At 43.4% G+C, this 288,358-nt stretch overlaps 14 protein-coding genes across 21 annotated transcripts; 3 read left to right on the top strand and 11 right to left on the bottom strand.

Annotated features, from left to right (window-relative positions):
- Positions 1-26,171: 26,171 nt before the first annotated feature.
- Positions 26,172-49,125, bottom strand: pld3 (phospholipase D family, member 3). Its single transcript, XM_033976983.2, has 12 exons — positions 48,976-49,125; positions 41,694-41,780; positions 39,622-39,666; positions 36,997-37,133; positions 35,290-35,470; positions 33,212-33,326; positions 31,540-31,667; positions 31,260-31,457; positions 30,602-30,741; positions 29,063-29,228; positions 28,892-28,991; positions 26,172-26,949 (listed from the first exon to the last, which is right to left on the bottom strand). The coding sequence occupies exons 2-12, from the start codon at positions 41,718-41,720 to the stop codon at positions 26,741-26,743; spliced, it is 1,446 nt and encodes a 481-aa protein (XP_033832874.1). The 5' UTR covers positions 41,721-41,780; positions 48,976-49,125; the 3' UTR covers positions 26,172-26,740.
- A 37,748-nt stretch (positions 49,126-86,873) lies between these two features.
- On the bottom strand, positions 86,874-89,735 carry foxa3 (forkhead box A3). Its single transcript, XM_033976985.2, has 2 exons — positions 89,467-89,735; positions 86,874-88,465 (listed from the first exon to the last, which is right to left on the bottom strand). Exons 1-2 carry the CDS (start codon positions 89,536-89,538, stop codon positions 87,251-87,253), a joined length of 1,287 nt encoding a protein of 428 aa, XP_033832876.1. The 5' UTR covers positions 89,539-89,735; the 3' UTR covers positions 86,874-87,250.
- A 6,120-nt stretch (positions 89,736-95,855) lies between these two features.
- Positions 95,856-100,167, bottom strand: LOC117380223 (interferon regulatory factor 2-binding protein 1-like). Of its 4 annotated transcripts, none has more exons than XM_055226162.1 (3): positions 98,852-100,167; positions 98,213-98,494; positions 95,856-98,096 (listed from the first exon to the last, which is right to left on the bottom strand). In XM_055226162.1, exons 1-2 carry the CDS (start codon positions 99,844-99,846, stop codon positions 98,218-98,220), a joined length of 1,272 nt encoding a protein of 423 aa, XP_055082137.1. In that variant the 5' UTR covers positions 99,847-100,167; the 3' UTR covers positions 95,856-98,096; positions 98,213-98,217. The 4 variants fall into 4 exon arrangements, with proteins under 4 accessions (XP_055082137.1, XP_055082135.1, XP_055082136.1 ...); XM_055226160.1 differs by having other exon boundaries at positions 95,856-98,099; positions 98,217-98,494; XM_055226161.1 differs by having other exon boundaries at positions 98,217-98,494.
- Positions 100,168-100,263: 96 nt separating this feature from the next.
- polr1g (RNA polymerase I subunit G) lies at positions 100,264-102,014 on the top strand. The gene is made up of 3 exons (XM_033977000.2): positions 100,264-100,469; positions 100,767-100,899; positions 101,067-102,014. Exons 1-3 carry the CDS (start codon positions 100,364-100,366, stop codon positions 101,581-101,583), a joined length of 756 nt encoding a protein of 251 aa, XP_033832891.1. The 5' UTR covers positions 100,264-100,363; the 3' UTR covers positions 101,584-102,014.
- Positions 102,015-108,800: 6,786 nt separating this feature from the next.
- nova2 (NOVA alternative splicing regulator 2) lies at positions 108,801-153,071 on the top strand. Of its 2 annotated transcripts, XM_033976981.2 has the most exons (5): positions 108,807-109,420; positions 111,502-111,570; positions 120,763-120,906; positions 140,603-140,769; positions 144,399-153,071. In XM_033976981.2, exons 1-5 carry the CDS (start codon positions 109,264-109,266, stop codon positions 145,419-145,421), a joined length of 1,560 nt encoding a protein of 519 aa, XP_033832872.1. In that variant the 5' UTR covers positions 108,807-109,263; the 3' UTR covers positions 145,422-153,071. The 2 variants fall into 2 exon arrangements, with proteins under 2 accessions (XP_033832873.1, XP_033832872.1); XM_033976982.2 differs by lacking the exon at positions 111,502-111,570 and having other exon boundaries at positions 108,801-109,420.
- Positions 153,072-163,198: 10,127 nt separating this feature from the next.
- Positions 163,199-189,277, bottom strand: gpr4 (G protein-coupled receptor 4). The gene is made up of 4 exons (XM_033976992.2): positions 189,137-189,277; positions 165,730-166,402; positions 164,319-164,583; positions 163,199-164,075 (listed from the first exon to the last, which is right to left on the bottom strand). The coding sequence occupies exons 2-4, from the start codon at positions 165,856-165,858 to the stop codon at positions 163,363-163,365; spliced, it is 1,107 nt and encodes a 368-aa protein (XP_033832883.1). The 5' UTR covers positions 165,859-166,402; positions 189,137-189,277; the 3' UTR covers positions 163,199-163,362.
- A 6,195-nt stretch (positions 189,278-195,472) lies between these two features.
- LOC117380225 (uncharacterized) lies at positions 195,473-197,584 on the bottom strand. Its single transcript, XM_033976991.2, has 3 exons — positions 197,352-197,584; positions 197,161-197,290; positions 195,473-196,761 (listed from the first exon to the last, which is right to left on the bottom strand). The coding sequence occupies exons 1-3, from the start codon at positions 197,491-197,493 to the stop codon at positions 195,888-195,890; spliced, it is 1,146 nt and encodes a 381-aa protein (XP_033832882.1). The 5' UTR covers positions 197,494-197,584; the 3' UTR covers positions 195,473-195,887.
- A 2,617-nt stretch (positions 197,585-200,201) lies between these two features.
- On the bottom strand, positions 200,202-201,541 carry ompa (olfactory marker protein a). Its single transcript, XM_033977007.1, has 2 exons — positions 201,473-201,541; positions 200,202-200,633 (listed from the first exon to the last, which is right to left on the bottom strand). The coding sequence occupies exons 1-2, from the start codon at positions 201,539-201,541 to the stop codon at positions 200,202-200,204; spliced, it is 501 nt and encodes a 166-aa protein (XP_033832898.1).
- Positions 201,542-206,000: 4,459 nt separating this feature from the next.
- On the top strand, positions 206,001-207,071 carry aqp11 (aquaporin 11). The gene is made up of 3 exons (XM_033976537.2): positions 206,001-206,644; positions 206,783-206,899; positions 206,977-207,071. The coding sequence occupies exons 1-3, from the start codon at positions 206,008-206,010 to the stop codon at positions 207,039-207,041; spliced, it is 819 nt and encodes a 272-aa protein (XP_033832428.1). The 5' UTR covers positions 206,001-206,007; the 3' UTR covers positions 207,042-207,071.
- Positions 207,072-208,168: 1,097 nt separating this feature from the next.
- clns1a (chloride channel, nucleotide-sensitive, 1A) lies at positions 208,169-213,671 on the bottom strand. 2 transcript variants are annotated; one of them, XM_033977002.1, is made up of 6 exons: positions 213,308-213,671; positions 212,669-212,805; positions 211,863-211,958; positions 210,618-210,728; positions 209,902-210,075; positions 208,169-208,364 (listed from the first exon to the last, which is right to left on the bottom strand). In XM_033977002.1, exons 1-6 carry the CDS (start codon positions 213,424-213,426, stop codon positions 208,306-208,308), a joined length of 696 nt encoding a protein of 231 aa, XP_033832893.1. In that variant the 5' UTR covers positions 213,427-213,671; the 3' UTR covers positions 208,169-208,305. The 2 variants fall into 2 exon arrangements, with proteins under 2 accessions (XP_033832893.1, XP_055082138.1); XM_055226163.1 differs by having other exon boundaries at positions 211,863-211,955.
- Positions 213,672-217,087: 3,416 nt separating this feature from the next.
- Positions 217,088-236,146, bottom strand: rsf1a (remodeling and spacing factor 1a). Of its 2 annotated transcripts, XM_055226158.1 has the most exons (18): positions 235,985-236,146; positions 235,061-235,152; positions 234,456-234,548; positions 233,060-233,265; positions 231,199-231,293; positions 230,946-231,011; positions 229,024-229,930; positions 228,470-228,569; positions 228,089-228,235; positions 227,360-227,464; positions 226,366-226,445; positions 226,210-226,258; positions 224,740-224,840; positions 221,979-222,037; positions 220,723-221,026; positions 220,095-220,273; positions 218,678-218,848; positions 217,088-218,118 (listed from the first exon to the last, which is right to left on the bottom strand). In XM_055226158.1, exons 1-18 carry the CDS (start codon positions 236,136-236,138, stop codon positions 217,835-217,837), a joined length of 3,192 nt encoding a protein of 1,063 aa, XP_055082133.1. In that variant the 5' UTR covers positions 236,139-236,146; the 3' UTR covers positions 217,088-217,834. The 2 variants fall into 2 exon arrangements, with proteins under 2 accessions (XP_055082133.1, XP_055082134.1); XM_055226159.1 differs by lacking the exons at positions 217,088-218,118; positions 218,678-218,848 and having other exon boundaries at positions 220,128-220,273; positions 220,698-221,026.
- Positions 236,147-236,306: 160 nt separating this feature from the next.
- On the bottom strand, positions 236,307-242,990 carry LOC117380217 (heterogeneous nuclear ribonucleoprotein L-like). Its single transcript, XM_033976980.2, has 13 exons — positions 242,859-242,990; positions 242,110-242,225; positions 241,798-242,035; positions 241,634-241,719; positions 241,457-241,553; positions 240,811-240,883; positions 238,575-238,646; positions 238,148-238,395; positions 237,804-237,925; positions 237,516-237,717; positions 237,378-237,435; positions 237,187-237,297; positions 236,307-236,941 (listed from the first exon to the last, which is right to left on the bottom strand). The coding sequence occupies exons 1-13, from the start codon at positions 242,934-242,936 to the stop codon at positions 236,883-236,885; spliced, it is 1,560 nt and encodes a 519-aa protein (XP_033832871.1). The 5' UTR covers positions 242,937-242,990; the 3' UTR covers positions 236,307-236,882.
- A 488-nt stretch (positions 242,991-243,478) lies between these two features.
- srsf7a (serine and arginine rich splicing factor 7a) lies at positions 243,479-249,527 on the bottom strand. 2 transcript variants are annotated; one of them, XR_004542141.2, is made up of 9 exons: positions 249,329-249,527; positions 248,602-248,833; positions 248,346-248,540; positions 248,137-248,217; positions 247,569-247,610; positions 245,633-245,677; positions 245,462-245,551; positions 244,575-244,995; positions 243,896-244,036 (listed from the first exon to the last, which is right to left on the bottom strand). XR_004542141.2 is itself a non-coding variant. In XM_033976999.2 (8 exons), the coding sequence occupies exons 2-8, from the start codon at positions 248,823-248,825 to the stop codon at positions 243,985-243,987; spliced, it is 729 nt and encodes a 242-aa protein (XP_033832890.1). In that variant the 5' UTR covers positions 248,826-248,833; positions 249,329-249,527; the 3' UTR covers positions 243,479-243,984. The 2 variants fall into 2 exon arrangements, 1 of the variants encoding a protein (XP_033832890.1); XM_033976999.2 differs by lacking the exon at positions 244,575-244,995 and having other exon boundaries at positions 243,479-244,036.
- A 1,275-nt stretch (positions 249,528-250,802) lies between these two features.
- On the bottom strand, positions 250,803-263,875 carry LOC117380224 (pannexin-1-like). Its single transcript, XM_033976990.2, has 8 exons — positions 263,741-263,875; positions 261,440-261,629; positions 259,315-259,430; positions 258,118-258,290; positions 256,339-256,617; positions 254,759-254,981; positions 253,532-253,721; positions 250,803-250,874 (listed from the first exon to the last, which is right to left on the bottom strand). The coding sequence occupies exons 2-8, from the start codon at positions 261,618-261,620 to the stop codon at positions 250,834-250,836; spliced, it is 1,203 nt and encodes a 400-aa protein (XP_033832881.1). The 5' UTR covers positions 261,621-261,629; positions 263,741-263,875; the 3' UTR covers positions 250,803-250,833.
- Positions 263,876-288,358: the final 24,483 nt, after the last annotated feature.

Here is a 288,358-nt window from a genome sequence, read left to right as displayed (position 1 = left end):
TTATCACTTGATATTTTTTCAGGAATGCCCCACCGTGGAACAATCTCAGTTATGAGTGCTTTAACCACGGCATGACTTGAAGCATGTTTGCATGGGAACGCCTCGACATGTCGTGACCAGGCATCAACTAAAACCAAACAAAATCTCTTACCTTCACATGGAGTGAGTTCAATGAAATCCATTTGGATGTGTCCAAACGGTCGATTTGGTGGTGGGTGCGCTGCTTGCGGGATTGGTTTAGTCCTACCTGGATTGTGTGCCAAACAAATAGCACACGACTGACAAAACTTCTGCGCATAAGCACAGAAGCCCTTTGTGAACCAGTTTTGTGTGACCAGATCAACCATCGCCCCCTTTGAGGCGTGGTCACGACCATGAGACAGCACTGCCATGTGCCTGAAAAAGTGTTTGGGGAGGCAAGGCTTGTTGTCAGGGCCAAGCCAAATGCCCTGTCGCCTCACAGCCCCATGTTTAGTCCACAGGGCGATTTCAGATGGTGTTGTGAAACTCTGCATAGCTGATAAAGATGAAGGAATGTCAACATTAGTGGGTGAAGAGCCAAGACACAGAGAGTGTATTGCCTCAGACTGATAGGACGCAGCCTTCGCAGCTGCATCCGCTCGCCTGTTACCTAAAGAGACGGGGTCATTGGAGTTAGTGTGAGCGTGACATCTGCAGATAGCCACCTCCGAAGGCAACAGAATTGCCTCCAAGAGGTCAGCAACCTGGGAAGCATTCAAAATAGGTTTACCATCAGATTTCAAAAATTTGCGGTGTCTCCACAGACCCGCCCAATCATGACACACGCCAAAAGCATGCCGTGAGTCAGTGTAGATGGTCACAGATTGTCCAGCTGCAAATTCACAAGCTTTAGTTAGTGCCACCAATTCTGCAGTCTGTGCAGAATAGTGTGAGGGCAGGGGGCCTGAAACCACTGTGTCATGGTCAGAACACACAGCAAATCCCACCCTATTTCTGCCGGTGTTCGTGTCACGGGATGCAGATCCATCTACATACAAAATCAAATCAGGGTTAGTTAAAGGCTCTTCCTGCAAATCAAAGCGAGAAGCACATACCAAATCTATCTCTGCCACACAGCAGTGTGGCTCGCCATCCCCTTCAATGGGCAGCAGAGTTGCAGGGTTTAGTTGAGCACACCTTTTAACTTTGACATTTGGCAACTCCAAAAGAATGGTATTGTACCTCAACCAGCGAGCAGTGGACAAGTGAGAGGTTTTCTGTTCAAGCAAGATCAGAGAAACGGCATGTGGTACCAACAAAGTGAGATCAGAGTAACCCACGAGGTCACGTGATGCTAAAACAGCCTTCTCAGCTGCGGCAACAGCACGTAAACACCGGGGCAGACCAGCAGCAACAGGGTCAAGCTTAGCAGAAAAGTAAGCAACAGGACGAAGGGTACCCCCATGTTTCTGAAGGAGAACAGAAACCATGCATCCATCACGTTCATCCACTGTCTGAGTGAAAGGTCGAGCTGGGTCAGGCAGACCCAGAGTTGGAGGTGTCTGCAAGGCTAGTTTCAAGTCACAGAAAGATTTTCCTGCTTCCTCAGTCCAGGTAATTTTGTCACACGTGCGCAGAGTCTTACCATGAATGAGCGCCCTCAGAGGAGCCTCTAGCACTGAATAATTAGGAATGAACTGTCGACAGTAAGAACAAATACCTAAAAATGACATGAGCTGTTTTTTGGTCTGAGGCTTTGGAATGTTTTGAATGGCTGCAGCCCGTTTAATAGGAATAGTTTTGCCTCTTTCAGAAATCACATGACCCAGAAAAGTGACTTCCTTTTTCACAAATTGCAATTTGGAAAGGCTAGCCTTATGGCCATCGGCATGCAAATGTTTCAGCAGTGACACTGTGTCACGTTTCCACTGTTCCTCAGTAGGAGCACACAAAAGAATGTCATCGACATATTGCAATAGACATGTGCCTTGGGTCAACTCGAGTGGAGTTAATGAATCACGCAGCGCTGCATTATACCACGTGGGAGCATGAATGAAACCTTGACACATCCTAGTAAATTTGTACAGATTGCCATCATATTCAAAAGAGAACCAAAATTGAGAGTCCTTGTGCACTGGGACTGAGAAAAAAGCATTTGCCAAATCAACCACAGAAAAAAACTTTGCTTCAGGTGGAATCTGTGATAGTATTGTGTATGGGTTTGGAACCACCGCAGCAACTGGCTCAACTGCTTCATTCACAGCTTTCAAATCTACTGTGAATCGCCATTTTTGAGGTTCACCAGGCTCACATTGCTTTTTGACTGGAAAAATTGGGCTTCGAACGCCCCCAGATTCACTTGGGACAATAACACCTGCTTTGCACAAGTCATTGAACACAGGAGCTATACCTGCCCTAGCCTCAGGGCGAAGGGGGTATTGTGGCCTACAGGGACGCACGTTAGATCGAGGCGTGATTACCACTGGCTGACAACTGCGTATGAGGCCTACATCTGTGGGGCCTTTCGCCCAGAGATCAGCTGGAATACCTCTCAATTCTGGTATAGCTTCTGCTTCAGCCTGGGACAAAAAACAGCCTGTCTCAGCACTGTTATCAGGGAACACACAAACACACCGGGATGCCTGGAGGGAGGAGGGATAGCCCATTCTCCAGGCCTGAGCAGAGTGCGAGAATGTAACAGTGTCGTCACTGGTCTGTGCCCAATCGTTGGCAGCCAAGCACTGCTCAACAAACAACCCCACCCCAGTCCACTCAACTTCTTTTGGTTTAGATAACGCTATGTAGGGGTGAGCATCTAAAAAATAGAACAGGAGCCTGCAGAGACTGTGGGTTAGACACCGAAATAGCAGAGTACTGATTTGACCAGTACAACCATTCAGTAACTAACACATCCCCACTACTCTCAACCCAAAGTTTTTCAAAATCCTGAAATGCTGTCACAGGCACATCAACAGAACACTGCACGTCTTCCACGTCCCTCAACTCTGTGCTCTCTGTTGGACATACTCTGTCAATTGCCAAATCAAGTAAGTCATTTGAGGGATTTGGGGACAATTTCCAGTGAAAATCATAACTGGGAGTTTGACTTTCCGTGTGAAGCCCTATGAAATTTGATTGGGTCACAGCCAAATCTTTTGTGGTCACCACTTGCAGACCGTTTGGTGTGGAAACTAGACAAAGGCTCAATTTGCACATCAAATCGCGTCCAAGTAGATTCACAGGACATAGTGGAGAATAGAGAAAGGAGTGCCTAAATGAATTGCCCTCAGAGTCAGAACAATGCAAAGGAGAAGTGAAACGTTCTCTTGTTGTGTTACCAGATGCTGCTTGAGAAAAAGTATACCGACCACTCATTCGGGGCACATGTGAGAGAGCTGAAGTTCGTACTACGGAATGCGTAGCCCCAGAGTCCACTAGAAATTTAATTTGATCACCATTAACAATTAAAGTGTACTCGGGAAATTTATCATGATTCTGTGATAGTTGTGCATACATGCCAATTGTCCCCTGTGCTCCAAATGAAGTGTTCTCAGGTGTGTGTGTTGTCTGGTGCATGTTACCATCTCGTGGTGGGTGTGGTAAGGCCATTTCTCCGGTGCAGTCAAGTCCATCCCCCGCCTCCGCGCCGCCTAGTCAGTCTGAAGATCGGCATCGGTCATCCCGTGGTGCCCTGCTGAAGCGGCCACGCTCATCACGGCGGTCAGCAGGCCCCTCTGACTGTGGCCCCTTCGGGCATTCACGAGCAAAATGTCCACTCTGGCCACAGATATAACAGACATCTTGACCGTACCAGGTTTGACGTCTACGTCCATCTCTGTTGTCAAACCCAGATCTCCCGCGGCCTCGCCCCCGGCGGGGAAAGAATTGACGTTGTCCCCGGGCCTGTGAGAATAGTGTCATTGTGGCATTGAAAGCGTCTTTGTCTCTTTTGGCCTCTTTGGCCTGTAGCTTCTCTTGGTAGGTCAGGTAAGCGTGGCGTGCATGCTTACGCAACTCATCCAAGTCTGGTTCCTCAAGTCCACCCACATAAGTTTTGTCCACGGCAGCAGCGACCTCTGGGATCAGGCCTCTACGAATGGCATGGCAGATATGGATATTAAATGCACGTTTCTGAACAGGGTCGACGTCAGAGAAGCCACTGTTAACAGTAAAAGTCTCAATCAGGCGATGTATGAATTGGTCAGTGTCCTCATCTGGTTTCTGTTTGCACGCTGTCACAGCAAGCATGTTGATTTTGGCAGGGAAAGCAGTTTCAATGGCCTTGCACAAGCCCTCCATGGCCTGGATGTACTCGCAATTGTCCTTGAAGCACGGTTCGGAGGCATGCATGTCTGAGTCTGGGAAATGGTCTCTGATTTTCGTTATATCGCTTGCTTTCATCAAATTCGACAGTATCTTTCTGCATTCTCGTCCCGATGGACGGAACTCCTCATAAAAGGCACGAAACTCAGTTGCAAATCTGGTTCCATTCATTACAGGATCGGGCAGGGTGCGTGCGTTATTTTCCACCTCGTCCGTGCCCCAAGGTCGATACACAAACACAGGACCATCCGGACCGACAGCCTCCACCATAGGAAATGAGCTGGATGTGCCGGCTGTTTTTGCGGTGCTGCACAAAGCCACTGGTGTCGTCCTGGTCCGTCTGGGTTTAGCTTTAGGTGGTGGTGGTGCGTCTTCCTCGTCCTCTTCTGATTTAGGCTGCTGGGCTCGGCTGACAGGCGGGCAGAGGTCGAGGTCAGAGTCGATGTGCACAGCAGAAAGGGTGCTCAGATCTGGATAGAAACGAGAATCAACAGCAGTAACTCGTTCTTTAACATTGTGTACTTGTGTGAGTGTGCTGGATCCAGTGTTGTTTGCAGGTGTATATGTTTGAGTAAAAGGATTTCTGGGTGAATAAATTGGCGGACCATCCGGCCCCGTCCTACTATCGCACATATTCTTGTTTTCCCACTTGGGACCTTCCCATTTACTCCCTTTCTCACATTCATTCTTTATCTCAGTGTTGGCATGTGCTGCCTGTTTGCAAATTTTCTTACGATCACGCCTTTCTGCCTCATTCATCCACACACTCAGACATTTCTCCTGATCATTTATCATTCGTAATTTTGCAGTAGGAACCCTCTTAGCCTGCATTAGTTTCTCTCTTTCCTTTTCAAGACTTGCTTTAAGTTTGTTCAGTTGGTTCAAGCTAAAAGACCCACTCTCAGGAAACCCATGTTCTTTTGACCAAATATGCAAATAATCAAGACAACCTTGACCATACTTGCTGCGCATGGCTGCAGTGACTGCAGACTCTGGGATCCGCTGAGCCTCGCTCCTGGATTGGTTCTTTCCCATTTTCTCTAAAATGGTCAGCGCGCTGAATACCAACCTCTACGCGTCCGTAGGGTGAATTTTTTACTAGACGTTATTTTCGTCTCCTCTCCGTATTCATAAATACCCACGTTACTGCGACAATTTCAGCCCAGAACACACAATTTAGGAATACGGTAGGCTTTGCTCAACCCTCCTATTGACAAGTCCTCATTCATGCGAGGCGCATCAAGGACTAAATTTATTAGAATAAATGTCGTCCGACGTCTTCTACCTTCAGAATGACAGAATTGAACCAATACGGTGAGCCTTCAATCCCAGCCAGCGCGCTCGCAATAACAGCTAGATACCAGAGTGGAGGTCACACCAGGGCACAGCAAGTAACGGAAAGGTTTTTTTTTTTTTTTCCCAATTTAAAGTGTTAGTATTAGTGTTTCAGTATCCTAGTTTCCCCTTTTTTTTTTTTTTTTTTTTTTTCCTCAAGCGAGACAGCCCCCCTGAAACAAGACAACTCACCACAACTTCTAGTAGCTCAGATTCGAGGCCTTAGCGCCGGCGTTTTCCAGCGAGAGTGATGCAGCCCTCTCACTCAAAGACAGAGATGAGGCAGGAAGGGAGTACCCTCCCCGGGTGGCCAGCCGCTGGATCACTGTCGCCGAAAAAGAACCGGACGAAAGGGCATGCCGACAACGCCAAATTGTTGTGGAATTTCTAATAGTTAAAAAGTCTTAAAGATATAAAAATAAACAGAGAAGTTGTCTTGAATCAAAGGTCTGATTTATTGAATCAATTGTGCACAATTGTCAAAGAGCTGTGTCCCTAACGGTGTCGTCTCACCCTCAGCTGACAAATGTAAACAATACAGAGTATTTATACCACCAAAACAATCTTGCCAGTTTGGTCTAATCGAAGCGGCTTTGACGCCAGACACAAAAGAACATAACAACATAACAGATAGTATTATGAAGGTTAGGTCAGAATGATAGGTCAAAATGATCCATAATAATACAGATAAAGATTCATGCTAAAGAATGCCATAGCCATAACATATGTTTTACTGGTGCACAAAATAAACTGTGCATTAACATCACTGTGTTCAAGGAATAAAACCAATACAATGCATGAACTCACAACAAATTACATACATACCTTTTTACAAAGACATGACCTTTTTTAATACTACCACAGTGAAATTATTTTAATTTTGTATTGTATTATGTATCCCAATAATGAACTTATTGTATTTATGCTATTTATTATTTTTAACATTTTAACACACACCCATCACCTAATCACCTTTCCATCACACTAGAATAATAATGAATATATACTGCAAATCAGTGTGACTTCTGTTGTTGCCTTTGAGAGACCAGTTCAGAAACGCGTGGCTTCACCTTGACAAGTGCCACTCTCATGTCATTTTCACAGCAAAGTCTGTTCCTTTTCTTCGTTATTATGTCGTTTTATGTTTTTATGCCGTTCGAAGTGACAGTATTCGAAATGACAGTATTAAATGACCAATAAACACTGACAGGAATCTGTATCTGCACACCCAACTGCTCTATTACTGTACATTTACATAACACATCAAAACACAATATATATCATGTGTATTTGTAAATAAAATATATTCAAAACAAGTGGTATAGGTCAAAATAAATATATATTTCCAAACCACACACTGGAAACTAAAAATACACTGTACATGTGACAGCGTGACAATCATTCTGTGACAGAGGTTGGAGGATCGAGTCCCGCTTGGACCAACTTCTGTCATTGTGTCCTTAGACAAGACACTTCACCCAAGTGGTGTGTGCGTGAATGATTGGTGGTCAGAGGGGGAGCGCAGATTGGCATTAGCTAATGCTAATGATTACACATGATACACATTCGACCCACAATTAAGTCAATAGCAGAATAAACCACGCTTACCGATCAGGAACTTCATCCAGTTCATCAAATCATAAGGTCCTCTTGCTTCTGAGTCCACCATGAGATCTTCACTCGGTTCCACGAACCGCTCCGGGTCCGAGATGCCTCTAGTTTAACTTGTACAAACATCCACAGTGTCCTCGGTCGCGTACTTCCTTTATTTTGTCCGTTTCGTCATGTTTAAAACGCAAAACTGCTGTAAAACAGTGCGTAAAATTACGCAATTACGCGCCCGTAATTTTACGCGCGGATCTTTGCCCGAGGGCGGGCCGTCGGAACGTTCAGGGGTTATTAACATCCACGGTGTCCTCGGTCGCGTACTTCTTTTGTTTTGTCCGTTTCGTCATATTTAAAACGTAAAACAGTGCGTAACAGTGCGCCCGAGGGCGGGCCGTCAGAACGTTAAGGGGATAAACACTTAGCATCATTAGCATCATTAGCGAGTCTTCACTCCACATCGGCCACATCGGCTAAAACTCTGGTAGCGGGACATGAGGAGCCTGTCAATGACGTGGATAAGCTGCGCAAATACGTATGTGAATCACATAATTGGCTGGAGCAGCTCGTCACCGGTCACACTCACTGAATCACATTTAAAAATAGCGCAGAATGAATCGTCGTGTGTTTATTTTATTTTCAATTCCGGTTCGATTTTTTTGTGCGCAGCACAGATTTTCTGTGCGAGGAGACCGTGTCAGCAGTGCGCAATTGCGCACGCACGCAGCTTAGAGGGAACAGTGGTCACAGCTCTAATCCTCTTATCATTCACTTTATGGTACTATTATTCCTGATTTATGTTTATTTATTATCCTTATTATATTTATTCCATTCTAGGGCATGTATCTGCGCCACTTTCACTTGGGCCTACTGGAGCAAAGAACAGTAGTCTAGATGAAAGTGGACTAGAAGCAGTTAGTAGTGACAGTAATCCTGTGATAACTAAATGAAATCTTAGTTTGGTTAAAAAAAACAAAAAACCGCTAAATCGCTAGATCATATTTTACAGGCTGTTATAGATGACGCAAACATGCGTACGTGTGTACGTGTTGTTGCCAAGCGCGCGTTTCAAACATTCGCCTATCTATGCAAACTTTGCAAACCTCGGCTGCGACAAGAAAACAGTTTTTACGAACTTTATTCGACATTTTCTTCGGAAAGAGAGATAACTTTCGAACATTTTCACCTAGACTTCTGAACATTTTCGCCTAGACTTCTAGACAACAAGACTTCTGGGAGAAAAAAACGTGAGGTTTGTGACTTTCCACGTTCACGTTAGTTATTTCACAGTGCTTTTCTAGCAGCATACTTTTACTTTTACTTTACCTATTATTGAAGTAACAGTACTCTTACTTGAGTGAAAGTTTTGGCTACTTTATCTTCTCACTGTGAGTAAGATTACAAGCTTTTGTTGACAGTACTACATTATTTGAACATTTGTGTTTCTTGCACTACTCTTTAAGATATGATTTCGTTGTGCTATTTTTGTGGTCTGTCATTTGAAAATACCACTTTTTATGCATTATTCAATATTTTATCTTTTAAAAAAACAAACAAAACAAAACCATTAACCTTCTGGATTTAACCTTAGACTACCAGAAGACTATATGTTTTCACCTACTGCTTTTTGCATTGTTGCCTTTCAGCAGCTGAGAATACAGTGTTGTACAGGACACTTTAGAGCAGGGGTCCCCAACACTGTGCCCGCGGGCGCCATGTCGCCCCCAAGCCCCACATGAGTCGCCTGCAGACCAGTTCTAAAAATAGCACAACTCACTAATGAGCTGCATCTAAAATTTAATTTTATTCTGTTGCTATTTTTTTTAATCACCCTTGCGTTTATATAGATTTAAAAATGACAATATCTTAAACATATGTTCATTATACGTGAAGTTTAGATAAGTTAAGGTGAACTTTGACCTACTCACTTCAAAGGTCAGTATTGTGCACGTGACAAAACCAATGCTCCGCTCGCGAGCACTGTGAGGATGCGCTGAATGCAGTTTCTTACTCCAAAACATGGTAGAAAATAAAGAGATCACTTTCACAATGATTTAAGACTGTAAAAGAAACCTGTACGTATCTCATCTGCGGAGCGACTGTGGTGACGGCAAAGCGGCACAATGTGGAGGAACACTTCACTACGTCTCGCAAAGCTCCACACTAACTACCCACGGGGACGAGCACTCCCCACGGGGACGCACACTATGGGCAGAACAAGCCCAGAGCTAAACGCAGCTTTGGGTAAACAGCAGGCTTTAAAAATATGTAAGCTTATTTTTCTTTAACATTACATAATTGATAACTTTATGAAACATGGTGCAATGTATATTATTTATGTTTTGTTAAAAAGGTTTGTCAATGGATAGTGAAAATGGGACACTTCTCCTATGAGATGTAGTGATATAAGTGTCATCTGGAAATTTAACAATTACTAAGATTAGTAAAGTTAAAGTGCTGAATACTGATATCTGTTTCCCTCCTTGCTCATTGTTTATAATTATTTTGAGAAATCATTAATGTGATCAGTGTGTTCACATAGATGATTATCATTTATCATTATTAATAATGTATAACTAAAGGCAAACTAAGAAAATTTTCAGAATATTTCAGAAGAGCGTCTCAAACTGGTAGCCCTTCGTATGACTCCGTGGCCATAAAAAAGCTCTCAGGTTAGGGGTGGTGACCCCTGCTTTAGAGGTCCATACAGTGTGTCAGATGAATGTGTATGTTGAAATAGAGAGGCACTCACTAACTGGGTGCATAAAAGCACTGTAACATGTCTTCACTGCAAATATAGTTGACCTAAAACATGAAAAATTCACTATATTAGTTCAGGATAATACATAAGAGTTAGATAACTCAATCAAAATACTGTTGATCAAAATCACTGTTGATCTAGTACTGCAGACATGTTAGACACTGAGAGGCCAAAATAACTGGGTAAGGCCAACTACCAATGTATTATTTCAAAACATTCGCATGCATTTGGGGTTATTAAAACATAGCAAAACAGTATCTTCTAATTTAACATGTATGCAAAGAGCTCAACAATTGCTGTTTTGCTATCTGCGTTTGACTTTTGGCATAAACTGAAATTTTAGAAACGAACGTTAGAAGCGTTTTGGTCTATACAGTTTTGTCATTTAGGCCCCTTCTGTTGGGTTTGCTGTATTCTTCTATGTGAGCCCTGTTTGCAGCATCAGTGTCTGACACAAATGTGTCTCTCCACAGATCTGTGTGAGACAAAGGCCAGCTCTGCTCCAGACGTCCAGACCTCCTGCACACGTCCTCACATCAGGAGCTAAGTCCTCACACACTCTTGCACACACAGACATACACATTTACACAAATACACACAAATACTCCTGCACTCTGTCCAGACCTCCTGCACTCTTCCTCACATCAGGAGCTAAGTCCTCACACACTCTTGCACACACAGACATACACATTTACACAAATACACACACACATACTCCTGCACTCATTCCAGACCTCCTGCACACGTCCTCAAGTCAGGAGCTAAGTCCTCACACACTCTTGCAACAAATACACACATAGTCCTGCACTCCGTCTAGACATCCTGCACACGTCCTCACATCAGGAGCTAAGTCCTCACACACTCTTGCACACACAGACGTACACATTTACACAAATACACACACATACTCCTGCACTTCGTCCAAACCTCCTGCACACGTCCTCACATCAGGAGCTAAGTCCGCACACACTCTTGCACACACAGACATACACATTTACACGAATACACACACACATACTCCTGTACTCCGTCCAGACCTCCTGCACACGTCCTCACGTCAGGAGCTGAGTCCTCACACACTCTTGCAACAAATACACACATACTCCTGCACTTTGTCCAGACGTCCTGCACACGTCCTCACATCAGGAGCTAAGTCCTCACACACTCTTGCACACACAGACATACACATTTACACAAATACACACACATACTCCTGCACTTCGTCCAAACCTCCTGCACACGTCCTCACATCAGGAGCTAAGTCCGCACACACTCTTGCAACAAATACACACATACTCCTGCACTCCGTCCAGACCTCCTGCACTCTTCCTCACATCAGGAGCTAAGTCCTCACACACTCTTGCACACACAGACATACACATTTACACGAATACACACACACATACTCCTGCACTCCGTCCAGACCTCCTGCACACGTCCGCACATCAGGAGTTAAGTCCTCACACACTCTTGCACACACAGACATACACATTTACACAAATACACACACACATACTCCTGCACTCATTCCAGACCTCCTGCACACGTCCTCAAGTCAGGAGCTAAGTCCTCACACACTCTTGCAACAAATACACACATAGTCCTGCACTCCGTCTAGACATCCTGCACACGTCCTCACATCAGGAGCTAAGTCCTCACACACTCTTGCACACACAGACGTACACATTTACACAAATACACACACATACTCCTGCACTTCGTCCAAACCTCCTGCACACGTCCTCACATCAGGAGCTAAGTCCGCACACACTCTTGCACACACAGACATACACATTTACACGAATACACACACACATACTCCTGTACTCCGTCCAGACCTCCTGCACACGTCCTCACGTCAGGAGCTGAGTCCTCACACACTCTTGCAACAAATACACACATACTCATGCACTTTGTCCAGACGTCCTGCACACGTCCTCACATCAGGAGCTAAGTCCTCACACACTCTTGCACACACAGACATACACATTTACACAAATACACACACATACTCCTGCACTTCGTCCAAACCTCCTGCACACGTCCTCACATCAGGAGCTAAGTCCGCACACACTCTTGCAACAAATACACACATACTCCTGCACTCCGTCCAGACCTCCTGCACTCTTCCTCACATCAGGAGCTAAGTCCTCACACACTCTTGCACACACAGACATACACATTTACACGAATACACACACACATACTCCTGCACTCCGTCCAGACCTCCTGCACACGTCCGCACATCAGGAGTTAAGTCCTCACACACTCTTGCACACACAGACATACACATTTACACAAATACACACACACATACTCCTGCGCTCCGTCCAGACCACCTGCACACGTCCTCACATCAGGAGCTAAGTCCTCACACACTCTTGCACACACAGACATACACATTTACACAAATACACACACATACTCCTGCACTCCGTCCAAACCTCCTGCACACGTCCTCACATCAGGAGCTAAGTCCTCACACACTCTTGCACACACAGACATACACATTTACACAAATACACACACATACTCCTGCACTCCGTCCAAACCTCCTGCACACTTCCTCACATCAGGAGCTAAGTCCTCACACACTCTTGCACACACAGACATACACATTTACACAAATACACACACACATACTCCTGCACTCCGTCCAGACCTCCTGCATACATCCTCACATCAGGAGCTAAGTCCTCACACACTCTTGCACTCACAGACATACACATTTACACAAATACACACATACTCCTGCACTCCGTCCAAACCTCCTGCACACGTCCTCACATCAGGAGCTAAGTCCTCACACACTCTTGCACACACAGACATACACATTTACACAAATACACACACATACTCCTGCACTCCGTCCAAACCTCCTGCACACTTCCTCACATCAGGAGCTAAGTCCTCACACACTCTTGCACACACAGACATACACATTTACACAAATACACACACACATACTCCTGCACTCCGTCCAGACCTCCTGCATACATCCTCACATCAGGAGCTAAGTCCTCACACACTCTTGCACTCACAGACATACACATTTACACAAATACACACATACTCCTGCACTCCGTCCAGACCTCCTGCTTACGTCCTCACATCAGGAGCTAAGTCCTCACATACTCTTGCACACACAGACATACACATTTACACAAATACACACACACATACTCACATAGCTTCTCTTGCTATGCCCCTCCCTGCTCCCGCAATGCCCACCTCTACTCTTCCCGCCATGCCCACCTCCGCTCTTCCCGCCATGCCCACCGACGCTCTTCCCGCCATGCCCACCTCCGCTCTTCCCGCCATGCCCACTTCCGCTGTTCTCACCATGCCCCTCCCCGCTGACCCCGCCATGCCCTTCCCCGCTGCCTCCACCATGCCCCTCCCCGCTGTCCCCACCATGACCCTCCCTGCCACTGCCACCATGCCCCTCCTCGCTGCCCCCGCCATGCCCCTCCCCGCTGCCCCCACCATGCCCCTCCCCGCTGCCCCCACCATGCCCCTCCCCGCTGTCCCCACCATGACCCTCCCTGCCACCGCAACCTTAACCCTCCGTGCTGCTCCCGCCATGCCCCTCCCCGCTGCTCCCACCATGCCCGTCCCTGCCATGCCCACCCCTACTGCTCTCACCATGCCCACCCCCACTGCTCCCGCCATGCCCACCTCCACTGCTCCCGCCATGCCCACCTCCACTGCCCCCGCCATGCCCCTCCCCACCACCCCCACCATGCCCACCCCATCCGCTCCCACCATGCCCACCCCTGCTGCCCCCGGCATGCCTCTTCCCGCGGCTCCGGCTATGCCCCTCCGTGCTGGTCGTGCCATGCGCCTCCCTACTCTTGCTAAGCTGCGGCGTATGCATCTTGCTGAAGCCCGCATTTCTCCACATGCTAAGATCCACAGTGCTACTCCTGCTATGCCTCTCCCTGCTACTCCTGCTATGCCCACCTCTGCTGCTTCTGCTATCCCCCTCCCTGCTGGTCTTGCTAAGCTGCTCCGTATTTGTCTTGGTAAGGCCCGCGTTGCTCCTCCTGCTAAGGTCCTCTCTGCTCCTCGTGCTATGCCCTACCCTGCTACCCCCACCATGCCTACCCCCACCGTGCCCCTCCCCGCCACTCCCGCCATGCCCACCTCCGCTGCTCCCGCCATGCCCACCTCCGCTGCTCCCACCATGCCCCTTCCCGCGTCCCCCACTATGCCCACTTCCGCCGGCCTGGCCATGCTACTCCCCGTCTCTCTGGCTATGCCCCTCCCTGCTGCCCGTGCCATGCCCCTCCCCACCACCCCCGCCTTGCCCCTTCCCGCCATCCTCGCCATGCCCACCTCCGCTGCTCCCCCCATACCCTTCCCTGCTCCTCTCACCATGCCCCTCACCGCCACTCCCGCTATTTCCTTACCTACCTCCCCTTCCATGCCAAATGCTGCTGCCCCTGCCATCCCCCTCCCCGCTGCCCCCGCCACAACCCTCCCCGCTGCCCCCACCATGCCCATCGCTGCTGCCCCTGCCACCCCCCCCTCCGCTCCCATAGCTCAGCCCCGCACAGCTCCTCTTGCTAAGCTCCTCCCTATTCGTCTTGCTAAGGTCCGGCCTGTTCCCTTTGTCAAGCATTTTGTTGCTCCTCCTGCTATGCCCCTCCTTGCCGCTCCCGTCATGCTCCATGCTCCTCGTTGGGGGCTCAGGCTCCCACCGGCCTCTCCAGCTAAGCTCCAGCCTCCTCTCCCTAAGCCTCTCCTGGATCGTCTTCCTATGAGACTCCTTGCCTCTCTCGCCCCTCGTCCAAAGCCCCCCCCCCCGCTCCTCCCGCCAAGCCCTGCTCTGCTCCTCCTGCCAAGCTCCGCCCTGCTCCCCCTGCTAAGCCCCTCCCTGCTCCCCCCGCCAACCCCCACACCGCTCCCCCCGCTAAGCCCTTCCCTATTCGCCTTGTTGACACCCGCCATGTTCTTTTTGCTAAGCCCCGCGTTGCTCCTCGTGCTAAGGCCCTCTTTGCTCCTCGTGCTAAGGCCCTCTCTGCGCCTCCTGCCAAAGCCCTCTCTGCTCCTCCTGCCAAAGCCCTCTCTGCTCCTCCTGCTAAAGCCCTCTCTGCTCGTCCTGCTAAAGCCCTCTCTGCTCCTCCTACCAAAGCCCTCTCTGCTCCTCCTACCAAGGCCCTCTCTGCTCCTCGTGCTAAGGCTCTCCTTGCTCCCTTTGCTACGCTTTCGGCTGCTATTGCAGGGACCCTCAGATCATTCATGTCCCGTATTCTATCATTTCTGACCTGGCACTCCACAGATGCCAACTAACTATGACATATGACTGACTAACTATGACTGTATCATAATATACATTGTGTTTTGTTGTAAATAGTGTGATTCTTGTGTTTCGTGTGAAACAAAAAAAAAAATTAAAAGAAAAAGAAAATTAAGAAATCTGCAAAAATATGCCTGATGTTAAATTAAGTATAGTGTTGTGTGTATTAGTGATCATTCTGTGATTTATGTTGTAAATAGCATGTAAATAGTGTGTGTTTAGTTCTTGTGTTTTAGTGTGAAGCAATCAAACAAAAAAAACATATAAATAAAATATTAGGGATCAGATGTTTTGTTTTCTGCTCCCCCTCTTCTTGTGTCTTGTGTTTGTTCCCACAGAGCTGGTGGTGACGAGGGCTCCTCCTGCAGCAGACCAGACCAACCCCTCTTCTCTGTTTTTGTGTTTGGGCAGCACAGTGGCAACACTCATGCCTCACAGCAAGGCCTGTGTGGAGTTTTCATGTTTCTCCCCGTGTCTGGATGGGTTTCCTCCGGGTACTCCGGTAATATAATATTCTTAAAGCATACATGTTGTTTTTGTGATTCTTGTCAAATGCCAATTGAGTGTTTTTGTCCTTTGTGTTCAATGCACTTTGTTCAGTGGAATAGTTCTTGTGAAATATATATAACAGTTACAAACTAATAATACATTAACTTCCAGTACCTGGTTTTCATGATTAAGAGGTCACTATTGTACCATTTGTGTACACTGCACATAGAGCTTTTATGTGTGGAGTTTGCATGTTTCTGCCTGTGTCTTGGTGGGTTTCAATGAGCAACACACTAAACTTTGAGGTGAGAGAATTTTCCTTGTGTTCAAATTGATAGGTGACCAATGAGCAACTTTGTTTCAAGCATCACTAAAATAAACAAATCTGATTGCACAGTAGCCTACTGTTTGGCTCGAGACTTAACAAGGGAGTGGTGCCAGGTAGAGACCGATATCCTGTTTAAAAATACAAAGGTATTTAGTGTGGATTTGCCAGGTGACTAGTTAATAGTAATTCCATAGTTTCCATAGTCCCCACTGTGTGTGTGTGTTTGTTTGGGGGTGTGTGTGTGGGTGGGAGGTCTGCACAACATCTTCATGAGTTCAGGTGCATTTCATAGGTGTGCGCCCCCTGGTGGCATGTGTCATTTACCTTCGCATTAGTAAATCAAGCTTGATTTACTAAGTTTGATGTAGTGCTGTACTGCTAGAAAATACCTTACAAAAATAAAATGAAATAAACTGGCACGGCATAGAAGGTAAACAGCGCCCGCTACTGGTATTAAAGTGGTTTAGCCACAGATCAAATTGAACCTTCCCAAATACCGAATCATAAACTACAATATCCCACTTTATGTACAACTAATCAGTGTTCTCTGGTTTATAGACTATGAATGTGAAAATTACATTGTTACCTCTGTCTCTCTTATTACGTTTTCACAAGGTATATTTTGTTAAAGTTATGAAGTAGCTACAATTGAGAAAAACTCACCTCGAATGTTATATTTGCCTATTGATATTCAATCTAAACAGAAATAAACGGCTGCGACGAAATAATAAAAAATAAAAAATAACGTATGTAATGCACGTAACGTACACGCAAAGACACCGATGGAAGTATGGTCCGTGGTGTAGGCATGTCCCATTTCGACAAGATGGCGGCTACACTGAGGAGTACACATTTTCGACCGGGTACTTCGATCGGTCCTTAGGGGAGTACTTCGAAGGGTACCTTCGAACGGTGCATTTGGCGAATTGAGACATAGCCCTAGAGTCATACATCACATACATCAGCTCCCAGGAGTCCAATGACAGTTTGACCGAAGCTCCGGAGGACCCGATTGTTGGACGACTCTGGTCCGTGGGGAGTAGGGAGTCTGTACGCCGCGTCTGTGTGTGTAGATGTGTATATGTGTGTGTGTGTGCACGCGTGTGTTCTGTACGCGTCTGTATGTAGATGTGTATATATGTGTGTGTATGCGTGTGTGTGGATGTGTGTAGATGTGTCCACCCCTCACCTCTCTCTTACCCATTGTGTGTGTGTGTGTGTCAATTTTACAGGCTGGGGTCTTTCACCCCCCCTTACCACTCTCTCTCTCTCTTACCCATTGTGTGTGTGTGTGTCAATTTTAGAGGCTGGGGTCTTCTTGTGTGTGTGGGGGGGTGGAAGACCCCAGCCTCTAAAATTGACACACACTCATACACACAATGGGTAAGAGAGAGAGAGAGAAGGGGGGTGGAAGACCCCAGCCTCTAAAATTGACACACACACACACACACACACAATGGGTAAGAGAGAGAGGTAAGCGGGGGGTGGAAGACCCCAGCCTCTAAAATTGACACACACAAAATGGGTAAGAGAGAGAGGTAAGGGGGGTGGAAGACCCCAGGCTCTAAAATTGACACACACACACACACACACACACACAATGGGTAAGAGAGAGAGGTAAGCGGGGGGTGGAAGACCCCAGCCTCTAAAATTGACACACACGCACACAATGGGTAAGAGAGAGAGAGAGGTAAGGGGGGTGGAAGACCCCAGCTTCTAAAATTGACACACACACAATGGGTAAGAGAGAGGTGAGGGGTGGACACATCTACACACACACACGCATACACAACACACGCATACACACACATATATACACATCTACATACAGACGCGTACAGAACACAAGCGCGCGTGCGCACACACACACACACATATACACATCTACACACACAGACGGGGCGTACAAACTCCCTACTCCCCACAGACCAGAGTCGTCCAACAATCGGGTCCTCCGGAGCTTCGGTCAAACTGTATATAGGGCCGCTACACGACGAACGCGCATTGTAAAATATAGAAAAAATATATAATTTATTATTATTATAATTTTTTAGCCAAATTCGTATAAAAATCCATCTCGAAGGAATAAATCTAACGCACGCAAGCACGCACACAAACAAAAAACCAGAATGTCTCACTACTAAGCATCCCGTGCGGTGGCGGCGGCAGCAGCAGCAGCTAGGTTGACGATGAAATAAAATTAAAACAAAAAAAAACAAACCATCAAGAACAAATACATAAAAGTAAAAGAAATCCCTCCAACTCAGAGCGGTCATGTCCTGCATGAGACGCGGGCTCGAATTCACGCCTCGGTACGCGACGGGCTCCTCAGAGCCCGGGCTTTCGGGACGCGCCAGCGGGACACGGGTCTGGATCGAGGGCCTCGGGTCCTGTGAACTTCCTCCTCCTCCTCCTCGTCGTCGTCGTCCTCATTCTCCTCGGCACGATACAGACCCGCCGCAACCGAGGCCCCCGTGGCCTTTGCGGCGGGGTCTCGCTGCGGTTACCATGGACTTGGATCAAGGGGGAGACCACAACTACTGCAAGCACCGTTCTGATGATGATGATGATGAAGATTCTCATTCTCCTGAAGTTGCCCATCACGGCTTAGACCACAATTATTACAAGCACCGTTCTGATGACGATGACGGCGACGCTGACGGTGGGGGTGACGAAGATGATGAAGAAGAAGATAATGGTGAAGAAGATGAAGTACAAGTAGAAGAAGAAGAAGATGATGAAGAAGAAGATGAAGATAATGGTGAAGAAGATGATAATGGTGGTGAAGAAGAAGAAGTACAAATGTTCTCAAAACACGAGGACATCGCGTGGAACTCGAAGCCGCCTCCGCGGACGTCGCTCAGGGGCCCTCAGTCAATCGCGGCCTCGGAACTAGTCCCGCGAGGGGGACCGACCGCCGCGGCCCACGAGGCCTCGAGGGACGTGTTATCCACTTTCCTGGCGTACTTCACCCCCGAGCTAGAGGACATAGTGATCGAGATGACCAACCTGGAAGGGGTCAGGAGGACGACGCGGAGGCGGCGGCGAGACGGAGAGGAGGAGGAGGGCGGAGGAGCAGAGGAGGAGGATAGAAGCCCGTGGATCGCACCGAGTTACGCGCCTACGTGGGGCTGCTGATCCTGGCCGGAGTCTACAGGTCGAGGGGCGAGGCCTGCGAGAGCCTCTGGGACCCGGAGAGCGGGCGCGGCGTATTCCGCGCCACCATGCCTCTGAAGACCTTCAGATCCTACTCCAGCGTCCTCAGGTTCGACGATCGCGAGACCAGAGGCGAGACGCGCGTCATCGTCTTCTTCTTCTTCCGGAGACAAACTGGCACCCGTCAGGAAACTGTGGGATGCTTGGTGCGAGCGGCTGCCGCTCCTGTACGATCCCGGACCGGAGGTCACCGTGGACGAGAGGCTGGTTCCCTTTAAAGGTAGTAAAGAAGGAAAAAAAAAAAGAAAGAATCAATCAATAAATCAATCAATCAATCAATTAAAAAAAAGGAGGGAGAGGAGGAAAGGCACCTGTCTCTCTATCTGAGACAGAAAGAGGAGACACACACACACACAGAGAGAGAAAGAGAGAGAGAGAGAGAGAGAGAGAGATTGTACCAAAGGATCGGTTTGCAGCTTTCCACCCCTAACAACAACAATAATAATAGTCATTTATTTATTTATTTATTTAATTTTTTTTTTTTCACACACACACACACACACACCCCCCCACACACACCCCCACCCACACACACACACAAAATATTCTAGGCTGTTGCGCCTTCCGCCAGTACATGCCCTCCAAACCCGCAAAATACGGCATCAAGCTGTGAGTCGCGTGCGACGCGCGGTCCAGTTACGCGTGGAAAATGCAGGTGTACACCGGTAAAGCTCGGAAGGATGGCCCCGCGGAGAAGAACCTGGCCGCGCGGGTCGCGCTGGACCTCACCGAGGGACTGGGACCGGGCCGCACCGTGACGTGCGACAACTTTTTCACCTCGTTCCAGCTTGCCCGGAGGCTGTTCTTCGAGAGGGGACTCACCCTATTGGGGACGCTGCGCGCCAACAGGACGGAGGTCCTGCGCGAACTGGCCTACCCGCCTACTACCCGGGGGAACGGCAGACGGGTCGGGTCCTTCGCGTACGCGTTCGCCGCCGGCGAGGGGGGAGGCCCCTCGGTCGCCCTTATCTCTTTTATGGACAAAAAAAATAGAAACGTGCTGATCCTCACCACGGCCGGGAGAAGAAGCGAGAGAGGGAGTGGGAGGAGGAGGAGGAGGAGGTGGACGAAGCCGAGAAAGAGACCGCCGTATCGGTGACGGCAACGAAGACCAACAACAACAACAACAAAAACCTGCCGCTGTGCTCCATTACAATCGTACCAAGGGAGGAGTGGACAACCTGGATAAAGTCACGGGTACGTACAGCTGCAGGAGGAAAACCTGCCGCTGGCCCATGGTCCTGTTTCACAACATGATCGACGTGTCCGCATACAACGCGTTCGTTCTCTGGAGAGAGCTGAACCCGACGTGGATGCCCGGCAAACGCAACAGACGCAGGCTGTTCTTGGAGCAGCTGGGCAGGGTGCTCGTGGGCCCTAGCGTAATCAGGAGGAGTGCGGGCAGAGGGGAGAGGGGCTGCGGGCAGAGGGGAGAGGGGCTGCGGCGGCGGAGGTGGCAGAGGAGGAGCCCGGGGCCGCGGCGACGGAGATGAGCAGGACAGAGATGAGGAGGAAGAGGAGGAGGAGGAGGGAGAGGACGAACCCGGGACGTATCTGCGTCCGAAATCGCGACGCGCGCCTGTTCCGGCGAAAAGGAAGAGGTGTCGAACGTGCCCCAGAAGCAAGGACGTTAAAACCACAAACGTGTGCCGGGGGTGCGGTGTGCACGTGTGTGGAAAGTGCGCTCTATCCTTCTGCCCCGCTTGCGCCCCGGTCTGATTTTTATTTTATTTTATTTTATTCTTTTATTTAGATTTTTTTCTTTCTTTTTACGTTTTATTATTATTATAATTTTTATTTATTTATTCATTTATTTTTTTTAGGTTTATGGTTGTCATCATTCATCCCTTTGTTTTATTCGTTTTGTTTTGTATCCACGCCCTCTAGTGGTATTAAAGTGGTTTAGCAAAAGACCAGATTTAACCTGGCCCAAATACCGAATTGCCAAAAAAAACAAAAAAACTGTCAATATCCCACTTTATGTGCAACTGATCTGAGTGTTCTCTGGTTTATAGACTGTGAATGTAAACATAAATAAATGAATAAATAAATGAACTAAACAATTTTTTTTTTCATTACTTCTGTCTCTGTTACATTTTTAACAAGGTATACACGCGCACGCACGCACGCACACCTCTCTTTTTTATTTTTATTTTATTGTCATCAATAGGACTGGGGTCTCTAGGACCCCCGTCGTCCCAACCCCGCCCCAGAGTCCTCCTCCATTTTGTTTCATGAAGTCCTCCTCCATTTTGTTTTTGTTTCATGAACGGACTAGGGGTCTCTAGGACCCCCGTCACGGCTCTTCTCCGTTTATTTATTTATTTTCGCGAACAGGCTTGCGGGGGTCTCCCGGACCCCCCCGTCCCACACCGACTGCCGCTCGGGGGGGGTCTCCCGGACCCCCCATCACACCGCCTCTCGCCGGGGGTCTCCTGGACCCCCCCACACACACCGCCGCTCGCCGGGGGTCTCCTGGGCCCCCCATCACACCGCCTCTCGCTGGGGTCTCCCGGACCCCCACCATCACACCGCCGCTCCCCGGGGGTCTCCTGGACCCCCCCCCACACACACCGCCGCTCGCCGGGGGTCTCCCGGACCCCCCACCATCACACCGCCGCTCGCCGGGGGTCTCCTGGACCCCCCCACACACACTGCCTCTCGCTGGGGTCTCCCGGACCCCCCCACCATCACACCGCCGGGGGTCTCCTGGACCCCCACACACCGCCGCTCGCTGGGGGCCTCCTGGACCCCCATCACACCGCAGCTCGCCGGGGGTCTCTTGGACCCCCCACCGCCGCTCGCGGGGGGTCTCCTGGACCCCCCACCGCCGCTCGCCGCTCGGTGGGTGGGGTCTCCTGGACCCCCCACCGCCGCTCGCGGGGAGTATCCTGAACCCCCCACCAAACCACACCGCCGCTCGCCGGGGGTCTCCTGGACCCCCCACCATCACACCGCAGCTCGCCGGGGGTCTCCTGGACCCCCCCCCATCACACCGCCGCTCGCGGGGGTCTCCTGGACCCCCCATCACACCACACCGCCGCTCGGGGGGGAGGGGGTCTCCTGGACCCCATCGAAGTCCTTCTCCATTTATTTATTTATCTTTTTTTTTTTCTTCTTACATACTCGTGGGGTCTCCCCGACCCCCGGCGCTCCACCGCGGGGTCGTAGTATGCTGCGACTCGGGGTCCCGGTGACCCCCCTTGGGGAGCACAAGGGATATTATACAGCACTTAGCACGAGTCTTCACTCCACATCGGCCACATCGGCCGTGTCTCAATTCGCCAAATGTACCTTTTGAAGGTACCCTTCGTAGTACTCCTCAAAATGTAGTTTAAAGGTTCCGGATGAGAATGTGTCCTCCTCGGTGTAGCCGCCATCTTGCTGAAGTGGGACAGGCCCACACCATGGCCGTGTCCCAATTCGCCAAATGCACCCTTTGAAGGGTCCCTTCGAAGTACTCTTCAAACTGTAGTTTGAAGGTTCCGGTCGAGAATCTGCCCTCCTCAGTGTAGCCGCCATCTTGGTAAAGTGGGACAGGTCTACACCACGGACCGCACTTCCACCGCTGTCTTTGAGCGTACGATACGTACATTACGTACGTTATTTTTAATGATTTATTATTTAATAGAAGAAAAGTCAAGATGTCGTCGTCGCAGCCGTTTCTTTCTGTTTCTTTCTGTTTGAATATCAATAGGCAAATATAATGTTCAAGGTGATTTTTTTTCTCAATTGTAGCTACTTCATAACTTTAACAAAATATACCTTGTGAAAACCTAATAACAGAGACAGAGGTAACGATATAATTTTTACATTCATAGTCTATAAACCAGAGAACACTGATTAGTTGTACATATAGTGGGATATTGCAGTTTAACATTCGGTATTTTGGCCAGTTGCTACACCACTTTAATAACAGTAAAGGGCACTGTTTCCCGTCTATGCCGTGCCAGTTCTTTTCATCTTATTATTGTAAAGTTCCCACGAGGGGCGCAGACGTATGGAATGTACCGGAACACATGAAGATTTTGTGCACGTCTCAGGACTCTCTTCTGTCCTTTCTGGAGAGTCCGTTGCTTCATTGTTCACATTACCTGTGTGGAACCCATTAAACCTTCTGACTTTATGTTTCAGTCTCTTGGTCTTTGACACTTACAATAGAAACGAACATTCTTACATTATTCTCATTGCAATAATAATTTCTCATGATAATAATGTCTTCTTATTGTCTAGCAATAACTGCACATTCCTTTATTCCATGTAACTCCCCTCCTTTTTAATCATCAAACACATGCCCTGTACTTATCTTTATTCAGATTTAACAGTTTCATGTCACACTGTTGTAGATGAGGTAAACCAGTACGAACATTTGAATGTGTATTGCGCAGAGGACTCCATTTTCTTCTCTTTTTTGCGTAGTTGCGGTGCATGATGGGATATAGAAGTGCATGAAGTGTGCATGGATGCACGCTTCGGTTACGTCCGATCTCCATGGAAACGGTGGAAAGGGAAGGGCAGGTTTGTCGGGCGCATTCAGTAGGGTGGGTTGAAATGGGACAGGCCTTGTCGCGCCAGAAATTACATAACTGCCCTTCGATGCACACTTCGAATGGTGATCCTAAGGCCAGTTTTGCGAATTGGGACACGGCCACAGCAAAGGGTGCATTTGTCGAATTAGGACACGGCCAGCGTCTGGAGACGCTCGCAGTCCGCGAATCATATGAGTTGGGTGCGTGTCTTGACCTCCGCCGAATCCCTAAGGTTAAGAACCACTGGTCTAACAGGAGTCCACACTTCAAACCTCACCCCTGCAGCCAGGTGTTTGTAATCAGACACATGGCGTAAGGGTTTAGTTCCACTTTAAAGGCCCTGTACCTGATTTTTTTTTCATGTATTAGAGCAAAATTCATACAGATATATTGTTTAAGCAGCTCTTGAGGTCAAAATAAGTCTGCTACCTATCTATCTGCATCTAATTATAAAGCATTATATTGTCTATTAATCAGGAAGTACACAGTTAACATGCTAGTTGTTGCTACCTTAACTGTGATGGTAAAACTCTGCTCTGGTCTCAGAGTTGTGAAAAGCACGTATAAATTCATCATGGTGAATAATTAGGATGTACAGAATGCATAAGGTAAGGGAGGAATAACTTTGGATCGCTGCAAACTGTTTTAAATTAACTACTTCTGTTTTTCACATTTTAGGACAGTAAAAATCAGGTACAAATGCTAAAGGCACACCTTTAGCATTTGTCTTTAGGTTAGGCCTGATTATAAGTATGTTTTACTCATCACCTGAAGTTTTAAATTTTAAGGCTCTTTAGTTAGAATCATTTTATATTAGCATGTTAGCATTAGCAAAGGCATTTTATATGAAGAACATAGAAAAGACTTGCTCTTTTTTGCAGCACAGCGTCCAGGACCATCATGTTTTTGATGCGGAGTTCAGTCTAGTCCCTCGCCCACTGCTGATGTTTGAACAGAGAGAAGGCTGTGAAGGCAACAGGAGTGGCGCCCATGGATCCAGGAGCAGGGGTGCAGTGGTTGGGCACAGTGGAGGGCCCCACAGAGTTAGGGGCCTCAAACACACAAGTAGGGGCCTCAAACACAGGTTTGAATCCTGTGGGCACAGGAGTGGGGGTCAGGTGCTTTGACCCAGGAGCCTTATCAGTCAGTAAGTTTGCGTTTTCTCGACCCTTGACAACTGGAGTCTAGCAGTATGGACTGGGGAAGAGGGGCTTGAAACACAGAATTTGTGGGCTCCAACACAGTATCAGGGGTCTCAAACAATAAGTATGGTGCCTCAATGATAAAATCAAGGGCCTCAAACCCAAAATCAGGGGTCTCAAACCCAAAGTCAAGGGCCTCAAACGCAGGAGTGGGGTCCATTGACACAGGAGTAGGGTCCACGGACACAGGAGTGGGAGCCACGGACACAGGAGTGGAAGCCACGGACACAGGAGTGGGGACCTGGCGCTTGGATCCAGGACCCTCATCTTTTTTTTTTCTTGACTGTTGATGACCAGAGTCCATCAGTGTTGACTGGGGATTCGGAAACACAGGAGCGGAGCCCGTGGACACAGGAGTAGTAGCCTCAAACAAAGGAGTGGGGCCAGTGGACATAGAAGAGGAGGCCGGGCATTTGGACCCGGGACCCTCATCAGAAACTTTCCGCTTTCTTGTCCCTTGACAGTGCGGAGACTGGGGAGGGGCGTCACGCACAGGGCTCTGGCTGGGCTATTCAAACCAGAGCCCTGACTTAAACCCATTTGAGCACCTCTGGAGAAACATGAAAATGTCCACCAACCTGACAGAACTGACAGAACTGGAGAGGATCTGCAAGGAGGAATGGCAGAGGATTTCCAAAGGGGGCCTTAACACTTTCCATACACACTGTATATAGTGTGTGTGCATATGTGTATAGTGTGAGGGTCCTGTGATCTGTGACCCAACCTGTCCTGTGCGAAACTTGTTTCTAGTAGTGCTAATGCCACAGTGTCATGCAGTGTGGCTATCTAGCTCAACTGGTAAGTGCGAGGGAAAGACCCTTCGCACCTTATAAAAAGACGAGTGTGAGGCAAACTAATGAGATGTCACCTGTGTGTGTAGTACAGTATGTGTATATAGAGTGTGTGTGTGTGTGGGGGTGTGTGGGGGGGTGTGTGTGTGTGTGAGAGAGAGAGAGAAAGAGTGTGTGAGAGAGAGATAAACTTGGTATGGTTTATCACACACCTGCTTTTCCCAAGTGTGTTTTACCATGTTTCTGAGCACATCATGCACTTTGAGGAGGGAAAATAGTGACAGTCATGAAGCACACATTTTCTACAAAAACAGTCTGGATGGACAACTGCAGAAACACAGAAGATGACATTTTTATTAAGAGGTTACCATATTCATCTCAAATAATCACACTGTCCTGAGAATCTTCTATATTAAGCAATATGTTCTAAAATGTAATATAATATTTAAGAGCAAAGAGTCCATTCATTTCGTGATTTGTGCTTAAAGAAGACATCGTGCTTTTGTCTGCTATATATACGGTAGTTCTAACACCTGTGACACCTGTGGGTCATTAGGTTATTTTTGGACATTTTACATTGTAGTATTAATCTAAAATCACTTGATAAAAGAAACAAGTCTACTAACTTCCAAATTGAAAAATTGCACAGCCCACTGGGAGCTGATTCCCACCTGCCCTTTTATGAAATGCCGCCACAAACATCATTTCAATAAAGAGCTGCATGCTGTCAGCCTCTCCTATGGATAGCTGCAGATTGCACTTGTGAGCAGCAGATATTAAAAAAAAAAAAATACACATATACGCAACACTGCCAAATCCCACGAAAATAAAATTGTGTACTGGTGGCAGTAAAATGGAGGTAGATTGGAGCAATGGCGTATTTAGAGTACTGCCCATGTCAGACTGCACACATGTCTGCAGAGTTGGTGTCATGAGACAGAGGGGAGCTGTAGGCCGAGTCCCAATCCCGCTCAAACACTTGCTGCAGTTGTGCCTGGACTGTGGCCCCTGAGGAGTCTGGGGCTCCTGCATAAAGTGACGGCTGCTGCACCACCAGGGCAACGCCCGCTGTGTTCACAAAGTAGTCCCCAGACCAGTTGGATGTCCCTGGGAGAAAACACACAAGTTACAGCCAATGAATTTTTAGTTTTTACAATTATAGTGGCAAATTAATTCATTCAAACTTATTTCACTTCAATCTATTCTTCAAAACAGGAAAGTTTACATGTTTATGTCACATTAACTTTATTTTGATGTTATAAAGATGGTCACATTCTAGAGTAAAAGTCAAATATTACATAATGCAAATGAAAAGGAATGAAGGATTTCACTGTTAGGTCCTATAACGTTTGCCTGTGTATTTGAGTAAAAAATCACGTAAGTGGACGTTAGCTTTGCCTTCACAGCAAAACTGCACTGGCATCTGAAAGTTGTGACAAGTGCTTATAAACTCAGAATGCATAAGGTAACTGAATAAGTTTGGACCACTGCAAACTAAATTGAACTAATTTGTTTTTAAGAGTTTCTAAGATTGCAAAATTTAAATTGTGATGTTTCTTCAATAATTGCTAACAGAAAAATTTGATGTGTGCTTCAGACCCTTTCATTTTCAAGAAAATATGAATTAATGAAGTATTCATGAACTATGGCATTAGATGACAGCAATAGCTATACAATAGGTATACAGTCATATTTAAAAGGCTACACTGACAGTCACCTGAAATATATCAAATACAATTTCATTTTATTTCTTGTTTCATTAACTTTAAGTAAAATTCCCATTGAATGTCCATCTCCTGTGTATTCATTGCATTTTTTTTTAGGGCTGGGACATTTCTCTGCAGCGATGTATCATGCTTCAAAATATCATGATAAATAGCAGAATGTACCAATAATTAGCCATAAAAGGGACTCATTTACTCCTCTACAGCTCAAATCTGATCATATTACAATAAAAATATCTAATTTTTCCATTTTTGCAAAGAAAAAGTGCTCACGATAAATATTGTGGTCCAAAATATATATTATATATAATATAACAGTAAGTCAATATAGTAGTTACTGTGACAGGCCTACTTGTTTGTTCATAGGAATGAAAATGCATCAAAATGCAGGAACACATTTCACATCAAAAACAGTTCCAAGTTATGATGTGCACAGTATTAGTAACAAATTTGGCATTTTATTATTGTACCGACACTATGGAAAAAGTGTGATACCTGTTACCACATAAACAAAACATAACAAAAACACACTGTTTAGACATCAGAATGTCATTTTTGACACTAAATAACAGCATCTGGTTTCTGACTAGTTGTGATATAGATAAAGTCCAATTTTGTCCAATTTTTCTTAATTATGTAAATATCAAGACTAGTTTTAGTGTTGAGTAGTATTTAGGTATTGCTGGGTTTCAGATGACATCACAACATTCTATAGGCCAATAATATTTAAAGGGTCCGTATTATGCTATTTACTGATCTATGTCATCCCTGGAGTTGTGTTTTGTTTCATTCACACATGTTTAACACACTAAGCCTGCAAGAGTTCTCTCAAAAACAAAACACCACATGACATAACAAGTTAGATCAGAGTAACAAAGGAAGTGCTCCACTGTGTTTTTAAAGTCCATAGACCTTCGCTAGAGTAATTTAGATTGATTTCAGCCCTGGAAAAAGGTAGCTATTAACTAACTACTACTTCATGACATCACAAGGTGGAACAGAGAGTTTTGAGTTTTGGAGATATAGACAGACATAATGCAGGATTACTTAAACCTGTGAATGAAACAAAACACTACTCCACATATGTTCTTGATGAGGTAACAGCATTGTAACACAGCTAAAAGCTCACAAGTCAATTTTGCTTCAATACAGATGTGGGAGAGCTAAAATGAATATTGTTAAAATGCATAATTCTGTTGTAATGCAGAAGTATTAATAGTCGAGTGTAACGTCTAGTCAGTTACAGAAAAAAATCAACAACAAGAAGTACAATGTAATCATTGTCACAGTCATCATTACATTGTAGAACCTACATGCATACGTACCTATATAGGCTGTTTTGTCTGTGACCATGTACTTGTTATGGTTAACTCTGGCAAAGGGGATCTCCTTCTGTTTGGGGTTCGCTGGTACCACAAACAGCCTCTGCAAAACAAGCACACAACCCCATGTCAGAGCTCCGCAAGGGGGTAAAGTGCTAGCAAAGGTCAGCTCACCACTTGGATGTCCAGTTTGCTCCGTGGCTCTTGCAGGGAGGCCAGGGAGCGGAGGAAGGGGAACATGAGGGGTTGAGTGTTGTCCCAGCAGCTGATGAGCAGACGCACTGCCACATTCCGCTCATACACCGCCCCCCGAAGGGCAGAGTCAATACTGGCCCAGTACCTGCGCACACACACAAAAGTGAAGCAGAGACATTAGCAGATGGGTATTGTCCACATGATGCTAATAGATATTGTTGTATTGAAGGTAATTCAACAGAGGTGGAAAGACTACTGAAAGTTTTTAGCCATGTAACTGTACTGTTACTTTAGTAAAAAGTATTACTACCAAATTTTTACTTAAGAAAAAGTAAAATGTAATACTACTACGAAATACTACTCTAAATAATAGTGACCAGTTACATTTTAAAGCAAAGCTATTAGCATTTGTTATTAAAGAATTTGATTATTATTACTGTTGTAAAACTGAAGTCGTTTTAAACCACAATTTGCATAATCTATGGGCTTTGTCCAATCATATCCGGATATGCATTGTGTTTGTAGGTACAGAAATGAGTCAAGACAAGTGAGACAACAGTGGACAGGGCCACTGTTGTCTCACAGGGCCTCAATTACATTTAAAATCATAATCAAATGTACTAATTAATTACAATTACGTGCTAGAATATACTTAGGTTCAAGGACAAACACAAATAAAGCTACATGTTCACTGTTTTCTCTTAAATCCTACATTACACAAAACTGAGGTTATAATATTGTTCCCTCATCAAAAACATGCCCGGAGCTGTGTTTTGCTGTATTCACACATGTTTGGATTAATAGCCAAATGGTAGTTTTAAGGTTAACAGCTTTTTAGCCTCAATTGAACTGCCTTAGTCTTCAGTACTCCAAAATAACAATAGGCTGTTGCGTTTATATTTAAATATTTTTGTTTTACCTTCTGTACAGTTGAGATTTTCAATAGAAAGTCTCAGATATCTGCTGGTGTATCGAGATGTGTAGCTATAACCATAGGTGTAACTTTAAAATCCAGGGCTTAAGTTATCCAAATGATTCCATTGAAGGTGTATGGAGTGGAATGCTTCCTGTATTAACACACATTAACATCACAAGGTGGAACACAGTGTTTTCAGGTTAAGAAAAGGACACAGTCTAAATATGCAGGCTGTTAAATATGTGTGAATAAAACCTATTCATTAAAATATCCAGGGATGTTTATAATGAGGAAATAATATTGTAACATAAGCTTCACTTCCATAGAGCCGTTACAGGGTGGGGCTCATTGTTGTGCTGCTGTTGATCTGTGTTGATGCTCTTGTAGGACCAGAGTTTTTATAGCTGTTCTGAGTCTCATGGCAGCCTCGTCACCTCTTCGGGGTTTGTCTTGCTAGACATCTGTCACGCCCAAAAGTGGCTTGGGCCTTTTGTAATTAAAACGCTCCCAACTGTTCCGTGCCAAGGCAGCCCCAAGCAAAGCTGTGCCAGGGTAAATGAGGCTACAGATCAAAAACAAGAGAGCCAGGGTTAAAAGCTTACTTCTTGGGATAGGAGAACTCCATGGTGGGCAGGTAATTCATGACTGCGATGTAGATGAAGCTCTGAGCATCACTGATCACACCAAGGATGGCCTGAAGATCGGAGGTTCTGCCAGACGCACAGAAGGACGGGGGCGAGCTCTGCAGGAGAACAGGTTACTGCAGAGTAATGTTGTCACAATACAAAAATATCAAACTTGACTTCATTCCTAAGGACTATACTCAATACTCTGCCCATTCTGATACCAAAAAACCCCAACAAAAAACCTCTTTCTTTAGACAATAGCACGTGATTTTCAACATTCAATCGAGTACTAGTAGTAAAATTGTAAAAATAGTAATAGTACTTTATTTTATATTCCCCTGTGGCCTTAAATCTGTGTAATCCCTCAGTCAACCAGGTAGGTTCCATAGTGGTTCATCGGCATATACTAGTCTATATGGTTCTGATACTGCTCAAGATCATTCTAAAGCTTTCTAGGAAAGGTTCACTTTTATCCTGTGAATGTGACTTTTTCAGTATCAATATTTGTTCAAATGAGTATCTAGTTTTGCTACTAGTTTTAATATCGATTAGCATCTGAATTTTATTCTTTTGACATCCCTACTGTAGAGAGGATCAGGAGGAGGAGCAGACATGTTGACGTTGTGAGCTTTACCGACAGATAGATGCTGGCCTCCGAGCTGTTGAACTGCAGCTGCATAGGGCTGTCTTGGTTGAAGGTGGTGGAAAAGCTGCTGGGCCATGAAGGGGGAATTGACTGGCTCTGTCCCACGTACCAGTAGGCCTCAAAGATCTTCTCCAGGTCTGCGGCCAGACAGCTGCAGTTGTACACGACCGCTCCCAGTTCCTTTACCTACAGCCCAGCACAGAAAACCTTTACACCAGGGCTTTCAGGCGTCAGTGTTGCTCTTAGGCAGAGGGGTTTAGACTGCTACCTGTGTAAGGGATCTCCAGTCCATGTTGGCGCTGCCGATGTACACGTGTTTCTTGTCTACCACCCAGAACTTGGTGTGGAGGACCCCTGTTGTGAGCTTCTTCATGTTCACAGTCATGACCTGAGCTCCTGGAACACAAAAGTAAAAACATATGTCTCACTGAAGGCACCACCTGGTCTGAAGGTCCCAGTGAAGGTTGTGGTGAAGGTCCTGGAGGTAGGTCAGGGTTCAGACAGAGCTTACACCTCACTGACATCAGGCCACATGTCTCAGAGTCATCACCAGTATGTGTGACATAACAATACAATGATTTCTATTTTGCAATGAGCAACAACTTAACAACTGCTTGTGCCATCTGCAGCTCTGGAACAAGAATAAGCATTGAGTTTATTTTCGTGTGAGTGATTTTGAGCCAAATAGATTTAGCCACAGCAAGACAAGATACAACATTGGTCCTCTTGCATGAAATGTTCTTATAAATTTGTACTTAAAGGGCCCATATTATGCCATTTTCTGATCTATGTTATAATGTTTCCTCATCAAAACATATCTGGAGTTGTGTTTTGTTAATTCACACATGTTTAACACACAAATTCTGCACATTTAGGCTGTGTTCTTCTGTCACTCTGTTTCACCCTGTGATGTCATGTGGTAATACAGGAAGTGCACCACTGTGTTTTTAAAGTCCATTCACCTTCACTAGGATCATTTGGCCAATTTCAGCCCTGGAATTTCCAATCTCTACTGAACTAAAGGTAACAGGTGTTAACTTGAAATCTACCACTACATGGCATCACAAGGTGGAATAGAGCATTTTAAACTTTGAAGATGTGCGCAAAAGTATTACTAAAACATGTGTAAATGACACAAAACACAACTCCAGGTATGGTTTTGATGAGGTAACAACATTACAACATGGTTTAAAGCTCACAAGAGTCAATTTAGCAAAATAATAATGCTACCAAAAATTCAAATTTCTAAAGTTATACAGTCATCCATTTGGTCAAACAGTACTGTACCAGCCCCAGTGTACTATATATGGACCACTGTTACAGCCTTGCGCCTGGTCTCCACGACTGGACTCAGCACCCCCATGACCCCCGATGACCCCACACAACCCCCATGACTCCACACAACCCCCCACGACACCCCACAACACCCCACGACACCCCACAACTCCACACGACCCCTCCATCACCCTCCATGAGTGGAGTGTACCTGTCTCCATGCTCCAAGTTAGGAAAACTTTACCTTCTTGCATGAGGCCCATTGTCTGTTTTCAATTACACATGACTGTAGCAAGACAAAACATTTAATTTCCGTTCCTGACAAACCAAAAACTGTTACATTACACCAGTCAGACTCATGGCCAGAACTTAATTTGCCTTCAAAGCCTGGTGATAGAGACTTTGTCGAAAAGGCCACCTTTAGTTTTAAAGTCGCAGGTACCTTATAGGGAAATAGATAGATAGATAGATACTTTATTGATCCTGAAGGAAATTTAAGTTTAGCTGCAGCAATATTTCTACTACGCTTCTCATGATAACCCCGTTTCCATGGTGCAGAAATAATCACACACTTCTACTAATATATTCAATAATATGGCAAAAGGGCAGATGTGCTTCAGAAGTGATTTGTCTCATTCTGTGGAGGACCCAAACCCCTTGTGTACCTGCTCTTTGGAGCAGCTGCAGGTTGGCTGGCAGACTCTCCTGGGGTGAGTTCACAGCGATGCGGACACTGAGCTTTGGAGACAGGTCAGCCAAAGCCTGCAGCACAGCCTCACCCTAAAACAACATAGACAGAAAAGGGACATCAAGATAACCTGCTATCAATGTACACATATCTACTGTGGAAGTTTGTCCTGTACGAGGCTGTGGTCTGCTCAGGAAAAGCACCATCAAAAGGGACAATAGTTCGACAGACACAACCTCACATGAAGCATACCTGTTCAATAATCAGGTAATGTGCCAATTAGTTGCCTGGCAAATCCAGAATGATAACTCTTTTTCGAGGGATATCAATGTGGTCAGCACGCCCTCAGCTGCGTCTCAAGCCAGAATCAAACACGGCTGTACAATTAGATTTGTTTTTTTTCAGTGACACATGTTCATTGGTTGCCTTTGATTTACAAACAAAATCACATTTCCCTCACCTCAGATTAATCGAGTTTGCTCTTCACTATTCTGCTGAAATCTTTAGCTAAATTTGTTTTGATATGGACAGGGCATGCATGTCCACTGTATTGCCCAATCCACCTTTCAATCACACCCATCTGAACTCAGGGAGATTCACCTGTGACCAGGCTCACACCTTCATAAAGTATTTAAGAAGAGTGTATTCTGATATCTGGAATTAATTACTGTTTTATAGACAAAAGGCAATGCGATGGGATCCCAATTGAAATAGCAGATGCCACACTGGGACACCAGTGGCTCTAGTGGAAACTGCTGTTGTGTCTTTGTCAAGACACTTGCCACACCCACATTGCCCACTATGAATGTGGTGTGTTTGTGGGTGTTGGTGGTGGTTAGAGAGGCCAATTGGCAGCCTTGCTTCTGTCAGTTTGCCCCAGGGCAGCTAAGACTACAACAATAACTTACCACTATAAAGCTTTGAATGGCCCTATATAAATACAGTGGGGCAAAAAAGTATTTAGTTAGGCACCAACTGTGCAAGTTCTCCCACTTAAAAAGATGAGAGAGGCCTGTAATTTTCATCATAGGTTTGCTGGAGAGCATTTGGATGATCCAGAAGTGGATTAGGAGAATGTCATATGGTCAGATGAAACCAAAATATAACTTTTTGTTAAAAACTGTTTGGAGGAGTGTTCGGAGGAGAAAAGAATGCTGAGTTGCATCCAAAGTACACCATACCTGCTGTGAAGTATTGGGGTGGGAACATCATGCTTTGGGGTTGTTTTTATGCAAAGGGACCAGGACGACTGATCCGTGTAAAGGAAAGAATAAATGGGGCCATGTATCGTGAGATTTTGAGTAAAAACCTCCTTCCATCAGCAAAGGCACTGAAGATGAAACATGCCTGGGTCTTTCAGCATGACAATGATTCCAAACACACTGCCCAGGCAACAAAGGAGTGCCTTGGTAAGACGCATTTCAAGGTCCTGGAGTGGCCTAGCCAGTCTCCAGATCTCAACCCCATAGAAAATCTTCGGAGGTAGTTGAGGGAGGGACACAGAGGGAGTCTGTGTTGCCCAGTGACAGCCCCAAAACATCATTGCTCTAGAGATCTGCATGGAGGAATGGACCAAACTACCAGCAAGTGTGTGAAAACATTGTGGAGACATACAGAAAATGTTTGATCTCTGTCATTGCCAACAAAGGGTATATAACAAAGTACTGAGATGAACTTTCGTTATTGACCAAATACTTATTTTCCACCATAATTTTCAAATAAATTCTTTAAAAATCAGACAATGTGATTTTATGGATTTTTTTCTCAGTTTGTCTCTCATAGTTGAAATGTACCTATGATGAAAATTACAGGCCTCTCTCATCTTTTTAAGTGTGAGAACTTGCACAATTGGTGGCTGACTAAATACTTTTTTGCCCCACTGTACAATGAATTATTATTATTACAATTAAAAAAAATCTTTTTGATGTTGAGTTTTATAGCTTTTTATTACCTTTGTTATTAAGAACAAATATCAGTTTAATCTGATCTACTGCATTCATTTCCCTTGGGTAAATGGTGTTTATCTGCAGTGTGGCGAGCCTGACACTGTCTCACCTGGGCAGCAGAGGGTTCCTCAGTCTTTGTGTCCCTGTTGGTAAGGGTCCAGTAGAAGGAGGCGATGTCCAGGCTGCTGGTGGCCTCCCGCATCAGCTTCTGCCAGGCCTGGGAGATGGTCAGGTGTGTGGTGCTGGAGTTAAAGGTCACTCCCTCTGGGATGCTCTCCACCAACACAAAACTGAGGAAGAGTAGAACAGTCTGAGGGCATATACTTGGAAATAACTGGGCTTTGACACACAGCCCACCTTATGGCAACATAGAACTGACTTGTAGACACACACCTACTGTACTAAGCTCTGGGCCTTCATTTTAGATGTACGAATGTGATTGGAGAACAGAGCACATCCAAGAGCACGTCTGTGTGTAACAAAAGGCAAACGTACACCTTTACTCTTGGGGCAGTGTGCACCTCACCTAATGGTTGATGGTGCCGATCATAAAGGGTGACCTGTGCACACACATATGTGACTGTGTTAGTGCCACGTACAAAAAACAGCCATGCTTCATGTCCCATACTGCCACCCATTTCCTTCCGGCATCCTCTTTTTTCCCAAGAGCCTTCACCCGCATCTACACATCGACTGATTCTGGGACAAGCTTTTCCCTTAAGCTTAAAATATCAAGCAGAATTATGGGATGTCTTGGAACGAGTTCAGACCAGAGTGTTAGGCACACAAACGTGCTGCCTGTGCCAAATGTAGCAGCATAGGATATAGACAAATGTGTGCACAGACCATTCTTTGAGCTTTATACGTTATGATCGGTGCCACCAACGATTGGCTAAGGTGCCATGCCCAACAGCCCAGAGCCTGTCCATGTGCCTTTGGTTACACACAGATAGAAACGCTCTGGATACTCTGAGCCTCTACAGTTACAAATGCACTGTTATGCTCCATTATGCTAATGTTAACAAAAGCCGAAATTCACTCTCCAACGTGGCTTTATAAACTATTAATGTAGAAAAACTGTCTGGGTTTCTAAATGACTTGGATCCTCATTTTGGCTCATTTCAGCACTTTCATAGTATGTATTACTTTATGTAATCTTTACTGTAATATAAAGTGTAATATTCCCGGTAATTTACCCGAGAAATTGCTATATCAAAATGCCGGAAATCAGTTCTGGCTTTGTTCACACATCACCCTGTTCTGGAAAAATGCAGGTAAATTCCCAGGTCAAGCTCTATGTGTGAAAGGAGCTTATGATGATCTGTCCACCTCAGTATATGTCACATAATGCCATCTCTGGTTCGACTGCATTGCATAGCCAGGTAGTGGGTAGTTTCATTTACTCAGTAACATTTACTTGAGTAACTTTTTAAAGAAATCATGCTTTTCTAGCAGCATACATTTACTACTACTTGAGTAATATTTTTATTGACGAAACAGTACCGATATAAAAGTTTTGGTTACTCTTCCCACTGTGAGTAAAGCCTGCCACATACTACAGGATTTAGGACCCGATTTGCTTTTCCCCGATTTCAGGGAGGCGTGACCAGAATTTGGATCTTCATATGCAATTTTGAATCTTCTGTGCTCTCCGAGTATGGTGTGAGTGTGACTCTGAGCTGTTCTGTCATATCCTAACCACATAACATTACCACAGCAACAGCTAATAAAACAGAGTGTCATGGGGCAGACAGAATGACGGACACAGAGGCAGAAGATACATGAGATGTATTGTGTACGTGAAGTGAGTTCCTACCTGCAGGGGTCCGATGGCGGCTCAAACCGGGGAAAAGGGGTGCTCCCGTCTTCTGGGGGGTCCAGGAGGATGAGTACTGGCAAGGCAGTCAGCAGCACAGCGGTCAGGGAGAGCAGAACCAGCAGAGCACACAGACTCTGCAGGGAAATGTTCACTGGGTTACACTCTTTACACTAGCACCAGATAAGCACTGGTAATTTTTCAGCATGTCTTTACTGTGGTAATTAGGGCTGCATGATTTTAGGAAAAAAAATTGCAACTGCTAATTTTCAGACACTTTTTTATAATTAAATTTGCAATATATGTATAAAGTAGGATCCTGTTCAGAGTGCACAATGTAAAGAACTGATAAACTAATACAAGAATCCCATATATTTCAGAACGTGTTTGTAGAGGTCTAAACTAGAGTTGCCACGGTACAGAAATGTAAAACTCGATTTTCGATACTAAGGAATAGACTCAATTCTTAATACCGATTCCGATACCACGATGATTATAAAAAGCTCTTTCTTTAGACCTGTAGAAAAGAATGTGATTTTCAACATTAAATGGTAGTACTTTTATACCCATGTGGTCTTATATCTGTGTAATCCCTCAGTCGTCCAGGTATGTCCCATAGTGGTTCATGGGCGTATACTAGTCTATGTGGTCTTATACTTGTTCTGATATAGCTCCAGCTCATTCTAAAGCTATTCAGGAAAGGTTTCTGTCCTGTGAATGTGTTCTTTTGACAACCCTAGTCTAAACTACAGGTACAATTGGGTTTTTCCACTCAATACAATTAACTGTGCAGCTGTTGGTGTACAACACAGACCAGCACCAGCAATATCACTTTCTAAGCCAGTGTGTCAGCCAACATAAGAACAGGGGGCTCAATTCTAAAAAGTTACATGGAATTCTCCATAAAAGAATACACACTTCCACAAAATTTATCTGAAATACGGAAAGGTGCCCATAGATCTTTAAACCAGGACAAGGGGACTTTTTTACTCTCATACACCTGGGGTACTGACAGACTGCAGATGGCGCTGTCATCCTGCCTCTACCAGTCGGAACACAGTGCCAAAACCTGTTTGAATCAACTGATCAGACACAGTAATATCATGTGACCACTCTGACCACTCTAGTGAGGAATCCAAACTGTCAGGTATGAAAACTTTTGTTGGTCTGAAAAAAGAATCTCTTAAAATAAAAAGAAATATATATTTGCTCACTATACTCGCTTCTGTCTCATCTCTGAAAATCCAAAGTTCGGAGTTTTTAGTCCGGACTACCCAATTTCATGTTAGGTCGTCTTTGTAAAGATCACACATTAGACATGGAAAGTCTTGCAAGTTTCATTTTTGTACTGTAAGGAAGCACAAATCCAGCTATTTCAGTTCTGATGTCGATATTGACACTTTAATACCCAACTGATACCAGTGTATGGAAGCAAAAAGGCACTTATTTCCTGAAAACACAGTTAACCTATTACACAAGAAATCTAACTGTGTGTGGAACTATTATTTACCCTTCAAATAACAAATGAACAGCTTTGTATGAAGAAAAGTTGAAACACTACTACACGTTCTAGGCCACAATCAGCCTGGAAATTACAACGCTGCACATTATTACACAGTGTTTCCCATTCATACAGGAGACTATTGTGGCTGCACACGGCCTAAAATTCTCCCCCATAGTCTTAGGTCATTTCACACATGTTAGCGGCTCTGTGGACCAAACCCAGTGCACACTAGATTTAGTTATGTTTACTTTACTTTTGGGTCGGTCTTCACATAAATTGAACATCATTCACCCCAAACACGCACCATGAGCTACCTGAAAGACCATCAGCTGATCACTGAACTTATTTTTGTGACAACCCGCTTCAAGTGAACAGAGCCTTGTCAATACATGCACACATTTGCTTCCTCTATCCCCCTATTCCCCAGGTCTTTTCATCACCTGTAGCTAAATACACCGCGACGAGTGCGTGCGGAGGAGACATGATGGCGGAAGTGAAAAAGGTTTTGGAAAAACACAAAGACCCAGGCTCACCCAAGCAGACAGACCCAGACTCAACTGCGCGGACAGAGGCTGGAGGAGACCAGCCTCTTTCTTGAGATTGATATTAATTTGATCCAAACTGCCTCGTCAGACATGTTTGTCTGACTACAGTGCCTATTCACAGAAATATTGTATACGTATAATGTTTTTTACTCCAATGTTTTTTGCTCTAATTCCAAGCACTTTTCCTGTCACAGCGGACTGTGTGAGTTGGCACTTTGGAACTTTACACTTTGTTGGACATCATATCAAAAAAAAACATATATATATTATCATAAAACTTATAAAAAAGATGTAACTGGTAAAAATCTCTGCTTAGATTAATAGGCATTAAGTGATATTTATACTCCACAAATTGCATGGTAGGAAATAATTTAAATAAAAATAACTTGTGACATCATAATCTTAAATAAATAGATCCACCAATTTTTTTTCAGTATTGGCACTGATGAGACTCCTGCGCATTTTGAGATGCCATGCAACACTTACATGAAAGACCAGACGATATGATCACATAAACAACATTGTAATCGCGAGTGGGGGTGTGTAGGTACTGGTGCCAAATGTGGGAAGACCTACCACTGGAGCTCTCCTCTGGGACTGTGCCTCCTGCTGCTCTCCTAGCTGAAACACAAACACACAAATGGGATTAAAGTTAAAGACTCAAGGCTTTTGAATCACTTCCAGAAAAAAATGTTGGTACCTGTCGGTTAATGAAAGAAAAACTCACAATGGTCACAGAAATAACTTGAATCTGACAAAAGTAATAATAAATAAAAATTCTATGAAATTTAACCAATGAAAGTGAGACATTGCTTTTCAAACATGCTTCAATAGAATTATTAAAAAATAAACTCATGAAACAGGCCTGGACAAAAATGATGGTACCCTTAACTTAATATTTTGTTACACAACCTTTTGAGGCAATCACTGCAATCAAACAATTTCTGTAACTGTCAGTGAGACTTCTGCACCTCTCAGCAGGTATTTTGGCCCACTCCTCATGTGCTCCAGTTGTCTCAGGTTTGAAGGGTGCCTTTTCCAAATGCCAGGTTTTAGCTCCTTCCAAAGATGCTCAATAGGATTTAGGTCATCTATTAACACGTTTTATAAGTTTAATGTTTGTTTTTGATGCTCTGAGTCTCCTCTCCCTTTGCTATCCGTGTTAAGTCACTCCCCCTTCAGAGCGCTATCACAACACAATCAGGGTGCGTCCCGCTGAAACTAATAATAATAATGCATTTTATTTATAAGTGCCTTTCAAAAAACCCAAGGACACTGAACAAGATAAAAATTAGATAAAAACATACAAATACAATAAAACATGACAAAAAACTGATTGATAAAAGATGTGTGATTGGTTACAAGAGATAGGACAGTCTGAACAGGCGAGTTTTGAGTCTGGATTTGAAGAGTGGAAGAGAGTCTAAGTTGCGGAGATCAGGAGGGAGAGAGTTCCAAAGCTGGGGGGCAGAGCGGCTGAAAGCCCTGTTCCCCATGGTCACAAGTCGGGCACAGGGTACAGTGAGCTGGAGAGAGGAGGAGGAGTGGAGAGTGCGGGCAGGAGCAATGTGGAGGTCAGATATGTATGAAGAGGCTAGGTTGTGTATGGCTTTGAAGGTGGTAATTAGTATTTTGAAGTTAATTCTCTGTTTTATGGGGAGCCAGTGGAGTTGTTGTAGGATGGGGGTGATGTGGTGGATAGTGGATAGTGGATGTGGATAGTCCGTGCTATGACCCGGGCTGCAGAGTTCTGAAAGAGCTGCAGCTTCTGGAGGGATTTATTGGGGAGTCCAAAGAGAAGAGCGTTACAGTAATCAATGTGGGAAGTTACAAGGCTGTGGACTAGAATGGCAGTGGGTGGAGAGAGTGAGGGAGGGGCGAAGACGTAAGTGGAAATATGCAGACCGGGTGACATTATTGATGTGTGAATGAAAGGAAAGTGTACTGTCGAGGATGACACCCAGACTCTTGACCTGAGGGGAAGGATGGACAGTTGAGTTGTTGATGTTGATTGAGAAGCTGTTAGATTTGGAGAGTGTGGATGGGGTGCCTACTAGGAGGACTTCTGTTTTGGAACTGTTTAGCATGAGAAAGTTAGTGGAGAACCATGTGCTGATCTCCTGTAGGCAGAGGATAGGGAGGATGGTGGGAGAGATGACGAGAGCCTGGAAGAAAGGTAGAGGTGGGTGTCATCTAACAGTGAAAGTGAATGTTGTGCTTACAGAAGATGAAACCAAGAGGGAGAATATAGATGATAAAAAGGAGGGGCCCCAGGACAGAGCCCTGGAGAACCCCAGCGGATAGAGGGAAGGTGTGCACATCACGTCAAGATTGTCAAGTTGCTGTGTACAGTTTTGCATCACGCATTTGTATATTTATGGAGAAATGTCGTAGGCTTTTGGGCTGAACATTGCATAGAATTTTACAGCTAACTGTAAAAAGGGTTTGAATAAGGCCTGGGAGAAGGCCTGCTAAAATACTTGGATGGATGACATCTAAAACATCTTTAGGTATGTTTTCGATAATGGAACAACATTATAACAAGGTAAAATTGCTTAAAAAAATCAACTTTGTAAAATACCACCTCTTTAAAGCTAAATCAAATATGTATTTTAGGGTCTGTTTTTAATGAAAGCCTAGCAGCCCACCTGTTTGTATGGAATATCCTCCGTCATGTTTACACACTTGCAGGGTTAACACAAGTGGCACATCAGGGACCAGCAGTGTAGGAGGACCTGAAACAGAATCAGCCAATCAGAGAGCAGCTTGGACACTAATGCTCTCAGCATCAGCCAATCACAGTGCAGCTCAACTCCACAACTATCACAATATCATAGTGTCACAATACAAACATTTCTTTCACGATGCCTGCATTTTCTGTCTCCCTGTGTGCTCTCCCCCTCCCCTACCTGTCTGAATCCGGAGCTGGGCGGAGTTCCTACTCCTCCCGTGTGCACCTGGAGTGCATTAGCACAATCATCGCCACCTGCTGTCGAGTATATGAGGGCTCGGCAGAAGACACTCGGAGCCAGACCGTCCGCGTGTAAACATTCCTGCTCCTCCCCCCCCCTCCCCTGCTTGGCTTGCTCTGTTCCCATGCCCGATCCTGTCCTCGTCTGGTCCTGGTTTTCCCCGTTCCTGCTCACCACTCCGCACGCCTGGTTTGCCTCCCGTGTGCTTAATGAACTACTGACTCTTATTATTCCACAAACTGTTAATAAACACTGTAAAATTGCCCCGAGTCTGCATTCCTTGGTCCGCTCTTGTACGACAGAACGGTCTGGCCAACATCGACCAAGCAGGCTCGGGCCCGGACCAGTCACTGCGACAAGCGTGTTCCCACCAGGGTGTGATTATTGGACAACATGAACAATCTATCCGGACCTTGTTGGATTTTAATCAGACTTTAACTCAACAAGTGGCTCAGCTTACCAATCAAGTTGCCGTGCTGCTCGCTGCCCCACCTGCTGCGTCCAAAGCGCCGCCGCGCCCTCCGGAGTCGAGAGGCATGGACCCGGAGCCATATTCAGGTCAGCTCAGCCTCTGCCGGGGGTTTTTGTTCCAGTGCATGTTCCTGTTTCAGCAGTGCCCCACTCGTTTTAATTCAGAGGCCTCCATTCCATTTCCGTTCCATTTGATTGCCGATCCGTTACATTTGTGGATTACTCTGGGGAAGGGCTCTCCAGTGGGCAGAGGCACGATTGGCAAACACACCGATAGACAATGTGAACTTTAATGACTTTATTTCCGCCTTCAAACTGGTTTTTGATCACCCGCACTATCAGGCCAGTGCTGCGTCCCGGTTGCTGAGTCTCAACCAGGGGTCCCGGACTACACCATCGAGTTCTGGACACACGCCGCGGAAGTGGACTGGACGGATAGTGTGCTTCGTGACACCTTTTTACGGGGGATTAACGAGCACCTGAAGGATGAATTGGTGTCTCGCGATGAACCCCCTGACTTACGCGCCCTTATCACTCTGACCCACCGGATTGACAACCGGCTGCGGGCACGCCAGAGAGAGAGACGCCGGCCACTGGCCCGACCGGAGCCGCACGCCACCCCGCCTCTTCCCAAGGAGCCTATGCAGGTAGACCGGACGCTCCTATCGGCCGAGGAACGTCGAAGGAGGCGTCGCTTGGCTGAGGCGTACCTCTATTGCGGCGAACACGGACATTTTGTGGCCACCTGCCTGGCTCGGCCAAAAGGGGGCACCCACCAGTAGCACTGGGAGTACTGGTGGGTGAGGCCTGCATCCCAGAGAACAATAATAGACTGAGGCTCAATGCCAACCTGTGTGTTCATTCAGAGACTTTACCTGTTTTAGCGCTCGTGGATTCCGGAGCAGAAAGGGATTTTATCAACGCCCAATTAGCGGAGCAGCTGGGCGTCAAACTGGAGTCCTTGGAATGCCCTCTTAGCGCCCAGGCTCTTAATGGACGTTTCTTGGCCCACGTTACGCACATTAAGGAACCCGTCACTGTGGTCTTGTCCGGCAACCACCGTGAAACCCGATGTTTCCATGTGCTTTCCTCCTCTGCCTCCCCTTTGGTTTTGGGCTACCCCTGGCTACGTACGCATAACCCCGTCTTTGATTGGAACCGGGGTAGAGTTTCTGGATGGAGCCCAAAGTGCCACGCCCAGTGTCTTCAGCCCGCCTTGTCTCCCGCGGGAAGAGCCGGTTCCACTCCCGGTCCCTCTTCGGACGTTCTGAACCTGTCTGCAATCCTGGCTGAGTATCATGACCTCGGGGAGGTCTTTAGCAAAGACAGAGCGCTTTCTCTACCCCCGCACCACCCTTATGACTGCGCAATCGACCTCCTGCCGGGTGCTCCCTTACCCTCCAGTCGTTTGTATAACCTGTCAAAGCCCGAGCAAGAGTCTATGGAAGACTACATCCGTGATTCCCTGGCTGCCGGCATCATCCGCCCGTCTTCGTCTCCGGTGGGTGCGGGGTTCTTTTTCGTAGCCAAGAAAGACAAGTCCTTGCGTTCTTGCATTGATTACCGGGGCCTGAATAACATCACGGTAAAGAACAAACACCCGTTACCTCTACTTGACTCCGCCTTCACTCCTCTCCATGGGGCCACCATTTTCTCTAAGCTCGACCTACGGAACGCATACCACTTGGTGCGCATAAGGGAGGGGGACGAGTGGAAGACGGCTTTTAAGACCCCCCTTGGCCACTTCGAATACTTGGTCATGCTCTTTGGCCTTACCAACGCCCCGGCAGTATTCCAGGCTCTTATAAATGATATCCTTCGTGACTTTCTAAACCGCTTTGTCTTTGTGTATTTAGATGACATCTTGATCTTTTCTCGGTCCCTCCAGGAACACCGCCTACTGGAGAACAAGTTATTCGCAAAGGCTGAAAAGTGCGAATTCCACGCTGAGGAGGTCAGTTTTCTGGGTTTCATAGTGGGGCGCGGCCAGGTGAAGGCAGACCCGGAGAAGGTCCAGGCAGTCGCGGAGTGGCCAGTTCCTGCCAATCGCAAACAGCTCCAGAGATTCATCGGCTTCGCCAACTTCTACAGACGGTTCATACGGGATTTTAGCCGTGTAATCTCATCACTCACTAAACTGACCTCTCCTTCTCTCCAGTTCTCCTGGTCACCTGAGGCGCACTCGGCCTTCAACCGGCTTAAGAAAATGTTTACATCCGCCCCCATCCTTCGCCAGCCCGACCCTTCGCGCCAATTCGTGGTGGAGGTGGACATGTCCAACACGGGAGTGGGGGCTGTGCTGTCCCAAAAATTTAACCCCCATAACCGCCTCTGCCCCTGCGCCTTCTTCTCACGTCGGTTGTCCCCGGCCGAGGCCAACTACGATGTGGGGGACCGGGAACTCCTCGCCGTGAAGCTCGCCCTGGAGGAGTGGCGCCACTGGCTAGAGGGGGTGGAACAACCGTTTGTGATGTGGACGGACCACAAAAATTTGGAATATATACAGTCCGCCAAACGGCTCAACTCACGTCAGGCATGCTGGTCCCTGTTTTTCAGCCGTTTTAACTTCATTCTCACCTACCGTCCCGGATCACGGAATGTCAAGCCTGACGCCCTTTCCCGCCAGTTCACCCTGGAGTACGGCCCCTCCCCAACTGAAACCATCATCCCTCCTTCCTGTGTGGTGCCGGCGGTGCGTTGGGAGATTGGGGACACGGTCCGGGAGGCCCAGGCCCGCGATCCAGACCCAGGTAACGGCCCACCTGGTAAACATTTTGTCCCTGACTCTGTCCGTTCCCAGGTGCTTGAGTGGGTCCATAAATCCAAGTTTGCCTGCCATCCCGGTATGAGTCGTACTCTCTCCCTGCTGAAGCGACACTTCTGGTGGCCCACTATGGACACAGACACCCGGGCCTACGTGTTGGCCTGCCAGGTATGTGCGCGGGCTAAATCCTCCCACTCACCGCCCTCTGGGCTCTTGTCTCCCCTCGCTGTCCCTAGGCGGCCTTGGTCCCACATAGCGGTGGACTTCGTGACTGGACTCCCGCCTTCTCAGGCGGTGGACCGCTTCTCCAAGGCCACCCACTTTATTGCCCTGCCTAAACTCCCGACGGCCAAGGAGACTGCTGACCAGCTCACCGCTCAGGTTTTCCGTCTTCATGGCATCCCGGTGGACATTGTGTCTGATAGGGGGACCCAGTTCACGTCCCAAGTGTGGCGCGCCTTTTGCGAGGGGTTGGGCGCTACGGTCAGTCTCACATCCGGCTTCCACCCGCAGTCCAACGGGCAGACGGAGCGGGCCAATCAGGACCTCCTAAACATTCCTGCTCCCTCGCTCGCTCCTGCTCCTGACCCTGCGCTCCAGCTCTGGTACAGTCCACCCCTCGTCTTCGCCTCCTGTCCTGTCTTGGTCTCCTGCCTGCTTCCCGTCTCCTGCCCTGGCTCTCGCTCCCTGGATTACTCCTGCCCGGCCCCCCCGGTCTCGTCTCCGGTCTTGTCTTGCTCCGGCCCTGGCTGTCTCCGTGTCTGCTCTGGACTACCCCCGCTTGGCTTGCTCTGTTCCCATGCCCGATCCTGTCCTTGTCTGGTCCTGATTTTCCCCGTTCCTGCTCACCACCCCGCATGCCTGGTTTGCCTCCCGTGTGTTTAATGAACTATTGACTCTTATTATTCCACAAATTGTTAATAAACACTGTAAAATTTCCCCAAGTCTGCATTCCTTGGTCCGCTCTTGTACCTGCCTTTACGACAATTTCAAACTCGAATTTGATGCTGAGGAATAGACTCGATACTCAATACTGATTAAAATACAACGATAATAATAAAAAAACTCTTTCTTCAGACAATAGATTATGATTTTCAACATTAAATCATAGTACTTTATTTTACATTCCCATGTGGCCTTATATCTGTGTAATTCCTCAGTGGTCCAGGTAGGTTCCATAATGGTCCATGGGAGTATACTAGTCTATGTAGTCTTATACTTGTTCTGATACTGCTCAAGATCATTGTAAATTCAGGACAGGTTCATTTCTATCCCACTGATGTGACTTTTTTAGTATACCTGCTCAAATGATTACCTAGTTTTGATATTAGTTTTAGTATAGTATAATATCAATTAGTATGTGATTTTCAATATATTTGACAACCTTGTCTACAGTATGAAGAGCCTTGGTTTGTGGAGATGGAATTGTAGTAGCCCCTAAAGCTGCAGAAGCCCACTCCTCATTCACACTGGCTTTAGTGAGAGGGACAGAGACAAAGAGAAGGTTCCAGAGGCCACCCCAGTGGCCCTCAGACTCAGCCTACCCAACATGCTGAGTGCAACCACAGTCAACACTAAACACACGGCTTTCATTCACCCACCACAAAGGCAGAGGTGGGCAGAGCAGACAAAAACTGTACTCAAGTAAGAGTAACGTTACTTAAAAATAATATCACCCAAGAAATTACTCTTTAAGAACCTATATTACACTATTTACTGGTCCATTTCATAATGTTTCCTAGTCAAAAACACCCGGAATTGTGTTTTGTTACATTTACATGTAACAAACCCTGAATATTTAAGCTGAGTTTGTCTTAAACTAACAACACTCTGTTCCACCTTGTGATGTCATATGGTAATACAGGAAATGCTCCACTGTTTTTAAACTCCATACACCTTGCCTGGAATCACTAGTATGAGTTCAGCCCTGGAACTGCCAATCTCTACCGAATTAAAAGGTAAAAGGAAGTTGTAACTTGAAAACTACCGCTTCATGACATCACAAGGTGGTACAGAGCATTTTGAGCTTTGAAGATGTAGACAGACTAATAATGAAGAATTACTGAAACATGAATGACACAAAACAGAACTCTAGGTATGTTTTTGAGGAGGTAAAAGAATTATAACATGGCTTAAAACTCACCAGTGTCAGTTTTGTGTAATAGTGGGCCTTCAAGTAGGAGTAAAAAGTATTTGGGAAAAGTACTACTCAAGTAAGAGTAACTTAAAGAGTAACTGTCAGCAGGTAATATCTGATTTATAATTTAAAGTTAAACTAATTTGAAGGACAAAACCTTAAATAATGCACAAAATCTGTTATTTTCAAAGGACGGACACAAAAATAAGCCAAACTAAATCATATCTGAAGGAGCGCTGCAAGAAACACAAATAATTTCATATTGAGAACATGAAGCTTTTGTTTCTTGTAAACTTTCTCGCAGTGGGAAGAGGAACCACAACTTTTACTCAAATAAGAGTACTGTTACTTCAATAAAAATATTGCTAGTAGGAGTAAGAGTATGCGGCTAGAAAAGTACTGTGAAAAGTACAATTTCTTTATAAAGTTACTCAAGTAAATGTAACTGAGTACTACCCACCTCTGGAAAAACGCCATGAGTAGGGCCTTCGGAACTAGTTATACTAAAACAAAAATATGCAGTAATATTACTAATGCCACTTCAATCTCCACGTATAGGTTAATAGAAACCTATGATGACCACTGAAATCTGAGCCCTTTATTATTAGTTTGTCTATATCTTCAAAGCTCAAAATGCTCATTGCCAACTTGTGATGTCGTGTAGTGGTAGTTTTAATTAACAGCTACCTTTTACCTTTAGTTCAGTAGAGATTGGTATTTCTGAATTCTAGTGAATGGTGTACGGACATTAAAACACAGGGGAGCACTTTCTGTATTGCCACATAACATCACAAGGTGGAATAGAGTGTTTTCAGTTTGAGAGAAGAACTCAGCCTAAATATGCAGCGTTTGTGTGTTAAACATGTGTAAATGAAACAAAACACAACTCCACAACTATGTTTGTGATGAGAAAACAACATTATAACATAGCTCAGACATGTGTAACATGGGCCCTTTAAAACAGGACTAACTGAGAATTATGATCAGTAATAAACACACAGCACCCAAAGGTCCTGTCCCTGCTGTAAAGTCAAGTGACACTGGTTTAAGCGGTCATCTCTGGTCACTGTGTGGTCACTGATCATGGCCGATACTTCCTCTGCCTCAAAGGTAATAAAGCCAGACACAGCAATCCTGAAGATCACGTGAAAGACACACTTCTTTCTTCTGTGCTCCTATGGGTGCTACTATGGACGCTCCAGTAGTTAGTGATGTGAAGAATACTTTTAAAAATGTATTTAGTTACAGAATACTGATTAGCCCAAATTAAAATGTATTTTGTAATGTATACATGGTCCAATCAGAGTACTGTATTCTGAATACTCTGAATACTTTTACAGTGAGTAGAATTATATTATAGTATAAAAAAACAAATTGCATGAAGTACAGTCTTGTATTCCTTTTAATTTAAGAAAGTAACTGTAACTCAGGTTTTAACATGATCTTATTTCAGAGATCGTATAGTAACTCAATCACTCACTCATTTACCCTAAGCTTTTACTATATAAGAGCTGAGTTCTGCCTGTCCTAAACAAAGTGTCCCAGCTCCAAACGCGTTCTGTGAAACAACAACCATCTTAACTCACCGGTACAATGTCACAGCCACCGATTCTAGTCCGTTCTCATCCACACCGGCGTGTAGGCTACGGATTTTTAGTCTATGAAACACGAAAAAACAAGTCAAAGCCGTATCTTGTCAATCTTCTACTGTCCGTGCGCTGTGGACACATACTGCCACGTGACACAAGTAGATAACGTGATTGGATGGCGTTTTGTCACGTGAGTCAACTGTTTTGGTGGTCAGTGTGCCATTACCACCACCAGAGGGCGCCGCATACCGTCCCACCATGGCCCCACACCTGAGGGACTCTGAGCGCCGTCTGAGCCACGGACTCTATAAAGAAGTTATCATTTGTATAAACAGTCTGTCATTTAACCTGTTCGTAAAGCTTTCATGTGGAAACCACAAAACAGCACTCTGCACCGAAAGATGTTTTAATATTTCATTTAATCAACCTGACCTAGAGTTATATTGGACATAACTTCAAATTGAGACCGTTTTCCCAAAATGCATTTTCTCCCCATGGGGAAATAAATCCGAATTTTTAGGCAAATGTCAGATCAAACTCAAATACTAAATGCAAATTCAAATCTCATCTGTATATTTTTAGTAGGCCTATCCAATATGTCAACGAAAAGAAGGAATGTAAACATGTCTCTTTTCATGTTTTTGTTTTGAATGCCCCCGATATGGTACATTTTGGTCGTCATAAAATGCCATTTTTTCTTACATTTATATGAGTAAAATACAGAAGAAGTTTCAAATTGATATCTCTATTTCTTTACTGTTCACCTGCAGTGTCTGGCCTTGTCCATCACATTTTTGTAAGACTATTTTTATGGGTTTCAGGTTCGTGTTATATGCAAAAGGATATTTTGTTTTATTCATCACTTTGGCAACAATACTGTTTTCTAAACATTGTGAAACTGATTGGATTGATTAGACTACATATTGGCCTACCATCTAGATACTGAGTCAATTATTTATCAAGTGACATTAAGCCAGAGATGCTGTCCAAAACCCACCAGCATTTGGCGATGGCAAATGTGGGAGCTGGTTGGTGTGATCCCTATTTATCCGACAGGGGGCGCCACAGGAGAGGGAGACGGCTACGTTCACTCTGCAAGTCCATATCTGATTTTATTTTATTTTATTTTATTTTTTTTTCGAAATCTGACTCGGATCTCATTCATGTCAGCGTGAACTAGGGTTGTCAAAAATATCGAAAATCAGATGGTAATCAATATTAAACTAGTGTCAAAACTAGATACTCATTTCAGCAAGCAATGATTCTGAAAAAGTCACATTCACAGGCCAGAAACGGACCTTTCCTGAATATCTTTAGAATGATCTTCGGCTGTATCAGAACCATAAGACCACATAGACTAGTATATACGACCATGGACCACTATGGAACCTACCTGGACCACTGAGGGATTACACAAATAAAATGCCACATGGCAATATAAAAGAAAGTATTACAATTTAATGTTGAAAATTCTATTGTATAAATAAAGAGTGTTTTTATTATGATTTATTATGATATTGGAATCAGTATTGAGTATAGAGTCTATTCTTTAGTATCAAAATCGAGTGTGAACAGGCCCAATCGGATATTTTTGAGGCCTGTGGAAATAAATTAGATTCGAATCTGACCTTTTGCAGTGTGAATGTGCAAGTCACATTAATCTGACTTTTACAATAGATGCAGCAGGTGCCACATTTATTCACTGGAAAAGGCAGAAATGAAACATTTTTAACTTTAGGTCTTATATTTTGCAAAATTGTGTTTTTAGCCATGTTATAAAGTCACCTCAAAAACATACCTGGAGTTTTGTTTTGTTTCATTCACACATGTTTGAGTAACCCTTTATTATTAGTCTGTCTACATCATAGACTGTATATATTAATGGACATAGGTAACCTGCTTCCAAATAGAAAGCGAGCATAGGCGCACTTCCGGCTCCAGCGACTCGGGCTCCAATTCACTTTACATTGAAAAATTGTTGCCACTCTCTCTGTAATTGCTGCTGTCAGGCTCATCATTTTAGTCTTAAAATGCTCGTATTAACCCACTGTAGATGATCCAGTGTTTTAGAGCAATTTAATCTGTAAATCAAGATATGAACATTAATAATAGACAAATCAGGCGCCTTCTTTCCCAGAGGTCGGCCCAGCTAGGAGGTTTGATTGACAGCACTGCTAAGCACCCGCTCCCTACTAAACCAGAGGTGCAGATGGGAATGGGCATTATCTTCAACAACCTCGCTCCGGATTGACTCTTTGGTTCCTGTGATACTTCCAAATGTGGAACTCGACTCTAAATTCGCCTCTATAACTGCTAGCCCCGATGAGCTTCATTTGACTGGACCAAACGGTATGGTGGACATCACACTCACTTAGTCCACTTCTTTTATACAATCTATGGTTTACATCTCCAACGCTCAAAATGCTCGGTTGGACCTTGTGATGTCATATAGTGATAGTTTTCAAGTTAACAGCTACCCTTTACCTTTAGTTCAGTAGAGATTAGGGCTGAAATTATTAAAATGATTCTAATGAAGGTGTATGGAGTTTAAAAACACCTTGGAGCACTTCCTGTATTACAAAATGACATCACAAGGTGGAACAGAGTGTTTTCTGTTCTGAGAAGAACTAAGCCTATAAATATGCAAGATTTGTGTGTTAAATATATGTGAATGCAACAAAATACAACTCCAGGTATGTTTTTTGATGAGGAAACAACATTATAACATAGATCAGAAAACAGCATAATATGGGCCCTTTAAACAATGAACACCTGCCACACAGCAGCAGTTAAAGCAGAAGAGTGTAAAGAGCACCTGACAGTTTAGACCACTCATTTCACTAAATCATACTTAAAGGGCCTATATTATGCTATTTTCTGACCTATGTTATAACGTTGTTTCCATAAACCTTCTCCATACACCTTCACTAAAATCATTTGGATAAAACCCTGGAATTGGCCATCTCTATTAAACAAATGTAAAATGTTGCAGTTAACTTGAAAACTACAGTACATGTCATTGCAAGGTGGAACAGAGCATTTTGGAGATGTAGAGAAACTAATAATAGAGGGTTACTCAAACATGTGTGAATGAAACAAAACACAACACCAGTATGTTTTTGGGGAGGTAACATCATTATAAGCTCACAAGAGTCAATTTTGTGTAATATAGGACCTTTGATATTATATTTAAGATTTGGCTTTTTAGATTTAACTTTTGCCTAATCTTTTCTAGTTTTGTTATTTTGGTGAAGGTTATAACTTTACTTCCTGGTTGGACACAGGCAGCAGATGTGACATATATATGTGTGCAACTATAATGCTAACAAGGGCCAAAACTTGTCTAAATTACACAATAGTTATGATCTGACAAATAAAAATAAATGCACTTCTCTCAACAAAATAAACACTTTTATTTTATTGAGACATTTATTGCAACATCGCGTGGCGGTCGGGGACAGTACCTGTGGAATGGCAGACCGGGGTGGTGGTCCCTCTGTATAAGAAGGGGGACCGGAGGGTGTGTTCCAATTACAGGGGAATCACACTCCTCAGCCTTCCCGGTAAGGTCTATTCCAGGGTACTGGAGAGGAGAATCCGACCGATAGTCGAACCTCGGATTCAGGAGGAGCAGTGTGGTTTTCGTCCTGGTCGTGGAACACTGGACCAGCTCTATACTCTTCATCGGGTCCTCGAGGGCTCATGGGAGTATGCCCAACCAGTCCACATGTGTTTTGTGGATCTGGAGAAGGCATTCGACCGTGTCCCTCGTGGTGTCCTTTGGGGGGTGCTCTGGGAGTATGGGGTCCGGGGCTCTTTGCTAAGGGCTGTACGGTCCCTGTATGACCGGAGCAGGAGCTATGTTCGCATTGCCGGCAGTAAGTCAGACCTGTTCCCGGTGCATGTTGGACTCCGCCAGGGCTGCCCTTTGTCACCGGTTCTGTTCATTATATTTATGGACAGAATTTCTAGGCGCAGTCAGGGGCCGGAGGGGGCCTGGTTTGGGAACCACAGGATTTCATCTCTGCTGTTTGCAGATGATGTTGTCCTGATGGCTTCTTCGAGCCAGGACCTGCAGCAGGCACTGGGGCGGTTTGCAGCCGAGTGTGAAGTGGCTGGGATGAGAATCAGCTCCTCCAAATCCGAGGCCATGGTTCCCGACCGGAAAAAGGTGGTTTGCTCTCTCCGGGTGGGTGGTGAGTCTCTGCCCCAAGTGGAGGAGTTCAAGTATCTCGGGGTCTTGTTCACGAGTGAGGGAAGGATGGAGCGGGAGATTGACAGGCGGATCGGTGCAGCGTCTGCAGTGATGCGGTCGCTGTATCGGTCCGTTGTGGTAAAGAAGGAGCTGAGCCGGAAGGCGAAGCTCTCGATTTACCGGTCAATCTACGTTCCTACCCTCACCTATGGTCATGAGCTCTGGGTAATGACCGAAAGGACAAGATCGCGGATACAAGCGGCTGAAATGGGCTTCCTCCGCAGAGTGGCCGGGGATAGGGTGAGGAGCTCGGTCACACGGGAGGAGCTCGGAGTAGAGCCGCTGCTCCTACACGTTGAGAGGAACCAGTTGAGGTGGCTCGGGCATCTGCTCAGGATGCCTCCTGGACGCCTCCCTAGGGAGGTGTTCTGGGCATGTCCCACCGGGAGGAGGCCCCGGGGAAGACCCAGGACACGCTGGAGGGACTATGTCTCCCGGCTGGCCTGGGAACGCCTTGGGGTCCCACCGTAGGAGCTGGAGGACGTGTCCGGGGTGAGGGAAGTCTGGGAGTCCCTGCTTAGACTGCTGCACCCGCGACCCGGCTCCGGATAAGCGGAAGAAAATGGATGGATGGATGGATTTTATTGAGAGAAGATTTAAATTGTCAGAAAAATGCCTTCCTTGTGTGTAAATTGCATTTTGGATGGATTTGATGACATTTGAGGACATAGGTAGAGAGATTCTGTTTTACAACTCACTGCTACTTCCTGTATTTTACAAATTTTTGTTTTCTACTTTTCTTTACAAACTGCCACTTAACTCATGTAAAATTATGATACATATTTGCACAGGTACTATTTCACCAAAACAAGCCAGAATCCCCCTCTCTCTGAAGATGGCGGGGCCTTCAAGCTGAAAGATGAACAAGAAACAGGGGATGGGAGGGAGAGGATAGGCTTGTATAAATAGGGCTTCTGGGTAATTAGAGGTGTGGTTGAGGTGAACTGTGGTTCCCTGGAAAGGAGTAGTGGGAGGTTGAGGTGTAGTCCTGCTACTGAATCTCAGTTAATCATATTATCTCCAGTAATTATAACAACGGAGAAGGTAGGAAATTTGTTAGCTGAAGATTTGTAAGTGAATCCTGTGTTTCACCTCCAGTTTTCCATATTAATTTAAATTTTTCTTGTTCTATTTTTGCATTGACTCACATACAGCTGTACCATTGTGAGCTCAGTTATATGGTCAGATCATAGAGATAATGTTTCTTTTGTGCCTATTTTAGTTGACTAACCCATCGGCAGGATGTGTATTCCATCAACAATTTCTTTAGTCCCAAATATTTTTGTGTTTTAAAAAAGCATATATGCCACAGTTATCCCACAAAAGAATACAAAGAATATCCTAAAAAAAAAAATAAAAAAAATTTAATGCCACTTTTATTTTACCCAGCCCCTGGCAAATGCTCACGTACTCCCAGGGATCCCCATACCCCCGACTGGGAAACACTGGTTTAGGGTGAAAGAAAACAATAACATGATTTTGGCAACTGAGGCTTGCTCTGGTGATGAGATTTCAGCTCTTATATGGGATCCGAATCTTTTGGATCCGTTCATGTCAAAGAGCTGCTCAAATGGTGCTTTTAGTTTTTATTTATATACAGAAGCCAATGTGAAAACTTATTTAATCTGCACACGACCAGGCCTCACAACCTCAGATTTGTTTAAAATGGTTCAAAGCGAGAGTGGGAGTGTATTTACCCTTTCAAAGAAAATAAAATGTTGCACTACAATAATAATTAAAATAATAATAATAATAATAATAATAATAATAATAATAATAATAATAATAATAATAATAATAATAATAATAATAATAATTTTTATGACACCAAATCTATTTTTATATGCACAAAGCTGCCACTCGTGTTGCCTGCTCTACTTTTGTGGTGATTCTAGTGTTGGCTCAGCATTAATCAGTGTATAATTATTGTGACAAGCCTACGTTCTTTTAAAAAATTTGATCTGCTTCAAGCGATCACTCTAAGGACTGCTCAAAAGAGCTGACACATCATGTCTCCTGCCTTGTCTTCTGCACATCAGCTGTTGGGCTCACACACACAAACTGGTTCATGTCAGATTTTGGTTGCAGTTTGAACAGCCTCTCCAAATAAGTGCCAAAACCTGCAGTGGGTGTGTATGTGGCCCTCTGCAAACATCTCAGACAGGTTCTATCAGATGTCCAGGACCCTCAAGCCATTTGAATCTCATTAAATCAGACCTATTCTGCAAACTGGCCTTTTCAGAACTTTTAATTATGTTATAGTTGTCTCCTTCTCATTTTCCCTCTGAAGCTGTATTTGGAGTGATTCATGTATGTTTGAGCAATCTGTAATCGCTTTTTTATCAAGATGTCATTTTTTCGATCAACTCCTGTTTTCCCGCCACCAGTACACACCCAGTGTGAAGTACACACTTCCTTCTTTAATTTTATTTTCTTAATCTGTGAAACAGATTGGATTTGGCAGTGTCTAGTAGTTATTTTGGTGCAAATAAAAAACGGCGATGTCAGCTCCCATTGGACACTTCAACTTTATTTATTTATTTATTTATTTATTGGTTTATTTGACAGGGACAGTGTACATTAATAGCATTGCTGCAAATGCACCAGAATTAGCCAAAAGGCTATTTTTCATCTGTTGTCCCTGGACAGATGGCAAACCTGTCTCCCTAAAAACAAGAGTAAAAATATTATACAGTAAAAATTACAATATAGTATAGAAAAAATATTAAAAACAGATATAACAAACACTGTAAACAAAAGTGTTCAGAAAGGACAAACAAAACACAGGCGTTATACAGACAGTCCACAGCCATTCCACAACATCCAACTCAAGAGAAAACACAAGTGTTTGGTTAGTCAGGGGGGAGTCATTAGTAATGTTAATGCAGACATGTTTGATGTGTTATGAACCAGTTTTTTAAATGTTTTTTGAACAGAATGTAGGTGCTTATTTCTCTGATGTTCTGAGGGACCGAGTTCCAGTCCTGTGCAGCTGTAACTGAAAAGGCACTCTGACTGAAGACACTTCTCCTCAGAGGAACAATACAGTCTCCTCGGGCAGACCCTCGTGTGACCCTCTGAGAGCTGGTTCTTGTGTTCACAAACTGATTGAGTGGAGGGGATGACAGACCATTAATAATTTTATATATTAGACAGAGTTTTGAATACTTGATGACATTCTCCCAACTTAACAGTTTATGCTTCTGTAAAATGGTGCAATGATGATGTCTTGAAGGTTTTTTATCTAGAATCTTGATTGTCCGTTTGTATAATGATCCAATGGGTTTTAGTGTTGTTTTGTTTGCCTGTGACCATGTTGTAAGACAGTATGTTATGTGAGAAAAGACCATAGCATGCAAGAACATTTTAGCTGCCTGCAGTGATAAATGTGACCTAATGAATCTGAAATTGGACAAGTTAAACTTTACACGGTTGCACACTTTTTTGATTTGTGATTTAAATGTTAGTTTTGAATCAATTAGGACCCCAAGATATTTGAATTCTGACACAACTTGTATTTTTTCCCCTGCCACAAAAATATCTGCCTGATTACTCATACTTGTAATGTTTGATTTAGAAAAGAACATTGCTACTGTTTTATTTACATTGAGCTTTAAGGAGGACTGATTTAACCATTCGGAGACATGGGCCATGGATTGTGTGAGTTTATCAGCTACTTGAGTTGTGTTTTTACCATGTGCATAAATGACTGTGTCATCTGCATACATCTGAATGCAGACATTGGAACAGACTGAAGGGAGGTCATTTATGTACAGAGAGAAAAGCAATGGACCTAGAATGGAACCCTGCGGGACACCAGTAGACAGAGGGAGGGGAGGGGAGTGGTAATTATCCATTCTGACAGACTGTGATCGATTTGATAAATATGATTCTATCCATTTTATTGCATGTGAGGAGAAGTTAAACTTGGTCAGTTTGGTGAATATTATTTTATGGTTTACAGTGTCAAAAGCTTTTTTCAGGTCGAGAAACACAGCACCAACCACACCACCCTTATCCAGTAAATCTTTGAGATTTTCAATAAAATAACAATTAGCCGTCTCTGTTGAGTGCTGAGCTCTGAAACCAAACTGCATGGGATGAAGTGAAAATGATGTGGTGTTGAGATGTACTATAATCTGTTGGGCAATGAGTTTCTCTGCGACTTTGGACACTGTGGGTATGATACTGATGGGCCTGTAATTAGAAAGTAATAATATATCTCTGTTTTTATAGATTGGGATTACAGCTGATGATTTTCATTTACTTGGAAATACTGCCTCAGACACTGATTGATTGAGAATGTTGGTTAATGGAGTAATTAAGTTGGAGCTGAGTTCTTTTAACATAAATGTATCTATGCCAACTATGTCTTTTGTTCTAGTAGGTTTGAGTGAACTTATTGTCTGTGAGACTTCTGATTCTGTGACACTGTTTATACTAAAAATGGGCTCTGATGCATTTATAGGACAAGCACTTAATGTATTAAATGGAAAACACTGGGCAATATTGGAAACAGAGTCAATGAAAAAAATTATTGAAGGCATCTGCAACTGTCTGTGCATTATTTGTAATTTGTCCATTTATCTTCAATTCTAAATGTTTTTTGCTTTTCGTATCCTGTCCTACAATTTTTTTCAGTTGATTCCAGATTGTTTTAGTGTCCCCTTTTGCATTCTTAATTAAAGTCAAGAAAAAATTTGCTTTTTCCTCCCGTATGTTTTTTACTACTTTATTCCTTAGTGTTCTAAACAGATTTCTAGCATTTAGCGATCCACTTTTGATTGGCTTTTTAAATGCAAGATCCCTCTCTTTCATTAATTTCAGCATATCAGAGTTAATCCAGGGTAGTATGTTTTTATTATTTTTACGTTTGAGTTTGGAACTAAAGTTTTTAATTCTCAAGTTCTCTCAAGTGTTTCTACAAAACATTCACAGTCCCTTTCACAATCACTTCCCTGTAATACCTGATCCCAGTCAATTTGCTGAACAGCATTTTTAAATTCTTCCTGTCTATTTTTTGGGATTCCAACAAACTCATGTTTCCTGACAGAAAAATTAAACCTCTTTTTTGAGAGCTTTCTGGCCACAAGAACCAAATTGTGGTCAGAAAGGCCAGCTAACATGTTATAAGATTTAACTATTCTCTCAGGTCGGTTGGTAAATATTAAATCGATCAGAGTGCTGCTTGTTGTGGTGATTCTTGTGGGTCCATTGATCATCTGGACAAGATCAAATTTGTCAGTTACTCTTTTAAGATTTTTTCTACCTGAAGTTTCCTCCCAGTTTATATTGAAATCCCCCAAAATAACAGTCTCCTTGTTTAAGTTACAGTTATTGAGCAATTTTTCAAATCTCTCATAAAACGTAGCATCTGATGAGGGGGGGCGATAAATCACAATAATTGCAAATGACATTTGTGGCGATAGAATGATATTTAAACCCAAGCATTCCAATTCATATTCACTGGACCATTGTATTTCCTGACACTGAATATTGTCTTTTATGAATATCATGACACCACCACCCTTTGCACCACTTTCACACTTGTTTCAATTATTAAGTCGTTTGATGAATCTTACAATTTAAAATGTGCAAATTACAGCCTTACAGGGGCAGCCTAAAAATTAATTTATTCATTTCGTATTTTCTTTCTAAATCTACTACTACTACCACCACTACTTGTACTTCTACTTGAGTAATATTGTTTCAAAGAAACATTACTCTTCCTTGAGTACATTTTTGGCTACTCTACCACCTCTGATGAAATATCACCTCAGACGTTTGGTCTTATTCGACACAAGTTTGGTCTTATTCGACACAAAATGTGCTGAACCTGAAACTTAAAAAAACTGCACAGCTGTTATTTGTTCACTAAACTGTATAGACTTTATTAAAACCATTTTATTGCCTATATGTGCAAGTACAGAGCCCTTTCCATTTCGCCTCCACTGTCCAAACAAAGGCTCCTCCCATCCCCTTACCAGTACCAGACTAATGAAAAGACCTACATCAATGTGACTTTTTACAATGATTCAACAGGCTTCCTCCATCAAATATGGCACCATTTTGATCATCACCAACTGAAACAACAGAGGGGAGTGAGAATGAGACTTAAGAGAGGCTTTACCAGAGTTAACCTGGTTCCTCTTGGAGGCTGCTGTGATGCTGCAGGACACAGGAGCACACTTTTGTCTTTAGGGCTGTTACACACCCCCATCTGCCCTGGCACAGAATCTGATGACCCTGCCTGTTGAGCTGCACTGAAACTTTTGTTTGAGCTTTGCTTTTATTATTGCATTTTCAGTGTTGCTCCTCGGAACAAATACAGTGATTTTGATTGATTGATGTGATATAGAGTCAAGGACAACTTTAATTCATTGACAAAATGACTGTAAACTGCTCTCTGACATCACCTGATCCACACAGGCTCTTTCTGATGGCTGATATGTGGGACACAAATATGAACCGGAACTAATCCACGAGGCCTTGACAGTTTACCATGGACATGCCGCTGTGACCCGGGAGGAACAAGGAAGGCTTATCCCTCTCTAAATGTAGGAAAACCCCTCTCCACATAAGGCGTACCCACTTCCACTTGTATACCTTTCCATCTAAATGCATAGGGGTATTCATGACAAATCCATATGTAGGTATCTCTGTCTGTGTGGAATATGCATGTTCTTCTGTGTTTGTATGTTCTCCCTGGGTCTGAATGGGTTTCCTCAGGGCACACCGGTTTCCCCCATCAACCCAAACATGCATGATTGGTACAGTCCTGCAGCTAAGGTAGTCCTGACCAAGACTAGCTCAAGATCTGGAGATGGATCCCTAGCACTGCACTGCGGCACCCACTGCTCCTGCTGAGATGTCCCAGCAGCATTGAGGATGGGTCAAATTTCTCTACGGGGACAAAAAACGTATACCTTAAACCTACTTAGGCCAACACCTTGTTTACTCGCCTATCTTACTCTTACTATAAGCCTAAAGCCCTCTACTAATACATAGATCCATCTGTTTCATTGCACAGGCCTGTCTCTCAGTTCATATGGGGCCACCATATCCCATACATAGGTCTACCCCCCCCCCCCCCCCCCCCCCCCTATTGTATTTTTTGTGGTGCCCCTTGAGACAAGTACAGTGATTTTGATTGATTTTGATGGAAAAATTCTCTAAACATTCAAATTTTGCCTAATTTTTTTTTGTTAAAAGATTAATAAACCAACTGTGGAAATAGATATGAAAAAAATCCTTCTGTAAGTTTCCTGAAAATCTTGTTAAATACAAGAAGTTTGATGTGTGCAGGTGTTATTTTAGGGGGTGATACTTATGTTCCTATGGGGAGAAAATGCATTTTGGGAAAACCTAATGAGGAAAGTTGATTAAATAAAATATTAAAACATCTTTTGGTGCAGTGGACAGTTTTGTTGTTTTCCCTGTATTTTCTTTCCTTAATCCATCTGAACTTTAAACTATGTTGTTGATCAAATCGAAAAAATATTGACAGCATGGTACCTGGCTTTAATATAATAATAGTCATAATTGAGTCCATCCCCACCTCCACCATCACGGATAGTACACGGGGGCCACTGCAGGGATTGGCACACCAGGGCATTGTGCGCTCTGTTTAAATGATGGGTCTGGAATTGGACCATAGAGCATGACAAGCCTCCATCCTAACTTGCGATGGTCCAACCATAACTGTTCATTTGAACCATATGTCCCTTAAAGGCAGAAGACATCTCCATGCGTCTCTCTGATTGGTTAATCTACATAAGTCTTTGTCCGCATCATTGCATTTAACACTTTAAATGGTCCATATTACTCTATTTTCTGATCTATGTTATAATGTTGTTTCCTCATCACAAACATAACTGGAGTTGTGTTTTGTTTCATTTTCACATGTTTAACACTCAACCCCTGCGTATTTAGGCTGAGTTCTTCTATCAAACTGAAAACACTCCACCTTGTGATGTCATATTGTAATACAGGAAGTGCTCAACTGTGCTTTTAAACTCCATACAGCTACATTAGAATTATTTGGATGATTTCAGACCTGGAATTGCCAATCTCTACTAAATAAAAGGTAAAAGTTAACAGTCGTAACTTGAAACTGCAGCTTCCTGATGTGGCAAGGTGGAACAGAGCGTTTTGAGCTTTGGAGATGTAGACAGACTAATAATAAAGAGTTACTCAAACATGTGTGAATGAAACAAAACCCAACTCCAGGTATGTTTTTGAGGAGGTAACAACATTATAACATGGCTTAAAGCTCACAAGAGTCCATTTTGTGTAATATAGGACCTTTAAAATAGAAGAGTGCAGAACAGTCATATGCAGCTAAATATAATTATTTTGTGCATGGATTTAAACATTGTCACTTTTTTAGCAGACAAAAGAAAAAGACAAAATTACCTTCACACTCCTTACCAGCTTAGTATTTCATGTTTTAAAAAGTCAAATATTATATGTATAAGGACAATTGGAGTGAAGCAGGCTAAAAAAAAGACTAAAAACAATAGCTTCTCACTGACTACAGGTGAAGATCATTTGAGCGCAGAAATAATACACAGGTGAAGGGGAATGGAATTTCTAAAGGGGAGGAGCACTTCCTGGAGTTATGACATCATCTTTTATTGGACCACTCATGAATCACACAAATACAGACTCATCGGATGATAAAGGTTTATGGATTTGGGAACTTTAGGAAATACTATATTCAATAATAATAATAATAATAATAATAATAATAATAATAATAATAATAATAATAATAATAATAATAATAATAATAATAATAATAATTATTATTATTATTATTATTATTATTATTATCATCCTTAAATATTTAAATATTATGGTATTTTTTCTAAAATTTTGATGGTATTTGAAGTACAAGAATTGTGTAACTTTATAGTATTGAAATGACAGCAGAGCAAACAAAACACAACTCCAGGTATATTTTTGAGGAGGTAACAACATTATAACATGACTTCAAGCTCACAAGAATACATTTTGCATAATATAGGACTTTTAAATATGATGATGTTAATTATGTTTTACTGAAGTGTGTAGTCTAACCAGATATGTTTGTGATGAGGAAACGACATTATAACATAGATCAGAAAATAGCATAATAAGGGCACAGTTTTACTATGAATATTGTTGGGTTTTTTTTTTATTTAAAACATTTTAGTGCAGCTTATAATTGTACTTTCTGGTTGGACATGAGCAGCAGATATGACATAGGTAGAGGTATTTCCATAACTGTTACCTAACAACCATAATGTTAAAAAGGAAAGAAACTTGTCTAAATGACAAGTCATGCTTAAAACCATAGATTTGTATATTTAAATGGACATAGCTAACCTGTTAGCATTCCATATAGGAATTGATGGGCGCGCTTCCAGCGCTATTGGCTCCAATTAACTTTACATTGGAAAACTGTTGCCCCTCACTCTGTAATTGGTCTTACAATGTTCATATTAACTCACGCTACATGATCCTGGTATTTTTATTTTGTTATTTTGTCCGTGATGCCTTCTTTCTCAAGGTTGCTCATGCTAGCATTAACAACAGGTTTGATGGACAGCGTTGCTTAGCACCCACTCAGTGGTAAAACAGCAGTGGGGGTGGGAAGGATTGTTACCTTCATTAGCCTCACTCCAGATTGGCTCTTTGGTTGCTATAATAATTGCTGTTGGATTTCCAAATGTGGAACCCTGCTCCAAATTTGCCTCCATAACTGCTAGCCTCAATGAGCTTCATTTTACTGGAGCCAAACGCCGTGGGTGACATCACACTCACTTAGTCCACTTCTTTATGCAGTCTATGGTTTGAACTAATAAAGACCTTTACTTTTGAATTAAGGGTCAAAAAATGTGTTTCTCTGAAAAATATAATTTCTTTAAAAAGATACTCAAGTATATGTAACTGAGTACTACCACCTTTGCTCATAAATCAATACACAGGTTCATCAAATAACAAGGGTTTATTGATTTTGGACCTCTAAAAAATAAAATGTGCTTATTCTCCAATTCATAAATTTGTTTGTTTTTTCTTTTCCTTTTTTTTTTCTTTTTATTCAGCTTTTGGAAATTCAAATATCAAATATCAAATGAAAACCTGTCAAATGCACTTTAAAGAGCTCCTTGAGCTACACATTCACATTTGGATCTCAGAGGTACGTGTGCTTCAGACTAGGAGACATTGATTTTGACACAGGGCCAGTTCTCCATGTCCCCCGCTTACACTCCCCAGCCTGGACTATGGGCCCCGGGGGAGGGAGAGGGCCCTGGACTCTGGGCCCTGTGGGAGGAGGGGGTGAGGGTGCTCAGGTCACTGCAGATAAGGAGACCATGGGCAGGGCACGTAGCCTTCTTTTCGGGTCCAAAATACGCTACACTAAAACTTTTTGGAAAATATTCAGGTGAAGGTCTCTGTTGGTCATGGTTTAAAATATCATGATGACATATTAGAGTGGTTTGGGTTCATGAGACCTCATAATATTGTAGAGTCTCTCTAGTTTAAACTGAGCTGGAGAAGAGCTGAGCTCAGGTGGAGTTTGCTGTGTAACTGTCAGATTGCAGATTTGTTGACATCGTTTATGGTTAATATCTCTGTAATTACAGGGTCTATCCACATGAATCAAAACTGGCACACAGTTCAACTTCTTCTCTGTCAGTATAAACAAACAAAAGTCAAATTATTTTTTTCATTAAAAGCTTCAGAAATTGGTGCCATTATTCAACTCTTGAGACATGATTGATGGCAGTTGAAAGGACTTTAAGATTAATATGATAAGTTTGTGGAGCAAATTCTAAACAAATGAGAAGGTTTAAAATTTGTGGATCATATATTTGAATATTTCTTTCAAAAACAGTCAATCTTCTATAGAGTTATATAGGCTCCACCCTCCATCTGAAACTATAACAGCATCAAAGTCTAGATTTGAGGATTATACTGTCAACCATTATATAACTTTTAGTCCAATGTTAAACCAATGGAGATATTAAATACTAAATACTATAATTAGCATACATTCCAAAAACAAATATAAAAACATACCTGGAGTTGTGAAGCAACATAGCCCCCTGCATACACTCCCATCACATGCACACATTTCTACTTGGATTCATGGGTTGGTCTTTCTGTGTGGAGTTTGCATGTTCTCTAGTGAATTTAATGCACAATAATTTATGCAAAAAGACTAGCTCAAGATCTGGAGATGGGTCGCAGGGTGCTGCACTGTAGCATCCATTTCTCAGCATTGAAAGATGGATCAAATGCAGAGAACACATATTTCTACAGGGACAATAAAGTGTAGTTTCTTTATATTTAAAGCTGATTTGGGGAAGCATCACAAGAGCGGATCAAGCTGAAGACTCAAACTTTTGTTAAGAGACTTTTGGAGAAAGAAAGGCATGATACATCCCTCTACACATTTAAAATAATAGTCTGAATTTATACAAAAATAACGTTTATGACATCTGTCAGTGTCAGCATATTTGTTTTAGTTTACTTGTGCACTTCACCTTTGGCTCCGCCCAAACCACACTACTGCCCTGCGATTGGTACCATCTTCAGACCACTAGAGGCCGAGGCCCAATCACAACAGCGGGAGCCAGGCCAGATGACGTCTTGTGAGTCATTGGCAAATGGATCAAACAAGCCCAAACCACAATCATGTGTTTCCATGGTTTAAAAACAGCACATTTCAAAATGAGGAAGTGCGCAGAGGGGTACAAGTCAAAGGGCATGAGGTCACCTTGGTAATGCTTGCAGTCACTATAAGGGTCTAATAAGGTCTGTGGTCTCTGCTCTTGTCTACGGGAGTCTGATCTACACGAGTGTGGTCTACAGAAGTCTGGTCTACAAGAATCAACAGGAGTCTGGTCTATAGGAGTCTACAGAAGTTTGGTCTACAAGAGTCTACAGGAGTCTGATCAATAGGAGTCTAGAAGAGTCTGGTCTACAGTAATCTACAGGAGTCTGGTCTACAAGGGTCTACAGGAGTCTGGTCTACAAGGGTCTTCAGGGGTCTGGTCTACAGGAGTCTACAGGAGTCTGGTCTACAGGAGTCTGGACAACAGGAATCAACAGGAGTCTGGTCTACAGGAATCTGGTCTACAGGAGTCTGGTATACAGGAGTCTCCAGGAGTCTGGTCTAGAGGAGTCTACAGGAGTATGTTCTACAAGAGTCTACAGGTGTCTGGTCTACAGGAGTCTGATCTACAGGAGTCTGGTCTACAAGAGTCTGGTCTACAGAAATCTATAGGAGTCTGGTCTACAGGAGTCTACAGCAGGCTGGTCTACAGGAGTCTGGTCTACAGGAGTCTACAGCAGGCTGGTCTACAGGAGTCTGGTCTACAGGAATCAACTGGAGTCTGGTCTACAGGAATCAACTGGAGTCTGGTCTACAGAAGTCTGGTCTACAGGAGTCTGGTCTACAGGAGTCTGGTCTACAGGAATGTACAGGGGTCTGGTCTACAAGAGTCTGGTCTATCAGAGTCTACAGGACTCTGGTCTACAGGAGTCTGGTCTACAAGAGTCTGGTCTACAGGAGTCTGGTATACAGGAATCTACAGGAGTCTGGTCTACAAGAATTTGGTTTACAGGAGTCTAATCTATGGGAATCTACAGGAATATGGTATACATGAGTCTGGTCTACAGGAGTCTACAAGAGTTTGGTCTACAGGAGTCTACAAGAGTTTGGTCTACAGGAGTCTGGTCTACACAAGTCTACAGGAGCCTGGTCTACAAGAGTCTGGTCTACAGGAGTCTAGTCTACGGGAGTCTGGTCTACAGGAGTCTGGTCAACAGGAGTCTAGTCTACAGGAGTCTACAGGAGTGTAGTCTACAAGAGTTTGGTCTACAGGAGTCTGGTCTACAAGAGTCTGGTCTGGAGGTTTGATGTTGCAGTCATTTGAGCACCAGAGGCTCTGGTTTTCATTGAAAATATAAAATAGCAGAGGCTGGCCTTACAGGCTATAAGTTATGGCAATTCAGCATAACAATATTTCCAATTTGAAAGGCAATAGCTACAGCTGGCCTTTGTTCCACATTATTGAGTGCTTTGTGGAGCCTCTTTGGGAGATATTACACTGACTGGGCTGCAAATAGTCACTAAGCAACAGAACACGCCCACCAGCCAGGTGTAGGTGACACATTAAAATGATTTCTGGGTTGAACCATGGCCCCACCCCCTAACATGCACTGCGGATGAACGGTGGATCAGGTCAGCTCAGTCAACAGCCTGCAGCCTTCTCCTGACAATTAGCGCCTGGATTTCCTTCACATGACAAGAGTAAACAAAGGCCAACGCATGCACAGCCAGGGGCCCCTGCTCCTTTGCACCCAGCCCCTGCATCCAGCCGGGCTGCCCCCAGCCCAGGGCTCCTGCTCCTCTGCACCCAGCCTCTACACCCAGCCTGGGGCCCCTGCTCCTCTGCACCCAGCCTCTGCAACCAGTCCCGGGCATTGCCTTTAGCTGGCCCCTGTGAGGACCAATGACAAGAGCTTTGTGGCTCCTCTGTGTGGCTCTCCGACTGCTCCGGCTCTTATCACCCCCTCACACACGCGCACATGCACACACCCACCCACACACACAAACACACACACACACACCCCCACACACATACACACACACACACTAGGTTACACATTAACCTGGCGCAGACGCCCGGCAGGTCAGTGGCACAGCCTTGTCCCTCTGTGTCTGGGAGCATTATGAGAACTGTAGGCCCGTCCTCCTGGTGTGGGTCCTTTATCAAAAACAGACCTGCACTTTTGTTTGGAGCAATCCTTGATTCTCTGGCACTAACTTTCTGGCACTAACTTTCTGACCACCTAATGTAGCACATTAGACTATTAAGTACAATTAGCAATATGTTCAGCGGTGTAACAGTACTCTTACTTGAGTAATATGTTGTACAGTGTAACAGTACTCTTACTTCAGTAATATATTGTATGGTGTAAAACGCTCCTTCAAATATGATTTAGTTTGTCTCATTTTTGTGTTTATCCTTTGAAATACCAAATTTCGAGAATGATTTCATATTTGCCCTTCCAAATACATTCACTTCAAATTATAAATCAGATGTTATGTCCTAACATTTACTATTTAAGTAACTTAAGTAATACTTTTACTATATATTTCTTTAAACCCATTTGAGTCATTTATTGGGCCACTAGTTCTACTTTCTAATCTTCAATCATGGTGTGGTGATTTAAGCACACCTGCTGCTGGGCTCAGGCTTGTGAACGTGTGTCCAGAGAGTACTGGCCAATCACAGTGAAGACAGCAGGCCAATGCAGAAATGCTTAGTAAAACATCTGAATATACCAAGCGCTTTTACTGAACACTTCCCCTGTCTCACGCTCCATTTGATAAGAGCCGAGGTGAGTAAGAACCATCAAGACTGCACTCCAGTATGTGTGTGTGGGCTTGTACTTACCACATTGTGGGGAACAAAAACTCTAGAGACACTCACACCATGGAGACCTGCCTCCTGTACAGGGTTGTAACTCCTTTATTATTAGTTCAAAAAACATGATTTAGGTATTAGGGTTTAGCTCCTGTTTTATGCAAATGCAACTCTTGTGAACTTTAAGGCATGTTTTCATGTTATTACCTCCTTAAAAACATACCTGGAGTTATGTTTTGTTTCATTCACACATGTTTGGATAATCCCGCGTTCGTCTGCCTACATCTCCAAAGCCCAAAGTGCTCTGTTGCACTTCGTCATGTCATGAAGCTGTAGTTTTCAAGTTAACAACAACTTTTTACTTTTTATTCAGTAGAGAGGGGCAGTTCCAGGGCTGAAGGGCTAAAGTTGTACGGAGTTGAAAAGCACAGTGGAGAACTTCCTGCATTACCACATGACATGACAAGGTGGAACAGAGTGCTTTCTGTTTGAGAGAAGAGCTCAGCCTAAATATCCAGAGATTGTGTGTTAAACATGTGTGAATAAAACAAAACACAGCTCCAGGTATTTTTGTGATGAGGAAGCAACATTATAACATAGATCGTAAAATAGCGTAATATGAGGCCTTTAAGTTTAGGGAGGGTGGTGACTATGGTTAAGATTAAGATTAGTCTCCAGGAAATGAACGGAAATCAATATAATGTCCCTAAGAAGCATGGAAACCTAACTTGTGTATGCATGCTGGGGCTTTCTTTGCGTGTGTGTGTGCTGACATTGTGTGTGTCTATGTGTGTGTGTGTGCTGGTGTTGTGGGGGAGGGGTGAATGGGTGAGGGAGGAGGGCAGACCTGAACAATCATTAATGCGCCAGGTATGTCCCTGTTATCTGCTGGCACTGAGCCGGGCCCAGCGTACAACAACACAGCACCTTATCAGCCAGACCTGAGTGTGACCTAGGACCGCTCCCACCCACTCCTCTGCTCCTGTCAGCTGCTCCTGCCCACTCCTGCTCCTCCTGTCAGCTCCTCCCTACAGTTCATCCTGCCAGCTACTCCTGCTGCTCCTGCTGCTCCTCTCAATTACTCCTGCCATTGCTCCTACCAGCTATCCCTACTACTCCTCCCGCTCCTGCTCACTCCTGCACAACAACACAGCACCTTACCAGCCAGACCTGAGTGTGACCTAGGACCGCTCCCGCCCACTCCTCTACTCCTGTTAGCTCCTCCCAACAGCTGATTGTGCCAGCTACTCCTGGCCACTCCTGTTGCTCCTCTCAGTTACTCCTGCCACTGCCAGTTATCCCTACTGCTCCTGTCAGCTGCTCCTGCTCACTCCTGCTGATCCTGTCAGCTACTCCTAACAATTACTCCTGTCAGCTGCCCCTGACAGCTACTCCTGCCCAATCCTGCTAGCTACTCCTGCTTCTTCCTTGCAACTACTCCTGCTGCTCCTGTCAACTGCTGCTGCTGTTGCTCCTGTCACCTGTTCTTGCTGCTCCTGTCAGCTATTCCTGCCATTCTTGTTGCTCCTGCCAGCCACTCCTTCTAAGTACTCCAAACTGTGGCATCACATCACAACTGTGCTATATTGTCTAGGACGGGGCAGGTTTATGTATATTGAGGTTATCATATTTAATCAGGAATGGTGGCAGAGTAGTTAGCACGCTCAGTATTCCCGGTTCAACTCCCAGACTATATGAGTTGTTTACATATTTGTCAAGTGTCTGGTTGGTTTATTCTGGCTGCTCCAGTTTCTTTCACCATCCTAAACAAACGCATAGTAGGCCAATGGAGCTAGGTGCTCCACTGGCCACAGCTATGGACATGCTGGATAAACTGAGGGTTAGGGTTAAGTTAGGCAGTACTGAGTCATACTGAGAGGGCCCAGGACAAGAGGCGGGACACTCATACTTTGGACTCCATGTTCACAAACACAGATGACAAAACACTTGGACAGCAATCCTTTATTCATTAAAGAGGGGGTATTATGGAACTTGATTAATGGAGCTTTCTACCATGTTATAATGTCGTTCCCTCATCAAAAACATGACAGAAGGGTTAGGTATGGCGAATTGTCGTGGGGGTTCTTCAAAAACCTGATGCAATGCGCAATGTTAGTGGGATGTTCGCTCATTGTGCTGTGATAGTGCTCTGAAGGGGGAGTGACTACTATCTACCATGTCTGAGTAGAATTATGTAGTGTATTGGTGCAGCTTGAGGAGCAGAGGAGAAGAGAAGGAGAGGAACAGAGGAAGAGGGGAGCAGAGGAGGGAGGAGCAGAGGAAGAGAGGAGCAGAGGAGGAGCAGGTGGAGTGATCGGATTATCAGGACCTTTTATCCCTGTGAGGACAGAGAGGGGCCGTCCCGCTCACGGCTCCATTGTCCTGCACACAAAGGGCCCTCTTCTCTCACCTTTCCCGATCAAACATGGGTGGGTCCTGATCCCATCAAACCATCAGCTCGTCGGTGTTTGCTCAGTAGTAAAGCTCTGCACAGGCCACAGGGACGCCCAGGTGTGACAAACAAACACACCAGGATGAGCTCAGCTGTGCTGGGGGACGAGGCTGCTCCACCCCCATGTGCGAGCCCCTGAGCCAGAACCTGGGAAGGCCCCTATGAGGGTCCAGGTGAGGGCCCCTGAGCCAGAGCCTGTGAGGGCCCCGGTGATGGCCCCTGAGCCAGAGCAAGTGAGGGCCCCTGTGAGGGCCCCTGAGGCATAATGTGAGGGTAATATGTTGTGTTTTACACTATAATATGATTATATAATCATATAATAATTAACTTAAAATTATAAATCAGATGTTTGTCCAGACAGTAACTCTCGTATTTTGACAAGTATTTGAGTTGTTGAGTAACTTGAGTAATTGTTTGGACCACTACCTTTTCTTACTTTTTGATCTTATTTTAACGATACTCTTACTTGAGTACAATTGTACTCTGTTCCTCTCTGGCCACAATAACACTTATTGTATCAACTCTTGAAACTGTTTGCCCAAAGTCTTAACCAACCACTCTCAAACTGCCCAAAGGAAAACGTACTGTCATTAGTTTCAGAGTGGTTTAAGTCTGACTTAACAAACTCAGACTCATGTAAGCCTCTCGCTGTCAGCTTCACAGGCAGCAAAACATGTGCAGAGGGTTTTATGTGGGCCTCAACTGACTCAAATCCAACACAAGGAACTCACCACTCCCATTCAGCAAACAACACAATCAAATGTATTTATTTTTGTGTTTTGGGCAAAAATGCACGAGTACATCACAATGCCACATGATAGCTGATGATTTCTAACTAGGTTAAACCCTCATTTTCTGGAGGTGACGAGTCACCAGCTTGATTCCAGAAAAAGAGAAAGTTAAAACCGTACTTCAGAATATTCTCCATGGGGATAGTTTTTATCTTATATGTGGAAGATTCTAACCATGGACACAAGAGATTTGCAAGCATTTCTGTGCAATAAAATCAACCAAAATGAAAAAGACTTTATTTTGGCAAAAACATTACATACTGGGACTTTAACATGTAACGTTTGGAGAATTTGGACATAATCAATTGTCTCTCCTCTCCTCGCTCCTTCCACTCTCCCTCACCTTCCCCTCCCCTCCTGCCTGAGCCTGTCCAGCCCTGAGCAAACAGTGGCTGCAGGAACAAAGCTCTCTGAATAATGGCAGTGAAATGTCAGAGCGAGCAGTTCAGCACCAGCTCCAGTTAAGTATTAACCAGCTGCACCACACCTGCTCTCCTCTGCAGGGGCCACATGTAGAGAGGCGCAGCCTAGAGAGAGGAGCAGCTCACAGGGAGCAACCCAGGAAGAGGAGCAACCCACAGAGAGGAGCAGCCCAGAGAGAGGAGCAGCCCGCAGAGAAGAGCAGCTCAGGGAGAGGAGCAACCCAGAGAGAGGAGCAACTCAGGGTTAGGGGCAGCTCAGGGAGAGGAGCAGCTCAGGGACAGTAGCAGCCCAGAGAGAGGAATAGCTTAGACAGAGGAGCAGCTCAGGGAGAGGAGCAGCCCAGAGAGAGGAGCAGCCCAGAAGAGCAACAAGCCAGGAGAGGGCAGGACAGGCAGGGGAGAGAGGATCAGGTTGCCCAGAGCGTGGGTAGCCCTTGGGCAGGGCAGAGGGCAGGGCAGAGGGCAGGGCAGAGGGCAGGGCAGAGGGCAGGGCAGAGGTTTAAATTTCCCTCAAATGGTGGACGAAAAGGACTGAAGTACACTTCCTAAGGCCCACCACAGCTTAAAAAGTTATGTTTTTGGAGGTGAACACATTTCCTTCGAACCTCATAGTCCTAACCCAGCTCTAACCCTAGGACCTCCCAGCTCTAACCCTAGGACCTCCCAGCTCTAACTCCAGGGCCTCACAACCCTAACCTAAGTACTTCACAGCCCTAAACCCAGGACGTTTTAAGGAATGCCTCCCTTACTGTAGGACGTTTACACAGAACAGTGGCACAGTGTAAGTGGCCACTCTTTCATCCCACACATAATGTGTTTTTCCCGTAGTGTCTATCAAGGTCCTCTGCTTCTCTCACTAGCCTAAAACAAACAAAATATGGTTACCCTCCAGCTAGGTACCCCTGACAGGTTCTCTGCTAGTGTCCAGTGTAAAAGCACCATACTGACAGTGAGTGTTCCTCTGCTCACACTGCCCCTTTGTTCTGCTCAGTCTGAAGCAGCTCTAATTGCACCTGAGGTACTGAGGAAATGTATTTTTAGCCTCAGAGGAGCTAGCCCAGCAAGTGAGGAGGGAGAGAGGGACTAGAGTGGCCCCTCAGAGCAGTTCTCAGACTGGGGCCTCAGACTGGGCTCTCAGACTGGGCCCTCAGAGCAGGACCCTCAGACTGGGCCCTCAGAGTGGACCCTTGAACTGGGCCCTCTCAGCGCGGACCGACTGGACCCTCAGACTAGGCCCTCAGAGAGGGCCCTCAGACTGGGCCCTCAAAGCTACTCTCAGACTGGGTCCTCAGACTGGGCCCTTGGACTGGGCCCTCGGACTGGGCCCTTGGACTGGGCCCTTGGACTGAGCTCTCGGACTAGGCCCTTAGACTGAGCCTTCAGACTGGGCCCTCAGAGTGGGCCCTTGTAGCAGGCCTCAGAGGGGTGAACTCATATCACTGATCCAGTGTGCGGGTTATTACAGCAGCTGTGGATATAAAAGCATTGCCGTGAGTTTATTTCCTGCCAAATGTTCTTGAAAACAAGGTCAATATTCTAAGTCCAGACTAAAAATACCAGCACTGCCACATGTGTTTATTTATTCTGATGCAGTTACTTTTTCTGTGAAGAGTCAGAGGGCCCTTTGAGTCCCTGCGGTTTTAGCAGCGGGGCCCATTCAGCCAGTGGCCACTTGTGGGCGATCAGGAGGAGACAGGGCGGAGACGGGTGGGGCCGGGCACGGAGCTGTAGGGAGGGGGGAAGGGGGGGGGGGGGTCTGTGAATGAGATGTCTAATTCATGGAACGGATGTTTTGAAGGAAAGACAGAGGATGTAGCAGGACTGAGTGTTCCTCTGGAAAATCCTGGTGCTGGGACCAGTCCTCAGAGTCTGGACCAGTCTGAATATGGGCCATATGCTCTAGTACATCATGAAAACCAGACAGGGGTGTGGGGCTGGGCCAAACTCAACTTCTTAATTAAAGAGAAATGATGCTGTGTGTAGGAGCAGGCCCAGCTTGACACAGCTCGGCTCAGCTCAACACACAGAGGAGCAGGCAGACTTCAGACTTGAACACACTGGACTCTGCTCCCTTCAGCAGTACAATCCCCTGCTCCCACACCACTGGACAGAATGGGCTGCAGATCATAGGGTTTGTGTGGAGCAAGGCGCTTTCACAGGTAATGACTTGTGTACACGGCCCATAGACAGACAGCACAGAGAGCCTCAGACAGACCTGGGCTCTGGAGCGGCCCCTCTTTCCACAGGCTACGAGTAGCAACAGAAAGACCTGTGTCAAAGAGAGAGAGAGAGAGAGAGAGAGAGAGAGAGAGAGAGAGAGAGAGAGAGAGAGAGAGAGAGAGAGAGAGAGTGTGCAGATGTGTTCAGTGTGTGTGTGTGTGTGTGTGTGTGTGGGTGTGTGTGTGGGTGGATATTTATCACCTTGTGGGGACTAAAATCTGTAATGTAATTCCTTCAAATTTAGATCAACAGCATGGTTTAAAGTTCAGATATGGGTTAAAATAAGTTAAAGTTAGGGTTTAGGTTATGCCTAAACAAGTACTCACTACATTTATTTGATACTCCGGTTTCCCCCATCAACCAAAACATGAACGCCCTTCGAGACAACTGTTGTTGTGATTTTGGGCGTTACAAAAATAAATGAATTGAATTGAATTGAATTGAATTTCCATGCATGCGAGGAAAAACTGATGACTGGCCTAGTCTAGTTTACTGTGAATTTTCAAAATGCATGTAAATCTGGAACTACAATTGCCATGAATTATATCTCCCAGATCCCAGTAACTCTCGAGAATCTTGAAAACCCGATACATACTTGGATACCTGCTGCATGTAACAGCACAGTCACAGTTAAATTAGGTGCAGAGTAGGAGAGGCATTCAAAGGCATAAGGTAAACAGCCAGGAAATATTAGACATGTTTAGATCTGAAACAATGACAAACTATGGCCTATCCACCACAGACTAACATGTTGTTTTGATGTTTGGTCACATACATTAAAGTGAAAGCTGCCAGAGCTTTTTATTTGTGCTGTGGAGAGCAAATAACTTGTGAGTAACGTGGCTTATTTATGTCTGCTGAAAGTGTGGCTATATGCTTGATAGCAATTTTTATTAAGAATTATAGCAGCACAGTTTTAGTACTAATTAGTATTTGGTTATTTGACCTACTGTAGACAAGGAGTCTACAGCAGGTCTGATTTGAATTCAGATGTTTAGCACACTTACAGTTCTTTGTGCAAGTCAACGTAGTGAGTGACTGTGCTTAAAGTTAGGATCAGTCTTCAGGAACTTTATGTTTATGTAATGTCCCCAAGAAGCATGGAAACCCAACGTGTGTGTGTGTGCTCCTGTGCGTAGTGTGCGTGACACATCTCACATAAGTGTTAAACCCATAGACTGTATGAAGAGGTGGACTAAGGGAGTATGACGTCACTCATAGCGTTCAGCTCCAGCCAAATGAAGCTCATCGAGTCTAGCAAATTTGGTGCCAAGTTCCATATTTGGAATTCCAAGCGCGAATATCATAGCAAACAAAGAGCCAACCCGGCACAAGGCTGTTGAAGGTAACGCCCTTTCCCGCCCACACCGCTGGTTTGGCAGGGGGTCAGTCAAACCTTTTGCTAACCCTAGCGGGACCTTGATTTCTAGATAAAAAATACAAAATAAAAACACCAGGATTATGTAGAGCGAGTTAATATGAACATTTTAAGACCAAAATGACGAGTCTGATAGCAGAGGTTACAAAGAGAGGGGCAATGGTTTTCCAATAGAATGTGAATTGGAGCCAGTCGATAGAGTCGATAGAGCCGTAAGTTTCCTATGTCCAAAGATGTATACAGTCTATGGTTAAACCTGTGGCTCTCAGGCCCACAGATCTCCTCCTGATGGAAATCCCCTGAAACATGCTAACTGCGCCACAAAGGACGAGGAGTCAGCCTGGGGAAGGGGCTGTCTCTACACGGTATGGTCACCATTGTAGCTGTGTGGTGGGACTGTGCTGACTGATGTGTGTGTGTAGGACTGTACTCATTCACACTGTCTTAGATGAGCTTAACTAAGATGGTGTTTGCTCAGATCCTGCTTATGACTTTGTGCACATCCTCCTTGCAGCTCAGCACACACACAGAAGGTCAACATGTCAAGCTCCAACTGTACCTGCATCACAGCGCACTAGAATACCTGGAATCAGGTTCCTTTTCCAAAATATGCTTTACATGTTTGACTTGACAATGGACATTTCACTTTCTTGTATTCTAGAACAGGTCTGTGCCCTCTTCACTGTTCTCTTCTCACTAGTGTGACAAGAGCAGGTGCTGACTCTTGCTCCTCTCATTTATGCCATCACAACATTGTTTTAGGTGAATTTACAATTTCAGTTTGTAAATTAGAACATAATGATGCAAGGGTGTCATAGATTATAACTTTATAGCAGGCTCAAGGACAATATGGCTTCTTTAAAAAGTAGTTTGGGTCAGAAACATAGACCATGTTTTTTAGTCCCATCCAAAACTATTTAAAACTTGCTGAAGTCCTTGTTTTAAAGTTCCTGAAATTTGACTCACTAGATCTCAAATTCTCCAAAAGGCATTAAGGCATGAGTACAATTAAATGTGTACTGCAAAATTATACACAAACACACTTTGTAGTACGTACTCAAAAGAAACTGGTTAAAACAGAAGTTGAACTCACAACCTTCTGACAGTAAACGTTGGTCCTGGTTTGGTCCTGGTCTGGTGCTGGTCTGCTCTTGATTTGGTCTAGTTTGGGTGTGGTCTAACCTTGCACAGCAGGATGGATTCTCATGATATTTGTGCATTCACAAACTCATGAGAATCCATCTTGGCATGCTCGGAAGACAAAGATGAAGCACCCATGCCACACCAACTGATGTACTTCATAATACGGACTATTTGTTTGCGAAAAACATGCAGAGGGAAGCACTTTGTGCATTTGTGGACAGGGAAGACTTCTGTGCTTTTCTGTCAACTGGATGGAACAAATGTTTGATTTCCCATTATGTAACAGTTCCACCAATCAGATTCATATATTAGTCTTACTGTTCTATGTTTTCCCAATTGAAGGACACAAATATCAGTCTGACGTGAGCTGTGTTAGGTCTGGTCCTGGTCTAGTCCGGGTCTAGTCCTGGTTCCTGGTCTGGTCTCTTTCTGAGTAAAGCAGTTTGCTGTTTACTGGAAGCGCCAGATGACAGCCCCGGTAGACGGTCCAAACGAGTCTGCGTGAAACCTGCCAACACTGCAAAAAACAGAAAGGACCCAAATATCACTGTGAGATTTGGGCCATTATAGCATTCAGATAAAGACTACATGAATTTGGGGATTTGCTTCAAGATTTGTCAAGTTGAATTACTGGCAAGTGGAGGTCATTTGCAGTTTAGAGTTGAATTAAGCCAAAAATGATTTCCACACTAGCAGATAATTTGTATACAAATTTTTGTATACAAAAAAATAAAATAAATATTAAATTCAGCTTAAGGAATCAGGGCTATAAAAAAAACAACAACATTTTTCACATTAACATAAATAATGAGCATTCTAACCATTTTGCTTTTTTTTTTTTTTTTACAGTGGGGGAATGCCCCCCCCCCACACACACACACTCTCTGCCCCTCGCCCTGCGACAGCCCCTCCCTCCCCCTCTTCCCCTCGTCCTGGGACAGCCTCCAGAAGTGGCCCCAAAAAAATCTAAATTTAAACGTGCAACAGTGTGTCTTTGTAGAGGAGCACCACAGCTTCAGGGAGCTGTGGACACCTCACTATCACCACAGGGGATAGAGACACAGGGGGGACATGCAACATACAGGGGACACACAGGGGACAGGACACACCCCTGGAGAGAAGTGCAGTGGGCTCCAGTGGGGGGGTGGGGGGGTGTATGCATATGTGTACTGCTTCAGATGTGAGACGTTGTGGTAAGGGGGCAGGAGCTGAGGATGTAACAGGGCCTATGAAAGCTGGGATTGTCCTGAGACTTCACCTTGCCAGGAAAGTTCTTCTGCAGCCCCCTCCAGGCCCTCTGGTCTCTTCCAGCCCCCTCCAGCACCTCCAGCCTCTTCCCCCTGTCTCCTCAAGCCCCTCCGTTCTCCTCCAGCCCCTCTGGTCTCTCCAACCCCCTCCGTTCTCTTCCAGGCCCTCTGGGCGCCTCAAGCCCTTTCAGTCTCCTTCGGCCCATCTGGTCTCCTCCAGTCCCTCTGGTCTCCTCCAGCTCCTCCAGCTCCTCTGGTCTCCTCCAGGACCTTAAGATCTTTTTGTGAACTGAGATCAGCCATAAGATTAAAATTATAATTTAGGTACTTTTTATTCATGAAGAAAACACAAGTTATGTTTGGATGACGTCAGTTTTTCACATAGCAGAGCCCCGCCCCAAAGCTGGAGCCGTGCCTGGAGCATGGAACATTTTCCCACCAAACTCACCTGTGCCAAGGCGGCCCCCCAACTATGCCCATGAAAACATGGCTTCATTGGCCTTGGTTTTGGTACTGGGTTCATGGGCTGGATCATCTCAACTTGGGTTGATGGCATTTGTGTCCACACACAGGTGCACCCCGTGAAAGTGACATTATATGCAAATACAGTGATGCAGAGCAGTGAGGGGCAGGTGTGGGTGTGGGCTCCGGAACAGCAGAGACCCCAGGGCTAACTGTCCCAGGCAGCGAGAGCCACCCTGAAGGCTTAAGGAGAGGCGACTGTCTCATCTGATGTCTATGCTCCATGCAAATACAGAGGTTGCAGCAGACATGAACCTGTATGGACCACACCTGAAGCCAAAGACCAAAGCACAATGAGCACACCCACACCTAGCCCACCTGCCAGACTGTAGCTGTCAGATTGAACCTGACTGCAACTGCACCAGAAGGCCAGGAGTTCTATATGTGTTCTGAATAGTCATGATATATAGATGGATATGAAGGTTGGAGGTTCTAACCACTCACAGAGTACAATGGAACAAGGAAATGGGTGTTTTGCTCATATAAATCCAAGAAATACACCAAACACTACACAATATTGTTCAAGTGAAGGTATTTATGGGCAAGAATATATGAATAATTCCATTTCAAACCATGTCAGATACAGCCCTGTAATTAAAAAGACGTTTTAATATTCTACAGAATTAGTCAAAATGTGTCCTCTGTGAGTGTTCAGAGCCACAGCCACTCCTGGGAGTACCCAGATCTAACTCATCCAAACACAAATTCAGAAGAACCAGGAACTGAAGAACCAAGAACCAAACCTGGGTCCTGCTTGTTGTGAGTTTTGTGCCCGTATCAGTCCTACAGTGTGTTCTGTGAAAGTGATGGGACGTTATTACCTGAGTTGTGCTGCCCACTCTGGCCCCGGGACAGCACATACTGGGCCTCATTCATCCCCACAGACCCCCCCCCCCCCCCCCACACACACACCAGTCTGCTATGTCCGCCAAGACTCTTTCCTCTCTGTACAAAGAAGCCAGTCTGGAACCTTCTCTTATCCCCCGAGAATCGATGGGTGGATGATTGACAGGAAGAGTAACCAATCACACACCTGTATTTGTCAGAACAAACCTATGTCTCCGAAAAGAACCAGACAGAAGACTAAACAGCAGCTCAGAGAATCACAAGGTGTACTCTAGGAAATACGGATAACTGGCCTAGTCCCATTTGAAATGGATTAAAATGTTACTGCAGAACTTTGATTGAGGCGCTGACTATCCCAGTCTTTCAAACTGCACAAACACAACATAAAAACTATAGGTTCACACTGCATGTGTACAGCTCACGACAACAACATTGTGAGAGGCATTCAACTGCACTGGGTAAGAAAGTACCAGACATTACCAGGCCAACTCACTCATTTAAGAACAGCAATGGCACAAGTGATTGTCCCTTTGCTGCAAAATAGCTTGTGTTGTGTTATTTCCCTCCATTAAAAGAGAAAGGAAAAACAATCATATATGGAGCTCAACAGTAACCGCTTACTCCGGTTCCCCATAGACTTTCTGAAAAAAATAATATTAAAACTTTGAAAGCTCAGAACTAATCAGTCCTGCACCACAAGACCTACAATTGTAATCAAAATCTACTTTCAAAAGTTTCTGAGAAATTATAAACTAATGTATTACAACATTTCACCAAATCTTGCATTAGCCTCCAGCGTGTCTTCAAACTCTTTCTAAAATTTATGGGAAAAATGAATGAGAAATTTACTTTTGGAAAAGGAAGTTCAAAAATTAATCTTGTGATAGACTTGATAGAGCCAGGTATTTTCACACAGCAGTAGTAGTACTAACAGTGATGATCAAAAAGGGGGAGGAAGTGATGCCATCAATACCCAGGCATCAGCACATGCTGGTGGATATCAGTTGTAAACCTTGACTGTATATAACTCTGGACACTGTTAAGGAATATGTTTGGCTGGAGTCGGTTGATGCCAATTGAAGTTAGTGGTTAGGCCTATTAGTTTGGCCTATTATTACTATCAATATGGGCACTTATATTATTATACCATTTTTGTATTATTTTTTATTACCACAAAACTCACATAGAACATGGGCATTAGATAAAGTACAAATAGTGAAAGTAAAATGTGAAAGTCCAGCTAAATATTAGTTTGCATAAGATCTTGGGTTAAATATTAAAGCCAGATCATGGCTGCTTGAACAGGATGCTGGTCACTATAAGTTACCGTGGTGATTATCTCTTTAGTTTTCATTACACCTCATTTGTAAAAACTTCTAACTTTCCTAATAATAAATTGCTAATAAGTAGATGGGTGTGATGCAGTAGTGGGCATGATAACATCGGGCATGGACGTAACATTTTACCGTTGAGTCTTCAGATGGCCTCCCCTTCCTTCACAGAGTCTTGTCCAAATGTTCACAAGTAAAGCCTGCAGTCGGGTGCGCAGGGGCAGGTGAGCACATGGAGGATCAGAAGTGTGTGTGGCCTGAACCTGAGCCAAAAACCACACAGGAGAGCAAGGCTTGGCAGATATCCATAACACTACTCTTTCAAGAGCTCATAATCTGCTAAAACAACTGTTGTAGTCCTGTATCCTTATTAGGGCTGCACAATATTAATACATTGGAGCTGATGTTGTCAACACTCCCTGGGGGTGTGATGCTAATTATAGGAGCTGTTCTTTCTCAGGCTTTATTAGACTTTAATTTAGACTTAATTCTGACTGCAAAGAGCTGAATTACAACAGCTCATTTTATGCTCTTAAACAAGTCCCTCTCAAATAACATTACAATCACAATCTACCTAAGCTGCAGTATTTTAGTTACACCTAAACCTTTGTATTTTTTCAATATCACAAAAGTATTGATATCGTAATGCTAACAATATACAACAATCTATCGTAATAACACCAAGGTTCTCAATCTGACAAAAATACACTGGTTTAAAAAAAAATTATATGGTGAATAAAGCTATACATCTCATATCGTTTTTTTTTTTTTTTTTTTTTTTTTTTTTCCAATATCCTCATCAAGACATGCCTGAAGTTGTGTTTATTTTGTTCCTACACAGATTTGTCAAACCTTCCGGACATATGAAAACTGCCCACTGCATTTTCAGTTGAAAATGTGTGTTCTAAGTGGCTAAAGTTTGGACTATTTATGGGCGCCTAAATAGCTAATTATTCTCAATTTTGCAGACAGGGCTGAACAGTCCATTCTTCAGAATTTTTATCACTCTGAATGCACTCAACAAAATGTACAATTTAAAGAGTCCTTTCACTGACAGAGGGGCAAGACAAGACAGGCCTCTGAAATAAACTAGCATAGAAGTTTTTAATAATTGTTAGCAGAGACCATTTAAAACTTTTAAATCAGGCCTATTCTGCAAAATTGACTTTTTAGAAGTTTAACCATGTTCATGTTAGAACTTTAGCCAAGTTCATGTTAGAACTTCAACCATGTTCGTGTTCACGTCCATATTCTTGTTTCCCTTCTCACTGACCCTCTGAAGTTGTATTTAGAGTGATTGATGCATGTTTGAGTAATCTTTATTCTCCTGTATTCAAGACGTCATTGCTTGGATCTACCCTAATTTTCACCTCCACAGGTATGTGCCCATGCACTTTGTTCTCCAATAGTTTTTTCTTGATTGGTGATACACATAGGATTTGTCAGTGTTGCATAATCATTTTGGTACAAGTGAAAACAAATCTGTGTGACCTGCAGCTTTCCATTGAAGGGGCTGACAGCATGCAGCGCTTTGTTGATACTCATTTGAGCACATACTAAAAAAGTCGCATTCACAGCATAGAAAAGAACCTGTTCTAAACAACTAAGACCACATAGACTAGTATACCCCCATGGACCACTATGGAACCTACCTGGACCGTTGAGAGATTACACAGATATAAGGGAACATGGGAATATAAAAAGTACTACCATTTAATGTTGAACATCACATTTCATTGTCTAAAGAAAGAGGATTGGAATCAGTATGGAGTACTGAGTCTATTCCTTAGTATCAAAATCAGAATTTTAGTATAGTGACAACATTAGGAGTAAGGAAAGTAGGCAACAAGAGTGAGGACAGTAGACAGCAGAAGTGAGGACAGTAGATGGAAGGAGTGAGGACAGTAGGAGGTAGGAGTGAGGATAGCAGCCGGCAGGAGTGAGGACAGTAGGCGGCAGGAATGAAGACAGTAGACAGCAGGAGTGAGGAAAGTAGGCAGCAGGTATTGGGCTGCCCTGAGTGTCGACACAGATTCCTGGATGGTTTGTGTGCCCTCACTGTTTAAATGATTCAGATAAAGCATATTTGATCTTCACTATTAAACAGTCAGAGATTGTTGCAGTAGTAAACACAGGTGATTCTCTGATTGGTGCAAATATTTGCCACTGTAATCTGTGGAGCATGTTTGACTTGTGTCTGTGGAGGCCATGTTCTGCTCATCCGTGCAGGAGCAGAACTCATGAAAGCAAGCCCGGCTCCACCTCTCACCTCTGACGTATGACCTCTGACCTGCACCCTCACCCCGCTCAGTCAAAACAGAGTTTGCATCAATATTCGATATCCAAATGTCCATATTCTTCTGGGCAAGCACACAAACACTTGTCATTTACTACTACAACACATACTCAGTCAAACTACATGTAATATACAATCTATTTTTATTATTTTTTAAAATATGTTTCTATGAAGTTACATCTGAACCCATAATTCATGTTAACCCCACATTTAACTGCTAAAAAGCTCGAGCAAACAGAGTACAAAAAACATTGAGGCTAACAGATTTAAGTATAATATTTAATGTATTTTGTGATGACAGCAATGTGAGATTTTATGTGTACATCCTGAAAGATTTATTGTGAACTCTATTTAATTTAATGGCGAACTTTTTCTGGAGTAAAATTATGAAAATAAATTTACGCTAACGACTAGCAATTTGCAAATTCAGCTCTGACTCAAATTGAGGAATGGAAGAGAGTTAAATTTAATGAACGGAAGCTAATCAATATTTGCAGTTTTTAACGTATAGGCAATCAGCCTTAAATCTCCAGCACAGGCCAAAATGTAATTTTGCTTGACCTGAAACCTAAAGTATCTACATAAAGCTTGACTCGAAAAAACTTTTGTATAAAGAAATAACTGCACGAAACGTGACTACATAGCTCTCTTATAGGCTTGTAATAAAACAGGGTTGCGGGTGAGTTTGTATTAAATTTAAATGACAGAATTAGGTGAAAATGCTTGTACCTGTCCAAAAGCAGGATGTGAGTTTCACACAGGGGAGGGAGGAGAAGGGAGTGGGCGGAGCTTGTGCCTGCTCTAAAGCAGGATGTGAGCGTCACAGTAGGGGAGGGGAGAGTAGGCGGGACTTGTACCTGTCCTGGAGCAGGATGTGAGCGTCACAGAGGGGAGGGGGGAGTGGGCGGGACTTGTACCTGTCCTGGAGCAGGATGTGAGCGTCACAGAGGAGAGGGGGGAGTGGGCGGGACTTGTACCTGTCCCGGAGCAGGATGTGAGTTTCACAGCCTTTCCATCTCTGCCTGGGCAAACAGAGGGATCAGGTTACACGCCTCACTGAGCTACAGGGCACACACGACAGTTATAACAAAACATGTAAAACAGGGACAACTCCATGAGGGACAGAGACATGTCCTAATGAAGGACAGACTGACATTCTAATGAGGGACAGAGGGACATCCTAATGAGGGACAAAGGGACATCCTAATGAAGGACAGAGGGATGTCCTAATGAGTGACATCCTAATGAGGGACAGAGGGACATCCTTATGAGGGATAAAGGGAAGTCCTAAATAGGGACAGAGGGATGTCCTAATAAGGGACAGAAGGACATACTTATGAGGGACAGAGGGACATCCGAATTAGGGAGAGAAGGATGTCCTAATGCGGGAAAGACGGATGACGTAATGAGGGACAGAGGGACATCCTAATGAGAGACAGACTGGCAGGGTGACAGGGTGAACAAAGGGGTCTGTTGTCTGTGCCCCAGTGTCTAAGAGGGGGCCCCAAATGAGCTTTCTTGTCCTGGGCCCCCAAATTTCTGTCAAAGGACCTGCGTGTGTGACTGATTTTTGTGTTTCTAATTGGACTTAAATGAATGCAGCAAAAATAAAGCTGTTTGTAAATATATGTTATGTTTTTACGGTATAATACAATGCAGCTCAATGTAAAAGTATTCTAAGTATTCAGAATGCAGTACTGGACCATGTCAGGGAATACACTACAAAATACATTTTAATATGGGTGCTCAGTATTTTGTAACTCAATACATTTCCAAAGTATTCTTCCCAGCACTGCACAAGCCTGACGCAGAACCTTATCTCCAGCCGGTCCCTGAGACCAAAGTCCAGTCTTTATCAGTGTCTGCAGCCGCGCTCCCTCCTCTGTCCCTACGTCCCTCCTCTCTCCCTGCGTCCCTCTCTCTGTGTGCTGTCCTTTTGTCTTCTGTTCACTGTCTGTCCTCTGTCCCATTCTGTTCTTGGGTCTTCTGTCCCTCTGTCCTCTGTCCCACTGCCCCTCCCTCCTCTATCCCTGTGTCCCTCTTACTCTGCTGTGTCCTTCAGTTTTCTGCCTTTTTGGCCCTCGGTCCTCTATACTCAGTCCTCCAGTCCTTCTGGTCCTGTTGTCCTCTGTCCTTTGTCCTCCTATCCCATTGTCCTTTATCCATCTGTCCTTCTGTTCTCCTATCCCTCTGTCCCTCTGTCCCTCTGTCCCTCTGTCCATCTGTCGCTCTATCCCACTGTCCATCTATCTTTCTGTCCTCCTATTCTTCTGTCTCTCTGTCCTCTATCCTTCTCTCCTCCTATCCCTCTGGCCCTTTGTCCATCTGTCCCTCTGTCCTCCTATCTCTCTCTCTATCCCTCTATCCATTTGTCCCTCTGTTCATCTGTTCCTCTATCCCTCTGTCCTCCTATCCCACTGTCCTTCTGTCCCTCTGTCCTCCTAACCCACTGTCCCTCTACCCCTCTATCTCTCTGGAAAGGCGGTATAATGGAACTGTCTCCAAATAACCCGGGACAGGTGCAAAGGAAGCAGGTACAAAAACCGGACTAACAGACCGGGCGGCTGCATGCAATTGTGTGGGCAGGTACTCAGCACACTGTGGGGACTACAATCCACACACTCACATCACGGGGACAACACAAACACACACCAGGAGAGAGAGAGCGGGACGTCCCGGGGGCCCTCCCTCTCTTCAAGTCTGAGTAAACACAACTGCTCCAGGATCCAGGATGCAGCAGCTCGTTTGCATCGCGCTCAATTTCCAAGCAGCTCCACCCAACAGCACCCAGGTATATACAACAGAACCCATCTGTATGGACCAGCACCCTGCAGCACTCACCAGCACCCATCCATACCCACAACCATCCATCAGCATACAACAGCACCCAACTATACCCAACAGCAACCATCCGCACCCAACAGCACTCTGCAGCACCCAACAGCACACATCTATATCCACGACCATTCACTGGCATGCATCAACACCCAACAGCACCCATCTGCACCCAACAGCACTCTCCAGGACACAACAGCACCCATCTATAACCACAACCATCCATCAGCATCCAGCAGCACCCATCTATACCCACAACCATTCACTGGCACTCATCAACCCAACAGCACTCAACTATACCCAACAGCACCCATCTGCACCCACAACCATCCATCAACACCCATCAACCAACTATACCCAACAGCACCCATCTGCACCCACCAGCACTCTGCAGCACCCATAATCATCCATCAGCACCCTGCCGCACACTGCAGCAGTAACAGTGTTGGGAAGTAAGTGAATACATGTAGTGAGAATACGTATTCAGAGTACTCATTTTGAGTAACTGTATTCAGATATAGTTAGTTTTTCTTTTGATGGTTTTCAGAATACAGTTACTTTAAAATCAAAGGAATACATGTCTGTACTGTACCCATGTAATTTAGGCTTCAAACTGCACAGAATCAGTGAGAAAAATATGAAATAGCTCTGGTGGTGAGTGTGATTTGAACTTTTGTGATCAGTGATAAAAAAAAAAAAAAGTAGAACAAACCTTGAAACAAATATAAAGTACTTTACACTATGATATTATGCAACTCAGTGTCACTTTAGTGTGAATGTTTTCTCTTCTATTTGAATACAGCACTCTGACTGTACCATGTATCTGAATACTTTACAAAATACATTTGAATTCATTAATTCAGTATTCTGTAACTAAATACAACGGAATTACTCAAACACGCATGAATCAGTGTGAATCTGAGTAAGATCATGGGGAACACTATTATAATATGGTTCAAAACTCAGGAACCTGTGCATCTGTCACCCTTGAACTTCACACGCAGTTAATGTGAGTGTTTAGGTTGCAGGAAATGTTTAGATTAAAGTCCACAATCATTACCTATATGGGCATTTCTGTTCTAATGCTAATTTATACTTAATTTTAAAAAACATTGGCTGAGTGTGTGAGTGGGGCATGTGTGTAGAGCATGTGTAAGTGGGCCATATGTGCATGATCACTATGTATGTGTGAGTGGGCTGTGTGCGGAGCATGTGCTTGTGGGCCATGTGGTGAGGGCAGGCCAGTCCGTCGTGCTACAGTGGGTCAGTCATGGGTCATTCACTATCACACTCCTCACAAAGGCCCAGACTGTATCTGGGTCATGTGACTGCACTGGCCAATCACAGCACAGTGTCAGCCTTCACCTGAGCACCATATCAGCCCCTTATCTCCAGTTCAGGGGCCACTGTAAGAGCAGTGTGTCGGCCCCTGGGCTAAAGCAGACTGTGGCCCCGCTCCCTCTCCTACTAACAGTAAAGTGGCAGAAGGACATGTATCGTACCAGAGACTCACCTGAGATAAGGAAAAACTCCCAAAAAATACCTTAGACAAAGGAAATGATTGTGGTGTCTTTTGTGTTTAGACCTTGTCTCCAGAGCTATCAGCCCCACTGCAGTGACACTGAGGCCCTGGGCCCCTGAGGCCCATTGTATGTAAATGTTCCCTAGTCACTGCACTGTATTCAGAGTGTAAGTCAGGCTAATCACACAGGACACAAAGGGGCAATCAAAGACAATTAAATAAGTTTATTCTTCATGTATTCAGAAAATAAACATTTTCACATGAAATGTATAAAATGACAGAAGTGGTTAAGCATTCAAAGATGAACAGGACAAAGGGCTTTAGTCCAAATTCAGACGTCTGGCAGATATAAATACATAAAAAAGTCTAAAGAATACAAAAGTGACCGAGTTGAAATGTGGAAGGCACTTTGACGAGTAACACGAGGCCTGTGTGAGCAGGCTACAGAAGTAACAACAGCAGTAACACCACAGTAACCAGGCTCCACAGCCCAGCAGGCTACACATATATTATCTCTCCCTTATAAATAACACATCCTCTCCCCTCATATGTACATGTATACACACCACTGTCCACACACAGGCCATTAGGAGGCGTTCAGCACTGAGCGGCTGTACAGCGTCTGGTAGTAGGCCCCTGAGTCCATGGCTGTGGCTCCAGGGCTGTCGTACACTGGTTTAGCCCCCACCGGAGAGGCCCCTCCGTAGCTGTACCCCATAACCTGCTCCTGGTAGCTTTTGAGCTCCATCTTCTGCTCACTGGACATGAGGTTAGTGATAGAGAAGGGGTGGTTGAAGTTGTAGTGAGGGTCCAGAGACTTCAGGTCGCTGTGCAGATCCAAGTGCTGCTGCATGGCCCCCGGCAGCAGGGCCCCCTGGTGCAGCAGAGAGGAGGACAGACCCATAGGGGGTGACGCCGAACTGGGAGGGTGCAGGTGTGAGCCGGGCATAGGGGGACAGTCCATAGATCCTAGAGAGCTGCGGTGCAAAGCCGGCTCCTCAGACGCAGAGCCTGGGTGAGAGCTGTCTGAGTGGGCTGAGTCGGGCTCATCTGAGGCCCCCGTGGGGCTGTGCTCCTCGGGCTCGGCTCGGGGGCCTTTGGAGGAGCCCTCCTGGTTCTTGGAGGCCTTCTTAGCGGCCTTCTCCTCGATCTTAAAACGCTTCTGGCGCCGCAGGTAACAGCCGTTCTCAAACATGTTCCCGGACTGGGGGTGCAGGGTCCAGTAGGAGCCCTTGCCGGGCTTATCGGGTGAGCGGGCCACTTTGACAAAGCAGTCGTTAAAGGAGAGCGAGTGGCGGATGGAGTTCTGCCAGCGCTGCTGGTTATCGCGGTAATAGGGGAACAGGTCCATGATCCACTGGTAGATCTCATTGAGCGTGAGCATTTTGCTGTTGCTCTGTTGGATGGCCATAGTGATAAGGGAGATGTAGGAGTAGGGCGGCTTGGCGTGAGTCAGGGAGCGCCGGTAGGGTTTGGGCGGGGCTTCTTTGGGGCTGCGGCTCATGGTGGGATTGGAGGGGTAGCCCAGCTGGCTCATGGACTGGCCCACGTTCTGGTAGTGTGACATGGATCCCAAAGAGGGGGCCGTGGAGCCTAGCTGAGTGAGAGGGGTTGAGCTAACTGGAGACAGGGACATGTGTGCAGGCCCCTGGCTCATGGAGCCCAGAGGGGAGCTGCTCAGGGCTGGGCTGGAGTACGCCATGTTGAGGCTGGGGGCTGTGTTCAGGTTGATGTAGCTGTTGATAGGGCCCATGGAGCCCATGGAGCCAAGAGATGTCATGGAGGAGGGGGACGGGTACATCTGAAAAAACACGCACACATTAGACTACACATTAGATATTCTGACAGAAATGTGTTTGAAATGAGGTGTATTCTTATTCCTCTCTCATTTATAATGTCCGCTATATTACACTGTGCATATAGGCTAGTCTCTGTGTCGTTCATATTTTTCACAGAGGGAAGAGAGACTCTGAAACGCAGTTCAAATCTGTTATGAATGCACAATGAGGCCTCAGTGCGGGAGCTTCGCACGGCCGTGTTAACCTGAAAATGCGTAAAAAGCGCGTCAGCTGCAAACACAGACGCCTCTGAGGATCTGAACCGAGGGCACGAAAATAAGGCACATCGCCACGTATGTCCACACTATTTCTATCGTTATATTTGCTTATTATTCGTTTAAATCTTTAAAAATAAACAGGGTATTTTGGTGGTTTAGTCTGAATCCTCTGCCTCGTGGGCAGACGCAGCGGGGATTCCGTGTTAATTAGATCAGAGCAGGTGAGACAAGATGATGAGATTATCTCCAATAGACTGATCAGGTTAACGCGACACGGACACACGACAGAGAACTCGACATGGGCCTCGTGCTCTCATGGCCTGCGCAGGCTGTGCGTAAAACATGCCGGTGTATTAGGCTATATTCAATATTATTATTATTATTATTATTATTATTATTAGTAGTAGTAGTAGTAGTAGTAGTAGTATTAGTAGTAGTATTAAATACTAGTACTACTACTACTAATAGTAATAATAATAATATAATAATAATATAGTTTTATTATTATTATTATTATTATTATTATTATTATTATTATTATTATCATCATTATTATTATTAATAATCTTTTTTATTTATTTTTTTTTTTTGCATTTCTTTTTCTTGCTTTACAAAATAATACGTTGTGTTTACACTACCAAATAAAGTAGTGTAGTGTAAGGATTCTAATTTAAAGCAAAGCCTACATGTTAGAATATCAGTAGTGAGCGCGTTTGGAGAACAGTGCCTGATCTCGTGGATCTTACCTCGCTGGATTCGCTGTAGAAAGTATTCCACTCTGGCAGATCGTGGGTCTCCATCTTCACGGAGCTCAACATCCCCAAGGCCTGTGTCCGAATCGCGGGTTTAAAGTTCCGGCTCTTTGGTAACAGTCTCCTCACAGCGCGGTCCTCGTCACACTCGACTCTAATCCAGTACCGAGTCAGAGCGCATCCATGGCCCGGTGCCTCTCGTTCGCTGCTCGGATCTTTCGTTAAGTCGCAGTGTGCAATTGTGTCTCTCTCTCGCGAGTGGAGACCTGTGGCTGTATACGTCGTGAACCTGGTGAGCGGTGCTTATAAGGCACTTGGCACGCCCCGCCCCCGGTGTGATACAGGAAAGACCCAGTGAAATGGCACCGTCGGCCCCCTGGTGAGCTGTATATTGGCCGTCGGCTCAGCAGGCCACCCCGGGAGCCCCAACTCTGTCCAGCGGCTCTTTAGCGCAGTTCATCAGGAATCAGTTACTATTACTACTCACGCCTATTAATGTCACAGAGGAGACAGAATCCGTGCGTAACCAAGCACGCACCAAAAGGAGTGTAGGCTACAAATATTTCAAACCATTTACACAGACTTATACTACATTTATCTGACCAATTGTGTTACTTGGCAGAGGTGGGCAGTAGTTACATTTATTTTACTACTTTTTAAAGAAATTGTACTTTTCAGAGAACTTTTCTAGCAGCATACTTTTACTTCTACTGTAGTCATATTTTTTTATTGAAGTAACAGTACTCGAGTAAAAGTTCCCACTGTGAGAAAGTCTACCAGTCACAAAAGCTTTACATTTGTGTTTTTTGTACCGCTTCTTCAGATATGATTTAGTTTGTTTCATACTGTGCATAATTTCATGTTTCAAGACAGCCTCAATAACATCTGATTTACTATTTGAAGTTAATGTTAATTTGAAGGACAAAACATGAAATAATGCACAAAATCTGGTAATTTCAAAGGATAGACACAAAAATGAGACAAAGAAATCATTTCTGAAGGAGCTCCAAGAAACCCCAATGTAAAGCTTTTGTCACTTGTAGACTTCCTCACAGTGGGAAGAGGAACCACAACTTTTACTCAAGTAAGAGTGCTGTTACACTGTACAATATATTACTAAAGTAAGAATACTGTTACTTCAATCAAAAATATTACTCAAGTAGGAGAAAAAAAAAGTGTGAAGAAGAGCTTTAAAAAGTTACTCGAGCAAATTTAACTGAGGTCTACCCACCTCTGTTTAAGGGACATTAACATGACACATGTGCCTATACAACCATTTTGAGTGAGATTGTAATGTAATATTGGAAGACAATTACAACGCGTCACTTGCAGTAAACTCGCGCACACGCACACACCTATTTTTAGTGTTTTATTGACTAACTGGAATTTTGGCTCTTATCGCGTCTCTTAACTGTGTTGTTACAGATCTCGTAATGGCGGACAGGTTGGGTACAGGAGGAGCCGGGGAGCGGTCGTTGGTCCCAGGGGCGTGTGAAAGTGCCGGTGTGTAGTGGGTACTGCCTCGAGCGCACTGCCAGGCGTCAAAGTCGTTAATTCCCCTGGCTATCACTCCGACACTAATTGTAGCCGCCTTAGATTGGTGGGACTGATAAACAAATACAAGATTAGAGCTACCGATTACAGGCAAATTAGTAAAACATGCTAAGTTAAGTGCTTTTCTGAAGCGGGGATAAAATAGCAAGTATCAAGAGTGTATGATGTGGTTTGAAATGAAAGGCGAGCGGGAAATAGGCCTACTAACTGAATCTAGTTTCCAAATAGAAATATACATAATCAGGGCCAGCTTTTGTCTTGTTCAATGGTTTGACTGGTTTGACAGGAATTCTCGCTCCTGGCCCTAGCAGATTCAACTGTCGGAAAAGTAACAATAAATGGCAGAATAATGAAATTGCTTTGAATTGAACGCGGTCCAAAGCGTGTGTAATGCCGCAGTGAGAGCGCGTAATGGGTAAGTGTCATAGGCTTCGGGAATACACACTCGCGGCCCGCTGCAGACGGGGTCCTCTGAATGTCAAAGGCCCGCCTAATGGCCCCTGAATGGGCATGTAACTGATGCGCAGGCGGGAGGTCCAGGGCCAGACTGTGAGAACGGGCACCCGGAGAAATAACAGGAAGGAACCGTGCACGCAGGCGCAATATGAGGCGGACAGTGTAGAAGCTTAGGCCTGACTCTTGTTTGGATGCAAGCCTTGTGCACGTTTAGTTCTAGTTTAGATCATCTCATAGTTTTTTGATGGGTAGTCCGGTGGTCTTCGTTTGGATCCAGTTTAGACCTAGTTTAGTCCTAGTCCTGGGTTTCTAGGCCACCCATTTAGTCCGGCTTTGGCCCTGGTTTAGTCTTCTCCATCTCTGATTTAATGTCAGTGTGGCCTAGTCATGCTTAAGGTCTCAGTGTAGTCCTGGTTTAGTCCCCACATTCCAACAAAGTCAAATGTGGAAGTCCGGAATCCAGTGAGGGCTCTGTGATGCGTAAAGCCAATTTATGCCATAACAATCCAATACATTGGCACATGGGCGCTCATTGTGCTAGCGCACTGACGGCCTAACTGCATTCTGTCTCCTCTTTACTTTCGGCAGGCTCCGGCCCGGGACTTGGGACCGGGACTTATATCGTTTGGGGCTGGTAAAAGCCAAAATGGAAAGTCGATTAGCACCCGCAGCAGTGTGGCACCTGCATTCGTAATAAGGTAATTAATGGGGTCGTATTTTACAGTCAGGGCTGTGCTTGTGCATATTGGCCATGGACATTTGTACATTCTTTGCTTTGAAAGTAGCTTGAGGATGATTTATTAAAAATCTGTTACATGTAGATCAGACAAATATGATTTAGACAAAATCATGTTTTATTTTTTGCCTTCAGAACTAGACGAGGTGCAGTACAAGCAGCCTGCTCTTCTGACAGGGTCCGTATATCCACAGGCCGTATATAACAAATGTTATTGTCATTTTAAGGCGGCGTCATTTATGCCAATTTTTCCTAATGGCTGTGAAAGAATGCGCAGCATGCTCACGTCTGTACCCGAGCGGAAAGCCTGTTTTGTGGATTGGAGGTCGCACGCGCTGTGCATGTCCTGCGCGGAGCCAAGGTTCATCCATTACCAATTAACACCCGAGAAGGTCTCAACAATAGCCCTAATGAGGCCCTCCTCATGAAGGAAGCGGCACATTGCATTTGGGGCTGGGAACTGTTACACGTAGTGTAAAACAAACAAACAAACAAACAAACAAACAAAAAAAAAAGAACTAACCATATTATAAGAGGGCCCAAGTGAGTGGGCCCATGTGAAAAGGCAGCGAGGCTGCAGAGATAGGCGATAGGAGGACGCCCTCTTCTGGACAAGTTAGAAAAATGACCCAGAAGTTCAAAACGTTTCAAGAATATTACTTATAAGACGATAATAATAAGGCGATTTTATTGACCAGAGGATTTCCTCATTTACTTAAAGAGAGGGTAGGCCTGTTACACATACCAATTCATTTATTTTTAATCACAAAAACATTGAACATGGTCAATCATGTTTATGTTATAATTTGGTGTTTTGATTCTGAAGACGATTGTCCAATCTATATTCACTGTAAAAACCTGCACATAATGATGTATATAGCTATGGACTGTCAGAAACATACTGTATTAGACATGGGGACATTTTATTGTATTTAACTGCTAATGTTAATGATGATGACCATGTTCTGGGGACATGGAATGTCACCTTGCTGGGGGGGAAGGAGCCTGAGTTTGTGCGGGATGTTGAGCGTTACCCACTGGATATAGTCGGCTTCACCACCACACACAGCTTGGGCTCTGGAACCCAAGTCCTTGAGAGGGACTGGACTATCATTTCTCCAGCGTTGCCCGGGCAGATGTTGTTCTCCTCCTCTATTGCTGATGCGGCTGCTCATAGCTGTGGTTGTAAGTCTGCGGTGCTTGTCGCGACAGCATCCCCCGAACCCGCTGGTGGACACCGGAAGTAAGGGATGCCGCCAGGCTGAAGGAGTCCTATGAGCCTTGTTGGCTTGTGGGATCCCTGAGGCATATGACAGTACTGGCGGGCCAAGCGTACCGTGGCTCGTGCGGTTACAAAGGCAAAAACTCGGGGAGGCCATGGAGGACTATCGGATGGCCTCAAAGAGATTCTAGAAAACCATCCAGTGCCTCATGAGGGGGAAGCAGTGCTTCACCAACACTGTTTACAGTGCTGACCTCAACTGTGGATGTTGTCAGACTGTGGAAGGAATACTTTGAGGATCTCCTCAATCCCAACATCACATCTTCCGAGGACGAAACAGAGACTGGGGACCCGGAGGCAGACTCGTCCATCACCATGGCTGAACTCACCAAGGTGGTTGGTAAGCTCCTCGGTGGCAAGATCCTGGGGGTGGATGAGATCTTGGCTGACACGTTTTTGCAAGCTCATGTGGCGGTCGGGGACAGTACCGCTGTATAAGAAGGGGGACTGGAGGGTGTGTTCCAATTAAAGGGGAAGCCTTCTTTGTAAGGTCTGTTCCAGGGTACTGCAGAGGAGAATCTGACCGATAGTCGAACCTCGGATCCAAGAGCAATGCGGTTTTCATCCCGGTCGCGGAACACTGGACTAGCTATATACTCTTTATCGGGTCCTCGAGGGTTCGTGGGAGTTTGCCCAACCAGTCCAGATGTGTTTTCTGGATCTGGAGAAGGCATTCGACCATATCCCTCGTGGTGTCCTTTGGGGGGTGCTCCGGGAGTATGGGAAGCAACTTTTTATCGAGAACATTGCAGAACAATGAAACCTGGGCTTTTGATATTCCCTGGGCGAGGAGATATGGCTGTGGATTTCCCAAGGCATTGGAAGGACTGAAATAAACACAAAAATATAACAATCAATTTTAAGACAGTGCTCATAAAAAAAGACTTCTTTAAACAAACCTTTTGATATTTCATAAGATGTTCTGTAGCTTCCTCAACAATGATTTTCTTTGCCCAATTTTTACCAGCAGCTTACAGTGAAAGAAAATACAGCAGAAGAATCAGCAAGGACATATTGCTGTCCCACTCTATAACAATCATTATTATTATTATCATTATTTGTCAATATAAATATGATCCTAGCATGCATCAAAGCTAACCATCATCCCTTGTGAGGAAATAAATTATATAAGTTGTATGTATTTACCTTGCTCCTCTGTGGGGCTGATAGCTTCATTGAGGAATGCCTTAAGAAGAGATGTCTCTTTTAGGAACTGTGATTCTGTGATTATTTTTTCTTCATGGTCAATTTTTCATGGAATCTTGCAGAAACATCAAAGAAACGTCCTGTAAAATCTGTTAACAAAGAACAAGCAACAATTATTAACCCCTATTACTATTCACACAGCTCTGGAAAGAATAAATTGAAAAATGAAATATTTCAATTTGATACCAACAGCTTCACAGTTACCAGTCCTTTTGTCTCCATGAAGCAAGGACTCTCTAAATAATATCTGAGGACTATTTGTGGATCATTGAGGAGCTGTTGCTGATGACTGAAGGATTGTCTCATCTTTGAGAGGATCAGTTCTTTGTCAGTTCTGTGAGTAAGAATTGCCATCACTTCCAGGAATTCATACCCTGAATGCTGTGCAGCATGAGATGTGGCCTGTCCATAGCTCTCTATAAGTCATAAGTTCATTTGTAGCTGACCTTAGGTTCGCAACTTTTAGCCAAAAAAAAAAAAAAAAAAAAAAAAAAAAATGACAGCATGTTGAAAGCATATTTTCTTCCTTTTGGATTTTTTCCCCTTCCTTTTTACCTTTTTATTGAACTGAAAAACATGCGCCCTTACTGTTATTTGTATCTCCACAAACCTGACACTGCCTGGAGGACAGCCTCCAACTGCTTGTTCCCATGAAAATTTTGTTCTTTTGGCTATAAATTTCCACAGTATGGTATAACACTTCATGGAAGTCTTCTCTCCCTGTCCAGTCTGTGTCAGCAGTTTGCATCTTATGAACACTTGTGTTCTAATAGTAAAGATAAGATAGGTCATGTAGGAGGAGGGAGCAGAGCCAGGCTGATCAGGACCAGAGGGTGTTTATTCCTGATTTAGATATTATTCATGAAGCTGCCAAAAACACACCAACCAGATAGACTCAGTAGAGCAGTTAAATCATCTGACCCTCTCCTACTGCAGATCCTCAGCTCATCACAGGGTACCCCCTGGACCCAAACCCAGTCCAAACCCACAGGCCTTTCTTTCCGAGTCCAAACGGTCAGGCCCCTTGAGTCCACATACTGAGCTGAGAACCCTGAATCTAACATATAAAGGCACTTTGCACAAATGAGCATTAAGTGTTAGACCATGTGAGACATATATTTATAAAATACAACTTCAGGAGATAAAGAGAAGATAAAGATCCATCTTTATTTGATTACACTTAGAAAAGTATTGACATATTTAATAGTATTAAATGAAAATCCTTGCCGGCTTTAGACAAGGCCCTTGAAGAAATCGATTGTTTTGGATCCTTTAGTTTGGGCTAAAGTGACCTTTGGTTAACCTGTGCTTCTGTCTGAGACCACATGAACAAGAGATCGGACTCACACATGATTGTTCTCACCCACTAAATCCCTGCACATTTGACTGAACAGATCAACGAAAAAATGTCTGAATGGATGTTCAAATGAAACCATACTCACTGTGATTAACAGACTACACTTTGATGATTAAATTATGAGGAAAGGTTCTGTAGGAACCAGAGCCTCCTCAGGAGAGGGGTACAGGGTAGGGACCACAGCCTCCTCAGGGGAGGGGTAAAGAGAAGGGACCACAACCTCCTCAGGGGACAGGAGAACAATAGCTTCCTGTCAAAAAGAATGTGGGAAGTGATTGGGCTACAAAGCAAAATCCTAAATGTGTCTGTAGATTAAAAAAAAAAAGATGAGGAAAACAGCTGGGCTCCCCTGAACTCCAAAGTGTCAACTAAAAATCACATGAGAAAGCAAAGGGAAGATGTTGTGATGATTCAGGTGGTTTAATATCACAAGGTCTGTATGCTTCTGGAAGGATTTCATAGACATCAGTTGAAAATGAGAAAATGACACACGTTTGTCTGAAATGGATGTTTGCATATTGAGCGAGGGATTGCACATACAGTTAACATTCTGTAGATTACATTGTACTTGGCCTATAGATGTGGTGGTATACATTCGGGTTAAGTGTAGTCTGTTTGCGGCTGGTGTGGGCTTTCATCCGCCGCAGTACAACATTCACCATACCCACTTACAGTGAATGGTTACATTTACACAGATATTTCCAAAAGACAGATTTTCTCCATTGGTTTACAGTGAGACCCCATCCACATAAAGGGTTAAAAACTCACAGGGACACCAGTCTCCTGAGGGCACATGCCGCTGGTCCCCAAAGCAGCAGAGCCAATGCTGTAAACCAGTTCAGACCAGGGGACAGGCTGAGACCAAGGAGCTGGACCCAAAGGCATTTTCTGCTGTGTTCAATTACTTCAGGAAATTAATGATGCCAATATCACAGAACTATAAAAGGAAAGAAAAACATTTCTTAGATGAATATCTGTGTCTGTGTAACCATAACAACACAAAAGCAAAACAAGCTCAAAGATCAGCCCAAACCTTGTTTGGATTGATTTGGATTTAAATTCATTGACAAGAAAAAGCTCAGTCAGGCACATTTCATGTATGCCGTTGCTGAAGGTACTGGAGCATGATAGGGCTGTTCTTTGAAATCAGAGGGACTACAAGACAGGAGTTATTCACTTTAAATTCCACAACACTACTCCTTACATTGTCCTAATCACTGGTCACCATCAGGAACCAGGGAACTTCTGTTCTCTCATATGCTGTGTGGAGATGAATGTGATGCTGAGCACAATCTGACCCTTTGCAGACCTGCTACATGTCAGGACTGTACTATTCTACAGGTCTGATGATAGAACATGTTCTGCTCTTGTGTTGTGTTCCAGACGTAGACTGTATAAAGTGGACTTAGGGAGTGTGACGTCACCCATAGGGTTTAGCTCCAGCCAAATGAAGTTTATTGAGGCTAGCATTTATAGTGACTAATCTGCAACCAGGGACCACATTGAGTGCACCAATCAGAAGACAGGGTGCTAAAGGTATGTGCCCTTTCCCATCTACACTGCAGGTTTCTATGGGGTAGGCGCTGAGCAACAAGTCATTATAGCTGTCAATCAAACAGGTGTGACCTCTGGGAAAGAAGGCACCTGATTGGTCTATTAATAAAGCTCATATGTTGATTTAGGGATAAAACGAGGTGAAGGTTTTAAGGTCAGAATGATGAGTCTGACAGCAGCAGTTACAGAAAGATTTCTCAATAGATGTCAATTGGAACCACACCCATGCTCACTTCCTATTTAGAACATTTAGACATAGCTAGCAGGCTAGCTATGTCCATTTATATATACAGTCTATGGTTGTACAGGGCTGATGATAGAACACGTTCTGCTCATGTGTTGTGCGTTCTACAGGTCTAATGATAGAACACATTTTGTGCACAGAGGTCAGAGGTGTAGGTGTGATGGTTCAGCAGAAGAGGAGCTGGCCGTGGTGCTGAGGGCTGTGTCCTGTGCTGGCTCTTCTGACCGCTCCTATGCTGCTGTGACGAGAGACACAAACATACACATTAGCACAGACATTAAACACACAACCTTCCTCCACATACACTGTTGCATACACTGCTGCATACACTGATGTAAGAAGAGCACACACTTGCCTCACGTCTCTCGCTCCTTCTTGACAGTGACATCTCCAGCACTGGCCCCGGGACCTGCTCCGGGGGCAGGGCTAGGGCCTGGGGGCGGGGCAGCAGCAGGGATGGAGGCAGCCCCTGCACCGGCCGAGCCCAGGATGGTGGTGACCTCTCCCTGCATGAACGCCCAGGGGGGACTGTTGGGAGTGTTATCCAGCGGACAGCGCTCTCCACTGGGGCAGTACACCTCCCCGTCTGCCCTGCGACTCTGGATGTACACGCGCGTGCAGGGGAAGCAGAACCTGCAGAAGAGCACAAATGTGTTATGGCCTTCAAACATATTCTCTTCTTCTATTCAAACTAGTGAGAAAAGGACTTCTCAGTTTGAATAATACATTGATTTTTGACAAATCATTTTGAATACAAAATTAGTTGGCATCAGATCAAGGATGTGATCTGAGTGGGATTGTACCCTTGTCTTTGGTATTATTTAAAAAAAAATGCAAAAAGCATGGACTTTTCATAATTAAGGACCCAGTATGTATGTATGTATGTATGTATGTATGTATGTATGTATGTATGTATGTATGTATGTATGTATGTATGTATGTATGTATATATATATATATATATATATATATAAATATAAAAAGACCCACCTGTGTCCTTGCACTGAGGGGCACTGCACAAAGTGTGTGTCTTCCAGCCGCTCGTGGCACAGGGTGCAGGACAGTGTGTTTCCAGCAGTGTGGCTGCTGCCTGACGCAGAGCCCAGCTCGGAGGCTCCTCCGTGGGGTAAGGCTGGAGCGGTGTTGGCCGCCTCTACAGATGCACTGGAACTCAGGGGCTCTCCTCCAGGCCTAGTGGCCAAGGGACGGGGCTGTCGTGCAGGAGAGGACGCAGGCTTGGGGCTGGTCTGGCTCACACCCCCAGCCATGGCTGAGGCGGTCAAAGGCAGACCTGTCGCTTTACTGCTGCCACTGCCTGCCACTGCAGAATGAATGGGCGTCTGAGACTTGGACTGGCCCTGTGAGCTGAGCTCGCGCTCCAGCTCCTGGGAGATGAATGGTCCTATGCCCATGCCGATGCCCAGCTGTCTGCGGCTCATCTCAGCAAGCATAGGGGCGGGAAAGATCAATGGATTGCTTATAGGGGCTTGTCTGGCAGCCAAACCCGCCGGCAGCAGCCCGGGGGGTATTCCAGCTATACTCTGGGACACTAAACTGGGAGGGATGGCAGCACCGAGCATGGGCCTCCTGCTGCCGCTGGGGCTTTGGCGGTTCAGTTCCTGTGGATGTCCGTCCCTGTGTAAGCCATTGGGAGGTACCCTGGCTGCGGAGCCCACACTCTCGCCTCTCCCTGCGCGCTCAAAGCGGTCGTTGTGCGTCCTGGCCGTGTCCACGGGCGCTTCTCTCCCTGATGTGCTGTGTTTGTTTGGGGAGGGACCCGGGGACCTCACGTTACCGTCCTGCATGCCGTGTGTCCGTTTGAGTTGTCGAGCGTTTGCTATCAGGAACTCGATTTGATTGGCACCCTCATAGTTGACGCAGCCTCGACACACCACCTCGCTGAAGTCCCACACCACAGTCCAGGGCATCTTGGGCAGGTCGCACAGGTAGCACCACTGGCGCCTGGACGAGGACGGAGACGACATGGCAATGCTAATGCTAACCCCAACCCACACACACACACACAGTAGCCTGCTGCTATCCTGCTAACGGAGGCTACACGTTAGCCAGGCTAAAGTACCGTGCCTATCGCACGGCTTGTCGCCCCACTACTTCTGCACAGAACGTTCAGAGCTCCCGGTGCTCCGCGATAGCCGCGTGCACATCACGGACAGAGAGAAGATACAGATGTACTCCGGGACAGCGCTTTCAAACGAGTGTTTTGTTTACCACCTCGGCCTACTCTACGCTGCTGCTGTCAACTGTTTTCTCGTCAGGCGAAGTGAAGTTACGTAACATAGTACAGGTGCATTGTGGGAGTTGGAGTCTTATAGCCACATTTTCTCTATGCAGCGGATCATCACAAACCTCTGAAAAACTACACCACAGAGGAGCGGAAGTCAAGCGGCCCTGGGTCACAGTTCAACTACAAAAAACGTGCGTCAACAGCCATGCGTTTGGACTGAGCATCTGAGTGAAACACGTCTTAAAAGTTGTGTTAAAATGTTCAGAGACATCTCATCTTCGTCCTCCTCTGCTTCCTCTTCTTCCTCCTCCAGCGACGACGAGGATAATGGTCCAGAGACACACGCAGACTCCGGACACACAGGTACTCTGCGGCTACGGTTTAGCTCCTTTACAGTTCCCACTCCACTGTAGGCTTGCTTCTCTTTTCAGTACTGTTAACACCATGTGTAGATGGTCAAATATCGGAACGTGTTATGTGTCCAAATGGACTAATGCTGCATAGGAGGAAACAAGTCAAGGCGATGGCACTTGGCTGAAGTGTAAAGTCCTCTTTAGGGACACGCGTCTGCAGCATAGACTTTTTATACATTCATACATTCACACATGGCCCGCTCTGTTTTGCTTTGTTTTGCTCGTGACATGTTTTGTTGTGTTGCAGAGAGCGGGAAGAAGTTCCAGTGCCCCGCCGAATTCGTGTCCTTCTCTTACAAATCATGCAGCTCCACTGTCAAGGCAGACGGCAGCTCTGAACTGTGGCTCATCAAAGCTCCCGCAAGCTTCGACGCACACAGGTCAGTGTAGTGTCTGTCTATAACGATAATAATTATTAAATGAGTTACTGATTTCAACGGTTGCGATGAATATGATTAGTCACTGAAATGCTATTGCAAAATCCGTCATGCACATCTATATGACCATGAGCCAAACAGACATGAGCTAAGCACTGTCCTGGTTGTAGTTTCAGTGGACTCCAGCTGCCCCTGTGTGGCCTGCAAACACTGAGGGTTCCACCTGGAGAGGGTGTGAAGCACACCTACAATATCCTTGGCTCCTCACACTGCAGCCCCGAGCTTCGCCTCCTCACTTCCCCCAAGAACACCTCTCACCCCGCCTCACTCACCTCCGCCTTCACTGGATTCATCAGCATATGCGAGAGCTATGGTGACCACAGTGCAAATCCGGCTCTCCACATGGTCCCTGCCATCCCGCCACCCTCTCTGCCCCCTGGACTGAAACAGCGCTTTCAACACTCCGCCTGCAGGACTATCCCTCGGCCAGCGGACGGTGAGTCAGGCAGGAAGAGGAGGAGAGAGAAGAGGATCAAAGCAGAGCCAGAGGAGGAGTGTGTGCGAGCCAAGCTGGACACGCTGATCAGTATAAAGAGTGAGGTCAAACATGAGCCTGTGGACACACAGTATGTAGAGACTGAGAGGAGGAGCAAGAAGAAGAAGAAGAAGTCTAAAAGTGACAACTAGTCTAGATGTGCGTCTCTGCCCGTGCGTCTCTGCCCGTGCGTCTCTGCCCGTGCGTCTCTGCCCGTGCGTCTCTGCCCGTGCGTCTCTGCCCGTGCGTCTCTGCCCGTGCGTCTCTGCCCGTGCGTCTCTGCCCGTGCGTCTCTGCCCGTGCGTCTCTGCCCGTGCGTCTCTGCCCGTGCGTCTCTGTGATGTATTACCACTGTCATTAAACATTTTACACAAACTGTTGCTCCTCTTTTCAGTCATGGAAGAATCTGTTTCTTAAGTAAACATACAATATAATAGCTCAGGTCACAGGAAACATGTCCTACCATGCAAGCAGTGGGACCAGCAACTCAAATAGTTAAAGCTGCACTATGTAACTTTGCTGGTGTTTTCTCGTGAGACTTACTTTAAAGAGGGAGTGTTTTACTTCTATGGGATTTTAACTGGATACATATTTATCACCATGTTACATTTTCATTGTTTTTAAAATGCTATATTCACTGAAAATAATGTATTAAAATGTTAAAAAGTTGACCTTTTCATGCTCTGAATTCCCCCTCCCCCATCACTACACAATCAGTGCGCTCTGTGCTACTGTGCAATCGCATGAAACAATTGCACAGTAGAACAGAGCAGCAATTAATGCTGATTTATTCTTAATTATAAAAACATTGGATACAATGGTGTAATTTAGTCTCCTTTGGCACAGATGGGGCTTCTCTGGTACAGATAGGTCTCTTCTGGTACAGATGAGTCTCAATAGGTCTCCTCTGGCACAGATGGGTCTCTGCTGGGTCTCCTCTGGCACAGATGGGTCTCCTCTGGTCCATTTGGTACATTGCTCTCCTGCAGAATGACAAAGCCTGTTGAACATATTGAACGTGAGGGGCGGTTCAAAAGCACCTGCTGTACTGTCAGAGTTCACCAGGGGGCAGCAACCTCTGCTCCAGCTGCTGTGCACAAAAGCGTGCACGATACGCGCTCTCAGGCGCGCTCATGTAAGTACCAAACTCAGTGAACTCAAACGCAAGTGAGTGTCTGTGCAGCCAATCAGATGTTCTGTGATCAGGAGCCCGTCCATGAATTAACATTAGGGACAAACGAAATGATACTGTGGAGTGACCAGAAGATGGCGCTGTTACAGCACTAATGAGTGGAACATACGCGGAAAAAAAAAAGGATTGACAATGTTTACCTTGTGTCTTGGCGCACACACATATGTCATGTTTATGGAAGTCTGCAAGTGAAAGACCTATGGAGCTCAACCTTCCTACCCACCCCTGTTCGCTCTGGTTCCGGAAGTAAATTCTTCCCATAGTTTTTTGAAAAATTCAAATATCAAGATTTTGAATGCATGACTGAAGTTAACTAGCTACGTGATAACTAACGTCCATGTTTTAAGCCCAAAAAATATGTTTAAAAACCAAGATTCAGCAAATTGTTTGAATAACTTTGTGGTTTATAAAGTTTCAGAAACAGATTTTAAATAAAATTATAGGTCTTGTTGTCATTAGTTATAACAGCTTTCTAACTTTTAAATGGCCCATATTACACTATCCTCTGATCTATGTTATAATGTTGTTTCCTCATCACAAACAGACCTTGAGTTATGTTTTGTTTCATTCACACATGTTTAACACATAAACCTTGTATATTTAGGCTTAGTTTTTTTCCCTCTCAAATAGAAAATACTCAGATCCACCTTGTGATGTCATGTTGTAATACAAAAAGTGTTCCATTGCATACTCCATACACCTTGACTAGAATCATTTGGATAATTTCAATCTTGGAATTGCCACTCTGTACTGACCTAAAGGTAAAAGGTAGATGTTAACATGTAAAGTACCGCTTCATGACATCACAAGGTGTAATGTGGCTTAACAGTCACAAGAGTGAATTTTATGTTATATACGACCATTAATCTTCTTTTCAGAAAGTCTATGGGTAAATGAATGGGAAATTTACCAGGGGTGGGCGGTCACAGTAGACCTCCATTGCAGTAGAGTAGGCCTATTTCAATCCTCTTCAGTGCCCAGTGTTTGCCACACAGTTACAAGGTTTGTGGTTCAATTCCCACCCTTTCTGTTTGGATTTGGATATGTATTTCATACTATGCAGGCTGTCCCTGTGTCTCTGGGCTACAGCAGCATCAGGAGCTGGTTGCACACAGCTCCAGAGGCTTGTGCTCACTCCAGACATTCACTAATAAAAGTGAAGAATGCAGAGAGCAGGGCTTCATAGCACACGCCTCGACACTTTTTCCATTTGAACATCGCTTGCCTCCGCTACACACAGTCCAGTCCACAGTCCAGCCTGCTTAAAGGCATCTACCTGATTAAAAAAAACAACTTTATTTTAAACTGTTTACAGTGGTTCAAAGTTAGTTTTGTCTTTCAATATGTTTAATTCTTATCTTTGAATGTTTTTGATATGAAATGTTCTCTCAATTGTAGGTTGCCTTGTTACATCTGGCCTGGGGACAACCAATGAAAATTAGCTCTAGTCAGCTAACTCGGGCACATTTACATTTTTTTTTTTTTTTGTAATGTTGATTAATGTGCACTGTCCCTTTTTTTTTTTTAATAAATAAATAAATAAATAACAATAACTAACAAGCTAACCATGCACTTTCTTGTTTATAAGACCATAAAATAGCCTATTATGATGTATACAGCACACAGCAGACTTTTATTTGACCTAAAGAGCTGCTTATACAATATATCGCAAAATTTTATATGTATAAATATACGTATAAAACTGTAGATATTGGTGGAGGTGAAGAGGAGAAGATGGAGAGGCTGAGGAGGCTGACAGTTCTGCTGCAGAGGAGAAGTTGAAGCAGAGGTGAGGAGAGCGAGTCACAAATGTGATTGGGTGAGAGACAAATGTAGCAGGCTGTGATTGGCTCTCAGTGACCAGAGGGAAGAGCCAAAAGGAAATGTGAGCTATGGAGTGTTGGTATGAACCAGATGCCTGTTCACATCATCTTTGTTCATAGAGGTAAAGGAGTGATACATCTGCTGTAAAACTAGGTCATCTGAATGTAGGAAAAGCTTACTTCCTCAGTGAATCAGGACTAGTCTAAGTAAACACAGACTAAACCAGGACTATGGACTAAACCAGAACTATAGACTAAACATAGAGTAAATGTTGCATGTTTAAACGTCAGTTATGAAAGACTTTGGTCGTAGGACTTTGCTTAAAACATCAGGTCAAACATCATCTTGTGGCAGCAGCCTGTGTCTGCACTGATTTTTCTTAAATCAGACCTATTTTGCAAAATGTGTCAAACTTTTCAGAGCTTTTAACCATGTTACAGTTGTTTCCCTTCACCATTTACCCTATGAAGTTGTATTTGGAGTGTTTCATGCCTGCTTGAGTAATCATTAATACCTTATTTTCAAGACACTATATTGCTGATCAACTCCTGACTGTTGTTGTTTTGACTGTGAAGACAAATTTCCCCTCGGGGACAATAAAGTAACTAACTAACTAACTCCTGTTTCTATCGCCACCAGTACATGCCTACTGTGATGTACACACTTTGTTCTCCAATTTTATTGGAACGGTCTGTGTTCTACTGGTTAGATGTTATGATGGGCTAGGCGAGGATTTCATTTCTTGCTTCAACAGTAGTGGGTTTTGTCAGGACAGGGGAGAGGGCTACTGCTGTACTTGTATCCTTAACACATTAGGGCAACATTTATATACACTGTTTTAAAATGCCTATGACTTATTTCATTAAAACAAAGTTAAGATCATCATATTTAAAATTTAGCTAAAAAAATCTATCCCAGTTTGACCATTTTGTAGGTGTAAAATTTGACTTCCTGGATGGAAATGATAACATCATGTATGGGAATTACATCACTGTACCAATCAGCCATGTTATACAGTGAGCTAACAGTCCTAAAATGTAGACAGATTATTATTTGCCAAATAAAAATATAAAAAAAACACATTTATTTTGTTGAAGTAATGTGTACTCTTACATGTGTGGGGGGTCAAGGGTTACATTTTTACACACTGCCTGGCCAAAAAAACTGTATTTTAAACTGTTTGCAGTGGTTCAAAGTTAGTTTAGCTAACAATAACTAACAAGCTAACCATGCACTTTCTTGTTTATAAGACCATAAAATAGCCTACTATGATTAGATGTATACAGCACACAGCAGACTTTTATTTGACCTAAAGAGCTGCTTATACAATATATCGCACAATTTGCAAAAAAAAAGTCACCACCTGGATTTAACTAAGCAAATACGTACAAGCCTATAGGTAGGAGTCAGGGCTAGGTTCAGCAACAGTATGTGCTCAAAGAATGAGGTCAGCTGACTACGTGAATATACTGAATGACCAGGTTATTCCATCAATGGATTTTTTCATCCCTGGTGGGACGGGCATATTCCAAGATGACATTGCCAGGATGCAAATTGTGAAAGAGTGGTTCAAGGAGCATAAGACATCATTTTCACACATGGATTGTCCACCACAGAGTCCAGACCTTAACCCCATTGAGAATCTTTGGGATGTGCTGGAGAAGGCTTTGTGCAGCGGTCACACTCTACCATCATCAATGCAACATCTTGGTGAAAAATTAATGCAACTCTGGATGGAACTAAATCTTGTGACATTGCAGAAGCTTATCGAAACAATGTCACAGCACATATGTGCCATAATCAAAGCTAAAGGTGGTCCAACAAAATATTAGAGTGTGTGTGTGACCTTGTTTTGTTTTGTTTTTTTGGCCAGGCAGAGTATAATGCTTTTCCATCTTCATGGCATGCAAAGCGTTTTACATTAAGGAACCTCTCACTCATTCACACACCAGTCTACACAGATATTGGGGGAAAGGTGGGTCAAGTGTCTTGCCCAAGGATACGAAGACAGCATTAATCTGTGGGAGCAGGAATTGTACCGCCAGCCTGTGGGTCAGTGGATTGCATCGCCAACCTTTGGATCACTCTACCAACAGAGCAACTGTTGCCCTGTATAAATTGTGCCCAACTTTAGCATAAATTCTCCCTAGTGTGATGTCATCAGTATTACTTCCTGTAATTTTCAACATATTCTTCAATTTTTCCTCAAACATTGCTTCCTGATTGGTGTAAAATTATAATTTATGTTTACAACAGGTATAATCTCACCAACTTAAGTCAAAATTAGAAAACCAAACAAATGCCATGCACACCTTAAAGGGGCAAGGACTACAGACCGGAGATTCAGTGGTTCATATGACTTTGACATTTCCTGACATCAGTCGTTAAAGAGGAACAGTGTGACTTTTCTGCTGGAAGATCTGCCACCTGCTTGTCTCCATAGAGCTATTGCTTTGTTTTTGATAAATTACAGATGTTTTTATTGCTCCAAAACAGAAGCATTCTCTCTAGAGATCACTGTAACTATCTTAACTTGATGGCTTAACTTAGCTTAGCTTTCAGGTGGAGGCTGGAGGGTATAGCGCCTACTTGTCTCCATGGAGATGTTATTGTTTTGTAGACGAGCAGGTAGCATACCCTCCACTGGAAAAGTCAGTAGTGCACCTTTAAATGCGCTCCCGCTTTGTCCCACTTTCGCATGATTTATAGCCCCATGATATCGCTCGGGTTTGTTAGTATCAGCCTTTTGCAGAGCCTTGCGCGTCCCGGCTGCGCGTTCCGGCTGTGCGTTCGCGGAGCAGATGTGTCACAGTCTTAGGCGTTTTGTGATGGAAACTCGGCTCGTCCCCCCCCCCCCCCTCCCCCGCTCGTCTCCATTCACTCTCACTGCGCTCAGCTTTTCATTCAATCAGAAATCATAAAGAAAGAAAGGGCCGAACTGTCCGCAGTCAGTCACGTGAGCCCCGGCGAACACGGAGCCTCAGACCCCCCTCCGCAGGTCCCTTTGTCCTGTCCGCTTTCACTGCTGCCGCCTTCACGGGCCCTCGGAAATCACGCTGCCGTCTGTTGCTTTCGGATCAAGACGCTGTGTTTTCTTGTAGAGCAATAACAACGTACCTGGATCTGGTGTTTGGTGTGAGAGAAAATTACAAAATTTTCCCAAGCTCAAAATTAGCTGACAAATAGCCAGGTAGTCCTATGTCAAAATGTTACTAAAGGTCTAAAACGTCTTCCAAAAAGCATATCTATTAAATACTACAGTATTTTCTGATTTATGTTATAATGTTGTTTCCTCATCAAAAACAGACCTAGAGTTGTGTTTTTTTCATTCACACATGTTTAACACACAAACCCTTCATATTTAGGCTGTCTTCTCTCAAATAGAAAACACTCTGTTTCACCTTGTGATGTCATGTGGTAATACAGGAAGTGCTCCACTGTGTTTTTAAACTCCATACACCTTCACTAGAGTCATTTGGATGATTTCAGCTCTGGAATTGCCAATCTCTACTGAACTAAAGGTAAAAGGAAGCTTTTAATCCAAAAACCACCACCACTTGACATCACAAGGTGGAACAGAGCATTTTGAGCTTTGGAGATATAGATAAACTAATAATATGAAACAACACAACTCCAGGTATGGTTTTGAAGATGTAAAAACATTATAACATGGCTTAATGCTCACAAAAGTCAATTTTGTGCAATAAAGGGCTTGCAGATTCTGACTGATTTTTGGTCCTCATTGGTCCAGATCTGGTGTTATGTCCAGCCTTAAAGAAGAGGTGAAATGTCTTGCCCAAGGACACAACTGCATATATTACCAGTTGCCATCAAATCTGTCAAAGTGTTTAAAACAGGGTCAGTGGACTTTCAGCAGGACATGGCTCAACGCTTTGGTTTAGTCCTAGACCAGGTTGAGTCTTGATTATATAAGAATCCTGGTTAAGGTTCAGTTCTGATTTTTATACAGAAAACACATGTAGGCCTAGTTATTTAAAGATGAAGGCCTATAGAAACATACTTTCTCCGTGGAGATAGATAGGTTTTAGGCCATACTGAGGAATATTATAGCCAAAGAAAAAGCAACAAAAACAACCAAAATGGGAAAAAAACACATTTATTTTACTCTCGTTTTTGGTTAAAAATTTGCTTATTGTGGCTGAGAGACTTTATTTGATGTTTTACTCAAAATGTACGAGATAGCAGGGCGACGCGCATCGCATTCATTGACAGAGGCGTGTATCGATTGTCCCGACTGTACGCGAAGGTGTCTCGAGGCCGTGGGCACGTCAGCCGCCCCCTGCGCTCGCTCTAGCAGCCAGTGAGAGGGAGATGCTCTGAGCGCCACTGCAGCATCTCCTCCGTCAGTCCGCCTCTCCAGCCCGGTGTAAGTGCACGACCACGGGACCAGTCCAGATCAGCCCGTTCGGATCCCCTCTGCCCTGGACACTCACGGCCCTGCGCTCCAGTCCGGATCGTGACTTCGGTCCAGGCTTTTTGTTGCTGCGTTTCCGAGGAGCGCCATCATCCTTTCCCTGGCGCTCACGAGAACACGCTCCCGTCCGGAATGACACACTTACCGTAACCGGGGGTTTTGCGATGGAAAACTGACGCACTTTGGCACGTTTCCCCGTTTCACAGCTCGGCCCTTGGCGCTTTTATCCAGAGAGCGCAGCATCTCTCCCCAGCCCCGTTACACAGGCCTCACTTCGCTCGCCTCCTTCAGGACTCCTCTACGCGGTGACGGCTGCGCAGCGAGAAAAACACAAAGGGGACGGGATCTAACGCACGCCCGAGCACCAGAAGCAGCTCCAAAATGATGGCAGGCGGAGCAGTGCAGCAGAACGGAATTTTCTCCACCGCGCACCACCACAGTCAGCAGCCGCACATGGAGTCCGATCCACCGGACTCACGGAAAAGACCCCTGGAGACCCCCACGGAGGCCAGCAGCACCAAGCGCACCAACACTGGAGGTAAGAGCGTGCACGCCGAGCAGGTGCGGTAGCGCAGGCATCATCAAACGGGACGCGCGGACTCGCCTCCGTAGCTTTGAGTTTAGCGGGGGAACAAAGGGGCGCTGTGGGGATGGGGGACACCGGGCCCTAGGCTTGGTGTGCGGTGTACATAACCGCAGAGGCGCGTCTTTAAAGAGGGCACCGGAGCAGGCGCAGGGATGTGACCGCGGCTGTCCGCGCGCGATACTGGCGTCGACGGATAACCTTGTGCTAATCTGACACAGCGTCCGCCGCCGCTTTGTGTCCAATAACAAAAGCGGATAAACAAGCGGCGGCGGAGCGGCCTTTCACTGCGACACTGCTCCGTGCGCGCGGGCGGCACAGAGCGCGTGAGTGTGTGATAGTCGGTGGAGTATGGATATGTCACCATGGCAATCACCATATTTGGGTTTTGTTTACATGTCATGCGCTCAGCATCTCCATCCGCGGCATCCCAACCATCAGCAGCCTATGGCCATGCACCATCATGGACATGCACGCAACACGCACGCAGCACGCACGCACGCACGCTGTGTTTACAACGAGCTGCTGCTGAGGAGGGCTCTCAGGAGAACTACAGCTGTCTGTAGTAACCATAGGCCTACACGGAGTAACCATAGGCCCACTTGTAATAACCACAGTCCTACCCGTAGGTCTACTATATTTACACAGTTGGAATAAACCTTAGTGTTCACATCTCCAGCTTTCTTTTGAGTTGTTCCAAATGCCGCTATTCCACTGGTACCACTGACATTTCATGTGCTCATGTGTTAGCCTGCTAGGTACTAAACTCAGGTCAATCAGTCAAATATAGGCCTATGTAAATGTAAGCAGGCTAACGCCTGCCCTGGTGCCCTTAGTAGACTTACGGTCCCAGAGGCTGTAGACCACTGCAGAGGCACAGATCTGTACTTCAGACTGTGAAGTGGATTAACAATGGGCTATATAGCCCATTGATTCTGCTCCTGTAGGCCTAGTAGGTCTCCTTTAGCCTCCTCCTCCTTAGGCCTTCTCATCTGAAGGCCCCTCATCTCCTTCTGTCTCTGCTTATAGGCCTGTTCCTCTCATCCTCTGTAGGCTACTCAGTAGACTCCTCAGTAGACTCCTCTGTAGGCCCTTCATCAAGCTCATCAGTAGACTCCACTGTAGACTCCTCTAGTCCCTTCACCAGACTCCTTTGTTGGCTCCTCAGTAGGACTTTACCAGACTCCTCTGTAGACTTCTCTGTAAGCCCTTCACCAGGCTCTTCTGTAGACTCCTCTGTAGACTCCTCTAGGCCCTTAACCAGTCTCCCCTGTAGACACCTCTGTAGAATTCTCTGTAGGCTCTTCACCAGTCTCCCCTGGAGATTCCTCTGTATACTCCTCAGTAGACTCCTCTGTAGACTCCTCTGTAGGCCCCTCTGTAAGCCCTTCACCAGGCTTCTCATTTGGCTGCTCTGGAGGCCCTTCAGTAAGCAGTTCACTAGGTTCCTCTGTAGACTCCTTAGTAGGCTTCTCTGTAGGCTTCTCTTTTGGCTCCTCTGTAGGCTCTTTGCTCTTCAGTAGGCTCCTCAATAGGCTCCTCTGTAGACTCCTCTGTAGTCTTTGAGTAGGCCTCTCTCTCCTTGGGGACACCCTCCCGACAGCAGCAGCTCGTCCATCAGATGAAACACTTTGAGCTTTTAGGCCTGGATAATGAGTTTTAGAAGGTCTTCGTTTGACCGCCGTTTTTGCCCAAAATAACATACCCAATTCTATCAAAAATGATGATGAGTATTATTATTAGTAGTAGCAGTAGAATTAGTTGTAGTCTTAGTAGTAGTAGTAAAAGTAGTACGGAAAATGCATGTGTTATTACATTAGCCACCTTTTGCACTTATATAAATGTTTGTCATCTAGCATCTAGATTGGTAATTCTTAAAACAAGTACAAATGCTTTGGTTTTGTGACAATATTAGTGGAAGTGAATAGTGTAATTAGATAAATAAAATAAATAAATCTTCCGTAGTGGTAGTTTGCCTGCTGATTGTGTACTCGGTGTGCTAGTCGCCCACAAACGGCCGTCTCTCCTCTCTCCAGTGGCCTTCCTGCAGCCTCTGTTTGAAAGCGAAGGCCTTGTATTCCCTCCAGCAGACTCTGACACTCATGGTAAGCCCCACTTCTTTTGCTCTTCTCTGTCCGACCCCTGACCTCTGACCCTTCCCCGTTGACCTCTGGCCTCTGACCTTTGGGGACGGGGTCTCGTGCCCGCTCCAGGTCCCTGCATGCGCCCGCCCGTCACCCGCATTTACCCGCTTCCTCCACACCACCTCACCCCATCCCCATTGCTGCACTGACCCATGTTTGTACTGCTGACCACTGTATTGTAATGACTATATTACTAACTACGTTGCTGACCTCTGAACTAACTACTGTACTGACTATAATACTCATCATTCTACTAACCATTGTACTGGCCACTATACTGACCACTGTAGTGATCACTGATTTTCTGAATTCCACTTGATTTAAAAAAAAAAATACTGTTCTTTGAAACCTAGAGAGGTTACATTAATTTGTACTGACCAGTACATCGCACTGCACTGACCATGGAACTGACCACTATACTGATCACTGTATTGACTGTTATATTGACTATTGTACTGGCCACTGCACTGACTACAGTCTGACCACTGCACCGACCACTGTACTGACCACTGCACTGACCACTGCACTGCCCACTGGTAGAAAAGGTTTCAAAGGTGGTCATTTGGACAACCTCAGCACCGACCCTTGAAATGATCACTGTAATGACTAGCATAATGATCACTGTACTGACCATAATACTAAACTCTGTGCTGACCACTGCACTGACCACTGTAATGACTAGCATAATGCACTGCACTGATCAGTGTACTGACTGTAATACTAACCATTGTACTGACTCCTGCACTGACCACGATAAACCTAACCATGGAAATTACACTGACTTCTGTACTTACTACTTTTTGTACCACTGACCGTTGTAGTAACTATAATTCTAAAAATTGCACTGACCACTGTACTGACCACCATAATTATGATAAAACCAACCGTGGAAATGACACTGACCTCTGTACTTACTACTTTTTGTACCACTGACAGCTGTACTGACTATACTACACTAACACTGCATTGATCACAGCACTGACCACTGTACTGACCACTATAATTATGGTAAGGCTAACCATGGAAATGACACCTACACATACTATATACACCTACCTCTGTACTTATTACTTTTTGTAACAATTCTACTGACCAGTGGACTGACAACTAGTTTCAAAGGTATTCATCTGTATAATCACAGCACTGACCACTTAAATGACTAGCATACTAGCCACTGTATGACTGCTGCACTGACCTGTCGTAGCCTGCGTGCCGTACATTTTACTCTCTGTGTTCTGCCAACTCACTGTCTGGTATTGCGACATAGAGTATAGATTTCTTGTCAAACTTTCTTTCTGGACCAATCAGGGTCACAGGGTTTGGGATGAGACAAACTGAAATGCTTAAAATGGCAGCAGGATTGAACCAATCGTGTGCTCTTGATTCTGATCTGTAACCATGGTAACCAGGAGCACAAGTTAGCTGCTTCTGGATTTGGAAAAAAAAAAATCATAGTGAAATAGAAATGAGACAGTACCAGACCAGAGTTAACCTAGAATACAGTATACAGAGGGAAATGCACCCTGACCGTACCCTCTGACCTCCTCTAACTCCCTCTGACCCCTTCTGACCCCTCTGACCCCTCTGACCTTCTTTGACCTCCTGTGACTGTTAGTGATGGGCTATCTATACCAAATACTGATATATCAATACTGACTGAGATATCAAAAAATATCGATTCTTATGGAAAAAGTTTGATAACTAAATTTTGAATAAAATTTTATCTAATTTTTGAAATATATTAGTTCATCTACAAATATATGCTACCAGTTGTAAGTCTGGATACACCTTGTCATTTTTAATTTAATTATTTATTTATTTTTTTTATGTTTAGCACTTTCTATATTTTAGATATACACAGAAGACACCAAATAAATGAAGCAGATGTATTGGATTATGTAGCAAAGGAAACAAGTTAATTAAGTCTAAATATGTGTTATGTTTTATATTCAAATCCTCAAAGTATCCACCCTTTGCTTTATCAACAGCGCTGCAAACCCTTGTCCTTCTCTCAGTGAGTTTCTTTATGAAGTCACCTGAAATGGTTTTCACTTCACAGCTGTGCCATGTCAGGGTTCATAAGCAGAATGCCAAGAGAGTGCAAAGCAGTGATCAAAGCAAAGGGTAAAGGGTTTTTTGAAGAGCACATTTGTGTGTGTGACTTCACACATTTTTGTTTATTACATTCCAGATGTGTCATTCATAGTTTTGATGCCTTCAGTGAGAATCCACATTCAATAAAATGTGTGTCTAAACCTTTTACTGTAGTATATATTATTTTTGAAAACAAAACTCATGGTATGACCCATCACTCCTGTGCACATGAGGGAAGAGGGTCTTATGCTGTGTGCTTATTTTGCTTGTGAGTCATTCTTTTCTTTTACGTCTAATCCTCTGAACAACACCAGTCCAAACTTTTATCATTCAAGGTTTTCACTATACGTAGCTGCATGAATGTGGTTTGCAATTGTCAATGTAAAATCATTTCAAGTTTTTCAAAAATATAAAATGTCTGTAATCTGTTTCCTTCTGTTTTTGGGTGCTTTTATTACACTAAACACATTTAAATAGTGAAACCTTACTGTATGCGGGCTTGCCTCTCCACAAACCTGACCTACCATTTGGCCTAGAGGAGGGCAGCCTGGCTAACTGTCTCCATGAAGATGCTAGAGGTTTTGCCTGGAATGTTCCAAAGAATGGCACACAACTTCCCTATTTCCGTGTTTGGCTTTACCGCCCGTTTCCATGGAGATATGCGCCATTGAAATGTTACGCAGTGGTGCTTTAACAGTCAAATTCAGTTGATTGTACAGCCCTGGCCCTATACCAGTAGGCTTCTTCTGGTGGTATCAGGCTTCTCAGCTGTTCTACTCTGCATTTATTACAATGACAACAATGGCACTTAGGGATATTTTACTTCTGAGATATTAACTGTAACACATAAGTTATTTAGATCACCATGTTATCTTTCATTATTTTGAAAATGCTATATTCTTCCAAAACAACGCATTAACATGTTTTTATAAGTTTCATTTTCTTTTTTGATGCACTGAGTCTCCTCTCCCTTGTCGCTCCATGTTAAGTCACTCCCCTTTCAGAGCCCTGTCACAACACAATCAGTGTGCATCCCACTGATGAAACTGCTGCACACACAACTGTCAAGTTGTGCACAGTTTTGTATCATGTTTTTGTATATATATTTGGAGAATTGTCATGCAGGTGACGTAGACTTGTGGGCAGAGGATTGCACAGAATCTTACAGCTGACCATAAGGAGGGTTTGAATAGAGCCTGGGAGAGAGTGCTAAATTACTCAAACATGCATGGGTGACATCTGAAACCTCTTCAGGCATGTTTTTGATGCGGGAACAAGATTATAAAATAAAAGCTAAAAAACATATAACATGAAAGCTAAAAAAAAATATATTTTTTTTTTTTCAAAATACCCCCGCTTTAACTCTTTAGTTGGTTTAGGCTGGTGCTTCATTCAAGCCTGTTTATGACCTGTCCAGATGTGGCCTTTTAGCTTTGGTCATATGTCGTCCTGGGCTGATGTTTGTGTGAATCTGCTCTGTTGTCAGTCCTGACGGTATGTATCTCTTTGTACATTGATCTGATTGGTCACAGTTGATCATTACTGTGCCATGTATTTTGTGAGCCTGTAGTTTGGAGAAAGTTGAACAGCTCCTGCTCCTCTGAGTGTGAGGGCCTTTCAGCTGTGGACAGCTGCTGCAGGGACAGTGCAACAAAAGAAGCTCCGGGGGAGGAGTGTGTGTGTGTGTGTGTGGGGGGGGGGGGGGGGGGTTCCTGGTAGACAAAGCACCCCCATCCTCACATACACACATACACACGTTGGGTTTCTATACTTTTCGAGGACATTACATTGACTTGCATTCATTTCCTAGAGACTGGAATGCTGTTACCTCATCAAACATACTCAGAGTTGTGTTTTGTTTCATATCATGTTTGAGTAATCCTACATTATCTCCATCTCTAAAGCTCAAAATGGTCTGTTCCACCGTATGATCTCATCAAGTGGTAGTTTTAAATTTAAGCCTTGAACTGATGTATTACAGTACTTTAGAATAATCATAAGCTGTTGCCTTATTAAAAAAAAAAAAAAAAAAATTCTTTTTATCTTTTTGTTCAGTTCAGAAATTCTCCTTCTCTGGTGCACCCGGGGGGAAGCAGTTTCAACGAGGCTCAAACAATAGCTGTAGCTTCAAAGTTTTCCATTCCAGGGCTGCAAATTATTCAGATGATTCTCATGAAGTTGTATGGAGTGTAAAAACACAGTGGAGCACTTCCTGTATTATCACTTAATGACAGCACAAGGTGAAACTGATGGTTTTCAGTTTGAGAGAAGAGCACAGCCTAAATATGCAGGATTTATGTGTTAAATGTGTGTGAATGAAACAAAACACAACTCCAGGGATGTTTTGGATGAAGAAACAACATTATAAACATGTATATAGGCCCTTTAACCATAGTCACTTGCACAGGCTTAAGCTAACCCAAACCACATCTGAACTTTAGACCATGTTGTTGATCTAATAATAAAGGATTTACGTCATAGGGACCTGATTTGTGTCCCCATAATGGCGGCAGGTCCTCACATTGTGCTAAGTACCAGCTCGCTCTGGCTGCTTAAGGCGGTGAATGTGTTCCGAGCCCCCCGAGTGTGCAGAGGAGGGGTCACGGTGGCCCACTTAAGCACAGGCTGCTCCTCGAAAACTGGGACAAAAGACTCGGAACTATCTGTGCTACGTCACACCAGCACGACTAATGTTATTTTACTATAGCCACAGAGGGGCAGGACTGGCAACCAAGTACTGTCCTCTGATAGTTTTTTATATTTTAAGTGTCATCATATGTAAGAGTCACTGTACATTTTTATTAAAGAAATTGTAGTTGTTTAGTGTTTCCAAAAATAAAATGGAGACTTGACAGGTATGTTTCCTCACAAATCCCACATCATCATTTGATATAAAATGGGTGTAAAACTGAAACAAAATAATCCAAAGCTGAACTAGAACCTAAACCAGTGGTGCAGGTGGGAAGGAGCATTTCCTTCAACAGCCTCCTCCTGATTGGCACTTTGGTTGCTATGATACTCACGGTCAGGATGGGTCTTGGCTCCAAATTCGTTGCTATAACCTCTAGCCTTAATTAGCTTCATTTGGAGCCAAACGCTATGGGTGACGTCAAACTCCCTCAGTCCACTTCTAAACTGGACCAAACCAAGTCATAAACTGAACTCCAACCAGGACCAAACCAAGAAAAGTGTGAGCGTATATAAAAACAAAAAACACACACATACTGTATTAAGCATGGCCTGTCTTATAAAAATACCAAACATTTATTTTGTGCTGACAAAGAAGACACAAAATAATAAACAGTACAAAACATCTGAGTTTTGTTTAGCAGATTACTTTCTAAATATCTAAACTGCCCCCTGCTCAGTTAAAAGTAACCCATTACAAATGCCCTAGTTACTGGAACTGAGTGAAGTACATATGATGAGTAGTTGTACTTTTTGAATAGAAAAAAAAAGCTTACTTGTAATTGGGTATATTGCTAGCAAAGTCATTGTAATTAGTTACATTTCAAATCATGGAGTTACTGAGTACTGTACAAGTCCACAAGTCTCACCACTGTATGTGCTGCTCTCTCTACAAACAAACAACAGCACTGCATTACAAATAATACAATACAGCTGTGTCTTAAAACAATTGCATTCAGCTCAACTCTTTAATTCATCTTGTTTTGTACAAAAGATTGATACAAAAATACAATTAGTACTTTAAGTTGTAATTTTAGTATAAACACACACTTGGCAGTAGTACTTGAGTACATTTACAGCCACAGAACTATACTTTTACATGAGAACAAGTTTCACAATACATCATCAAATTAAAATGCCAATCTAAGCTGGTGCAATGATCAGATCTCAAAGGCGGCAGCTAAAGGGCATGGAACCATGTTCAAATGTTTGTGTCTTCTCCATCATTGTTGTATTTAGTTTAATAATGAGAGATTGTGATGACTACATGGCTTTTGATGGTCCAGTCTGACGGTAGAATGGTGATTATCACAACATCTGTTGCATCCCTCTTTAACAATAGAAGGACCTCTGCCAAACACAAAATAGCCTGACATTTTACAGAAAAATCTTATTGTACCTGTAGTTTACAGTTGTCAAAAAAAAAAGAGATACTAATTGACACTATCGAAACTAGATACTCATTTGAGCAGGTATCGATACTAAACAGCCTTTAGAATGATCTTTAGCTGTATCAGAACAAGTATAAGACCACATAGACTAGTATATACCCATGGACCACTATGGAACCTACCTGGACCACTGAGAGATTACACACATGTAAGTAACCAGAGCCTCTACTCGAGGTGACCACAGCCTTCAGTCACATGTGCTGTCAGCCAAAAGGACAGGGGTTTGGAGCAGAATCCCAGCTGCTGTCAGAGACATTCTCACATTTAACACATTTAAAATGAACTTGAAATGTTTATGCAAGAGGAGCCAGGTCTGTGGTCACTGATCCTAAGTGTTTTTTTACTCTAATGTTGTAATGTGTTTGTTTGTTACAGAAAGTCTGTACAGTTCTGTTGTCTCTTGCGTGCCAGGGACTACAGATGGAAAATGGCCTTTGGGCTAATTCTGGCATATTTGCATTGTAAATTCATTAGTATGGATTGCCCCTTTAAATAAATAAATCAAAATCTAAAGGCCACATGGTAATGTAAGAGAAAGTACATCACGATTTAATGTTGAAAATCACATTCTATTGTCTAAAGAACAAGTGTTTTTATTATCATTCTGTTATTGGCATCGGTACTGAGTATAAAGTCTATTGCATATTATCAAAACCAAGTTTGAAATTTTAGTATCATGACAACACCACTGTAGTTTAGACCTCCATGGAACTCTTGTATTAGCTTATCAGTTCATATATCTCAAATGTTAATACTCCTGGAGTTGTTTACATGTGTAGTCGTTACAAAATCTTACTTTTCAAACATGTATTGCAACTCTAACTGCAATTGTGTAGTCTTATAGTACAAATTGTCAGTACTCCCTTAACCACTGACTTAGCCTGTCGCCTGCATACAGTGCTATGACATCACACACTCTCTCCATCTATAATCCTGTGCATATTCCCGTCCCTCCCTCCCCTGCCCCGGCCTGGCCTGTGTCCGGACACCAGATCCCAGGATTTGAGCCTCTGTCCTGGGCACACGGGGCCTATTCTGGGCCTGTCTGCGCCACAGGGGCCTTAGCAACAGATTGCACTGTTTACCACGGCTCTGTTGTGGTGGGAGTGGGCACACTATTATTTATTGTGGTGAGGGGATCTTTGCATGACCTTTGACCTTTCATGTGTGTACATTGTCTAGCGCTGCTTCCAGGTCCACTCTCAAAATAGTTCATAGTATTGTTACTCATTGCAGTTATAGTATCGCTATGGGGTATGCGTGATTCTTCTTTTGATACTTTAGGCTTAGTCCTCCTGATTTAGTCCCATATTCCTAGACCTGGTTTAGTCCTACCTTAGTCTTGGTTTAGTTCTGTTCCCGGTCTGAATGGTTGTTATACAATAGTTAAAAACTGAGCTGGGGGATAGGTCAGAATTTTGTGATGAAATTTGTCTTTTATACAAATAATCCAATATCATGAAGCAATTAACAATGTATATAAGACTAAAACTAGCACAAAATTCAATGTCTTCTCTCTCAACAGAGAAGTCATTGGAGTTTTTTTTTCTGCTTCAGAAAGTTGTGGAATTAAACAACCAAACACAACTCCAACCCCTCCCCTCAATAGGCTTATAAATCTTTTTCAAAATGGTGAATACAATCTCTTAGATCCCAGTAACAAATCTGGAGAAGCTGATACCTCGGATACCTGCTGCATATCTGATTTACATTAGTAGCAGACTAGGACAGGCATTCAACTACATGAAGTAAGAAACAGTCAGGCAAATATTAGACATGTGTTTGGAAGTTCACTCCAGCAGCGACGATAAACCACAGCACCGTCACAGCAGACTAGCACATGTAGTTTTGTTTTGGCTGCTGTCTTAAAAGTGAAAATTGCTGGAACTTCATTATGTTTGTTTTTTGTTTAATTTGACCCTCAGGCCTCACTAAACCTCAACTCCTCTGCATCTCTCCTCCCCTTTCCTCCTCTTCTTTTCTGCTCCTCTCCTCCCCTTGTCCTCTCTTCTTCTCTGCTTCTCTTCTCCTTTGCTCCTCTGTTCCTCACCGTAGTGGACATTTACGGTGGGTGCTTAACAGAGCCAGCATCACCCATGTGAGCAGAGAAGGCCTGTGGTGGCGCAGAGGTTGTGTTTGGTGATATGTGGTGTATCTTTTGTTCGCATGCACTAGTGAACTTTACAATAAAACACAAGGATGGGCATCTGGCTCTTTAGTTCGTTTGGATCAACTGCCTCCCATAGAGGAGCGTGCTCTAATGGCACCCACACGGCTCTCTATTTCTGATTGAGGGTCATAAACCACATTTCTGCAGATGTGTCTCTCATCTAACTGGAATCAGCTCTTCCAATTAACTAATCGGTCCTTAGAGCAAGATCCATCATTGATCCACTGCCCATAGACAGCCCCTGGTCTGTCCTTGTTGCTGTCAGCATGAGTTGAAGTGCTAGAACTCATGGTACCCGTAGTTGTAGTAGTATATGTTGCATTATAGTAGCAGTATTAAGAGTTGTAGTAGTGGTAGCAGAAGTATAAAGGAGTGTATGAAGAGCGCGGGCAAGTTACAGGTCAGATGTTTAATGCCATACTGTGGAACATTTAAGGCAAAGTATCAATACATCCCCATACCAAAAAGCAAGTAGAACAACTCCCACCAAAAAGTTAAATAGTGGTACTTTAAACATTTTAGTCTCAGCTGTCATAATGTAATCTTCTACATCACAAATGTAACCATTCCAAAAAAAAAAAAAAAAAAAAAAAAGAAAAGAAAAGGAAAAAAGTTACAAGATTTTGAAAACAAATTTGAATGTTTCTTCAAATTCATTCTCTCCTCATTCTACTCATTTAAACAGAACACCCTGATGTATATGTGTGTGTGCTCTGCTCCTCACTTCCTGTTTCCTGCTTCCTGTTGCAGAGGAAGGCGAGTATTTCCTGAAAGTCCTGATCCCAAGTTACGCGGCAGGCTCCATCATCGGGAAGGGGGGCCAGACCATCGTCCAGCTGCAGAAGGAGACCGGAGCCACTATCAAACTGTCCAAATCCAAAGACTTCTATCCTGGTAAGACATATGGAATAACTGCCCAATAAGATGCATTCAAGACTAGGATGTGATGATGTCATAATTTGAGAGGCAGGGTTGTAAGAAGGTCCCAGCATCCGGAGACATGAACTCTATGATAGTGTTGTCCATTCCACTTTATTCCAGTCCAGTCTGCCTATGCTTCTGTTGTAGGGAGTACTATACCTCTGATGACATAGGCCAAGGTTGAGCTGGCAGTGAGTCATGTAGTAGTAGCAGTATTAATGGTAGAAATAGTAGTAGCAGTAGTTGTTGTAGAAGCAGCAGTAGGGGTAGTAGTAATAGTACTAGTAGGAGGAATGTCAGTGGTAGCAATAGTTGTACTGGTAGTGGTAGTAGTGGTTGTGGTAGCAGTAGTAGTGTAGTAGTAACACTATTACGAGTGCTACCAGCAGTAGTAATAGTAGTAATAGCAGTAACAGTAGTGGTTGTTTTTCATCAGCACCCTGTTAAAATGCAGAATACAAACAAAAACAAACAAAACAAATAACCACATGGGTCTATTTAAACCACTGAAAACAGGAGCAGGTGTGAGTATAAATGTTTATCACCAGCTTATTAAAGTGCATTAGTGGCTCCAATCTATCCAGTTTAGCATGTCCTTCAAATGTATTCCATTTTTGGGAAGCAAAATAACCAAAAGCTTTTTCCCCATTTCAGTTCTAATGCAGCCAATTTTTAGATGTAGGCAATCATAAGATCTTGTATAAAAAGTTCCTGTAACAAAGTTCAGCAAGTGAGATATTGAGTCACTCTGTCGTCGTAGTCTCTTTTAAATACATTTTATACAGTGTTCTCTTCTGAAAGTGATGACCAACTTTTTCAAACATTAAACCATATCATTATTTGTTTGTTTAACCTTTATCTTTTCAATGACAACAATCACGTCTTTGGGGTTGAATAATTACCACATTTTGGGCCCCTGTCTGTCATGGGGGCCTGTACTCTGGGCCGCTGTCTGTCATGGGCCCTTGGTGGACGACACAGATCTGCTCTCTGTGTGGTTGTAGCGCCTGCAGAGGTGTGATGTCTGCGTTACCTCAGCCAATTACAGCAGGAGCCTCAGCGAGCACACCCAGAGTAGCCCCTCCCCCCTCTGAGGAGCTGAGCCCTGAATGTAGATGAGCTCCCACCACCTGCTGAGGGCCCGAGACAGAGGCTGGGTCCAGAAAGAGCTCGCAGTGCTGCCTCCGCTCTGGGCATCTGTATGCTAATGACACTGCCTCCTTCCTGAGTCACTATCAAAAGGGGCACCTGCTGTGAGGGCCGCACACAGGGAACGCACACAGGGGCCGACACAGGGGCCATTCTGCACACACTTCCTCTGCTCACAGCTGACTTTGCTGAGGTTTTGTCCCATAAATGTGTTGACTAACCCAGGCTCCATCTGCGCCGCTGGGCTGAGGACGAGTTGAAGAGTAGTTGTAGCAGTGGAGTGGTGTTTGTCTGGGATTTAATACAGATTTTATCAGTAGTTATTTAGTTTACTATTCACACACTCACATGCTCAGAAACACAAATCTGATGGCATGAGGACACATTGGAGTGACGAAATATTATCTGAGAGCTCCTCTGTGACATGTAACCTTGTCTGACCTCTACCCTTATTCTTCCGTCTCATCTACCACTCTCTCTTTCTCTTTCTCTCTCAAAGATTACTCTCTGTGTGTTCCTCTCCCCTCTCTTTCATGACCACTCCTCATCTCTCTCTTCTCTCTCTCTCTCTTTCTCCTCTCTCTCTTTCTCTCAACATTACTCTTTCTCTCTCAATCTGTCTCCTCATTTTCACTCCCTTCCTTCCTCTCTCTCCTCTTCTCCCTTTTTTCTCTCTCTCTCCTTCTCTTCATCCGTTCTTTCTCCTCCCCCCTCTCTCTCTTGATGTTTCTCTTCCTATCTCTCCTATCTCCAACTCCCCACCATTCCTCTTTCCCCTCTCAGCATACATCCCGACCAGTGCATCTCTTCCAGCTCTTTAGCCGGCGACCTGTCAACATGTGAGCATGTAGCACAGGGCTCTATTAAGTGTATGTGCTGCATGTGCTAGCACCGCTCATTCATGCTAGTCCCAAATATATCAACCATGTTCGCTAACAGTATGCTAGCACTCGTGAGAGGAGACAAAAATAACCCAGGAGTAATAAGCTGCAGTGTAGTATAGCACTTTTCATTCACTCATTCACTGAGGTTGAGATACTGAAAGGATTTGAACCCTCAACATCTCAATTATAGGACAGTCTCTGCTGCCTGTGCCGCTATGGTCCTCTATAAAAGATACTACTGATTTTATGGAGAGGTGTTAGGAATTTCAGATTCATTCATATTCACATTACTATAGTACACTAAGTAACTTTACCTCACCTGCTTGTCTTTGTGGAGGTGTCATTGCTTTGTCTTAAATGTTCCACAGTATGGCATTAAAATAAAGGCTTGCATTTATTCCATCACTCTTCTGCACAGATCTGACCTGTAACTTGGTTTAGTAGCACCACCGACTTCTCTCCATGGATAGATATGTTTGCCATACTTGGGATCATTCCAGGCAAAGGAAAAACACTTCCACTGAGATGAGCAGATGACCCCCACCTGAAAAGTTACATAGTGGACCTTTAAGAGAAAGAAAGAGTTTTTAAAAAGAAAATGATAAAAAGAGTGAAACGTGATTTAAAGCCCCACAATGTAACTTTTTGTCCAAAAAATAGATTGAAATAAAAACCATTTGTTATTCTTTTTTACATTTTGAATGTTTTATTGCACTGAAAATTGTTAATAAAAACCCAAATGCTTTAAATGTACAGTGCAGTTGCCATGGTGCAGCAGAGCACGTGGACATCTGTGGTCCTAGTCCTGTCCTGTCTCATCAGACTGGTTCATTCTACCACAAAGAACTGAAATATTTTGAATTCAAGTGTAGGACAGCCATACATGTAACAAAGGCAGAGATATTACTACATCAGTATTACAAAAAACATGATCTACTCAACGTTTTGGAGCTTTCTACCATGTTATAATGTTGTTCCTTCATCAAACACATCTGAAGAGGTTTTAGATGTCATCAGTGCATGTTTGAGTAATTTGGTAAACTCTCCTGGGTCCTATTTGAACCCTATGGTTTATTTCAATTTTAACATATATATATATATTTTTAGAACCCTATGGTTAACTGTCTGTGTAATCCCTCAGTCGTCTAGGCCTGATCCATACTAAAACCCAAAAGTAAAATCTGTCAACTGGACAAAAGTTGTAGGAGTGAAGACATTTAGCTGCTTATCCTATGGTTAGCTGTAAAATTCTGTCCAGTGCTCCACTCAAAAACCCATGCTCCCATGCAACAATTCTCCATAAATATACAAAACAATATACTACAACATAACAAACCTGATGCGATGTACAGTAGTTTCATTAGCGGAATGCGCTATCCTGAAGGGGTTTTCATGTTTTTCAGTGCAAAAAAACAAAACAAAAAACAAACATGCATTTATTTTTGTGTATTTTTTGGATGTATCATTTTGCATTGACAGGCTTAAAGTGCACATTTAAGCATCTGTCTCCTGCTTATCTCCGTTGTGAATATTTAAAAGTAATGTAATGTCCCGGACGTTTAGAGTAGGTCAGGGCGCCATGACAACAGATGCCCCCCCCCCCCCCCCCCACGTCCCCCCTTAAAAAAACAGCAAGTCCACTTGTCCTTCAGATATGTTAAAATAGGTTATGGTTAGGGTTTAAAAAGATGGTATTTTTCTTCTATGGGGTATTAATTGCCAACACATATATTTAAATCACCTTTTTTCACCTTTTATTGTTTTGAAAATGCTGTCTTTGCTGAAAACAACTTACTAATATGCTGAGTCACTCCCCCTTCAGAGCGCTATCACAACACAATCAGTGTGAATCCTGCTAATGAAACTACTGCACAGCATATCACATCAGGTTTGTCACATTACAGTTTTATATCATGCTTTTGTATATTTATGGACAATTATCATGCAAGTGACGTAGGCTTGTGGGCGGACCACTGGGCAGGATCTTACAGCTAACCGGAAAGACGGTTCAAATAGTCCCCAGGAGAGATCGCTAGATTACTCAAACATGGATAGATGACTTATGAAACCACTTCAGGCATGTTTTTGATAAGGGAGCAATGTTATAACATGGTAGAAAGCTCAAATAAGTAGATTTTGCATAATATCTTCTATTTTAATTATGGCTAAGCAAGTGGTTACAGTATCAGTCTTCAGGAAATTACTTTCATTACAATCATAGTCATTATAATGTCCTCAAAAAGCATGGAAACCCAACGTGTGTGTGTATATAAGTGCCACACATGTTGATCTTGTGGTCCCTCAGTGCGTTCCTCTGTCACTATAGCACAGCTGTGGGGGCCACCATTTTGTGCTCCCCTAATCCCTGTCTGATTGCACTTGTAGTCCGTTAATGTCCCTGATGCAGGCTCCATCAACATGGCCGAATTCTGCCTAAGCCTCTTATGCTGTAAGCTCCGCGCCGCTACGGAAACCAAAACATGCCATACTGACTTTACATGCAAAGAGAACTCAGAGTCCGCTAAACAACCCAATTCAAATTATCTTTGCCCCAAAACCTTGACCACTTGTTCCAGTCTACAGCAGGTCAATGGGGCTATGAGATGTTCAGAGACGTCTAGTAATTTAGCATACTAAAACTGCATGGCTGTAATTGTTAATAAAAAATGTCTATCAAACATATAACCACACTTTTGGCAGAAAGAGATATACCATAGCATTTGATTTTCAGACCTGTGACGAACTGTGTTACTCATAAGTTATTTGCTCTCCACAGCACAAACACAAACAAACACACTGAAGCACTGGTTGTTTTTACTTTCACTTTAGCGTGGCTGACCAAACTAAAACATGTGCTAGTCAGGGGTGGAGGAACTGTAGTTTGTTTTACCTCCGTTGATCTAAAACGAATGAGCAAATATCCAAACACATGCCTAATATTTTTCTTGCTGCTTCTTACCTCATGCAGTTGAATGCCTCTACTAGTCTGTAAATTAGACTGTGTTGTTGCATGCAGCAGGTATCCAAATACATATTGGCTTTTCCAGATCTACTATTGGGATGTTTGAGATTCAAACCATGACACCTCAGTAACAGTTCCCGGGTTTACATGCATTTTGATAAATTGGACTCACTGGTTTAAATGTGCGTATGTTACCAGTTCTGTGCACCATGTCATGTCATGAGGGCCTCTATGTGTTTTTAAATTCTATATATCTTCACCACTATACTGTTTCATTCTCACATTCATCTCTCTAGATCTCACAGCAATTTTTATTTAGCCTCATTCATGTTCCTTCACTCCTCAGTGCATTAGCAGGCAATAGTTTCTGGCTTGCAGTCAAATGTTGTATTCGATGCAGACAGAGCACAGGTCTGAGTGCTGTTTTATACTGTGCTCTGTGAGGAGGAAACACTTCTTTTGTAAAGCTGTGTCCTCAGTTTCAGGAGCAGAACTTCCCCTTAAGTGTGAATCTAACCAGAGCCACAGTGTAACACAACAGTGAGGACCAGTCTGAGCTGAGGAGCTGAGGCTCTCACCGCAGATCAATAGCTCTTCATCTGAGCGCCGCGTGTTTAGACTTTTAATCAGGCACAGCTGAGGACCCCACAGGGACCTGCCATAACCCACAGCTGAAGGCCCCACAGGGGCCTGAGGGATCAATGCAACTCCCTCCTCTGCTCCTTTCCTTCTCTGCTCCTGTCCTTTTCTGCTCCTCTCCTCCTCTGCACTGCTCCTGTCCCTCTCTGCTCCACTGCCCCTCTCCTCCCCTGGTCCTCTCCTCCCCTGGTCCTCTCCTCTGGTCCTCTCCTATGGTCCTCTCCTTTGGTTCTCTCCTCCGGCCCTCTCCTCTTCTGCTCCTTTCCTCCTCTCCTCTTCCAGTCCTCACCTCCCCTCTCCTCACCTCCCCTCTCTTCTGCTCCTCTCCTCCTTTCCTCCTCTCCTCCTCTGCTCCTCTTCTGCTCAGCTCCTTTGCTCCTCTCCTCCTCCTCCTCTGCTCTGCTACTCTGGTCGTATGGTCCTGTTCTCCTGTGGTCCTCTGATAATGTGGTGATTTGCAGGGGTTGCACTTTTAGATAGATAGAGATGAGACACTGGTAATAACTGGTAATATCACATTTGTTGTTTTGAGACACACAATCTACTGAATGATTCTGTAGAACAAAGTCACAAAGTGTCAAAGAAAGATGAGAAAAAAGCATCTCACAACAAAAGCCACAAATATTAAAGCAGATCAAAACATCTGTAGTAGCAGCTGCAGCAGGAGTAATAGTTGCAGTAGTAGTAGTCGTAGTAGTAGTAGTGGTGCTGGTGGCTCTGCAAAGCAGAGCTGTACAAGCCCAAGTGTTCCCTCTGTCCTGCACAATGGCTCCACAGCCCTCTGAGGACAATGGCCCCTCTGACCCGGTCACGTGTGTATGCGTATGTGTGTATGTGTATGTGTGTGTGTCTGTGTGTGTGTGTCAGGGGGGGTTGGGGGTGTGTCCCATCTGTCTGACACATCTGCAGCACTGCGCCTCTGAACGCGGAGGAGCGCCCCCTTTTGTCCACGTCATAAAGTGATGTTTGCATCGATGACAAATACAGGCAACAGCTGTGACCCCGGGGTGGCCTTTGATGACAGAGGACACAGGACAGGAGACAAGAAGAAGAGGAGAACAGGGGAGAAGAGGGCAAGGGACAGGAGCAGAGGAGGACGGGGCGAAGGAGGAGAAAGGACACAAGCAGAGAAGGACAGGGACAGAGGACAGGAGCAGAGGACAGAAACAGGGGAGGAGAAAGGACAGGAGCAGAGGACAGGGACAGAAGACAGGAGAAGAGGACAGCAGAGCACATGGACAGAGGTCAGGAGTAGAGGACAGGAGCGAAGAACAGGAGCAGAGGACAGGAGAAGAGGACAGGAAAAGAGGACATGGACAGAGCAGGACAAGTGCAAACAACAAGAGCAGAGGACAGGTGCAGATTAAGGTAGGGACAGAGGAGGACAGGAATAGAGGCAGACAGAGGACAGGAGAAGAGGACAGGGATGGAGAACAGGAGTAGAGAACAGAGACAGTGGATTGGAGCAGAGGACAGGAACAGAGCAGGACAGGAACAGAGCAGGACAGGAGCAGAGGACAGGAGAAGAGGACATGGACAGAGCAGGACAGGAACAGAGGACAGGAACAGAGGACAGGAGAAGAGGACAGGAGCAGTCTTTGCTGCAGTCTGGTGCCTCCTTGAAATCTCCTGGTCCACGCAGGTTTGCAGTATGGGCTGCGTTGCCATGGCGACTGCAGTGGTCCTGATGTGGGAGAATCACCTGTTGCCATGGTGATGAGAGCTCCACACCCGTTGCCATGGAAACTCTCCGGCTGGACCCATCCCCCTCAGCAGGTACAAGGAGCCATGAGGGGTGGGCTCAGGGCTGTCTTGTTGTACAGCGGGAGGGCATCCTTATTAGTTTATTTGGCCTGGGTGTGCAGGCTTTAGACCAGGCGGGCTAAAATGTTGGCAGTAATCGTAATGCAGATGTTTTGACCTGATTAAAGATGCAATGCGCAAATTTTCTGGTAGAAGGTCCATTACCTGGTGTTCAACGGTAAACTTATCTACCTTTCATTCAATTAGCGTTTTCATTATATTGCCAAAATAGTTGCTTTTGGTGGAGTACCTAGCTTGTTTCCATGGAGATTGACAACTTTAACTTGTCACCACTCACTACTCACAAGTTATTTGTTCTTATACAACATATGCTTGGTGGGTGCTCGTTGAAGGGACTGTAGTTTGTCATCACGACTAAATAGAGGTGTGCAATATTCAAATTGTGATACAATATTGCTGTCATGGTCTACTATATTTATATATCTCAATTTCTTTTGTATCTTGTAGCATTTTTTATTTTATTTTTTGTTACCGCACTACAATTTTGTTGCTTATTTAGTGGAAGGAAACTTTATGCACTACTCATACATATACATATTCATTTAATTCATTTTCTTGATTAAAATCAAGATCAGGCGTGTTATAGCAGTGGTCCCCAACCTTTATATCACCGCGGACCGGCCAACGCTTTTTGCTAATTTGCATTCTGGGTCATTTTGGTGAAATTGCCTTTGTTCTGACCTCTCCAAATTAAAATAATTGGGGTCTTTGTAAAGGTAACACCCTATAGTTTCACCCACAGGTGTCAGAATCACTGTAAGTTTGTCTGCTGAGCATTTATACACTTTGGAACACACATAAAAAAAAAAAAATTCTCATCCTCGCCAAAATTTTTTTGTGAAAATGAAGGTGTAGAAAGCTGCAGTAGGCAGCTGGGGCCAAAAATACACTATATCTCAACTGACAAGATTGTTGACCACTTACATTTCAAATTTGAGGTCAATACCTATAAAAATTAGAGTTTTACAATCATTTTATCATGAGTAAGTTCAGGCCTCTCCAAACCTATCTGAATGAAGACATTTGGAGAACGTTTGGAAAAAGTGCAATAACTTTTAAATGTTTCAACCCACAGACATCAGTGAGGGCTCTACTGAAAACTCACACTGAGAGGAATCTGTATCTGCACACCCAGCTGCTCTATTACTGTACATTTATATATCATATCAAAACACAATATAAAATGTATATTTGTATATAACATATAGTCAAAACAAGTGGTATGGGTCAAAATAAATACATATTTCCAAACCACACACTACAAACAGTGAACAAACACACACTCACTTCAAAATGTAAACAAACACACACTGGAAACTAAGAACACACTGTACATGATTGTACAGTGAGACAGTCATTCTGTGACAGTGGCTCAGTGGTTAGAGCTTTGGTCCTGCAACCCAAAGGTTGGATTAGCTAATGCTAATGATTACACATGATACACATTTGACCCACAAATAAGTTAATAGCAGAATAAACCACGCTTACCGATCAGGAACAGCATCCAGTCCATCAAAACATAAGGTCCCTCTACTCCTGAGTCCACCATGAGATCTTCACTCGGTTCCACGAACCGCTCCAGGTCCGAGATGCCTCTAGTTTAACTTGTACAAACATCCACAGTGTCCTCGGTCGCGTACTTCCTTTGTTTTGTCAGTTTCGTCACGTTTAAAACGCAAAACTGCTGCGTAAAATTATGCAATACGCGCGCATAATTTTACGCACGGATCTTTATATTCAGTCTCGTCTTTTTACGCGCGCAGCAAACACCCTCTGTTTACAGTAAACCCCTGCGTGTAATGCCTCAGCGTGTTCCGCAGTTCATGGGCTTTAAGGGGAAAACATCACTAAACATGTGTAATGTAACAGCTTGATTCTACAAGGGGGAGAGTGGGGCGTACTCTTTCAGTCATCTGTGGCTCTCATTCACTGTCCGCAGCTCCAGTAACCCACAGCCCCCACCTTATTGGCCAACTTTGGTGTCAATCACAAGCTAACATGTTTGTTTTGCGCTGAGGAACAAAGTTGGCACTGTCAGAAGTTTATAATGCCTGAAACTGACAAAAGAAATGCAGAGAAGTGACAGAACAGATTTCACTTTCCTGCAGCAGATTGGACATGGAGGCGCACGCAGGCGGGCCGTCGGAACGCTAAGTGGTTAAGCTGTCGGCGCTTAAGTGACGTAAATGTAACCGAGAGAATCTGGTCATTTTCAAAATGAAACATTTTTCAAAATAAACGATTGTTCAGACTCAGATAATAAATACAAGAAATATCCAAGAAATAATTAATTATTTCTTGGACGGCCGGTGGCCTGGTACCAATTGATCCACGGACCGGTACCGGCCCACGGACCGGTACCGGCCCACGGACCGGTACCGGCCCACGGACCGGTACCGGCCCACGGACCGGTACCGGCCCACGGACCGGTGGTTGGGGACCAGTGTGTTATAGGATGTTTGAGACTCAATTCACAACACCTCATTCATAGTTCCCAGGTTTTCCTTAGGCCAGTTCTCTGGTTTTCCGGCCAGGCATGTAAATGGAGTGAGTGTCATTTCTGTGTTTTTGCTTCTGGGTAAATTAACATAAGCAATCAATATGAACAATCAGTATGGTAGTGACTGCAGAGGAGGAGAGGGGAAGAGAAGGAGGGGGTATGAGAAGGAGGGGGGAGGGATAGAAGGAGGGGGGAGGAAGGGGGGAGGGCACACTCACCCCACCTCCCCTGTGTGTGTGTGTGTGTGTGTGTGTGTGCGCGGTGGCTTCTGATTGGCTGCACAACAATGACCTGGCGTCTGTGGTTGCCATAGTAACAGGCCTGTCTGCACAAAGGCCCTGTCCCGTCTTTACTACCAGCCAAGGAGCGTTTCAGTTTCTCAGAGTTCTCTACATTCTTCCATTGAAATTCACATAGCCACAGTGTGTATAGAGGAATATAACAGGGTGTTGCGTTTAATCGAGTTTGAAGCTATATTCAGATCAGTCATGCTTAATGGTTAGTTTGGGTGTTTTTAATGCAGAGATCCACAGCCAATCCTCTGTCAGAAAAAAAAAATGGTTTGGAGTAAATGTAAGACTCTGGAGCAAGATATTAAATATTTTGGGTATTAAATACAATGATTAAAATTCTGTTTTTACATATACATGTATTATTATTATTATTATTATTATTATTATTATTATTATTATTATTATTATTATTATTATTATTATTATTATTATTATTATTATTATTATTATTATTACTATTATTATTATTGCAATGTTTAACCTGATCTTTTGTGTTGGGATTCACAGCCTGAACAGGTCCAGTTTGACATTACAGAGTGGACTACAGGAGGAGTTTGTATGATGCAGAGGGTAGATATGGGCCTAAAAACAAGGCAAGTTTTATTGTGAAGAAAGGAAGGATTGTTCAGTGTCTTAAGTGAATCCCCATGCGCTTAAAGGGGCAGGTGCTTTGTTAAGTGGGGTGGGAGGTCCCTTTATGGTGAAGGTGAGAGTCAAACAAAGAGCCCCTCCCCCTCCATCACCTCCAGTCTGTAGCACTGGGACAAAAGTATCCCCCCTTCTCCCATACACACGTACTCATGTTGGGTTTCCATGCTTTTGCTTTTCATTAATTTCCCAGAAATCTTAAACATAGCCATAGTCACTATTTGTCTAGACTAAATCATAACCTAACCTGTTTTATAAACCTAACTGGTTTTATAAATTTGTATATGAACAGGCCATGCCTCATGTGAAACCTCCAGAATTCACTCACTGATCTGCAGAGGCTGCACTAGCACTGGTTCCTGATTGGCTGCAGCTGCTGGGGTTTAGGTAGCCACCATTTAGATCAGCAAAATTGGTTAGGTTTACACTCTACAATATATTACTCAAATAGGAATAATGGCATCTGAAAAGTGTTATTTGCGAGTTACTGCAGTGAGTTGTGCTGGCTTCCTTTTGGAGCGTGCTCAGTAAATGCTAAAGGCTTTTCCATATGCGTCTGTCTGATGAGGTCACTCTTGAGTCAGGTCTTCCCCCCGCACATGCTCAGTATGGACACTGCAGCACAGCCAGCTAACATGGCTAAGAGGCTCCTCTGTCCTTTCCATCATCTGCTTTGCACGCACACACGCACACACACACCCCCACACACAAACACACACACACACACAGACAGTGCCTCTTATAAATACCACGTTCAAAGGTTCACTGTGTAACTTTTCTAATGGAGATAATTTGCACATTGGCACATTGTATAGCTTTTTTAAAATTTTTGGTGTTTTTTGTTATTGCTCAAAATACTTCAAAACCACCGCCACAGATCTAACCTGTAACTTGGACCAGTTGTGTACTGCTGTTTAAATATAGTGGTCTAATTTGTAAAATGATGTACTTTGTCCATTAACTATAAATCATCTCAGAACATCTGCATTACTATTAAAGACGCTGTACCTGATTTTGACGGTCTCAAAACGTCAAAAATCTAGTTTGTTTTAAGCAGTTTGCAGTGATCCCAAGTTATTCCTCACTTATGCATTCTGAGCATCCTAATTATTCACCATGATGAGTTTATAAGCACTTTCACATACCAGAGCAACATTTTGCTCAAATACATGGAGGCACAGGGCCTTTAACATCAAATCAGAAGATGTATCAGTTTTAGGCCCTTGAGAGCATTATTGGACATTGGATACTAAAACAAACTTGATTTCGATACTAACAAATAGACTCGATACTCAGTATTGATACTCAAATACCACAATGATAATAAAAACTCTCTTTCTTTAGAAAGAATGGTGTTTTCAACATTAAATCTAAGTACTTTCTTCTATATTGCTGTGTGGCCTTATAGCTCTGTAATCCCTCAGTCGAGGTATGTTTTGTAGTGCTCTATGGGTGTATATGTGGTTCTGATACAGTTCAAGATCATTCTAGAGCTATTCAGGAAAGTTTCATTTCAGTACTTTTTTAGTATTGCTTCCTGCTCAAATGAGTATCTAGTTATTATACTAGATTTAGTATCGATGAGCTTCTGATTTTCGATACTTTTGACAACCCCAATTGGCCGGGATGTGAGCGTGACCTCATAGATCATGTGGGAGTTGGTTTGGTGGAGCTGGTAGTGTGCAGGGCTCGGAGGTGACGGAGCTGAGCACAGACAGCTGCAGACCAGAGCCGGGGATCCTCAGCGGCTTAGAGCAGCTGACACTGTCCACCACACGGCCACAGTGAAGGAGCGCAGGAGCAGAGGAGCCGAGTGAGGATCGAAATACGCTATTAAGCCTGGCTTATACCAGCTCACATGTGCCACAGCCCGCAGTCCTCTGTTTGGATAACTTTGTGAGGCATTGTGGAAGGGGACAGGGAAGGGGACAGGGAGGGGGGAGGAAGGGGGAGGAGGAAGAGGGAGGGAGAGGAGGGGGAGGACAGAGTGAGTGAGGAAGAGAGAAAGAGAATGAGAGAGAGAGTCAAAGGACGGGGGGTAAGAGAGAGAGACAGCAGGGAGGGTGAGAGTGAGGCAGAAGGAGGGCGATAGAGAGACAGATGAGGGAGAGAAAGAGAGGAAGGAGTGAGGAGAGGAGCAATAGAGTGAGGGAGAGGAGGCAGTGGGGGTGAGGGGTAAGGAGGGAGAGGATGGTGAGAGGATGGGAGGAGGCGAGAGGAGGGGGGGGGGGTCTGTGAAGGAGACAGGTGGAGACACCAGATCTGAGAGCCCAAATGCTCCATAATGAGCTGTAGACAGACTGCAGCCAGCAGACCAACCTACTGCTGTTGCAACAACCTCCTCAAGCCAAGCATCTCCTCACAGCACTGCCAAGTACCTCCTCACAGCACCACCAAGTACCTCCTCACAGAACCACGAAGCACCACCTCACAACACCACCTCACTGTTCCACAAGCTCCTCCTCACAGATCCTTCTCACCACTCCACAAGCTCCTCCTCACAACACCTCGCCATTTCACAAGCTCGTCCTCGGGGTTTCTCTGAGCAGGCCCAGATTTACTGCCTGAATGTTTCTGACCTCCTGAGATGATGGGGGCATCACAACATCAGCTGTTTCTGTAGTGTGTTTCTATAGAACAGTATAGGCCTGGAACAGCATATGCCATCTAGTGGTAGGCCCTGAGACAAGTGGAAGAGCAACATGGAGAACACCAGAGCAGAGGCAGTACCAAACAGAGCTGGGAGATGAGGATCCAGAGCTAGTGTACAGCTCTGTCGGCAGCTATGAGTCACCACATGTCCCTCTTGTGGCTGTTGTGCACAGCCGTTTAGATCCTGTCCCTCGTACCACTTATGTAGAGAATGATTCAGGCTTAGTAACTACTTAATTAATACCCTAACTCGTAGCCGTCACCCATTTATTAAGTAGTTATTATTTATCCACTACACATTAAATCTTTTTCATGCTTTATTAAGGCTGTAAAAAGTGGAAATGCACCAATTCGATACTGGCATCAGATATCGGCTTCCACATATCGGTTCAAAACTGTACTGTAGTTACTTGAGAGAAAAATAATAGCTATGCAACACATAATTTTGTCTTATTTTATTTTTGTTTAAAAGAAATAAATGCTGTTTTCATTTTCTTTCCTGCTATAGCTTGATATCGAGTATTGGCAGATAATTAAGTCTATAATATCGGAATCAATATCAGAACTAAAAAAGCTTGATTGGTGCATCTCTAGTAAATAGACAGAAGTGGGCAGAGTAGCAAATGATTTTACACAAGTAAGAGGAACGTTACTTCAAAATAAAATTACTTAAGTAGAAGTACAAAGTAGTTGACCAAGAAATTACTCAAGTAAGAGTAAAAAGGGATTGGGGAAAGCTACTATTCAAGCAAGAGTAAGTGCAAAATCTGGTATTTTCAAAGGACAGACATAGAAAGGAGGGAGGAGGAGCAGGTGGAGGCTGAGCTCAGTCCTCAGAAATGTTGCTTTCTCCTCGGTCCTTTGTCCTGATTCAGAGCTCGGCCTGGTTCTAAAGAGACCTGGGGTTCAATGGGAGAGCATCCAGGGGGAAGGGCTACTCTCACGTTCCACCAGACCACCCCAAACTGCAGGGTCCCAACCCCATTTTAGGGTGAGTTCACACTAGTTTTAGCTCCATTTGAGTCCTGATGTAGACTTGGTTTGGTCCTATTCTTGTCCTGGTTAAGTCCTAGTCCAGTCCAGATTTAGTTCTGGGTTCAGTGCCAGTATAGTCCCCACATTTTGATGTGGTGTGAGTGTAAATGCACCCTTAGAAGTATAGAAGTGCACCACACAAAGGTACTCAACAAATGCACTCCACACACGCACTCCACAAATGTACTCCACAAATGTACTTCACAAAATGTACTCCACAAATGTACTCTACAAATGTACTTCACAAAATGTACTCTACAAATGTACTCTACAAATGTACTCCACAAAATGTACTCTGCAAATGTACTCCACAAGTTTACTCCGCAAATGTACTCCACAATTAACTCCACAAAATATACTCCACAAATGTACTCTTCAAATGCACTCCACCAGTGTACCCCATGTAATGTATTTATTGATATATTTGACAAATAAATACATAAAATGTGAGCACAGATTTTGCATATTCACAGTTCCGGTGATTAAAATGTGTGTACTTCATTTTACGTTCACACAGGTAGTGCTTAAAAAAAACTGTTGTTAAGGGGAGACATTGCAGCCAAAACAAATTAAAAAAATGTTTTTGTCCTTTGGTCAGTTTGGTCTGCTAGCAACAAACTTTCATGTGTCAACAAAACTGTCCACTCCCACTCACCAAAAGTTGTCCGTTTTAATATTTGATTTAATACACCTGCCTCCTCCTTTACAGTCCTGTTCTTAACAAGATTTTGACAAAATGTACAGAAGGATTTTTTCATACCTAATTCCAAACCTGACTCTTTTCATGTGTCTTTTTTGGATGTCAGAAAAAATGTCAATTTTAACCCTTATTTTTTATATAAAAACATCAGATAATGGAAAAACTTGTAATACATTTTTTTCTTTTATTCATTTGAGTCAACTACAGCAGAATTTTCAAATTTATATCTCTAAATATAAGATTTTTTTTCTATTCACCTACAGTGTCTTAAAATGTATTTGGATCTTTAAAAACCTGATGTATTGCAGAATATATCAATTATCACATGTATCGCAAAACTGTGACACTGCTGTGAGCCGTATATCATATCAAACTGTGAGGGACCCTAAGATTCTCAGCCCCAGTCTCTGTACAGGTCACGTGTGGCTGGATCCAGGGTGTGTAATGACTCTGCAGGTTCAAAATGGACTGGAAAGCATACCTAGTTTTTGTGACACTGCGGTTTTCTTTATCCAAACTGTTTAAAACTATTGTCACATCAAACTGTGATTTAAAGAGGAAGTATGCTCAAGAGAGAGTTTCAGGTAACAGTTACAACAATAGGCCAATAATATTTAAAAATGTGTTTTTGTGAAGGCAGCTATTTGAAAGCGAGCTGGTTCGTTGTGCATGCATGGTAATATGAACCATTTGAATCAATCATGAAGCTGGAAGCATGGGCCGTGACGGTAAAGCCCACTGCAGTCTGAATGTTGTAACATGCACAAAATGAGTGTAGGTGAATCTGGTTTGTGAGAGTTGTAAGTTGTGTCCATAGTGGTTGGTTCATAGTCTGCTTCCTCTGGATAATCTGGTTACAGACAATACATGAACATACAGAACTGCTTGCTGCTCTGGTATGTGCTGTCCTACTGACGCGTCCTCACATATGCAGGAGCTTTGAGTGACCCGAGCACAGAGCCAGGGCAGTCATAGCAGAGGGAGAGGTTTGAGCTGTGACATCACCACTAAAGTCTGTACAACTGTGATGGGACAAAACACAAATATGTCACTCAGCCAATTGTGTGCTCCTCCCTACTCACAGAGGCACTGGAGATCCACAGCTCCTCAGGCACAGGTCCAAACTCCTCCTGAATGACGTCAGCTCAGTCTCTGCAGCTGCCTCGGCCCCGCCCCTCCCTCCTCAGAGAACAGGCATCAGGGACATTTTGGGGACTATTACAAGTTTGAAGAAAGAGAAAGACAAAGTAACTAATGTGCATTATGACTGTCACGTCCTTCACTTGTGGAAGAAGGTCTATGCTGTGCTCCTCTCCTCACTACTGTGTGGAGTGTATGTTTGAGTCTTATGGAGCTGATGTTGAGTGCAGCACTGTACTATTCGTCACCACTGAGGCTCTGACACATGGGTGCTCAAAGAGTGCTGAGTCTCCTGTCAGGTGTAGGCTATGTTGTGATGGCATTAGTACAGTTCTTTTGCTGTTGGTAAAGTGAGTGTACAGTCAGTACAGAATCCAGTGCTGCTGCTGTGGGACACACTGAACAGAGCATCCTCCAGAGCTCCAGAGGACCTATGTGTTTGTCTTTTTATCTCTCTGTCTCTCTGTTCTCTGCAGCGCTTAGAGTCCTGTGTCCTTCTCTCTGTGTGAGACAAAGGGAAGCCCAGGACCCTCCCCTGTCAGTCCCTGTCCTCACAAGGACCCTCCCCTGTCAGCCCCTGTCTCCACAAGGACCCTCCTCTGTCCCCAGACCTGCTGTGGTCCCCCAGCTCTGTCCTTTCTGCAGGTCAGCAGCGCTGGTGCTGTCCTTGTGTTTAGCTCTTTATACATGGCTTTCACAGTGTATTAGCCAAAGCCAAAACTGTGTCCTCTGCTGGTGCATGCACAAATGTAGGCAGGTTAAATAGAATAATATATGATATATCCCTGTATATCCCTTTAAGAAAGTCTGACCGTTTTAGTTCACACAATGGTGTTTGTGTGAGGACAGAAGGAGAAGGATCAGAGCACAGAGCTGTCACTGTGAGCCTACACTGGCTGCTATTACAGCAAAACCCAGTGAGACCTCCTTTAAACCAAACACATAAGTTATTATCCACAAAACACAATAATAATGCATTATTCTATTCCTCACTGGTGGTAAGCTAGCACTGTAGCCAGAGCTGCCCTGAGGCAGACTGATGGAACTGAGACACACCCCCCCCCACACACACACACACCCCCCCACACACACACACACTATGCAATGTGGGTGATGTGTCTTGCCTAAGGACACAGCAGTAGTTTCCACTAGAGCCACTGCTGGACCACTGTGGCACCTGTTTTCAGCAGTCTCCCATCCAAGTACTAACCAGGTCCAACTGTGCTTCGCTTCCGAAATCAGACAAGATCAGGCTTTGGCATGGCCATGTAGTGACTAACATGTAGTGATCCAGAGCATTTCTACAGTGAGTTGGGTGAGAGCTGAGTGACAGGACCTCTGTGACAGTGATGCAGAGCACAGCTGTGACAGGCCCCTCCCTCTCTCCCCCCCCCCCCCCCCCCCCCCCCCCCTCTCATTCTCTCCCCCTTTCACTCACTCTCCCTCCCTCCTTTCCTCCCTCTCATTTTCTCCCTCTCTCCCTCTACAGAGACAATGGCCCGCTAATCCCCTCCTCTGATTGGACCATGACAGATTACCCAGAGGCCACCAGCTGTCAGGAGGCGAGGCCCACTTTTCGGGTTCTCAGCTCAAACACAAATGCTAATGCTGCTACTTTGTTAGCTTAACCTGTCAGCGCACTGTAAAAATAGAGACACATGTTTGGCTGTGATGAGTGGTCCCCATGTGCTGCAGGGAGAGCACTGTGGGGTATTTATAGTCTGAGATGTGGACTAACCGCAGCCTCACGCCCCTCACACACAATCATCTCAAATATGAGCCAGATTAACAGATAGTCCCTGTGGTCCCCGCGCACACAATCCCATCAAAGGTCAACACGGCTCAGGCCAACCAGGACAGGACAGAGACAGCACCTCAAATCCTGCTATTGTTTTATAGTCTCACTGATTATATTTACATGCACAGAGAACTCTGAGTGCTCTAAACAACCAAACTCAAATCATCTTTGCCCTAAAGCCTGTCAGGCCACTCTTGTCCCAGTCTACAGCAGGTCAAAGAACCCAATAGGCCAGAATAAGAGACTACAAGATGTTCAGGGGCGTCTAATCATTTAGCAAGAACACTAAAACTTTAGCAGCTCCAATTGCTAAAGCAGATCTATTCTGCAAAATGGACTTTTCAGAGCATTTAACTATGTTAGAGTTGTTTCCGCTAATCATTTATCCTCTCAAAGTTGTTTCTGGAGTGATTCATACATATTTGAGCAATCTTGAATCGCCATATTGCCAATCAACCCCCATTTTCACTGTCACTGGCATACGCACACTGTTCTGTACTTTGTTTTCCAATTTTATTTTCTTAATCGGTGATACGTGTAGGTTTCGGCAGCATCTCATAGCCATGAAAAAATCTGCAGCTCGCTAGTGTTTATTTATTTGGATGCTCATTAGTTGCTACCATGGTAGCAAGCTATTGAATGCCTCTCCTAGTCTGGACCTGATGTAAATCAGACTGTGTTGTTACATGAGGCAGGTATCCCAATACATATCGGCTTCTCCAGATGTGTTATTGGGATCGTTGAGATTCGACTCATAACACCTCAATTGATTTATTCATGCATTTAGTTATATCTGTTTAAATTGGACTAGGCCAGTTATCTGGTTTTCCTGGCAGGCCTGTCCACATACCAAAAGGTGCATGGGGAGTCTCAGGTTATGAGGTTATCAGGCCTGAGATTTACCCATGTGGGTTTGCTGAGAGAAATGATCAGAAGACATGAGTATTTGGCAGGTAAACAAAATCATAAAGTATTTGTTGGTGTCTCTGATTTCAACAGTATGTACTCAGGATGGGCGAAACCACTGTTTTTGGTATTGATACAATACTAAGTGCTTTTGAGGTACTGATACTCAATACTGACCTTTTCAATAAACATATTAATTAAAAGTGTTTAAAATAGGCTCTAAGGGGTAAATAGAATACCTAATGCAGATGGGTCAGTCCAATATGCCAGCATATTGTGAAACTTGTCCCTCTGCATTATGGGTAGGGAGTGAGGGCCAGAACTGTACAATTTCCACTATATGTACACATACACATGTATACACATGTATGTATTTACACTACTTTTTATGATGCAGATTTTTTAATGGTCCAAAAGAATGCAGGACATGCGGTTCAGAAGTAGCCTGGTGTCTGTCTCCTGTGTGTCAGAAGTGACAGAACCATGAGAGGGGAAAGAACCTGCTCCTGAACCCTGACCTCTGCATGTGTGTGTTCCAGGGACCACAGAGCGTGTGTGTCTCATCCAGGGTACAGTGGAGGCCCTGAACAGTGTGCATGACTTCATCGCAGAGAAGGTACGAGAGATGCCCCAGAGCAGCCAGAAGACTGAACCCGTGAGCATCCTCCAGCCCCAGACCACCGTCAACCCAGACCGCGTCAAGCAGGTCAGACCCCAACAACTCTACTGCAGAAAGGCACTACATACATACAATAGAGTGTGTAAGGAGAACGTATTTTTAAAATGGAACTAAACACTTTTTTTTTTAAATCGCTACTAAATTGTGTATGTGGTGTATAAGTAGCGTCATCTACTGTTCCTAGTCATTTTTTTTGGCAATTTCAGTGCAAACTATTTGCAGCCTTCTGGTCAAAGAACGCTTGTGCTGCCTTCAGTGGCCTCTGCAATTTCAAGTAGCTGGAGACATCACGTAAGATTGCTCTGATTAAAACCAGGTGTTTATGATTACAAACACCTGGTTACAGGGGCAAAGTCTGAAGTGTGGGTACCAGCCCGTCCCCCCCCTCCTCCCACTATCCCCTTTAATCCTCTAGACCCCTCCTCCCCCCTCTGTCTCTTAGCAACTCTATTTGAAATCATAGCAGGGACAATATTGAAAACCAGATTTTGGCAGAGCAGTGGCAGAGCTATGGCCGAGTACTTGCTTGGTTGGTGGCTTCTCTGGGAAAGGCTAGTCTGGGAGCTCCCCCATTCAGTGTCAAGTATTTTTACACAAGTGGCTTATTCCACTAAGGGAATGAAGTTAACAGTTTAAGGCAGTGGGTTATCTGCAGTTAACAGTGAAATATGCACAGAATGTGCTGATTCAACTGTTCTAATACTTCTCATGCACAATATTTATAGGATTTAGGTGGCCAAGGAAATATTACAGAAATGCAATGAGATTTGACTTGGAATGGATTTACACAAAACCATTAGCATAGCCAATTAGCCTGATAACTTACCGCCAAGGAAGTTTTTACAGTTAAGTTAAGAATGATTTGTTCATCCACTTGATAATTATATAAAATAAAAAATAATGAATGAATAAATATTGTTTATTTTTAATTTGTGTTTTAAAAACAATTGGTGCCATCAAGAAGATGAACAAACATGAATTTGAACTAAATACATTTGGATTGACTGTATACATTCCAAAGTCTATTATAGAACATGTAATCCAACATTTAAATCATATTATGTGCATATTTTCATAAACTACCAATAACTCACTGCCTTTAACAGCCAATGATTTCAATCCCCTACTGAAATGATTAGTTAATTTGTGTAAAAACACATGTCACTGAAAGAGGTAGATCTCGGACTGGCCTTTCCAAGAGACGCCTCCAAACACGCCCGTGTCAGGCAGGTGCTGTGCCAAAAGACATCTTCAATATTGGCCCCTCTCTTCAGAGGAGCAGCTAAATGCGCTCTAAGTGTGCTCTGCCTGCAGAGGGCCAGCACAACTTCTGTCCACAAACTCAACTTCAGCCATTTCCTGTCCGCACCCAGTCACTTCCTGTCATCTTTCACCCTGACACAACACCTGTTTCCTACTTCCTGTTATTTTCTGCTTCACAAGAGGTTCTCAGATTCTGGAGGATACTGCCTCGTGTGGACAGTAGAGAGAAAGCAGCATCAGGAATTAAAATAGTCAATGTAACAAGAAAAAAACAAAACAAACAAAGGTGAAAAGGAGGTGAAAGCACTGCTACTAACCCACGAAGTACTGTGGGGCCATACTAGTGATGTTTAGTGGTAGTGGCAGTACTAGCAGTACTAGCAATTGTAGTAGCAGTAGTAGAAATAGTAGTAGCTGTAGAGTAGCAGTAGTAGTAATAGATTTAGTAGTAGCAGTACTCAAAGCAGTGGCAGTAGTAGCAGCAGTAGCAGTAGTGGAAGCGGTGGTAGTAGTAGTGGTAGTAGGAGTAGCAGTAGAAATAGTAGTAGCAAGAACAGCAGTAGCTGTAGTAGTAGCCGTGGTAGTAGCAGTAGCAGCTTTGCTAGCAGTTGTAGTAGCAGTTGCAGTAACAGTAGCAGGGGGAGCATATCTTCTTCATGTAGCAGAGACAGTGAGGGGTGAGGCCAGGCCAGCTGTCACATAATCCTCTGTGCAACCACTCAAAGGCAGAAAGAATTATGGGTCGGATGCGCCCTGGCTGGGACACCATGACAATGTGACAGTAGCACAGGGATAACACTCTGGAACTGTTCCTCCATCAGAACACATGCCCACAAAACAACCTATTTCTTTAAGTACATACAAAGTATTGATACACAACAGAAATATACAGGACTGTAGCTGGTGCTAACCTAGTCTGCTAAGCTAGACTGATGATCTCTTTCAGTCGGGTATTGCTTAAAGTGCATAGGACAGTTTTTCTTCAGTCTCTCATTTTTCTTTCACTTTTGTATTTTTTTATTTATTTTTTTTCGGTTGGACATCAGATGGCATACAGAGAGGTATTTTAAGAACTGTTATTATACTGTTATTATAATGTTTATATGGGCAAAAACATGTTCACATTGCACAATATTTATGATTAGGCTAATAAAAACTTTATTTAGTTAAATTCTGTTTTAGAACTACTTTCTGCTACTTTTTGTGTTTTTGTAAATTTTTTTCACCAACTGCTTACACTTAAAGGTGCGGTACTAGCGTTTTAACAGTGTACTTTCTGATTCTCGCATTCTAATTAGAAAAAATAGTACAGGTATATTGTATAAGCAGCTTTTGAAGTCAACATATGTCAGCTGTGTGTCTGCATCTAATTACGTACCGCCAACAATCACACTGTGCTGTTACTATGCTAGTTGTTAGTAATACTGTGATGGCAAAACTTCACTCTGAAATTTGTGAAAAGTGCTTATAAACTCAACACAGTGAATAAATACTCGGAATGCACAAGTTATGTGAGGAATAACTTTGGACATCTGCAAACTGTTTAAAATGAGCTAGTTTTGTTTTTCACGTTTTCATGACAGTAAAAATCAGGTACAGTGCCTTTAAATTATGGAAGATGTTTTGTAGGCCATGCTGCTTATGCCTCTATGGCTAGTTACAGTAAGGTTGGTCTGTGGAATAGTGTTTTACTGCCTGAGTGCTGCAGTGGTTGCCATGGTAACGCTGACCCTGTGCATGGAGCCTCCGTGGCCTCCCACTCTCTCTGCACCTCTGCCTGATTAAACCTCTGCAGCTCGTCTCATTCAAGGACTCTCTCTGCACGGGCTCTATTGTCTAGACTACAGAACAGTTACATTGCTGTAAAACTGAACAGTTAGGCCTAAGCCTGACCTGTACACCACCAATCTCCCCCCAACCCTACTCCACCCAACTCCCATGCACGCAGCCCCTCTCCACCCAAGCCCTTTCCACCCATCCCCGATGCACCCAACCCCAGTGCACCCAAGCCCACTCCATATAACCCCGATGCCCCCAACCCTGCTCCATTCAGCCCCACTCCATCCAGTCATGCTCCAGCCTGAAGCATGGATAGGCACATGCCAAAAGGTGTAGCTGCAGGGTTTTTTTTCTAGTGATCAACTGTAGCAAACTGCCCAACATATAGCAACAAGGCTTTCACAGGGAGACACAACAGCAGCAATAATGCATTTTATATATATATATATATATATATATATATATATATATATATATATATATATATATATATATATATATATATATATATATATATATATATATATATATATATATATATATATATGACTAATACACAGATGTTTCTTCAGCCTGCGTTGTCCTTACTATGTCCACTCCTTTGTTCTTTGTAGGCCAAGCTCATCGTTCCAAACAGCACGGCAGGCTTGATTATTGGGAAGGGTGGAGCTACAGTCAAAGCAGTTATGGAGCAGTCCGGGGCCTGGGTGCAGCTGTCCCAGAAGCCAGAAGGTATCAACCTGCAGGAGCGTGTTGTGACCATCAGCGGGGAGCCCGAGCAGAACCGGAAAGCTGTGGAGATTATTGTGCAGAAAATCCAAGAGGACCCTCAGAGCTCATCTTGTCTCAATATTTCCTACTCTAACATCACAGGGCCAGTGGCCAACTCCAATCCCACGGGCTCTCCCTACGCTAACTCCACTGAGGTAATGCCTGCTGCAGCCGCCGCTGCTGCTGCCACTGCCTCCTCTCTGCTGGGGCAGGCCGGGCTTGCAGGCGTGGGGGCCTTCCCCACCACCATGTCCAGTCTGTCAGGAAACGACCTGCTGGCTATAACGTCCGCATTGAACACTTTAGCCAGCTATGGCTACAACACCAACTCTCTGGGCCTAGGGCTCAACCCAGCCGCTGCCTCAGGCGTCCTCGCCGCTGTGGCCGCTAATGCTAACCCTGCAGCCGCAGCTGCAGCCAACCTGCTTGCATCCTATGCTAGCGATGCTTCTACTAGCGCAGCCCACCCTGCAGCCAGCCTGGGGGGCTTCTCTTTGGGCTCCCTCGCAGCTGCTACAGGAGCCACAAATGGATACTTGAGTGCTGCCTCACCTCTGGTGGCATCGTCTCTGCTGGCCACTGAGAAGCTAGCTGAAGGTGCTAAGGAGGTGGTGGAGATCGCTGTCCCAGAAAACTTGGTAGGAGCTATTCTGGGTAAGGGGGGGAAGACCTTAGTGGAGTACCAGGAGCTGACTGGAGCCAGGATCCAGATCTCCAAAAAGGGCGAGTTCATCCCCGGGACCCGCAACAGGAAGGTGACCATCACAGGGTCCCAGGCCGCCACGCAGGCTGCACAGTACCTGATCAGCCAAAGGATCACGTACGAGCAGGGCGTCCGTGCTACCAACCCGCAGAAAGTGGGCTAAAGCTAATCCCAAAAGGAGCGGGGGCTTGGAGGAGGAGTTTATTAAGAATGTTGGAAGGAATGCTCTATGCCCTTTTCTTCAGCAAATTTTCAGTATTCTTTAAAAAAAAAAAAGCATATTTGCTGAACCCGAGGAGGCAGAGGAGGGAGATATCTATATAAAAAAACAAGAAAAAAGTGTAAAATGTACATAATGTTTTATTACTCATGTGTTGGGGTTTCATTGTGGGGATGTTTTGTTCTGCTGGTTCTGTCTGGTGTCTTGTGTACTGTGTAACAAGGCTGACAGACCACAGCCTGCTGTTGGGGCTTTCATTTGCTCTGTTGACCCCCCATCCCTCCTGCGCCCCATGGCCCAGCTAGTGGAGCCTTTTCAGGGTACATCAGGCAGGATTGACCTGGGAGTGACTGAAGACACTGCTGAGGCTCTGCTGTATCTTCACTCACTCTTGTAGTGCTAAGACTCTACTATAGGTTTAGAATGACAGGTCACATGCTGTTGACCTCCTGTAGTGTTGACCAATGAGAGAGAGCGATACTACCTGGCACGTACAGAAGCACTGCTGCCAATGTTCTTGAATTCTTTTTTATTTGTATTTCAACAGAAAGTATCATTTTATTTATTGAGGAATTGACCCATGGAAGCTCAGCTGTTCTTTGTAAATCTGTGACTTCAGGTTGACATGAATGTAATTGAGACTATTGTTTATGTGGAATCTTTTTTTTTTTTATTTAATGAAGATAATAGTGTAATATATGTCTTATTTAAGTCCAGTCCTAAAGCCGGCTCGGCTGAGAATAACCCAGTGACAACAGGGAACACTCCACTGACCTGACAACAGGAGGCCATATCTGTGCTAGAGCAGACCCAGACCAGACCCACCAGACCCAGTCCAGACCCACACCCAGAGCTGAACAGAGTCCTGCTGATCTGGCATGGTCTTTTCACAGCGGCGCCTCCTACTGGTTCTGAGGCTTCGGTTGTCTCAGGATATTTTATCAAATGAAATGACATTGTCTAAATACAATTGTTCAAGGGTTTAATTGCCCAGTAAAAGATACTTGCCTCAGGCGTAACAAACCCATTGTACATACAGCTACTGAAGAAAGTGATGACTGAGCAGAACCAGCAGAAGGCTGAGCTGAAACAGGCGTCTGCTCAGACCCAGTCAAGCACTTACGTCATTACTACTGAAGAGTCAGGAGCCACTGTACCTCTGCCCGCCCTGTGGTCCTCAGGGAACCAGGGGCCATCAGGGGCCACATCCAACAGTGTAGGGGCCCCTATGTCTGTCTTTTGTTTCTTTTACAATCGGAACACACTTGTTGTCTTAATGCACTGTGAAGCCTGTGAGGCAGGAGTCCGCAGCGTGGTGACTGTTGGCTTGTATGGCAGGGATTTGTGTAATATGTGTGTGTGTTTCAGTGACTAGGCCCAGAAAGAGGTCACCTGTCCGCCTGCTCTTGTAACGATTGTATGGGATGTGGGTTGGTTTACAGTGCAGGGCAGATACTAAACCTACATTTCAAACACATATCAGATTTTTTTTTCTTTTTTACAAATAATCCAATTGTCAGTGAACATATCCAAAAGGAAATTCCTGACAGAAATGCTACAGATTAACTTTGACCTACAGGCAGGAGTATGAAGTGCATATCACATGTCCTATTCTTATTGGCCAAATGTGCACATGGAAACGCCTGAGTGCTGTTGCACCACACAGGTGTTTGTCCACAGCTTGGGAAGGAGGCTTCTTTACACCATCTAACATCCACCTTCTCCTCAGTCACCTCCTCTGAGCACTCCCATCCTAACACCTCCTCCATTACTCCATGGGTGACTCTGTCAGGGCAGCAGCTGAAGGGCAGTGTCTCCACTGCTGGGCACACATGCATCATATCTGTCAGGAGCCAGACCATTGAGGCAGAGCCGATGTGAGGAGCTGCTGAGGAGCTGTAGGACGTTAGCTGGTCCTCAGGTCCCACTGTAAGCCCCTGTGCTCCAGAGGAGGCCCAGAACAATGGTGGAGCTTAGATCTGAAAGCAGGTCAGTTCAAAACATGGGAGCATTAAGTGACAGTAATTATCAGTGAAGAATGTATAGTTGAATGTGTAGGCAGAGCCAGTGCTGTGGAGCTCGGTGCATAGGACCAGTGTCATGTGACGAGTACAAAGCAATACCTGTGCTGTCCGTGTCTGCGCCAGCCGTGTGAGGTGCGGTTTACAAGTCCACTCTCATCTGTAAAAATGCTGCTATTTGATAAAATCTGTTGTACTAACATTTCTGAGTAAAACATATCGACTTGTCATTTAGCTGCAGAGGCTGGTTTAAACTGCTAGTTTTATAAGTCAATTTGTGCCAAAAGAATATATTGGTTTCATGCGCGTTAGATAAGAAAAGACTTACTTTTATAAAAATGAAAATGTGAAAAGTGCCAAATGAGCATGTCTAGTACTAGAGCGTTGTACCCTGAGCACTCACACAATTCCCGAAGCATAGCGGACAAATGGCATTAGCAAAGTCCAGGGTTAGCCACTCCCCTGGAACCTGCATTGTCAACATGTAACTGCGCCACTCTCTGGGGCTAGGAGAATTAGCATAGACATAGGTTAGCATACTAATGCTACATAAAATGTGACTAGATAGAATTATTACAGCCTTTTATAGTAACAATAAAATGTATTTTGTGACATAGATGTTATCTTTTTTGCACGTTAATATTGCATGAAATTCAAGTGAAGCGTGAAAAGAAACAAGCTAACAAAAGTGTGTGTCCTTCATTTAGCATGTGTAGAGGCTCCAGCATTTGGATAGTTTTACATGCCTAGAAATGCTTTTCATTTCATGTTTATTGTGTCCATAAAAGATATGAACAAAACTGTGGAACAAACAAAGGATATTTTGCTAGGTATTAGTGAGTTTTTGTAAAGGCCCTGTTGCTAACACCAGTCCCCGCATTGAGTCTGTGATGGGACAGGCACGCACAGACCACTAGAGGCAGCGGCGTGCATACAGGCGGCTGGGGGATGCCACTTGTTTTGCCTTTGTTTGGTGTTGTAGTGTGACATGATTACAGCTGGTGGACAGGAGGCTCACTACAGCCCTAACCCTAACCCTAGGCAAATGCATCTACTCCAGAACGCTAGTATTCCAGTCAAGCTGCACTCTATCAGAACAAATAACTGTTTACATGTTACATAACAGCGAGTATACCTCCACTTACATTCAGGACAAGGTTTCCTCCATCCATGAACATGTGTGGGGAGTGGGGTTGTTCAGAGCTGTAGGGGGAGGGACTAGTTCTGTTGAGATGCACAGGTTCTGAGCCCTATAGTTGAAAGCAGCCCCAGCAGACGCTGCCCCCAGTCGCCTCTGTCGCCCCCACTCATCCCCCCTGCAGTACTTCCTGTGGGCGTGGCCTGTCCATACCCAGTGTTGTGGGCCTTCATCGTAGCACCAGCAGCTGTAGACTGCATCGTCATACCACTGTTCTGCTTCTTTTTCCTGTTCACTGTATTCTCCTGGTTTAATTTTTACTGTATGCTTTGTCTGAACATAGAGCAGTTTAACAAAATGCCATTTGTGTGTGTAGCCTGTTTACCTCCTAGTCCCCGCACACCCACTCTCTCTGTCCATGCCCTCTCCTTTTGCACTTTCACTGCCCTGTCCCACCCCTCATGAGTGTCCTCTCTCCAAACCTGTGCCAAACCCCACGAGAGGCTCCGCTCTCAGCAACTACAAGGACCGCCCTAGCCTTGTTCTGTCTATGGGACACCCATCCCTCCTGGAAGCACCCATGAAGCCAGCATGCTCATAACATGATGTTGCTCATGTACTTTAAACAGCACCTTGCTCCCACCACCACCTCCTCCTCCTCCTCTTCCTCCTCACCCAGCAGGATTAACCCAGGCAGGCTGGCTCTGGACTGCCCCTCAGCTCCGCTCATGCCAGCCGCTTCTCTAACCCTCATCTGGTGTGGGCTCATTATTGTGCCATAGTGTGCCGGGGTCCTCACTGCTCACCCCCACACCGCCTCTCTACTGTCTCCTTCTGCTTTAGCTCCATTTGACTTTCTGTGGTGGGAAAGATTTTTAAAAAGTCCATTTCAAACTCTATGTATTTGTTTTTCTTTTTTGTTTAACATCAACACACAGCGAGGCTATGTGAAGCGGAGCTGCCATCCGTCTTCTTGAACTTTGAACTTTCACCCTTTCATAAACTTTATTGACCTTCCTCCTCCGTCCCCTGTGTGTCCATCCAACTGCTTGGAACAGTAACTCTCCATTCCATCCCCAAACCTCTGAGACTGTGCAATGCTAGCCATGATTGGATACTTTATGTTTGTTGCTTAACATTGGGAATAACTATAGCAAAAGAGTCATGAAAGAACAAAAAACTAAGAAGAGAAAAAAATATACAGTTGAAAAAAACAAAACAAAAGGTCAACTGTGTCGGCAGTTTCATCTCGCTCTGGTTGTAAATACTCTGTCGGTTTTGCTGTACAGACAGATGTGCGGAGCGGTGGTGCTGGCAGCATACGCCTGACGCAGTGGACGCTTGTGTCCTATTTGCCTGTAGTCTCCAAACCTCATCCATGTGCTAGAGCTGTAGATGTCCATGAGTCTGGAGTGAGTGGATGTCCGCCATAGTGGATCCTAGCCGCCATTTTAGACACATATCATTGTGAGTGACCGCAAAGTCCAGCCCTCGTTTACATCTGCAGTCCTGCATCCAAAACCTGCATCGATCAGCATACCTCCATGTCGCCCCTCCACAGATCTGACCAGTATTGGATTAGCCAGTGCCATTCCATCGCTGTGAGCTCCACTCTTATGCTTATGCTGCCTGCCCCATTGCCCCGGCAACACCACGTCCGCTATTTATTCTTATGCTATCAATAAATACCGCAAAAGAAAAAGGGATCGACTGGAAAAGTGAATGGATATTATCATTGTTTTGTTTCATTTGTAGTATTATAGTGGTTGCTTTTAACAGCATCATAAAGTATTGACTATTTAATGTAACTGTAGCATTGTGTTTGTAAAGAGAAAAATACCTAGTGAGTTGTGTTTCTTGACTTGTGGATTACCAGTGAAGTGGGCAATCTAGTGCTAATATATCTATATCTGAGTTTTTTAAGGATTCGTTTGCAAAAGCAACAGCAGTCATTATAAATGTTCATTTTAGCATCACCTGTCTTCTGTTGTCTTATTCTTCACATTTCACCACACTCCACATCTTCACAGTAACACGTGTGGGGAGGTTCCACGCTGCATGTCCTGCGACCGAATGACTGTCTATGCAAACCTATTCATTCTGTGTGTGTGTGCGCGCGTGTGCATGTGAGTGAAGGGGGGGTTACTTACTCCACCCAGTCCTTACAGAGACCAAAAGCATTTACCATAAAAATGCAGACGAGTCCAGATAAGTATGGTGTATGGTAAGCTTGAGCCAAATAGTCATTATGTGTATGGATGTGCGGGTGTGTGTATGTGAGCGCGTGTGGGGGCTGGGTGGGCGTTCTGTCTAGTCTTCACCACAAGCTAAAACCTGTCGGGCTTCCATACATTTGGATGGAACCTCCTGACGTTATAGCTGCAAACCCTCATCTTGTGATCTGACTACTCGACTGTCCATAACCCTTCCAGTCACCTGACCAACCAAACCAACCAATCACTGCCTCCCCCTGTGCCCATGTGACCTTGTCCATCTTTAACATACTAGTGCCTCATGCTCTCAGCTGGTTCTTTTGGTGTGCCCCGGACACACACACCACTGACACTAGGCATGGGACAATATTGAAATTATGCGTCACAATTACATGGCTAAAAAATTTCAATTAATGTTAATATCACAGAGACGGTATATATAAATGGACATGGCTAGCACACTAGCTGCCACGTTCCAAATAGGAAGTGAACATGAGCGTTATTCAGCTCCATCGACTCTGGCTCCAGTTCACTTTCGATTGAAAAATGGGGGGGCCCTTGCCAAATTGCTCCTGATTGGCTCTTTGGTTGCGTTGATACTCGGTCAGATTTTCAAAATAGAACTTGGCTCCAAATTCCCCTCTTGAACCGCTAGTCTGGATGAGCTTCATTTAGTTGGAGCCGAAAGCTATGGGTGATGTCACACTCACTTCTTTATACAATTCATATCATATATCACAGCATCAAAACATGCATCCTTATTGTGAACAGGCTTGCATCTCCATAAACATGACCTTTATTTGGTCTGGTGGAGGACCTCCCCCTGCTTTTCTCCATGATAGTGTTCCCTTGGCTATAATATTCCACAGTAAATGAGTGATCCACCCATACCTCACCTCAAGTAGTCATGCCTCCTCCCTATGAACAGTGCCCGGAGCTTAGACTGGCTGGTATGGTGGTAGAGTGTCCGTCAGGGGACCTATTCAGTCACTGTTTATTTTAATGAACATTTAGGACCGAATTGGACTTCAATCTGATCTGAAAAGAGAGAAAACAACTTCCCCCCAAGATATAAACCAGTGATCTCTTGAACCACACACTCTACCACTACACCAGTCAGTACAGGCTCCTGCCACTCTTGATGTCTACAGACGTTATGGGTCGATCTATTATAGAATTATACTAAAATACAACAGTGATTGAGAAGTTAACTTGATGGATACTAATGTTTATTGTCCCATGCCTAACTGACAAATCCCTCTCATCATGGACACAAAGAAACCAGCGTGGTTCTTTACAACACCACAGTACCAAATGCAACACTCCACGCTGCCTAAACATTTAGATAGATTTTAAATGAGCCCCCTCCCACAGACAGTGCTCCTCTTGTGTGTGTGAACAGTCGAAGCATGAGGTCCAACACCTCTGGAGAGTGCATCCAAGCCTCATACTTCTGTGTGTGCTGCATCTGTCCACAAGGTCAACATCCACATTCACCCGTCTCCATGCCAACCACAGGCCAACCAGCTAATACCACAGCAACCAATCATGCTCGGCTGCCAAGGCCACGGCTGCCGAGCAGGAGGAGGTAGGACTCTTGAGTTAGCTGCTCTTAGTGCTACCCAAAGGGCCAGCATCGCTACACTCCCCTCCTCCATCTGATCATCCATGCAACTGACTACAACTTTCTCCAGTGAAACAAAGCTAGGCTCCAATGTTTACAACCCAAATGAGACCAACAACGCTGTTATACGAATGTCCAGGACTACTAAAACTGAGTACTTTATACTTAAAAAATGAACTTTTCGCTAACTTTTGCTGTGACCTGAGGTAATGTACATTTTGAAGCGTTGCATGTGAGTATTTTGATTTGCACTGGTACATATGCAGAGACAGGACAGTCATTCCATGTGAGGAGCGCTTATGGACCAGTGAATGCTCCTGTGTCACCGTACAAAGCTGTAAAGGTTCTGTCTGTTTGTACATGATTGTGGGCTAAATAAACCATTGAACCTGCTTAGGAGACACCTCCATTCCCTCAGCCTGCTACTGGATTGTGTCTTATGTCCTCTCAAGACAAGCTTACCTCCTCTGCATGGACACATCTGAGACTTAGGGCGGGTTCCTTTTTTCAATGTTTAGGTCCACTCCAGTGCACGTCCTGGGAAAGTTTTAGAAGTGAACAGTTTTCTATACCGTTTGTGAAATTACGAAAGACTCAAGACTAGGCCTGTCACGATAGTTACTATATTGACTTGTTCAACTGATACTTTGCAGCTGATGTCATTAACATTTTCAGAGTTTATTCTAAGAAATAGAAACAAACACATAGACAACATACTGTCAAATAGTATTTGACCAGAATCACCAAAGTTAGCCGTTTTAATTATACAGTCAAACTTAAATAATCTCTGCCCATGTTTTCTAACTTTTACTAATAGTTTAAATACATAATTTTCTCAGAAGTATTTATCAGTATACAGGTTATATCCCAAGAGTATTTTGGATCAAATTAATCTCAAAAGTTTGATTTTGTCCAAAGTACGGTCACTATAGCAACTTCAGCGCTCACCAAAGTATCTGGGCATGCGCAGTTTGAAAAATTATGCTAAATAGGGTAAGGCTCCGAATTGGGCAATGACAGTGCTGTTAAACAAGTCAGTTATGTAAAATTACAGTCACAAGCTAGCTGGCATTAGTTAGCACTAGCCCATTTCAGGTAGTTACTCTGCCGCTATTTTTGGAAATCAAACTCTTAAATGTTGTGTTGATCACAGGCTCCTGAAACAGCGGGTTTAAATCCATTTTGTATTTTTCTTGAGTTTTCAGTCTCAAAACTTATCAGGCTATGTTTTCTAAAGGGTGCTTCTTTGTCACTACAGTAACTGCTGAACATTCTTCCATACAAACACCCAACCCGGCATGATGTCACTGTAAAGTATCAATATATGAGTAATTTCTTTGATTGACTGATTTTAGATACATTTACATATACATTTAGAATGGGGTTTACACTAGATTCTCCTGCTGAATTATTGTGTCAGTGATATAGAGTAGTTTCAATATTATCGTTTATCATGATATTTTTATGTAGAAATATATTGCACTTCAAAATTAGTTATCGGGACAGGCCTACTCAAGACATTCAAATTTCACGCTAAAATAACTGAAAACTAACTTGAATCTGTAGCACGCCATCTCAAAAGGTGGACCAAAACATGTGAACCTACGTCTTTATAAACCAAATAACAGTCAAATGCATAACCTTCTGTATTAAGGCTTCCCCTCTTCTCTCTTCATACTATAGGACAGAGCTGCTCTTGTGGGCAAACAGAGTGTGCACAGTCACAGCTCCAGAGACGGATGTTCAGATAGTATCCCACAGCTTTTACAGTCAGAGGTAGAATAACATGAGCAGTAGGTCTGGTACAGAAGTGATCTCTGAAAATTCCCTTCATTTTCTCACATCCTTCTTACAACAGCATTTGTTTGGAGAGGGGATGGCCTCAGCATGTCCATCTGCCACCCTGCTCCTGACCCATCCACCATGAGTCCACCCAACTGCCAACTAGCTCCGCCTCGGCACCCTCATGCCATCGGCTGATTGGCTCCAGGCTTTTGGGCTGTCATTACAAAGGCCTCTGGGAAACGGAGTTCACCACCACATGGTCTGACCAACCTCTTCACTCTCCTGTCTCACCTCCGCCCATCCTCCACCAAAGAAGCATCTCCGAGGGACGGCACATGCGCTCAACTGTCGCTATGCTCCACCAGCTCAACACACTTTACCAATGAGGCTCATATATGTCTGTTCTATTGTGTCATTATTTGAAACAGTTTAACATACATGTGTGTTTGCAAAACAAGACAATCAGGACAGAGGCTTAATGGCAGAAAATGCTGCATGATACATATAAAAAATGAAATAGTTTACATGTGAGGGTTCAAGCTTTCGTGCAGGGCTGGATTTGGCCTTCAGGACTGAGTAGGTCCACAGTCCCCTGCTCAGGAGGACTCAGGAGCAGCAGGTACTGATGTGGAGTTCGGTGTCATGTAAAAGCCTGCCTTAAACGTGCTTTTGGAGCACTTTGAGTAATTCCAGAAGGATGAACATTTCTGTTCTATTTTCTACTGTTTCTAATGTAATAATCTTGTATGCCGCTCATATGTAGTGTATATATTTGTCGCTCTGTTTGGCAGAGCCCTGTGACCTGTGCAGCTCAAATCAGACAACTGCTGTGAATGTAAAAAAAATAATTCTCTTCTTGTTTTATGTCAAACATGGCAGCTTGAATGAACAAATGTTTTGAATAAATCTTTATTTTCTTCAAAAACATGTCCCATGATCTATCTCACCCTGCAGCTGCTCCACATGGACCATCTGAGAACTTAGGCCTGGGGCTGATGGTGAGGCCCGGTCCTCATGGTGAGGCCTGGTGCTGAGGCCTGGTGCTCATAGTGAGGCCCGGTGCTCATGGTGACGCCTGGGGCTAGTGGTGAGATCTGGGGGTCATGGTGAGGCCCAGTGCTGAAGGTCGGTGCTCATGGTTAGGCCTAGTACTCATATTGAGGCCAGGTGCTGAGGCCCAGTGCTTATGGTGAGGCCCGGTACTCATGGTGAAGCCTGGTGCTCAGCGTGAGGCTCATCGTGAGGTCTTGTGTTCAGCATGAGGCCCAGTGCTCATGGTAAGGCCTTGTGCTCATGGTGAGATCTAGTGCTCACGGTGAGGCCTGGAACTCATGATGAGGCCCAGTGCTGAGGCACAGTGCTCACAGTGAGGCCTGGTGCACATGCTGAGGCCCAGTGGTCGTGGTGAGGTCGGGTGCACATGCTGAGGTCTAGCGCTCGTGCTGAGGCCCGCTGTGCATGGTGAGGCCTGATGCTGAGGCCCGGTGCTCATGGTGAGGCTCATGGTGAGACCTGGTGAGGTCTGGGACTCATTGTGAGGCCTGGTGCACATGCTGAGGTCCAGTGCTCGTGCCGAGACCAGGTGTTCATGGTGAAGCCTGGTACTCATGGTGAGGCCTGATGCTCATGGTGAGGCTCGTGGAGAGACCTGGTGCTCAGGGTGAGGCCGGGTGCTCAGGGTGAGGCCGGGTGCTCAGGGTGAGGCCTAGTGCTCATGGTGAGACCTAGTACTCACGGTGAGGCCTGGGGCTCATAGTGAGGCCAGGTGCGGAGGTCCGGTCCTCATGGTGAGGCCTGGTGCACATGCTGAGGCCCGGTGCTCCAGGTAAGGCCTGGTGCTCAGGGTGAGGCCTGGTTCTCATGATTAGGCTCATGGTGAGGCTCACAGTGAGACCTGGTGCTCATGGTGAGGCCTAGTACTTATGGTGAAACCCGGTGCTCATAGTGAGGTCCGGTGCTTATGGTTAACGCCTACAGTGGGACAGCCAGACCTCACACAGAACATACTGAAGCTACAGCAGTGCAGGGGGCAGGACATCAAGAAACCCACACGCACAACTGTGTGTGCTTATATTTTTATTCAAAGCCCCACTGCGTAACTTCTTAGTTAAGTAACAAAAATAAAAGTATTGCACTGGGAAAAAAAACATGCTCTTATTGTGAGTGGGGGTACATCTCCACAAACCTGACTCTTCCACAATATGACTTAAAACGTATTAACACTTAACACAGTGTTACTTTTAATCAAATATTTGGCTGTGTTCAACAGTGCCTGGCTAGCTCAGTTAGCTCACTGTTATTAACATTACTTCAGCTCCTATATCACTAGGGCTTTTTTCTTCCAAGTCACACTAAAATTAAAGATTGGGCATTGGAGAGAGAGTATACTTTACTTAAAATTTGAATTAATAATTTATTTCATTTTATGCATGATGTTTGAGTATTTGTTGATTTTAGCGTGACTTGGCACAAACCCCAGAGATTTATCCAGAACAGATGTAGGCTGTAGCTAGCACACATTGCTTTTAACCATCGCTAAAGATACTCCACACTTTATACTATCATTTAAACGTGCTTCACTATTAACTCATTTGTTCATTGAAGAAAGTGCAAAACATGACCTATATATTTTTATTAATGTTATCTGAAATAAACAGAACTGATAAAAGAATACCCCTGAACCATGTGTTTATTCTTTTGTTGTCTCAGAAATGGTTATAGAAGATGAATGACACATTTATATATATGCTATTCTGACCTGTTCTTTATACATCTTTACAGCACCACCTCAGCTCTCTTAGACTGGTGCCTCACTCTCCCTTCAGCCCTTTGGAGCCTAACAATAGTACAGTGAAAGCCCACAGGACTGTGTGAGAAATAGCTCACACACAGCTCCTGGAACAGCAGAGAACCTGGTGCAGGCCGTCCCCATGAGGACCCAGTCTCAGATGGATGTTCTGCAGTGAAAGTGGGGCAGAGTGAAAAATATCCTGTGGATCCTGTGCAGTCGGCACTTCGGCTCTTCTCATCTAACAAACAACTTTGCAGAAAAGACACTAGGGTTTGTCTCCAGCTCCTGATTTTTGAGTCATTACAGGCCCTGCCTGTCACAGTAAAAGCTTGACATTACATTATGCGTCTCCTTTAAAGTGCTGCAAGCACTAGATTAACTGGCTCTATGTAGACAAGAGAGAAGCTCCTAAGACTATCTCAGCTGATGTCCCCTCAGCGCAGGCTGTGTGCAGTCCTCATGAGACACCTGCTGGAGATCTGCTCCCATACTGAGTAACAAATACAACTGCTGTTAAGCAGCACATCCCACATCTTCCCACACGGCCCACACCCACATCCTCACATCTACAGACACGCCCAAGTAGGTAAGGAAGACCTCAGCACATAAGGCTGAATACCTGCAAGTGAATGTGAAACATTGTGGCAGATCAATCCATTTGATCATCCGTTTTTACAGTTGTTCAACAACTTGTACAGTCACACAGGCTTCTCTGTAGGCTTTCTAATGCCATGCCTCTTCCTATGAGACAAGGGAGATAGCTCCTCCAGATTTGGACCAGAGCATCACTGAACTATAAACTCTGACGTCCTGCAGATTTGAATGGGTGCAATAGGATTAGTTTTCTTTTGACCATTTTTGAGTGTCATTGATCATTGATCAGAAAGATTCACCACGCCTGTTATATATGGACAGTGAGCATGTGGGTGTAAACCAAAATGAAGTCACATGTACAAGGTGCTCCCCTGCTGTTGGTGGTCAGGCGGAGTCAGGTGGAGAAGGTCAGAAAACAGCTGACCTGCACAGTATTTCTCAGAATCTTAAGAGACAGAGGTTATGGGCTTGGTTTGACCTCATGGCCTGATACTGAAACATCATGTTCTGACACACACAGCAGTAAGATGCTGCTGCGGAGGATGTTGCAAAGTATCATCTATTTTCAAAAAAACTGAAGGAAACTGAGCGGTCTTAACAAAAGGGAAATGGCATTGAGGTTTCCATGGCAACTGCTGCAAGCTGCGAAGAGAGCTGCTTTGAAAACATATGTCTGACAGAGTGTGTTCGCTGCGAGCCTAGCAACACACCCAGTTTGTGGGCAGCCTATCAGCATGCGCAATGGCTGTCCAGTGTGTCCACAGAGCCCTGCTGTCTCTGAGTGTCCCTCCTGTCCAAAGAGACACGTCCCACAAGCAGGAGGCTGAGGACAGAGCAGTGTGTAGCAGAGCCTGCATTAGTATGCACCCGGGCTGCTGCTGCGGCGCTACGCACACCGCAATGTCACGCTCCCATCACACAACACTGGCTGTGAGCTCAGCTCATGGCCCATTTCACATCTGAAGGTTGTCCTTTCTACAGAAGCATTTGCTTCCCCAAACAGAACTACACCTTATGCTTGATCAATGAACTCCATAGTCTACAGGCTTGGGAAAGAGTGCTCCTCTGCGACTGTCCTCTGCAGTGGTTTGGGGGAGGGACGTTCACTCTTCTCTCCCCATCACAGTGGTCTTGGGCAGGTTTGTGTTGCCATGGAGATGCTCACATAGGCACAGGTTGACTGATGTGGGCCGCAAAGGAGAAAAAAATAGGACTGTAGAGGAACACAGAAGAAGGAAGCTTTCTCATTTATAACTACCCAATCCCTCACAGCTCCCACCGCCTCGCCCCCTTCCCTCTGCTACAGCGCCAAACAACCCCCAACAACCTCTACCACCCACCACCACCACCGTCTCTGAGCCTGACTGAGACTGCTCTGTAGTCCCAACACGTCGGATCCAAACTTCAGCTCATTTAGAATTCCTCCACATGGTCTTTCAACAAAGCAGCCTTACAATCACCACTGCTACACCAGGACTACATAGGAACTACACCAGGACCAAACCAGTACCACAGCAAAACTACAGCAGGACTACAGCGGGACTACAGCAGGATTAGAGCGTGAGTAAACCAGGACTACAGCAGAACAACAGGACTACAGCAGAACAACAGGACTACAGCAGAACAACAGGACTACAGCAGAGCTAGACCAGGACTACAGCAAAATTACACTAGGACTATAGCATAACTACACCAGGACTAAACCAGGACTACAGTAGAACTAAACCAGAACTACAGCAAAGCTACACTAGAACTACACCAGGACTATAGCAGAACTATGCCAGGACTACAGGAAAACTATACCAGGATTACAGCAGAACTACAGAAGAACTGCACCAGGAATACACTAGGACTACACTAGGACAACAGGAAAACTATACAAGGATTACAGCAGAACTACAGCAGAACTGCACCAGAATTACACTAGAACTACACTAAAATAAAATAGCAAAAACATCATATGCTCTAAATTAGGGCACATGATGTTTTTGCTATGAAATTAATCAAAATAAGAAAAATCTGCCTTAAAAACGGCTATTGTTTTCGATCGGCTGGCCAAACTTTGAAAAAATCTGTATTGGCCAAAAAAAACAACACCTATCAATCTCCAGCTCTAACCAATGTGCAGATGTGTTGTCTACCCCTGACGTTTAGTTTAGGCCGTCGATGAGGCAAAATGGTTTTCCTGTTTTCAGACAAGAGACATTAAATTTTTCATTGGTATAACATCAGACTTACAGAAAATTCTTTGAGGTATGACCGTCTTAGCAGATCTGATGTCGGCGCAGGGGCCTGAGCTTCATATGCTGGACTGTGGCGCCACCTACCGTCCAGGCGTCACACTTCTTCTCAAGGGTCAGTCGATTGGAAACTATCGACTGTCCTATGGGAGGTATTTTAACAAGGGCAAAGAGGAGACCGCTGTGTGAAGTTTATTTTTATTTTTCACAGCTATCTGTAAACTACCAGAGAACTGCAGCCTAGATTTGAACAGAACAATTGAGACATGAAGATGAATTATAAATGGAAGAAGCAAAATGTTGACTGCAAATGAGTGAAAATGGACAAAAATTGACAAAATTTGGGACATATATGCCTGATTTAAATTCCTTGGCTGATTTTGCTTACATATTACATACAAAACAATAGGTGGAGTGGATTATGGATATCTTATTTAGCTTTTGATTGAACTAAATCCAACTGATAATTGGTACAAAATTCAAGTTTGGCCAAAAAATCAACTCATCATTCTGGATGATCTGTCAAAATCTTGTTAAAGGTCCTGTTCCTGCTTTGCCTTGCCCCAGTACAGATATAAGTCTATTGTATAAACTACATGCAGTCTGCATCTACTTATAAAGCATTTTATTGTCTGATGATCAGGAAGTGTGTGTTAGCATGCTAGTTGTTGTTAGTAGTATCATGACAGCAATTAGCTTCACTCTGGCCTCTGAAAGTTGTGAAAAGCGCTTACAAACTCATTGTGGTGAATAATCATGATGCTCAAAACCACAGCAAATTGTTTAAAATGAACTAGTTCTGTTTTTCATGTTTTGAAGACAGTAAAGGTCAAGTACAGCACTTTTAAATACATGATTGTAAAGTTTGGTGGTTGTATGTTCTACTTTAAGGACTAATCTTTATGTCCCTATGGGAGAAATATACATTTTGAGTAAACAGCCTTTGAAGTTACAATTTCCCATATAAATCTATGGATACAAGTGGATAAAATGAAATAATAAACCATCTTTAGGTGCATATTGCATATTGTTGTTTCCACATGAAAGCTTATATGTTGAGAGAGCAAACTGACAAAAACTAACAATTGAAAAATATGAGTATTGCCTGTAGTGTCTTGACTGAAGACAGCACGTCCACCATGTGTGAGTTTGTTTGTCCTGGGTCTGTCTGCGCTGAGTACCGTGAGAACATGTCCTCTGCACACTGCAGACAGACATACAGCAAACATACAACTGTGGTCCCCCTGTGGAGCTGTCTGTGGTTCGCCCCTGTGGAGTTGTCTGTGGACCTTTTTGTGAAGATGTCAGTGGTCCCTCTGTGGTGCTATCTGTGGTCCCTCTATGGAGCTGTCTGTGGTCCCTCTGTGGAGCTGCTGTGGTCCTCACTATGGTTTTGTCTGTGGTCCCACTGTGGTTTTGTCTGTGGTTCCCTCTCTAGTCCCACTGTGAAGCTGTCTGTGGACCCTCTGTGGAGCTGTCTGTGGTCCCCTGTGTGGTCCCACTGTGTTGGTCTCTGTGGCCCCCTCTGTGGAACCATCTATGGACCCCTCTGCAGAGCTGTCCTGTCGTCCCTCCGTCAAGCTGTCTGTGGTCTCTCTGTGGTTCCTCTGAGAAGCTCTGTCTGTGGTCCCTCTGTGGAGCTGTCTGTGGAGCTGTCTGTGGTCCCTCTGTGGGGCTGTCTGTGGTTCTCCTGTGGAGCTGTCTGTGGTCCCTTTGTGGAGCTGTTTGTGGTTCCACTGTGGAGTTGTCCGTGGTCCCTCTGAAGAACTCTGTCTGTGGTCCCTCTGTAGAGCTGCCTGTGGTCCCTCGGTGGAGCCATTTATGGTCCCCTCTGTGAAGCTGTCTGTGGCCTCTTTGTGGGGCTGTATGCGGACCTGTCAGTGGTCCTCTTTGTGGAGGTGTCTGTGGTCTCTCTGTGGTCCCTCTGTGGGCCTGTCTGTCGAGCTGTCTGTGTTCCCCTCTCTGGAGCTTTCTGTGGGCCTGTCAGTAGACCTTTTTGTGGTCCCCCTGTAGTGCTGTCTGTGGTCCCCCTGAAGAGCTTTTTGTGATCCCCCTGTGGGGCTGTCTGTGGTCCCTCTATGAAGCTGTCTGTGGCCTCCTTGTGGACTTGTCAGTGGACCTGTTTGTGGTCTTCTTTGTGGAGCTGTCTGTGGTCCCTCTGTGGACCTGCCTGTCGAACTGTCTGTGGTCCTCCCTGTGAAACTGTCTGTGGAGCCATTTGTGGTCCCCTCTCTGGAGCTTTCTGTGGACCTGCCAGTAGACCTTTTTATGGTCCTCTATGTGGAGCTGTCTGTGGTCTCCCTGTAGAGCTGTCTGTGGACCCACTGTGGAGCTACCTGTGGTCCCTCTGTGGAGCTCTTTGGAGCTGTCTGTGGTCACTCTTTGGAGCTGTCTGTGGTCCCTCTGTGGAGCTATTTGTTGTCCCTGCTGTGGAGCTGTCTGTGGTCCCCTTCTGAAGCTGTCTGTGTTCCCCTCTGTGATCCCATCTGTGGAGCAGTCTGTGGACCTGTTTGTGGTTGTCTTTGTGGAGCTCCAACACTGGACCTGTAGTGGTCTTATGAGCAGACAGATCCAGAATCTGTGATGGTTGTGTGTGAACATGTGCTGTGGAGGAGCAGGTCCCAGGCTGAAAATAAAAATGCTTGTTGAGATATGATGTTATCGTATGCCATAATAATAAACTGTCATGAGGAACTCAGATATCATTAGAAACAGTTTGTTTCTTTAGGCCCCCTACCAGCTCCAGCCGCTACAACCTCTGTCCACTCATTCACCACAAATGAATTCCCTGTATTTACCCTCTGGGAAGACTTAAATTGAAAGATGAAAATAATGATAATCTTCTAAATCTTTGTAAATGTTGACCGATCTCGAGACTTTCAGGAACGCTTCCCTTGATCTTTAACAAAAATATATCTATTTTTGTCCAGTACAAAAGAAAGTAAACTTTATTATATAAATCTAAGGATGAAGTGAAATAATAAAATGTATAGATTTTCTAGTGAAAGTACTTGTTTTGTTTCTGTTTGTTTTTTCATAACAACTCTAGAAGTAAAGTTTAACAGGAGGACTTTCTGATACAGTACGTTCTGTGTCAGAGTAGCACCCCTCAGGACAAAAGTGTCCCTCCTCTGGGTCCTGCAGCCCGGGCATTGCAGCCAGCATCCACTCTGGAGGCACAACACATATGCTCATAATGGTACTTTCCCACTTACAGTGTAACTGGGATTTTTCTGGGGAAACATTTCTCCAGGTCGGAGGCAGGATCCTGGTCAAGAAGACAATGTGCAAGGTCTAAAAAATGAAAAAAGTGTGGCAATTGTAAGGGAAGACTTTATTTGGATCAACATGTTAACTTTTCAAATGAAATACAAAATGGTTTCACTGATAGTAGCACTGTTTGGACCCTGTGTGTAGAGCTCAGGCTCAGTAGAACTAGACTTTGTGCTTACAGAGCAGTGAGAGCCAGGCTTACTACTCACTTCCTGAGGATAGTCATCTGCAGACACTCCTGCTTTAAAGCCACCAGCTCTGTCTTATAGCTATTGTTCTTATCAGTATCAGTGAACACACAGGCATATTTCTTGGTGGACAATGGTGTTTCCATGGTAACAGAGCCTGTGATGACGTCAGCATGGGAAGGCGAGGAGACCGAGCCTCTGTGGCAGGCTGCAGACAGCAGGGCCATTAGAGCTCGGCCCACATCATTGCGTGCCCCTTCGTTCACAAAGCAGTACAGGATGGGGTCCGCTACACAGTTTAGACTGGTCAGGGCCAGAGACACATGATAAGCAGCGAACAGGCTCTCCTCTGAGCTGCAGTCACAGGGCCTCCTCAAGAACATAATGGAGCGCACCAGCAGCAGCGCATGGTATGGCCCAAAACACAGCAGCACAATAAGGATCAGGCTCAGAGCCAGACGTTGGATCTTAGCCTTCTCCTCACGCTCTGTGGATACGTTACAGCGCACCGCTGCTAAGATCCCACGGTATGCTACCAACATGGCTGTCCAAGGGCCCAGAAATCCCAGAAACGTCCTGTACAGGTTCATGCCCGCCACCCAGTCCTGCATGGGGTACTTCTCAAAGCAGAAGGTGTGGTTGAAGCGGTCTTGGAACAGCTCATCGTGAAACAGCGGAGCAGAGTTGGCCACAATCTCAATGATCCACACCACAGCACTGACCAGCATGGCTACAGAAGACACACAGGTTAGGTATTTATTATCATATATTTTTTTTATTAATGAATAAATTTATTTATTTATGAGGTACAGCACAGGGGCAGGTAGTTAGGTCACAGGGGATTTTATACTGAAGCAGGCATTACACAGTGTAAACACGACGTGACCTCTAACTAGTGAAACCCCATTTATAGGCATGTGTTAGTCCAACATTTACTTTGGGTCAGTTTAAGACCAAGGTCAAAGGCACTGACCTGTCTTGACACGGCGCACCTTGGCGAAGCGCAGAGGATAGGCCACAGCCAGGAAGCGGTCCAGGGAGATGCAGCAGAGGAAGGCGATGCTCACATAGATGTTGGTGTAGAAGATGAAGCCAAAGAGCTTGCAGCTCTCCTGGCCGTGAATCCAGTCGTCGCGCTGCAGGAAGTAGTCGATCCACAGCGGGAGGGTGGAGATGTACAGCAGGTCAGCCACAGACAGGTTAATCAGGTACACCCCCAGCTCGTTCCTCTGCCGCACCTGCAACACAGCAACCTAGTGTGGTCACATTCCACAAGCAGGGCCTATACAGGCCAGACCTGGTCCTGTCTATCAGGGCCATGCAAGCCAGACCTAAGCCTCTTTTCCATTGGCACAGTTCACTTGGGGCCACCTTGGAGCAGGTCTATTTGGTGTGGGTCCCTCCAGCCAAGATGCGTTTCCATGCCCCGGGCACACCTCCAGGTCCAGGGGCGGGGCTCTGCTATGCGAGATACTGACATCACCCAAACATAACTTATGTTTTCTTAATAAATAAAATCTAAATTAGCTCATCGTGGAACAGGGCAGCAGAGTTGGCTACAGTCTCACTAATCCACACCCTAGCACTGACCAGCGCAGCTACAGAAGATACACATACAGTAGGTTAGATATTTATTATTGTATTATTTATTTATCGAGTCAGATTTCAGCAATTTGCAAAACGATCATTAGTAATTTCGTTGTAATTTTGTTGTGCTGTGAGATGTGGATAAATCTAGAGTAAACACTAACTGCTACTTCTAGTTTATGGCCTCTGTGCATTTTAACCTCTCTTTATGCAATGTATTGGGTTTGGCTCATGTTAGATGCATTTTGCATCTGGAAATATAATACTTCTTGATCTTTATATGTGAGTGCATCGATAAACGAGATACAGCTGTTGCAACAATGCTAGCGTAGTTTTGTGAAGCATATCAGCTCAACATATAAGTCACATCACCCAACAAGATCAAGTCAGCATATGGTGAGAAATTATAATTTTATGTTTATATCTGCTTTTTGTTGTCTTGGTTGGTCGTCTGAGTCTGCGTTCTCTGACAGAGCCTTTGCAGGCCAAACCTAGTCCAGTCTGTCAGGGCCTATGGAGAACAACCAAGTCGTCTATCGGGGGATATGCAGGCCAAACCTAGCCTACTCTGTCAGGGTTCATGCAGGCTAAACCTAGTCCAGTCTGTCAGGACCTAAACAGGCCAAACTTAGCCCAATCTGTTCAGGGCCTATGCAGGAAGACCAAGTCGTCTGTCAGGGCCTATGCAGGCCAAACCTAGCCCAGTCTGTCAGAGCCTATGCAGTCAAAACTATTTGTACTGTTTAATGGGATTTTGTGTATTTTTCCAGGTTTTGGGGGCCTTGGGGGTGACGTACCTGCATATATGCGGCCCACAGAGCCATGCAGTTGGTGGGCAGCCCGAGCACGATGACTATGATGTACAGAGTAGGCTGGAAGTACTGGTCTACTTTACTGTCCACATCACAGAAGGAGATGTTGCACATAGCTTTGTGTGGAAGGGGCCCGCATGCCCCTGAAAGATCCTCAGGGGTCCCTCATTGAAAGTAGCACAGGTGACACCTCTCCTGCTCCGGAACATGTCATGGCTTGGTTTGGACAGTGTCAGTGCTCGGGGTCCTCACTGAGCTCAGAGCATGTCAGAATGTTCTCATATACCTCAGAGCTGAAAAGATCTACACTATGTTTCAGAGCAGGTCATAAAGTCGTCACCTTGCCTCAAAGCAGGTCAGAAGATCCTCAATGTGGCTCAGAGCAGGTCAGAAGGTCCTCAGAGCAGGTCAGAAGGTTCTCCTCATTGTGCTTAGAGCAGGTTAGAAAGTCTTCATAGCAGGTCAAGAAGGTCCCTAAAAAAGGTCAGAAGGTCCACAATGTGCCTCAGAGCAGGTTAGAAGGTCCTCATTGTTCCTCAGAGCAGGTTAGACGGTCCGCAGTGTGCCCTGGAGAAGGTCAGAAGGTTCTTAGAGTAGGTTAGAAGGTCCCCAGAGCAGATGAGAAGGTCCTCATCAGAGCAGGTCAACCGTCAGTATCCTGGACAGAAGACATAAGATGGTTTGACACAAGTCATGAAACAACTACAAGTGTTGAAAAAATAGCATAGGTCTTATTTGGTTAAACCTCAAAATAAAGGAGGAATGCCATCTTGGTCCTGTTTGACCAAGTTCTACCTTAGACCTCTCCCCTAATAAAAAGCATGTTCTCATCCTCTGTTCCTCCTCTCCTTTCGCTCCTCATAGTTGACATGAGAAGGCCCGTAGAGTCTCCTATAGAGGGGGCTGCTGAAGGTGCTTTGCTGGTGTGGAGCCAGGGCACAGCTGGGCACAGCCTGAGCAGACTTCCAGGAAGAAAGAATGTGTTTGTGGTGTGAGTCCCAGGCCTAATGAGGGGGGGGGGGGTTATATCCCACTGTAAAACCTCATTCACAGACTTACAGGGAATATGTTATATAAAATAGTGTTCATTCATTATTAAAGCAGACCTATTCTGAAAAATAAAATTTTCATAGCTTTTAACCATGCAATAGTTGTTTACTCTTCTCACTTACCCTGTTTAAACTGTGTTTGGAGTGATTCGTGCATGTCTGAGTAATCTTTATTCACCTGCGTTCAAGACGTCATTGCTCTGGTCCACCCCGTTTTGACTGCCCCCGGTACACCCCCACTGCTTTATACTTAGTTCCTGTGAAAGCATGATTTTGTTTTATTGTTTTACTACTTTACTCTTAAACCTTGTGTTGAATACTGTGTATTACAAACATTGAGGTGAACTTGTTTCTCAGTAAGAATGCGACACATGCTTATTTTAAGATGTCTACACTGGAACCTGCTTCGGTTACTGGATATGGCTCTTCATCTTTAGGTTGACAAGAGGCCTTGTAATACATCTTTTCAGTGACTGCAAGCACCTTTTTAGTGACGTATTCTACCTTCCTGTAAACAGCTAACGGTATATCAATCTATGACCTTGTATGGACAGTATGTAAAATTAGTTCTTGTAGGACCAGCCTTCTATAGATAGTACCTTTCACTGGGTATAAGTACTGGGTGGCTCCTTTGTAATGTAACACATGCATGTGTAACATTGGACATCTGCAAACCATTTAAAATGAACTAGTTCTGTTTTTCATGCTTTTAAGACAGTAAAAATCAGGTACAGAGATTTTAGTATCTGCTTCTTGATACAGGAAATCAGTAGACCTGTTTCTATTAGTAAGCAGTTTTAGATAAATACTGTGGTTCAATGAACAAATAATGATCATGGTATGTTATATCAAGTGCACTAGTCTATGGATTCACTGATCCGATACTGGTTTTAGATATCGGCACCAATACTGAAAAATTTGGCCAAGAAAGTCTCGTAATGTTTGAACTTTTATTAGTACAAAGTTGTTTTGTAGTTATTTTGAGAGATAAATAATAGCTACATAACACATTTAGATCAGTATTGTCTCGTTTTTTGTTTGAAGGGTGTAAATGCTGTTTTCAGTCTCAGGACTGGTATCGGTTAATATCGGGTATAAGATACTTAAAGCTATACTATTGAAATTTGTACCGGAAATTCAAAACTGGATTGGTGCGTCACTACCCCAGTACAGTAACTTTTCAGTGAAGGCCTCTCAGGGTGCGTTCAGTGTCCTGCTGGAGGTCAGGCGCACATCTGCGTTCCCAGCGCATGACGGATGGTGCTCTCAGTGATCTTTGCTTCTGCTCATCAGTCTTTGCTCTAGTGTTTGTTTATTGTCTGTTCTCACGTCTCCTCTGCTCCCCTCACCACAATCCTCTCCTCAGCCTTTAAGAAGCTGCCTGCTTATTTTTCTCACAACATGGGCTGGGCGTGGTACCCCGAAAAGAACAAGCTTCCCAGAAAACACAGACATGGACTGAGTGAGAGTTACACGATGTTTATGCCATGGTCAGTGAGAATTCTAATGTGCGTTAAGACTGTAAGCACAGGTATCTGGCAACAGATAGTCACCGTTCCATATCACTATTCATGGGTTTCAAGGATTCCTTCCTGGTTTACAGGAATTATTAATGGCCCTTCATTGTTATAGTGATAACAGAATTATGCAGAGGTGGGACCAAGTCATTGTTTTGCAAGTCTCAACTCTTTGACCTCAGACAGGCAAATCTGAGTCTAAGTCCTCTGCTTTGAGCTTCAAGTCATTTCAAGTCAATTTCAAGTTCAATTTCAAGCATTGAATACGGCTCGTACCTTTGCAATTTATATACTTTTAAACTAAATAACACTACTTTTAAAAGTCATGGTAGCAAATGAGATGTAACAAGATCCATGTCTCACAGTACAATATTTATTGTGATATTTTGGAGGTGCTAACAGAATTATAGATGTGCTACTTTTTCTTTTTTAAAGGCTTTGACAAGACCTTAGTGTGAATTATTACTATCACAATCCAAAGAATTCAGATTTAAAAGTGATTTAAAGTTATTTGTCATGTAGTACTGTTTTTCTTGTTTCAACAAAACAATGCATTTAAATATAAAATCCAATTTAATGAGACATCCCCCAATATTATTGTAAGACATCTGATGATACAATATCACACTGATTGTTACATTCCTGGTAACAAACAGAGAAGGGTAGAGGATCATGTTCCAGTTTGCTCCTGTAATATTAAGCACTGAAAGTATCAACTGTGTTTTCTCAAAACTTTTTTTCTGAGAAGCATCAAGTCGTCTCAAGTCAGGGCTCAAGTCCGAGTCACAGGCATTTAAGTCCTTAGTGATTCCAGTCTGTCCCGAGTCCAAGTCATGACTTGCAAGTCCCCACCTCTATAATTCAGATCAAAAATAATATATCTTTTAATAGGAAAAGGATCTCACAAAATACTTCCAAATCAGGAAGGAACCATTGCCTGAAACTCACGAATAGGCTACGGGCATCACCAGGGCAATGGGTAAACAAATGAGCTTCTGTTAGGACATTAGAATGGAGGGACTTGCTTCAACTAAACCGCCTGAGCAAACAGACAGTGCACAGGTTGTCAGATTCACTACATTTATAATACAAATGACGGAATTTTATTTTGTCAAAACAATATTTCAGTACATTTTCTGAACACAAATACATGCTTTTTTATCACAGCCATTTAACACAAACATTTCTTTCTTCCTCTAAAGTCACAGTTTTTTACTGATAGAGGATTGGCTGTGACCTCTCCATCACTGACACTCCATTAAAATGTGATTACTTGCACAGTCCTAGTCGGGGGGCTACCTCACAGATCCTCACAGACACACACACAGAAACACACCAAAGGAACATTAAGGAACCACTCACCCATTCACACAGACATTCAGACACCAGTGTATGCAGACACTGGGTCGAGGCAGGTTAAGTGTTTTGCCCATGGACACAACGACAGTAATCATCAGTGGGAGCAAGATTCAAACTGCCAACCTTTGGATCAGTGGCCATACATTCTACTAACTGAGCTTTTCTGCTTATAAGACCTATCATTTCAGGCATTATATTTATGTTGTACTACACAATGCTCAAATGTTGGAAAAAAAAAAAAAATAGGTCACAAGTGGGTAGAGTAGCCAAAAATTGTATTCAAGTAAGAGGAATATTTCTTAAAAATATATAACTCAGTTAGAAACACAAATGTTCACACTGAAAAGTACTCATTTATTTTTTGAAAGTTACTTAAGTAAATGTAACTGCATGCTACCCAATTCTAATTTAGTGGAGTTTCAAGGCTTTTAAAGTGCTCTGAGTATCAGAAATAAATGTCTCATGTAATTCTCCTATCAACATGCCATTGAATTAACAATCAGTTTAGTAACTCTCATTCAAGACATATTCATTTGGGTTTTATTAGTTGGCGCTGAGATCTGTTGAGAATGTCATATTTTGTGGAGACTTTGGCACGTGGTGTGTGTGAGGGGGTCTGGAAAAGGAGTCGCTTTATGTGTCCAATTTACAAAACAAAATTAATTATGATTCTAATCTATGTTGGCATCAGTTTTTGGCCCTAGAGGCTCTGATTACCTGGCAAGTCCAGAATGATGTCTCTCTGGTGCACCTCGAGTCCGATACAGACAGTACTGTCCAATCAAATTTGTGTATTTCAGTGACACATGTGAAACAAAGAAACTCATATGTCATCTATAGATAGATCAGATATATAGTTTAGTGATTCTACAGAAATTCCCCATGTTTTTCAGCTCCCTGTGATAATTTTCCTTTCTTTTTTTCCTCATAAGCAGCCATATTTGTTATGATATATTCATAATAAATATGGCTATATTTGTTATGAATATATATATTTGTCCATATCAAATATCCATATTTGATATGGACAGACGATGTGTGTTTCTGATTGGCTAATCCACCTGTCAATCACACTCATCTAAACTCAGGGAGATTCACCGGTGACCAGACTCACATCTTTGTAATGTATTGGAGAAGTGTGTATTCTGGATCCCAGGTGAAGATCTGATCATCTGATAGTTTAAATTGCTTAGAAGGGTTAAAAACTATAAATAAAATTTGTATCCCTAAGAATTTTAGTTGATGAAATCAACAAAAATAAAATGTTCACTTTTTAAATATTCAGCACATAAAAAATGTGTTCTAAATTGTGTTTTTTTCAGAGTAAAAAAAAAAATTAAGTCAGAAATTCAGTGGCATTTAACTATTATACAAATACAAATATTATGCATTACTTGTATTGTTATTAGCTATTAAAGAACACATAGTGTGCTTCTATCTGCTATGTTGTTATAATCTATTGTTTTTTGTGTGTTGGCGGCACGGTGGCTGAGTGGCAACACTCATGTCTCACAGCAAGAAGGTTTGGTTCGATCCCCGGGTCACCAGGCCTTTCTGTGTGGAGTTTTTCATGTTTCTCCCCGTGTCTGGATGGGTTTCCTCCGGGTACTCCGGTTTCCCCCATCAACCAAAACATGAACGCCCTTCGAGACAACTGTTGTTGTGATTTTGGGCGTTACAAAAATAAATGAATTGAATTGAAATGAATCTACAGCACACATGGATAATTATGATATAATTTTAACATTTTAAATAGCAATATTCATCTAAAACAACTAAAAAAGAAACAAATAAAAGAAACAAGTCCGCTGACTTCCATGTTAGAAAACTGTGGTCCTGTAAATGTCACCGTAAGCGTCATCACAACAAAGAGCCATGAAGTTGTCAACCCCTCCGATGAATAGCTGCACATTACACTAGTGAGTAGTGGATTTTTTTTGTACCAAAACCAAAACGCGTATCACCAATCAAGAAAATAAAATTGGAGAGCAAAGTAAGTATAGAGCATTGGGTGTATGCCCATGGCAGAAAACTATAACACAGTTGAATCATATGAATGTGTGTATTATCACATCTAAATTACATTACATTAATGTCTGGCCAGATCAAACAGTCCCAGACATATTTAGATTTCTGAAACCTGCCTATCAAATAAAGTAGTGGAAAGGAAATCAATACCAAAAATTAAGTTTTTAATTGTGACAGGCAATTTAAAGGAGGTGGTGTCATTTATATTAAGATCACCTGTCTGTGGACCTTCTGTCCTCCGGCTCAAAGCCTAAATGTTTTGAATATCTGTTTTGAATAGCTAACAGACTGTCCGTCAGCTATGTAAATGATCCTCATAAAAATGACTATTGCTGGTATTTATTGTGCACCTTCAGCAGCTAAAATGCTCTTAATGATCTATTTATGATGCTTTCTAAATTACATGGTCGTAATAATGTGCAATCTAAATATTAACTGGCTGGAGAAAGAGTATGAAACTTTGAAAGACCTACGCAATAGCCTGAATCTCACACAACTAATTTAATCGAAATGTAAATAAAGGTACACTCAATAATGCAATCTTAACAAACAAACTCCATAATTATAAGGCATATGGTGTTTTCCCACTTGATTTTAGTGAACCTTGTCTAATTGGGCATATTTGAAATACAAAAGTTTAAAACACACATCTGTGTGTTCATCTCTGGCCTGTATTACAGTGATATTGGGCTAATATCAGCATATCCTGAACCTGATATGGCCTTAATCTTTTTTATGAATATATTTTATAAAATTGCAGACCAACATCAATGAAAAAATGGTTACAGTCCTTGGTTAAAAACAGAAATTGCAAGTTTAATTAGAGAAAGAAATGCTGCCTGGAAAACTGAACACACAACAAAACATGCCCAATCAGAATTAGGTTGGGCATGTTTCATAAAAAAAAAAAAAAATCTTTATCAAGAGTGCAAAGTTATTAGCAAAGTTCTAGAGGACAGTAAGATCCCTCTCAGAACCTAGTATTTATGTATTACCAACTGGTATTTATTGGATTTAGCTATTGTAAATTCTAAAGAGGAAAATATGATGTATGTGATGTTTTGGATAATAATGGTGATCCTTCTGATCTTGATTATGTTGAATCTGAACCTCGGCCAGATAACATTTTCTCTTTAAGACCTTTCACTTACATAGAGGTCTTAAATACACTCCGCTCCATAGACCCAAAGAAGTCCAGGGAAGCTGATAACTTTGATCCAAAACTTCTATTACCAGCTGCCCCATATTTAAATCAACCTCTAATACATATTTCTTATTTATCAATTCAATTAGCAGTAATACCAGAATTATGGAAAACGACACATATTTTGCCTTTACATAAAGGTGGGACAGCTAAAAATGTAAATCATTTCTGGGCAAAATCTAAATGACCTTGTCTTGCAAAAGTTTTAGAAAAGTTTGTGGCAAATCAAGATACAATTTACATTTACATTTTGAAGTGCTATCAATGAGGTTCAGAAAAGGGCAAAATACAGTCACTGCAAACACAAAAGTCTTAAATAACATTTTCACAGTCCTTGATGATAAACAAGATTGTAGAGTACTGTTTATTAATTTAACTAAAGCTTTTGATTCAGTGGATCATGGAGTCCTCTTAAAGCAGGGGTGTCAAACTCAAATACACAGTGGGCCAAAATTTTAAATTGAACAAAGCCGCGGGCCAAGGTTCAACAAATGAACCTTTTAATATGGAACCAAACAAGTTCTGATTTAACAATGAATATTGAACAAGCAAGGCTTATATAACTTTAAAGTGCAGGCATGAAAAATCAAGTTGCTAATAATACTAATAATAATAATAGTAGTAATAATAATAATAATAAAACATATCAATGGCATATTAAATAAGATTTAAATACAAATTGAATGCCTCCTTTCTGTTTGCAGCCTTCTGAGGTAAATGTGAAAATTAGCTTCTTACACAGGCTAATAAATTGAAAATAAAATAACATAACAACTATGAATAAATCAACCATTCAGGCCTTGGAGTAGCAAGAAAAAATGCATAGAAAATGTATTTACTGCTCATTTTGCGACACACTGATCTACTCTGATGCGCCCAAGCCAGATACCTGGCATCTTTTCTTGGATGCCAATTCATCAATGTCGGGGCTCAGGGTTTGAGCTGAAGAATCCTTCATTATCAAACAAAGGTGTTCGTCAGTTAGACGTCTCCTGTGAGACGTTTTCCTCATCTTCATTGAGGAGAAAAGTTGCTCACATAGGTAAGTGCTACCAAACATGGAGAGCAATTGAGCAACTTCGGTGCGGAGCTGAGGCATCGTGCCAGGGATGAACTGTGGAAACTGTGTGGCCCCAACAGCATCAAACTTTGACTTCAGCGTTTCATCACACTGGAGTTCAATCAGCTCCATTTGGAGGTTGGTCTGCCTCTGTCCTAATTGACGTGCCAAAACAACAGCAGAGCATTATGGGATTTGTAGTATAAGTGGTGAATGCGGTGTTACAGCGCTGGCACTGTATAATACCGGCGGGCCAGCTCTAATATTAATTTGAAATTGCCTTGCGTGCCAAATATAATTACACTGGGCCAGAGTTTGACACCTATGTCTTAAAGTGTCCTCTTGAAGCATACTGGATTTGGCAATGCTACAAGTAACTGATTCCAAAATTATCTTTCAAACAGAACCCAGGCAGTAATAGCTGATTAACTTTAAGCAAAAGAACGCCCCAAGGCTAAATTTTGGGCCTGCTATTTTTTACTATATTTATTAATTCCATTGGTTGCAATTTAAGTGAAAGCCACATGCATTTACAGTGGTCCCTCGCTATATCGCGTTTCACCTTTTGCAGTTTCGCAGATTTTTTTGGTGCAATTTTGCATGCTTTTTTACAGTGTATGAACGTGCATTGTGTTCTGTGTCCTGATTGACTTATGGTGCGCTCACATCGGGGCATCAAGGACGCGTTGGACACCTCTAGTTGGACACCTCTAGTTGGACGCCTTTGCATTTGAGGACATGCGTCATGGATGCTCTGGACGCACGTCTTCTTGACACGCATCCACAGCGTCCGTTGCGGTCTGCGAGTGCCTTTGGATGTTTTGTTTCCCTGTGTCTTTGTGAATGCCGCAGACCAGGTTGAGAGAGTGACTTTAGTGTATTGATTACATAAAACGATTCAATGGAGGTGACTAGCCTTTAAGCTGGTGCGCTCAGCATAACTAAATCACTGCTAGTTTGTGGCTCATGGCTTTCTACTTTTTCTGGATAATGACGTCACTTTGTCTCTGGATCGCAGCCTCTGACTGGTTGACGCTGTGCGTTAAACGGCAGAAAGTTAAGCTTTTTCAACTTTTGGACGCGCAAACAGGGCGCAAACGCTCAAGATGCATCGCGTCAACGCCAGATTTACGCTGCTCTGATGCTTGAAAATGAGCCGCAGAAACGCAGGGCGGCCAAGACGCATGTACAGCATAGACTTTGCATGTAAACTCGACATAAAGAAGGAGAAAAATAAGGTCGACAGCAACAATAACTTTTAACAAGGATGCAAAAAGGGTTGTTACTGCCCGCAACAAGACCATTGTAAGGATAGAGTCTGCTTTGGCTTTGTGGATCAGAGACTGCAGGAAAAAGAACATTACGAGACACTACAGCGAAGCAGTGCCAGGACGAAGACTGTGACATATGCGTGAGTCACTATTAATCATTTCTTATGTGTCCAATCTTGTAGGGTGATCATTAAAATTAAATTTGTATTATTTGTAGCAGTATTTCTAAAAGCTGTCATTTTAAAATTTTTATAGAATTTCGTTTTGTTCTATAATACTGTGCTTATTTACTTTAAATCTACGAAGGTTTGAACTTTGAGAGTGTTTAAACAAGAGAGAAATGTGAGAAAATGTTAATGCCTGTCTGAGAAAAGTGTCTGAAGTGTGTGGGGAGGGGCTTTACAGCCTTAAAACATATATAATAATTGTTAAAAAAAAAAGATTTCTACTTTCCCTATTGCGGGTTATTTTTGGAACGTAACCCCCACAACAAATGAGGGAACACTGTATATGCAGATGATGCTGTTTTGTATGCAAATGCTCCCTTTGCTGATCAGGTGCTTTTAAAACTGCAGATTTTAATGAAATCCAAAATTCCCTCATAAATCTTAAATGATCATTGAATGCAAATAAAATTAAATAAGTATTTTTTTTCTTAAAAACATTTAAGTAACATGCAAGCTACAAATCTGTACACACTAAATGGTACTTCAGTTGAAAAAGTTATAAATATCTTGACGATATTAACATTTAGACTCACGATTATTATGACCAAAATAATTGCTATTAATGATATTATCACGACAGCTATTAATGTCCTCATATGTGGACACCAGGTATTCAGATTAATTCATGGTTCTTGTAAAACCATGCGCCGCAGCTACCAAGCTGTGCAATCAGCTGTGTAAAATGTATACTATACATTCGATAATTTATGACACATGGTATGTTACTTACGATGGATATTTTCGGCTCAAGTTTGTCAAACAATGCAGGATGGTTGTCTCGCAAATGCGCATGTAAGTTGCTGGTGTTCGGAGCTGCAACTTTTTTTCTGCAATATCTGCAGATTGGTGCTCATCGCTTTGTATGTCTTGTTTTTCAAAGCAATAATAATTCCACACATCAGACTTCACCTTCTTGAGTGGAGGATATGTCAGCGATGCAGATCCACTGCCCATGAGCCATGAATTCAGAATAGATGCGAAGAAGTTTCATTGCTATGACAGAGGGGCCCCCTTGTGGAAAAACACCAGAAGTAACATCTAAAGATTGTATTGAAACTGGAAACATGAGGTAGTCTGGTGCCGGGATTAATCATGTGTGATTATCGCGATTATTAAAAAATGTCACGATTAATTGTGGACATTTTTTTTTATCGCAATTAACAATATTATTGTATATCGTCCCATCCCGACTTGAAATGATGTAACAGTTTAAAATTAAAATGATCATTTTATTATAAAAAATATATATAATATTGTATTGTATATTGTAATAGTGGAAGCAACCTTTTTTTTTCCGTACTGGATTATAGGGATGTGGTGTACTTGCAGACATTGGCCTCTGCTTTGAAACTGTTGGATCCACTATTTCACTCTGCCCTTTGTTTTATTACAGGTGATGGACTTGCCTCACAAAAATGGAATACATTTTAAGATCAAGCAAAACTGGATACTTTGGTGCCACAATTGCTATTCAATAATCTGGCAACAAACTTTTATACTCAAACCTCCAACTGTTTTAAATGTTTTATATGGACTTTCTTTATCAGAAATTCTTTATGTCTACTTTAAACATGGTGTTGATTACCTTTGCTTTGGAATATCATTATTTAGACCTTAAAATAATGCCTAATTTAACATCATTTAGCAGCCACAGTGCTCAGTATACTCTGATTTAGTGCAGAGCACCGTCTACTGGCAGCAGGGGAAATTGCCACAGAGAAAACAATTAATATAGATACTGAGGAGCATGTGAGGGCTTCTATCTGTGACGTCACAGTCACAGGGAGCATTTGTTGAAGCTCAGAGGTAAAGGACTTTCTACAGAGAATTACTGAAACCAGTGTGAATAAAATACAACTCCAGGTATGTTTTAATGGGGGAATAACAGCAAAAGACGAAATTTAAATCTGTCAACTGGACAAATCATTGTAGGAGTGAAGACATTTCACTGCTTATCCAAGCCGCTTCTTCAATTCATAACTGAATGGATACATCAGACCTGGACAACTGAGGGTTTACACAGACATGAGGGAATATTGTTATAACATGGTTAAAAGATTGAAAATGCCCATTTGCCATAATGTGTTTTCTTTGAAGGGGAGATATCATGCTCATGAGCTTTTTAAGTCACAACATTGACTTAAAAAGGAGATGTATTTTTCTTCATTCAAGCTTTATCCATTGATTACAAGGTGGTCTATCTCTGGGGCTGTTCTCTGGCTCTCCCTCCAGACAGTCTGATTAAAGCAGCCATGTTTCCTCCTGCCATCTGCGAGGGGTCAGACTGCAATAAAAAACATCGACTTTATCATTGGCCCCTCAGAATGTCCCCGGGGGCCCACTGTCCCAGAAGTGTGGTGGGAAAAGGCCAGCTTCCTCCTGTAAGTGTCAAGAGGTCCCAGTGTAAACAGAGGAGAGGACGTGTCGACCCCTGCCCCATGTCCCAGTCCACTCCAGGCCCACTCAAATACAGCCGGCACTGTTTTTAGACTGTCCTCACACTGTCCACTCTACACCTACTCAAATACAGCCGGCACTGTTCTTAGACTGTCTCCACACTGGGACAGTCTGTCCGTAAACTGTCCCCTCACTGTCCACTCCAAGCCCACTTAACTACAGCCGGCTCTGTCCATAACTGTCCCCACACTGGGACAGTCTGTACACTGTTCCCGCTCTATCCTCACTCTGTCCACTCCAGGACCACTCAAATACACAGATGGCTGAGGACACAAGACCAACGCACTGTCCTCATATGCTCAACTGTCCCCACACTGTCCTAAATTTGTCCTTAGGGCTAGGACACACTGCAAGCATATTTTAATACACATACACAAGTGCATATTATGGATGTGTTTAAGCCAGTAATAAAAGTGAATGGAAATGGACACAATATCCACACAGGGAGCAGCATGTTGTGTGCCCATAATTTTCAGTAAAAAGTTTCAAAACCATTTTTAATGCTAACGTGAACACAGGGCACATATCCTATTTCAAATACACATGCATATGCATATTTCTTGGGCAGTTATGCATCATTACGCAGACGTTAAACAAACCTGTTTAGTTATTTTTACTGTGGACATCTAGACATCCTGTATGAGCTGCCAGTGTACATCCTCTGCTTCAGGCACTATATAGTTTCAACACTGACTGATTTAGAAAAATCATTATTTTTTTGTTTGTCATGTTTTAGTCAACAGAAATGTCATGCTAATACAGTCAACTAGATCTATAGCAGTTTTAGTCAACCAAAACATTTATATTTTTTATATTATATTATTTATATTATTTATATTTATATTTTTATTTTACTATAAATAATATGTTCATACCTGATGGGACATGTACAGATGTGTTGTTGGATGGTGAGTTCTGGTCTGGTTTGGGGCTCTGTGGCTTTGTGTAGAACTAGTTTCCACTCCACTTTGTTTATGTTTATGTGTTCCTGACGTTGACAGTTTTCAATCGAAACTGTCAATGTCTTATTATATTATAGAAAACAGTTATATGAAAATAGAAGTAATATGAAAGGAATGTGGAAGACATTGAATAGTCTAATTAAACAAGAAATTAAACAAGAAACTAGAAAGTCTGTATATCCGGATTACTTTAACAATACAAATGGTGAAATTCACAAAATGAGTGATGTAACCAATAGCTTTAATCATTTTTTTTATTAACGTGGGTTCACAGCTGGCTGCAAAAATTTATGATAATAAAGCTTGTCAGTGTAGGATAAGTATTGATCAAAATCCCCATTCTATGTTTTTATCTGCAACAAATGTTCAGGAGGTGACAAGCATTGTTCTCAAGTGTAAAGGTAAGACATCCAGAGATTGTCATGATATTGATATGGCATTAATAAAAAAGGTAATAGACAACATAGCAAAACCTCTGACGCATATCTGCAACTTATCATTTCAGTCAGGTCAATTCCCCCAAAAAATGAAAACCGCAAAAGTAATTCCAATATTTAAAAGTGACAACAAACACTGCTTTACGAATTACAGACCAATCTCTTTACTACCAGTTTTCAAAAATTCTTGAAAAACTCTTTAATTCATGTCTTGAAACATTTTTAGATAAGCATCAAATTAGCAACGAGAGACAATACGGGTTTAGAGCAAAAAGAACAACTTCAATGGCAATCATTGATGCAACAGAGGAAATCACAAATGCATTGGACCAAAAACAATATGCTATTGGTATCTTTATAGACCTGAAAAAAGCTTTCAATACCATCAATCATGACATTTTACTTAAAAAGCTTGAACAATATGGGATCAGAGGACTAGCCGGCAACTGGTTACAAACGTATCTCACAAAGAGAGAACAATTTGTACAAATGGGAGTGCACACTTCTGATATGCTTGGTATTGCTTGTGGAGTTCCCCAGGGCTCCGTTTTGGGGCCGAAACTGTTTAATATATACATAAATGATATCTTTAATGTATCCCCGTCATTAAAACTTATTTTATTTGCAGATGACACTAACATATTTTATAGTAGTCCAAATTACAATGAACTTGTTTGTACTGTAAACAAGGAAATTGATCAAATAAAAAAGTGGATGGATTGTAACAAATTATCCCTTAATTTAAAGAAGACAAAAGCTTTTTGGAAATTCTAAAATTAATACAGAGCTACCAATTCTGATTGATGATGTTCAAATTGAAAGTGTAAATGAGATCAAGTTTTTGGGTGTTATAATAGACAATAAATTATCATGGAAAGCCCATATTAGACAAATAAAAAGCAAAATCTCAAAAAGTCTCGCAATAATAAATAAAGCAAAAAACTACCTTGATCAATATGCCCTACGCACTTTATACTGTTCCTTAGTACTCCCATACCTCACTTATTGTGTTGAAGTGTGGGGGAATACTTACCAATCTACACTTAATCCACTAGTTGTATTACAGAAACGTGCTTTGCGAATCATCCATAAAGTCGGATACTTAGAGCACACACATGCTTTATTCATATATTCAAAGCTCCTAAAAATTCCTGATCTTGTAAAATATGTTACATTAACTATACTATTTAAAGCTTCCATAAATGTACATTACATAAATGTGTTTACAGCCAAAGAGAGAACATACAATTTTAGAGAATATGAGAAATTCAAATTGCCTGAAGTTAGAACTACTCGAAAAAGTTTCTGTGTATCGGTATGTGGTGTTAAACTTTGGAACAGTCTGGATATACACATCAAGCAATGCCATAGTATCAGTACGTTCAAGCATCGATATAAAAATATGATCTGGTCACAGTATCTAGAGGAAGAGTCCTAATATAATTTCAGTAAACTTGCAATGCTGGCTTTGTATCTACCATTTCTTTACCATTGTTGGTATTTGTTGTCCATTACCATTGTTGGTATTTGTTGTCCATTACCATTGTTGTATTTTGCTGTCCATTACTATTGTCGTATTTATTGTCCATTACTACTGCTGTATTGCTGTTCATTACCATTGTTGGTATTTACTGTCCGTTACCATTGTTGGTATTAATAACTTTCCTTACCATTGTTGGCACCTTATCCAATTTGATGTAACACTTAAGTTGCATGAGACTAACTCATAGTCCCCAATGTAATCATGTAATACAATCATGAAAAGGAAGTAAAGTATGCTAAATTTAAGAAATAATAACAGAGGGGGTGGGATTAAATAAGTTTTCTTCTTCCCACTCCTTTTTGGGCAATCGGAGATACTCTTTTTTTTTCTTTTTTTGTGTGTGTTTTGCTTGTCTGTTTTTGTTTATTTTTCCTTGTCTCTTGTATCATTGTGTTGATTGATATCGATTGTGGCTGCCTAGGCTATGCAAAGAGAAAAGATGTCCATTTGCCCAAGACAAATAATAATAAAAAAAAAAAAAAAAAAAAAATTTATTGTTTTATTTTTTCATTATTATTCCGTAAAATATATATATTTTTGGTGATAATTTGAATCATACGATCACTTCATCTAACAAAACTACATATTAATGCTGGTCCCCTATATCCCCACACTGTCCTTACCCTGTCCTTAAACTGTCCTTACATTGTCCCCATAGAAAGCAGCAGGCAGGCATCCTCACAGCTGCAAAAATCCATCAGATCCCAGAAGTTAAGCAGGGTGTGCCTGGCAGGGAAGGAGCCAGATTTTTTTGGGTTGGAGGAGCTATGGGTGTGCTAGGTTCTTCAGTGTGGGTGCTCACTTAACATGTTAATTTAGGCTTTTTTGTGAATGTGAGCTATAGACTGTGTGTATATGAATGGACATAGCTAATACACTAGCCTCTGCATTCCAAATAGGAGCATGGGCATGCTTCCGCCTCCATCAACTGTAATTCACTTTCTACTAGAAAAATAGAAAGTCCCTCCTCTCTCTGTAACTGCTGCTGTCAGACTTGTTATTTTGGTTTAAAATGTTCATATTAACCTGCTCTACATGATCCCGGTAGTTTTATTTTTGCTATTTTGTCAATAAACGGATATGAACATTAAAAGGATACAAATCAAGGGCCTTCTTTCTCTGAAGTTGCTCCTGCTAGCGTTAGCAAAAGGTTTGATTGAGAGCATTGCTAAACACCCGCTCCCTGCTAAACCATTGGTGCAGATAGGAAGGGGTGTTACTTTCAAACGCCTCACTCTGGATTGGCTCTTTTGTTGCTATGATACTTGTGATCGGAAATCCAAATATGGAACTCGGCTCCAAATTCGGCCCTATAACTGTTAGCCTTCATTTGACTGGAGGACACACCTACACCCGTCCTGTCCCAGGGGACTCTCATAGCACTAAACCATTAGGCGGTCTATTAAAAGACACTGTCCCAGGCCCCCAGGTTGTCTTGTTCTCTGTGTCCTCTGTCCTTTTGCTGTCCTCATGTCTCCTGAGCCCTCTAACTCAGTCTGTCCTCTATGTCTCGAGGAACAGTGCTCTCAATAGCAAACACCTGTCCCAGATGATGCTCTAAAACACGTGCTGAGGACAGAGGACACACCAGAGGACATAGGATGTTTGGTGAGGACAGAGGACATGTGGTGAGGACAGAGGACATGTAGTGAGGACAGAGGACATGTAGTGAGGACAGAGGACACTCCAGAGTACATAGGATATTAAGTCAGGACAGAGGACACTCCAGAGGACACAGGACATTTGGTGAGGCAGAGGAAGTGTGGTGTGGACAGAGGACATGTGGTGAGGACACGGGACACTCCAGAGGACATGCTCTGATTACAGCTGGTCCCTGGGCCAGAGACGCTGAGCTCACCTGTGCAGCCTGTGATTACTGCCCCACACAGTCATTACCCCGAGGACAACAACATGTGTCACCAGAGCCTCACTGTCCTCTGTCCTCCTGTAAGACTGTCCTCTGTCCTGTATGAGACTGTCTGCCCTGTGTCCTGTTCCATAATTCTCCTGGACATGTCTCTGTCCCTCTGTTACAGGTCGTGTCTATAGGACCTGGAATGAGGTGAGAGTGAAGACAGAGGCAAAAACCCTTACTGGGCTATACTTTAACCCTCAGTCAGAGTCCAGTCCCAGACCTAGGACAATGGCTTAGGATCAAGACTCAGGATCAGGACTTAGTACCAGGATTCAAGACCAGGACTCAGGACCAGGACTCTAGACCCTGACTTGGCGGCCCTCAACACAGCTCTATTTGTGCTCATTGTGGAACAGGTGAAGGGTTGTGTGTGCTTATTGTGCGACAGGTGAAGTGTTGCCTCAACAGGAGCATGTTTATGTGCACCTGAGGCCTGAGGTCGAAGAGTCTGAGGGCCAATCGCATGTGAGCGCAGCACACTGGATCAATCACATGTGAGCTTTGGACTCTGGGCCAATCACATGTGAGCTTTGCACACTGGACCATTCACATTGTGAGCTCTGCACACTGGACCAATCACCTGTGAGCACAGCACACTGGACCAATCACATGTGAGCTTTGGACTCTGGGTCAATCATGTGAGGTCTGGACTCTAGACCAATCACAGTCATCTCTTATGGTAATTATCAGTTTGGGTGTTTTTAATGCAGAGGTCTACAGCCAATCTTCAGTCAGAAAATGCATATGGTTTGGAGCAAATGCAAGACTTGGAGTGACAAAAGTTTCTATTTTTATTTTAAAGGGCAATTATTAAAAGTCTTTATTATTTATGTTCACAAAACAAAAACAAAAATGTGTTTGAAAAAAAAAAAAGAGATTCTAATCAAAAATGAAGATGGATCATAACAAGATTTTATTTTCATATGGCCTAGTCTTATGTTACTGTTATGTATCTGGATTTTGGTTGGTGTTTGATGGTACAGACTCAGCCTAGTCAGTCGAAACGATGTGCTTTTTTCTGCTTTACAAAGACATGTTGTCTAGGCATCGTCTAGGCCTGTCATGATAATGTATTTTGAAGTTCGATATATTACTGAAGTAAATATAGACGGTAAACGATAATTAAACTAATTTATACTACTGAACAGCAGAATGAAACATTTTAGTACTTTGCATCTGTAATGAGTCATATAAGTTATTTAATTCAACTTTTTACAGCTTAAATTGTATCATGTACACAAAAAATAACAAAAAGTGTCCCAGTAGTGCAAAAAAAAAAAAAGTCCACACGATAAATATTGACCCCAAAAAAATATAGTTCCAGTGTTCATATATTTAACGATAAGTCGATATAGTCATTATTGTGGCAGGCCTAGCACCAGCCTTCCTGAGTTCAGATGGGTGTGACTGACATGGATTAGCCAATCAGGAACACACATGGTCCATCCGTATCAAAAACAAATACAGCTTTACTAGTTAACTAGATTCCCTGATTCTCTGATTCACCTTTCAATTAGACCCATCTGAACTCAAGGTGAGGACAGACTGAGGACACAAGAATGTCAGACTAGACGTGCATGTGATGAGACTATACTGAAGAGCCTATTGTTGTCACAGAGACAGAGAACAGGTCAGAATTTTGTGGTGGAATTTGCTGTTTAACTGTCGGACTGCAGATTTGTTGACTCGGTTTATCGTTAATATCGCTGTAACTACTGAAGCTGTATCAAGAATGACTAAGGCTGAATGATTTGCGATTTTCCAGACAGACATTACGATTGCATTTAGATTTGTGATTTGTGTTTTAATAAAAAGATTTGGTTCAAAGTTCACGTTTTAAACACATCCAGTAGAATTGACAAAAAGACTGAAATATGAACTGTCAAACTAATACAAGTATCACATTTTAGAACATGTTTATACAAATTTAAACTACAGGGTTAGCAGTTTTGATGCAGAATAAGACAGGAGATTTTGTTGTTTGTGGAGGAAATTATGGTACTTCAAAAACTGCAGCCTTTGCGGTTTGCTAATTGACTGTGCACAACGGTAGTCGGCTCATTCCAATCGGAGGGACAGTCAGCATAATGTAATGTCTATGCGGTTTTTGCCAAGTTGCGCTGAAATTACAAAATCATGACAGATTTACCGGTCAATCTGCGTTCCTTCCCTCACCTATGGTCCTGAGCTTTGGGTAACAAAGCTCAGGACCATACAGCCACCCTACAGAGGAACAAATGTGTGTCCTCTGTAGGGTGGCTGGGTGCTCCCTTAGAGATAGGGTGAGGAGCTCAGTCACACAGGAGGAGCTCCGAGTAAAGCCAGTGCTCCACATCAAGAGGAGCCAGCTGAGGTGGCTCAGGCATCTGTTCCGGATGCCTCCAGGATATTTCCCTATGGAGGTGTTCCAGGGATGTCCCACCAGAAGGAGGCCCAGGGAAGACCAAGACATGCTGGAGGGACCTTGTCTCATGGCTGGCCTGGGAACGCCTTGGGGTCCTATTGGAGGAGTTGGCGGAACTATCTGACATGAGGGAAGTCTGGGAGTCCCTACTTACACTGCTGCCCCAAGACTCGGCCCAGGATAAGCAGTAGATAATGGATGGTACACGCCCACTGCTCTGTACTTACTTCGTTCACCAACTTGTATGTCTTAAGTGAGTGATACGCATTGGATTCGTCAGCGTCACAGTAATTTTGGTACAAATGAAAGAAAATCCATGGCTTGTTGTTGTTGGCAGCTATACATCGAAGCTGCTGACAACTTCACGGGTCTTTGTTGTGATGACATTTACGGTGACGGTGATATTTTCAAAATCAATATATCGTTATGTTTGAGTAACCCTGGTTTATTAATCTGTCTACATCTACAAAGCTCAAGATGCTCTGTTCCACCTTGTGATGTTATGTAGTCATAGTTTTCAAATGAACAGCTACCTTTTATGTTTAGTTCAGTAGAGATTGGCAATTGCAGGGGTGAAATCATTCAAATGATTCTAGTGGAGGTGTATAGAGTTTAAAAAAACAGTGGAGGACTTCCTGTATTACCACATGACATTACAAGGTGGAACAGAGTGTTTTCAATTTGAGAGAAGAACTCAGTCTAAATATGCAGCGTTTGTGTGTGAATAAAACAAAACACAACTCCAGATATGATTTGCTCAGGAAACAACACTAGAAGATAGAACAGAAAATGGCGTAATATGGGCCCTTTGAAGAAATAAATAGCAGGCAATTGACTTTTGTGAATTGCATCAGTAAAGATTCACATTATGTTACAATACTGCACATGATTACCAGAGGTGGGTAGTATAGTTAAATTTGCTCAGTTACATTTGCTTTTTAGAGTACTCAAGTACATTTTAACATCATGCTTTTACTCCAACTTGAGTAATATTTTTATTGAAGTAACAGTGCTCTTATTTGAGTGGTTACTCTTCCCACTGTAAGTCTACAAGTGACAAAAGCTTTATGTCAAAAATATGAAATGATTTGCACATTTGTGTTTCTTGCAATGCTTCTTCAGATATGATTTAATTTGTCTCATTTTTGAGTCTATCTGTTGAAATTACCAGATTTTGTGCATTATGCATGTTTTCTCCTTCAAATTACATTCACTTCAAATTATAAATCAGATGTTGCGCTCCAACAGTTAGTCTTAAAGTGAGTACATTTACGTGGTTATGAGCCTTATCCTGGTTATGACAGTATTCTGGACATGAAATTTACATGTTTACAGAGGAACCAGGATACTCATATCCCTGTATAAGTGCACAATCAGAGCATCCTGGCTATTTAGAGCGGTCACTATGGCAACCACAGGCACAAATATGGCAAGCAGGTAAACATTTTGTAACCTTGCTAACTTAAGATTTTTAAGCCTGTTTCTAATAACAAAGGAACAATATACACTTTAAAATAAAGGCGTTAAAAGGTGGTTGTATTGAAATAGACTGCTATCATTTTTAAAAGTCCTGGTTAAGGTTTGGATTCTTTTGGAAAGTTGCGACTCCTATTGTACTTGTTACTTCAGTTCGTACATGTTCAGTACAGCACCAGTGTGAGAAATCAGGATACTGCGTCTACATGTCACAGCATCCTGGATACTACCAAAGTATCCCATTGAGAGTATCCTGATTTCTGATAACCAGGATACTGACTTATCCAACATACTGAAATCAGGATACTGTATTTAGATAGACAAACACAAAACCAGGATGCTCAAAAAAAAACATTATAACTGGGATATTCGTAACCATATGCACTCACATACTTTCACTTGACTGGTAGTTTGACAAATACGTTTTTACTTACTTGGGCCACTACTTTGTACTGAAGCAACGTTACTTTAGCACAATTTTTAGCTACTCTACACCTCTGATGCTTAATACAGGTGATGACACATGCACAGGGTTAGCGCAGTCTGACAGCAGCAGGAAGGAACAGCCAGCTTTAGTGTTTTAGGAAGCCTAATTTGAAGTGGAGGAGCTGTTTGTTTACTTTGCACAGGTTTCCTTGCAAAGGCCTAATCTGTCTCCCTGTCTGTAGATCCATCCTGTCTCTCTCCAATTATGTGCCTGAGTGTAACCGCCTGAGATGACCTGATAACTGACATGACTGATGAAACAATTATCTTGAGGGGCCAATATTTATCGTAGTCACTTTTTCTTTGTCCTATTGGGAAAATCTTGGTAATTTTTAATGTACTACAATATGATTTGAGCCATAGAAGGTTGAATTATGAACTTCTATGACTCATTATAGCTTCGAACAGACTACTTAAATGTCCTATATATGCAAAATCGATTCTTTTGAGCTTTAAGCCATGTTCTAATGCAGTGTCCTCCTCAAAAACATACCTCTAGTTGTGTTTTGTTTCATGCACACATGTTTGAGTAACCCTGCATTATTAGTCTGTCTGCATCTCCAAATCTCAAAATTCTCTGTTCCACCTTGTGATGTCATGAACCCGTAATTTGCACGTTAACAGCTACATTTGACCTTTTTATTCAGTAGAGATTGGCCAGAGCTGAAATCATTTAAATGATTCTAGTGACAGTGAGTTTAAACACAGTGGAGCACTTGTTGTATTACCACATGACATCACAAGAGTGCTTTGAGTTTCCGAGAAGAACTCAGCCTAAATATGCAGGATTTGTGTGTGTTTGTGTGTGTGTTAAATATTTTTCAATGAAACGAAACACAACTCCAAGCTGTGATGAAGAAACAAAATTACAATAACATAGATCATAAAATAGCGTAATACAGGCCCTTTAAGAGTTGCACTTTCTTATCTATTTAATTCAGCTCATCTTTAGCAATACCGCACGATGGATAATGGATCATGGATAATTGAGCAATATATCACACTTCAAAATTTGTTTCCGTGATATACACACTACGGAGGACACGGTCATAGCCCGGCCAGAGCCACGGCCAAATAGCTCACGGGGCAGAGGGTGGAGCCGGAGTGGACTGTCCGGTGCGAGCGAAGGGCGCGGCGGTGTCCGGTGACAGGGGCTCTCTGGGGTCATCATTTATTAACGAGGCGCAGTCCACCGCTGTCCCTGACCGCTGCAGCTCCGACTGCACCGCCAAAATCACTCACCGGGCGGCACAAGGTCACATAGCGGGCTTCGAGGCGCCGCGCAGCCTGGACTAGACCTAGACTTATCAAACCGGTCTGGACCTGGACTAAGCCGGGCCTGAAACGGGACTAAACCTGAGCTGAAAGATAGAACCAAAATTGAACCAAGTCTGAACTAGGACGGAGACTGAACCAGGACTGAATCTGAACTCAGACTAAACCAGAACAAAATCAGGACTAAACCAAGACTAAACCAGGATTGAATCAAGACTGAACCAGGACTGAACCAGAACTGAAACTGATCCAGGACTAAACCGGGACGCGGACTGAAGCAAGACTGCATCAGGACTCAACCAGGACTCAACCAGGACTCAACCAGGACTCAATGAGGACATACATTTACCAGGAGTGAACCGGTCCAAGTCTCATAAAAAACATCTGAACCAGGTCTAAAACCAGGACTAAGCTGGTCAAATAGGGCTGAAAAAACTAAACTCGCTGAACTTGCTGAAAATTAAAACAGGACTATACAACTAAATACGAACTGCAAAGTTTTTCACATAAATAAACAGCCAGAAACCAGGTCTAAACTAAAACAATGATCACGAGGTTTGCGCACTAACAATGTCAATACCCAAGAACCAGTTTTGTCACTTATAAGTCGGCTCATTGGAGTTCAAAGAAAGTAGTCTACCAATAGCCTCGCCCCGTTTAAAATAAGACCAAATCTCAACACTCCTGACCAAAAGGTGACTGTATGCGGAGGTCAGACTCACCCACGCGTCCCTGGACCCCACCGAAGCGCCTCTTAATCCCCGGACACCCGAACAGCATCTTCCGTCCGCGAGAGAACACCGGGCCATGCGGGCACCACCACGTCCAGGAGTCGAGTGAGCAGGACAGCAGCCCCGGAGCACAGAGCCAAACGAGCCAGCCCCGCGGAGGAGGAGGAGGAGGGCGGAGGGATACACGACACCGCCCGCAGTCACAGCGCTTACACCGCGGCTACGTAACCCGCGACTGGATTCACGTGTCGTATTACCGCGCAGAAGGCTGAAAAGTAGCTACAAGACAAAAACGTACATTTAAAAAGTATGTTTTATAGTTTCTACAGTGGCTTTGGCGTCGATGGTAAATGAACAGGTGCAATAGTCAAAGCAAAGGCGAAAAAAATAAGGAGAGGCGGCGAGAGAGGAGTCCAAAATTGTGCTCTGGTAAGGTTACTGTTATTTCAAAATATTCTCAGTATATACATTAACAGCAGTAGAAAGTGGTTGTTTAAGAAATTTTCCTCTACAGGCTAAACAAGATTTTGGAAAATTACTCAAGCAAGAGTGATGCTTGAGTAAATTGAGCAAACGACATAGCCTCGCAATAATATAGTAATAGCCAAGGCAAGTTTATTTGTATAGCACAATTCATACACAAGTTAATTCAAAGTGCTTTACAGAAAATAAAATACATTAAAATCACAATATAAATTAAAGCCGCAAGCAGCGATGATGGCCCTCGCCCACCGCGCATGATCTCACCAAGTGTCATGCCAATCGGACAAAGTTGTGTATTTTACCAATACTGTAGGGGGCGCTATAGTGTTCATTTAGATAACAATTAATAGTGCATTCTATTAATACCCTGATATCACATGTGTGATAAGAATTTCAGCTGTCTAGACCAATGTATGTGCATGTAAGACATTTTTCAATGATTTTTTTTGAGTGTTTGCGCCCCTGGTGGCCAACCGTGGAAAATGACTCATGGCCATAATGTAATTTTTTGTTTCTTCTGATGCCACCGATTTATTCCCCGAATTTCGTATGAATCTGATAATGTTGGCGATTCACCCCTATGGTAGGGGGCGCTATAATATTCATTTTGATTACAATTAATAGTGCATTCTATTAATTCCCTGATGTCACATGTGTGATGTGAATTTCAGCTGTCTAGACCAATGCATGTGCGTGTCAGATATTTTTTAGTTTTTTTTTTTTTTGCGCCCCTGGTGGCCAAGTGTGAAAAATTACCTATGCCCATAATATTATTTTTTGGTCGACGTCATGCCCCCAATTTATTCCCTGAATTTTGTAGGAATCCGATAATGTTGGCGTTTCACCCCTATTGTAGGGGGCGCTATAGTGTTCATTTTTATTACAATTAATAATCCATTTTATTAAAACCCTCATATCACACGTGTGATGTGAATTTGAGCTGTGTAGACCAATGCATGTGCGTGTCAGACATTTTTCAATGATTTTTTTTTTGGAGTCTTTGCGCCCCTGCTGGCCAAGTGTGAAAAATGACCTATGCCTGTAATATTATTTTTTGGTCCACGTCATGCCCCCAATTTATTCCCCGAATTTCGTAGGAATCCGATAATGTTGGCGTTTCACCCCTATGGTAGGGGGCGCTATAGTGTTCATTTTGATTAAAATTAATATTGCATTCCATTCATGCCCCAATCACACATATGTGATGTGAATGTGAGCTCTGTAGGGCAATGCCTGTGGCCGTGAGAGGACATAGAAAAAACAGGAAATGAAGGCGTTTTTCGGTGGCGGCGTACGGGCGAACCGTGTGGAATTCGGAGAAAACGTGGATGTTTTATGAAAACCCATGTGATGTGGCATTTGAAATCTGAGCTCATTTCGACCAAAAACCTGAGACTAGTAGCGTTTTGAAAACACGCTGCGAATGAAGTGGCGAATTTTTGATCCAATATGGCTGACTTCCTGTCCGTCATAGGGCAGCGCTATAATTATATTTTTTGCTTCTCTCTATGAGCTCTATCACTGGTACGAATTTTGTCCAAATCTGTCTTGCCTCCCTATTAAATTGAAAATCTCAAAATTTCTAGGTGGCGCTGTCGAGCCGGTGTGTGTCGGACACAGTTGCGATGCACATTTTATGAAATTTTTCACCGAGCCGGTCGATCCTATACCCAGCAAGAACAATGCCCCTTGTCATCACTTCGTGAGTGGCGAGGGCCAATAATCATAAAATTAACATTAAAGGAGAAAAGTGCAGAATAAAAACCTTTCAGTCATATTCACAGTTAAACAGAACTGTTATACGAGTCCTTTAATGTGGTGAGAGGGTGCAGGCAGCTGGAGGATGAAGCAAAGTGGTCCTCATGACTGCACCCATGCTCCTGACCTAAACCCCACATGCCTCCTCTGGGATATTATGTTTGGATCTTCTGGTGCTGCAGCTTGGAGCTCAGACTTGGGCTGAGGTCCAAACATGCGTCAGTAATTCTTTACTAAAGCACTCGTCCTATTGGTCATCTTCTGATGGGGAGTATTATTAACTTGTGGGGTATTATTAACAGCTCACACATGACATATTAAAATCACCATTTTACCTTTTATTGTTTTGAAAATGATATATTCTCCAAAAACAATGTATTGACATGTTTTATAAGTTACACAATCACTACACAATCAGTGTGAGTTCCACTAATTAGATTACTGCACATTACATCAGGTTTGTAAAGTTGTAGTGTTCTGTATCATGTTTTGTATATTTATGTAGAATTGTCATGGGAGCATGGATGACGTAGGCTTGTGGGTGAAGCATTTGACAAATCTTACAGTTAAGCGTAAGGAGGGTTGAAATAGGGCCCAAGAGAGACTGCTAAAATACATAAACATGCATGGATGACATCTAAAACATCTGCAGGCATGTTTTTGATGAGGGAACCACGTTCTAACAATCACAGTTAAGTTTGAACTCTAAAAAGGAGGAGAATACTTGAGTTGACTCTTACAGGAAAATGTAAACAGCCTGAGTTATGATCAAATCTAAATTGTGGTTTGGTTTAAAAAAAAATAAATAAAAAAAAATCATGATATCTTTTTTCACACCATTAGACCAGGTCCAGGAGCTTGGTGAGGCTCTGAAGGTGGAGCACATCATGGCTTCACTCAGTCATGGTTTCACTTTGCTGTGGTTTCACTCCAGCTTCTATCGAGGTATTTGGCAAGATCTACCAGAGAGTGGAGAGATGGGACTAGGGATGCACCGATACGATACTTTTATCAAATATCATTGCACATTCTAAAAATATTTACCAGGTTTGGGTATCGTTTCCATGATATCGGTTCAGCTGATATGGCCGACTGATATAACTGGATGTCATAAGACTATTTACAGGCTGATTTTGGTCTAGAACAGTGGTTCTTAACCTGGGTTCGATCGAACCCTAGGGGTTCGGTGGGTCAGTCTCAGGGGTTCGGGTCAAGACACGCACCCCACTCACATGATTCGCGGACTGCGAGTGTCTCCAGATTCTGGCCGTGTCCCAATTCGACAAATGCACCCTTTGATGTGCCTATCGAAGTACCTGCCCGACTTAAATGAGCCGTTCGAACGGCATAAAAACAAAAAAACGACATAAAAACGAAGAAAAGGAACAGACTTTGCTGTGAAAATGACATTGGAGTGCCCAAGGTGAAGCCATGCATTTCTGAACTGGTCTCTCAAAGGCAACAGCAGAAGTCACACTGATTTGCAGTAAATATTCATTATTATTCTAGCCTGATGGAAATTAGGTGATGGGTGTGTGTTAAAATGTTAAAAATAATAAATAGCATAAATACAATAAGTTAATTGTTGGAATACACAAGGTTAAAAATTAAAATGATTTCAGTGTGGTACTATTAAAAAGGTCATGTCTTTGTAAAAAGGTATGTATGTAATTTGTTGTGAGTTCATGCATTGTACTGGTTTTATTCTTTGAACACAGTGATGTTAATGCATGGTTCATTTTGTGCACCAGTAAAACATACATATGTCTTGAATTTGAAAAATATATATATTTTATTTTTCAATAAAGAAGGGTTCGGTGAATGTGCATATGAAACTGGTGGGGTTCAGTACCTCCAACAAGGTTAAGAACCACTGGTCTAGAACATCTCATAATGTTTGACCTTTTATTCATACAAAGCTGTCCAGTTGTTATTTGAAGAATAAATAACACTTACATAACATAGTTGGATTTCTTGTGTAATAAGTGAACTGTGTTTTCACAAAATAAATGCTGCTTTTAACCCCTACACTAGTATCAGTTAATATCGTACATTGGTAGTTAAAGTCAAAGCATCAATACCGGTATGAAAAAGCTGGGGGCAGACCTGCAGTGTCCTTCTTCCCATGTGTGTGTTGGTAAAGTTCTTCTGGGGCACATGCATTGGGCCCATGCAGCTCTGGTCCAGGGAGTGGAGAGGAATGCTGCAGGTGGGGCAGTGTTGTTGTTCAGGACGTCCTGTGAGCACACATCTGGATTAGCTCCTGCCCAACTGTACCAGACACAAGAGGAGTACCTCACACTGTACACAGAAGAGTACCTCACACTGCAACCAGGGGACTACCTCACACTGCACGCAGGGGACTACCTCATACCAGACCCAGGGGACTACCTCAGACTGCACACAAGGGGACTACCTCACGCTGCGCACAGAGACTACCTCACACTGCACCCAAGGGACTACCTTGTACTTCACCCAGGGGACTACCTCACACCAGATACAGGGGACTACCTCACACTGCACCCAGGGGCCTGCCTCATACCAGGCACAGGGGACTACCTCATTACCTAACTGCACCCAGGGGCTACCTCACACTGCACCCAGCGGACTACCTCACAGAAAGAATCTTTATTAAGACATGATGATAAATCAGTGTGAATGAAATAAATCACACATTTCAGCTTTCACTGAGCACTTTAATCTGATGCCTTTTACATCAGCAACAAAAAGTAAAGAAAACAGAAATATTGTCAACAAAGAAAACATGACATTACATTTACAAGTATAACAGGTACAACAACACCCTAAATTAAAAAAATTACAAGTATTACAAGTAATCCAGATTCCAGAACAAATATCAACAAGCATATGGCACAGTGACTCATGTTGTGAAAGCCTTTTCTAACAGTGTGCTGTATCCACAGGCCACACACAGGGGGCGCACCTCGTCACCCAGGGCAAGGACCCCTTAGCAGACCTGTGACTGCCCAGCCTCAGAGGGCCCAGCTCAGGTGAGACTATGGCCGTGTTTCAATTTGCCAAAATGGCCTTAGATTCACCATTGGAAGTGTGTGTCGAAGGGCAATTAGGTAATTTCCGGCACGACAACGGCTGTCCCATTTCAATGCACCCGACGAATGCACCCGACAAACGTGCCCTGCCCTTTCCAGCGTTTCCATGGAGATCAGCCGTAACCGAAGCGTGCATCCATGCACATTTCACGCACTGCTATATCCCATCATGCACCGCGACTACACAAAAAGAAAATGGAGTCCGCTGCGCTATACACATTCAAATGTTCGTACTGGTTTACCTCACCTCCAACAGTGCGACATGAAACTGTTAAATCTGAATAAAGATATGTACAGGCCGTGTGTTTGATGATTAAAAAGGAGGGGAGTTATATGGAACAAAGGAATGTGCAGTTATTGCAGGACAATAGGAAGGCATTATTATCATTAGAAATTATTATTCCAATAAGAATAATCTAAGAATGTTCTTTTCTATTGTAAGCGTCAAAGACCAAGAGACTCAAACATAAACATAAAGTCAGACGGTTTAATGAGTTCCACACAGGTAATGTGAACAATGAAGCAACGGACTCTCAGGAAAGGATAGAAGAGAGTCCGGAGACGTGCACAAAATCTTCATGAGTTCCAGTACATTCCATAGGTCTGCACCCCCTGGTGGGCACGTGTCATTTACCTTTGTGTTAGTAAATCAAGATACTAGCTTGATGTAGCGCTGCACTGCTAGAAAATACTTTACAATAATAAGATGAAAAGAACTGGCATGGCATAGAAGGGAAACAGTGCCCTCTACTGTTATTAAAGTGGTGTAGCCACTGGCCAAAATACCGAATCGTTAAACTGCAATATCCCACTATATGTACAACTAATCAGTGTTCTCTGGTTTATAGACTATGAATGTCAAAATGATACTGTTACCTCTGTCTCTGTTATTATGTTTTAACAAGGTATATTTTGTTAAAGTTATGAAGTAGCTACAATTGAGAAAAAAATCACCTTGAACGTTATATTTGCCTATTAATATTCAATCTAAACAGAAAGAAACGGCTGCAAGGATGACATCTTGACTTTTTTTCTATTAAATAATAAATAATTAAAAATAACGTACGTAATGTACGTATTGTATGCTCAAAGACAGCGGTGGAAGTACGGTCCGTGGTGTAGGCCTGTCCCACTTCAGCAAGATGGCGGCTACACTGAGGAGTACACATTCTCATTCGGAAGCTTCAAACTATACTTTGAGGAGTACTTCGAGGAGTACCTTCAAAAGGTGCATTTGACGAATTGAGACACGGCCTATGGAGGCACGATGTGGCTGAAAATGGGGCTTTTTTCTAGGTATACTGGTGAATTGTCTATTTTGTGCCACTGGACTGACTGTTCTGTATTTAACAGTGAAAATAACAGAGAGAGAGCAGCATAGCAGAATTAGAAATGGCAAATGAGTTGACTCGCGCAAACACATGTGGTCTTTATGATGTAGAGTCTTGAGCTGGGGCTTCCCCCTGCACGGCCTCCAGGGGCCCTGCAGTGGCAGCAGCCATGATGGTGTGGAGGTGGTTAAGTGACAGGGAGCGCTGTTTGACTTTGGGCCGCGGCTCCTGAAGCGAAGGCCGTGGCAGATGTCCATACCTTTGGCCCTCCTCGTCATACTGGTACAGGCGGATGACACGCACACGGCGCCCTCTGCTGGTCTTTGCATCTGAGGGCTCTCCTGACTCCTCTTCTGTACCTGCCTCCTCTGTACCTTCCCGATCTAGACCTGTCTCCTCTGTACCTGTCATCTCTGTACCCTCCTCTGGACCTGCCATTTCTTCTGCGTCTGTCACCTCTGCTGCACACATAACCTCCTCTACACCTATCTCCTTGGCTCCCTTCATATCCACTGTACCTGTTACCTCTGTGCCTGTCTCCTCCTCTGCCTCTGTTGCTTCCCTTACCCCTGCCATTTCCTCTGCCCCTGTCACATCCTCTGCTCCTGTCACCTCCTCTGCCCCTGACTCCTTCTCTGTACCTGTTATCTCTGCTCCTGTCACCTCTCCTGCCCCTGTCTGCTCCTCTCTACCTGTTATCTCGGCCCCTGTCACCTCCTCTGCCCCTGTCTCTTCCTCTGCACCTGTCACCTCTGCCCTTGTCACCTCTCCTGTCTGTGCTGCTGAAGCTGCACTGTCACATGACTCCAGGTAGACTGTGTGCTGTGTGGGTGGGTTCAGTCTGTAGCTGCGTCGGGGTTTGATAGGGGGCACTGTGCTATCCAAGCTGCTCATCATGACCTCATGGTGGGAGACCCGAGGGGGTGGTGGACGGTGGTGGGGAGCCAGTCTTCTGCCCACTGCACGGAGGCATCTGAGACAGATAATATGTAAAAGACACTGCCAGGATGCCACACTGTGTTTTCTACTGGAGGGTACTTGTTCCCATGGAGATGGCATTTCTTTGCCTGAAATGTTCCATAGTATGGCATTTATGTCTTCTTACCATGAGCAAACTCGCCTCTCCACAGATCTGATCTATAAATTGGCCTAGTGGCATTGCCTGCTTATTTTTCATGGAGATACATAATACATAATAGATTTTAATGCTGTCTGATGAAACGTTCTAGACAAACCAATAACATCTCCATGGAGACAGGTGGTACAAGTTAAATGTTAAAGATGTAATCTGACACACATAATGTATAGAGAAGAACACACTATCCCAGGACTAACTCTGCTGTTACACTCGAACCATATCAGGAGATCTCACCTGAGCACATGGGTCCTGCTCATAGCTCCAGCACTGAAGCCCACCACAAACGTAAGCAGCACAGATGCTGCCACGGACCCCACCAGCCGCTCCTGAGAGACAGACGCCTCTTGCGGGGGCTGAAGCCTTCCTATAAGTGTACAAGTTTAGATATATAAGCATAACAGCGTGTAAATGTGTGAGGCTCTCACCTGCAATGCCTCCATCTCCACAGCTCTCGAGGTGCTTGTCTTCAGGGTGACCTTTGACCACACAGGGCACCCTTCCGCAGTCTCTGTGGACACAGGCAGACCCACACAGAAACAGAGCCAGAGCCATCCAGCACCGCTGCATCCTGCCCTGAAGTGTGCTCTCTACAGGTATTGTCCCACACACACTCTGCTAGGCCCGTGCTTTAGACACAAGGCCGGTTTCCAAAGCTCCCGCCTGAGAGTCTCCCCAGTGTCTCTGAGAGTGAGTTTTACTGCACTCATCCAAACTACTCTGGTGCAGGACCAAAGGGCAGCACTCACATGACATGCACATGTTTCTCTGTCACTCACTGTTAAAGATTAATTCCATCCTACAGCACCTGTTATGCACATACACAGCAACTTCACTGCACACATGCACAAAAGTCCCACAGGTCGCTTGGTTCTGACCTGCTCCTCTGACCCCTCCCTCTGCACCCCAGCGCGACACCGCACACCCAACACCTCAAGTGAGTGAAGCTCACTGCCTCCACAGCCATCAGAGGGCGCCATAGTCATATAAAAACGTGTGTAAGACACTGACCTACCCATGATTTGAAGCTACTCAGCCTATCAGTAGTGTACAAATATAAAGTAGGAAACTGCCAATACATAGGGATAGGGACAGGCGATAGTATAAAAAAAAATGAATGGTGCAGAAATATCACTTTATACCCTTGTTTGAAAGATTACCCTAAACAAAGCTGGGCTTGCAAGGAACACATGGACATCCAGGGGTTCTATTTTTGCTATTTTGTTTTGGGCAGAATTGCAATGTAACTGATAAAAAACATTAAAAGACACAGACTAGGCAATCATTAAAAACACTGCAACAGTTCAAGTAAAGTGTCCCTGCTGTTGTGAATAGGACTCTGCTGCTTTAAGAGGGACCCTACCCTTGTGAGAGGGACCCTACTGCTGTTTGAGTTAAGCAGTTTAATTGAGGCTGGGACAAATAAGAGTTTCAGTCTGTTGTTCCTGCACTGATTGGTCCACCTCTCCACATAACACAAAAACTTGCACATGGCACCTGGGCACAGGACTCACATCAGGACATTTTTGGTTAGTGAGGAGCCTATGGCCTGTGCGCTGGGTCCCGCTCAATGGGTCATGTATGGCCTCAGGAGGAGTTGGGTGCAGGAGGCACTGATGGACACAGTGGTCAATAACTTCTGTCTGACCTCAGACTGTGTGAAACATATGAACTCCAGTTTTCAGGACCAGACAAACACTACTTAAAGAGAGGGTGTGTAGCCTGTGTTCTGAGGGTACTACAGTCACAACTGAACCTGGGTCACCGGAGCCTTAACCTGCAGATAGAGGAAATATACAAGTTTTTCTCATTTTCAGTATATGGACAGGCCATGCCTCATGTGAAAGCTCAGAACTTCCCGAATATTTAATTTGAATTGGTAAACATAGTATTATGGAAAATCTTAGCTACGTCATTCCCTTGAACACATAAATGTATTTTGGGTGAATTCAACTTTTTGGAAGTATTTATTCAATGCATAAATATACCTCATAATAATTGTGCTCATACTTACATGTGTTATTTTATATTCTGGACCAGAGTAGTATTTTTGGCCACTATATGTTGCACTGAAAGTCATAGTATGCCACTTTTTTGCTCCAAAACAGACTAAAATAAAAGAATGTTGTTGTTGTTTTTTTTATTAAAGATGTTTCTATTGCATTGAAAAAGAGAAAAATATGTATTCTGAGGCCATTTTCACGCTGAAGTATGATTGTAACTTTATGTTTCCATAGAATCGTGCAGTCCACCTCTAGAAAGGTAGATGTTATCACTTTAACCACTGTTGCCTGTAAATCAAGATCATGAGCAGCAGCCAATGGCTTCAGACCTGGAGATGTGTGCTTTAGTGAATAGGCGTGTCCTCCATAGTCCTGGGCCATGTGCTGTGTCCCAGCTCCTCCTGTATGAGAAGGCCCCTGTGAATATTAGAAAACATATACAATAACATAATTATTTTCTTAAAGTGATAGTATGTAACTTTCTGGAGGTGGCACGTCATGGAAAGAGAAAGTTAAAACCAAACTCTGGGACATTCTCCATAGAGATTGATATGTTTTATTCCATACAGTGGAAGCTTATAGCCAAAGGAACAAAATTCCATGGAAACAAGCAGGAGGAGGCTATCCTCCAGGCAAAATAAGAGTCAGGTTTGTATAGATGCAAGCCCACTCACAGTAAGAATGTATGCTTTTCTATGTTTTTAGTGCAATAAACACATCCATAATGGAAAAACATGCTTTTTATTTTTGTCTATTTTTGGCAAAAAAAAAAAAAAAGTTACATTACAAAGATAGAAGCAGAAATAAAAACACTCACATAGTTTATTGAACAAACGTGGGACATCAGAGCGAGCCAAATCATTAGTACATAGCCTTTAGCATCACACAGATAACTACCATTTTGACGCTAGATTCAAATCATGCTGTTTGTCCATTCCAAAGTATATCCAAGGTTCTAGGATCTACATATTTCAAAGATTTTATCTCAAACTTTAGTTCATCCAGATCACAAATACAGTGTGATTGAAAAGGACTCCACCCTGGTACACAAGTGGTTATTGAGGTGTTTTTGAAAATCTTCAGTCCCAATATGAGGCAGACTACAGTAGAATCAGTGTGGGGTCATATGGTGCTGTGCTACAGTATCTGATGCAGTGAGTCAGCAGGGAATCTAGCATGACAACTTTGTGAAGTTCAGAGCAGAGGATGGAGGTGGACAGTGAGTTGTAGTGTATGTAGAGCACATATCTGCAGTATGTCCTAAAGAGGTGCAGTTCATTTGTGAGCTGTGAATTGGATGGCACAGCTGAGATGGTCAGCCTCTGCCCCCTCCTTGAAGGCTAGGAGGAAGTACATGACCCTCCGGACTTTTGCCAGCTCCGCGATCCGCTCCCCAAACTCCTGCATATCAGCCTCCAGGCATTTGAGCGGTGTGTCAGGAGGGTCCGCCACATTCCTCCAGAAAGTGCCAATGGGCTCCAGCAGCTGGCGGCTCATCAGGTTGGTGAGGTCGGGGGTCCAGTGCTGAGAGATACCCGTGATGGTTACTCTGCCGTGGGCGCGCAGAGAGAAGTGCCAGTGCTGGAAGCTCAGGTCCTGGCTGGGGAAGTCCAGGCGATACACGGCCTCATTGGGCAGCAGCAGCCGCTCCCCCTCCTGGCGCTTCTGACCGGAGCGCTGCAGTGAGGACACCCGCATACGCATCATCTATGAGGAACAGACACAGGTGGGAGTCAGCCGGTCAGCCATAGGACCATCTAAGGTCACCACATGAGAACATCTACAGAAAACTTAAACCTATTGATTGAAATCTAAACAAGCATAGATGCAGCTGATCTGAACAGCGGATTGTACTGTGACTTTTTTACTATGTAATGTATCTTTTTAGTATGTGACATGATGTTTTAGTTTGCAACATGACTTTTCTTAGAATCTAACATGACTTTTAAAATGTGTAACATGATTTTTTAGTATGTAACATGCCTTTTTAGTATGCGACATGACTTTCTAGTGTGTAACATGACTTTTTAGTATGCAACATGACTTTCTAGTGTGTAACATGACTTTTTAGTATGTGACAGGACTTAAGTATGTAACACGACCTTTTTAGGATGTAGCATATCTTTTTAGAATGTAGCATTTCTTATTAGAATGAAAACTAAATAAAACAAAAGGCTGTACCTCAAACATCAGCCATAGGACCATCATGTCACATCACATCATGAGGATATCAGGTCTACAGAAAACTGAACACACACACTTAGCGGTATAGCTGAATAAAAACATCAGAACAATTCTAATTCATGTTTTATAACTTTATTTAGAATAATGTGACTATTTTACTCTTTTTTACTCGCATTTTTGAATCCAACATGACTATTTTAAGAATGTAACATGACTTTTTAGTAGGTAATGTGACTTTTTAGTGTGTAATATGCCTTTTTAGAATGTAACTTGACTTAATAAAAACAGCCTGCCTGACATTTGATTCAGTCCACACATGAATGTCTATCATCTATCATCTACAGTAAAAGACAAGGTAGTACCTCAGTGAGCGCGCAGTCTTCTGAGAAGTTCAGCATAATGGTTTCAGACTGAGCCTTGGTCTGGTCCATCTCTTCTCTAGATCTTCACAAGTCCACAAGTGTAGAAGACTTCCTCTGTGATGTTCTGCTCTGGTGCTAAGTGTGCTCCTGGTATGTCACATTGTCTCCTCTCGCTGATGCTGATTGGCTGTCCTCCCTCCTCATTCCAAATGTTTCCATCACCCCACCCCCATCCCTGCAGGGCCGATGCTGGGACATATTGATCAGTCCTGAACTACCATTGTGGCATGGAGCACTGGGACAGCTCTTACACATACCTCTTCAGTTTCTGTTTAATTATTTTTTTTATGAAAACAAACTGTAATAATAAACTCAGAAAACAGTCTCCTTTCCCAGCCTCCCTGAGGGTGCTGGTGATGTGATGCTGGAGGTGAGGTGGAGGAGGCACCAAGCAACCAGGCCTAATGACGTACAGCTGCATCTGTGGGAGTTTCCATTGGGCTTTGGGGCCACTGTGGAGTGCACTGTATTTAAACCTGTGTGCACACCCAGAGCTGACGCACTCTCCTGGGCCGGCTCCTCTTCCCCTTCTCCTGGTTAATTATAGGCATGGAGGTGACTTCAGGGGAGGCTGTCATTATCTCACACTGGGTCGGTTTCACTCTTATGTCATCTATTTCTTGTAGCGTGTGGCAATTGTGAAGCTAAATATGTTCATATCACTTTTTTATTATATTATATATTAAAGAGTTCTGATCTATGTGAAACTATGTTCTATGATATATGTTCTTAACTTGAAAACTACTGCTTCATGACATGACAAGGTGGAACAGAGCATGTTGAGCTTTGGAGATGTAGACAAACTAATAATAAAGGATAAAAACTAGAAAAACTAGATACTTAAGCAGGAATTAATACTAGAAAAGTCCCATTCACAGGACAGAAATGAACCTTTCTTGAATAGCTTTAGAATGATCTTGAGCTGTATCAGAACAAGACCACATAGACTAGTATGCGCCCGTGGACCACTATGGAATCTACCTGGACGACTGAGGGATTACACAGACAAGGCCACATGGTAATATAAAGGAAAGTATTATGATCCAATCTTGAAAATCACATTCTATTGTCTAAATAAAAAAGTGTTTTTTATTATTATCATTGTAGTATCAGAATTGGTATTGAATATTAAGTCTATTTCTAAGTATCGAAATCAAGTTTGAAATTGTATTATCCTGACACTGCTCCTGCAGTTGGAAAATGTGTTATGGACATATTATTTAACAGTAAAGCCTATATTGCAAGTGTAAAATGGATCAAAAATGTTGGTTGGTCGCTTGGGTAGAGGGACCATAGCAACTCCCACTTCAACATATACTCAACATATAATTCACAGAGTACAGGCTTTATAAACAAACTGTCTGGCTTGACTGTCTTCAAGTTGGGTGCATTGTGGGTATTTCAAGTGTTCATCCATTCAACTATACTCTGCCAGTGTTACTTGTCTAAGTCCTCTGAGGATTCGGTCACAGGATCCTTCTTGGGGACTTAAGATTACATTAATTTCCTGGAAACTAATCCTAACTGTAATTACCCATAGCCGCCAGACCTCCTTGCCTAACCTTAAAGGGACTGAGCCAGATTCCTTTCCTTGTATTTGAGTGAAATTAGTCTGGCCCCAATACATAAAAGAGGCTCTTGCAGTGTGCATGCAGTAAGTGAGGAATAAGTTTGGACCACTGCAAACCATTTAAAATGAACTAGTTTTGACTGTTTTTGACCTTTTTAAGTAAAAATCAATCATAGCACAGCACCTTTAACCTAAACTTTAACCCTTACCGATTTGAACTCATATCTGAACTTTAAAAAATGTTACTGACAGTGTTGGGACGTAACTGAATATATACACCAAAAATATGTACGCTGGATATTCTGGTATAGTTACTGGTGCAGTTAGCCTTTCATTTGGTGGTATTCAGAAGACAGTTACTTTTCTAAAATCAGTCATTATGGTATTATGTACTTTAAGCTTCAAATTAAAAAACAAAGTTTAAATCTGTCAACAGGACAAATCATTGTAGGAGTGAAGACATTTTGCCATTCATCCAAGCCTCCTCTTCAGTTCTGATCATATTGCTGATGGACACTGCCTTATATCTATCTAAAGGCAGGGCCTAACTACACTGAAACTGTAAACAGCCATTGTCTCCAGTTTCAGCCTTAAAGACCCTATTCATCTGTTAATGGCCTTCCTATTGTTCTTTTTGTTTGCTTTGTGTCTGAAGATGGAATCACAGATCTGTGCAAGATTATGTCTCAGGCCCCTATTCCTGTTTAAGGAAGTATTGTCTTTCCTAACAAAAATAGCTTCTTTAACTCCACTCTCAGACAATTTATTTTCTCTGGCTAAGATCTGAAGCTCACTATCTTCAAAGGAGTGGTTAGTGTCGTTGAGATGGAGATGTATGGCGGACTGGGGTCCAGAGGAGTTCTCGCGTCGGTGTTGGTACATTCTCTAATGGAGAGGCTGTTTAGTTTCTCAAATGTAACGCTCACTGCACTCTTCACTACACTGAATGGAGTAGACTACAGTAGTTTGTTTATGGCTCAGAGTTTTGTCCTTTCGGTGAACCAGTGTTAAAGTGTTTGTAGGTTTGAAATAGACCGGAATCTCAAACTGTCTGAAAATTCTCTGAAGTTTTTCACACACCCGCTGTGTAATGCTGATCCTTCTAGGTTCAGATTCCCTGTTATCCTGTTTTTTAGCTCTCTTAGATCTACTGAAGGCCCATTTTTGATAAGCCAACAGGGCTTTCTCCACGTGTTATTCCTCCTTGACTTTTCCCTCTGTGTTTGTGGGTACCACTTGAGCTATGTGTTGTAGAGTATGGATAACTCTGAGTTTGTGCTGCAGTGGATGGTGTGAATCAAACAGCAGGTATTGTTCTACCTGGAGACACCGGCCCTCTCTTATTGTTACTGCACAGTCTAAGAAGGCCAGTGTGTTCTCCTTGGCTTCTTCCCATCTGAGCTTGAGGTTTAAGTTTCAAACTGCTGGGTTTTAGCAAGAAAATATAAAACACTGTTGATTTGATGATAAAGAAATTACATCATGGAGACCTGATTTTTGTGCCCATCAGGGTGGCAGGTCACTGTCATGTGAGTCTGTGAAAATTTTAGTCCCCATACAATGTGATAAATACCCACCCCTCCCCCACACACACACATAGTCAGGTGCTGCGGCTGTGGTCCCTGAGAGCTGTCTGGTCCAGTGAATGGGCTGTCAGGCTAACATGTTCCTGGTGGTCCTGAGAGCACTGAGACAGTATCCTCCTCCGCACAGACAGCACTCACCTGGGAGGATATGTCAGAGGAGGAGGCTCTCTTCTCCACAGAGTAGGTCATTCAGCTGTGAACATTGGATACAGTAAGAACAGTCAGATAGAGAGGAGCTGTCACACACAACCCCGTGTACATCATATGTCACACATTTATTATTCATATTTCCTGCATAGTCCCATACAGTCCCACCCCCCTTTCCAGAGCTTTTAACAATAGTTGTTCCCCCTCATCATTTAGCCTAATTTGAATTTGAAGTGATGTTTGTGAATGTTTGAGCAATCTTTAATCGTTCACTCAAGACGCCATATTGCCAATCAACTCCTGTTTTCACTGCTACAGGTACACGCCCACTGCTCTGTGCTTACAACGTTCTCCAATTGTATTTTCTTAATATGTGATATGTGCATTTTGGTACAAATGAAAAAAAAATCTGCCACATGCCATGCTGCAACTTACACTATGGCACATGTTTTAGGACAACCTGCACTAATGAAACAATAAACAATGTAAGCTTTTCCCCACTATTCAGCTCACTGCACCCCGTGCACTGCATACAGGAGTACCCCTGTGAGAGCCTGTGCTGGGCAGGTTTAGATGCAGGTGACTGCTTTGTTTACTGCAGTCAGTGTTGGTTTACCAACACTCAGCACTATCATTTATTACTTAGCTGACATATCCTTATCCTAGTATATTCTGGTAGTAGCAGCACTGGTATTGTAGGCAGTGATGCATGGCTTTAATGGATTGCAGAATAAATAAATTGCATTTGGGGGGCAGTGCCTTCATCTGTTGGTTGTTCATGTGCTAATATAACTAATGGGCCAATCATGGATCTTATTTTTCTAAAATAAATGTGCATGTTTCTTTTGTTCTAAAATACTACATTAATAGATTGTGCACATATTGTGCTGTCCAATCCACAGGAGTGCAAGATTCTCCACTTGCCGTGACTTGAAATATTACCATGTAGGACCGTTGATCTGACTTTACACTAGCAGTGTGGTCTATAGCCTTTGCCAGTGTGGGCTATGTAACAGTGTGGGTTATAGGTAGCCTTTGCATAGAGGGAGGAAACCCACAGTTCCGTACCAACCCACGTGAGTAGGCTACCGACACCCCTTCTTGTTAGACTGTCCTCCGAGCTCAGCGGATCCGGATCAGTCCTGTGGCCGGACAGAGCATCTTCTGGGCGCATGGCTGGACAAGCAGCGACAAAACGCGCGGAATGGGCGGCAGAGAGCGCGGACGTGGCCGTGTCGCTCGTGCTGCTCGCGGTGGTTGTGTTGCTCAGTGATCTGGTTCGGCGGATGCTGGGAAGGGTCCTCGCGCAAACCGGGTTCCAGGTGCACGCGGCAGAGTTTGTATCCACACTGCAGCTGTGCTGCTGCACGCACGAGCTGCGCGTGCTCTCGGACGTGGGCAAGATCGAGCGTCGCTTCGCGCACACCCTGACGTATGTGGCGGCAGTGGTGCACGGACTCACGTTCAGAGATGCCATCGGCAATCCGGCCTGCACGCTCGTGCACACTTATCGCCAGAAGCTCGTGCCTAGCGCAGCTCTGTGGCGGATAGCTTGTCAGTTCGCAGCTGCCGCAACCGCGCGCGTGCTGATGCCACTGGCGTGGAGCCTCGGTGTGTCCAGTATGCACATGCGGCACCGGGCTGGCGAGTTCCAGTGCACGAGTCCCATTGACGCACCGCTCGCTGCCACCGCAGTTGAAATTGCGTGCGCATTCGCGGTACAAACTGCTGTTACGCACACGCGCAGCCTGGAGGAAAAATATCGCGTGCACGCTGTAGCAGCAGTCATCACCACCGCAGTGTACGCAGGTGAATGTTCACTACTGTCATGTACCTTTACGTTTGTCCAGCCGTGATAATAACGCGCGCGTGTGTGTGTGTGTGTGGGTGTGTGTGTGTGTGGGGGTGTGTGCGTGCGTGCTTGCGTGCGTGCTTGCTTGCTTGCAGGAGGCCCGAGCACTGGAGCCGTGTTTAACCCCGCACTGGCCTTCTCCACACAGTTCCGCTGTGACGGCCGCTCCCTTTCAGAGTATTGCCTGGTGTACTGGCTGGGCCCGGTGCTAGGTATTGTACATATGTGCGCGTCTGTGCTTGCCCCTAACTATCCTGTTCCGTGTGATAACGGCGGTCTCTGTGTGTAGGGATGCTTGGCTCCGTGTTGCTCTGTGATTGGCTGGAAGGATGGAAACCGGTGCGCTCGAGGTGAGGAGGCCTCGGGAGGTGCAGGTCCCGGGGATCAGCGGGTCAGTGGCTTCGAACTGTCAGTGGCCACTCCATGCACACTGGACTGAGGCAGAGGCCATGGGGTGTGAGCCCATGTTCCACAGCAAAAGAGAGCACTGATTTTGAATCACACTTTAATCAAACCCGGGCAGACAAGAATATGGACAGGAATGTGCAGCAAGTGGTGGTAGGGGCCTAGCCCACAAAGGCCCCTGAGCAGAAGTTCAGGAGACACATGGGGCCCCAGGAACCAACATCAGACTGTCCAGACTCTTCCATCCACAGACTGTATATATAAATGGACAGCTAACATGCTCACCACTGAATTACAAATAAAAAAGTGAGCATGGGTGCGCTTCTGGCTCCAATTCACTTTCTATTGAAAAACTGTCACCCTCTCTCTGTAGTTGCTGTCAGGCTCATCATTTTGGTCTTAATCCTTGTATTTTTATTTCACTATTATGTCCATAAATGTCTGACAGTGTCCAAGATATGAATATTAATAATAGAGCCTTATTTTTTCTTTATCTTTATCTGAGGCATGAGGCATATCTGAGGCTGTGCAGGCATGGGTTCAGCCTCGCTCTGGATTGGCTCTTTGGTTGCTATGATACTCACAGTCAGAATTCCAAATATGGAACGCAGCTCCCTATATTTGCTAGCCTTGATGAGCGTCATCTGGGTGGAGCCAAATGCTGTAGGTGATGTCACACTCCCTTGGTCTACATCTTTATACAGTCTATGGTTCCATCTGGACTCTAGAACAGCCCCTATGCATGTGTCACTGTTAGCACCACAGAAATTTTATTCCATGACTGCATGCACGCTTTGTAGCAAGACAAATAAATGAGCATTTTCAGTAGACTTACTAATGACCTCTGGTTTAATACCACTCAACCCTCAGTAATGTTCATGTGATTTCACATTAGAATTTAGTTTGACTTGGTTTATGGTTAATATCTAACAACTGGGCCCACCCACATGAAACAAACTGACACAAAGTCCAACATCTTTGACAGCATTTTAACTTTAGTAAAATTATGTATTTTTTCATAGAAGCTTCAGAAAGTGGTGCCATTATTAAACCCCCAAAACTGAACACAATGCATCTTACAAAACAAGTGCTTTTTATTTAAACATTCATACAAACACAAACAGAATTTATTTAGGCAAACTCAAAATTGGTCCTCATTTACAAAACATTCACATAGAGATGAACCAACAGTGCCCTCAGTGCTCGCCTGGGCTCAATGATCCACATCAGCATCCTCAAACTGTCCCGCCTCTGCTTCCACCTCCATGCCATCTGCAACACAGCACTTCTGTCACATGTCAGTCACACACATTCCTGTCCTGTCATACCTCCCACATGTACCTGCCAGTCTGTTACATTTGCCCCCACAAACTTGCCAGTCCCACTACAACTGCCCCATGCATACTGTTAGAGAAATTCCATTTCAGAGGTATAATCTTCTACACCAGAATGGTCAGACTGGACTGCACTTGACTGGAATGGACAACACTATCACAGTGTGTTGAAGATTCATGTCTCCAGGTGCTTGGTCCTGCACTGATGTAAATAAACCTCTCCTGCGTTAGGACTCTAGCCTCATGCTTCTTCTCGTCAGTTCTCAAGCTACTGCACCTACCAGTCCCATCATCTCTGCCCCACGCACCTGCCTGTCCGGTCATACCTGCCACATTACCTGGCAATCCTGCCATATCTGCCCCACACACCTGCCAGTCCTGCCATATCTGCCCCACACACCTGCCAGTCCTGCCATATCTGCCCCACACACCTGCCAGTCCTTCCATATCTGCCCCACACACCTGCCAGTCCTTCCATATCTGCCCCACACACCTGCCAGTCCTTCCATATCTGCCAGTCCTGCCCACTATACTTGCCCCACACACCTGCAGCACACACTTACCAGTCCTGCCATATCTGCCCCACACACCAGTTAGTCCTGCTACATCTGCCAATCTCCTCATAATTGCCCCACACACCTCACCTGTCCCTTAATGTGTCTCTTCATGTCAGCCCCATGCACTTATCCCACACGCACCTGTCAGTCCTGTCGTATCTGCCCCAGGCAGTATGCCATATCTGCTTCACACAGCTATCACTATGGCTAACCCATACTTGGCCTCCACCCTGGTCTGCCACACCCACCAGTCACATGCACTTGCCATGTCCGCTCCAAGCACACACCACTCCTGCCATGTCTACCCCATAACTAGCAGTCTTGCTAGATCTGCCCTAGTGCCTCCCTCGTACTCGTCTCCCCTGCACTTGTTCCTGTCTACCTCCTGCATGTGGCCCATGTGGCAGTAGGTCACTTAAAAGATTCTATATCACGCAAACTGACTCTTCTGAGCTTTAAGCCATCTTAGAATGTTGTTACCTCATCAAAAACATTCCTGGAGTTGTGTTTTGTTTCATTCACACGTTTGAGTAACCCTTTATTATTAGTCTGTCTACATTTCCAAAGCTCAAAATGCTCTGTTCCAGCTTATGATGTCATGAAGCAGTAGTTTAAGTTAACAGCTACCTTTTACCATTTGTCTAATAGAGATGGAAAATTTCAGGGCTGATTTGTCCAAAAGATCCCGGTGAATGGTGTATGGGGTTTAAAAACACAGTGGATCACCTCCAGTATTACCACATGACATCACAAAGTGGAACAGAGTGTTTTCTATTTGACATAAGAAACATGCATGATGTGTGTTAAACGTGTGAATGAAACAAAACACAACTCCAGGTGTGTTTTTGATGAAGTAACAGCTTTATAACAGCTAAAGCTAATAGCTAATAACAGCTGTGATGGGACCTTCAAACAGACCTTCAAACTGGGCAGTGGACTCGTCAGTGCGGACTCCGGCCATGCGGTACTGCTCCGACACAGATTGGGCCAGCATGCCCTCCAGTCTGTCCAGTGTGGCCTGGCCCTCTGCCGTCAGCGCAGACAGACCCTCCTCACACGTGTAGAAGGAGGGCACATCCCCCTGGCCCTGCTCTGTAGACAGGCAAACACACAACACAGGGCTAAACTATAAATGAGACAGTAAGAGACAGGAGGGGACAGACAGGAGGATACAGGGACACTTTGGTAGGGCTGAACTACTTCTGAATGAATGTTTAACTGCATTTAAGGTTCAACGTTCAATCTTGTTAAAAGATTCAGTTCACAGTGCATATTTTGAGCATTAACATTTGAGAGAAGATTCCACTGCTCTGGAAACAAGTCTCCAGTGGACTTTTTTCTTTTATCAAGTCGTTTTAGATGAATATCGTGATTTAAAATGTCCAAATTAAAAATTACATCTATATAGCAAATACAAGCACAATAGGTCTGCTTTAATATTGCAGCCCTACACCTGGGAACAGATGGGGACAGGGACAAATGTAGGGACAGTAGAGGGCACTTTAGACTCACCTGCCTCTGCAGCCCGAACAACACACAGGACCCAAAGAGAACAAAAGAACAAAACAGGACATTATGAATATGGAAAACAATTATCCCCCTGCCAGTTTTTCTCTGGCCACGCCCTCTCTTACCTGCCTCCTCCACATCATACTCATCGCCCTCAAAGTCCTCATCCGAGTCCTGGTCATCGGGGTCAGGGTGCAGTGCCTGGCAGTCGCACATGGCACTGAACATAGACTCCACTGAAAACAAAAATATATTTTGCCCATAGTGATTTGACTTGATTACTGCTCTGTGTTTGTAATAAACCTGCATTTAAACTCAATAATGCCCCTCACATGGGGGGTTATTGAGTTATCCCCTCACATGGGGAGTTATTGGGTTATGTAATTGTTATTTATCAATCATATAACTAACATGTATGAAGAAAAGTTCAAATATTATTAAATGTTCTAAAATCAGCCTGTAAATAGTCTTTGTATATATTGAATTATAGGCCCAATTAAGATATTGACTTAACCGATATCACAGAACAGATCCAGCTATTTCTTTCAGTATCAGGTGCAGATATTTGATACCAATATTTGTATCAGTGTAACCATAGTAAATAGTGCATGGATGTGGTTACTGATACTGAATAGTTTTACTTATTGAGTGGATGTATGATTGCATAAATATACATTGTATTTTATCGGCATTTATGACATCAACCTATCCAGGGACCGAAGGTTAAATAGTAATTTTCCTCTAAACTGGCTCAAACATATGACCTCTTTTTGTAGGTCAATGTTTTTCATGCGGTCGCTGTATCGGTCCGTTGTGGTAAAGAAGGAGCTTCGCCTTCCGGCTCAGCTCTCGATTTACCGGTCAATCTACGTTCCTACCCTCACCTATGGTCATGAGCTCTGGGTAATGACCGAAAGGACAAGATCGCGGATACAAGCGGCTGAAATGGGCTTCCTCCGCAGAGTGGCCGGGCGCACCCTTAGGGATAGGGTGAGGAGCTCGGTCACACGGGAGGAGCTCGGAGTAGAGCCGCTGCTCCTACACGTTGAGAGGAACCAGCTGAGGTGGCTCGGGCATCTGCTCAGGATGCCTCCTGGACGACTCCCTAGGGAGGTGTTCTGGGCATGTCCCACCGGGAAGAGGCCCCGGGGAAGACCCAGGACACGCTGGAGGGACTATGTCTCTCGGCTGGCCTGGGAACGCCTTGGGGTCCCACCGGAGGAGCTGGAGGACGTGTCCGGGGTGAGGGAAGTCTGGGAGTCCCTGCTTAGACTGCTGCCCCCGCGACCCGGCCCCGGATAAGCGGAAGAAAATGGATGGATGTTTTTCATGTGCATTGTCCTTGATACATAAATAAACTAAACACTCACATGCGCTCTTGTCTGTGGGCACAAATCGGATTTCAGTGATGGCCCTGTCCTCTTCACTGTCGCTGTCGTCTTCGGGCATTTCGGATTCATTTTCTTCTGAAACAAATAGTGCAATGTTCTGTGAAATAGGTCAGTCACCATAATCAACTTATCATTCAGTGCATGCTAAATGAGCAATATTTTTCAGGCTGATATTTATCGCATGCAGCTTTTCTTCGCACCAGTGGGCACATTAGTTTGATGTAGTATTATTAGGCTTGTGTGATGACATTTTAGTTGTAGATAATAATTTGAATCTCCCTCCAATAATTAATTACATGACACATTATAGATACTAGAACTAACCAACTACTCTAGTGTTTCATTGTACTATTTATACATTGCTAACCACATTATGTTTCACATGATTCACTCAGAAAAGGAGTCACTGTGATTATGCTGGTTTATCTTTATTGTGAAAACGAAAAATTCAAATCCATTACTATAGCTTTAAGGATATGCTGACACCCAATATCAATCAATACCAGTGCTGATCCAAATATAGTTGCTATTTATTCCTCAAGTAACCACTTTTTATAAATAAAAGTTAAACCATGAGACTTTCTGGGCTGACTAGGACCAGTAAATAGTCTTATTACATCAATTTATATGTCCAACCAAGAGATCAACTGAACCTGGATTTGGAAGCCGATATCCAGCAAAATTTTCAGTATTGGTGCTGATATCTGATGCCAGTATTGTATCGGTGCATCCCTATCTCCTATATCGCAACTTGTGGTAGTACATAATGGCTGAACACATCTCACCACTGAGTTTGCCATTGAACATGACGTAGAGGTGCTCCTGGGGGTATGTGCTCAGATCTCTGGAGATGGCGTGAAGCCCAATGGAGGGGTATTCCAGAGCGAAGCCCAGGCCAGAGCCATCGAACCACGACAGACGCCTGTAAGGAGACAGGTACAAGTTTGACTCATGTGTGGGATCAAACATATGTTCAAGTGTCTCAACAACTGGATGCTATTCAATACACTGCAAGCTCTGAATGCCATTCATTACCAGCTGAATGGGGCTTGGGGAGAAGCCGATGATAAATTAAAGTGCACATGACAGGTTAGACTACTAAAACAAAGTCAAGATAATAATATTTAAGAGTTTACAAAAACATCTTGTCTAGTTTATCAAACATCTTGCTCAGTTGAAGTCACATCTCCTGCCCGCATAGAACTCAGGAATAGAGGTAATTCCGTAACTGCTACCTAGCAACATTATGAAATGTTAACGAGGACCAAAACTTGTCTAAAATAGTTTTTTGTTTGTTTTTGCTTTTTAATTGTTTTAGGATCTTTTTAAAATTGTTGTACTTTTCTTCTCAGCTTTTTCCCCATAACTGATTGTCCGATGAGCTGATGTACTACCAGGCAGTCTAGTCTCGACCAGTCACTCACGTTTCTGCTACGTAAAGGGTCCCGCAGCCAAGCCGTTGTCCGTCCATCACCGCCGTGGTGTCGGTCTGTTCGTGCCGCACGCCCTCGGTGGGTGGAGGGAGGTGTTTGAGCACCACCATCGTAGCCGGGACTCACAACGGGAATCTGATCGGGAGTTCGGGAGCTACAGAGCGGGTCAGCGGGCAAACCACAGCGGGCTCCGTGACCTATTTAGAGCTATACGCGGGCGGAGAGGTGAACCGTAACGGTGGAAGTGTGCGCCGAAGTCAGTCCCGGCGCAGATTAGCGGCACAAAAGGGTAAAGATGAAAGTGTCAAACTATTGCTCCATGTGAGAAGCTTTCAAATAAGTGTCGCGGCGCTGATCAGAGTCTTCCGCAGATGTAATATCCGGGAAAGACCAAGTCCACTTCCTGTGTTTTAAATATCTATTTAAAATATTTGTATTTTATTTTGTATTTAATAATAATAATAATAATAATAATAATAATAATAATAATAATAATAATAATAATAATAATAATAATAGTAATTCTAAATATATTTAATTTAAAAATATTGATTGCTCGCCTCCTTGAACCGTCACCTTAATGTGGAGGATCCGTGAGGGGCCAGTGCAGAGAGATCTGGGCGGCAGTCGGCGACCGGATCTCTGGACATGCAGACTGGCTCTGGGGACATGGAATGTCGCCAAGCTGGGTGGTTTAGGATCCTGAGCTTGTGCGGAAGGTTGAGCATTACTGACTAGATATAGTCGGCCTCACCTCCATACACAGGACTGGACTCTCCATTTCTCTGGTGGGCTGGTGTGGGCTCACTTATTGCCCAACAGCTCATCCGCCCCATGTCGGAGTTCACCTCGTTGAACAGGTCTCTCATTGTTGGGTCGGCCTAGGGGCCAAACAGCAATGTAGAGTTGCCGCACTTCTTGGAGTCCCTGAGAGGGGTACTAGACAGTGCACCATGGACTCCGTTGTTCCACGTGGGCAACGCCAGCCAGTGACACCTGGAGAGGGGTGATGGACTGAACCCAAGTGGTCTTCTGTTGTTGGACCTCTGTGCTAGCCACATTTTGTCTATAACAAACACCATGTACGAACACAAGGGTGTCCGTGTCTCAGTACATGTGGCATCAGGTTGATAATCAACTTTGTTGTCATGTCATCTTACCTCTGGCCGTGGACAGTCAGGTAAGGAGTTTGGGGAGGCCATGGAGGACTATTGGACAGCCTCAAAGAGATTCTGGCAAACCGTCCGACGCTTCGGGGGGGAAGCAGTGCTTCACCAACACTGTTTACAGTGTAGGCGGAGAGCTGCTGACCTCAACTGGGGATGTTGTCGGATGGTGGAAGGAATACTTTGAGGATCTCCTCAATCACACCATTATGTCTTCCGAGGAGGAAGCAGATACCAGGGAGGCGAACTTGTCCAACACTCCGGCTGAAGTCACTGAGGTGGTTGGCAAGCTCCTCGGTGGCAAGGCTCCAGGAGTGGATGAGATCCATCCCTAGTACCTTAAGTCTCTGGATGTTGTGGGCTGTCTTGGCTAACACATCTCTGCAACATCGCGTGTTGGTCAGGGACAGCGTCTGTGGAGTGGCAGACTGGGGTGGTGCTCCTCAGCCTTCTCGGTAAGGTCTATTCCAGGATATTGAAAAAAATAATCTGACCGAAAGTCGAATCTCGGATTCAGGAGAAGCAGTGTGGTCTTCATCCCAGTCACGGGACACTGGATCAGTTCTATACCCTCCATCAGGTCCTCGAGGGTTTATGGGAGTTTGCTCAACCAGTCCACATGTGTTTTGTGGATCAGGAGAAGGCATTCAACCTTGTCCCTTGTGGTGTCCTTTGGGGGGTGCTCCGGGAGTGTGGGGTTCATGGCCCTTCGCTAAGGGCTGTGCGGTCCCTGTATAACCGGAGCAGGAGCTGTGTTTGCATTTCCAACAGTAAGTCAGACCTGTTCCCGGTGCATGTTGGACTCCACTAGGGCTGCCCTTTGTCACCGGTTCTGTTCATTGTATTTTATGGACAGAATTTCTACCTGCAGCCAGGGGCCGGAGAGGGTTTGGTTTGGGAACCAAAGGATCTCATCTCTGCTGTTTGCGGATGATGTCTTGATGGCTTCATTGAGCCAGGAACTGCAGCAGGCACTGGGGCAGTTTGCAGCCGAGTGTGAAGTGCCTGGGATCAGAATCAGCTCCTCCAACTCCGAGGCCATGTTCTCGAGCGGAAAAAGGTGGCTTGCCCTCTTCAAGTGGGTGGAGAGTCTCTGCCTCAAGTGGAGGAGTTCAAGTATCTCGGGGTCTAGTTCACAAGTGAGGGAAGGATGGAGCGTGAGATTGACAGGTGGATCGGTGCAGTGTCTGCAGTGATGTGGTTGCTGTATCGGATTGTTGTGGTAAAAAAGGAGTTGAGCTGAAATGCAAAACTCACGATTTACCGGTCAATCTATGTTCCTACCGTTACCTATGGTCATGAGCTTTGGGTAATGACCAAAAGGACAAGATCACAGATACAAGCAGCCAAAATGTGTTTCCTCTCCAGGGTGGGTGTGCACTCCCTTAGAGATAGAGTGAGGAGCTCAGTCACAGAGGAGCTTGGAGTAGAGTTGCTGCTCCCCCACGTCAAGAGGAGCCAGCTGAGCCGGGCATGTCCCACCGGGAGTAGGGCCTGTGGAAGACTCAGGACACGCTGGAGGGACTATGTCTCTCGGCTGGCCAGGGAACACCTTGGGGTCCCACCAGAGAAGCTGGAGGACGTGTCTGGGGTGAGAGAAATCTAGGAGCCCCTGCTTAGTGCTTAGACTGCTGCCCCCACAACCTGGCCTCAGATAAGTGGAAGAGAATGAATGCATCGATGGATATTGGTTGCTATGGCAACGGACTTGTTTTCATTCTGAAACCTGTGGATAGTTCATATTAATTGCCAACCTTAGTCTATGCATTGAGATAATTTATTTATAATGCATTATGATTTTTGTGTCACAGGTGGTTTAATCTATTGTTTTTACGGTCTACAGTCAATCTGAAACCCATGGATAGTTCATTTGGTAAACAGCTGAGACCATCATGCCATGTGAATAAAAACAAACACCTTCCAGACAACAATTAAATGTAATCTTTATTTCTTTTATTGCACACTTTTAATGTCTGAAAACACATTTCTATAATAGAATAAAGCAGTGTTATACTCTTCAGAATCCATCTCTACAAACCCCCTTCCCATGTTTTACAACTCTGGAATTTCATCATTTTGGTACTGCTAAGGAACTACATGATACAGCTAATTAGTAAAAAATAGTATAAACATGTTGTAGGGATTAAAACAGCAAGAGACTGCACTGGGTTATGGAAGTCACTGAGCACAAAATGCACACATCATCTCAACAGTGAATCGTCCAAATGCAGAGTATGACAGCAGATCAGATTTGTACACAACAGTTAGTGCAGTATTGCGTATCCTGTGTACACGCAGACACAACAGGCTCCACAGACTCTGGCCCAAGTCCCCTATCCCAAGTCCTCAGCCCCAAATAGTAACATCCCTATGACCTATTCTTGTAACACAAAGACTTCCATGTGGCACTAAAACAGTTTAAAGAAGACATAAGAATCTTTATTTGAATCTTCCTCCACAAATTTGGTTGATAAAATAAAGTATAATTGTCACATTTTGTATTATTTTAATATATATTAAATAACTACACAATTGGCAAAAGTAAAGTGCTAAAAATAAATCCGCTAAAGAGTAATAACTCTATACCCAAATTAGCATATATAAATATATATTTCTTAAATATGGATTGCTTATGTCACCATAGTCTTATCAAAAATCTGTGGAAAGTGCTCATTACAGTATATGTAGTCAATTGAAAACAATTTAGCAGAATCTTTATTTAGAACAGGTTGGATGCCCTCTGCTGGCTTAAAGACATACTGGCAGCCCAGCTACTAGCAATATTATGCTAAGGCATGAGTTTTATGGTGCGTTCCAGGTAACTGATAACTGGGATATTCCCCAAAAATGCCCTGGAATGCCCTGGAATGCCACTCAAACTGGTAATTCCCACTTTTGAACTGGAAATATAAATTAAACTGACTTATTACAGCAATACTAATCACCACAAACAGTGGATCTGAGCGTTTAACCACCACATAAACCATGTAAACAGGTTATAGCATGTACATTTAGCCTACAGTTTAGCATTAGCCATGTTGGTTACAGTTTACAGTTTACAATGCTTTGAGGTTGGAGCATTCAAGTGGGAAATCCCTCAGTTCTCAATTGCCTGGAACCATAGACTGTATACAGTCTATGCCTGGAACGCACCATTAGTCAAGGTCATTTAAGGTGTATTTTTTAAAAAAGGACTAAAAAAATAAAAACAAAAACAAAGATACATTTTTGTAAATACTGCTCCAGGTATGTTTTAGAGATGGTCACAACTTATAACTATTGTAACATGGTTGTGGTTTAGCATGTCTCCTTTTAAATCACAGAAGACACAAACACACAGTTTACAGTTGTGTCAGGACTGGGCATAGCTGTAGTGTTTAGAGCCCTTGTGTTTGCGGCCCCTTGGTCTGCCTGTCCTCCCTGCTCTGCGGCCCTGCTCGTCCTCACCAGCCGGGCGCTGGACTCTCTTCCTCACGGGCTCCTCCTCCTCTGAAGATGTGTCAGGGTCAGTGGGGGGACCTTGTCGGGGCCTCTGTCTGTGTCGCCTCCTCTTTCGGTGCCTGGCCTGGGGTCGCTTCCTCCTGTTCTCCTCCTCCTCACCACAGTCCTCCTCAGAGTCTCTGGAGAGTGCAGAGACTGGCAGAACAAGGGGAAGGGGAAGTTAGGGATGTAGAAAGGAACCACACAGCACAACAATTGATGAATATGTGAACCAATGACCTGCTAGATGGCCAACGTTGGATAAAACTAGTACTAAATCAATCCACTAGAAGGCCAATGTTTACAGGACATTGCAGTGAAAGAGATCAGCCAACCAGGGAGATAGCATTAGCATTAGAGACTACAACTGTATTTTCACAACACAGACTGAAAAATTGAGTCTTCATGATGGTTTTTAATTTTAGTAAAATTGGTTTTGTCTTCTGATTTGTTTTTATTAGTTGACAACATCTGTGTGACTTTAGCTGTAATTTTTGAGATTTTATTTTGAAGCAAAAATATGATAACAATTATTAGGGCTGCACGATACTGGAAAATTATGGCTGTTAAGCACTGTGATGTTGATATTATTGCGATATTTTAGTATACTTTTTATCTCAATAATTTCAATTATAATAACAAAAATACATGTTTTAATTTACTAATGAAACTATCAAAATTAAAATTTAACAGTGAGTGCAAGAGTGCTGCTGACCGTCACTGTAGTCACTGGACACTGGCTCCGGGCGTCTTTTCACACTCTTGACAGCCGGGGGTGCTCCGCTGTCTGAGCTGGAGTTCTCACAGTAGTTGACCTGCTGCTGCTGGCCTCTGCGCAGAGCCCTCCTGGAGCTGTCCTCTCCACTGTCACTAATACTGGAGCAGCCTGTAACACAGCAGGGAATGTTCAAACATAGACTGTACTATGGGCACAACAGAGGGGCTTTATCAGGACTCACCAAGGCATCTGACATCACATTTACCAGGGTTGTTTCTATGGTGGCATTTTTGAGACACTTTACATTATTATTGTTTCAAATTATAACAAAGAGATATAATTCGTAAATATAAATTTTCAAGTGTAAAATAAAATAAAAAATCTTGGTCTTGGTATCCCCTGTGGGACCCAGTGCAAAAAGTCTGGACATTTTTGGAGTTTATACCAATACAGATATATCTGCAGTCTTTCCCTATGCAAAATATATACAAAGGAATGCACTATAATTTACATACTTAAAGTGGAACTCAACACTAGATATACTTTATTTTCACCCTGATTACATCCATGTGTTTCTGATTCCAAACACCTGGCTGCAGGGGCGAAGTTTAAAGTGTGGGTACGTGTTATAGACCAATCACACTGTTCCTCGCATTGTCCAGACCCCGCCGCTCCTTCCCCTTCAATCTCTCCTTTAGTCCTCCAGACCTCGCCCCTCCTCCCCCTCACTCTACCCTTAAGTCCTCCAGACCCCCTCACTCTCTTCTTTAGTTGCCCAGGTACTGCCCAGTTTAGCAGCTCTATTTGAAATCTGTTTGTGGGAGGAGTTTTAATGTTTAGTTCAACTTTAAATGCAGATGTATCACTTAAAATTCTCTGATCTATGTTATAATGTTGTTTCCTCATTGCATTCAAAACTGGAGTTGTGTTTCATTCACACATTTAACACACAAACCCTGTATATTTAGGCTGCTGTTCTGCTCTCAAACAGAAAACACTCTGCTCCAACTTGTGATGTCATCTGGTAATGTAGGAAGTTCTCCACTGTGTTTTTAAACTCCATACAACTTCACTACAATCATCTGGATAATTCCAGCCCTGGAATCTCTCTACTAAACAAAAGTGGTAGCTGTTAACTAATAATAAGGGGTTACTTAAACATGTGTGAGTGAAACAAAACACAACTCCAGGTATGTTTTTGAAGCGGTTACAGCATTATAACATGGCTTAAAGCTCGCAAGGGTCAATTTTGCATAATATAGGACATTTAATTATTGTAGATCACATACTCTGTACTCTAATTGATTATTTTATGATATTATTTATTATCAATATCATCTTGTAGATGCTAGATCAGCTACATGTATTTATAGAAATGGAGATGTGAGATGTGGTGCTTTGGTGAGAACCATACCCATGTGCTCCGGGCTGTCCAGCACATGTGTCCTTTTCCTGGACTGACCTCGAGGCTTGGACAGTCTTTTCATGGCCCTGTCCCCACTCAGACTGTCCCCACTGCACACTTCACTGTCCACCTCCTCCTCCTCCTCCTCCTCCACCCCCCAGGCGGCCAGCTCCTCTTCCTCCTCCGAGCTGGAACACAACACACCAAACTGAGTGGACCATGTGTACTTTTTTATTGTTGATAAAAAAGCATGGTCAAGTTTCAGAGAGTTTGATTTTGAAATACTTGGAGACTTGTCTGGTCTGTGGCTGAGCATTTACCTGTGCTGGTGTGTAGGTGGCGGCATGTATCTATGGTGGTGTGGGGTGCAGGGGCATGTACCTGTACTGCAGTGGGGTGCCTGTACCTGTGCTGGTGTGGGGGTGGGGGCATGTACCTGTGCTGGTGTGGGGGCATGTACCTGTGCTGGTGTGGGGGCATGTACCTGTGCTGGTGTGGGGGCATGTACCTGTGCTGGTGTGGGGTGCCTGTACCTGTGCTGGTGTGGGGTGCCTGTACCTGTGCTGGTGTGGGGGTGGGGGCATGTACCTGTGCTGGTGTGGGGGCATGTACCTGTGCTGGTGTGGGGTGCCTGTACCTGTGGCTGAGCAGGTACTCGTCTTCCTCGCTGTCCGCTGCTGTACTGTCACTCTCCAGGTCGTTCAGCCTCCGCCTCCTTCTCTTCCTCACATGACTAGCAGGCCATCGGAGCGGCCTCTGGGGGTCCGGCCTCTGAGAGTCTGGCCTCTGGTGGTCCGGCCTCTGGGTGTCCGACTTCTGGTGGCCCGGTCTCTGGTGGTCCAATCGCTGGTGATCCGGTCTCTGATGGTCTGGCCTGTGTGACAGCCCTGTGAGTCCGATGCCCTCATCTGACATCGAGCTTATGGCTCTGCTGCATCTTCCTTCAGACAATGACAACAACAACACAAGGTTAAAGAAGACAGTTGAACTCAAAGAAGTGGTATTTTACTTCTATGGGGCATTAACTGCTAACACATAAGATCACCATGTTACCATTTATTGTTTTGAAAATACTATATTTGTCAAAAACAACGTATTCACATTTCCTAAGTTTCACTTTTATTTCTGATGCTCTGAGTTTTCCTCTCCACGTTAAGTCACTTCAACTTCAGAGAACTGTCACAGCATAACTGACGTGCATTAAACTAATGAAACTACTGCACATGTGCATACAGTTTGGTTTTTTTTTACCATGCTTATGTATATATGGGGGAGATCACCAACTTACTCAAACATGCATGATGACATTTAAAACCTCTTCAAGCATGTTTTTGATGATGGATTACCATTATAACATGGTAGAAAGTAAATATATATATATATTCCATAATACCCCTTCTTTAAAGTTCATGATTTTCAAATTGTTTTAGTTTGCTGGCTTAGTTGTTCCTGTGGTTAATATTCATCATCATTTTACACCAGTCAAATGGCAATTTGTGGGAGAAAAAAAAACAAAAAAAACCATTGAGAAAAAGATGAGAAATTACAGAAAGAAGTGAGTTCTAAAATGTAATATCTATGTTATCAATACGCAAACTCCATCCAAAAAACAGGCACAATTTACATGCAAAGTTCAATTTGTCTAAATGTGTTGTTATTTTTTAATTATTATTTTTATTTGTCAAACAACTTCTTAAACATGTTTCTGCCCTTGTTTATATTATGGTTGTAAGGTAACAGTTATTAAATTACCTCTACGTATGTCATATCTGCTGGCCGTGTCCAACCAGAAAGCAAAATGTTCCACTGAAATGAGTTGTTTGAGTGGTCATATGCAAAGCTAAGCAGGAGTGGAGTTATAGTGTAAATGAGGGCTGTTGAGGGAGGACTCACCGCTCAGATCTCTGTTGTCCTTGATGGCCTCATTTATGGCATCATCAAAGTCATCAAACCTGCGAGACAGCAACACAAGTGGTCAGCACTACACACTGTTCAAAAGGGTCAAGTCTACTCCTGTGCTGGACTGAAAGGGGCATGAAGTGGACTGGGCAGAAGTCCCATTAGCTGGGTCAGCAGTTCAATCCCAGCTCTGACCAATGCATGCTATTGCTGTGTCCTTGGGCAAGAGACTTCACACCCACAGCCAACGGTAGGGGAATCGAGATGTGATGATTACTCAGGTAAGTCAATCACTGATTATTCAGGTCAGAATTTTAGAATTTGAATGCCTCACATGCTCAAAATGCTCTATTTTCCCTTGTGATGTCATGAAGTGTTTTGTTCAGTAGAGATTGGAAATTCCAGGGCTTAAATCATACAAATAATTCTAGTGAAGGCATATGAAGTTTAAAAACACAGTGGAGGACTTCCTGTATTATCTCTATTTTGATTCTTATGGATTTTAAGGTAAACATAAGATACAAATTTCACTCAAAAATAAAATAAAGGTAAATCATTAAGATTGATAGAAGGCAACCTTTTTTTATAGTTCCAAAAAAAAAAAATTGCTGCACACTTGAAAACACTTCAGGTAATATCAGGTGTAGGCCAGGGACTAAACAACTTTTATCTTTAAACAAAATCCCAAAATAAGAGATTTTGAGTTTCATGTGGATAGATCTATGCAATTAAACGTTATTCCTCATCAGTTCAAAACATATAATTTAACAGTTAAAAGGCAAATTATAACACAATCGTGACCTGCTCTTCATTCCCTTTAAACTACAGGCACTTGAAAACATCCTGATGTATTAAGAATTGTAATTAAGGGAACTGTGCAATCAGTGGAATGTGCAATTTTTATTTTGCCCCTTGGGACAACGGATGGAAAGCATTTGGCGTGTGTTTACTTTCATGTTAAATCATGTCTGTTCATTAACATGCATTGCCCAATCAAATAAGTAAATAAGATTTGAGCTGTGGAGGGGTGAATAAGTTTCTTTTATGGCTAATTATTGGTACATTTTGCTATTTATTTGTTTATTTTTTATTTGCAGCTCATGTTTTTTTTTATTTTTTTATAAACAGTCTATTTAAAATAGTTTATGGGGATTATCTTGCATTATTTCATTCTTAATTAGTTTAAGCTTAAGTAGCTTCAATATTATCATGTATTGCAATATTTCTCTTCAAAATGTGTTATCATGACAGGTCTACCTTATTTACCCATGTGAGCTAGAAACTTCTTAAATGGCTCTGAGATATCACATTGACCTTTTGTGACCGATGTCTTGTCTCAGTTGAAGACTTGATAAATCAGTTGACACATCCCACCTCTGATAATAGCATGTGCATCTTGTGAATCTGCTATTTTCTGCAGTTTTGCGAGTGCGACCGCAGTGACTATCTGATGTGAGTCACCACCACAATCGGCTTAGATCTTCACCCGTGTCTAGAGCCTGTCCTGCGTTGTAAAATGAAACTACTTTTGGACCTGGTATTACTAAGCTGCAGTTTACCAATATGATTATGTCTATCTGCTGTCTGAGATTGAGGCATTAAAATATAAGTTATAGCTGCAGGAGATGGCTGAAATGATGAATAGGTTTTGTCTAAGCTAGAGATGGACGATATTTGCAAAATGAAGATCTCGATAATATTTTTGAACTTTTTTTGCTTCTTCATATTTTAACAGTATATCAGGAATGTGTCCATGTGGCACATTTGGACACATTCCTGATATGCTGTTAAAATATGAAGATGAGCCTCACATTTAAGTCTGTACATTTTGTACTTGAGCCTCACATTTAAGTCTTTACAAACTTAAATGTGAGGCTCAAGTACAAAATGTGAATGGACCATAAAATGAACCACAACAGTGCCCAAATATCGCTTACCCTATACCCTACATTAAAAGTTTCTGTTCTGTTTTAATAAGCTCTTTCTGTTGTCATTTTTAATCATTTTAAATATAGACAATATATTGTAAATTCTAATTTAGCTTATCTCCAGAACAACAACTGTGATACTATCCATCTTTCGATAGATCTCTCACTTCTAATCTGAGCTATGTGTAAAATATAGATAGAATTTATATAATGCGTGTGTCGAAACTATAGTAAGATAAAAGAAGTCTGTAGTCATTTATCTTATGCCTGACCTTAGTGTATAGTTCTCATTCATAGTTCAAATGTAGATTTTAACTTATTTGGGTATAGGACTGATTTAGTTCTGCGTATGCCTTGGTCACTATGTGGGCTTTATTTTATTTCTTTTCTTGGGCTTTCATTTTTATTTCACCTTTTAAAGCGAAATTTTATATATATATATATATATATATATATATATATATATATATATATATATATATATATATATATATATATATATATATATATATATATATATATATATATATATATATATATATATAGACCCAACCTATAGAACCTTGTGAGTGCTGCAAGTATGACCTGTTTAAGTGCATAAGGTGGAATAGAGTGTTTTCTGTCTTGTCTCCAATTTCACTGTTGTATATTCTTGGTGTCAATATTTTTATAATCTGAAAACTGTGATGTTTCTTCTCACGATATTTGTATAGCATGGAGAGAAAAATGCAGGAATTAGTACTGTGTCTTTGAGTGTCTGGAAAACCCAAATGCATTGTTGTGACAACTGTACTATGCTTGGATGATACAGGTGGGAGGAGGGCCACCTGTAGCTGATGAGCTTCCTGGTTCTGGTGGAACGTCTCCCCAGGCGACTCTTCCGGGCGTCCTTCTTCTTTATGTTCTTCTCCTCCACTTTGTGTTCCTCCTACAAACCCACAGAAACATTTCACTCAGCATAAAACAAAGCTGAAGGCAGCTCATCAGCTGTAAAGCCTCAATACAGTCTAGTCACTCTGAATGTCATCAATTTTCCTGGGGGTGTAAAGCTAACTATAGACACGGCTCTGTGTAAACCTCTGTTAAAGTGAACCTTAGATGAAAGTCTAGCACAACCTGACCAGAAAGAACTGACATAGTTGGAACTACAACAGGTGAGCTGATTTGTGCTGTTAAACAAGTCTCTCACAGATCCAATTGCAGTCGCAAGCTAGCTAGCATTGGCTAACAGTTTTTCAGTTAGTCAATCTCACCTTTTTGTTGAAAATCAAACACCGGAACATATGGAAGCCCGTTTCTGCCATGAAAAAAAAATTAAAAACTCATAATTACGAGTTTTAAACTCATAATTAGGAGATTAAAACTCGTAATTAGGAGTTTTAAAACTACTAATTATAAGTTTAAAACTCGTAATTGTGGGAATGTAACATTTACAAAATGTGAACCTTATCAATTTTGATAAAATTTATTTGGTATTTTAATAATTTCCTCAATAAATCAGCAGGGGTTGTGACCTAACTAGGACTATGCTCAGACCATGAAAGACGAGCACTCACAGACTCAGACCAGAGCTCATGAGTGGTCAGAAAAGTGCTCACAGCACAAAACAGTGGTCAGAACAACACTCAGGGCCCACTGACTTGTTCAAGATGCCAGAAACTTAATTAAGCTTAATTTATCCATTTATAAAAGTATGTAGGTGATAAACACAACAGTCCTCCTCCTGTCTCTTCTGCTCTGTACACTCAATTGCAATGTGCACACTGGCTTCAAGCTAAATAGGAGTTTTAAAACTCCTAATGACGAGTTTAAAACTCAAAATTTCGACTTCCTGTGGGGCTTTTATTTTTTTCGTGCGTCGGAAACGGGCTTCCATAGGAACAGGACCATGACAGCTCGTATTGTTCACAGACTCCACTGTGAAAAAATATAAAATGGAGCCTGGGATCAATATGAGCAGTCATGGTCCTGTTCAGGTGATTTTCAACAAAAAGGTAAGAGGTGAGACTGAAAACTGAAAAAACTGTTGGGTAATGCTAGGTAGCTTGTGACTAATTTTATGTGAGAGAGGCTTGTTTAACATCACAAATTATCCCACCTGTTGTTTTTCCAGCTAAATCAGTTCTTTCTGGTCAGATTGTCTTAAAACAAAGCCCAGATTAAAGGCTAATTTGAGTAAGAAAGTTTCAGACAGAGCAGAGCCTACAGTTAGTATCACACCACCAGGGAATGTTGATGACATCTGCTGCAAAATGTCAATAGATATATATGCACAAATACAGGTCTATGTGTCTCACCGGGATGATGTTCTCCAGGCTGATGCCCACGTACACCAGGCGCTCCCTCCTGCACACACACACACGCATGTGCATGCACGAGCGCGCACACACACACAGCTCAGGTTAGACATGAAGGAGCTAAAGGAGTGGCTGGAGGTCCAGGTAAGGGCTTACCGTCGGTCAGCCAGTTCCTGTCTCTTCAGGGCACAGTCCAGACTGGTCAGCTGTTCCTCCAGACGCTCACATAGCTGCTTCTGAGGAGAACAAACAGAGCTTCAGTACTCGGGTCCAAAACTCCATAAGCTCCATGCATGTTTTACAAGACATTTTAACAGCCTGATGGTTCATTTTAAAGCCCTCAATTCATTGGACCCTAGAGTGCTATCACATTACAATCAGCATGCATTTCGCTAAACTACTGCACATCGCATCAAGGGCAGTGCACTGTTTTGTATCATGCTCATAGACTGTATAAAAAAATGGATTAAGTGAGTCAACCATAGCGTTCGGCTCCAGTCAAATGAAGCACCTCGAGGCTAGCTGTTACAAGGGACAAATTCCTATCATGAGTATCATGACCACTAAAGAGCCAATCTGGAGCAAAGTGGTTGGAGGTAATGGCCCTTGCCACCCAGGCTTAATTGACACTGTCAGTCAAACTTGTTGCTAATGCTAGTGGGAGCAACCGCGAGTAAAGAAGGAAGCTGATTTCTGAATAATGTTCATATCTTGAGTTATGGACACAATAGAGAAATAAAAATACCAGGATCATGTAGAGCGGGTTAATATGAACATGTTAAGACCAAAATGACGAGCTGGAAGCCCAGCCCATGATCACTTCTTATTTGGAATGCACTGGCTAGCAAGTTAGCTATGTCCATTTATATATCATAGATCATATACAGACGATGATCCTGCTTTTGAATATTTACAGAAAAAGGGCGTGAAAGAGCACGGGTGACAGAGGCTTTCAATAGAGCTCGAGAGAGATTGCTAGATGACTCAAACATCCATGGATGACATCTAAAACCTCTTAGGGCATGTTTTTGATGAGGCAGCGTTATAATATATTGCATAATGCCCTCTCTTTAAGTCAATCAGTAATGAATACATCCTGTAGAAATGCTGTATTTGTAGTTGATAGTCAAAGTAGCGCCAGAGGTCTCACATGTTGACAGGGAGGACAAAACCACTCTCCCTCTGGCACCAGCATAAGCGGAGGGCGCAGACAGGCCGTGTGGTAGCCAACGTCACACGCATCGCACAGCAGGATCTGAGGAGAACACACAGGCATATCACTACTGGAGTCCACCAGGATTCAAATTCTAAATATCAAGCCTGATTTGTACAGTTTTGACTACTTTAGTTTAGACTAGTGTTGCAAGATTAATAAAAATTTAATCAGTATCACAATTTGAATTAATGCAATTAGCAAATCTTAATTCAATTCAATTTATTTTTGTAAAGCCCAAAATCGCAACAGATGTTGCCTCTTGGGGCTGAACATGATTACTGATTTAACCAACAGAAAGTTAAAAAATCAACAATGAAATTAAACGACTTAAAGGTTGCAATGGCTGAAGTGCCGTCTTTTCCTCCACAAAAAATAAACTCTCCTGTCTTATTCTGCATAAAAACTACTAACTCTGTAGTTTAGATCTGTACAAACATGTTCTGAAATGTGAATCTTGTATTAGTTTGTCAGTTCATATTTCAATCGTTTCAATTCTGTTTAAAATATGAACTTTGAACACAATGCTATTATTAAAACATAAAACGCAAATCTAAATGAAATGCTTTTTTAAGAGAATTTGAGATAATGAGATGTGTTATTTTTCCAAAATTGTGCAGTCCTTCTTCAGACGCTCAGGTAATGTGAGTATGGTCACAGATGTACCAGCTCGGGGTGGTTGGCCAGTCCACAGTGTGTGCATGCATCTGCTATGCTGGCCTCTTCCTCCTCCACCAGCTCCTCTGGCTGCTCCCTGTACTCCTCCTGGGGCTCCTTCTTCGCTTTGTCTTTGTTGGACCACTTGGGGCGCCCCTAAAACAGACTTAGTATTAGGGCCAGACTACTTTTGTGAACATATTTTAATTACTTTCATTACATGGTATTCTCAAAAGTAATATCAAAAGGTCAATTCACAAGAGCCCCCAAAAAACGTTATTTGGTTGTTCATTTCTGTTACTATCTAGACTAGGGCTCGTCAATTAGTCACATTTTTATCGAGATCAATATTCAGTCACTTGTCATTCATGTGGTTAGCGTGGGCATTACCCTCTGTCTCCTGGTCTGCACAGCGGTCCCTGGGAGATGGACTGCACTTGTGCTCTGTCCCACACTCTTCCTCTGGCTCTCCACGGCCTTTGAGCTGGGCCTGAGATCACATTCAAACACACTTTACTACCTTTACTGGTGACATTTGCGCAAAATTTGTCTGTAGTATATTAATAGTAGTATACAAGTATATATATTAGTATATAAGTATATTTTTGTGTTTTTATTGAATTATTTTTATGCTGTATTTTATTTATGCAATGTGTTTATTGATGTTGTTTTTAGTTTGTGCAGCACTTTGGGGACTGTGTTGGTAAAATGTGCTATTGATAATTCGCAGTGACATCATGCCAGACTGATAATAAATAGAACTAATAGAACTCAATTCAGGAAGCTACACATATCAATCTAGTGCGGGATGGGTTATCAGATAAAGGCTATTTGCCAAAACATTGTCCAAAAATGGCAAATTGGAACAGCCATCTGAGAGTGGGACAGATTTTTATTTTCATTTTGGCCTTCATGCCATATGCTGCATCCTGTGTCAAACCCACCTGCAGATCCTGGCAGATCTCCTCAGCGGTGCCTCCCCCTCCTCCTCCCCTCCCTCAGGCTGCTGGTGCTTGGCACTTCTGGCTCGGAGCTTGTTCTGGCGGTGCGGAGGGATCTTGATTTTGAGCCGGATGCCTTCTTTCTGGAGCTCAGATGAAGCCTCCTCCATAGGCGTGTCCAAGATAAGGGAACCATTGAGTTCTACTTTGTCCTCCTTTGGGTCTGGAGTACTTTGCGTTCCTTCACTGTCCTTCTCTAAAGTATCTGCACACTCGCTCCTGTTATCTTTTACTACCTTTAATTCCACATTCTCTTCATCCTTAGTGAAATGAGGAGGGTCTGAAGACAGCACTGAAGCTTGGCAGTTGGTGTTGGCAACGTGTGTCTTCTGGACCAGCACGGACTCCCTCCTGGCCTCCTTCTGCTCCTGTGTGCACCTGTCAGTAGGCTGCTGGGACTCTCTCTGGGTCTGCTGTAGGTTTCGGATGACCCCCACATGTCCTACGGGGGCCCCAGACTCTCTCCTGTGGGGCAGTGTGAGGGGAGTGCTCCCATTGGTCAGCTCAGGCCTGGAGAAGCTGCGACAGTCTGTGGATTGGATGACAGAAGGATTGACCACGATGATGCTGCAGTTGTTGTTGTTGTTGTTTAGGAGGAGGTTGCTGTGATAGTCTTGAGACAGTTTGAGCTCCCTCTTCTTCAGGGGGATGGTGGCCTGCTGGCTGCTGCTCTTCGTGAGGCTGGGTTGTGTCTCCAGTCTGAGTGCTCCGGGTGCTCTGAGGACGGACACGGCGTTCCGGCTCAGTGCGGTCACTGTAGTGATGGTGCGCACGTGGTGGTCAAACACAGGGGGCTTACACTCGCTTGGCTTCTCGGTCTCAGCCAACTCAGGGCATGGCTGCTGGAGTTCTGCACAGAAAGACACACAGACATACGCATACACAGGTCAAGGGACAGGGGTATAGAGCCATAAGTGGACTAAAAATACAGAGATGGACACCGCACTTTGACTCCTACTCCTATTTCTTGTAATATATTGTACAGCTTAACAGTACTCCTACTTGAGTTTTGGTTCCACTATGAACAGGTCTACAGGTAACAAAAGCTTTATGTTGACGTTAAGTATTTGTAATTTCTGTTGTCTGACAAAGATTTTTTTTTCTCTAATTATACATAGTCAACATATTGGATTGGACATAATGGACTGGGTCATTCAAATTAGTGTATTATTTACAAGCAGCTGTTTTGTTTAGTGAGTGTTCAGCTCAGAGGGGGTGATTTTAGGTGCATTTTCAACTGGTTTTAGTCATAGGAACTGGCAACCCAAATATAAGGCTCATGTGAGGCTCATTCTGCTTTCTAAAAACTTTCTTGTGAAAGAAAACACTAAATTACATTATAAACAACTTGGCCATCATATCCAATGTTTTTCTAATTACAATACATGAGCATTACTATTGTTATCAGTAAACCTGACAGGTGATGTTTATGAAATATAAATGGCCAAACCTCCTTGTCAATGCATTTAATTTTTTTAAATAATTTCTTCTTGATTGCTAAATTACATTGCAATTCAAGACACATGTTTTAAATAAGCTAAACTAACTAGATCTCAGAAGCTAAACAGGGCTGGGCAGTGGGTAGTGGAAACTGTAGTTGGGCAAGACACTTGAGCTAGTGTGAGTGGTGGAGGGAGGAGCTGATGGCGCAGATTTGCAGCCTGACTTTAGCCAGTCTACCCCAGGGCAGCTATAACTGTGACTATGCGTATATAGTTAAGATAAGTTGAAAAAATGCTACATGAATAATGCATTACTATAAGGAAAAATAAAGACAGTTTTATGCACCAAGCCTTCCAAAGCTACAAACAGCTGTATCATTCTGTCTTACAGGCAAGTGTGGGTGTACTGTAGAGCAGTGGTACCTTGACGAAATGGTTCTTGTTTGATGGAGTCACCTGGTTTTATTTCGGAGCTGCAGTGATTCTTCTCTGTAGGAGCAAAAGAGGACACTGACATCACAGACAAACAGACAAACAGTACAGTTTTCACTATGTTCTGCCAATGCATAAGACCCCACCAGCCACTAGGGGATCACGATGAGCAAAAGTAAAATGTTCAACATAATTATAACCATAATCCTTCCATTAAAAAGAGCCCAGCAAAGAGACAGCCTACCTAAAGTGGCAGTGCAGTCGTGGTGCGTCTGCTCTGGCTTTGGCTCCATCTGGTCCTTCAGGAGCTTCAGGGCCTCCTCCAGATCCTTCCGAGACCTGCGGGTGGTGCAACATCTGGAGCCTGGAGTCTGAAGATCTTTGCAGACCTTGTCTAATAGAATGGGGACTAGTGCTGGCTACAGTTTAAACTTTAAATATGCTACTGTGGTATGGAAAAACTTACCAAGTTACCAAGTTTTATGTCTGACGTGTCCTGAGACAGTACTATAGAAAGTTACTAAGAATTCCTAAAAGAAATAAATGATACTGATTTTGCTCAAAAATATTTCTATGGAATTGTGATTACGATATGTTATATGGTTCTAGGTTAAAGATGAATACAGGAAAAGGCATAGAAAACGTACTATTCAGGAAAAGGTACTATAAACCAGGTATTGTTTAAGTACTGTTTGCATCCAGTTAGCCTGGGCACCCTTCAGCATCACAGAGGGGGAAGGATGTTGCTTCCATGTTTAGACATTAAATATCCTACTGAACATATCTCAGGAATAGAACTTTTAACACACTTTTACCACTTCTTTGCCAGCATTAGTATACATTAGCAGAGCTACAGCTCAGGTTTTGTGATTTGGAGATAAAGTATATGCAGATCCAGGTGGTTTACATTTGTAAAGAGGAGGGAGAGTGAATATACACTGCCTGACCAAAAAAAAGTCACCACCTGGATTTAACTAAGAAAATAGGTACGAGCCTCCTCCAGTTGGTCAGGTCTAGGTTCAACAACAGTCTATGCTAAAAGAATGAGGTCAGCTGACTACGTGAATATACTGAATTACCAGGTTATTCCATCAATGGATTTTTTTCTTCCGTGATGGCACGGGCATATTCCTAGATGGCAAAGCCAGGATTGATTGGGCTCAAATTGTGAAAGAGTGGTTCTGCATGAGTCCTGACCTTAACCCCATTGAGAATCTTTGGGATGTGCTGGAGAAGGCTTTGAGCAGCAGTCAGACTCTACCATTATCAATGCAAGATCTTGGAGAAAAATTAATGCAACACTGAATGGAAATGAATCTTGTGACATTGTAGAAGTGAAATCGAAACAATGCCACAGCGAATGTGTGCCGTAATCAAAGCTAAAGGCGGTCCAACGAAATGTTGTGTAACCTTTTTTTTTTGGTGACGACTTTTGTTTTTGGCCAGGCAGTGTACATTCCCAGTCAAAACTTTAGACACACTATCTCATTCGATGTTAACCACTTTTTATATTTTATAACCATACAGAAAAAATCTAATTCCAAGATATACGGAATTATGTAGTAAAGACACAAACAGTTAAAATAGTTGTTTAATATTTTATATTAAAATCCTCAAAGTAGTTTGTTGAGAGAACTGCAAACCCTTGGTTTTCTCTCAATGAGCGTCCAGATGAAGTTACCTGAAATTATTTTCACTTCACAGGTGTGCCCTGTCAGGGTCAGGAAATGCCAAAAGTGCAACCCAGGGTTCAAGCAAAGGTTAGCAGTTTAAATAAAAAAATAAAATAAAATTTGAGTTTACTATCTTTATCATGTCCATTCAGTTACGATGCCTTCAGTCAGAATCTACAATGAAAATAATATAATAATAATCTCATGGAAAAGAAAGACAACTGAAAAACTGTGTCCAAACTTTTGAGTGGTATAGGATATAGGATGCTGCAGATGATAGAGCTGCCAGGACACAGGGCTAGAGGAAGGTCAAAGATGAGATATGGTTGGGTCTCACTGGTTGAGGGACAGGTCTAATGAAGAGAACATATTTGCCTAGCATGGAGAAGGCCATGGAGAGCATTTACCTGATGATGCGTTACATGACGTTACCTGACAATGCATCTCCAGGTGGACCCGTCTGAGTCGTCCTGCTCCTCTGTGTACAGCCGGATGTTGTGCTCCTGGTCCAGCTGCAGCCAGTACAGGTGGCCTTGGCGGTCTCGACCAATTGGCTGCAGCCTCATACTTTCTGGCTCCTCCTCATTCACTGACATTTTCAGCTTCAGGTTCTCATCAAACTGACACTCGCACAGGTACTATGAAGGGGCACCAGAGAGGGGACGGGGTCAGAGCTGTGTGCTGAGAGCAACAGATTAGCTACAAATGTACACAAGCACTAAAGAAGAAAATGTGATCAAATTCAAGAAAAACAGAAATGTGTAGTCTTTTAAATGGAGGTATAAAGTAAAGCTTCTGTACTTTGACACTGCACTCACTTTTTGTGCAATACTTGAACCTCAAACAAGAAATTTACAGGTATGTCTAAGAAGAGATTAGATGGATTTCAGAAATATCATCTGATTAGAGTCACTGAAATAACCCAAAAATTTAAAATAAATAAATACATGTTTATTGTTTGTATTGCCACTGTCCTTTTCTTTTTTTTTTTAAATGGACCATCAGTCTGGAATAAAGATGAAATGAACTGAATTGAATTGAATTGACCTCAAATACATTTTCAATATCATCCACACCTAATCAAACAAGCACATTAAAAAGTCTATTTTGCACTATTTTTAATCCATGTTATAAAGTTGTTTCCTCATCACAAACGTGTCTGAAGTCTGAAGTTGTGTTTTGTTTCATTCACACATGTTTAACACAAACCCTGCATGTTTAGGCTGTATTTTTCTCTCAGACCGAAAACATTGTTCATCCTTAACTGGTAATGCAGAAAGTGCTCCACTGTGTTTTCAAAGTCCATAGACCTTCACTTGAATCATTTTAGCCCTGGATTTGCCACACTTTGAAGTTACAGCTACTGTTTCAGCCTCATTGAAACTGCTTCATTTCTCAGTACACCAGCAGATATTAGACTTTCTATTGACAATCTCAACTGTACAGAAGGTAAACTAAAATATTCAAAAATAAAAGTGACCCCTGAAGGTTATTTTAGAATATTGAAGAGTAAAAGTTCAATTGAGGCTAAAAATTAACCTATTAACCTTAAAACTACTACCAAATGACATCACAAGGTGAAACAGAGCATTTTGAGCTTTGGAGATACAGGCAGCCTAAAAACCTAATCCAGGATTACCCAAACATGTGTGAGTGAAACAAAACACATCTGCACCCATGTTCTTGAAGAGGTAACCGCATTATAACATGGCTAAAAGCTTCCATGAGTCAGTTTTACGCAATATAGGATCTTTAATACAAGAATAGGTCTAATTTTTGTGTGCGTGCAGTTCCAGACAGGTTAAACAGTGACCGTCTCGGGACATACTTTGAGAATGCCTGACTTGCACTCCATGGTCATCTCCTGGTAGCCCCTTTGCTCCAGCTCCCATGCCCATGTGCTGTTCAGCTCCTGGCAGAACTACAGCAAACAATACACCAGTAGGTTACAAGCATGTGCAGAGTTATGCTCCTTTCACAGGGTGTCGAATAAACCGTAAATATGCCTTCCCAAGCCAAAGTTGCATGTGAACACTGCACAAAGTAATTTGCTCAAGTTGGAGAAATGGAAATTTTGGAAACAGCATGAATGACCCTAGTTGTTACATCAGGGCTGTTGATTAATGGAATCCAAAAAAATAAACTAATAAAACAAGTTTGGGGTAACTTCTGTAGGAAATAGTTTGTAGTCAAAATATTGAGTCACAAACAGATACGGATATACTTTTGTTCAGATGTTAAGAATATATGTTCTCCTTTCAGGCATGTAAAATAATGGGACTTAATGGAAGAGTAATGTATTTGCATCTCTTTGAAACTCGGATCATGCACCCTCAGTCAGTTTGGTCTGCACCAGTGGTTGTGCATTAGTCCTGTTAGAGCAGCCTGTACACTGTTCACACACACACACACACTACAGAGGACCACGCTCACCTTGGCCAGGTTCTTCTCCCAGCGCTCAGCAGACACCATCTTCCCAAGCTTCCTGAGCAGCTTCACATGGAGTTCTACCAGGGGTCTGGGAACTGGGATAGAAAACAACCAAAACAAGACAATGGCTCATCTCATATTGTTTAGTAATAAGCATTTTATATCATTAGAAAGCAACCGTCTGTTTCTTCAAATTTTAACCTTTTGCTGACCTATTTTGACAAGCTTTATGAGAATTAAATAAATGAAAGTATGTCAAAAGAAAACTCAATTCTGTCATCTGGACAAATGTTTTTTAAGATGGCAGAGCTTTTATCCAAGTAGTTTCTTCAGTTCTATTTTTAACCTTGAGCATAGTGCCACATGAAATCATTTAGTGTATTACAGAATTGAAAAAAGTAGGCTATAAAAATAGAAACACGTAGGCAGCAATTATTGCCAGGGATCTACACATTTGATCCAAAAAGTTCCACGAGACAGAATGTAAGAGGAGCTCTAGGCTAAAGGCCTAGGCCGTTTCACCACTGTAACTGTGAGGCAGTAGCGCAGTCCAGGGCCTACACCTGTACTCTTACGGCACATCAAACAGCTGAACATGAGGGGTGAGCAGACATGACAGCCTACGTGCTCCTCCACTTTGATAAACCTGGCCAGAGCACTACCAGTTTTTTTTTTGGTGTTTTTTTTTTTTTAAGTAGTCACACTGAATAGTAAGTAGGCTAATTTGTGTCTCCACGCTGGAGACTCCAGGCGTGTCGACTAACTCCATCAGACGCCTGCATGGGAGCCACGCACGCACAGCCCCTCGTCATCATCAGTGAAGATGAAGAGGTGATGCTGACCGGGGCAGCGGTGGCCCTTCTAGGGTTTGTGTCGCAGCGTGTCCACAGCCTCTTGGCCCTGACAGCACTCACACCGCGCTCTAACCTGTCGATGTATCACGCAAATATGTCTCCATTTGTGGGAAAGACATCTCAGGAAGATCCAGCGCGGCTCCATACCGCTCGAGAAAGGAGCAAACGACCGCGAAGCTTGGACAGAGCGAGGGACCGGAGCTGCTGAGCGCCGCCTCAGCAGCCATGTTTCCAGGCGGAGCGGAACAGGAGGGCCCGCTCCTGGATGCGGCTGCGTACACCAATCAGATGAATGGAGTCAGGATTCAGCAGTGCCAAGTCTGCAGCATCATGAGGCAACGGCCACTTCCGCTTGTACAATAATAAACTCATAGTGACAACTCAAAAAGGCTTTTCAGTGAGTCTGCATGGGTTCTTTATTTAACTCATTAACATACACTGAAAACATGTTTGTTTGAGAATATAAATTAAGAGTGGAACAAGCTTGGAGAATTGTGAAACAAATACGAACTATCTGTTGAACATGTAGTACTACCGCTCAGCTCCATCTCAAAACAATCCACAAGTTTGTTAATTTCAACCACAAAAATGATTGAAATCTACCAAAGCAGGTAGTAGAATTGAGAGTAAATAAAGGCTTAAGTTCAGTCAATCTCCAGGTTAACCTTTTTCTAAGCTTCAATCTCACACCATGATAAATAATGGACTAAGAATTTGCACTGCCAAGGATCTAATTACTAAAACACTAAAACCAACCCATGTAAATCAACTCATTATGGCCTGTAGGAATGGTGAATATGAATCCACCTCGTTTAATGCTACTAAACTGAAAAACAGACAAAACACTCCATTCAGGACACATGGAGGAGGCATAATAAGCAGAAAAATCTCATAAAAAAAAGACAAAACAATGTGATGTACATCCACCAAATATGTTAAGATCTCTCTTCCAAACAGGGCTTCATTATGCTTCAGTTTGCATGTTGTACAGTTGAGAAGCACAACTTCAGGGTGTATGGGTAAGGCCCAGCTGGAAAGCAAAGCACAACACAAAAACATGGGACTTAAAGTACATGTGTGGTGTGGATCAAAAGGTACAAAATGGCACATGTAGAACACATCCCAAACCTTTACACTCGGGACCCCCTTAAATACAGGGGCAGAGCTGCTTATGTCAGCCATGACACATTTAGAACAGAAGTATGGATTTGATTTCACATCCCTTATGCAAATAAGATGACGTCACCCTGGAAAATAATTAACCCATTCAAGTACCTGAATTCTTCATCTGATAGTGGTTCAGCATAGCTAATGCTTCCATCGCATCGTTGATGGACTCCCACTCAAGCAAGCCTGATGCACTGCGGTCACTTGGAGCGGCACCACCTCAAAAAGAAACACAAAATGTCACTAAGCTAAGGCTGAAGCAAAAGCGAAAGTAGAAAATGAAAACAACAGCTGCCTACTTTTTCCAGTGAACATTTTAACATCCGCTGGATTCTTCACACCAACCTCCTCACACATCTGCAAACACACACAAGACTTGATTCAAATCTGTCAGTATAAAGCCTGACAAGCATTTGGGAACACCATTCTTCACAAACCTGTGTGAAAACCTCTACAGTGACATCTGGTGGAGCATTGAAAAAGTGTAAAACATTGGTGGGATGTTGAATGCGGTTTTTAGCTGCTTGTTCCGGAGAGGTGAAGCGGTTATTCCTGGTGCCATGGAAATCCTTGTAACTGCTTGTTCCATCTTCCAATTCATAGCACTGTCCAGGCACAATGGCCTGCTGCTTAGACACACTTTAAAACAGATTGAAAAATAAGAGGGGCAGGTGCTTTTTCTCGAGGGAAGTCAGTGTCTTCTACAGGAAACTGGCTCTACTCACCACACATTTAACTTTTGTCCAAAAAGGAAAGTGTTGTTGAGATGACTTAAGGCACGGTCCACAGCAAAGCAGTCCCCCATCTCTACCATAGCTGCACCAGGCTTACTTTTCATGAACTTCACCTGAAAGCAACAGCAGCGGCAATGCTGGATCAGAGCTTAGTCTGTGCTGGTCACATGAAATGTTATACAATGAACTAATAACTTAAACACAAACCAACATTATGGCTTAGAAGGAAGTGTTTATTGGTTACAAAGAAATAAGATAGTAATGACCACATTATGATTATATACACACAAAAGACATTAAATATGCTATTATATGATATTTTATATACTACTCACCCGTTCCACATTGCCATAAAGGCAAAAAATGTTGAAGACCCTGTCTGCATTTATTTTTGTTGGCTCCAGCCCATAGACTATGACCACAGGAGAATCAGCGTGGGCACCATACTCTCCTGGGGGAGGGGGTGGGGGCCCGTAGTTGGGTCCATATCCCCTTCCTCCTCGGCCTCTCATTGGTGGGCCCATGCGCCGTCCCTCATAAGGTTGTGATCCATAGCCTTCATCATAACCATGATATCCTCCTCCTGCAGAGACAAAGCTCTTTAAAAGCAGGACACTGGCTTCCTCCAGTTTCTAGTTCTATGACTCATTATGTGGGAGTGACGTGTATATTCAGGTGTAGACCAGCAAGCCAAAGAATATACAACTAAACTAATAATTACTTCCATGATTTTACGAAAACTGTAAAGCATAGTGCACTCACCGTATTCTGGGGGGTGGTCTCCCAGAAGTGCAGGCTGCCTCTGACGCTTGTTTGGGTTGCCGTTTGTATCATCTGGCAAAAACAGGACAATTACAAATTAATAATAATTTCTATGCTGCTCAAAAGCAATATTGTCAAAGGTGAAGGTTATGTATTTTCAAAGGAAGAGATTGAGTCAAACAAAAAGTGTTGGATGGCCTAGACCAGTGGTCCCCAACCACCGGGCCATGGACCGGTACCGGTCCGTGGATCAATTGGTACCGAGCCACCGGCCGTCCAGGAAATAATTAATTATTTCCGTTGTATTTATTATCTGAGTCCGAACAATCGTTTATTTTGAAAAATCTTTTATTCTGAAAAATTACCGGATTCTCTCAGTTACATTTCTGTCACTTGAGTGCTTGAACTTAACCCACAAATTAGCAAAATGAGTAAAAAACGGACGTCTTTGGAAAGTTTCTTTTCGAAGGGGAAAAGGCCCAGTGAAGAGACAGAAAAAGAGCCAACTTCCAAGAAAAAGAAAGCTTTTAACAGACAATACCAGGAGTTCTACTTGGTCTGTGGGAATCACCTGTCGCGATAAATCCATAGTTCAAGCCCGCTCTACATAATATGCGGCGACCAGCTCTGTAATGAGGCAATGAAGCCTTCAAAACTGCTCCGCCACTTGGAGAGGCACCACTTGGAGAGCCCCCCGGTCCACGCTAAAATTTTCAAGCGTTGGCCGGTCCGCGGTGATAAAAAGGTTGGGGACCACTGGCCTAGACCACACGTTTTTACACTTTACAAACAGCTAGTAAGTGTCAAGTCGTGGACTCTGCCCCCTGTACACAGGTCCAGCACGTGACTGGTGTGGAAGAGGAGTGAGGCTGGACACTCAGCGTGTGTGCCAGTGTTGGTGCTGCTGTGCCGTGTTCTTGAGGAGGCTCAGGTTACTTACTGCAAGGTACAAACACAGCAGTTCCACCACTTGTACTTATTTAGTCCATTTCCACTGATGCTGCAAAGCCATCTTCACCGCGAAGGAATCTGCCATTATTGAGGCGCCTGGGATCAACTTTTGCGTTTTATTTGGGAAAGGTGATTTAGCTCGCTTCAGTAGGCTGTAGGGTCACCACACAGAACATTTGAGTTGAGAAGCTGGTTCCTCTTTGACTGCAAAATGCCAAACCTGCATCACATGGAAGGTGTTATACAGGTCTGAGCAGCTTCAGCAGATAAATGGAATACTCACAAAAGATTATTTAAACAAGGACGCTAGTAGTAGCAATGAAAACTAAGCCCCATGTAGGGAATGACTGTTACATGTTGTCTGTCAGTTATGTTCATCAGTTGTGGTGTTCATCAGTTCTGGTGTTCTGGCGTTCATCAGTTGTGGTGTTCCCCATGTTTCTCATTAGTTTTGTTGTCTCATCAGTGTTCTGGTGTTTCTCATCAGTTTTGTTGTCTCATCAGTGTTCTGGTGTTTCTCATCAGTTCTGGTGCCTCATCAGTTCTGGTGTTTCTCCTCAGCAGTGTTCTGGTGTCTCATCAGCAGTGTTCTGGTGTCTCATCAGCAGTGTTCTGGTGTCTCATCAGCAGTGTTCTGGTGTCTCATCAGCAGTGTTCTGGTGTCTCATCAGCAGTGTTCTGCTACGCTCTGGTGTTTTTGTTTCCTGGGATCCAATCAGTTGTCTGTTGGCATGAGTTGGGGGCTGCAGTGTAGGTCAGTTCCCCCATTAAGTGTGCACTGTCCTCATGACTCACACCTAGACATCCCAGACAGGTTATGTGGTTGTGACATGGGTCTGTTTAGTGTTTATCACATAATGATTGGACATATGACACATGTCTAGTTGCTGATATTCCTTCTGCAATCCAACACTTAAGAAAATCACTATTTTACATTTTCTCACAGCTGGAAAGACCGTATGCTGCAGTTATATCATTCCTTACAATTCAAAACCAAGGTCTTCCTTTTGCAAATTGCAATAATCCAGCCTTTTATCCAATGTGTTAAGACATGTATATGGTTGCATGTACAATTACTTATGATTTATGATCAATGAACACAAGAGTAACAGGTGAGGAAATGATAGACAGTGAACCTTTCAGCATTTCGGCTTGGTTTTGGGTGTACTACATTAAAGAGTATGTGTGACCAAACATTTGACTTACAACTAAATCTATCAAGTTGGCCCATCCCTCTCATAGTAAATCTGGACTAGAGCACAAGTATGTATGTTTGAACTGTTACCTGGTCCACCCAAATTAGGGTTTGTGTAGTCCCAAGTGTCTTGATCATTCTTAAACACATTCAGACGAGTGGGCTGAGAATAGAAAAGCGTATAGAACATTATAAGCACAAACTGGCCAGACATCTTCCAAAAAGGATCAAGGGATTGGAAGCCGTTTGAGTACAAGGGTACTCAGGTCCACCTACAAAGGTATGACCCCTTTGGAAAATGTATGTGCAGTCCCACATTTGGTATTGGACAATCACATGTTTTCCTGTCAGTGCCTCTTGGTCAGTTGATGTTTGTAAATTAAAATGAGTTCTCAAGCATTTTATGGCTAAATGAAAATACATTTTAACATAAACAAAATAAAGCATTACCAAGATATGAGATGCCCTAAAGAGACAAAAAATTCAGTCCCCTTTTGTTTTTATGTGTGTGTAATTACATGTGCAGTTATGTGGTTCTTATTGACATGTTGGCTTGGCATTTACCTTATCTGAAAGAATAAGAAAGAATGAGCAAGAAAGCATACAAAATTAGGGTTGCCAAAATGTATTAGTTTTAGTATCAATTAGTATCTGATTTTCTAAACTTGACAACTCTACTGCACTGCCTCTGTTAAATGTTGTGTTATGGCTGCGAGATGCTCAAACTAAAACATACCTTAGCATACTCAATCTTAAGAGTGCAACAGCCTGAGTAGATATCTGCTCCATTGAGGGATGCTTTGGCGCGTTGGGCATTTTGCACAGAGTCAAATGTAATACTTGGTTAAGGAAGGACTCTAGCAAGGGACACTTTGTGTTAACAGTGTCTCAACAGTTACAGTGAAAAGGATATTCAACCATGGCCTGGACTCCATTCTTCCGAAATATAACAATTCTTTGAACTGGGCCACAGTTGTTGCAGATAGTGTACAGCACATCCTGTCAAAATAAAAGTAAATGTTAATGATAGCAGCATAGTGGTGAAAGTGCCATGGGGCAAAACTAAAGGTTATTTACTGTAGTGATTGGGTAAATGGGGTTCATGATGGTAAAAAGGAGCACATTGTTGACACTGCGAGAGTCATCCGAGTCCCCAGGCCTGGAGATCTTCTGACTGGTAGAATAGTTAATGAAAGCTGGATGGCCCGCAATGTAAACTTGGTTGTCAGCAGCGTATGTTACAGCTGTGGATGATCCATTCATGTCCTCATATTCCACCAGAGCTTGGCGCTTTTTAGGCATGACAACAACATAACTATAATCAGAAAATTAAGTATTAGGCCAAGTTCAAAAGCTACTTCAAACCAGCTTACCAATAGTGATCGTTACCTTATGGTGCCAAATTCTTGCAGCGCTTCCACCAAATCTGCTTCAGTAACACCATCCACCAGCCCACGTACGTGCACCACCAGAGAAGGGAGAGGCTTGTGTGGATCCTCGAACCCCTGTAAGCCCCATAGATTCACACATTTAATATGTGCATTTAAATAGGTAGAGTTTAAGTTTCACGCTGTGAGCCCGTCCTCGCATAAATTAACGAGGTATGGAGGTTCATTTGCATTGAGTGGGCTCATTCAACAAAATGTGCGCATACTGGTTTGACTGAGTATCGAGAGTAGGGAGGAAAGTGAGAGCATGCTGCCAAAATGTACTCCAAGAGTCGGGAATAAATTCTAGCTAATTACTACTCAAATTAAGAAACGTTGTAACGTCAAGTAAACTACCCATAAAGCATGAAGCTACAACGTTAATGTCGTATGGCTAAAGTTAGCTACATTGCTAACAGCTAACAAAATGCTAAGCTAGCGGCTAGAACAAAGCCAAACATACGAGCCCCTCATCTGTTCAGCTTTAGGCACGCACTTCTCTTTTAGCCATTTACAAGATAACCAAATCTTATAATTTTGCGTATTTCGTTAGTTACTGTGGTTTTAAGGCAAAAATGTGGGAGCATTCATTCGGGAACATGAAAATACTATCGTCGATAGTGCTCGACAAATGGCATTTAAGTTGATTCTTTTTGCATTGCAATGGTCGGCAGTATTAGTGCTGTGCTTTCGCCCACAAAAGGAACTCACAGTGGCCATTCCGTCGGTTTTCTGCCTCTTGGTTGCCCTGCCTTCTTCGCTGTAGTAACGGCTTGCTGCAGTAGCCATGATGTCCTGGTTCAGAAGGAGCCGGAGCGCGGGGGTACCCAGACTGTTCACCCCACCCAATGCCAGCCCACACCGCGAGCCACTCCAGTCCCGCCCACACACATGCCTCAAGGCCTCGGATTGGCCGCTGACCTGTCCATCCAGCGTCGTTATCGATAGAGGAGGCTTCTGAGCAGAATGTTTCCCCATCTTCAGATAAACGCAAGCGCTTTAGTTAAATTATTAAATACTATTACAAAGCCGCTTTGTTCATAATAATTAATACGTTCTTGGAGCATCTTTAATAGTTCACAAACTAAAAACATCTGAATTGCAACAAAGCCTAAGTGAATATTGTCTACATCTGTTACAGGGAGAGGGACATAACTATTTTACGAACGTGTGTGAATAATGTGCAAGCCAAGTCACTGCAATTGTGCTTTAATTGTTCACATTTTACAACACAGGTGAAACACTCGAGGTGCCTTTAGTGGTAGCTCCATCAACAGGTTTGTGAACCCTTTTATTAACAAAAAAAAAACCAAAACAAAAAAAACCACAACTGAAATTCAAAATATTTATTCCAAAATAAAACTGCCACCAAATTTACACAAGCATGAGAAATCAAATCTATGCATTGTTGCATTAAAATGGTCAACTGGTAATTAGCACACTTGGAAGTCCAAAGCGAAGTTGGCATCCACACAGGAGAAATGGAACCCTTAACAGCAGGAATGTGACAAATGCACACAAAATGGGACATTTACAGTCTCAATTAAAACAAAATTTGAGGTTTTAAGCCCTAATCAATAAAAGCATTGCTGACATACCAACAGCTCCATGGCAAAGCAAATGTTAAAACTCAATGAAACATGCAATATTACCTTGGACTTTCTCACAGCTGCACTACTGAGTAGGACAGTCAATCTACATACCAATCTCCTTTAATCAGACAAGTACACAGAGGAGCCCTCAGAGTCATCAGTGCATTGGGACTATGTGTAGGGAGGGCTGCAATAGAGAATACACTATAGGGCTGAGGGTCTGTTTACAAGCAGAAAAACACTTCTTAGTCATCGGCTGGCGTGGCGCTTCTGGCAGGGCTTGCCGACCTGGAACGACTGAAATGGAGATGCAACAGTTAGAAAATGACCAATAAGGGGAAATAATCCTGCACGTGCCTCACAGCGCTCACTGCTCAGGGATGTGAACTGACCTTTGTGTTAGAGCTTTAGTACCATTGCTGCCGCCGCTACCAACAGGTTATGTTCAGTAAACACTTAATAGTCTAAACATGCCAATATGGGTGGATGTGGTTAAAAGGCTTTACACCGTTTAAATCCATGAATGCAGAATGAGGGGCTGCTCTTGGGTAAGGCATCAAAGCTCACTACTGTAGCTTCATTACATTTTGTCGAGATCTGTACTTCGTATAGTGTATAGTTGCATTAAACACCCATTTGCCCGGTAACACAGGGATACCACTGAAGTGTTGACACAACAGCTCAGGCCTGTTTTAAACTGCATAGGAGTCTCACACACACAGTCACCCTTCACAAGCACACATTCTGCACATGCGTGATGTCAGATCTACTGTCTAAATAGGCCAATAACTGCCTTATCCATCAACATGTTTTCAGGGGGTTGATTTTTGGTTACCTTTGGAGACAGTAGCAGAAACAACAAGTACAGAGAAGCGAAGGATGATAGGACTGAAGGACGGATGACTACAACTCGGAGAGACACCGCGCAGGGTCTTGAAGACTGATCTCTCGTCAGCTCTCTCTTTGACTGTCAGAAGCTAAGAGGCTGCAGAACTCTGGTAGGTAGTGGGGCTCTGGTAGGTAGGGTTATGGATTTAAAGTGCTGTAGCTCTGATCTGTGTGGATCAGCCCCCAGTACGTCTGAAGGTTGGCTGACTCTAGAAGAACGACTCTATGTGTGCGCCGGTCGAACACACTTGGCTACGGGGAGGTGGCTGCTCAGGTCAGCGCTAAGTCACCCTCCCGCAGGACGCACACACGGACAAGGGCCTGGGATCAGCTGCAGTGTCAATGCAGTGCTCAGGTCCCACCATAGGCTTTAAAGAAAATATGAAAAATAAACAAAACTGTACTGCAAAAATGAGTTTTATGCTAACGCTGTGTCTGAACTACAATACTGGTGAAACCGTTTGCTACAGTCAAGCATGTTTGATGAAAAATAGGCCTACAGCAATCTATTCTGGCTAGTTTATTACGGTCAGCTCTAATGAGTGAGATTGCCTAGTGACAAAGGTCATCAGAGCCCATCTTGCATGTCTCTTTACCTGCGTTTGGACAAACAGCACAGTGTCACATATAGAGCTATAGGTCTGGCAGGGCTCTGTGCCACTCCTACGGTCTAGAGCCTGAATCTGCTGCAGAGGACCACACACACAGCTTTTTGATGCAAGGGTTCAACAAGGATCTCGAGTTCATCCCAGCCATGTTATGGCATCTCACTAATGCAAGGGCTAGAAAGTGCACTACTGCATTGTAAAGAGTGATAGTGGACAGAGAGTTTACCTGTTCCTCTTGTGAGATGAGCGAGATCGAGAGCGGGAGCGAGACACAGATCGTCCCCTAGGGGCAGAGCCTGATCGAGACCTAGAGCGACTTAAGCACAGACAGATAGACGTTGGCACCAGAGAAAAACACCATTACCTCAATACTACAGTTTGGCTACAAGCTACCTACCTTCTGACCGGAGTCCTGGATTTAGAGCGTGCAGGGGAGCCAGACCTGAAGAGACAACAGTTTACTCTTAACTTATTAATTCAGAAACATTTCTGACCTAATTTCATTTGCCATGCTAAAGAAAAATACACATGCTTTTAAATACCACACAGACCTTTAATCAATGCCATTTATATATTCACTCTGAACTACCCAGCCCACACACTTTTAGACAGTGAAGTAAGACTGCAAAGAATCATTCATTATTTGATTCAGTTTCGACTAATGATAGCATCTTTATGTTCAGTTTATGACTGAACTTTTAGCTCCCATTCGCCAACTGGAAGGCAGCCATTTCAAATCAAACATGAAGAGGAGCACATTAAAAAAACTGAAAACTTGAGATCTTAACCACTTAGCGTTCCGACGGCCCGCCCGCGGGCTGTTGCCTTTACGTTACAACTTTACAGCAATGTACGTGTATTTTTGCGTCACCCACAAAACCATTTACACCTCTAATCACCACAGTGCTGACAGGAAAGCCGTTTTTACAGAGAAGTCAGAAATGTGGATTTGGACTTCACTTACCATTGAGCGCTCTGGTTCTGTCAAGCATCAACATATTCACACAAAGTTGGTGTCATTCGTTCCGTAAAGGTCCAGAGAATATAATCCAGTCAAGAAATTATGTCCAAAGGAAGTTAGAGCCTCCATGTCCAATCTGCTGCAGGAAAGTGAAATCTGTTCCGTCACTTCTCTGCATTTCTTTTGTCAGTTTCAGGCATAATAAACTTCTAACAGCACCAACTTTGTTCCTCAGCGTGAAACAAACTTGTTAGCTTGTGATTGACACCAAAGTTGGCCAATAAGGTGAGGGCTGTGGGTTACTGGAGCCACGGACAGTGAATGAGTGCTACAGATGACTGAAAGAGTATGCCCCACTCTCCCCCTTGTAGAATCAAGCTGTTACATTACACACGTTTAGTGATGTTTTCCTCTTAAAGCCCATGAAGTGCGGAACACGCTGATGCATGACATGCAGTGGTTTACTGTAAACAGACGGAGTTTTCTGCGCGCGTAAAAAGGCGAGACTGGATGTAAAGATCCGCGCGTAAAATTACGCGCACGTGTGTGTTGCGTAATTTTACGCAGCAGTTTTGCGTTTTAAACATGACGAAACGGACAAAGCAAAGGAAGTGCACAATGGAGGACACTGTGGATGTTTGTACAAGTTAAACTAGAGGCATCTCGGACCCGGAGCGGTTTGTGGAACCGAGTGAAGATCTCATGGTGGACTCAGGAGTAGAGGGACCTTATGATTTGATGGACTGGATGCCGTTCCTGATCGGTAAGCGTGGTTTATTCTGCTATTGACTTAATTGTCAAATGTGTATCATGTGTAATCATTAGCATTAGCTAATGCCAATCTGCACCCCCCGACCACCACCAATCATCACGCACACACGCACTTGAGTGAAGTGTCTTGCCTAAGGACACAATGATCTTAGTTTCCAGTGTGTGTGTGTTTACATTTTGACGTGTGTGTTTGTTGATTGTTTGCAGTGTGTGGTTTGTAAATATATATTTATTTTGACCCATAGCACTTGTTTTGACTGTATTTTATATACAAATATACATTTTCTATTGTGTTTTGATATGATATATAAATGTACAGTAATAGAGCAGCTGGGTGTGCAGATACAGATTCCTCTCAGTGTGAGTTTTCAGTAGAGCCCTCACTGATGTCTGTGGGTTGAAACATTCAAAAGTTATTGCACTTTTTCCAAACATTCTCCAAATGTCTTCATTGGGATAGGTTTGGAGAGGCCTGGACTTACTCATGATAAAATGATTGTAAAACTCATTTTTAATAGGTATTGACCTCAAATTTGAAATGTAAGTTACATTATCAGATTCTGTGCTTAATATCACTATACCAACACAGCTCTGTGCTCACCTGCTTCTGCGCCGGGAATAGGAAGGAGAGCGACGGCGGCTCCTGGAATCAAAGACAATGTTTATCTCGCTTATTATTCCATGAAGTCGAATCACGCATTGGATTTATATAGGGCCTTTAACAAATCCCAGCCATTTTACAGTACATCATTCTTTTCACTCACTCAGTGGTGGTAAGCTACAAATATAGCTAGGGATGGGCGATAAATTGGTATACAATGATTCTTGATACCAATAATTTTTTGATCTGTCCCATTTACCGTGTGCCCTTTGTGAAGAGACCAATGAGACAAAATGGAAAATGAGATTTATGCCAACAAATTTCACTTTTCTTATGGCAACAACAAAATGCATTTTAGTGAGAAGTTTATTTGTGATCGTCAAGATAAATTTGTGGGCCTTGCTATGAATTCCAAATCTGAAATATCAGCCCATCCCCAATTGTAGCCAAAGCTGCTATGGGGTAGACCACCATAAGCAAGTCTGTGCTATCAGCCCCTACAACCACCACCATCACTTCACCCATGTGGTGGTGAGGAAGTGCCCTGCAGATGGAGGTAAACACATACCGGCTGTAGCTGCGGCTCCGGGAGCGAGAACGGTAGCGGCGGCCATGAGAGCGTGAGCGGGACCGAGATCGGGACCGGGACCTGGAAGAGACACAATGTAATCCTTCAGAGAATACCAACTGCTAATGGTGAACAGGAAGACTAGAAGTGGTTGTTTGTCATTAGGATTATAGACATGAGCTTATAGTGAGGGTGACACACGCACACACCTGCTGCGTCTGCCCCCTCCTCCACCTCCTCCTCCCCTCTTGCTGAAGCGGTAGCAGTCATAGGCGTAGTGGCCCCTATCCCCACACTGATAACACCGGTCATTGGGATCAAACTGGCGCCGACTTGGACGCCCACGGCCCTTCCTGGAGAGGCCAGTAGACATCTCTACCCGAACACGAGAGCCACACAGCACCCTAAGGAAAGAAACATGTAACTCCAACTTCCCTCAATTATATAAAAACTAGAACTACTTACTTTCCATCCATGCCTTTAACAGCATCTTCAGCATCCCTGGTGTCTTCAAACTCTACAAAGGCAAACCCAGGTGGGTTTCGGGCCACCCACACACTCCTCAGGGGCCCATAATAACTGAACGCTCTCTCCAGCTCTCCTTTGGCTGCACCGTTGCCCAAGTCACCCACATAGACTTTGCAATCCGGGGCTCGAGAAGAACTTCGGGAGGATGAGTAGTACGACATGGCCGAGTCTGTTGATAAAGAACGAGCCATTACTGTAGGTGAGACTTCAATTTGGGTTAAAGCAAGTCACAGGTAGAACAGCGCCACAGTGCAGTACTGCAACCACAGAGCGCGCCAAACGCACAGATCACTAGCACAAAGGTTATATCGGCCCTCAAAAGATTACACACGACGCCCAGCAGGCAGCAGTGGGGGCATACAGCGGTATCGAGAGTTCATGCGGTCCCGGTTATAGCAGCACAAATATTTGGTAGGCGAGCGAAAGCTGTAGCGAGACGTTAGGCCCTACGTTAAAATGAAACTAAACTAGAGTCCAACCAGTACGGTTTAATTGAGTGTAATATTTGGGTTTGAAATTGACAGATAGTTGTATGTAAAGAGTCGTCTATCGCCCCACAGCTGAGGTACAAGGACATGTCGTAAAGATAAGCCGAAGACGGCCTCCTCCATTACAGCCAAACAATGGCGTCAGCACGCCGTAGCTTAGCCGTAATGAGCCTTACCTTGTTTCGCTGTTCCTCACTTCGCTCCCACGCGGATTGGGTTGTTTAAAATGGGTTTCCAAGATGGAATAATATGTTTCTTAAATTGACGCCAGAAAACAAACACAGCTGAAGAGTAACACTAAAGAGGGAACTATCTGCGCAGAAAGAAGGCTCAGTACTGCGGCCTGCACCGTGTCCTGCTCAGACGTCTGGGCATGCGCGGAGGAGGACGGCACTTCCTTTAAACCCGCGCAACTTATTCCGGAAGTTACCCTGGGACGGACAGCAAATAAGCTCTATAAGGTCTACAAAGCCGTTTTAAAGGGTACCAGATATTCGGTGCATTGTTGACTTGTTGGTGCACATGAACATTGAATACTGTACACAAATCAACCAAATTTATATAATATTTTGGCGACAAAACCTTGACCGGAAGTGCTATCACAAAGAAAGCGCGGTTTAGTCTCGTTTCACAGCAAAAGTGGGCCGGGCGTTTTATACGAACAGGCTTTCTGATGGTACATATTTACACTCATCATGGGATATATTAAAAGCATGTTTAGGAGCATTCGTGTTAGTGCTGTCCTGCATGTCAATGCTGTGTATGCGACAAATGGAGGAGATAAGATCCCATTAGACTTTTCGCGGCTAAAACACGGTGAAATTGAGATGTTACAGGCTGTACTGTTCTCCACAGACCTTTAACCATTCAAGGCCTAATGGCAATTTTAATAAATTTTTCCTCACCTGGATTTTTTTATTTAATTTTGCTGTTAAATGTGGCTCATGCTGCCTCATAATGAATATCTCTCATCTACGAAAAACCTGGGGTCCTATATTTCTTGTCAAACGGGGCCCCACAAGGCCAGACAGTGACTATATTTGGTCTGTTTTCTTTGGTCAGACACACTCACACCAGTGGTCAGCTAGAACCTCCTCAGCAATTGCCTGGGCTATTGAATTGACCTCATGGTGGGTTTTGGCCCTCAAAGTGTATTTTATATGTTGTGAAGAGGTGAGCTGTAATAAACAATGTTCCTGTAGTGGTTGAACTCACATGATCAGCAGGAAAACCATATTTACAGGTCAAACAGAATTACTTTATTTTCACAATATAAGTCAAATGTACCGTTCATGGAGTAGTGTACACATAAAAGCCACACATTACTTGAATTCTTACAAACAAATGTTTAAAGTTACTGAAACCAAACCCAGCACCTCACTGCATGTTCAAACACTCCCTGGTTTAGAATCATTTGGCACTTCTCTTTACTGCAAATACTGCTTTGAAATGTCTTCCACAACCTCTAAGTTTAAAACGCCTCTCCTAGCTGATAATGTTAGACCCTGATACACAATTTACAACAAACACCTGTAATAAAATATAAAAGGCACAGTTCAAACTCCCACTTTGTAAAAAGTACTTTCCACAGGAAAACAATGGGTAAAACTGTCTCAAAAGGCACACAGCAAGCGGGGGGAGAGTGGCCCGGGGGGGGGGGGGGGGGGGGGGGGGGGGGGCCTCAGCTCACGTCAGGCTTTTCTTTGAGAAGAGGACGTAGCTCTGAAACACAAGAGTTTTAAATTAATGTAGAAGATTGAATATTTCATGTGTTTAGAACAAAGTGACAAGTACAACTACCACACTCAAAATGATTCATGCTTAACCAACAGTTGATATGACACTATGAAGAAATTATTCAGCATAAGATGAATGAAACCAGTCACACAGGGTGTTACAGAGGGGTCCTTTCATTATATACGTCTGAAGCTTGAAGCACATTCAATTTCTTATACTGTTATTTCAGGGGTTTTTTAAAGCCACAATAATTGGCTGTCAGTTTGAATGGTCCAACAGCACAACGTGCACAGATAACAACAGATACTGAATACGGCTTATTGTACTGCCATGAGGGCAGCAGTCTAAGCAGGGACTCCCAGACTTCCCTCACCCCAGACACTTTCTTTGGCTCCTCTGGGAGAATCCTAAGGCGCCCCCAGACATATCCCTCCAATGTGTCGTGGGCCTTCCCTGGGGCCCAATTCCAGTGGGACATGCCCAGAACACTTCTCCTAGGAGTAGGCCTGTCACGATCATTACTATATCGACTTGGCTTTCAATACATGTTGGATGGAACAATAATTTTTGGGGGTCAGTGTATATATATATATATATATATATATATATATATATAATTTTTTTTTTTTTTTTTTTTTACTAATGGGACATGTTTGTTATTTTTCCATTCTGTGATAATATTTGAGCTGTAGAGGGATTAATATATGACTTCCATAACTCAGCTACAGACTTACTGCTAAACTAAGTAGTGAAGTGTTTCATTCTGCTTTTTATTTATTGCAGTTTGTGTTTTTTAACAATATTGTACATTTGGAATATTTTCTGGAGATAATTCCACTTTAGGGTTATTGTAGCAGCAGCATAAATTTGTCTCAATATTATTGTTTATCATCTACGAGGGTCATTCAATAAATAAGGTGAATTTTTCGGGAATTTGTCCCATTGAAATTCATAGGAGAATGTCAACTGTGTATGGTGCCACATGTTTCAGCCAAAAAAATGTCCACAAGTGGGCTAAATTGTTTAAAGAAGGACGGAGCAGTGTTGAGGATGAAGGCAGGCCTGGGAGGCCTACAGAAGTGAGGTCTCCTGAGGTGATCGAACCATACACAGTTGACATTCTCCTATGAATTTCAACGGGTTTGCACCCTTCAGCAACCAAAAACTTGATAAATGACCGCTGTTCAATCCTGGAGCATGCTTCTTGGTTGGCCATCTTTGTTAATCGCCAAAACTCTCAAAGTTTTTTTTAATCTGCAAAAGAAATTAAATCCATGTGAAAAACAAGTAAAAAAAAAAAAAAAAAAAGTAAGCTTCTAACTGTATTAAAAGTCCTCATACCGAAAAATTCACCTTATTTATTGAATGACCATCGTAGATGATTAACAATAATATTGAGACGCATTTATGCCACTGCTACAATAACCCTAAAGTGGAATTATCTCCAGAAAATATCCTAAATGTACAATATCTTTAAAAAACACAAACTGCAATAAATAAAAAGCAGAATGAAACACTTTACTACTTAGTTTAGCAGTAGTTAGTCTGTAGCTGAGTTATGGAAGTCATATATTAATCCCTCTACAGCAAATATTATCACAGAATGGAAAAATAACAAACATGTCCCATTAGTAAAAAAAAAAATATATATATATATATATATATATATATATATACTGACCTCCAAAAATTATTGTTCCATCCAACATGTATTGAAAGCCAAGTCCATATAGTAATGATCGTGACAGGTCTACTCCTAGGAGAAGTGTTCTGGGCATGTCCCACTGGAATTGGGCCCCAGGGAAGGCCCACGACACATTGGAGGGATATGTCTGGGGGCGCCTTAGGATTCTCCCAGAGGAGCTGAAGAAAGTTTCTGGGGTGAGGGAAGTCTGAGAGTCCCTGCTTAGACTGCTGCCCTCATGGCCTGGTCTTCAGTCACATCAGCCATTTAGCAGGCAGATGGAGAAGAGCAGGAGGCTGGATGTGGCCCTCTTAGAGCTGAGTGTGTAGGGACATGTATCTGTGCCCCCAATGGTAAGAGACTGTAGTGTGAATGTAGTTTGTGAGCTGTCTGTGGAGATCTGTGTACCTTTTCCCAGGACTCTGGTATTATAGATGGTGGTGACTGACTCCTGCTGCTGTCCTATGATGTGGTATTATTAAAATGTCCTATATTGGAATATCGCACATGTTTTGAGTAATCCTTTTATTACTCTGTCTCTATCTCCAATGCTCAAAATGCAGTGGTGGTTTTCAAGTTAACACCTTTTAGCTTTAGTTCAGACAAAATTATCCAAATGATTTTAGTGAAGGTGTATGGACTTTAAAAACACAGTGGAGTACTTCCTGTATTACCACATGACATCATAAGGTGGAACAGAGTGTTTTCAATTTGAGAGAAGAACAAAATATCCAGGGTTTGTGTGTTAAACATGTGTGACTGAAACAAAACACAACTCTAAGTATGTTTTTGATGAGGAAACAACATTATAACATAGTTCATAAAATAGCGTAATATGGGCCCTTTAAATAAATACCACACCTGATATAAATGCAGAGATACTAAAGGAGTGTTTAAACAGACAGGAGGACAGCCTTTTGTGAATGTACTTGTGAATGTACTTGTGAATGTGTTGTACCTTTCATTTCAGCAGGCTGTTCCACGCTGCCCTCTGCCGGTATGCTGCTGGGTTCACAGTTGTTGGTCTTCTTGGGAGTTTTGAGCCCATCAACAGCATCAGTTTTCACCAAACAGAGCGTCTGCAGCAGCCCCATGGAGTCAAAGTCCTCCCCCGCACACTGGCCCCTCCTTCTGAGCAACTCCAGCACCTGCGCCAAACCAAAGGACAACCTATTCATTACATGCACGGGACAGGTGGACTGCACATTATTCACATACACTACTAGTCAAAAGTTGGACACACCTTCTCATTTCATGTATTTCAAATAATCATGGAAATAAAGAAGAAAAATAAATGAAATACTGTGTCTTAACTTTTGCCTTGAGTGTAAATATAAGGTTTAATAAGTTCTTTTTAATTAGGGGAGATCTGGTCCTGGTTCAGTCTTTATTTTTAATAGCTTTAAACATGAGCTTTGGGTAATGATTGAAAAACACGATGGTGGACAAAGGTGGTCGAAATGTTTATTCTGCAAGGTGGCTGGGCGCTCCCTTAGAGATAGGGTGAGGAGCAGGTTCGTCACCTTCTTGTCTCTAATGAGATATGATTGCCCATTCAAAGGATTACATTAAAGGTCATAAAAGTAATTTCCTTTCTTCCATGTATTTGAGCAAAATGTGTCTTGTTCCAGTACAGATACATTGTATAAGCAGCTCTTGAGGTCAAAATAAGTCCGCTATATAGTGACTGCATTTATAAAGCATTTTATTGTACAATAACCAAGACGTTGCAATCCCTAAAGTATCTGGTTGTATTTAACTTTACTGCCACTGCAAAATTCTGCTCTAGTCTCTTATAAACTCATTGTGGTGAATAATTACAATGCAGAATGTGTAAGGTAAGTAAGAAATAACTTTGGACCACTGCGAAACATTTAAAATGAACTACAGTAGTTCTGTTTTCCATGTTTTTAAGAATGTAAAAATCTGGTACAGTGCCTTAAGGCAGATCTATTCTGCAAACTCAACTTTTCAGAGCTTTTAACCATGTTGTAGTTGTTTTCCCTTCTTTTGAGAATATTTAATCACTTATTTTCAAGACACCATATTGCTTATTAATTTTCGCCGCCACGGCATACACCCACTGCTCTGTACTTCACTGTTAATCAGTGATACATGTAGGATTCGGCAGCATTGTCATTTTGGTAAAAAAAAAAGTTTAAATCTGTTACTCGCTTGGACACACCTTGATGTACTTGTAGGACTTCAGCTCGCTGATGTTCTCTTCCAGAAAGAGCAGGTATAAAGAAAGATCATCCCACTGGCCAGCAGGGGTGGGCAGGACACTCATAGTGGGAAGAGATTGATAGGTTTCAAGGAAGCGGGCATATCCTTGGCAAAAGAGAGGGCGGAGACTGGAGTAGATCACCACAGGCATCAGAGCCACAAAGACGATGAGGTTTACCATACTGATAGACACAAAGCAGAACAGACCGGATCACACAGAAGCCCTTTAAGGCAACAGTGTGCCATCGCAGACAGTCTATTTATAAAGTAGATGCTATACTTTTGGCTGATTTTTTGTTATAATCAGTCTTCATGTTTTCTGTTGTTCTCCAATTTGAATGAATAAGTGATTCACAAGTAAACATCTAAATCATGACTTGGAGAATAAGAGGAACTGTTTTTATCTATGCTAGCCTAAAAATGAAGTAAGTCTAAGAGTAAAAATTATTTTTGGGAAATTACTTTTTAAAGTAAATGGAATTGTCTGGAAGTAACGCCTGATTTACATTTTCAAAATACTGTAATTGGAAGGATAAAACATTGAATAATGCATAAAATCTGGTAAGTTCAAGTTATTCAGTTGACAATGACAATTAGTACTTATTAAAAATAATTGCATTTTTGTAGCAATGGTTCTCCAAGTCATTTCCATGTAAATGGACCCAAAACATATTACCAAAATGTACCTGGTCTGACTAGAAAGTAGCTACCCCAAAGCACCAAAAAAAGTGTGACTCCAGTCTTTAGTTCCTACTCTGTTAGTATGTTTACACTCCTTGACTGATCCAAGTAGGATCTATCCAGAAAACTGAATTATGTCAACTGAACAAAAGTTTTAGTACTGTTACATAAGCAGCTCTGCTTGTGTACAAGTCTCTACATGGCCTAGCACCAAAGTACATCTCTGACTGGTTAATGTCCTTATGCCATATGAACCATCTTGTACTCTCAGACCTCACCAATCAGCCTCCTGCTTTAGGCCTTTTGTAGTCCTGGTTTTGTCCTTCTATAGTCCTTTACTCCTGAAGTAGTCCTGGTTTACTCCCGTTTTACTCCAGGACTCTGTCAGACCTCAGGGACTGGTCTCCTGCTGGTGCCCAGAGTCAAGACTAAATATGGGGAATCAGCGTTTCAGTTTTATGTAGGCTCCCAGCTCTAAATGGTTCTGTTTAGCTGTGCATATGACTGAAAGGGTTTTATTCTGCACTCTTCTCTTTTAATGTTTAATGTTATTTTATGATGATTAGTTGTTTGCTTGTATTGTGACTTTAATGTGTTTCTTACTCTGTAAAGCACTTTGAATTACTTTGTGTATGAATTGAACTATACAAATAAACGTCCCTTGCCTTACATGGCCAAATGTAGTAAGTAGAAGTAAAAGAATGATGTCTAAAAACTGGACAGAAAGATTTAATTAAAATAGTTACTGTTAAAGTAAGTTTAACTGAGTAGTCAACTGCACATTCCTGATTGTTGAGCCCCTAAAGTTGCATTAAGAATGAATGCCATTTTCCAGTGTGTACCCTCATGAGCTCTCACCTGAGCAGAGAAAAGACCCCCACGGCAATGAGCTTGCACTGCACCTTCTCCGGCACGCTGAGGTCCGACAGGAGCAGGCCCACCCGCAGGGAACACCCAAACTCATCGGTGACGGAGGCCAGGCGCAGGTAGTAGCCCAGGTACACGCAGGCACACAGCAGGGTGAACAGGGTGAGCGCTCGGCACAGCAGGTAGTACAGCAGCAAGCTACGCCCATTGCGCTTTGTCATCAGAAAGCGCTCCACCAGAGGATAATTAAAACAGCCCTCGCTTAGGTCACTACAGAGGAGACAAATTATTATTACTCGGCACAGCCATCCCACTCTCTCACTTTATTTTTGTTAATGTGTTGTCACAATACTAAAATATCAAACTCAATTTCGATACTAGGAAATGGACTCAATACCTAATATGGATTCCGATACCATGATGAGAATGAAAAACTCTTCAGTTAGACAATGGAATGTGATTTTCACCATTAAATTGTAATATTTTCTTTTACATTATCATATGGCCTTATATTGGTGTAATCTCTCAGTCATCCAGGTAGGTTCCATGTGGTCCATGGGCGTATACTAGTCTATGTGGGCTTATACTTGTTCTGACACAGCTTAGATAAATCTAAAGCTATTTAGAATTTTAAATTTCGATACTTTTGACAGCCCCATTTTTTGTATTGTCTTGTGACTGAAAGTAATAGCAAGGTGGGCGTGGACAGGACTTGCAAATGGAGCTCAACAGTCACTTTTAAGTCTGCTCCAGTTAAAGAAGTAAATTTTCCATTCATTTTTCCCATAGAGTTTTCAAAAAAATTCAAATATTAAGAGCTCAAAGGCATCGTGGTGGCAAACCAGCTACTTGCAAAATAATATCCATAGCACGCTTGTTTTAATTCCAAAAAGCACATTTGAAATTCAAGATTCTGTGAAATGTTTTAATAACTTTGCGGTTTATATAGTTTCAGAAAAATATTTTAAATAAAATTATAGGTCTTGTGCTCATTAGTCCCCATGTAGCTGATTAGCCTTGAAAATGGACAGTCACTGTTGAGCTCCATATGGTATCCTTATTTAAAGAACACTTTCATTCTCCTTTAAACATGCTTTTGGTCATCTTGGGATAAGTATTTCACATTTTGTAACAATAATCTTAAAATAATGTCTGCACTTGGAAAATATACTTTATAAACTACACCTCTGTTTCCACTGAACAGATTCTGCACTCTTCTCTCATTTTATGTTTATCATTTATTTATATTGTGATTTTAATGGGCCTCAATTAGGCATCTCGATGAATAATGGGAATATAAACAAAACCCCTATGAACACGATTTGAGCACAGAACAAGTTTATGGACTTATGAAAACTGGGTAAACCAGAGTTTTACCTGGGACAACAATCCAGGCAAAAATCTTTAACTCATTTTTGAGTGCTCAGAGAAGACACCAATACATTAATGGATTAATGAAAGAATTCCAGGAATGTCTTTGATAAGAGAACAACAGTTAAAAGCTTTTTTTTTTTAAATAAAACATATGCTTTTTCAGTACAAAACTATCACTATCATTATTTTACACTTTGTTCATTGAAAACTGCAATATGGAACAAAAAAAAACATAAACGTGTCCATTGACCTTCTGTTCAAAACTGCAAAAATGATTCTCTGTGCTCGCCTTTTCATAGTGGCATTTCACCATAACAAGCACAGGATTTTTATTTATGTGCTTCTCTTTTTGAAAGATGGCCGGCAAATGTGACATTTTGGGATGTGAGGGAGCACCTGGTGGAAGAGCTGAGGTGCTTAGCTAGCGTGACGGCGCGGTTGTAGCAGCGGTCCAGCTCCTCCATGATGAAGGCCAGGTCAGACTGTAGGAGGGGGGCTGCGGAGAACCTCCAGAACAGAGCAGGGCTGTACATGAGCACGGCCACTAGGAGGAGCACATACGGGAAGAACTGCAACACAAGCACAGACTGGCAATCAAACACACAGTCACAGAGCAATGTATAACAGGGACTGATCTTAACTGAACATCCTAACAACAGTTATGAGCACTACTACACTCAAAAATTCTTTAGATTATTAATACTACAGACTTAGAGTGCATACGGTGCACCTCTCGTCCAGTGGCCACAATTATTCAGAATAAATAAAAGTAATGAGAAGAGCTCAGACCGTGCAGTTCAGTGGTGCCAGTGGAGGTCTGCAGCACTCCAGATTAATACAAACAACGCAACAAAAAGAAACTCCCCCCCCACTGCAGCTGCAGCTAGACTGAGTGAAGTCTGAGTGAAGTGTTAGTCAGTTTAATGTGGAGAAGGTTGCAGAGGTGATCATCTGGACATCGTTTTTTAAATTACGAAGTTTCAGCTCCCTCCATAAGTCATAGTCTTGTTTTGAGACTTATACTACACTACACTTAGTTAAATAAGTCCTGCCTCCCTGAGGGAAGACTTTTCAGGTGGTGGGTCTGCCATCTGCTTCATTCCACATTACAGCAATAACCTTTTCCATCTCTAATGAGACAAGCAGTTGACGTCATCATGCAAATTTACACATCAGATCTGTGAAGAGGCAAGCCCACTCCCAGTAACAACGCATGTAATCCAAGGAATTTTTGAACAATAAAAATATGAGTAATTGATTAAAATGCAAAATAGATCACACTGAATATCTTTCACAAACACTGTTCAGATGACTACTGCTGAAACCTTCTATCATTTGAGTCCTCAGTGATAAAAGAGTCAGTGAAACCCTTGCTTATTTCAATATGCTGGTGCCCCATATGTGGCAGTTAAGAAGGCGTTTCTTAGTAAATATATTTTGTCTGTAAGTTAAATGTAAGTGAGTGACGTGGGGTTCGTAGCTGGATGTTGGCAAATTAAGCATAACTTTGATTTAAGAAGTGCCATTTCTGAACATTTTCTAAGAAACATTTGTGCATGAGTTACCCAAGTTAACCTCAGATATGTACAGTACCTTGTGTAGCCACAGGGGGAGTGTGTGAGTGTGCACAGCGGCCCAGCAGAAGGAGTCCACATACGCCGCCTGTCTCCATGAGAAGTTGGTGGGAGAGAAGCAGCTGATCTGTGTCCCTGTCAGAGTAACAGAACGTGTGAACAGCAGAGACCACTGCACTTGCCCTACACCTGTCCCTAACCCAGACATGGGCAAACTACAGCCCTTTGGGCTAATTAATCTGGTCCGACGAACGTGACCAAATTTTAATAAAATAGGTAAGGGTAAACCTTGTTCAATTTACATTTGCCCTGTAATGCCAACGTTTCCCCAAGATGGCCCACTTCAGCTACATAAACCTTTTTCGCATGTATTACTCTCTTATCAACACTTCTGCAAAAATTATCTTATCAAAAAAAAGAAAGGTGGATAGTGAGCGCCGAGTGTTTAATATGGAGTGGACACCAAAATATTTTTTTCACTGAAGTCCGATCAAAGGCTTTATGCCTAATATTCTGTTGTAAAACTGTTGTAGTTTTCAAAGAGTACAATATCAGCTGTCACTTTTGCTACGAAGCATGCCAACTACGCTAGCAGTCAACACAGGAACGGGCAACTATGGCTCAGAGGTTGGCAGTCAATTACACCTAATTTAATGCATTTGGAAAACAATTTGTGTGTGTGTTATATATATACACACACACACGGACAAAATTGATGGTACCCTTAAACTCACAATGGTCACAGAAATAACTTGAATCTAACAAAAATAATAATAAATAAAAATTCTATGAAATTTAACCAATGAAACTATGCTTCAACAGAATTACCTAAAAAATGTGACCAAAGGGACATGTTAATCCAAGGTGTGTCCACTAATTAGCATCACAGGTGTCTACAATCTTGTAATCAGTGGGCCTATATATAGGGCTACAGGTCATCACTGTGCTGTTTGGTGACATGGTATGTACCACACTCAACATGGACCAGAGGAAGCAGAGAAAAGAGTTGTCTCAGGAGATTAGAAAGAAAATTTGGACAAGCATGTTAAAGGTAAAGGCTTTAAGACCATCTCCAAGCAGTTTGATGTTCCTGTGACTACAGTTGCACATATTATTCAGAAATTTAAGATCCATGGGACTGTAGCCAACCTCCCTGGACGTGGCCACAGGAGGAAAATTGATGACAAATCAAAGGGATAGATAATACGAATGGAAACAAAAGAGCTCAGAAAAGTTTCTAAAGAGATTAAAGGTGAACTTCAAGCTCAAGGAACATCAGTGTCAGATTGCATCTTCTGTCAAAATATTAAGTTAAGAGTACCATCATTTTTGTCCAGACCTGTTCCATTGAACCTACCCTGACCACTGCACCACTATGCCACCTGTCTCTACAAGAAGTTAGTGGGAGAGAAGCAGCTGATCATTGTCTTTAAGGCGGGGCTCCTCACCACTAAACCTTTCCTTGAGTGTGAACAGGACAGAGCACGGGCATATTCTTAAAACCTTTTCTTAAGTGTTTTAAATGGCTGTTTTGATTGTGCCGCATAACAAAATGCATTGGAATTGGTGTAAATTAAAAAAAACTTATTTCCTTATTTGAAATTTTAATTTGAAATCTCAACTTTTGCATGCAATTTATTTGTTTCATCTCTTCATAAGGCATATAGTAATTGGAATGTTTTATAATAAACACTACAATAATTTGAATATTTGTATGAGCTAGGTTGTGAAAACTAGTATTGAAGCTGCTACTACTACTCAATACTCATTTGAGGAAGTATTGATACAAAAAGTCACAGGTCAGAAATGTACCTTTCCTGAATAGCTTCAGAATGATCTTGATCTGTATTAGAACAAGTATAATACCACATAGCCCAGTATACGCCCATGGACCATTGTGGAACCTACCTGGACAACTGAGGGATTACACAGATATAGGTCCACATGGGAATATAAAATAAATGAATACCATTTAATGTTGAAAATCACATACTATTGTTTAAAGAAAGTGATTTTTATTATCGTGGTATCGGAAATCAGTATTGAGTCTATTCCATAGTATCAAAATTGAGTTTGGAGTTTTAGTATTGTAACACTAGTATAACCTCGGATCCCTGTGTTTGGGAAACCCCTGTAGTACTGACCGACAGACACCTCCTGGGCAAAGGCCAGGGAGATGAGCAGGAGAGGCAGCCCCACAGCCACACATGTCACCAGTTTGTCGGTGGCCAGCTCCGTCCGAATGCTCCGGTACCGTGCAGGGTTGGGATCCTTCAGCAGGAAGTCACTGAACACGTACTCTGTGGCAACATGGGCAATCGCCATCTCCCACACCTGAAAACACATACACAGAGGCAAAGCTAGGACATTTAGTCAGAACTCAGAATTATTGTTCCAATTCACGAGAACATTTTGTGCGTGAGTGATTGGCTGTGTCCGCAAGGACATATTGTTGGGAATTGCCTCCTGTCAGCTAAATAATGCTGGGAACATGTCTGTCCATATAAGTCCTATGTAAGATATATAGAATATATAGAAGACATATATGCTACTGTATAAGATGTATTATGATGTATGGTGTAAAAACTCTCTAAGCTATCTTGAGAGGAGTTAATGTGCTGTCAATAAAGTCTTCATTTGGAGAATAAACCATTACAAAAATATTAGAAAAGTAAAAATAACTTCTTAGTACAAGTTAATAAGTTATTTAGCCTATTAGTAAAATGCAACTAAGACTACTTTGCTAATTTATGAAACTTCCAGGTTTTTTTTTATCTCAATTGAATTCATTAGTAAATTAGAGCTGTAGGATTCATTGACTAATTATGGCTAGTTGACTACAAGAAATAATCATCAGAATGGTCATACATGGTAATGGTTCTCTGAACTATACAGACTAATAGATACAAAAAGACATTTTGTAACAAAAGAGTGTCATTATTCAAAAACATCAAAATGAAACCAGATTTGGTCATGACTGCTTGTGGTGTCTGGAGGCTAGCTTATAGTGCTGAGCAGCAGCCCCAGACTCTGAGCCGGTCAGGGGGTATTTTCAGAGCACAGCTGTCCAGGGGAATGTGAAGCAACTGGGCAATGTCAGACATGTCTGAGGCATCACCCAAACACCACCACCATGAGGAGCAAAACAAGTCCACCATGTCTGAGGACCAAAACAAGTCCAGACCATGTGAAACTAGACCAAAACAAGTCCAGACCATGTCAAACTAGACCAAAACAAGTCCAGACCATGTGACACTGGACCAAAACAAGTCCAGACTCCAGACCATCTGCAACTAGGCCTGTCACGATAACACGATGAGCTTACATCTATATTTACTTCAGCGATATATTTATTACTGAAGTAAATATAGACAATACATGATAATATTGAAACCAAATCATAAAACAACACATTTATAATTTTAGTTCATAATTCAACTTTCTTCAGCTCAAATTTTTTTTTAAAAAGCTAAACATTTCCCACTATTAGTAAATGACTGTTCCATCTGACTTTATTGAACGATAAGTTCATATAGTAATTGTCGTGACAGTCCTATGTCCAACTGGACCAAAATAAGTCCAGTGCATCTGAAACTGGACCAAAATGAGTCCAGACCAGTTTTGGTCTAAAACTGGACCAAAACATGTCCAGTCCATTTGAAACTGGACCAAAACAAGTCCAGTACATCTGAAATTGGACAAAAACTAGTTCTGACCATATGAAAATGGACTGAAAACAAGATTAGTCCATCTGAAACATGGACCAAAACAAGTCCAGTCAATTTGAAACTAGCCTTTAGTACCAAAGCAGCTACTGTAGGACAAGGACTTACTAGGATGTCACTGGGTCTAAACTAGAACCAAACCAGGATTAAAAAGGACTGGACTACCATCTGATTGGACTGCTTATTCATAAATTGTCTTTCCAATATCAATATTGATACTGGCCAAAAAAAACACAAAGACCCACAAAGTTCGAGGTTCAGTCAGATTATAGTCCAGTCTACCTGGTTCCATTTTAGTGCTGGTTTGGTTCTAGCTTAGACCCAGTGAAGTTCTGGTTAGTCCTCTTTTACAGCTGCTTTGCTTTTTAGATTAATTTGCATTTTTCTTGAGCCTCAGACCAGACTAGATCAGTCCTGGCTGCCTTACATGGTAAATTTACATTTTTGCCCTCGTTTAGTCCCTTTTTAGTTTTGGTTTATTCCCGGTTTAGTCCTGTTTTAGAAAGAGAGCCACACCGGCCTTTATGGTCTCTCGTGTCGACAGTCGCACAGAGCAGTAAACATTTATTACTCCACTACTAACGCACCAAAAACTGAACAAAGCTGTTCTAGGCGCGGGACATGACTAAACCCTAGGCATCGCCGACTCCTCACACCGCGCTGCTGCTGCTGTTGCTGCTGCTGTAAGGGGAAAACGTGTCGGCTCTTTTGTTTTCTTACCTGAATGAGCGGCTAAACGCGGCTGAAAAGGGCTCGGAGCGGGTCAGACCATGGACCTGAGGTAAAAGTGAAACTTGTGGAGTGACGATCAGAAGAAGCGAGTGTCGCGTAAATACACGGAACAATAACAAGTTTCAGAATAAGCTTCTTCCTGTGCGCCACGCTCTTCTTCCGCCGCCTCCAAGACAAGGTAGTGCAGGTCATGCGCGCACGCCTAAGGCGCGCGTAAGAAAAGGTTGGGTGAGGTCATAAACAGGTGCTGTAATGAGGGATGATTATTATTATTATTATTATTATTATTATTATTATTATTATTATTATTATTATTATACTCAAATAAATAGGCCTAGCTACAGCTAATTATTCTATTTTGTTAGCAAAACTAGTTTTTCTAGTTTATAAAATCTCCACCTGTTTGGCACTATGCTTCATTGTCCATTTGGAAGACACATCTGCACCCAAGCTTCAACTGGCTGATGTCTTGAGATGTTGCTTTCCACATATAAAAATTAATCCATATATATTCCAAATTGTGTTCTTTCCTCATGATGTCATCTATATTGTGATCTGCACCAGTCCCTCTTGCAGCAAAACAAACCCAGAACTGCTGCTGCCATCCCTGTATTTCACAGTTGGGATGGTGTTCTCAGGTTTTCAAGTTTCCCCCTTTTTCCTCCAAACATAACAATGCTCATTATGGCCAAACAGTTCAGTGTTACATGTCTTCAAATATTAAAGTCTGTAATCTGACTTTTTTATGTTTCTTTTGGAGTCATGGCTTTTTCCTGGCAGAGTGGCCTTTCAGCCCATGTCGGTACAGTACCCGTTTCACTGTGGATAATGACCAGCTTTAGCACAAGAACCCGTCTTCTTCCTGAGTGGTATGACGGCTGGACATTCCCATGCCATTTACACTTGTTTTAGTGTTCTCAACCAGGTGCAACAACCGTGGAATAAACACCATGCTAAACTCCATTCACAATAAAGCGATGAGTCGACGTGGTATTTTGTAGCTTTAATGCGGACTCCTTTACCATGACATGGAGTGAAAACTGTGGTCAAAAACACAGAAAATAAAAAAAATATTCAGTTTACATTCATTATAGAACATGACAACCATCACCTCCATGCAATCCCCATTAGCAGTAACCATTCCCACATCACATTTCTATATTACAATCATCATGCCCCCTTTAACCAAAATTATTTTAAAAATTACACAAAATAAATATTGATTTATAAACATAAGCTCTTGTATTACGAATTAAAGTAACTTACGACATTGGTTTATCAGTCCTTAACCAAAGAAGCAACTGGATTCTCCCTCTAGCTGCAAGCCATGTGCCTTCCCTCTTTCTAATGGGCTTACAAAACAGGAAGTGATGCACCTGACTTGTATAAACTTTATCGACAATCAAACCAATACAACACTGAACAGATAACATAATGAATATTAAACAAAACACTTGTGTATAATTGTTTGAACAGATGAACGTGACACCTTCAGACATCTGGAGATTGCACCCAAGCATCCTTGCCCACCAGACTTGTGCAATTCCACAGTTCTCTTCCTGATATCTTGGTTGATATCTTTTGACTTTCCAATTATGTTACACAAACAAGCAGTGTGTTTCAGATGTGCCTTCAAATAAATCCAGGTGTGTCTCTAACTCAAATGTTGCCAATAAACCGAAACTTCGAAAGACATAACATCATTATCTGGTTTTCCCCAATAGTTTAAATGGATAGTACTATCTTACTGTGTAAGCTATTGACTTTGAAAAAAGTAAAGAAAAAATGTCTAATTACCTTCTCTTATTATTCTGGCATTTAGCAAATCGAAATTATTTTGGTAATGATAATTGACCTAAAACAGGAAAAGTTTAGTCTGATATCATGTTAGAGCAGGGGTGGGCAAATGTTTCGATACACGGGCCACAATGGGTTCTAAAATTTGACAGAGGGGCCAGGCCCCCTCTAGAGATTTGGCCTGTAGCATGTAGCAAAGCATGAATATGTAAGGCTTATTGCACAAATTGTTTTCCAAATGCATTACTTAATTTAGTTTTTAGTTTTTCCTTGCTGAGAAGGAGGGTCTAAAGACAAAGGATGTTCTGGGACAGTTATCCATTTGCTTGTTTTTCGTTGATTAATTTACTTGTCTTTTTCTCTTTCATTGTTTATTTTCTAACTCTCTGTTGGTTAAATTAATTCTCATGTTCAGCCCTAAGAGGCAACTATGGTTGTGATTTTGAGCTCCACAAAAATAAATTTAATTTAAATTAATAATTCTTAAATTTCAGTTAAATAAACACAGCAGAAAAACTTCGAACAAGGTTTACCCTTACCTATTTTAATATAATTTGGTCACATTCAGTGGGCCAGATTAATAAACTCAACTGTATATTTACAAATGAAACATACTTTTACTGAAGGAAGACACTTAATCCAGTCTCAAAGGGTAAAAATATCATCATAGACATAGTTTATTACAAGCACATCTTACTTATTTCTTTTTAAAGAAATAAATACACATATATACTTATTGATGAACGTTTAGACAAATTTAAATATGAGAGATTATAGCCTTAGGCTCAGTTTCATCTGCAGATCGGTCAGTGCTCAGGGTCTTTACAGCGCAGAGGTCTACAGAATGTCCTCTGTCAGGAAAAGCATGTGGTTTGGAGCAGATGCAAGACTTTGGAGGAAGAAATAATTTGACGATGTTTTTATGTTAAATGATACTAACCTGTTCATATTCAATAATTCACTTTTATTAATTTTTTTAATGGATTTTATCCATCCATTTTCTTCTGCTCATCCAGGGCCGGGTCACGGGAGCAGCAGTCTAAGCAGGGACTTCCCTCAACCCAGATAGTTCCTCCAGCTCCTCCAATAGGACCCCAAGGCATTTTCCGGCCAGCCGAGAGACATAGTCCCTCTAGTGTGTCCTAGGTCTTCCCCAGGCCCCCCCCCCTGGTGGGACACTTCCCTATGGCGTCCATGAGGCATCCTGAACAGATGCCCGAGCCACCTCAGCTGGCTCTTCTCAACATGTAGGAGCAGTGGCTCTACTCTGAGCTCCTGTCATGTGACTGAGCTCCTCACCCTATCTCTAAGGGTGTGCCCAGCCACCCTGCGGAGGAAACCCATTTCAGCCACTTGTACCTGCAATCTTTGTCCTTTCGTTTTTGTACCCAAAGCTTACAACTATAGGTGAGGTTAGGAACGTAGATTGACCGGTAAATCGAGAGCTTTGCTTTTTGGCAAGCCACCTTTTTCTGGTCAAGAACCATGGCCTCGGATTTGGAGAAGATGATTCTCATTTCAACTGCTTCAGACTTGGAACATACCCTTCAGTCCCCCTTCTTAAACAGAGGGACCACCACCCCGGTTTGCTAGTTCAACGATGCTGTCCTCGACCGCCATGCGATGTGGCCTGGTGCCACACACACTGATGGACACCCTTGTTCTTGAACATGGTGTTCGTTATGGACAAACTGTGGCTAGCACAGATGTCTAATAACAAAACATCACTCGAGTTCAGTTCATTGAGGCCATTCTTTCTGATCACGCCCCTCCAGGTGTCACTGTCGTTACCCACATGGGCATTGAAGTCCCCCAGGGGAACAACGGAGTCCCCGGTTGGTGCACTGTCTAGTATCCCTCTAAGGGACTCCAAGAAGGCCGGGTACTCTGCACTGCTGTTTGGCCTGTAGGCCGACACAACAGTGAGAGATCTGTTTCCGACCCAAAGGGGCAAAACTTGCCTCATAATACCCAGTCATATTTAGTCCCCAAGGAAAAAAAAAAGTTTGGCCACCCTGGTGAGTATCAAACCCACAAAACCACAGGCTGCCGCACATAGTCACATTCTAAAACAAGTGACTTCATAACACATTTAAGACCTGACACGTGGCAAAGGAGAGACCAACTGTTCACATGACAACCCAAACTGTCAGGAATATAAAGGAAGTATATATTATAATAAATATTCGTCAAAACCGGCTTGTACATCCACTTGTAAGTCCCGCTCAAACACAACAGGAAGCAATAGAATAGAGCAACACAATGTTTCCAATTGGCCTTTACCCTCTGTTTACAGCTGAAACTTTGAGGAGACAAGTCTTCACTAAGTCTTGTAAAGGTCAAAGTGGCTGATTTTTGTTCACTGGAAAACAGGGACCCCAGCCTCTATCAGAATGAGATTGACAAACACACACACGACATGCATACAAAAAAACACACAAAATGGGTGAGAGAGAGAGAAAGAGAGAGAGAGAGGTGGGGGGGAGGGGATTGACACACACACACACATTTACACACCCACATACTCACATACAGACACACACGCATACACAACACACACACACACACACATTCATTCACACAATGGGTGAGAGAGAGAGAGGTGGGAGGGACCTCAGCCTCTGTCATGAGATTGACACACACGCACACACACCTCCACACACCCCCCCACACACACACACATATATACACATCCACATACATACACACACACACACGCACACACAATGGGTGAGAGAGGTGGGGGGGATTGACACACACAAATACACACTCACACATATACACACTCACATACATACACACATATATATACACACACACATATATATACATATACACACTCATACATATACACACACATACATACACACATACATACATATATAGACACACACATATATACACATCTACACACATATACACACTCACCCCCATACACACACACACCCACACGCACACATACACACACCCACACACACACACACATATACACATCTACACACTCACACATATACACACTCACACATATATACACACACACATATATACACACTCACACATATACACATTCACATACATACACACACATACATACACACACAACACGCATACACAACACACACAATGGGTGAGAGAGAGAGAGAGAGGTGGGGGGGGGGACTCAGCCTCTGTCAGCATGAGATTGACACACATACACCCCCGCACACACACCTATACACACGCATATATACACATCTACACACATATACACACTCACACAGTCACATACAGACACACACTAATACAGAACACGCATACACAACACATACACACGCACACACACATACACAGCTACAAAAGTACCGTAGCGTAACTCCTGGCTTTCATCCAGGCGGCCCGGGTTCGACTCCCGACTCCCCACAGAACAGTGTCTCGAAGACGCGTTATAAACGCGCTCATAATATACACTTATATATATATATAATACATATAATACACTTTAATATACACTCTAAAACAGTACGGTCTCGCGGATCACAGTAGCGTTATGCACAACACACATACACAGCTACAAAAGTACCGTAGCGTCCCGTATGGTCTAGCGGTTAAGATTCCTGGCTTTCATCCAGGCGGCCCGGGTGCGACTCACGGTATGGGAATGTCACGATGCCTGTTTTGCCTGTCCTCCTGTGTCCTCTCCCCCTCCCCTACCTGTCTGCCTGGAGCTGGGAGGAGTCACCTGCTGCCGAGTATTTGAGGGCTCGGCAGAATACACTCGGAGCCAGATCGTCCGCGTGTAAACGTGAATGCTCCAGTTTAAGTCTTTGTATTTTGTTACCTGCTTGCTTGCCTCTGACCGGATTTTTGTCACTCCTCAGATGCCTGTTCTCCCGCTCGTTCCTGCTCCTGCCTCTGCGCGCCAGCTCCGGTAAAGTTCACCCTTTGTCTTCGCCTCCTGTCCCGTCTGGGTTCCCGGCTCGTCTCCCGTCCTCCGCCTTGGCTCTCACCTGTTGGATTATTCCTGCTCGGTCTCTCCTGGTCCTGTTACTGGTCCCGTCTTGTCCCGGTTCTGGCTATCTCCGCTCCCGCTCCGGTTCTGGTCTGTCCTACCTTGTCCCGTCCTGCGCCCGCCCGCTCTGCCTCCTGCACCTTGCTCCCAGTTGTGACTATTACTATTGACTTTGAATCCCGCACCTTGTAAATAAAACACTGTAAATCTGTCCCGAGATCTGCATCCTTTGGTCCGCACCTACACTCACCATTACGACAGTATGATCTGGCCGTAAAATGGACCAAGCAGACTCGGGACCGGATCAGGCACTGCGCCAAGCCTTTTCCCACCACGAAGCGATTATTGGGCAGCACGACCAGTCCCTCTGGACCCTGTTGGACCAGAACCAGACTCTCGTTCAACAAGTGTCCCAACTCACCGGTCAAGTCGCGGCCCTGCTCGCCAGCTCGCCTCCGCCTCCCGCTGCTGCTGCCGTCGGTACTGCGCCGCTGCTACGTTCCCCGGAGTCGAGGGGCACAGACCCAGACCCCTACTCAGGTCAGCCCGGACTCTTCCGTGGATTTATGTTCCAGTGTACGTTCTTGTTCCAGCAGTGCCCTGCCCGTTTTGACTCTGACGCTGCTAAGATAAGGTACATCTGCGGACTACTTAGGGGGAGAGCGCTCCAGTGGGCGGAGGCGCGGCTGTCTAATACGGCCCCGGACAATCTGAACTATGAGAACTTTGTGACGGCCTTCAAACTAGTATTCGATCACCCGCACTACCAAGCGGATGTGGCTGCCCATCTGTTCAGTCTTGCCCAGGGTTGCCGGCCCGTAGCGGAGTACGCCATCGAGTTTTGGACGCTAGCGGCGGAGGTAGACTGGACGGACAGCGCGCTGCGGGCTGCCTTCTTAAAGGGACTGAATGAACTTTTAAAAGATGAATTGGAGTCCCGAGACAAGCCCCCGGACTTACAGTCGCTCATCTCGCTGGCCCACCGGATCGACAACCGGCTGCAGACTCGACGGAGGGAGAGACGCTGGTCGCCGGTCCCGCGAGAGACATGTGTTTGCCCGTTACCTCAGGAGGAGCCTATGCAGGTGGGTCGAACCAGCGTGTCTGCCGAGGAACGCAGACTCTCCCCCGCCGTCACCGGGCGGGGGAGTGTCTCTACTGCGGAGAGTGGGGACATTTCATCACTGTCTGTCCGGTTCGGCCAAAAGGGGGAGCCCACCAGTAGGACTGGGAGTACTGGTGGGTCAGTCGCACATCCCGGAAGGAAGTAATAGACTCATGTTAAATGCAACTCTGTGTCTTAACTCGGATACTTTACCGGTGGTTGCTCTCGTCGACTCTGGGGCCGAGGAGGACTTCATTGATAAGCGGCTTGCGGAACAGTTCGGAATTAAACTAGAGGCCCTGGAACGGCCCCTGGATGCGCGGGCGCTGGATGGACGCTCTCTTGCCCACGTGACCCTGGTCACGGAGCCCCTCACGCTGGTGGTATCAGGAAATCACCGCGAGGTTCGCCGGTTCCACGTTCTCTCCTCCCCCTCTTTGCCGCTGGTCCTGGGCTACCCGTGGCTACAGACTCACAACCCGGTTTTCGACTGGGTCAGGAGGAAAGTGTCTGGCTGGAGCCCCACATGCCACGCCCAGTGCCTCCAGTCAGCCCTGTCCCCAGGTGGGCAGGTCGATCCCACTTCCAGCCCCGCCTCGGACGTCCCGAACCTCGCAGCAGTTCCAGTGGAGTACCACAACCTCCAGGAGGTATTTAGTAAGAGTAGGGCACTCTCGTTGCCGCCACACCGGCCCTATGACTGTGCAATTGACCTCTTACCGAGTGCCCCCTTACCGTCTAGCCGCCTGTATAACTTGTCCAGACCCGAACGAGAGACTATGGAGGAATATATACGGAACTCGTTGGCCGCTGGTATCATCTGTCCGTCCTCCTCCCCAGTAGGTGCGGGGTTCTTCTTTGTAGCCAAAAAAGACAAGACATTACGTCCCTGCATTGATTATAGGGGGCTAAATAACATAACTGTAAAAAACAAGTATCCACTTCCTCGCTTAGACTACGCATTCACACCTCTCCATGGCGCAACCATCTTTTCAAAACTCGACTTACGGAACGCGTACCACCTGGTGCGCATAAGGGAGGGGGACAAATGGAAAACCGCATTTAAGACTCCCCTTGGCCATTTCGAATATTTGGTTATGATATTCGGCCTTACTAATGCCCCAGCTGTATTTCAGGCCTTGATCAACGATGTGCTGCGGGATTTCCTTAATCGATTTGTGTTTGTCTATCTTGATGACATTTAGATTTTTTTCCAATTCTCCACAGGAACTCCGTCATCACGTTCGCCAAGTCCTCCAGCGCCTCCTGGAGAATAAGCTATTCGTTAAAGCAGAAAAGTGTGAATTCCACGCCGAGGAGGTTAGTTTCCTGGGTTTTGTAGTGGGACGGGGGCAGGTTAAAGCAGATCCGGGGAAGGTCCAGGCAGTCACGGATTGGCCGGCTCCTGCCAACCGCAAGCAGCTCCAACGATTCATCGGCTATGCAAATTTTTATAGACGGTTCATCCTTGACTTCAGTCGGGTTGTCTCACCCCTCACGAAATTGACCTCGCCCGCGTTGCCATATACTTGGACTCCAGAAGCACAGTCCGCGTTTGATAAACTTAAGCACTTGTTCACCTCGGCTCCTATCCTCCACCAGCCCGACCCGTCTCGGCAGTTTGTGGTTGAGGTGGACGCGTCAGACCCTGGGGTGGGGGCGGTCCTCTCGCAAAGGTTTGACCCTCATAATTGCCTTTGTCCCTGTGCCTTTTTCTCCCGCCGCCTGTCCCCAGCAGAAGCGAATTATGACGTGGGGGACCGGGAACTCCTCGCTGTAAAATTGGCCCTGGAAGAGTGGCGTCACTGGCTCGAGGGGGCGGAGTTGCCATTTTTAGTTTGGACGGTCCATAAAAACCTCGCTTACATCCAGGTCGCTAAACGCCTGAACGCTCGCCAAGCCCGTTGGTCCCTTTTCTTTAGCCGATTCAATTTCACCCTTACCTATCGCCCCAGGTCCCGGAACGTTAAGCCTGACGCCCTCTCACGGCAGTTCGCTCACGAGGAAAGTTCGACGACCTCTGAACCCATCCTTCCCTCCTCCTGTGTAGTAGCGGCCATCCATTGGGGAATTGAGGACGTCGTTCGGGCGGCCCAAGCCACTGACCGTGACCCAGGTAACGGCCCGCCCGGCAAATTATTCGTGCCTAATCCTGTCCGTTCCCAGGTTCTCGAGTGGGCCCATTGCTCAAAATTCGCTTGCCATCCTGGTGCCAGTCAGACTCTCTCCCTACTGAAGCGGCATTTCTGGTGGCCCACCATGGACCGAGACACCCGAGACTATACGGCCGCCTGCCAGGTATGTGCCCGGGCGAAAGCATCCCACTCACCTCCTTCGGGACTTCTGCTTCCCCTTCCAGTTCCGAAACGGCCCTGGTCCCACGTGACAGTGGACTTCGTCACCAGCCTTCCCTTGTCCCAAGGCAACTCAGTTATCCTCACGGTAGTGGACTGCTTTTCTAAGGCCGCCCACTTCATTGCGTTGCCCAAGCTCCCCACAGCAAAGGAAACCGCGGACCAGCTCACCACCCACGTCTTCCGCCTTCACGGGATCCCGACGGACATGGTCTCGGACCGGGGGACCCAGTTCACCTCACAGGTGTGGCGGGCTTTTTGTGAGGGTCTGGGGGCCATGGTAAGCCTCACCTCCAGGTTCCACCCCCAATCAAATGGGCAGACTGAGCGGGCGAACCAAGACCTCGAGTAGGCCCTCCGGTGCGTGGTGTCCGCAAATCCCATGACCTAGAGCGAATATGCCCACAACTCGCTGGTGAGTGCCTCCACTGGTGTGTCTCCATTCCAGGCCTCCGTCGGGTACCAGCCTCCATTGTTCCCGGTGGAGGAGAGGGATCTGGAAGTGCCCTCTGTCCAGCATCACCTCCAGCGCTGCCGCAGAGTATGGAAGAAGACCAGGGCGGCGCTCCTCCAGGCGGGCAGATGCATCAAGGCGGCAGCAGATCGGCGCCGCGTCCCGGCACCCGCTTACGAACCCGGCCAAATGGTGTGGCTATCCTCCAAAACCATCCCACTCAAAACTGACTCCCGCCAACTCTCCCCTCGATTCCTAGGACCATTCAAGATCACTAAGATAATCAACCCATCCGCCATACAGTTACAGCTACCCCCGTCTCTCCGAATCCATCCCTCTTTCCACATCTCCCAGGTTAAACCCGTCCGGACCAGCGACCTGTGGCTATCTCCGCTCCCGCTCCGGTTCTGGTCTGTCCTACCTTGTCCCGTCCTGCGCCCGCCCTGCAAGGTGCAGGTGCCTCCTGCACCTTGCTCCCAGTTGTGACTATTAATATTGACTTTGAATCCCGCACCTTGTAAATAAAACACTGTAAATCTGTCCCGAGATCTGCATCCTTTGGTCCGCACCTACACCCACCGTTACGACAGGGAATGAGTTCCTTTTCTGATCCGTAAATGTGCGTATGAACGATTTGCACAAAAAATAAATAAATAAAAAAAAAAAACTGTACATACATAGAGTTTATTCAACTTTAAAATGTACAAAATTAAATAATGTGGATTGTAAATCCTAAAAACCTACATTCTTACTATGTTTATATTTTATCTTACTTCAGTTTGGTGATACAATTGTAAATGATTAGAATAATCTTTATCCACTCCAGGGAGTCCGTGCTGTCCGGTGACAAGTTACCGTTTATAGTGGTAGCTGGAGAGAGGAGATCTGAGGAAAAAACGAAGAAAAAAACTTGTTATCCAAAGTGCTGGAGGTAACTGTTTGGTGAAAGATTATTAACGCTATCCGGTTTGAAGCCGTCACCTCCTGATTTCATTCAACTTTGCTAGTTTTTTCTTCTTTGCTTTTAGTTTAGTTTATTTTTTTTTTAAGAGTTTGCACACACACACACACACACACACACAAACCGTGCGGCGGTGGCTGCAGCAGCACCTGCTAGGTTGACGATGAAATAAGGAAAAAACAAAACATCAAGAACAAATAAAAAGAACTACATAAAATTAAGAAATCCCTCCAACTCGAGCGGTCATGTCCCGCACAAGATGCGGGCTCGAATTTACACCTCGGTACGCGACTCCTCACCCGGGCTTCCGGGACACACCAGTGGGACTGGATCGAAGGCCTCGGGTCCCGCGAATCTCCTCCTCCTCCTCATCGTCGTCTTCGTCCTCATTCTCCTGAAGATGACCATCGCGGCTTAGACCACAATTATCACAAGCACCGGCGTGATGAAGATGACGGTGATGAAGATGACGGTGATGAAGATGACGGTGATAATGATGACGGCGGTGGTGATGACGGTGGCAGTGGTGATGATGATGAAGGAGACGAAGATGATGGAGACGAAGATGATGAAGACGAGGAGAGAGAGAGAGAGAGAGAGATTGTGCCAAAGGACCAGTTAGCAGCTTTCCACCCCTAATAATAATAATAATCATCATCATAATAATAGTCATTTATTATTATTATTATTTATTTATTTATTTTTTTTTAAATAAATTCCAGGCCGTTGCCCCTTCCGCCAGTACATGCCCTCCAAACCCGCAAATACGGCATCAAGCTCCAGTCACACGTGGAAAATGCAGGTGTACACCGGTAAACCTCGGAAAGGAGCGCCCGCGGAGAAGAACCTGGCCACGCGGGTTGCGCTGGACCTCACCGAGGGACTGGGACCGGGCCGCACCGTGACATGCGACAACTTTTTCACCTCGTTCGAGCTCGCCCGGAGGCTGTTCTTTGAGAGGGGACTCACCCTATTAAGTACGCTGCACGCCAACAGGACGGAGGTCCCACGCGAACTGGCCTACCCGCCCCGGGGAACAGCAGACGGGTCGGGTCCTTCGCGTTTGCCGCCGGGGAGGGAGGAGGCCCCTCGGTCGCCCTGATCTCCTATCTGGCCAAAAAAAACAGGAACGTGCTGATCCCTACCACCGCGCCGCAGCACCTGCATGGAGAGCCGGGAGAAGCGAGAGAGGGAGCGGGAGGAGGAGCAGGAGGAGGAAGAGGAGGAGGAGCAGGAGGAGGAAGAGGAGGTGGAGGTGGAGGTGGGCCGTGTCCCAATTCGCCAAACTGGCCTTAGGATCACGATTGGAAGTGTGCGACGAAGGGCAGTTATGTAATTTCCGGCGCGACAAGGGCTGTCCCATTTCAACCTACCCTACTGAATGCGCCCACAAACCTGCCCTCCCCTTTCCACCGTTTCCATGGAGATCGGATGTGGCCGAAGCGTGCATCTGTGCACACTTCACGCACTTCTATATCCCATCATGCGCCGCAACTACGCAAAAAAGAGAAGAAAATGGAGTCCGCTGCACAATAAACATTCAAGTGTTCGTACTGGTTTACCTCATCTACAACAGTGTGACATGAAACTGTTAAATATGAATAAAGATAAGTACAGGCCGTGTGTTTGATGATTAAAAAGGAGGGGAGTTACATGGAATAAAGGAATGTGCAGTTATTGCTAGACAATAAGAAGACATTATCATGAGAAATTATTATTGCAATAAGAATAATGTAAGAATGTTCGTTTCTATTGTAAGCGTCAAAGACCAAGAGACTGAAACATAAAGTCAGAAGGTTTAATGAGTTCCACACAGGTAATGTGAACAATGAAGCAACGGACTCTCCAGAAAGGACAGAAGAGTGTCCTGAGACGTGCACAAAATCTTCATGTGTTCCAGTACATTCCATACGTCTGTGCCCTACGTGGGCACGTGTCATTTACCTTAGTGTTAGTAAGTCAAGATACTAGTTTGATGTAGCGCTGCACTGCTAGAAAATACTTTACAATAATAATATGAAAAGAACTGGCACGGCATAGAAGGGAAACAGTGCCCTCTACTGTTATTAAAGTGGTGTAGCAACTGGCCAAAATACCGAATGTTAAACTGCAATATCCCACTATATGTACAACTAATCAGTGTTCTCTGGTTTATAGACTATGAATGTAAAAATTATATTGTTACCTCTGTCTCTGTTATTACGTTTTCACAAGGTATATTTTGTTAAAGTTATGAAGTAGCTACAATTGAGAAAAAAGTCACCTTGAAACTTATATTTGCCTATTGATATTCAATCTGAACAAAAAGAAACGGCTGTGACGACGACATCTTGACTTTTCTTCTATTAAATAATACATCATTAAATATAACGTACGTAATGTACATATCGTACGTTCAAAGACAGCGGTGGAAGTGCGGTCCCTGGTTTAGGCCTGTCCTACTTGAGCAAGATGGCGGCTACACTGAGGAGGACACACTCTCGACCGGAAGCTTGAAACCACACTTTGAGGAGTACCTCGAAGGGTCCCTTCAAAAGGTGCATTTGGCAAATTGAGACACGGCCATTATCACCCAACGTGACAGGAAGTCAAGAGCTCAAGTGAGAGGATCACACTTCCTCTTACAAAAATAAAAGTTGTTAAAAAAAATGAGTGCATTAACATTAGGAAAGAAATAAGGCACGTTTTCTCTACTGGGTTACACTTGTCAAAAGTACTGAAGTATTGAGTATTGAGTCTAATCCTTAGTATCAAATTCAAGTTTGAAATTTTAGTATCGTGACAACACCGCTCATTATTGACACAAATTTACTAATGTGTTTCATTCTGCTTTTTGTTTATTAAAGCTCATGATTTCGACAATATTATACATTTAGAATAATCTTCAGTGTTTTCTTCGACAATACATTAGACTTCGTGACAGGCCTGATTTCATGTAATAAAGTAAAATTTGTTTTGCCTCAGTACAGATATATTGGAAAAGCAGCTCTTGGGAGTCAACACATCTGGACAGAACTGGCTTTAAACTAAATTAACTTATTTATTAGAACACTACAGCACTTTAAAATTACTGGAAGCACTTTAGCCACATACGCACTTTATAAACTGGCACTTTAGACCATATGGAGTGTGAATTTTTTGTGATCTGTGGAGTTGTTTGATTGTTGTTTGTGTTGTCCTGTCTCTTGTCCCGTTTTAGATGTTGAGGGACTGCGTTTGTGAAGAAAAGTTTAGAAAAATTACAGGAAGTAGCGCTAAGTCTTAAAAAGAAACCTCCCTTATGACAATACACAAAATCTCTTTCAAAATGCATGAACGGTTCATGTACAAGGAAGGCATTTTTCTGACAGTTTAAACCTTTAATTAAAACTATTGTTACTACTTCCTATTAATTCAACAGGATTTGGCGCTTAACATTATAGTTGCTTGGTAAATTATGGAATTACCCTTCCGTATGTCATATCTGCTGTCCGTGTCCAACCAGGAAGTAAAATTATAAACTTCACCAAAATTTAGAAAAAGATCATACAGTTTTTTGTTTTTTTTCCTAAATCTTGAATATAATTATCTTAACAGTGTTTTAAAAGTAGCCCAAACCTGTCACATGCACTGACCTCATTCACATCTCCACACCTGCCCGCTCCCTCAGCTCCTCCTCTTCCCTGCACCTCACTGTCTCTCCTGCCCGTCTCGTCACTATGGGGAGCAGAGCAGCTGAAGGCTCTGCTCTGGAACTCCCTCCCCCATGACCTCCGCAACACACACTCACTCTCACACTTCAAATCAAAACTCATCTGTTTAGAAAGGCCTTCTCACCCTGACCACTCTGACCATAACTGCACTGTCTTTTAATCTATATTTGTGTAACCGGTTCATATATATGTATAATTAATGTATAATTATTACACAAAATGCTGCTTTTGTTTGTCACAGTTTAGATTTTGTGTGCAGCCTTGGTCCTCCAGCCGCTTCTTCTTTGTTTTGCTTTCTTCTTTGTGTGTCCCTCGCCTTGCTCCTGGTATAAATTCGGGGTTTGATTCCCGCCCCTTCCCTTTGCAAACCGGTATTGGGAAGAGTGTGGGCTGGACCAACGGCACATGTTCATAAAGTTTTATACTTTTTATGAAACAGATAAAAAGTGACTCCAAAAGTTCCCACGGTGTCTTGTGGCTCCTTAGCACCCTTACAACACAACGCAGAAGTCCACCGGTCACATTTGCTTTAATCTATATTTGTTTTTGAAATGTATTTTTAATCATTTTACACTGTTTTACTTTGTATTGTACTATTTTGGTGTCTTGATGTACGGCAACCTTGAGAGCATTGAAAGGAGCCTAACAAATAAAATGTATTATTATTATGATTATGATTATGATTATGATTATGATTATGATTATGATGATGATTATTATTATTATTATTATTACTTTAAAACATTTTGCAAACCATTATAAAATCCAAATCAGTTGTGGATGAGTGGTGAGTTTATTACAAAGACGAGCTAAAGTGGTGTGTACCATTTTGTTGTAAGCCATAGTAGAGGTTGCACTCCTCACCTTAGACTAACTGTGCACAAATCTGTGTCTCTGTTCTGCATGCTCCCGTGTCTGTCAACCGGCAAATAAACTTCATAAACTTCAGGCTCAGTCGCTATTTCGATACTAGACTAATGACAGCAACGCATTTTAAGACGATGTAATGTCATTTTCAACACAAAACAAGAGCTTTTTCTCAGCGTGTGGTCTGAAACTGGTCAGAAGTGATGTCATACACCTACAGTTTTATTTTTGGTCTGTCTAATCCAGATATACAACATAGGCCTCTTTGATATGTTACTTAAGTAGCTGTGAGTAGTTGTAGTAGTAGTAGTAGTAGTAGTAGTAGTAGTAATAGTAGTAGTTGTAGTAGTAGTAGTAGTAGTAGTAGTAGTAATAGTAGTGGTGGTAGTAGAGGTAGAGCCTGTGGTAGTAGTCTGACATGCTCTAGCTACATTTAACATTGTTGCAGAGGCTGCGGACCCTGTGGTTCTTCCTGACTACTCTTCAGACGAGGACGTCCAAGGTGAGTTTAGGCTATTTGGTTTAGCGCATGGGTATTGGTCTTCTGAAGAAGAGTTTTGGTCTTCTGATGAAGATTATTTGTCGTTTGACGACAAGGAGTGGCTTGGGCCGCCTTTGGACGAAGACAACTTTTACTCGTCGGCTGAAGAGGAGGATGAAAAGGAGGAAGAAGAAGAGGATGAAGAGGAGGATGAAGAGGAAGATGAAGAGGAGGATGAAGAGGAGGAGTTTTCTTCAGCTGCTGAAGAGGACTCTGGGTATGGGACTCTCTCCGAAGAGGAGGAGACTGAAGAGGATTCTGAAGACGACGTTCCTCCCCTGGAGTTGTGGCCTGCAGACTTGTTTCTCCCTTGGCGTGGAGTTGCGGAGCCAGAGCGTCGTCGGTACAGGTTCCACCACCAGCAAGACTCTGAGTCGGATGAGGACTGAACTCTCAGCCTCTGAGACTTACAGCTTGGCTCATTGCGGCGATCTTTATCACCAACCACGCCCACCATTGATTTCTTGATTGATTTATTGATTTCTTGATTGATTTCTTGTTTAAAAAAAAAACAACAAAAAAAACAGTAGATTGAAGTTAAGGAATACTATGCAGGATTTCATAAAACAACAAACATTAATGATAAAAAACACATATTAAGAGGACATTTTCTAATTTACTTCTTTAAGGGCCATTATTTTACTTTTTTTGCTTGTTGAGTTTAGTGTAATTACCATTCTGCATTGAATCTGAGTATTGCAGTTTTACAGAAATTCCTGCATAGTATGCCTTGTACTTTCTGGGCACAGGAGGGTCAGAGGTGAGAGTGGTTTTAGTTTAGCTTCAATACTCCAGGACTCTGAGTCAGACGAGGACTGAACTCAACCTCTGAGACTTAAAACTTGGCTTAATGTGGCGACATTTACCACTTTTAACCACGCCCACCGTCCCATTGATTTCTTGAATTCTTGATTGAGTGATTAAAAAAATTTGTAGATTGAAGTTAAGGAATATTATGTAGGATTTCATAAAACAACACACACCTTTAATTATTGAGTTTAGTGTAATGACTATTCTAAATTGAATCTGAGTATTGCAGTTTTACAGAAATTCCTGCATAGTACGCCTTGTACTTTCTGGGCATAGGAAGTGACACGTTATAGTTTTTAAGTTGTAAAAAAAAAATGCAAGGATTATTATATAGGATTTCACAAAAAATGTAGAAACCTTAATGACAAAATCTTAAGTTTTGTCATTAGTTTTGTTCTCATTGAGTGATTCTTAACCAAAAGGCCGCAGGCCATGGCCACACAATAATATAATACATGTGTTATGTGATTGGACCTCAGGTTACTTTTACTGAAACAGTGGGTTCTAATTGATACACAAAATTATTTTTAGTGCTAAAGCTTGTCAGAAAGTCATGTATAGTACACCTTGCATTTATTTTACTTTTCTGGGCATAGGAGGGTTAGAGGTGACAATGTGTTTTATAGTACTTAGTAGTACAACTACGAAAGACTAATTAGTATTTGTGTGACACAAAAAAGACCAAAAAAAATTCTGCAGTAGTAGTAGAGAAATTATATTAAATTATATTACCAATGCAGCAGTGATTTTGCAGAATCCAGAGCGTGACTGGTTTTGGGGTATTCTGACCCTGCTTTAGACCCCACCAGCCCACTGCAATACTGACCTTTAACCAGCAGCTCCCACGTCTAAAGCAGCGCCCCCTTCTGACAGACTGAAGCTAATTCTGCTGAAGCTGTGTGTTTGTCCTTTAAGGAGGTAGTAACCCAGACACAAGCTCAGCCTTTATATAGAGCTTTAAGGCAGCGAGGCCATATTCTGAACAAGTATCTCACATAATAACTGAGTGAATAATAATATCTGAGATGTGGGTTTATTCACTGACTCACCGGTCAGTGGGACGGTCCCTGTTTCTCCTATTTTTGCTGTTGTTTTTTTTTAATTATTATTATGGTTAATTTTAAACCTTTGTAAACAGTCTGATTGTAGACTGTCCAGAAATAGTTAATTTCATTGTTTTGAATGATTGTATCTGGAGATATGTGTGTGTTCACTGACTCGTGAGTTGGTGGGACAGTCCCTGCTTCTCCTCTTTTTGTTTTTGTTAGTTTTTAATGGTCAATTTTAAGCCTTTGTAAACAGTCTGATTGTAGACTGTTCAAAAATAGTTAATTTACTTATTTTGAATGATTGTATCTGGAGATGTGGGTTTGTTCACTGACTCATGGGTTGGTGGGACAGTCCCTGCTTCTCCTATTTTTGTTGTTTTGTTTTTAAAATGTGTTTAATATGATGGTAACTTAAAGAAACATGTATTTAATTAATTCTAAGCCTTTATGGACACTCTGTATTAAGACTGTCTAGAAAAAGTGACTTTGATTGTTCTGAATGATTGTATCTGGAGATGTGGGTTTGTTCACTGACTCATCGGTCAGTGGGACCGTCCCTACTTCTCCTCTTTTTGCTGTTTTTTTAATGGTTAATTCTAAACCTTTGTAAACAGTCTGATTGGAGCATGTGTAGAAGTTGTGGCACTGATTGTAATTAATAATTGTATCGGGAGATATGGGTGTGTTCACTGACTCGTTGGTCGGTAGGACAGTCCCTACTTCTCCTCTTTTTGTTTTTGTTAGTTTTTTTAATGGTTAATTTTAAGCCTTTGTAAATAGTCTGATTGTAAACTGTTCAGAAATAGTGAATTTAATTTTCTTGAATGATTGCATCTGGAGATGTGGGTTTGTTCACTGACTCATCGGTCAGTGGGACAGTCCCTACTTCTCTTGTTATTTATTTTTTTATTTTTTTACAGTGTCTTTAATGTGATGGTAACATAATAAAACATGATTTGTATCTGGAGGTCAGGATGTGTTCACTGACTCGTGGGTCGGTGGGACAGTCCTTGCTTCTCCTCTTTTTGTTGTTTGATTTGAGACATTATGTACATGAATTTTTGGTTCTTTTTGTAAATTAAGTTCTTAGTTTGTATCTATACGTAAGTTTAGGTGTTTTATTCTAATTAATCTGAAAAAAAAAAAAAATAATTCACTCTGATAATAATAATCAAACAAACATGAGGTAAGAAAATGACAGTGGAAGTTGCTTTTGGATGTGTATGTCTTTTTTTTTTAATTTTTTTTATTTTTTTTATTTTGAAGAACACCCAGTGACATAGAAACACATACAATATTTACAGCTTACTATTTACAGAGAAAGTTGTGTTGATGTGTAAAAGTGTTAGGGGGGGGGGGGGGGGGGGGGGGGGGGGGAGTACAGTACGGTACCTGCATTATTCTGTCTTGGTTGGTTTTCTTTGTAAGTATGCGTGTGTGTGTGTGTGTGTGTGGGGGGGGGGGGGGGGGGGTGAGTGTATGAGTGTGTGTGCGGAGATAAAGAAGTAATACTAATAATATTAATAATAAAAGTTGTTAGGCGTGTTCTTATCAAAATGACGACTGGATTCATTCAGTTCAAATCTCAAAAGTTTATTCCCCTGACAGTTACAATCTAATACAGGACCCGGGGTCATATGATCTATCCCTCGTGTGTGCAGCAGGCGGTCTGTCTGCTTTTCCCTGGCCCCGTAACATAAAAATATAACATGAAACATGAATATGCAAATATTATGTTGAGTAGGTTGTCGCCCAGGTTCCTCCCTTCGGCCTCGCTCATCTCTCCGGGCTGCACCAGTCTATTTTTCCGGCCTTGAGTCTCATCCGACCACCCTGTAAAGGAGCGTCTACAGACCCCAACAGCCTTCCCCAATTCATATCACACAATATTGCTTTTAGCATAGTTTCAGTATTATCACAAGATGCTCCACTCTAGTATAAACATAGTGGCTGTCAGGCGACATGATTCACCTCCTACAATGTTGCCTTAACTCAGTTAAAGGAGTTTCTGCAAGGGACCAACTATCTCCCATAATTCACGTTTTACCTTTAACCTAATTTCAGTGTTAGTAGATGGTATTCAACTTTTAGTATGGTGCTTGTTAGACAACCTCCAAAAAGATACAACATTCAAAGAATATATAAATTCAGTATAAAAATGGTGATTACATAATAATATTCAAAACTTATATGATTTCAGTATCAAAAGATATATATGTATATGTGATGGCCCTAAGAAACTTTATTCAATCAATATGCATTCCATATTTTTGATATATGTGTTTGTAATGCAACTTAAAAGCTTTATTACTTGACATACCCTTCATTTCCCCCTTTTGACCTCTTCTAAGAGGTCACATCCCAGAGCAAGGTAACATCATGTGGCACCTGGTCCCCTCCGTCATCCCTCCTTCTCAGCAGAGGATACTGTCCCTTCTGGTCCGGATGAACTGCAGTGCTAATGACCTTAAGACACAGAGCACGAATGCAAGGCACACAACAACATCTCACCAGTGCAAATATAGCAAGCACGGCGACCAATGAAGTAACCAATGAGACAACCAGACCTTTCTATTTACCCAATACATTATTTAGCCACGTATTCATCGGATTTTCCACTCCAGCCGCGTTGTGCATGTCCCTAGACAACATGCGCAGTCCTTCCAGAGCCTTAGACACTGACCCATCAGGAGCTGTGTTATTAGGAATAAAGGTACAACATTGATCATTAAAAATATGACAAACCCCGCCTTTCTCTGCGAGGAGCATGTCTAGTGCCATTCTGTTTTGAAAGGCTACCAATGATGTTGGGTGGAGCTGATCGGCCAAACCTTCTACTGCGTCCCTCGTTAAGTTACTGAACTAAGCCTAAGCAAATTATAGTAAATATAATTGATGGGGTCCACATTTTTGTTTGGGGTGATCGGGAAAATTGCAGCAATTAGAGGTATATTTTCAAAGCCGGACGCTATTTGGTCCGCTAAGTTATATTCATCCAGGACCCCTCTAGGAATGCCAATAGCATCAATATAAGTGGGGTTGTTGTGGTCCAGGAGTTCTGGCATCACTGAACGTTTAGCCCTCTGAGGGTGGGGTAGAGTCTTATTAAGGTGTCCCCAGAGGGTGATGGGCATAATTAGCCGCACCATAGCACCAATGCCCGTAAATTTTGCCTTCAACTTGTACCTCAATTGCATGTCTCCGCACAGCCAATATAGATCTCCCCGTATTCTGGTGTAGGGCACTGGATTTGGCAGCTGCACCACGTGTTCACACCAGTCTTCTGGAAGCTCTCCCCACCATGATGATCGTCTAGGTGAATTGGCGCAGGGTGGGTCTTCAGAGTCGGTCTGGCCGATGAGCACACAATACAATCTGTAAAGTTGGTCACCTTATATAGTTAACACTGGGGGAGACAACCCCTTTTTTAACAGGGCATTTGGAGTCTTGCAATAAACAACGGAACATAAATCAAATTGGAATGCAAGGGATGGCCCCTTGGTGTCCTGTATGGTCATTTTGACATACTTATCACATTCTGAGATTGACCGTGGGTCAAGTTTTAGGAGAATCTTTTCCACATTGGTTTGTACATGTTTTTGATTTGCTTCCCAGAGAAGGATGGCGAAGGCAACCAGCACACCCACAATCAATATCACTACAATTCCCCATTTCCCCCTTTTGCTCAGGGGGAGCTCCATGCAATCTAAAATAGCTGTGCGTGTGTGTGAGTGTACTTAACCTTCCGCCAGGACGTATTACCAAACCATGTACAGGAAGGAGAGACCAAAGCCTAACACCACACCTGGAGTTTAAAACCATCGAATGTCACCGAAGCAAACACAATACACCTATGGAAATATGTAAAAAGAGAACAAACAAACAAACACCAAAGATTCAAGGGTCCACCGGTCTGGTCTGTGTTAGATGAAATCACTTATGGCCTTTGCCTTCCAACCGGACAGCCCTGTCGGTGTGAGCAGTCACTCTGTATGGGCCAGTCCAGCATGATTCAGACCACTTATGAGACAGAACTTTCAGATAGACCTCAGAGGGTGGAGGCAGAGCAGCCTCCTTGGTGGACACCTCCAGCCGTTCTTCCGACACCTGAGAAGAAAAAACTAGATAACAGATGCCGCAATTGATTCCAGTATGGCATGTACTGGAGATTTGGAAGGGGCTCCTCTTCCTGTGGTACCAATGTAACCCCTGGCCCTGGCATCAAACGTCCAGTGAGCAAGTCATAAGGAGAGAAACCAGTAACTTTGTTAATAGACTATCTCACTGCCAGAAGAGCCAGGGGTAGGGCGTGGAGCCAATTAAGCCCTGAAGTAGAACAGATCTTAGCCAATTTGTCTGTTAAAGTGTTCAGCCCGTCCTTGACTTTCAGGATGATACACAGAACCAAATTTATGACACAGACCAAGCATTTTTTTCAACCTTTTGAAGAGCATGGCTGTGGAAATGTGTACCATTATCAGACCTAATCAGAGCTGGAAAGCCATGAGTAGGAATATAATGATTAATCATGCCCTTGATCACAGAAGAGAATCCTCGCGGTTCACAGAATAGGCTTCAGGTCAGATACATTCTAAGCTGTTTTTATTCAGTTTAGGTTAGTTTACCCTTACCAGTCACCAGGGGGTTCTCAGAGACTCTGGACCTATTGGGAGAGAACTATAGACTTAAGTTAGTCAGTGCTTTGTAATCAAGACCTTATGAATTTGAAGATTTTTAAGGACACTTGTTTCAGGTTGGAGAGGAGTGTCCATCCTTTTCCTAATTAAGATCTCATGTAAAGAGAAATCAAGAATGCTGGCTGTGGATCACGTTGCCATCAGCGCTAATGGCAAAGCATCCAACCATGTCATTCTGGTAAAGTTCATGTTTTATTTCCCCATTTGCTCAAGTGATGAGGCCCCCCTCTATAAAATATAGCCATATGTAACAGTCTGTCAGTTGTCAGGTGGTCTATTGTGACACTTATTTGTCCTGTTGGTTACATATTTGGTACATATTTGTCATATCTGTGCCAGTCCAAATACTGAGCTCGAGTCAATAACCTGCCAGTGTCTATCAGTTCTATTGAATGTTCAGTTTTTTGTACAGTGCTGGTGGTAGATCCTTCAGTATCTATTGAGAGGCATCAGTGTGTATCAGATGCCATAATTACTGCCTAAACCATAATTGTCCTTTGTTAATGTTGTCCAGTTTAGCTGTATATTATATCAACTGCAACCTCCTCGTCCAGTTTAGCCTTAAGTTATATAACCTGCAACCTCCCCCTTTTTAACAACTTTATTTTATTTGATCAACATTCATATAATTCAAACATTCATTCACAGCAATAATTTATTCTATTTGTAAATACTTAACATTATTTAAAACCAGGTTTTGATTAAGATTTAAATGGGACTTATTTCTTTCAGATTTTTCCTAGTGTTTAATTATCTTTAAATTTAGACACATTCATACTGCTGAACATTTTGTTTTTCATATGTCAGATGTATTGAAATGGCTTTATTGTGACTACCCTATTTAGTTGTTGTTGTTAGCTCAATTGTTTTACGAGCATTAAAAAGCCACTGTTTTATGTTCTGATAATATAATTCAGTTTAAAATACAAAGTTCAAACACATTCAGGAGCATTAACATTTTGATCTAATATAAAGTATCATAGTATATGAACTAAACATTTACACCAGACTATTTAAAGCCTTTCAGACCCCAGCGGTCTCAGATTTCACACATAATAAAGCTACATATTTCTCTCCGCATTGGAAATTCTACTGTCTAAAAACTTTGGTTTCTAATTTTGTTAATTGTGGCCATTCTAAATGCCATTTCAAATGCGTTGCATATGCATTATGTAGCAGCCCCAGTTTGACAGCGCTGATGTACAATGAAAAGAAACAGCCTAAATAATGTTATATTGATATATGATTATTTTCAGGAATGGAGGAAAACTATTTCAAATAAATGAATACACTTCTAAATTTTGAAATTAAGTTAAAAAACAAAATCTTTGACTGTGTGGATCCGAGAACAGGCTCCAGTCATGAGTGCCCAGGTAAACACAGCCCAAATGCAGCAGCAGAGACAGTTCTATGGTGCCTTTAGAGGAGCAGCAGAGCACTTGAAGCTTTTGATTCAGTTCATTCATTTGTCATGTGACCAGTAGTGGAGGAGCCCAGTCCACAGATGAGTTTCAGAGCCATCAGGACTTTCTTTGGTTTTAGTTCAGTTCATGTTTCTCAGTGACGCAGCAGCCATGTTCAGACAGTCTTTAGACAACAGCAGAGTAGAGCCAGTCCAGGTCATGTGACCTTTCAGTTCAGAGCTGGAGCGGTGCACCCAGAGAGCCACTGCACTCAGACCACGCCCACCCAGACACAACAGGCCAAAGACCCACCTCAAATCCACTTCAGTCAAAACTAAAATCTGTTTATCTTGCATAGACAAGTTGTTCATTTTCCCCTGAAAAAATGTGTAAACAGCTTGCATAAGAAATCTGTATCTATATTACAATATCCTAAAGTTAAAGTGAGGAATTTTCAATAATTATAAAGACAAAGACGTTTGAATTATTTACTTAAATTTCAGCATGATCTAATTAAACAAAAATTCTTCTAACGTTTATTTGAATGCTAAAATAAATTTTCACTGTCAGATGAGTTTAAAACATTCTGCTCTTTCTTTGCATTGTACAAACATCATCAACTGTGGCACTTTAACCACTGGTCTTGTATCATGTAGGTGTGGTTAAACTCAAGTTTAATCATATTCCTGGGATCATTATTTGGTAAATTGCTTTCATTTTAAACCACTCACAGAGGCACCAATATGGGATAAAGTGTATTTATTCATCATCTATCATCGGTACAATTTTGTTTGACATTTTTGAACATGGGTTCAGATTGTATTTTATAACTATGCCTGTTTATGTGTTCTGTGTCCACATTTCGTACTTTAGCTCGATAGAGATAGT

Source organism: Periophthalmus magnuspinnatus, chromosome 13, assembly GCF_009829125.3.
Source record: "Periophthalmus magnuspinnatus isolate fPerMag1 chromosome 13, fPerMag1.2.pri, whole genome shotgun sequence".
NCBI classification, from domain to species: Eukaryota; Metazoa; Chordata; class Actinopteri; order Gobiiformes; family Gobiidae; genus Periophthalmus; species Periophthalmus magnuspinnatus.
The sequence above is the reverse complement of the archived record's forward strand: the minus strand, read 5'-3'. Positions and strand labels throughout refer to the sequence as shown.

Coding starts and splice junctions, on each gene's coding strand:
- pld3 (XM_033976983.2), bottom strand. CDS start 41,720: ATGACGGAGGATATTCCATACAAACAG. Junction 39,667..41,693: donor AGGATATTCCATACAAACAG/GTGGGCTGCTAG, acceptor TTTGTGTTTCAG/CTAGGAGAGCAGCAGGAGGC. Junction 28,992..29,062: donor GCAAACTGGACATCCAAGTG/GTGAGCTGACCT, acceptor CTTGTTTTGCAG/AGGCTGTTTGTGGTACCAGC.
- foxa3 (XM_033976985.2), bottom strand. CDS start 89,538: ATGTTGAGCTCCGTGAAGATGGAGACCCACGATCTGCCAGAGTGGAAT. Junction 88,466..89,466: donor TCTACAGCGAATCCAGCGAG/GTAAGATCCACG, acceptor GTGTTTTTTCAG/ATGTACCCGTCCCCCTCCTC.
- LOC117380223 (XM_055226162.1), bottom strand. CDS start 99,846: ATGTCGTCTCCGTCCTCGTCCAGGCGCCAGTGGTGCTACCTGTGCGAC. Junction 98,495..98,851: donor CCCTCAGTGCAAGGACACAG/GTGGGTCTTTTT, acceptor GCTCTTCTGCAG/GTTCTGCTTCCCCTGCACGC.
- polr1g (XM_033977000.2), top strand. CDS start 100,364: ATGTTCAGAGACATCTCATCTTCGTCCTCCTCTGCTTCCTCTTCTTCC. Junction 100,470..100,766: donor CGCAGACTCCGGACACACAG/GTACTCTGCGGC, acceptor GTTGTGTTGCAG/AGAGCGGGAAGAAGTTCCAG. Junction 100,900..101,066: donor GCAAGCTTCGACGCACACAG/GTCAGTGTAGTG, acceptor TCCTGGTTGTAG/TTTCAGTGGACTCCAGCTGC.
- nova2 (XM_033976981.2), top strand. CDS start 109,264: ATGATGGCAGGCGGAGCAGTGCAGCAGAACGGAATTTTCTCCACCGCG. Junction 111,571..120,762: donor AGCAGACTCTGACACTCATG/GTAAGCCCCACT, acceptor TTCCTGTTGCAG/AGGAAGGCGAGTATTTCCTG. Junction 140,770..144,398: donor ACCCAGACCGCGTCAAGCAG/GTCAGACCCCAA, acceptor TGTTCTTTGTAG/GCCAAGCTCATCGTTCCAAA.
- gpr4 (XM_033976992.2), bottom strand. CDS start 165,858: ATGTGCAACATCTCCTTCTGTGATGTGGACAGTAAAGTAGACCAGTAC. Junction 164,584..165,729: donor TGTGGGCCGCATATATGCAG/GTACGTCACCCC, acceptor GCTGTGTTGCAG/GTGCGGCAGAGGAACGAGCT. Junction 164,076..164,318: donor GGTGCGCCGTGTCAAGACAG/GTCAGTGCCTTT, acceptor TGTCTTCTGTAG/CCATGCTGGTCAGTGCTGTG.
- LOC117380225 (XM_033976991.2), bottom strand. CDS start 197,493: ATGCAGCGGTGCTGGATGGCTCTGGCTCTGTTTCTGTGTGGGTCTGCC. Junction 197,291..197,351: donor TGGAGATGGAGGCATTGCAG/GTGAGAGCCTCA, acceptor GTACACTTATAG/GAAGGCTTCAGCCCCCGCAA. Junction 196,762..197,160: donor AGCAGGACCCATGTGCTCAG/GTGAGATCTCCT, acceptor TATCTGTCTCAG/ATGCCTCCGTGCAGTGGGCA.
- ompa (XM_033977007.1), bottom strand. CDS start 201,541: ATGGACCAGACCAAGGCTCAGTCTGAAACCATTATGCTGAACTTCTCA. Junction 200,634..201,472: donor AAGACTGCGCGCTCACTGAG/GTACTACCTTGT, acceptor TGTTCCTCATAG/ATGATGCGTATGCGGGTGTC.
- aqp11 (XM_033976537.2), top strand. CDS start 206,008: ATGGCTGGACAAGCAGCGACAAAACGCGCGGAATGGGCGGCAGAGAGC. Junction 206,645..206,782: donor CACCACCGCAGTGTACGCAG/GTGAATGTTCAC, acceptor GCTTGCTTGCAG/GAGGCCCGAGCACTGGAGCC. Junction 206,900..206,976: donor CTGGCTGGGCCCGGTGCTAG/GTATTGTACATA, acceptor CTCTGTGTGTAG/GGATGCTTGGCTCCGTGTTG.
- clns1a (XM_033977002.1), bottom strand. CDS start 213,426: ATGGTGGTGCTCAAACACCTCCCTCCACCCACCGAGGGCGTGCGGCAC. Junction 212,806..213,307: donor ACCCTTTACGTAGCAGAAAC/GTGAGTGACTGG, acceptor GTCTCCTTACAG/GCGTCTGTCGTGGTTCGATG. Junction 210,076..210,617: donor GTATGATGTGGAGGAGGCAG/GTAAGAGAGGGC, acceptor GCCTGTCTACAG/AGCAGGGCCAGGGGGATGTG.
- rsf1a (XM_055226158.1), bottom strand. CDS start 236,138: ATGGCTGCTGAGGCGGCGCTCAGCAGCTCCGGTCCCTCGCTCTGTCCA. Junction 228,570..229,023: donor AGATCTGCCAGGATCTGCAG/GTGGGTTTGACA, acceptor ATGTGATCTCAG/GCCCAGCTCAAAGGCCGTGG. Junction 220,274..220,722: donor GAGTACCTGCTCAGCCACAG/GTACAGGCACCC, acceptor GTTGTGTTCCAG/CTCGGAGGAGGAAGAGGAGC.
- LOC117380217 (XM_033976980.2), bottom strand. CDS start 242,936: ATGGCTACTGCAGCAAGCCGTTACTACAGCGAAGAAGGCAGGGCAACC. Junction 238,647..240,810: donor CCCTAATTTGGGTGGACCAG/GTAACAGTTCAA, acceptor TGTTTTTGCCAG/ATGATACAAACGGCAACCCA. Junction 237,718..237,803: donor GGACAAAAGTTAAATGTGTG/GTGAGTAGAGCC, acceptor TCTGTTTTAAAG/TGTGTCTAAGCAGCAGGCCA.
- srsf7a (XM_033976999.2), bottom strand. CDS start 248,825: ATGTCGTACTACTCATCCTCCCGAAGTTCTTCTCGAGCCCCGGATTGC. Junction 248,218..248,345: donor GGAGGGGGCAGACGCAGCAG/GTGTGTGCGTGT, acceptor TGTCTCTTCCAG/GTCCCGGTCCCGATCTCGGT. Junction 245,552..245,632: donor TCCAGGACTCCGGTCAGAAG/GTAGGTAGCTTG, acceptor TCTGTGCTTAAG/TCGCTCTAGGTCTCGATCAG.
- LOC117380224 (XM_033976990.2), bottom strand. CDS start 261,620: ATGGCGATTGCCCATGTTGCCACAGAGTACGTGTTCAGTGACTTCCTG. Junction 259,431..261,439: donor TGCCCAGGAGGTGTCTGTCG/GTCAGTACTACA, acceptor TTACTCTGACAG/GGACACAGATCAGCTGCTTC. Junction 253,722..254,758: donor AGTCCTACAAGTACATCAAG/GTGTGTCCAAGC, acceptor GGTTTGGCGCAG/GTGCTGGAGTTGCTCAGAAG.